Source organism: Passer montanus, unplaced genomic scaffold, assembly GCF_014805655.1.
Source record: "Passer montanus isolate IOZ18808 unplaced genomic scaffold, ASM1480565v1 scaffold29, whole genome shotgun sequence".
NCBI lineage: Eukaryota > Metazoa > Chordata > Aves > Passeriformes > Passeridae > Passer > Passer montanus.
The window spans coordinates 973,188-1,253,123 of NW_024367596.1; the positions used below are offsets into that span (position 1 = coordinate 973,188).

The window sequence follows — 279,936 nt, forward strand, 5'->3', positions numbered from 1 at the left end:
TATATATATATGTGCAAATATATATAAAGGGTGTATGTGTAGATGTGTATTTATAGTTATGTGGAGAGAGGAGTGCATGGCTGAGCTGTGCCCACAGACTTTGAGCAGCAATGATCAGGTCAGTGAGAAATAGGATTAAAAACCAATAAAATAATTGGAAGCTGTGAGGGAATGAGCAGCAGCACTTGACTCCCAGGGGTGTTGTGGGGTGGGTGGGCTGTGTCCAGGAGGAATGCAGAATCCCCACCCCATGGGTCTGGGATTCTGGGATCCCTGCCCTTGGTGCTGCAGCTCTGGGCTTTGCCTTTGAGCCCCGCAAGGGTTCCAGTCAGGATGGGGAAGATTTGAGGATTTGTGCTGCTCTGGGTTTGGTGGGCAGGCTCCAGCTGTGCTTGCACTCAAAAGATGGATAAAAAAAAAAAAAGAAAAAGGGAAAACTAGAAAAGGAATAAAGAAGAAAAAATAGAACACACAGAAAAGAGGTCAGTGCCTGCCCTAGCTGTGCTGTGAGCCTGGGGGCTCGTGGGGCTGGAGATGCAGCTGCACCTTTTCAAACCTGCATCTTTCAGACCTGCAGGTCAGGTTCCCGTGTCTGCCAGCATCTGAAATCCCCATGAGCAGCACTAAATTTTGGGGGCAGCAGTGCATTAGGGGGTCCTGGAGGGGTGGGAGCATGGGCAGTCCTGCCCCAAGGCCTGGCTGGTGCTGGGATGCTCCTCAGGGAAATTGTGCTGTGGGAATGAAAAGCTGAAACGGCCAGGACATCCAGAGTGGAGAAATGGGCCGGGCTGGGAGCACAGGTCACAGCCTGGGGTGTGCTGCCCCAGCCTCCCCTGGCTCTGCCTGCGCCCAGCAGGGCTTTGCCTTCTCTTTTACTTCATTTGGCTGCAAATAACTCAGCAGGAAGGGCAGGGGTTTATTCCTGCTCCTGCCCAGGTCCCAGCGTGGGAGATCTGCCCCTCCTGGAGGAAAGCACACATTTGGGCAGAAGCTGGGGCTTGTCCCCTGCAGCTGCTGCCTTCCCTTGGGGTTGTGCTGTGTCCCTCACGGGCTGCCCTGCATTTTCTAATGATGTTCCTTTCCTTCCAGAAACCTTGGGAAGTCCGGGCTGAGAGTGTCGTGCCTGGGGTTGGGTGAGTACCTCTGGCCCCTGTGCCCAGCCCTCCGGGGAGCTGTAAAGCAGTTTGTGCTGTAAAACCCCGTGGTGTGCCCAGTCCCGGGGAGCTGTAAAACAGTTTGTGCTGCAAAACCCCGTGGTGTGCCCAGTCCCTGGGAGCTGTAAAGCAGTTTGTGCTGTAAAACCCCGTGGTGTGCCCAGTCCCGGGGAGCAGCAGGGGCAGGGAGTGTCCCCAGGAGCGCCAGGGCCAGCTGGGCTGGGGCAGAGCCCCATGCCCCCGGATCCCCATCCCCCGGATCCCCTCCCCTGGGAGCCCTGTTCCCCTGCTCCAGCAGCACACAATTCCATACTCTGCTCTGTCCCCTCTCCGTTTCGTGGGGAAGGGCTCTGCCCCTGCAGAGCTCCTGCTGCTGTCACTCAGAGTGTGTCACTCAGTGCTCTGAAGGGCAGCCCCTGGCGCACGGGTGGTGCTGTGTGCTGGGTGCCAGCCCTGCAGGGAGGACGAGGAGGCTGAGCTGTGCTGGGAGCTGCTCCTGCAGCCCCAGGGATGGAGCTGTGCCCCAGCGCTGCCCCTCCAGCCCGTTCTGCCTCCTGGGGGCACGGTGCTGCCCCAGGGAGGTGCAGAACCACTCAGTTCCTTAAAGAACGCCTGGGAAAGGCAGCAGCCAGCCCAGGCTGACTATGAATTGATAAAATCATGGAGTTCCATGGCACTTTTTGTTTATTGCTATGCAGACAGAGCACGTGGAGGGAAATGAGGTTGAGATCAGCCTGCAGTGTTGGAGTGGTTGCTGGCCCACAGAAAGGGGGTGCAGAGGGGAGGGAGACCCTCCCCTGGAGCCCTGGGGTGCCAGGCTCGGCCTCAGGCTGATCAGTGCTTCAGGTCTGCAGGGTTTAGCACTGCTCCATCACACAACAATAGCAGGGCTTAATCAGTTGACTAATTTAACATTTATCAAGTGACTCAATAGGATTTGCTATAAGCACAACAGTAGCTTAATTATGAATCCAAGCTAATTACGAATCTGAGATGGCAACGTTCATTCTGCACTTACTCAGGGTATTTAAATCAATGGATGTACCCGCAGACCCAAGGAGTCTGCAGCAAGCTTTAGACCTGTGAGATAGTCAGGGAAGCACTGCTGCCTGCAGACTCACACCTGTGGCATGCTTGGCTTTAGTCATCAGGAAATTTCCATCCTGGCTGCACCTTGGGTTGGTAGTTACTGGAATGTTCTTTGAGAAGTCCAGTTATAATAACAATAATATTATTTAACAATTCTATTATTATTATTAGGTCAGGGCAGCCTGGTCTCCTGGGAAGAGTCCCTGCCCAGCAGAGGGGTGGAATGGGATGAGCTTTAGGGTCCTTCCAGCCCAAGCCATTCCATGGTTCTGTGATTATTCTGCTCAGGCTGTTCAGACAGAAAATTAACAGCCTTGGGGCTGTTTGTTGGCAGCCAGGAGCTTGGTAGAGCACAAGCTGTGAGAGCAGAGAGTGCTTGGGGTGAGTTCTGGGGGTCAGCTGCCCGGGTGAGCAGTGCCAGGGTGGGGTGCTGCTGCCTTGGGGCAGGGGAGGAGCTGGGGGGCTCTGCCTGATCTGCCCCCAGCCCTGAGGGATTTGGGGTTAAACTGGAGGGAATTGTGAAAGTCACCCTGTGGCACAGGAGGGAGAAGCAGACCCTGCTCTGCCAAGAGCTGCTCTGGTTAAAATAGCCCAGCCCTGGAAAGGACTCGCCTGGTCTGTGCAGAGCTTTTATTTATCAGTTTTATTGTCAGCCTCACAGCTTCCCCAAGTGCTGCTGGGGTGCTGGGGGAGAAAGCCACGGGAAGGAAGTAGCAGCAGGAAAAGAAAAAGAAAAAACAACAAGCAGTTTTGCAGAGCTTTTCTTTGATTTGAAGAGGAGCTGCAGCAGCATCTAAATATACTGAGCCTTTGTGAGTGCAGCTGTGCAGGGCTGGGGGGGCTGCTGGGCACCTCCTGCTGCTCCAGCACAGCCCTGAGCCCCTGCCCGTGAGCAGGGACAGGGGAGCTGCCAGCCTGGAACCCAGAATAACTCCACATTCCCTGCTCTGGGCAGGTGTTCCTCCTGGGGCACAGCACCTTTTCTGCTGGAGGCTGTTTTGGGTTGGAAGGACCTTAAAGCTCGTCCTGTTCTCTCCTTGACATGGCAGGGACACCTCCCCCTGTCCCAGGTGCTCCTGCCCCAGTGTCCAGCCTGGCCTTGGGCACTGCCAGGGATCCAGGGCACCCTGTGCCAGGGCCTGCCCACCCTCCAGGGAAGGATTCCTCCCCAATATCTGATCTAATCTCCCCTCTTTCAGTTTAAAACCCTCCTCCTTGCCCCACCTGTCCCTCTGCAGATCGCCCAGGTGTCTGCTCCCAGCTCTGCCTTATCTGGCTTTCCTAAATGCTTCTCTCTTGCAGTTCCCCCAAAGATAAATGCGTATCCCTGTGTTCTCTGCAGCATGAAAATCCAATTTAGGGCTCACTGAAGCTTCTGAGGGCTCAGCAGTCTTCCTCAAAAGTCTTGCAAAATCTCAGCAAGGTGGGAGCGTGCTTCATCCTGCAGGATGAGAAGTGGAGGGGAAGGGGAAGTGGGGCAGAATCTGAGGTGGGCAGGCTGGGAGCAGGGACCCTTGAGGGACATCCTGCTCCTCCTGGCTCAGGGGAAGGAGCCCCTCTGCTGGCAGGGCTGTCTGGGAGGGCCCTGAGCCCCTCAGAGCGGGGCTGAGCATCATTCCTGTGGAGCTGGGGCTGCCCAGCCAGGCTGGCAACATCCCCGAGCTGCTCCTGCTCCTGCCTGGGCTGGGCTCTCCCCTCCTGCTTGCACGTTTCCCCCAGGTGAGCCTTCCACTGGGGACCTGCCAGCCTGGCCCTGGGCCGCTGCCAGCCCCTTTCCTTGGTGAAACGTGACTCCAGGCAATGCCAGGTCACGTTTTTCACCTGTGCAGCTCAGGGGGACCCTGCCTTGGGCTCCTGCAGGTTTTGAGACAGCCTTGCCCTCAGGGAAAGGAGCAGGACCAAGCTGCCATCCCAATATCCCCAATCCCACGGGCAGAAGGCCTCAGGTGGCTGCAGAAATGGTGTTTTGTGAGCCCAGAGGGGGCAGGGGCTGCTCTCCCCTGGCCCTGGGGGTGGGCTTTGGCACGGGCACCGTCCCTGGCAGCAGCAGCACGGGCGGGGGCTCAGCCCTCGGCTCCCGCACAGGTGGCACGTGTGCTGGCACGCTGTGACACTGCTCAGGTGGGCTCTGCTTTGGCACCACGCCCTGCTGGGCTGGAGAGGGAGCCAAGGCAGGAATTCCCCTTGGAGGACAGGATATCCACTTGGAAAACCTTTTCAAGGCAGGAGGGAGGAAGGTGATGGGCAAGGGCTGGGGTAGGTGAGAGAGAGACAGGGACTTGGACAGGGGAAAGGAGCAATTTTAAAAAATATATCTCTTTCTCCAGTATATTTTTCTCCCCAAATGAGTGTGTTGGCTGAGGTTGTGAATCATCCTTGGCTGTTGTTTGAAATGCCAAATGCGCCTTGTGCTTTTTTTTGCCTTTTGGAATTTGCAGAGGGAGGGCAGCAGCCTGTGCCACGCTGTGGTGGGGCTGCCTCCCCTGCTCCTCCTCCCAAAGCCGAGCCCTTCCCTTCCCCAGCTCTGGAGCTCACCCTGCCGAGCCCAAACTCACATCCCTGCCTGGTTTTTGTGCTGATTGTGGGGAAAAAGACCCCTGGGACCCCCCAGCCGTGTGCTGTGCTGGTGCTGCTGTGCCCCAGCTGGGCCTGGGGGCACAGGGTGGCACAGGTGGCCTCAGGCAGGGCTGCCCAGTGCAGATATTCCCAATGCACACATTTATTCCTTGCATTTCAGGAGTTTAAGGTGCCTGTTGTTCTGGTTTGGGCTCTCAGGCTGTTCTCCCTGAGCACATTGGCGCTCAGTGGGACGTGCTTTGTGTCAGAAGGTGAATTCTGAGAGGATGTGCACTCTGTGGGGAGGATGAATAATCCTCTTCCTTCTCACCTGTGCACCTGTGTGCTGCTTATGCAAAAGGGAAAAAAAATCGCTTTGAGATAAACAGTCTCAACCCATTTTTTTGGTACAAACACATTTTAATGCATTCCTGTAAAAATAACACCTCTGAAGCTTTAACATGGAAATCAGCCTTCATTTGGTTATTTTTTTTTATCTGCATGAAGAAGCTTAAAGATAAAATGAAAACAGGTTTCAGTTTTATCTTTGTTGTGCAGGACCAGAGCATTTAAACTCCACTAATCCGAGAAAATACCTCTCCTGAGGTCTGGAGCCAGCAAGGTGCAGCAGGGGTACTCCTGTCCCATTATTGTTATCCTCATAGAGCTAAAGAAAATACAAAACCAGCTAGAAAATGTGTGCTCTTTGCTCATTTGTTTAGTTCCCATTTCATCTCTGATCTCTGGCAAACTTGGCTTTTCCAGCTCGGGTTGTTCTGCAGGAAGTCAGGAGTTGCAGTTTGAACTCACACTTTGTGCATCTTTAAATAGCTTTATTTGCACTGAGGGAAACCTGACGTATTAAAAAATTCAGCTTGGCCTTTTTTTGAGGGAAAGAGAGCGAGCTGCAGCTGCCAGAGATGATGGGTGCCTGGTTCTGAGCAGGGCTGATCAAAGCTGCCCCAGCGCCTCACCCCTGCCCGGGGTTCCTGTCCCAGGGACCCCGTCCCTCTTTGAGGGTCTGGCAGCAGCTTTTGCACCTTTCCAAGTGCAGGCAGGCAGGGCAGCTGCAATTTCTGCTCCTTGGCAGCGTCAGGGCTCGGCGCTGGCACTGCAGTGCCTGTCCTGCTCCATCCCTGCTGCACGGGTGGGTGGGCAGTGCCACCCTGCCATGGCAGGGACATCCCCCTGCCCCAGGTGCTGCCAGCCCTGCCCAGCCTGCCCTGGCACACTGGGGAGCTCTCACTGCGTTCTCAGTGAGATTTTCAGCTGGATTTCCAGCTCCAGCTGGGAGCCTGAGCCTGTTGAGGTGAGCACCCCGTGTGTGGAGACACGAGGCTTGACTTCATTTTCAGAAGGTTGATTTATTATCTTATGATATATCTATATTATATTAAAGTACTACATTAAAACTATACTAAAAGAACAGGGAGAAAAGAAGGATTAAACAACAATAGAATAGTATGTATAACAAATCTTGTGACTGTGAGTCCAGTGCAGCTGCACCTGTGATTGGCTCTTAATTAGAAACAGCCACCATGGACCAACCTCAGCTGCACCTGTGGCATCCCACAGCAGCACACAGTTATTGTTTACATTCCTTTCCCGGGGCTCCCGGCTCCTCAGGAGGGAAAATCCTAGCAGAGGAATTTCATAAAATATCGTGGGAACCCCTGAGCCCCTCGTAGTCAGGGCAGGGGGGTCGTGGGAGCCACGTGAGCTCTGCCCCATCCATCCATCCATCCCATCCATCCAAGGAATGGCCGAGTTTGACATCTGGGTTTCCCTGCAGCTCTGCAGGAGTGAGGAGGAGTGTGCCAGGCTCAGGGGGCACCGGGGCAGGCTGGCAGGAGCTCGGGGGGCAGGGGTGGCTGGGCAGGGCTCTGCGTGGCCTGCAGCCTCCCCAGCTCCTGCTGCCTCCCCCTCCTTAGGAGATCTGTGCTCCTAAAATAAAGACATGTATGCAAAACCCAGATACAGAAATCCTGTTCCTGTGGGAATTCCCGGGGTTGGACCAGCTGACCTTTAAAGGTCCCTTCTAACCCAAACTGGTTCGTGATCTGGTTAAATCCACACGCTGCTCCCACCACAGGATTTTTGTTTTTTAAAGCAATGATCACAAAGAGATAATGCCCCAAGTTTTCCTAATAATAGACCAGAGTCAGCAACTGAGCCTAGACTGCAGCAGCTTCAGGACACAGCCTGGAGAAAGCAGTGCCCTTGGGCTGGGCTGGCACTGGACACTGGCTTCATGGAAAAGTTCCCAGGAAAATGTCACTTTGGCTTGGAAATCTTTCCTGTCAGAAGAAATAGTTCTCTTTTTTATGTCTTTTCTTTTTTTTTTTTTTCTAATTTTGACTTTCAGGATGCTAAATGCTGAAGTACAGATTTAAGGAGAGTTTCATTCCCCAAATGATGTGTTGTGGCAGCGTCACGGATTTTTTCCAATTTGTCAAATTGGAGCTTTGGAAAATGATTTCTGATTTGGAAAGAGCTTCAGATTTCAGGGCCTGGCAGTGCCCAGGGCCAGGCTGGACAGGGCTGGCGCAGCCTGGGACAGTGGGAGGTGTCCCTGCCATGGCACTGGATGGGATTTAAGGTCCTTCCAACCCAAACCATCCCATGATTCGAATCCAGCTCTGTGTTTTGGCACCACAGCATCCCCTGGGATCTGCCCTGGACAGCGGCCTGTGCCAGTCCTGCCCTGGGAGCAGGTGCCCTGTCCTGCCTGGCTGCAGGAGCTCTCCTGGGGCTGCACCTCGCCCTGAGCCAGTCACCCCATCTCACACCCATTTAATCCCAGAGGGAGTTCTGGAAAGTCTCATTTTTGATGTCAAACCCTGTTGTAGTAACAGATTATTTTGCTTTTTCCAGGGACCTGGGTCACTTTTGGAGGTCAGATCTCAGATGAGGTGAGTGCCTGGAACAAACCCTGCTCTGGGATATTTTTAAATGAAATTGTGGCTGCTGGAGAGACAGCAGAGAGTCACTCCACAGAGCTCTGCCACAACCCCCTGATGAAGCTGACATTTCCAGAGATGGACTCTCACAAGCCCCATGCACCCCTCAGGGCCATCTCCTGTCCTGTGCTGTCCCCAGCAACGTCCCCTCCTTCCCCTGGGCTCCTGCAGTGGGAACTGGGAGCTGTTTTTGTGTGTGGACACAATGGGCAACAGCCCTAAATACAGGCAGGGCTGGCCTTACAGAGGTGATTCATTTTTGACAGAACAAGCTGAAGCACCTGAAAGTGAGCTGGGGTTTCCTCCGTGCTTCTCCCTGGAGCAGATGGCTCCCGAGGCAGGGAATCAGCCCGGAGCCCTGGGCTGCACTGAGCTCCTCTGCAGCCAGCTGTGCCAGCTGTGAGCGCCAGGGAGAGCAGCTGCCTGCCCCTGGGACGTGGAACACGCCCAGAACAGCTCTGGCATGAGGAAGAGAGCCCTGGAGCCTCAGTTCCTAGGGGTTCTCCTTTAAAGTCACTTATCTGTCGTGGTATTGCTGCTTTTCCCCGTGGATCCCGGGCTTTGTTCCCATGAATTCCCCAGCTTTGGTCCCTCTCATGGCACTGAGGGACGATGACCAGTCAGGTGATGGTCAGTCAAGGCTTGTTTTGATGTCTCTGGTCCTCCTGCTGCCCTTGGTCATCATAATTCCATGGAAAAGCAGGACAAATTCCATGCAAAGCAGGACAAAAGCACAGCCCTGTTTGAATTCCCCAGCTTTGGTCCCTCTCATGGCACTGAGGGACGATGACCAGTCAGGTGATGGTCAGTCAAGGCCTGTTTTGATGTCTCTGGTCCTCCTGCTGCCCTTGCTCACCATAATTCCATGGAAAAGCAGGACAAAAGCACAGCCCTGTCCTTGGGGCTGCCCTCCTTGGGATGCTGAGCCAGAGCTGCCCCTTGGGGTGCAGCAGGAGCCCCAGGGCTCCCCAAAATGCCCTTCAGTGATTTCCCCACGCCAGGGCATGTCAGAGAGCTGCAGGACAGGCTGGCAGGCAGCCAGGGGAACTTTAACCCCCCGTTCTGTGTTAAACCCTGTGGGGCTGCAGAGCCTCTCCTGGAACCCTGTGAAATCCTTGGCTGCCTCCCTGAGGGGAAGCTCCTGGGAGAGGAGATGGGTTCCTGCTGGGGCACTTGGTGTAAATCCGAGTTTTGGTGTCCCTCCCTGCCCGGGTGCCCTGCCGGGGGTGGCAGGGGCTGGCACAGCCCTCGGGGTGTCCCCTGGGCAGGGGCTGGCACAGCCCTCGGGGTGTCCCCTGGGCAGGGGCTGGCACAGCGCTCCCGGCTGCGCGGAAGGCTTGTCCCCTGTGGGATTTTCCCCGCTGGGTGTGTTTGTCACCGGGCTGTCCCCGTGCTCCCCAGGTGGCCGAGCAGCTGATGACCATCGCCTACGAGAGCGGCGTGAACCTGTTCGACACGGCCGAGGTGTACGCGGCCGGCAAGTGAGTGCGGGCAGGCTGTGCCCGGGGATGGGCAGAGACACCTGGGCAGGCTGTGCCCGAGGGGCTGGCAGAGCTGCACCTGCCTTCCCCAGGCTCTCTGCTCCCCCTCTGATGGGCTGGGCTCTGGGCGTGCTTGGAAAGCCTCTTTATCCCGGAGTGGGACAGGAGCACCTTTGTCTTTGGGGCACTCATCAAACAAACCCAAACAATTAACCCAAAGCCTCTTGTACCCTGGAGTGCACCACTGTTGGCACGGGGAGAAAAATGCCCTGAACAGATGGAAAATGGATCTCAGTGGTGGTGGATGGCTGGGGCTGTGACAGCTCCAGGCAGGGATCCTGGGGGAGCCACTCTGGCTGCTCTCCGAGCCACTGTGGGGTGGGGGGACATTGCCTGTGGGGTGGGGGACACCACCCGTGCTGAATGGGACTGGGGTGACTGCCAGGCTCCCAGCTGGGCTGGGACATCGTGTCCTGCTGAGGGACCAGGCACCAGGGCCCCTGGAAGGGGCAGTGGGGGACAGCAGGCTCTGTGCTGGGTGGGTCTGTCCCAGCTGGGGGTCACTGTCACCGGGGGAGGGCAGGGCTGGGTGGGGGCACTGAGCAGCCCCTGCCCCCTGACGCTGCCCTCTTCCTGCACAGGGCCGAGGTGATCCTGGGGAACATCCTGAAGAAGAAGGACTGGAGGTACAGTGTGGCATTTTCCCTGCTTTGGAGAATTTCCCCTGTTGGGTGCTGCTGCCCCAGCACCCGCTGGGTGCCCTGGTCCCACAGGGGCACCACACCTTCCCAGTGCCCGGGGAGGGGGCTCTCCTGGCAATTGGGGTGTGCCCACCCCCTGTGCCCCCCGTCACACCCCTCGGGGCTGTCCATCCCCTGTGCCCCCTGTCACACCCCTCGGGGCTGTGCCCCCCCTGTGCCCCCTGTCACACCCCTCGGGGCTGTGCCCACCCCCTGTGCCCCCCCTGTGCCCCGTGTCACACCCCTCGGGGCTGTCCATCCCCTGTGCCCCCCGTCACACCCCTCGGGGCTGTGCCCACCCCCTGTGCCCCCCGTCACAGCCCTCGGGGCTGTCCATCCCCTCCCGAGTGGGAGGCCGGGTGCTCTTGGCACCCCGTCCCTGCTGGGAACGCTGTGGGTTTGGGATGCAGAGCTGTGACAGCCTGGGAGGAGGTGACACCTCTCTTAAAGGATGCTCATTAGCATATGCTGTGGAGTTTTAAGGGATTTGCATCATCTGCAAAGGCCTCCCTGCAGGTTCTACGGGGGTCCAGCCGGGCTCTCTGCAGAGCCAGCCCGGGGGATTAGGGGGGTGATTGATTACTTGGTGAGAAATACCCCGGGTGATGTGCAGGAAATAAAATGAAGTCCAATAAAAGCTGGGGAAATTGTGTTGCACACGTCTGGTTATGCAGCAAGGCAGCTGGAGCATGATAAATCTTTGATTTAATATCATGTAGAGCTTACAGATTAATTCAGATGTCTCACACTCGAGTTTAATAACTCTGGGAGTGCTGCCTGGCAGTGAGAGGCTCGTCAGGGCAGGGTGGCAGGAGGGAATGGCACTGCAGCCCCTGGAAAAGGGCTGGGAGCTGCTCACTCAGTAATTAAACATGTCCAGGGGTTTGGTCCCCTCACTTGGGTTACCTCTGGTCTCTGTCCCCATGTCCAATCCCAACTTCCCCTGATTCCATTCAATTTGCTCGTGCTCTGGCTATTTATGGGCATATTTTACCAAACACTTGCAGGATATTTCACTTTGCACCTTCTGGGGGGCTGAGGCCCAGCTCCCTGTGCTGCTCACCGCTGCAGAGGGACCATGCCCTGAGCACTGTGGTGCTGTTCCCTGAGGCACCGGGCAGTTCCTGGGGTCTCCTGGCTGCCAAAGTTCCATTTGCAGGGAATTCCCCCAAACCAGCACTGGGTCAGTGTCTCCTCAGCATTTCACAGCTGCTCTTGTCTGTTTGAGCTTTCCCAGCAGGAACCCTGCTCCCAGGTTTTACAAGGTCCTCATGGGCAGCACCTGCTTTGTGACTGTTATTATTGTTAATATTTTAAGAATTAATATAATTTTCTTTTTTTTTTCACAGCTGCTCTTGTCTGTTTGAGCTTTCCCAGCAGGAACCCTGCTCCCAGATTTGCTGATGGGCAACATCTGCTTTGTGACTATTATTGTTATTATTGTTATTATTTTTAAAATTATATTAATTTTCCTGTTCTTTTTGCAGGAGGTCCAGTCTGGTGATAACCACAAAGCTGTACTGGGGTGGCAAGTAAGTGTGACAGTCCCTTGTCCTGTTTGCTGCCCCAGCCCTACAGCCAGGGCAGGTTAATGCTGACATTGCATTTCTGTTAATCTTGCCAAGTGTTTTAAGGACCTGGAGAGGAGAAGGCTCCAGGGAGAGCTCAGAGCCTGGAGGGGCTCCAGGAGAGCTGCAGAGGGACTGGGGACAAGGATGGAGGGACAGGACCCAGGGAATGGCTCCACTGCCAGAGGGCAGGGATGGGTGGGAGATTGGGAATTGGGAATTCCTGCCTGGGCTGGGATTGCCAGAGCAGCTGTGGCTGCCCCTGGATCCCTGGCAGTGCCCAAGGCCAGGCTGGACACTGGGGCTGGAGCACCTGGGGCAGTGGGAGGTGTCCCTGGGACAGTGGCAGGGTCCCTGCCAGGGCAGGGTGGCTCTGGGTGGGATTTAGGGTGCCTCCCAGCCCAGCCAGCGTGTGGTTCTGCAGTTTTGGGGTGTTTAAATGAGAGCAGGGCTCCGTGCCCCCGGCTGTGGGCACCCTCCCAGCCGTGCCTGTTTTTGCCTTGCAGGGCAGAGACGGAGCGAGGCCTGTCCAGGAAGCACATCATCGAAGGTACGGGCTGTGCCAGGGCTGCCCCGGGTGGGCTCTGCCCCGCTGGCTCCCCGGGCTCCCCGGGCCCTGGGGCTGTGTGATCCCGCTGCCCCTGTGCCAGGGCAGCTCCCAAACTCATCCTGAAACGCCCAGAGTGCTCCCACGGATGGCTTTGGCTCCCTCCCTGGAAGCAGCCCTAGCCCTGGGCTGATTTCCTGCCTAGGGTTAGGGTTTGGGTTTTGAAAAGCACAAAGCCCAGGGCTCCAGGCACGCTGCAGCTGCAAAGGGCATCCCAAGGGGAGCACAAAACTGCCACAACATGCCAAGTGTCAGGGAATGGGCTGCGCTGGCAGCCCCTGCCCCTCATTCCTGGGCACTGCTGGGTTTGGGGAGCCCTCTGCACCCCCAGCCCTGCCCCGTGGGGCCAGGGGTGCCTGGGCTGCCTTTGCAGCCGGCAGGGGTGAGGATGAGGATGTGGGCATGGTGTCAGCCTGCAGAAATGGTCTCTGGAGGGCTGCCAGCCCCCGCTGGCACGGCTGAGCCCTGCTCCTGCTGCTGCTCCTGGAGGGCTCAGCTCAGCGGGCTCCATCCCACCCTGGGGTTACAGCCAGCCCCTGCTGCCCTCCCTGCTGCTCTGCCCTGTCCCTGTGGCCGTGCTCCTGCAGGAGAGGGGACAGCAGCAGCTCTGTGCTCTCCTTGTGCCCTGCAAACCCTGGCCCTGTGTGCCTGGGCTGCAGCAGAGCTGCCCTGCAGGGCTCGGCTCACAGCTCAGGGGCAGCAGTGCCAGGAGCAGAACTGTGCCCAGGGTCCAGGACCAGCACTGTCCCCTGTGACCCTGTCCCTGTGAGAGCAGCCAGCCCTGGGCTGGAGCAGGAGCATCTGCAGCTCCTGGGCTGCTCCCTGCAGGATCCTGGGCTGGGGAATGCTGTGCAGGGGCAGTGTGGGCAGTGCCAGCCCCCAGCAGGGCAGTGCCACCTCCCAGCAGGATCCTGGGCTGGGGAATGCTGTGGAGGGGCAGTGCAGGCAGTGCCAGCCCCCAGGACAGACTCCTGCCCAGCTCCTTTGCTGTGTGACCCGTTTGTGCCCCTGTCCCCCCTGGGACGTGCAGAACCCGCAGCTGGGGGCTCAGGGCTGGCATCCTGGGGGCAGCAGCTCCTCCTTTCTGTGCTGCACAGCTGGGAGATGGCAGTGCCCAGCTCGGGTGGATGAGCGGGGGTCAGCAGCCCCTCCCTGGGGTGCAGCTTTGGCTCCTCCATGCTCCCCCTTCCTGCTCCTGGCAGGTTTTATCCAGGATTGCCCTGCAGAGTTTTATCTTGGAGTGTTTGCAGGATCCTGGGACTTTCCCAGTAAGGTAATCTCGGAGAAAGCTTTTCTTGTATTCAACGTTTTGTTGAATTTTCATCTAAATAAGCTTCAGTGAGGCAGTGGCACTGAAAGAGCTCAGATGTGTCACAGGCACTCCAGACCCATCCATTTTCCATTTTTTGTGGAACTACTTTGTGAAATGACAGAAAAGCACTGGGAGGAATTGGAATAATTTCACAGAACACCCAGCAAACGTTAAGGTCAATGAGAGATATTTTATATTTTTGTAGATATATATTTATATATATCTGTGTGCGTGAGAGAGAGAAGAGGATTTTTAACAGTTATTTTCTACAAATCTTCCCAAGAACAAAATGTTTTTATGAATGTTCATGAAGAATGAGTCAAAATAGAGCAGGCTGGAAATGTTTGCTGAATTTTGAGCTGGATGAAATGCCCATCCTCTGCTCGCCCTCTCTCATACACTCATACAGGGATATATAAATATATCTGCAGGGGTTTGGTGCCATCTCCCATCAGATCCTCACAGGAAGGCTCTGGAAACCTGGGCATTTATGGACTGAGCTGCAAAGGGCTTGCTGTGCCAGGCTCCCTGGGCAGCGTGGGTGGGCACAGCCCTCCCTGATGCTTCACCTGTTCCAGTGGCCCCAGTCAGCCCCAGTGCCCCCATCCTGCCCCTGGGGCTGGGGCAGGAAAGGCTCCGTGGCAAAACCCAGATGGAATTCCGTGCAGGCGGGAGCAGGGCACTGAGAGAGTCCCTGGCAGGGACAGCTCTGTGAGCAGGGCTGGTCAGCACAAATCTGAAGCTCTGACCTGCAGCACATTCCTGCGGAAGGAGGGGCTCTCTGCCTGGCCAGGCTGGTGCTTTCCTCTTCAGATGCTGCAGGGACGTGGCACAGCATCATTCATCACCCCTCTCACACCCCAGGTGGTTCTGTGTGTGTGTGTACAACAATACAGGTATTTAAATACAGCAAGCTGTGGTTGGTGCCGTTTGGCCCTGTCCGAGGCTCCCTGTGACCCTGCCTGTGCTTGTCTCTGCTTTGCCATGCCCAGGGCTGAAGGCTTCCCTCCAGAGGCTGCAGCTGGAATATGTGGACGTGGTCTTTGCCAACCGGCCGGACAACAACACCCCCATGGAAGGTTGGTGGGAGCTGCCCTGAAGGGGTTAACCTGCAGGGCCTGCACTGAGTGGGGCAGGAAATGAAAAATGATTTGTGATTAATTGTTCAGGTGGAGCGGTTCAAATGTGAAATACCTCGTTTTGGCAGCCTGCTCCATGGAAGGTGTCCCTGCCCAGGCAGAGGGCTGGAATTAATGTCCTTTAAGGTCCTGTTTAAGGTTTCAGTGTCTTCCCTGCCACGACATGAGTTTGTATGTTTTAGAAGGAAATGGAAGTTTCCTTTCTGTCCCAGAAAGGAGTGGCTTTAATGTTTGGGGCATTTCCTTTTCCCAGTTCCTCCAGATGAAGTGGATTTGTGGCTGGGTTTAAGGCAGGTGCCCATGGCAGATGGCTGTGGTGGATGGTCCATGGCAATCAAACGGAGCTGGAGCTCTGTCAGGAGTGCTGGCACCCATTTCCTTGCTGGATGTGGGGCTGTGCCCCCAGGGTGACCCGTGGGTGCCCCCAGTGCGGGTCAGGGACCAGCCTGGGATTTTAGGAGCTTCCCCAGGAGCTGCTGAGGTCAAGGAAGGCTCTGTGCTGTGACCTCTGTGCTCGGCCTGCTGTCACTGAGCAGCGTGGAGGGGCTCCTGTGCCCAGGGCACAGCTGATCCCACACCCCAGAGCCAGCCTGGCAGCCAGGCACAGCCTGTGGCGCTGCCTGAGGCTCCAGCAGGGTGAAAAAAGGGACATTTCTCTCATGAATGGCATGCTGGAGATACTTCCCATCTTCTTCCTGCCTTTTTTAAGGATCACCTACTAAGGCACTTCCCTCCCAGAGCATCTGCTGGGCCATCTGTCGCTGCTGCTTGCTGAGCACTCCATCCTGCTCAGCACCACACACGCCTCAGCTTCTCCCACAGGGAGCCATGCACTGCCCTGGAGGGCACCTTAAAGCTCATCCCGTTCCCTTCCACTGTCCCAGCTGCTCCAGCCTGGCCTGAGACACTTCCAGGGCTGGGGCACCCCTCCTGGAGGAGGAGAAGGTGACCTTGAAGTGTTCCCTGCTCGTGGGTCAGGCTGGAGCAGCCAGCACGCTGTGAGCAGGGGGCACAACCACACCACAACCTGGAATGTCCTGGTTGTTTTCCCTGCCTGCTGCTCCTGGGGTTGTCCCCTGTCCCCCAGACTCCTCCAGCACCAAGGAGGAGCTTGTGGAGATGGCAGAGCAGATCCCTGTCTCCCCGGGCTCTGCTCCTCCCTGGGGAAGGAGCAGATGAGCATCCTTGGGGATTTCTGTGCTGCCAGCCACTTGGGCCTCAGGGCACCTGGCCAAGCTGCTTAACCTAAACCCCCGAAATGTATTTCGTGTTCTTTAAGGTCTCAGAGCAAATTGAAATAGTTTTCAGCTGTAAAAGCAGTGAATGCTGGAGGCAGGAGCAGCTGGAGATGAGCACCTTGGGCAGCCCGTGGCACGTGGGTCTGGCTGTGCCCCAGAGCCAGGCTGGGGGATGAGGGCTGCCCACCCCCCTGGGGCTGGCTCAGCCCTGTGAAGGGTGTCCTGCCACCCTGTGCCACCCCAGCCCCTCGTCCAGGGACCTTGGGGACGGCTGGTGGCACGGATCTGTCCCCTCCACGATCCCGGTGTGCTCCCTGCCTCCTTCCTTGGCGTGAAATCCCATCCCCCAGCTGGGCAAGCAGCTGCTTTTCCTTCATGCCAAGGGGCTCTCCCAGCAGGGCAGCTGGAGAGGAGGGTCCCTGGGGTGTCCCCAGTGTCACAGAGCCCGGTGCCCACGGCGTGCCCAGCAGCCTGGCACAGCCTGGCACCAGGGAACTTTAACCTACCTCAGAGGTATTATTGTTGTGGTGCCAGGGGCTGTTGTTTGGGATTTGAAGTATTGATTTATATTAAAAAAACCCCAACAACTCCTGTTCTTAAGTGCTGCCATTGGGGCATCCAGCTGGAGGACAGGAGATCCAGCCTGTGCCCTTCCCAAACCCCATCGCTGTCCCCTGGCTCTCTCAGCAAGCAGATATATATGTATATATTCAAACACATTTTCTGAGTTGACTTGGGGTTTTTTTTGAAAGGAGTAGAGGCTGGAGACACGAAAACAACCCCAGGCTGAGATGTGTAAGAGGCGTGTGACGAAATGTTTTCCAAAACTCTGAAATGGTGGCGGAGCAAAAATAGAAAACTAAACCCAGGGAGAAGCTGCTGAGGAGAGAGGGAGGAAGGGAAGGATCATTGGCAGGCTTACACTGATGGTGGTAGGAAATGAAAAACAATTTTTAATTAGATATTCAGATGGAGCAGCTTGAAATTGCTCATTAATTGAATTCTGGATCTCTGGTCAGGTGGAAGGTGTCCCAGCCCACAGCCAGGGCTTGGAAGAGGAAGATCTTTAAGGTCCTTTACAACCCCAGCCAGTGTTTGATTCTATATTTTCCCTTCACTGAAATGAATTGGTATTTTTTCAGGAAGAACTGGAAGTTTCCTTTGCATCCCAGTGCTGGCTTTGAGGCTCTCTGGGGTTTTTATTTCCTTTCCCTCATTCCCTGGGATGAAGTGGATTTGTGTTTGGGTTTGAGGCAGGTCTGTGTGTGGAAGCAGGGTTATAAAGGGAGCCTTCCCCTGGCAGTGCCTGCAGGAGGGCTCTCAGCAGTGCCCAGGCTGGCACTGCTGCCTGCTCTGTGCCAGGCTCCTGCTGTCCCTGCCGTGAGCAGGGCGAGGGTGCACTGCTGTCCGAGGCAGCTGGCATGGACTCGGGGCACCCCACCCCTAATCCAGGGATGTTCTGGGCACTGCAGGCTCCAGGGCAGCCCCTCCAGAGGGGTTGGGGTGGTCAGAGCTGCTGGGGTGGGCGGGCAGTGCCCGCTGACCTCGAGGTGCCACAGGAGCAGTGCCCCAGAACTGTTTTCTTTCACCTCCCACAGTGAGTTTAGCTCATTTCCCCTGTTCTGTGGGCAGTGGTCATGTCCCTGCTGCAGCCCTGTCGCCCCAGAACTGTTTTCTTTCACCTCCCACAGTGAGTTTAGCTCATTTCCTCATTCTGTGGGCAGTGGTCGTGTCCCTGCTGCAGCCCTGTGAGAAACAGGGTTTATTGCCACAGCCAGGGCAGGGCTGTGGCTCGTGGCTGCTCCTGGGGACTGTGACAGGAGCAGTGCCCCAGAACTGTTTTCTTTCACCTCCCACAGTGAGTTTAGCTCATTTCCTCATTCTGTGGGCAGTGGTCGTGTCCCTGCTGCAGCCCTGTGAGAAACAGGGTTTATTGCCACAGCCAGGGCAGGGCTGTGGCTCGTGGCTGCTCCTGGGGACGGTGACTGGATGGGATATTGGGGAGGAATTCTTCCCTGTGAGGATGGGCAGGCCCTGGCACAGGGTGCCCAGAGCAGCTGGGGCTGCCCCTGGATCCCTGGCAGTGCCCAAGGCCAGGCTGGACACTGGGGCTGGAGCACCTGGGGCAGTGGGAGGTGTCCCTGCCATGGCAGGGTGGCACTGGATGAGTTTTAGCATCCCTTCCAACCCAAACCAGTCTGGGATTCCTTTAAATTAAAGTTCATCAGGCATCTTTCACCCCCAGGGAGGTCTGAGGGGTGAAATCCAAGATCCTGTCCAGGTGTGTGTGCCCTTGCTTCCATATCCCAGAGAACAGCAGTGGGGACCGTGGCACTGCTGGGGTGCAGAGGTGGCACCTGAGGGTGCCAGGGCCCTGGTGGAGCAGGGTTCAATCAGCCATCCTTGCAGCTCTGTCCCTGGTACTCCTGGTAAAGAGAGGCAGACCCAGATATGTGCTTTCAGGAAACAAATTTTAAAAAAATAGGTTTATTTTGAAGTTTATTTTTCCGCTGTGCTGCCCTCTTGTGTTCTGTTTTGGGGGAAATGTCCTCCTAAGGCCGTGGCAGGCAAGAGCCAGGTGGGAAAAGCAGTTTTGAACCAGATGCAGGGGCAGTGTCTTGATGTTTGCACTGAAAGTGCTTCTCCAGCCACACCTGGGCAGGAGAGCGCAGCAGGAGCACGTTCAGGACTGTCAGTGTGGGGTGTTTGGAAGTGGGTTTGGTGGAAATGTGGCCTCTGGGCTCTTCTCACACTCCTGCTTTTGCTGTCCTTCAGAAATCGTGCGGGCGATGACGCACGTGATCAACCAGGGCATGGCCATGTACTGGGGCACGTCCCGCTGGAGCGCCATGGAGATCATGGTGAGGAGCTTGGGGGTCATGGTGAGGGCTGTGGGGGTCATGGTGGGGCTGTGGAGATCATGGTGAGGGGCTGTGGGGTCATGGTGGGGCTGTGGAGGTCATGGTGGGGCTGTGGAGATCATGGTGAGGGGCTGTGGGGTCATGGTGGGGCTGTGGAGGTCATGGTGGGGCTGTGGAGATCATGGTGAGGGGCTGTGGGGTCATGGTGGGGCTGTGGAGGTCATGGTGGGGCTGTGGAGATCATGGTGAGGGGCTGTGGGGTCATGGTGGGGCTGTGGAGGTCATGGTGGGGCTGTGGAGATCATGGTGAGGGGCTGTGGGGTCATGGTGAAGAGCTTGGGGGTCATGGTGAGGGCCATGGAGACCATGGTGAGGAGCATGGAGATGATGGTGGGGCCATGGAGGTCGTGGCATGGCAACCCTGGGCACGCTGGGTTCCACTCCATCCAGGCTTTCCACCTCAATTAATTTAACAGCCTGTCCCAGAATGAGCCCAGTGCTAATTAGGAGAAGATGGGCTGATGTGTGGGCAGTTGGCTGGTTTGTTTGGGTTTGTTTCATTTTGGTTTGACTGAAGCCAAGTCCTTCAGTTTGATACCAGCCTGGCCCATGGCATGGGGTGGAATGAGATGGGCTTCAGTGTCCCAGGCAGGCTGTGAGCCCAGGAGATGCCAGCCCTGCAGCAAAGCAGGCTGTGAGCCCAGGAGATGCCAGCCCTGCAGCTTCCTCCTGGTGCCACTTGCCCTTGCCGAGGGACAGTGAGAGTGCCTTGGCATCTCCTGTAGCCTCAGAGAAGGTGGCCTGGCGTGTCCTGCAGGGCATTCCATTTTCTGAGGCGCTTTCCCCCCTGGGCAGGAAGCCTACTCGGTGGCCAGGCAGTTCAACATGATCCCACCCGTGTGTGAGCAGGCCGAGTATCACCTGTTCCAGAGGGAGAAGGTGGAGGTGCAGCTGCCAGAATTGTACCACAAAATCGGTGAGTCTGAGCCTGCTGGGCCGGCTGGCTGGGGCATTCCAGAGAGAAACAGAGGGCAGGATGAGCTGGGGCTCCAGGGGGGACCAGTGACAGAGCCAGGTCTCCATCTAATAGTGACCTGAAAGGAAAACCAGCTTACTGTGCCTCTGATCAAGTATTGCTTAATATTGTGTTAATAACTGAAGTACATTAATGAACATATTAAGTATTAATTGGCTTGGCTGCTCCTTACTCTCTGAGTGAAATAAATCCTTAAGGGCATCAGCAGCACATTCCTGTAAGACCAGCTGAGCGTTGCTGCCAGTGGCAACAGGAACAAGCAGCAATCAGCTTGCTCTTGGTTTAGTTTTTGACTGAAAGCTACATTTTTGCTACAGCTCTGATTTGTCCCACTCCCCTAAAACCCCTTTTTCTGTTCCCTCTGCAGGGGTGGGAGCAATGACGTGGTCTCCCCTGGCCTGTGGGATCATCTCAGGGAAATATGGCAACGGGGTCCCTGAAAGCTCAAGGGCTTCACTCAAGGTATTTCTGGAGCACGTCTGAGTTGTGCTGCTTTTGTGAGGGCAGGAAAACAACAAAGGGGAGAGGGCTCCCTCGTGAGAGGGAGGGCTGTGCTTGGATGGATCAGCTCTGTTTCTCTGGCAACCACGCTCCAAAGAGCAGCAGAATCTGGGTTAGAACCAGCTCGGGCTCCCCACGCAGGGAGCTCAGGGGGCTTGGGGCAGTCTGGGGGTGCTGATGCTGTCCCCACCCTGCACTGAGGGACATCACCCAGGAGGAGGCACGAGCCAGGGGCTCTGTGGGGCTCCAGGCTCCTCAGTGACGTTAACCCTGGAATTTTGAGGTTGGAAAGGACCTCCAAGGTCACGGAGTCCAACCCTGACTCCATGGATGCAGCTGCTGCCACTTGCAGCCCCCTGAACCATGTAGGTCCAACAGACTTGGACATTGTTTCCCTGGGTACCAGCCCGGGCCATGGGGGTGCTCAGCCCCCCAGCATCCCCCCAGTGATCCCAGCATCCCTCCAGACCCACGGGCTGCTGGGGGCTGCCCTCTCTAACAGGTTTTGGCATTCTGGTGTCACCACAACTTGGTTTCTCCACAATTCTCCTGATTTTATTCTTACTGGGGGTTAGGGGGTCCAAAAAGAAAACTGGGGGGATTCCAGATTCTGGAGTGAGAATAAAGGCAGAGAGCTGAGGACAGCAGGAGACATTCTGGCCGTGCCCTAATTGCTTTGGGTAGCCCAGCTTTGTGTTACTCAGCCTCTGCAACGTTCTGGGCTGGACGTGGCTTTTCAAGTGCTGCTATTTATAGGTATTTATAGATTATAATTATAAATCGCCTTAAAGTCCCCACTTTGGCGGCTGACAGCTGACAGCCTGACGTGCTGTGATTGCTCTGCAGTGCTACCAGTGGCTGAAGGAGAAGATCATCAGCGAGGAGGGCAGGAAGCAGCAGGGCAAGCTGAAGGACCTGTCCCCCATCGCCGAGCGCCTCGGCTGCACGCTGCCACAGCTGGCTGTTGGTGGGTGCCTGCACAGGGGTGCCTGGGGAAGGCTGACACCACACTGAAAATGGGCTCTCTTTCCACCATGGTTTGGGCCGGGCCTGCAGCTAGAGATGGGTTTGTTGTTTAAAATGAGTAAAAAATTACTGATGCTGCAGCGGTTTGGGGTAGAAAGGAGCTTAAAGCCCATTTTGTTCCAGCCCCTGCCACAGGCAGGACAGTTTCCACTAGGCCAGGTTGTTCCAAACCTGTCCAGCCTGGCCTGGATCACTCCCAGGGGCAGCCACAGCTGCTCTGGGCAACAATTAATTAAAACTGGAGTGTTTCCAGCAGCAGCACAGGCTGTGACTGACAGGGTCAGAGTGTCCTGGGCATCCCCAGGGGTCCCACCTCCCTGTTCCCCTGGACATCCCTCACCCCATGAAGCCATCACCTTTGGGGTGCTGGGCTGGCAGACAAGAGAATGCTGTTCAAAATGAGTTCTGGAGTTTTTTCCTAATAATTATCTTTATGCTGCTGAGAGCTGAGGCTGAAAAATAGCACATGTCTGTCAGAAAAATGATCCCTGGTTCCACAACCCAGCAGTGAATCCTTGTGATGGGGAAAATCCAAACCCCACAGCCAGGAGAAGTGCTGGGGCAGGGAGCAGGCTCAGGATCCTGGAGGATCTGTGGGGTTTGGTATTTGATCTGTGCATCTTCCCCTGGGTACTGCCAGAGGAGGAAAGTGATACAAATAATGAGATTATTGTCAGGCAGAGACAGAGGCTCTGTCAAACACCAGGGACTGGAGCAAGCCCTGTCAGCCCTTCTGTGCCCCTAACCACGTGCCTTTGTTCCAGCATGGTGCCTGAGGAATGAGGGGGTGAGCTCTGTCCTTCTGGGATCCTCCAACCCCGAGCAGCTGATCGAGAACCTCGGAGCCATCCAGGTGAGTGCAGGGGTGGCACCCCCAGACCGCAGCACCCCCTTCTCTCAGCACAGGGCTAACAGGATTCTGTCTCTCAGCTCCATTCATGCACCCTCATCAGGCCCATCCCTGCTGTCCCCATGGCTTAGCACCTTTTGGGGTCGTTGCAGACATGTCCAGTGACACGAGGGTGGCATCAGCAGCTTTCCTGCACCTGAAAATGCAAGGAGTCCAGGGCATGTTGTGACAGATTCTGTGCTGTCACGTGTCACCTGCACCAACCTTGATTATTCCCTGTTGTTTTTCCCCAGTCAGAGCTTGCTCTGCCTCTGCTGTCCTTGCCACCAGCTCGTGTCCCAGTGCAGCCAAGCAATATTCCACACACAAAGCTGAGAGGCTCTGCTGTGAGTCTCTCACCAAGTAAAGATCCTCCAGTGGTTTTTTCCTTTAAGAGAGAAAGTTATTAGATGAATACTTAATATCTGTCACACAAAAAGCCCAGAGGAAATATACTTTGATAAAATCTAGGTTTCATTTTGGAACTATCTCGATTAAGCATCGCTTTCTTCCACCCCAGGTCCTTCCAAAGATGACATCCCATATTGTAAATGAAATAGATAATATCCTGGGCAACAAGCCCTACAGCAAGAAGGACTACAGATCCTAATGCAATGCATGAATTTCCTGGACTGCATGGTTTAGAAGTGCTCTGTACTCCAGTACAGCCCTGAATTACTCTCATGAGAATCATTCAGCACTTGCTGCTCGGTGTCTACTGTCACTGGATCCTTCGAGATGTGTGCTCTTGCTACTACTCTGCAGTGAATTTAAAAGCACAGTTGATCTCTCTTCTAACCAAGAATAACCTTGTATTTTCTTACCTTCTTGACCGAGTTCATTAATTTTTACTTTACTCTTTGCACCTCATGCTTGTGCTGTGACAAACACTTGTAAAGCAAAAAAAAAAAAAAAAGAAAAAATTTATAACCTTCAGGTACTTGGTAATTAAAGAAGGATGTACAGATCTATTTTTTCAATGAAGAAAAGCCAGATACAACTTCAGGTTTTAATAAAACCATGTTTGGGAAATCTCAACTATAAAGTTTCTTCAGGTTAACAGATGGAAGGATCAAGCTCAGACTTTGCTTTTTTACGCTGAATAGAAGCTCCAGGATTTCTTTGTAGTTGAATGAAGGCTGTAAGATAGAGAACTAGTTAGCAATTAGATAGTTCAGCTCCTAATTTTCCAGCTGTTCCAGCTGTGGAATGCTCCTGGGCAGCACCCTGGAGCAGTGCTAGGAAGCCCAAACACGCATGTCAGGTTACTGAGCACGACAGCTCTGCAAAGTTCTACTTCTCCATAAACCTTAAGCCAAGAAAGCCATGATCAAATATTGGGTTTTGCATCTATAGAAACCTGCCTCTACTTCTGCCTGCTTGTAGACAGAGCTACTGCAAATTTCAATATTCAGGAGCTTTTAAGGATCTAGATACTATAAATATATACAATATATAGCTGCTGAGAACTGCGGGAACAATCAGGTACGTACTCCAAAAGGCTACCCCTGCTTCCACTTGCTTTGGAACCGGGGATCAGTAAATGCACAGACACATTTCAAACAGATTTTGTGAGCATTTACAGGAGATGACAGGAAGAATTTACATCCTAATTTGCCCAGCTCAAGCCCACGTTGTACTTCCCGAGGATTTGCTCTGTCCCATGCTCTGATTTCAGTCTGTATTTCTCCCGTCCCTGCTGGGACACAGCTCTGTACAGTATTTGTAGGACCCTTGTACCCCCCTGCAGCGCTCACCTGGGCCAGGTGAGCAGCTCCCCACACCCGAGTGCTCTCCTCCTGTCTTTGAAGCTGTGGTGTGTGTAAATGACTCCTGCTGTACATGAGAAATGCAGTCTGACTGGAATTCTGCTTGGACACAATAAAAGCATTTTGTGCATCAACCCTGCGAGCTGCAGACCTGTTACTGACTCTGGAGCTGCTCTGGGCCAGCAGGGCTTTCTGCTGGGGATGAGGGGTGCTGTTCCACAGGGAATGTTCCAGCTGTGCCCAGGGAACGTTCCAGCTGTGCCAGGAGGGACAGCAGGGAGCTGGGCTGGCCCCAAGGTGCTGCTGGCAGCCAGTCCCCAAGGAGCACAGCAGTCCCAGGTAAGGTCTGTCCTGGCCTGACGGGGAGGGGACAGGGATGGATGGGATTTTGGGAAGGAATTCCTCCCTGGGAATTCCCCTGCCAGAGATCCTGGCAGGCCCTGGATCTCTGGCAGTGCCCAAGGCCAGGTTGGACACTGGGGTTGGAGCACCTGGGACAGTGGGAGGTGTCCCTGCCATGGCAGGGCTGGCTCTGGGTGGGATTTAAGTTCTTTTCTAAGCCATGTTCTGTGATTTGGCCTGGAATGAGCCCAGTGCAGCTGTCCCCAGCCTCCCCAGGTGACACTGGGCAGTCCCAGCCAGCTGGGGTGGAGCCCACCTTGCCCTGCCCTGGGAACATCCCCAGTGCTGCATTGCCACTGTTAATTTTTACTGAGCTTCAACCATTTCTCAGTTAACAGCTTTATTAATTTAATATAATTATCCTCCCCGTAACAGAATAACTCCTTTTCCTCCCCCTGGAGGTACAATTTAATGTTCTCTCTTCCCCTTCTCATGTACTTGGGAATCCAATAATGTATTAAAACTAGCTCAATCCCCAACTTTAATTGAGGAGATGGCATTTTCCCTTACAGGCTCTGAGGGCAATGTGGGACCAAGCAGCAGCCCTGTTTCAGGTTAAAAAGAAATATAATTTCAGTGTTTTATAATGAATTTTTTATTTACCATTGCAGCTTGTGGTGGGGATTGCAAGGGAAAAACCAAACACCAGCTCAGAAAAAAAAAAAAAAAAGGAAAAAACAAAACCCCCCCCAAAAAAAAAAAAAAAAAAAAAAAAAAAAAAAAAAAAAAACCAAACCTGAAAAAGTGAACAAAAATCCAAATGCCAGCCAAAAAAAACCCCAAACCTTTCTGTGAAGGCTCAAGATTAGGTTTTTTGCAGAACACAACCCACCCCACCCACCCACCTGCTTTTGTTTCAGGCTGTCAGTGCTCAATGTTTCCTCTCCAGGAAAATTCTGACATGCTAAGCTCCAGGCCTCAGCAACTGTCAATACCAAAAAAGACCTAGGAGAAGATGAAAAGCTGGTAATAAAAGACTCAGTGAGCCGACAGTAATGGCAGAAGAAAGTGCTGCTTCCAAGCACTTTGCAGACAGCAGATCTTCTGGGGAATACACCTGCTAAAGCCCTGCCAGGAGAGTGAGTATAACAGTGTCTGTTCAAAGGTTTGGGTTCAGCACAGGGGGCTCTGAGAGCAACAGAGCAAAACCAGCAACATCAAAGTCCTGCTGCTCCCAGAGGAGCCAGCCTGGCTTTGAGCTGGGCTCTCGCTTTTTGGAGAGGGTTGTTAGAAATCTGCTTTATGTGAGCTAAATACTCAGCTAAACCCATCAATTATATCCCTTGTAAGGAGAGAGGCCAAGGAAAGGGAAATTGTCCAAGGCAGGCAGCAGCTTTAGGGAATGTGTCCTTCCAGTGCTGAATAGTCAGGCAGAAGGGATAAAGAAAAATCTATGTATTTGAAGGGAAAACAGTTAATTCAAGAGTATTAAATGACCAAAAGTACTTGAATTTGTCAGAAATAGAGCCATTACTGTCTCCTACTCATCACATTCTCCATTTTCCTCTATTTTCCATTTAATCTTACTGAAGCCAAGATTAGCAGAGTAATTGTTACATTAAATCTGGTTAAAAACTTTCTTCTCTCTTTAGGATGCCAAGTCTGTAGTGGCAGGATCTGTAACTGGAATTCCATTAATATCAGTAGAGTTTGGCATTGAAGTGAACAGCTGCTCCAGTGATAGCCAGAAGAGAAGGCACAGGATTGTCTGATAAATCCATTATTAAAAGCCAGCTAAAGCATTTTTCTTAAGCTGAGCAGGGAGACTGGCAGGGTTTTTTATTTATTTACAACTTTGAAGATTAATGAAAAAAAAAGTGTATTCAAACCACTTCAAAAGTGTTCTCCTAGGATATTTAGGTTTTGTCCTGACTCCACGTTACTCAAAAATGAGGAGTGCTTCTAAGGAATATGTTAGCTTGTAGAAGTCTCCTCTCTTCTGGAAGCAGAAAGAGTTGACAAACCTAGATATGAAAATCCCTGTTTTTTTAAGAAATGAAGAATGAAAATACAAGGAATCAAATGGCAAAAAAATGCTCCTTTTAATTACAACTTTTCAAGTTACAATGATAAATGGATTGTCCCCAGGGTGGAGCTGCAGAAAGATGTGTCTGCTCACAGCTGACACCCCCCACTCCCTCTCCTTGCTAAGTAAAAAAAAACTGAGTAACTCCAATATCAAATACCATGTAAAGATACCAAAAGTAAATACAATTCAACCATTTTGGATTCAAACCCTCCCCGTGTTTTCCTCATGCTAAAAAAACAATATTCCTATTCCACCCTTAGGCATTTTCATGGCAGCTGAAGCCTCTCACAGGAGCTGCTGAGGGTTTTGTGTCTACTTGGATCCTGTGGACAGCAGAGCAATCAGTCCTGAGGAAGCACTGATAGAAAGGATGTAGTTTCTGTAGGGAACAGGTTAAGGAATTGTCAAGATCCCTTTCTGGTAGACAACATTTGGTAGGAGTTTTGTGAAAAGGAAGGAACTGAAATGGTCTTTCTCTGGAGTTTTAAAACTGGAAAACTGCAACCTGAAATACAGCTTCAGAATTAAGGCACCCATAAAGTTCAGCCTGTTCCCTTACACATTTTATAAATACAGACCTTGAATTCACTGCCCTGTTGGCAATCCTTCAGGAACAAAACATTTTACTTGTGAGCTACTGGAGCATCCTGTCAGGGAAGAGCTCCTGGCAACCAACACTGACCCTGTGTTTGCAGGAAACTGAGCTGTGTCCTCACTCCAAAACTGCAATGGAAACGGCAAAGCCAGGAGAATTCCTGTATACTGTCCAAGCAATATCCTTAAAACATCTCATGTTTTAAGAGACTTTAAGTGGGAGATGCTTTTTTTTGGTAAGCTCTTATTTTTGTTTCAACATTCTAAGCTGCTGTACTACAATGAGCTGCACGTATCAGAGGAATGCCCCAGCCCACAGGACAAGCACAGCCCGTGGTGACAGCTAACAGGAGTGGGGCTGTGGGGTTTTAGGGTGCGGATAAAGGATACACAGTGGGGTTGAAGTTCTTCAGCACGAAAAAGGAAGCGATGATAACCAGCACCAGAAAGAGGGTGTTGTTGTAGAAGATGGAGAAAGTTGTTGCTTCATAGTCTGCAACTTCATTTTTCTTCCACAGAATCCTAGGAGCAAGTGGAGATAAAATTTCAAATATATTTAAATCAATGGATATCACAGAACCCTGGAATGGCTTGGGTGGGGAGGGGCCCTAAAGCTCATCCCACTCCACCCCTGCCATGGCAGGGACACCTCCCACTGCCCCAGGCTGCTCCAGCCCTGTCCAGCCTGGCCTTGGGCACTGCCAGGGATCCAGGGAGTATCCTGGACACTCACATGATGGAGCGTGCAGGAGTTTTTCCAGGAGACAGAGAGTTTGTCTCCACAGCTCCCATCCTGCACAGTCCCAGTGGGGATCCCCTCTAACACCGAGTGCATCTGGGACCTCCCTTGACAACTCACCTCAAAAGGGCTTGAAGCTGAACCACCAGCTACCCTGCAGCTGCTGCTTCCCAGAATACAGAAAAACAGTGCCAAGCACAGTGCCTACTGCCCCAGAGCCTCAAAGACATTTAAGGCCCTCCTTCAACAAGGGAGCGAAGGAGGAGGACAGAGAGGTCACCTTTCATCCTTCTCCTTGCGGGACATCTTCCTGTTGTCAGCCTCGGACAGCTTGCGAGTCACCTCCTTGGAAACAGCATCTTCTCTCTTCTGGGCTACTCTGTAAGCACCACCACTCAGGTCACACTTCAGAAATTAAAACACCCACAGCACAGCCCTGGCGTTACAGAAGTTTTATGTACAGTGAAGAATACAACTTAGCCAAGATACTCAATGGTTTTGTCAAGATGAAGAGATAAGAAATAGTAACAGCAATTACTAAAGGTAACATAATTTACATCCAATAAGTAACATAATTTAGAATTTAAACATAATTTGTGGTGCTACCCAAGGAGCATGATGGTGGATTTACTATGTCACCATACTCTTAGCTTGACAAGATTTGAGGGAGCGAAGGAGGAGGACAGAGAGGTCACCTTTCATCCTTCTCCTTGCGGGACATCTTCCTGTTGTCAGCCTCGGACAGCTTGCGAGTCACCTCCTTGGAAACAGCATCTTCTCTCTTCTGGGCTACTCTGTAAGCACCACCACTCATGTCACACTTCAGAAATTAAAACACCCACAGCACAGCCCTGGCGTTACAGAAGTTTTATGTACAGTGAAGAATACAACTTAGCCAAGATACTGAACAGTTTTGTCAAGGTAAAGGGATAAGAAATAATAACAGCAATTACTAAAGTTAATATAATTTACATCCAATAGGTAATATAATTTAAACATAATTTGTGGTAATATCCAGGGAGCATGATGGTGGATTTACTATTTCACCACGCTCTTAGCTGACAAGATTTAACTATAATTACAAGAGAACAACAGAAACCAGTTAGGAGATACTTCTCTGCAAAATATTTTTTTGAGTAACATTTCTTATTTAAAAAAAAACTACAGTAGTAAATGGCAGTTTTGTTAAATTATTAAATGACAAATTCAAAGAGGCACCAAGCTTACTTGTGTTTGAGGACAAACTTGACGTTTTTATATGCAAAAGCCACGAGATAGGTACTGATGAGGGTCATGACACTGTACAGGACTGCAGACTGAACAAGATCCATATGCCATATTCTCCAATAGAGCCCTTAGAAAAAAAGAAAAACGATATTTGAAGCAGTTTCTCTCCAAGAAAAACACCCCATACTAGAGACCCATACAGGATCTGAGCTCTGTAATTCCACGGTGTCTGCCTGAGCAAAGCCAACTGCTCCAAAATCCCTCGGGGCTCTTCCAGCTGCATTAAAATACCCTGGAAGGGGGAAATGAGCTTTGCGCGTGGCTGGAAGGGGCGCTGTGAGAGCAGGGCAGAGCCTGCGGGCAGCGCTGCTGCGGCGACACGTCAGTGCTGCTGCCCTGCCGGCCGGAGCCGGGACCCGACACCCGAACCGGGACCCGACAGGGCCCGGAGCCAGGATGGCACACGGCTCGGAGCCAGGCTCCGATGGGGACCGAAGGCAGGATCCGCCGGGGCTCGGAGCAGCAGCCCCGGGCTCCGCGCGGGCAGCGGGACAGAGCCGGCGGTGGGAGCCCTGTCCCCCTTCCCAACCTCCTGACCCCCTCAGGGGCTGCTCATCTCCCTCTTCCAGGGCATTTTGCTCCCCACAGGGTTGCTGATCTCCCTCTTCCAGGGTATTTTGCTCCCCCCAGGGCTGCTGATCTCCCTCTTCCAGGGTTCTTTTCTCCCCCCAGGCTTGCCGATCCCCCTCTCCCCTCAGAGCCCGCCGCTCCCCTCACGGCTGCCGCCCGCCCCGCCCGCTCACAGATAGGGATGGCGGAGACGATGAAGGCGTTGCCGAAGAAGAGCGCGGAGGACTTGGCCGAGAGGTTGCGGCTGAAGTCCTGCAGCAGCAGATCCTCCTCGGACTGCTGCCGGCCGCCGGGGCCGCCCTTGGGAGCCATGGCGGGACAAGGCAGCGGGACAAGGCAGCGTCAGCGCGGCCGAGCGGCTCCGGGTCAGGCGCCACGGGGCGGGGCGGGCCCGGCGGCCCCGGAGCGGGCCCCGAGCCCGGCCCGATCCCCTCCCTCAGCCCGGCCCGATCCCCTCCCTCAGCCCGATCCCCTCCCTCAGCCCGGCCCGATCCCCTCCCTCAGCCGGCCCCGAGCCCGGCCCGATCCCATTCTGATCTCGGTTCCATCCCGATCCCATCTCTCAGCCCGGCCCCGATCCCAGTTCTGATCCCATCCCCAGCCCGATCCCGTCCCGATGTAGCCCGGCTCCCGCGTGGCTGAGGCAGGTGAGTCCCCGGCGGGCCGGCTCCCTCCGGGCTGTCTCGGCTCCGCTGGAAGCAGTGGAAACGGGCCGTGTTTTCTCTCGTGTTTGCCGCCGCTGTGAGAAATCCCACCCTGCAGCTCCCACAGCAGTGTTCCTGTCCTGTTCCAGGCTTTCAGAGCCATTGCTGCCCTGCCCAGCTCCAGCCCAGCGTGGGGGGCAGTGCAGAGTGCCCTGCTTTTCACTGTGTTTAGCGTTCCTCTGCAGTTTGTGTGACAGATTCCCCACAGAGGTTTTGGGGATGAACATCAGTGTCCAGCATCAGTGGGGAGCACTTGCCAGTGGGGTACAGGCATTGTCCCGATGGCCTGGGCTGGCTGCAGCACTCCTTGTCCCCTGGACTGCCAATTCTCTTCATATCTTTAATGTTTTGGTGTCAACTTCATTTAGCAATGCATGTGTTTCTCTAAAATTTAATTCAAGTCATATCCCCCATTTATTTCCCTCCAGTTACTGGTATTCTCTGCTTCCAAGAAAACACTTCCTGTGCATGCCATGAGGAAATGCTATGTGAAAATGAGATTAAATTTAAGTGAGGTTAAATATGATCAAAATGAATGCGTTACGATAGAGCTTTATACAACACTTGAGTGCAGTAGGACTCTCATAATAAATTCCCAAGACCAAACAGAGCAGATTTTCAGATTCAGCGTGTTGATGCAGTGTGCTAACCCTGATCTGTTGGTGTCATGTTATCTGCAGGCAGCTATGGGAGTCACACCTCTGCTAGCCAGACCTTCCTTCAGGCTTGGAAATCTGTCTCCTGCAGGGATGCCCAGGCTGGGCTTGAGGAGGCAGCAGCCGGTCAGATGAAGCACAGGAGCTCTGCGGAGCAGCAGGAACACCTGTGAGTACCACTGTGTGTGCACAGAGGGCAGTGTGCAGCTCCCCAGCAGCCACAGCAGGCACCCAGCCCTCCCCTCAGCACGGAGTCATGGAATGGCTCGGGCTGGAAGGGGCTGTGGAGCTCAGCTTCCACTACCCCTGCCCAGCCTGGCCTTGGACACTGCCGGGGATGAGCCTCTCCTGAAGGGCTTTCAGCAGTTCCTGGATCCACAGGTGGGAAAGGCAGCTTGCCTCTTAGGTGGCATCCCCAAAAGTGTGCTGAGGATGGTTCTTCAGCAAGACTGGAGATCGGGGTTGGTTTCTTTGTAAAACAGGTTAAACCCACAATGTCCCTGCCCATGGCTGTGGGCTGGAACTGGATGGGCTTTAAGGTCCCTCCCAACCCAAACCACTCTGTGATTCCAGTAGAAAACATCAGTTTTTAATCAATGCTGCCAATCACGTGATTTTTTTTTTATTAAAGAGCATGCTTAGAGTTGTATAAAGTAGTTGGAAACTGTGGGGAAAATTAAGTTTAAGAAGGTTTCAAGATTTAGATTAGTCATTATCTCTGCCCTTGCCCAGATTTCTTCCTTCCTCTCATCTGGGTAAATTTGTTTTGTGTTAAGTTGGGATGCAATTAAGTCTTTTTGTTCTTGGTTTGGCTTACATGGGAAGGATGCTGTCATTTTGGAATGAAGTCTGCCCAGTGACCATCTGTCTCTCCATTAGGATGAAATAGGACATTGATTTAGGCAGTGGAATGATGAAAGACTTTCTTGAAAAAACAAATGAGCACTTTGCTTTTTTAAAGCCCCTGCCACTGGCAAACTGTGGCTCCAGGAAGAACTCTGTGTACAGTGAGAGCTTCATACCCTGAGTGTCACAGATGCTTCCCCAAAAATAAACAGGGCCACCACTTTATTTATATGACCATAAATAAAACAATTCCAGGTTTTCTTTAAGTGCCTAAATTTGTATCTTGGCTACATCCTCATTCAGAAGCTGTTGGAAATGTGAAGCATCAAGGTCAGGGAAGCAATGGCTCCATGACCCAAAAGCAAAAGTTCTCTTGGCAATAGGAAAATGAATGCTGTTGTCTTTGTAAATTAGCAGTTAAGTTTCTTACCAAATTTCTTCTGAAGCACAGCAGCAGTGATAAGTATTCTGAAAATACATGGATTCTCTTCACTGCTCTCACTTTTTCTCCAAATTTATTAGGTGGACTAAGCTGGAAAATTGAAATGAGGGCAGTGACATTTCCTGGCAGGATTTGCTTTGTTTATTTTATTGTTGCCACTTATTTGTGTATAGACTGAAAGCACCTTTGTGTCAGATTACTGCAATTTATGATGCAGGAAGGGATTAATGTGCTGAGTTTGGGATCAGCTGATGGGAATTGTTTAAATACAAAGGAAAACCTCCTTTGGTTGAGCGTGACACTCGTGAGCTGAGCAGCTTCTCCCTGTGTGTGAGAACTGGGTGAGTGAGAGGCTTTCCAGTCCTCCTGTGTGCTGTGCTTTCCCTGAAACATTCTGTGGTGTCTGAGGTTTAAAATTGGAGCCATAATCTGGCTGTGTTATTTTCCAGACAAATCAGTCCCTCCATGTGGTTTAGAATCCCAGAATGATTTGTGTTGGAGGGGACCTTAAAGCTCATCTCATTCCAAGCCCTGCCATGGGCAGGGACACTTTCCCCTGGAATGTAGCCCCCAAAAGAGGTGCCAATCATTCCTAAAAGCTGGGAATTGCTGGATTTCTGTGGCATTTGCTGTCGGTGAAGGCAGCTCAGAGTGTAGCATATGTGACCCATTTTTTGATGTCTTGAAATGGTCTCATCTGCTCCAGTTTCCTTCTTTAGCATTTTTAAGGTTCTTGTGCCTGTGGACCACATGAATGAAATCATGTCTAGGAATAGATTCAGCCTTGCTCAGCATTTATTCTGGGAACAGTTTGGAACTGGCCACTTTTGAAAAGCAGTATCAGAAGCACTGTTTGGAAAATAACCACAGCATAAAGGCAGTCAAGCAGTCATTTCCATGTGGGACAGTGAGCTTGTGTCTCTTGAGCAGCAGCCCCACAGTGGCTCTCCATGGTCCCACTCTGGGCTGTGTGAGGTGAGGTGCCCCACAGTGGCTCTCCATGGTCCCATGATGGGCTGTGTGAGGTGAGGTGCCCACAGTGGCTCTCCATGGTCCCACGATGGGATGTGTGAGGTGAGGTGCCCACAGTGGCTCTCCATGTCCCACCCTGGGCTCTGTGAGGTGAGGTGCAGTGGGATGATCCTGGTGCAGTTCAGCAGGCTGATCCCTGGCAGTGGGAGGGAGCAGGCAGATGGGATTTCTGAGCCAGGATGTGTCATCCTGGCACCCACCCACGGCTGTGCTCCATCCCTCAGCAGTGTGGGATGGAGGGCTCCGGGTGCTGCTGCCACTTCCCACCTGTTTTCTCCAGGCTTCCCCACTCCTGCAGCCTCCAGCGTGGCAAGCACCTGGGCCTGAAGCACAGGAACATTTTGGCCTGTGCTGTGCTGTCAAAAGAGCTGACCATCCCTGTGCTGACTGCTCCTGAAGTGCTAATACCTAAAGTAAGAAGGATGAGCTAAAACTGAAGTGCCACGTGAGGAATGTTTGGCTGAGGGAATAGAAGGGGGTGTTACTGACTGCTTCTTCTCCTGAAACTGTTGGGGATTCATGCATCCACAGAAAATTTGTGTTGTCCAGCTGACCAATCAAGGCCTGGTTAGAAAAAAATTCTACCAAGTTTTTTTTCCTAATTTTAAAAACCTTAGGAAATGGGGAAGACAAAAAGTCATGAACAGAATGAAGAGAGCAAGGCAGTATCCTGTACCCTTCAGGAATGCTGGATCCAGCAACACACAGATGGATGAATAGCAGGGATAAAGCATTTCTAGTGTGCTCCCACACAGAATTCTTGTGGAAAGAAATGTCCAAATCCAGATTCTCATTTGCAGAGCAGAGCATCTCCTACTCACAGCACTTCAGGCTGTTTCCAAGAACAGCTGCTGAGCAGAACAGGCATTTGGCTGTTTCTGCATCATCCTAGGGCTGGTTTTATTTAGGTGTTCTGCAGCCGGGGCCCACCCAGCTGCTCCCTGAGCCTCAGATTTTGGTTCTTCAGTTCCTGCATCTTACAAGAAAAATGTGTTCTTGAATTTAGCTTTGATTTTGTCCATTTGGTCATGTTATTCTCAGTTTAAGGTGTTTACACTCCTGTTGCCCTCCTTGCTGTTTGAGTTGTGCAGAGCCTGGGAGGAATTCAAATTTACAAGGCCTCTTCCTTTTCTCTTGGTTGACCTTTTCCAGGGTTATCTACAGAGATCTTCATTCACACCTTCAACTTCTCCAGGAGCAGCTCTTAGCTGGTTTTCAGATGTAAAACAGGCCAGTGCTGTTACCTTCCAGGCAACCTTTTGTTAATTGGATGGAGTTTTTGGTTGAAGAATGAACTTTATTTGCATGTAGATAGTAAATTACCTGTTAGTAAAACAGAGCTAATTGCTAGTTACATTATTTGAATCTAGATAGTGACCTGTCTGTGTGCCAGGTAGAACTAGCTGGTGATATTAGAAAATATTTTGTTGGCCAACATTGCATTGTAAAGGAACATTCTTATTTTGTTTAGTTTAAAAAGGAGTTGGCCTAAAGGAGAAGGACTAAAACACTGCCATCCACACCTTACTGCTCACGTGGTGGCAGGACCCACCTGGGAAGTGTCCAGAATCATCATTATTCTTAAAAAGGCTCAAAAGTTCCGTGGTGTTTCATGAGTCAGTTTGTTCGTTAAGGATTGGTAAGTGTTACTTTGGCCTTCAATAAATTTCCAGAGTTTACATGGATTTAAGAGACTTCCACGAGAGGGTGCAGCAGTTCAACAAAATCCCATCTAAACCAGACGAGTCTGTCCTCACTGTGGGCATATTTTGACTCATTTAATGTATTAATTTTTGTATTTACACGAACTTCCAGACCGGATGGGTGCTTCAGCAAATCAGTTCAATGTCCCAGTGTCCCTCCAGTCTGGTACCTTTTGGTGTCCAGTGTTACCTGGTCTCAGTCTATCCCTGATTCCCTGCAAATGCTACAGCATGCCTTTTAAAAATAAAGTGTAGGGATTTAAAAAAATATTGTTTTAGTTTGGAAATCATCATTAATTTCCCCCTCAGACTGGTCCAGCTGCAGAAGGAAACTCCATCTAGAAGGCTGAGTTCTGGGGAAACTGCTGACCTGAGTGTGAGTGGTAGAACAGAAAGAGAAAAAAGCTCTGTGCCAAATGATTTCTTGTTCCATGAGGCAGGAGTGACCCAGCCCTGGCGGCATGGTGCTGCTCTGCTGACATCCTGAAAGCACAGAGGTGGCGTCTGCTCATGGCCAAGGGTCAGGGTCCATTCCTCTGCCTGGGGCACTAAAATACCTCTGCTGAAATGATTAACTCCTGACAAATTTGCAGGAAAAGGGCCCACCTTGGAAGCATGTGTTCCCTGTCTAAATTCATCTATCCTAAATCACTTCCTGAGATAAGATTATTTGATAGTGAAATAGAGGTGTGGTGATATTAATGTATAATACATGACTGATAAAGGCTGTTTTCACCAGACTTGATATTCAGTAGGACAAACAATTTGCTGTGCTTTCAAAACCTTTAATTACTAGTACAAGATGTTAAAAGAGGGAGAATTTGAGACCAAAGAAATGACTTTGATTACTGCCAGCTGCAAATGTAAAAGTTGGGTCTGAATTCAAATTGATTAATTGGAACCACTCTAGTTTTGGGCAGTGTAAAAAAGTAAAATATGAGGTTTACTAAAAAATCCCCAACACACAGTGAATATGTAACCAGCAAGAAAATTTTTAAGTCTAGCTCCACCTTCTTCCATTGACCTGCTCTAGATTATCATGTATAAACAGATATGGTCTGGAGATTAATAGAATGAATGAACAGAACGAAATGAATGAATGAATAAAAATTCATTAATAAATTAATTTAGTGAGTAGAGAATTTCATCTTGGCATGTTTATTTAGACTGTGACATTTCTGCCTTCCTTGTCTTGAGGACCGAGCAGAGCAGGTGGAGCCCAGTAGGTGTCAGTCCAGCCAAGGCTTCCTGAGCCCCGCTGTGGATGAACCTCTGCTGCCCTCCTGCCCCTTCCTTCCCATCAGTGGAACCTGGCTGGCCTCATTTCCCGTCACAGAGGCACAGCCAGAGGTTCCCCTGTCCCTCCTGTTAACTTTTAATAAATGTCTGCATCGCTGACCTTTCCTTCCCTGGGCGCTTACCTCCCCTGGCTGGCTGGCGCGGGGCAGAGCTTGGGGTGGTGTTTGCAGGGGATTAGCACTTGCCATCAAGCCTTGGGATGGAAAAGCACGAGTCCAGCCATTGGCAGCTGCCCTGAGGAGAAGAATTTGGGAGCTCCACATGACCTGACCTGGCCCAGAATCTCCCCTGTCCCATGGTGGGAATGAGGTGAGATTTAAGGTCTTTACCACCCAAACCATTCTGTGATCCCTTTGTTAGTTGTCAGCACGGTGCTGTTTGTTGCCTTGTGTGAAACACTGGAAGGGACAATGAACTTTCCTGTGCTGGGATGTGTTCTAGGAAGTGAAGAATGTTCATTGTGCAAGAGTTGAGGTGGAAAAGGAGTTCTGTCATTAGAAAAAAATGTGTTGGAGCCTGAGAGCTTTGTTGTTTTATCACAAACATTTAAGTCAGATGTTTCCCCTCTTTTCATCAGCGAATCCAAGAGTGCATACTGATTATCCTGTATTTGCAAGTCAGAGTTGTAAATTGCTGTATTCAGCTGGGGCCGTTTACCATCTGAAAGAAATAATTAAAGCTTTCTTTCTTTTGCTGAAGATTTAAACATGTATTTAAAGATGAGATCATGCTTTCATGGTGGTCAGAGTTTCTTTCTATATTTGTGTGGAGTGGCCTCAGAAATGGGTGTCCGAGGGTCTGGTGTGCTGTGTTTCCTTTAATTATATATTTGTTTGGGGAAAGATGGTTATTCCAGCCTCTGCCTTTGCCTGGTTCCATCCTCCCAGCCCCAGTGCAGTGGAGCTGTGCCCACCCCAGTGTGCAGATCAGCCATATGTGCCTCTTATTTATAGCTCATGCGTGAAGGGAGCTATTCCAAAGTGGTAATTTCTGTTCTGGTGGTGGCACATAAATACAAGTGTGTGTGAGCAGCTCCTTCTCCCTGAACGAGGATGTGACACATCCCAGTCACCCTGCTTGGGAATGCTCCAGTCCAGACAGACTGGGAGGCTCTGTCTGATGCTTCAGACACTCAAGAGCTCAATTAATTTATAGATGATAATTTGTTTTCAGCTCCTGCAGATACTGATGCCACCTTAACTCAGTCTCTCTTGAGTCATTCTCTCTCCAACTGCACTGGAGAGGGACTATATACAAGGACATGGAGGGACAGGGCAGGGGGGAATGGCTTCAAACTGACAGAGTAGGTTTAGATTGGATAAAATTCTCCCCTCTGAGGGTGGGGAGGCCCTGCACAGAGAAGCTGTGGCTGCCCCATCTCTGGAAGTCCAAGGCCAGGTTGGATGGGGCTTGGAGCAGCCTGGGACAGTGGAAGGTGGGACTGGATGGGCTTTAAGGTCCTTCCCAACCCCAAAAAGTCTGTGATTCTATGGAGCTCCATTTCTGTAATTTGTTGGGAAAATGGCAAATCCTACCTGCGCTATAAATGCAGCTGTGCAATATTTTCCAACTGTGCTGTACAGTTTGTGCCACCTTAACACAAGTTTCCTTCCAGCTGCCTTTGTTTTCTGTATGCGTAATTTCATAAAGTCACTGGGCACAAGGAATGAAAGACTGGCTTTAGAAAGAAAACAAGAACACGAGTTGTGGAAGGTTTGGGATGGAAGGACCTTAAAGCTCGTCTTGGTCCAGCCCCTGCCGTGGGCAGGGACACCTTCCAAAGGTCAGGCTGCTCCAAGCCCCGTCCAACCTTGGACATTTCCAGGGGCGGGAGTCACAGCCTCTCCGGGCAGATGATACAAAAGGTGTTCCATCAACACCAGTGTCCCATTCTGAAGTTACTGCCCCCTTCACAAGTTATCTTATCTGGCTGTTAGTGCTGTAGAAGCATCGGTTGTGGCTGGTGTCCGTGTGAACCGCTGGCCGTGCCCTGCTGGGGTTTCTCCGGAGCAGGCAGTGATTCAGCAGGGAAGCATGCCAGGCCGGCACGGACAGCTGAACCGGCCGTGCTCCCGCACACGTACAGCCAGACGGTGACAGCACGGGCACGGCTGGGACAAAGGGAGGCTAGCTGCTCTTAACCAATCCCACCTATAAAATACTCCTCAACAAACAATAGCTGCCTCCAGCGCGTTATCACAGCCTGCCTTGGGTTCGGAAGGGACCTTAAAGCCAATCTCATTCCACCGCCCTGCCATGGGCAGGGACACCTTCTGCAGACCAGGCTGCTCCCAGCCCCGTCCAGCCTGGCCTTGAGCACTTCCCGGCCTGGCGCAGCCACAGCCTCTCCGGGAAACCTGTTCCGCTCCACGCTCGCTTTTCCGCAGTGTGTCACCGGCAGGAGCAGGGCCCCGATGGGGGCAGCGCCGTGCCAGGGGCTGCGTGTGGGTGCACCGCGTGAGTCAGGGTGACTGTTCCGGGACGGGCTCCCTGTTTGTCTCTTACTCATTAATTAGCGCGGCTGGAGCCGCTCGCACCGAGAGCTCGGCGGCGCGGGGAGGCTCAGGGTGCCGTGCTTGCCTTCCGTGAGGACGGCGTGTTCCTCCGTGCTGCGTGACTGGAGCGCCCGGGCTGACACGGCTCCTTCCCGGCGCGTCCCCGGCTCGCGTGCGAGCCCCGCGCACGCAGCGCCGTGCTCGGGGACATCGCTCCCTCCCTGCCGCCCGAAACGAAACGCTCGGTGCGTGATAAATGAAACGCGAAGGGGCCTCTTGTCCTATCGCTCTCGGGAATGGCCTCGGGCGGCGCTTTCGGTTCTGGCCGCTGACACCGGCGTGGGGCGTGCTGCAGCCCGGCCGGCGCCGCGGGGGGACCGGCCCCGGGCGGAGAGCCGGCCCCGAGGGCGGGGAGCCGGCCCCGAGGGCGGGGAGCCGGCCCTGCCCGCCCCGCCCCGCCCCGGCCGCGCTGCCCTCGCGGCTGCCGCGGCAGCGCTATTTAAACGGGCGGCACGGGCGGCCCGAGGAGCCGGGCCGGGCAGGGCGGTATGTGCGGGTGGACGCGGCGGGGCTGACCCGCTCCGGCCGCGGTCACGGTGTCCCGGCACCGCCCGCCGTGTTCACTGCAGCTTCCCCCCCACCAGAAAAGTGATTTCGCTCTGGAGTTACCGTGGATTTGGGTCGGAAGGCGGGAGCAGCGCCGAGGGAGCCCGCGCCGGTAGGTGCCAGCTGCGCTGGGCTGGCTGCCCGGCAGCCCCGCCGGCCGCAGGTTCCGTGCTGGGCTGCTCGTCCATTGTTCGTGGTTGCAGCGCGTCTCACGCCGGCGGAGCGGCTCTCCTTGCAGCGGAGGCGCGGCTCGCGTGCGATGGGAGCGCCCGGGGAGCGGAGCCCCGGCGGGGAGCGGCGGCTGCGGGAGCATCGCTGCGGGAGCGCTGCCGCCCGCTGCGGCACGGCAGCGCCGGCCGAGCCCCAGCCTCGTCCTTCCTGCCGCTTTATTTTTAGAGCCGCTGGGGGACCCGGCTCTGCTCACTGAGGCACTTCTGTAAAAATAGCAGCCAGACTGAAATGCTGGTGGAGTGAGGAGTATGAATGTTGAAATGGCAGCAAAGGTATGGCTGGAGGAGATCAGAAGTCACTTGCTCAGCACCTTGGCGCTGCGGGGTCCTTGAGCCCTGGCGGATCCTCTCGCTCCTCGCCAGGGCGCTCAGACCTGGGCTGCCACAGCGGGAACGTCTCATTCTCTTCGGAGCCGAGGATTTTTAAACCTTTGGAGTTACCTGAAGTGCCTTTGGTGGTTTGAAGGAATTGCCTGGTGTCTGTGGAAGAATAACAGATACACCGATGACTTTGGGGTTAGCTGCCAAACAGATATACCAGTTGCTTTAACTTTAATCTAAAAATGGGAAAACTGGAGAGGCACAAGTTTTTTTTTTTCTTTTTCCTGGCAATTCTGACGTGCTGTTTCCCAGGGAAATGGAAAAGCCTTATAAATGAATGTTCCAAAATACAGAAGGCTCGATGAGATACTTTCCAGAGCAAATCATCAGTAATAAGAGATTATTGCCAAATTTTCTCTGTTCTTTGGGATTTTGTTTTGAAGTGAGGAGTAACTTTGCTCGGAATGCATTTATCCAGGAAGTAATCCTTAATGTGCTCCACTCTGAGCATTGAGCCTGCCTGTGAGATTGAAGAAGGTTTAATTAAATGTAATCAAATATTACAGGATTCCTGATTAAAAGGCATAGCACTTGCTTTTGGTGACGTGCGAGACACACTGCTTATTTGTGCTTTAAAACAATACAATTCTGCAGCTTGCAATGCCTTTCTCGGTTCCTGAGTAACATCACCCTTCTGCTGGCTTCCCTGCCCGGTGTAATTCCTGGCGCCCGGTGTGTCACCGCGGCTGGCTCGGGGCAGGGACGGGCAGCGGGTTCCTGCGAGCCCGGCACGGTGGCACGGTGGCCCCGCCGCAGGTTTGCCGTGGCTCTCCGCAGCCAGCGGCTCCGCGGGGCTGTGGGAGGTGACACGAGGGAGGACACATGCCAGCGCGATGGGAACGTGTAGGTTTGCTCCTCCGGTAGGAGAGGAAATGGAGCAGGAACGCCTGAAGTGCGGGGGGGGACGTGTCTCATGCTGCTCGGGTCTGTGTGTGAGGGAGGCGCAGGAACGAGCGCTGTCATGTTCTCTTTGTGGGATAGAACGAACCCAAGTGCTCCCGTTTGTTGAACATCCTGACAGGGAGGAGGCGTCGGACCATCCCCCTTTCCTGCCCACCCTCGGGGGACTGCGTGTGCGTGCCGGAGTGTCTCAGAGCCTGCGTGTGCGGGGAGAGGAGCACTGTGGGTTTGGGATTAATTAGCCCGAGTTTAGCTGTTTTCATGCTTTACGTGCCTAAGGGCTACCCGCAGTCACAGCGAGGGGAGGAGTTTGCTCTTGCTGGCTCAAAATCCTCTCCAGGGGTGATCTTGTTCGTGTCAACCATGAGCAATTAGAGAGATTAACTGTCTTGTTTTCCTTTCTGCCCTAGGTTGATTCCTGGGAGGCTCTGGGACGTTTGAAAGTGATTTGGAGGGAGCAAAGTCTGTGTCCGATGGACACCGAGCCGCAGCCGGCGTGCGTGGTGCCCCAGGCTCCCTGCCCAGCCATGAAGTGCTCTCCTTCGGAGGACTTTTCTCCCCAGGTGAGGCTGGCTGAAAAGATCCCCCCGGTGAAGCCTTGCTTCAAGAAGAAGCAGCAAGTGCAGAAGAGACTGGACACACAGACTCTGCGGGCTCTGCGGCCCATCTTCACCAGCCTGCTGGGAGCCGGGGCCTTGGACAGGGTCTTTGTGCCCCGAGGCCAGCGGGGTGGCCACGGTGACTTATGTGAACCTGCTGTGAAAAAGACTCTGGACCTCGGTACCTCTTGCCCCCAGACAGAAAATAATGTGACTGTGCTGATGCCAACAGCTCCAGATGTGCAGGGTCAGCTGGCAGGAGCTCGTCCTTCCCCCGGGCATCCTGAGCAGGATGTGCAGGCAGGAGAGCAAGGTTTCTCCCCAGAAACTCCTGGAACTGCTGCTGATAATGGTAATGAATCATTCCAGGATCATCCTTTGCACCCAAGTGCTGGTGATGGTGCAGCTTGTCCTTTGTTCCCTGACAAGGTTCTGGAAAGCTACACATCTGGCTTACTCCAGGAGAACAGCTGTCCAATGCAATACAACTTGACCCCAAGCAATAAATTCAGTGCTGGGATATTCCAGGATAAAAGTGAAGAAGCTTCCCTTGACCTGGTGTTTGAGCTCTTGAACCAGCTGCAGTATCACACCCACCAGGAGGACGGGATTGAAATCTGTGTGGATTTTCTCCAGGGCACTTGTGTTTATGGCAGTGACTGTCCCAAGCATCACACAGTGTTACCCTATCACTGGCAGGTGAGGAGGACAGCAACCCAGAGGTGGCAAAGTGTGACCAACGATTCCCAGGAGCACCTGGAAAGGCTTTACTGCAACCCTGACAATGACAAGATCAAAGTCAAGTACGGGTAGGTAATTGAATGTACTCCCTTGCTGGGAAGGGTGCAGAAATATACCAGAATGTGCCTTTTTTCCCCTGATACTTGTATCCAAGTGTGTTATAAACTCTGGCATGATGTTTCTTGATTTATATCCAACAAGTTTCACTGGACAAAAAATATTTGTACACTTGTAAACTGTTATTTAGCATCTGGAATGTGTTCTTTGAAGCTGGAGGACTTGGAGTGTGTGAAATAAGAAAACTTCAGCTCAGTAGGAATTCAGAGACTGTTGTGGAATGCTGTGCTTGTTCTTGGCATTCCTAATTAGTCTTTCCTCTGTGTCGGACAAAGTGGCAGCATGAAAGCCCTGGCAGCGCTGGGGACAGGGATGACAGAGCAGTTGCTCTGTGTCTGTGAGCACAGCCTGCATCATTGCACCCCAAAGAGCTGAGCCAGAGGGGAGCTCTGCAGGGCCCTTGGCAAGTGTCATATCCCTGTCAGGAAGTGGGGGTGTTCCAGCTGATTCCCTGTGAGCAGCCTGAGCCACACGCTCAGAAATGCTGATCATCTCCACTATTAAAGCAGTTATTGAAGTTATTGTTTTCTCTGTAGAGCTTGTTTATTGACTCATTTTCTAAAATTAGCCAACAGCTGTTAGGTGGATGTGGTTGTGTGACCTGTGTGGGCTCCTGCACCCCGAGAGCTAAAACTTGTTCAGCTTCTCCCCTGCAGGTTCCAGTGTGAGGAGCAGAGGGGAACAGTGATGTTTGCAGGCTCCAGCTAGTGCAGGGTGCAGACTGCTTTGGTTTTGGATTTTTTTTTTGGAGGAAGTGTGTGGTGCACGTCGTGGCAGGGCAGATAAGAGAGGAGAAATTTGCCAGGCTGGCACAACCCCAGTTCAAAGTGACATTTCTGGAGTGAAAACTTCACACTGCCTTTTCCACCTGAATCCTGAGGGGTTCTGCTCACTGCCTCTTCTTCCTTTCAGTTCCTGAAGAAAGCATATCCCTACTTTCTCAATATTTTATTTTCATTTATTCAGCTGAGATTTCTCATTTGGCACCAGACCAAATCTAGCGCTTGGAGTCAGCGTGAGTCTTTACTTTCACTTAATTTGATGTTGGATTAGACACTGAATTCAACCTTTGTCATAGACTCACACTGGTTTGGGTTGAAGGGATCTTAAATCCCACCCAGTGCCACCCCTGCCATGGCAGGGACACCTCCCACTGTCCCAGGCTGCTCCAGCCCCAATATCCAACCTGACCTGGGACACTGCCAGGGATCCAGGGGCAGCCACAGGGCCTTTTTCATGATGGCAGTATCAAAAATATGGATGTCCCAGAGTGAAAATGAAGTAGGATATGTAGTAGGGAACAACTACATTTTACAGAACTGTCCTGAAGAAACATACCAGTCTTTAATGAAAATTTAAGAATCTTCTAAGTGCATAGCAGATACACTTTGCTGTATTTTACCACAGAGGAACTTCTATTTCCCAAGTGTTACAAATGATTTCTGAAAACAAAACAGCACAGCCAGAGACAAGCCCATTAGATGATTTAACTTTGAATTCTGTGTAAATGAGCAAATGGTTTTCTTTTGGAAGTTGTGTCACCGAATCCATCAGTGCACATGAGCAGTGTCCTAAAGGATGGACTTGGGGATGATGAATGGGAAAGGACACGGTGCTTGCTCATGGCTTGCTCACCCCGGGCTGGGAAGCTGCTGTGCAGTGACACCTCCCTTGCCCTGGGTGTGCAGGTCCCAGCCTGCTGGGGCTGGTGGCACATGGGTCTCTGCCTGTCTGATCCAGCTGGGGACAGGGTGGCAGGTGTGTGCCAGGGACAGGACGTTCCTGAGTGTGAGGGCAGGGACAGGAGCGGCGTGGGCTGGGCACAGCCGGGTGGGACACTGCCCTCGGAGCCTGGGGATGCAGCCCTGGCCTTGCTGGGCTGGGGGTCCTGCCAAACTGCAGATTTACACTGCAGGTTGGGGAGAAATTCCTCCCTGGAGGGTGGGCAGGCCCTGGCACAGGGTGCCCTGGATCCCTGGCAGTGCCCAAGGCCAGGCCGGACACTGGGGCTGGAGCACCTGGGGCAGGGGGAGGTGTCCCTGCCAGGGCAGGGCTGGAATCAGCTGATCTTTGAGATCCCTTCCAACCTTGGAAGAGCTTCACGGCTGGATATGTGTCAGTGAGACCTTTGGAGTGAAGCTCCATTTAAGACCAGAGCTTCTGATTTCAAGCTTTGAGTCTGATCCTCCTTGGAACTTTGACTTGCCAAGCTTTTAAGCCAGGTTTTGAGGTGGGAGGTCAACGTTTCAGTGTGCATCATCACCAGCTGCTTCTTAGGCAACATCGCCTTGTGAGGAGAGCCTGCCAAGGTGTGGGGAGCCCCAGCTCCCTGGTGGCAGTGTCCCTGTGCTGTGTCCCCTGGCAGTGGGAGCCAGGAGCCGTGACCGCCAGCGCCGCGTCCCATGGTTACAGCATTATTTGTTAAAGCCATTAATCTGCCGTGGTCAGACGAGCTTTGCAGGCCTGTCTGCTCCCTGGCAGCCCGAGGAAACGCCTGCTCAGCACTCTGCCTGGCCGGCCAGGCTGCTGTTTGTCCTGCTCTGTGTCCCCCACGCTCTGGGGGTGTGGTGAGCGGGATTGGAATGATCCTGGCACCGCCGCCGCTGCCCCCAGGGAGCTGGGCCCTTCCAGAAAGTGTTGGCCATCGGCTCAATTAGGGAATCAGCTCTAAATTAGGGTGTTCTTCAAAGAGCTATTTATATAAACCTTCCTTCCTCTTAATTATTGGGATGAGTAATGATGGAGATAAGTTATTGAGATGAGTAATGTAAAATACACATTAAGTTGTTGCCTCTCACCTAAGGGAATGTGATCTCAGAGGAGTGGTAAACCTTGTTTAGTTACTTTGTAATGCAACTCCTTCAGCTGCTTCTTGCAGTTTGGCCTCAAACTAGAATCATAAATTACTAATGTGGGTTTTTTTGTATTCTTGAGTCTGCCAAGTATGTAGAGCCACATACCAAGCTATCTAAACAAATGGGGGAACATCAACTTAAACAGGTTAAAGTACTTAGAAGCACTCGGTTTTCCTCATAGATAGATTTCCCCTTTCCTCGAGAAGTTCCAGCTTTCAGCAAAGAGAGAGCAGTGCCAAGTGCTGCTTTCCAGCAGGAGATGCCCACGTTGGGATATTTTAAGATGCTCTTTGCTAAGGGGAAATACTTGGCTGAGCAGCTGAGCAGGTTTCCCCACACACACACCTGTCCTATCATGCACACATTGCTTTTCAAAACAAGCAGCAGCAGTAGAGATTACAGGAGGATTTGTTTAAAGCAACTCTGCAGTTCCTGACCCGACAGTTCCCTGCTTTGGCTGGAAATTCCACTCTTCCTCTTGGCAAAAGGGCTCCCAACTCGCCTGACACAGCAGCTTCTTGCTGTTGCTGTGATTTCTTTCCTTTTTCTTTCTTTTTCCCCGTAATTTCTGTGATTTCATGGAATGGCTCCTTGTAGCTAGGAGAGAGGAATGGGACGGCTGCAGTGAGGGAAGGGCAGGTGGCTCTGCAGTGGGACGTGTCCTGCTGGGAGCTGTTCTCCCTGTGCTGGCCCTTGGGTGAAGTCAGTAAATGACAGGACAAGGACAATGAGGAAACTCAGGCTGTCCTGGGAAGGTTCAGCTCAGATATCAGCAGCAATTTCTCCATGGAAGGAAAGGGTGGTCAGGCACAGGAAGGGTCTGTCCAGGGAGGTTTGAGTGCCCATCCCTGGAGGTGTCCAAGGAATTCCTGGACGTGGCACTCAGAGCTCTGGGCTGGGCTGGACTCAGTGTTCTTGGAGGGCTTTTCCAACCTCAGCCATTCCGTGACTCCAAATACAGAGTGTTCCACTGGAGTTATCAGGGGCATGTCAAGGGACTGGGAAGGAGAGGCATGGACACAACAAAATGTACAGGAAACTGGTTTTCCTTCATTCCTCTGTGTGTGGGATGGCTGCTTCTCTGGTGCTGACAGAATGTGCCTGACGTGTTAAAATCATACAGAGCACAGTGGAGGCATTTCAGGATGGAATCATGGAATCACTGAGTGCTTTGGCTTGGAAAAGACCTTAAAGCCCTGGCAGGGACACCTCCCACTGTCCCAGGCTGCTCCAAGCCCCATGCAGCCTGGCCTGGGACACTTCCAGGGGTGGGGCAGAGCCACAGCCCCTTGGAGTTCTGCAGATCTCTGGCCCATCAAACAGTTAAATTTCAGAAGTTTTCTGTGTGATCCACACAGGCCACAGTGTGTGAGATAAGGCATGTGTTAGTGATAACAGGGAGATGGGAAACCAGCTGAGAGTCCCTCTGCCTGAGTTTGGGGGAGGTTCTTGGCTGTACCCTCTGAGTGGCTGGGAGCTGCTTTTCATTCCTTTCCAGCAGGAATGCAAGGCAGAGCCTCGGATGAAGCTCCTGTGAAGTGATTTTGGAAGTGTTTGCCTTGTGCTGTGTGGTTCCTTTTTGCTGCACTGTGCAGCACCATTTCCATATGAAATGGAACTAATTGGCTCCTAGCTGTACAAAGGCAGGGAGGCCCTGAGCCGGCAATCACTGCCATCCCTGCTCTTGTTTCCTGTCAATAAACAGATTGCACTTTGGGGAACAGCTGTCACCTGGCTGCAGGCTGGGGTCAGGCTGCTCCTCTGACACTGAGCAGGGCTGGCTCTCAGGAGCTGCTCCCAGGCAGGGCAGCAGCACGGGCTGTGACAGGACTGCCCTGCCAGGACCCAGGGGACACAGAGGGCTGTGACAGGACAGCCTGCCAGGACCCAGGGGACACAGAGGCTGTGGCAGTGCTTTGCTCAGCAGGAGCAGTGATCAGGAGGTTCCTGCTGGGTGCTCAGAGCTGTTGAAATCAGGAGGGATGAGTAATAATCGGGAATCTGATTCCTGTAGTCACGTGTACACAGGAGTGGTTTCTTTGGGGATGTTGGTTTTGGAAGGTGTGATGGGGAACATTCATTTTTAGGAAAAGTCTGGAATGACAGGACAAGGGGAATGAATTTCCACTGCCAGAAGGCAGAGATAGGTGGGGCCTTGGAAAGGAATTCCTCCCTGGAGGGTGGGCAGGCCCTGGCACAGGTGCCCAGAGCAGCCGGGGCTGCCCCTGGATCCCTGGCAGTGCCCAAGGCCAGGCTGGAGCAGCCTGGGACAGTGGGAGGTGTCCCAGGGGTGGCACTGGGTGAGCCTTAGGGTCCCTGCCTGTACCAGCTCTGCAGCCACTCAGAGCTGGGCTTGTGCTCCTCTAAAACATAAACAGTTTAGGTTGGAAAGGACCCTTAAAGGTCATCGAGCCCCACCCCTCCAGGAGCATCTTTCACCGATTTACCAATGAAACAAACAACCCAAGCCCTCCCAGGCACATCCACATCTCAGAGCCCCTGGAGCCCAGCAGGCACAGGGACACTGTTTGTGCTGCCCTGCAAACACCAGCTGCAGCTGGGGCTGGAGCTGGGAGAGAGAGTGCCTGTGCACTCCTTGGGAGAGGGGGATGTGCTCAACATCCTCATTGCTGTGCGGTTTGAGAACTTACCCGTGCCTACCCCAGGCCCCCTGGCCAGGCCCTCGTGTTCAGGAGTGGCCAGGAGTGGGTTCTTGGGAAGAACAAACAGCTTCTGGAATGGTCCCTTCTCCTCCAGCAGCCCTGCCTCGAGGACTTCCTGACCCAGAGCTGGGGGGCTACTTTTATAGTTGTTATTATTATTGTTTTTATTTTCCCTGCCAGGCATTCATCTAAGCTGTACATGTACACACACACATCTACATATATGGGCCAGTGTGTCAGCAGTTGTTCCAGGTTTACAAGCTGGCCCCCTGGCTGTGAAAATTCCAGAAGATTGCTTTTGCAAGCACCCCAGTCACCAGTTGTAAAGGCAGGGGAAAACAGTCTTTCCAGCTTTTAAAAAAGAATCACAGGAAAAGCAGCAAAGTCCCTGGTTTTGGGTTCTTTTGTCCCCTGAGGACGGAGCCTTTAAGCTGGGAGGGAAATGTGTCTGCAGCATCTTTCCCCAGTGTGAGGTGTCACCTCCCACGTGGCCCACGGTCACCACAGAGAGCAGCATGACTTGGTGGGAGGGCAGACGCAGTCACATCTGAAACTCACGTGCTGCCCTGGCACTGGTGCCCCTCTCGGGTTTGAACTGAGGAGGCCCTGATAAGATCAGGCTCAGATGGGTTGTTTGTGCTCTTGCCCTGCTGCAGAGGTTCCTGTGTGCCTGGCAGCCCAGCCCTGGCTCCTGCTCTGTTGGGAAGAGCTGCTGCTGAGCATCCCCTGGGAGTGCTCCTGGCCTTTCCTCCTGCCCTGCCTTTCCATGGCAGCACGTTTGGCTCTGCTGCCTGAGCTCTGCTGTTGCTGTTTCAGTACCTGTGCTTCCACGTTACACTCCTGGTTGGGTGCCCAGCCCTGGCACAGGCTGCCTGCTGGAGTCCCCATCCCTGGAGGGGTTTAACAGCCCTGGGCATGTGGCACTTGGGGACGTGGGCCAGGGGTGGCCTTGGCAGTGCTGGGGACGGTTGGGCTTGATGGTCTGCGGGAGCTTTTCCAATTGAACCAAATCTGTGATTTCTCTGATCTTTTGAAGCCAATACCCTTTAAGTGATGTTTGGTTTCATGCGGGAGTTCAAACACTCAGCCCCCCACCCAAAGCTGGGCTGATCTGTGGGAGAGCCCTTCCCCTGCAGCTTGCACCAAGAGCACAAACGAGATAAGATCTGCTGTCCTGGTGTCACCAGCAAGTGTCAGTGCCTGCCTTGCCTCTGCAGTGGCTGAGCTCAGCGTGGCTCCCCAGCCCTGAGTACAAAACCTTCTCGTGCTCTTGGGCTCTTTGAAGCCCCTGAGGGCCGGGGGCCGCCAGGCTGCTGCAGGGAGGAACTGGTTGAGTCAGAGAGAGCAGATCAGCAGTTTCAGCAGGCAGGGAGCTGGGCTGTGGCCGTGCTGTGTCTCACAGCTGTTCTGCTGGAGCAGCTCTCGTTTCCTGCTGGCCCTGCTGCGAGCAGCAGTTCTGTTTTTCTGAACCTGTTTGCGGTAACTCGGAGAGGAGCTCAAACCACACGTGGTTTCAGAGCACTGACAGACTGATTTCTCTACTCATCTCCTTGGACGTGATCGTGGCCGTGACGTCTAGAGAGTGTTTGTCCTGCTGAAGGGAAAGAGCTCGGGGATTCACTGACTGGGCTGGAGCTCTGCAGAAGGATGGAAGGAAGAGCCTAAAGATCCTTGTTTTGGCTGCACCAATCTGAAAAAATCTGTCAGTGTTAAAACTTGCCAGGCAAGGAACCTGCTCAGTCCTGCAAGCGTCCTGCCAAGTTGACACCTTCTGTTATTTCTTACATTTAGGGAACAGAGAAAATGAAACTTATTAGTGCGGTCACATTCTGCTGTTGAGAGCTCGTGGAGTTTTATTTTGAATTGTGCTGTTCTACAGCACCAAATTTGGGTTGTGTGCCCTGTTCTTGTGAGAGTTCAACGTGCTCGCTCTCTCTGTGCAAACAGTTCCACTGAACTGCTTTATTTTTATAAATAGAGACCTTTATTTGGTGAGTTGGTGAGGAGAAATTCTTGAGAAATCTGTTCTCACCTCTCGAGTCTCTGTGGGACCTTTAACAAGGGCACTTAGTGCCAGGACAAGGAGAATGGCTTTAAACTGCCTGGAAGCTGGGCTGGATGGGATATTGGGCAGGAATTGTTCCAGGGTGGACAGGCCCTGGTACAGGATACCCAGAGCAGCTGTGGCTGCCCCTGGATCCCTGGCAGTGCCCAAGGCCAGGCTGGAGCAGCCTGGGACAGTGGGAGGTGTCCCAGGGGTGGCACTGGGTGGGATTTAGGCTCTCCCAGCCCAAACCATTCCAGGATTCTACACCTCAGGGTTTGAGGTGTTGTCCCCTTGTGCTGAAAACCATGTGTTTAATGGCATACAGAAGGTGAACTCCCAGCCCAAACCATTCCAGGATTCTACACCTCAGACAGCTGCTGGGTTTGAGGTGTTGTCCCCCTGTGCTGGAAACCGTGTGTTTAATGGCATACAAAAGGTGAGAATTGTCTGTTTCTCCCATTTTCCCCAGGGGCCAGGAGTGCTGGGTGGATCTGAACCTCATGAAATTTCATGAAAGCGCAGAGTTCGACCAAATGCGGCGCCTGTCCACAGCCTCGTGCCCCAGCTCCAGCTCCAACTGCTACACGGTGTGGAAGTACTTCTGCAGGGACCACTTTGGCTGGAGAGAGTACTCCGAGGTATGGCCCCTTCCAGTCCTGCTGCTGGGCCCCAGCCCCAGCTCTCCATGCAGCACACCCTGCATACATCCGTGTTCAGCCTGGTTCCCCTGCAGACACTCAGGGAGGGGATTTGGGGCTCCTCTGAGGAGGAGGAGAGTCACTGTTGAACTGAGGAAGCAGTGAAGGGACAGCTCTGCTGGCCTGGGTTGTGATTCTGTCATGCTGTGACTAGAATTACCCTGAAAGCATCAGAGACATGAGGGCTGGCCAGACTGTCCCTCTGGGGAGCAAACCAGCTTGTGGCAGTACCAAGGAAGCCCTTCTGGAGCCTGATTTGGTTTTATGACAGCGGGACAGCTTCTGCAGCCTTCAGAACAGCAGCTCCATTTACCTTGGCAGTTTTTAATTGATTTCCCTGTCCCAGAGCTCTGCTGAGGCAGGACATGCACTGCCTGAGCTGTGGGGTGCAGCCCTTGGGCTGATGTTTGGAGTGAAACCTCATCAGTGCTGGCAGTCCCAGAAATAATCCCTGAGTGTAAGAGCTGCAGAGAGTTGGGCACAGCTCTCAAATACCACAAATAACACACTCAGGGTGTTGGAGCTGCGAGGAGAACTGGATTTGTGCAGTGTAGAACAGGAATATGAATTTTGCAGCATGTGGTTTCTCATGTGTGCATTTCCCTTCCCTGTTTTTGCCCTGTTTCTCCCCTGTTTTTCCCCCTTTTTCCCCCCCACTATTTTCTCCCCCATTTTCCCCTGTTTTTTCCTTGGTGAGGCTGATCGAGGAGGCGAGCTGCCGCGGGCTGCGCGAGGTGCGCTTCATCACCTGGCACAACCAGTACATCCTCAACATCAAGGATGGCTTCCAGCAGAACTCCTGCTTCCGCAGGGAGATCAAGAGGAGGCCCCTGCTGCGCTCCTGCCTGCTGCTCATGCCCTTCCTGCAGTAGGTATCCCCAAAACCGAGCCATTCCCAGTGCCCTTCCTGCAGCAGGTATCCCCAAAACTGGGACATTCCCAGTGCTCTCCACGTGGGGCTGGATGGGGGAGTTGTGTTCCTGGGCTGTGACAGGGAGCAGGCACTGTTGGGTGGGAAATGGGAATGAGAACCCAAAATCTGGGTCATGCTGGCAGCTCCTGCCGCTTTCCAAAGGAACATTTATCTGAGGAGCTCCTTGTTTAAATTTGTGATGTACCTTGTGGATGCTGGAACATCCTGTCCATTTTCCAGCACCCTGGGCTGTGGGAGGTGTCCCTGCCACGGCAGGGGATGGCTCTGGATGGGCTTGGAGGTCCTGGCAGCCCAAACCCTCCCGTGCTGGTTCAGTGGGAGCACTGGGTGTGCTCAGAGCCCTCACCCCTCTGGGGTTTGGTCACAGCCTCAGCACACGTGGGCTGGGAGGTGTTTTTAGATAGGGTTTTACAGGAAGGAAACCCCAGCTTATCAGAGAGAAAGTGCAGGGTGCCAGTAAAACACCAGCAGTGGACTTGTTGGTTAGAGCAGTCCTGGTTCTCAAGAGGAAAACCAAATTAAAAACAAATGCCTACTTTGGTATTTGATTGCTATTTTATTAGCAATTTGTAGAACAAATTTCTGGGTTTCTGCTCAGCTGTTAATAACCAGTGAGGAGATCTTGGAGTTGAGTCAAATCCATGCAAATGAAGGGAATCCTGGCCTTGGCCTCCAGCAGGAGGGAACAGCCAGAGAACACTCAGAGAGCGTTTCTGCCCTGAAAAGTGGGAGGGCTGTCACAGCTTTCCATGTGTTGATTTAAAAATAGATCTTTTTCCACTAAATTTCCCCTCCCAACACTTTTCCTTGGGTTTGATTTGGTTTCTGGCCATCTGTGGGCTTTGGAGAGCAGCTCCACCCTGGGCCTGGCAGCAGCCAGTGCCTCTCTCCTGCTGCCTGCCCCAGGGCACTGAAGGGCTGGCAGCTTTTCCCAGAGAAATACTTTGGGAAAATCCTCCTTGGTGGACTTTGGAGCTCGCCCCACGAGTTCCTGCAGCTGCAGGAGCTGTGCCAGGGCCCTGCAGGTGCCATGGTCCCAATGTTCCCCTCAGCACAAGAGGGAGAATCCAGGCAGTGAGGATTCACTCAGCTGAGTAAGGGCTGCTCACTCAGGTGGGATCAGGGAACATAAACCACCACGGCCACTTCTCTCAGTTCAGCAGCTTCCAGAGTGTGAGGGTTCCACAGAGCTGCTGTGGGTAGGAGCAGGGTCCTGCTGGGCTCCTTTCCTGGGTTTTCCAAGGTTTTTTTCCTGGCATCCATGGGGCTTCTTGGCCACAGCTCCCTCCCTCAGCCCTGCCTGTTCTCCAGGCAGCATTCCCAGAGGAGGGGCAGGAAAATAACCAGCTGCAAATGCAAATCCACCTCTGGCTGTGTAAATGGCAGTAAGAATCTTCCTGTTCGGGAGGGGGCCTTAAATCCCGTCCAGTGCCACCCCCTGCCACAGGCAGACACTTCCACCATCCCAGGGTGCTCCAAGCCCTGCCCACTGTGGCCTTGGACACTCCCATGGTTACCAGAGGCTTTTCAGCCCCGCTGGGGATGAACTGGGGTGACTGGAGGCTGCTGAGGGTGTCTGAGCACAGCCTTTGTCCTCCCCAGGACCCTGGGTGGCAGCTCTGCTGTGCCCTCGCCGTGCCCCGACCCTGCCGCCGCACACGACCTGTCCCCAGCTGCTGTCACCTCTCCCAGCTTCTACCCCGAGACCTGGATTGGAATGGATCCAGCTCAGGACTTCATCCAAGTGCCTGTTCTGAAGGAAGACAAAAGCTATAGAACCATTTACAACCTGTTCCACAAGACTGTGCCAGAGACCAAATACAAGATCTTGAAAATCCTGCGAGTGCAGAACCAGTTCCTTTGGGAGAAGTATAAAAGGTAAGAGAATTGCAGATCTTTAATAACGGATACTCCTAGAGGAGGAATTTTCTGTGAGAGATTTGGTGGACAGAAATCTCTGGAGAGATTTCTGGAGAGGAGATTTGTATCTCCTCTCACAGCTGAGCTCCTCCAGAGGGTGATACCGATGAAAACACGGCCGACCCGCAGCGAACGCTCACCCTCACTCCCATTCTGTGTTCCAGGAAAAAGGAGTACATGTCCAAGAAGATGTCCGGGCTGGACAGGATCATGAACGAGCGGCACCTGTTCCACGGCACGTCGCAGGACGTGGTGGACGGCATCTGCAAGCACAACTTCGACCCGCGCGTCTGCGGCAAGCACGCCACCATGTTCGGCCAGGGCAGCTACTTCGCCAGGAAGGCCAGCTACTCCCACAACTTCTCCAAGCGCTCCCCCAAGGGCGTGCACTTCATGTTCCTGGCCAAGGTGCTCACGGGCAGGTACACGGTGGGCAACCACACCATGAGGAGGCCGCCGCCCGTGGAGCCCGGCAGCATCACCAGCGACCTCTACGACTCCTGCGTGGACAATTACTTCGAGCCCCAGATCTTCGTCATCTTCAACGACGACCAGAGCTACCCCTACTTCATCATCCAGTACGAGGAGGTCAGCAGCACGGTCTCCATCTGACAGCCTGTGCTGCTCCCTGCCGCAAACTCGGCTGGCAGCAGTTGGTGTGGGGGAGGTGAAATCTGGACTCTTCCTGACTGCTGGAATGACTTGGAAGGAAGGTCACTGAGGTGACCAACTGTGCACTTGCTGGTTGATTTCCTATGTGGAAACTGTACATATTTTTCCATTGTTTATAGTTGAAAATCTGTGCCTTTTGTTATAAAACACTGTTTATTTATGTTAGTAAATATTCATGTTTCAGAACGTGTCTGTGGGTGTCATTTCAGTGGCTTCTGTGCCTGTCACGCCCTGATCTCTTAACATTTCAGCATGTCCATTTCTAGGGACTCAGAACCACATTTCATCCCAAGGATATTAAATAAGACATTCCCCCGTCCACTATTTCTTATGATCATATTTCATAGAGATTGAGGGAGAGATACAAAACTACCCCCTGCTCATACTTTGCATTATAGAACAGGACAATACAAACAGATCATTTTCTAAAATCAAGTAAAATCAGGAAGAGATTAGCATGGTCTGTGGGGAGGGTTTAAAACCTGGGATGGCTGTCCAGCAGGAGCAGGGACACACAGTCTGTCCCTTGTTGGTGTCCCTGCCTGTGCAGGGGGTGGTGCAGGATGGGCTCTCCCCTCCCAAACCACTCTGACTGTAATTTTCACCTCCAGGCCTGTGGTTTGGATGTAGCTGAGGTGCCCTGTCCTCACTGGGACCTTTTCCAGGAATTGTGTCCCTCTGAAGGCTCCTGCAGCAGCACTGGTGTGGCTGGGAGCCCTCGCTGCCCTCCAGGGAGCTCCTGTGGGGCTCAGGCTCTGTGTGCTGGGGCTGCCCCCAAACTCAGCTGTGCCTTGTCACAACCTGCTCCAGTCAGCTTCCTGGGGCCTCAGGGAAACCTATTTTGCCAGGGAATTCTCCTGCCAGCACCCCAGTGCACCCCAGTGCTGGTTCCTCTCTGGATCTCCTGCTAGTCTGGGATCAGCTGCAGGTGAGCAGAAGGGGAGGCACCAGCAGCTGCCTCCAGTGCCCCCAGTCTGGGAGAGCTCCCACGGGAGGTGGAGACACCGGCACGGCAGGGTGGGAGCTCCCAGCCTGGAGCTGCTCCTGCCCACGGCTCCCATCCCTCGGCATGGCTGCAGAAAGGTACCGGGGCTGGGGAGGGCTGGGCTCCCTCAGGACGGCTGAAGTCACCACAGGGCTGGAGGTGTCCCAGCTGTGGCACTGCGGGGGCTGCACCGGGGCCGTGGTGGCTCCAGAATGGAGATTTTGGGTTGATTTCAGAGCCAAAGCCTGGGAATGAGGGCTGCTGTTCCTGTGGGGCTGTGTTGAGTCGTTCCTCGCCCGAGGTTTCTGCCCAGGCTGGGCCTGGCATGAGCAGGATGGGAGTGGGAGCTGGGACAGCTGCTCCCCCGAGTGGGGACCGTCCCCTGCCACCTCCACAGGCAGGAAACCAGCTTTTCCCTGGATGTTGTAATGGGGTTTTGCTGTTCTGGGTCCTCCTGCAGCCCGGGCCTGGGGACACTCCCTGGGAGGGGTCTGCCCCGGCCTTCCCTCCCCTCCCACCTTCCCTGGGGCTGCGCGGTGAGGGAGGCGCCGCTGACACTGCGCTGAAAATATTTATGGTGTTTCCTTGCCAACGTGCTGAGTGGCTGAGCCACCCTGCAGGGCTGAGCCCCGCCTCGGTGACACGGCCCGGTGTCCCCTGCTGGGCCACCTGAGCTGGCCCCGGGGGTCCCGGCTGGTCCCGGGGCTGGGCACGGCCCCCGTGTCACTGTCCCGTGTCACTGTCCCGTGTCACTGTCCCGTGTCACTGTCCCGTGTCACTGCCCCCGCAGTGCCCGGCCAGCTGAGCATTGGTGGCCCCATTGTCCATGGGGGATTTGTGGGATGGCTGCCCGGGCCCGCCCGGCCCTGCCCGTGCCTCCTGGCCTGCTTTGGGCTGCCGCCTGGCCCAGGATGGCCCGGGTGACAAAGGAGGGTTCGCGATAAGGATCGCGCTGTGTCACTGCCGGGGTGGCACACCTTAGGGCAGAGCCGGGCTGGGAAAAGCCCATCGGGGACCTGGTGGCCTTGAGAGGGTGGCACCAGTGGTGGCCTGGCCAAGAGGGACCGGCTGGGCTGGCCGGGCCACGAGTGGTGCTTCTGTTCCTGTGGGAGCTGGGGTGTGGGGTACCCCAGGAACCCGGGGGGGTCTGGGGGTACCCCAGGAGCCTGGGGTCTGGGGGTGCCCCAGGAGGCTCTGGGGTGTGGGGTACCCCAGGAGCCCGGGGGCTGAGGGGTCTGGGGGTACCCCAGGAGCCTGGGGTCTGGGGGTGCCCCAGGAGGCTCTGGGGTGTGGGGTACCCCAGGAGCCGGGGGGGGTTGAGGGGTCTGGGGGTCCCCTGGGGGGCTCTGGGGTGTGGGGGGTACCCCAGGCACTCGGGGGGCTGTGGGGTGTGGGGATACGCCAGGCACTCGGGGCAGGAGCCTGGGGTCTGGGGGTGCCCCAGGAGGCTCTGGGGTGTGGGGATACCCCAGGCACTTGGGGGGCTGTGGGGTCTGGGGGTACCCCAGGCACTCGGGTGGCTCCGGTGGCAGTTTGGGGACCCTGTGCTTGGGGACTGCCCGGCCAGGGCAGCTCGGCAGGCAGCAGTGACGTGGGTGACAATGAAGGGTGAGGTCACCCCTGCCGCGGTCACCGCCGTGCCTGGGATTTGTCAGGAAACAGCCTGTTCTGGACAGCGGGATAAAGGTGCCCCAGAGGCCGGGAGGAAGGAACAGCCTGAGCAGGAGCTGATTTGGGAGCTGGCAGAAGGGCAGGAGCTGTTCCTGGAGCAGGCTCCGAAGTGCCAGCACCCGAAGGTGCTGCGAACAGCCAGCCTGTCCCCTTCCAGCGGGCACAAACGCTGCTCCCGAGGCAGCCACCCTGGCCAGGGCTCCCACAGGGACCCGGCTGTGCTCTGCCCTGCCTGGGGTTTGTTCTGGTCATTCTGGGGCTGCCCAGCTGCGGGATTTCATCAGGGAATGACCCTGGAGTGGGAAATGGTGCTGTCCCCTCCTTCCAGGCGCTGAGCTCTGCGGGGCTCTGTGGGGAAGTGGCTCCAGGGAAGGTGCAGGCAGAGGGGCTGGTGGTGGGAAGGCTCCCGGGGAGGTGTCCTGTGAGTGGGAAGGAGCCTTGGGAGGTGTCTAAAGCAATGTCCTGCTCAGAGCAGGGTCAGCTCTGAGGTCACACCATGTGCCCATTGAGCCTGCCCTGGGAACTGCAGGGCTGGACCTGCCCAGCTCCTGCACAACCTCCCAGCACAGCAACGTCCCTGTGGGGGTAAAACCCTTAAAATGCAGGGCTGTGGTAGCCCGGGATGACACACCCCAGCTCCTGGGCTGCAGCTGGGTGTGTGACCTCCAGGCTTGGGGCAGGGGCTGTGGAGAGGGGCTGGAGATGGGTGGGATCATAAATGGATGCAGTGAGAAGTTCCCTGGGAGCAGGATGCCAGGGCTGGGTGGCTCTCCCAGGACTTCCATCGGATTTCTGTGGCTCTCCTGTAGCTCACCGGAGTTTTGCCTGGAAAAAAATCCCTTTGCTTTCAGCTCTGCTGGGAGAAGCAGAGCGAGACGAGGCTGTGGTGTCCATGCAGGGTGGGCACAGCCTGGCCCTGGGTTTCCTTCTGCTGCAGGGGAATTTGGTCCCTCAGGAGGGGCTGAGTCATGGGTGGCACAGAGCACAACGCACCAGAGCCTCGTGATCCCAGCACCAACCCCCTGCCCAGCCTTATTTGTAGTTTTTAATGTGGAAATCTGAGGTTCTGACACAGCAGTGAGAACTGGGGGATGGACAGAGGGAGCATCTCTGGCTGCCCCTGAGGTTCCTCTGTCCCCACCGTGTCATCCCCATCCAACCATCGCAGCACATCCTCTGCGTTAATATTTATTTTTCTCTTATGGCTACAAAGTCTGTTTTTATGAGAATAATTTCCCACAGATCCAACAACAAATGTCAGGTTGACCTAAGGGTTGTTGTTGCCTCAATTTTCTTCGGGCTCCCTCTTGTCCAACCAGCCGGGTACAAGTTGTCTCATGCGTAATTAGCCCGTGATAAATCATCTCCTGCCTTCTCCCCGTGCACGAGGAGCACATTCCCATGTGCTGATCCACGCTGGGTTTGTTTGTGTGTGCACTGCCTGTACCTCTGCAGCTCAGCAGGGCCAGCCTCGCCCAGCTCTGCGCAGCTGCACGGGGCAGGAGCCGCTCCACAGCCACGGGCTGCAGCTGCTGGGGATGGGCCTGGCAGGACACGGCCTCGGCCTGCTGCAGGTCATCCAGAGGGGCTGCGGCTGCCCCTGCATCCCTGGCAGGGTCCAGGGCCAGGCTGGATGGGGCTAGGAGCAGCCTGGCACAGTGGAAGGTGTCCCCAGTGGCAGGGGGACATGGGATGGGTTTAAGGTCCCTCCCAACCCAAACCATTCTGTGGTTCTGTGACCCGTGGTGTCCATGGAGAAGGTGGATCTGCTCCCAGCTCCTGGCCCAGCCTGGAGCCTGAGCCTCTCTCTAGTGCATCCCCAGTGATGGGGCAGTTCCTGGCTCAGCTCTCCAGCAGAGCAGGCTGCCCCAAGGCCAGTCCAGCCTGTCCTGCTGCCCCCAGGCCGGGTGTTCACTGAGAGCCATCCCAAACCCCCTCAGCTGGGTCACAGGAAGGGCAGGGCAGGGAAGTGCTGCAGTAAATACCACCATGGAGTCAAATTGCTGTTTGTTTCCCATGAGCTCGGTGTTTGCACAGTCAGACCAAAGGGCTCTGCCTTTCACTCGGATGCAGCACGAGGCCAGGGCACCAAGTGATGCCTCCTTCAGATAATCTCAGCTGGGATCTGCTGAGCTCAGAAGTCTCCTGCTGACAGAGATGTTCCAGGTGCTTTCTGTCTCATTCCTGCCCACTTTCCAGAGCATTAGGCATGGGAAGCACATTTCAGAGCTGTCTGATAAAACCACACAAGTGTTTATAGTGCCCACATTTGTACACGTTCTGGAGGCCATTGTAGTGCACAAAGAGCAATAATTATTGCAGGCAGCAAAGCAGGGAAAGGAGCAATATTGGTTTGCATTCAGGGCACCCCGAGTGTCCTGGCTGGAGCTGCTGTGGGGCTGCAGGGCTCAGGCCAGAGGAGGCCACGGAGATGCTCTGGGGGCTGGAGCCAGGCTGGCAGAGCTGGGAATGTTCACCTGGAGAGGAGAAGGCTCCAGGAGAGCTCATTGTGACCTTCCAGGGCCTGAAGGGGCTCCAGGAGAGCTGCAGAGGGACTGGGGACAAGGATGGAGGGACAGGAGCCAGGGAATGGCTCCACTGCCAGAGGGCAGGGATGGGTGGGAGATTGGGAACTGGGAATTCCTGGCTGGGCTGGGATTGCCAGAGCAGCTGTGGCTGAGTCGGTGTCCTGCCAGGCTGGTGACGAGCTGTGGGACGTGGCAGTGGTGGCTGTCCCTGCCCGGGCTGTCCCTGAGAGGGTGAGATGTCTCTTCTGGGCAGGCTGGGGAACGAGGAACCAGCAGCAGCAGCTTTAGCTGGGAACAGAGGCACCAAAATGCCCCGAGTGCTCCTGTTTGCAGCACTAAACACCCCGCTCCTGCCTGGAGCATCCACCATCCCTGGAAGGGGTCGAGATGTGGCCCTTGGAGATGTGGTTTATGGGAATGGGGGTACTCGGTCGAAGGTCGGACTTGGCAGCTTCTCCAAGCCTGCCTTGGGAGTGCAACGTGAGCATCAGCTGCTCCTGTGAGCTCTGTGCTCCCGCGTCGGTGTTGCAAACATCTGGCAGCCCGTTGTTTGTTTGTTTTTCCACCTCACACACATTTTCGTCATTTCTGCCGGGGGTGCTCCGGGGAGGCTGCAGGAAGCCAGTCTAGCCAGGGCAAATCTGGGCTTGCTTTGGGAGGGAAGTCGGGAAGAATGAATATTTGCCCTGTGGCATCAATTTCCTGCCTAGCATTCTCCAAAAGGCAGCTGGAGAGGGCCCAGGAGCACAGATGTGTGTGTTGTGTGTGTCTGGCACCCTCCTAGCAGGGCTGGGAAGGAGCCTTCGCCCTTCCCTCCCCTTACCAGAGCCCTCCAGAATTCCCAGAGTCAGCACTTTGCTGGGGAGCTCCTCTCCTCGGGAAACACCAGTGCATTATTCAGTTTAATGGCCCACGTGGGAAGATGCAGCTGCTGCCTGGGGACACGGAGTGATGCAAGGGATGGGGAGAGAGAGATCGGGCCACAGCCAGTGATCCCTGAGCCCCCTGGGCTGGGCAGGCACCTCCACACTGCCTGAGCCTTAACTGACAGGGAATTTTAATCATCTCCTCCAGGAGGCTGAGGAGTAGTGCCGCGTCCACTGCTGGCATCCCGTGGGATGGGAGGGCACAGCAATTCTGCTGGCTGCTGTGCAGTTGCAATAATAACAAAAACCCCCACCCTAAACCTGATTTATTTTAAATGTGCCTTGTCTATGACTGAAATTTTGTTGTGGGCTTCATGTAAAAGGCTTTTGATGCCTCAGGTTTGGGGTGTGTCAGGTTTTGCTTGATCACAGAACATCCTGAGCTGGGAGGGACTCACAGGGATCATCGGGTCCAACTCCTGTCCCTGCACAGGACACTCCCAACATCCCAACATATTCCATCTGATCACAGCCTATGATTCCCACAAGGACAAACGAGCTAACAAAAGCTGCCTTCGTGTGGCCCCAAACGAAACCTCTCATGTGCATTTTCACCTTCCTTCTCATGAAATTTATTTGAGAAGCCTTTCTTTGTCACTTCACAGCCTGCTGGCGGTTGTTGGTTGGGTTATGGAAATGTTTTATTTGAATAGTTATGGGAAGGAGTTTCAGCTGTTCTCCCCTGCCCTGAGCAGGGACCCCTTCCCCAGACCAGGTTTTTCAGAATTTAAACCTTACTTACTAATCAAATACATGCTGAAATTCAAGTGCTCCCCTGATACCGTTGTGGGTTTGGATTTTATTCTTCTTTTCCTATTAAGTCATGTGCTGTGACAGCATAAATAATGTGACTGAGTGTCTTTGGCAGTCTGGTCATCTGCAGTGTGTCTCGAGGCTTTTGAGGGGGGTAAAGCCAGAAGAGCTGTAGCTGTTGGGCTGAGCGAGGCTGAGGAAAGGGGATCATCACCTGGCTGCACAAATAAGTTGATTTTTTTCCATCTTCCAGGGTCTGTTTTCCTTTTGCTGTCTCTTGTAAGGCCAATTAACATTAATGGGAGTTGTGGAAACAGGCCCTTACAGGAGGACCTCGTTAGCTCTTTCTTCCTGTGGTTTTCATGCTGAGTTGCTAAGTTTTATGGATTAGCAAGAATGCTAAAAAATATGGCAGAGCAATGCTGGCTATTGCCATACTGAAGTGCTTACTGAGTGAATTTAACGAGTCAGGTTTGGGAATGGATTGGCAGGTCCATAAGTAACCAGACCTCTGGAAAATCCATACCAAGGCAACCTGATCAGCCAGCTGTACAAATATCCCGCTGACCTCTTCCTCTCGGACAGCCTAATTCCTGAGAAACTCTGTTTCCAGGGGAAAACCATGAGAAATTCCCACAAACTTTGCCTTCCCAACCTGCCAGAGAGGCGTTTGGGAGGGAGGAAGGCCCGGGGGATCTCCTTGGCTCAGCAGTGCTGCGAGGATTGCTGATTTCCTGGGATAACTGCGAGTCCCAGCCGTCCTGCATCCAACTGGGCTGGGATTTTTGTGGGTGTTGTGTATTTAATTCAGCTGTGAGAAACCTACAGCCCCTGACATCACTTCCCTGGCCGGGGGATGTTTGATTTTTCCCACGTTATGGTGGGATAATGAGATGTGTTTTCCTGTGTGGTCTCCCAGGGGGCCCTCAGGCAGGAAAGATTCTTCCCTGTTTCTTCTTCTTCCCGTGAGTTTGAGGGAATGCAACAGCACGAGGGACATGGGTTGTATCAGAATGTGAATTTGCAGGTCAAAGAGCGAAACAGCTGAATTTCAAGTCTATCCATGTGGATTAATTATCAGGATCATGGGATAAATGAACATGGTTGAGCAGGAATGACAGAACACGGAGGTTGGGAAACGCCCTCCTTTTTAGAGAGGCAAGTTTTGGAAATATTAAATAAATGTAGAATTTAAACAGAGAAATGTCCCTGTGCAGTAGCTATTTTGATACTGCCAGCTCACCTTCCAAGCCCTGTTGTTTTGAAATGAGCTCTCGGGGTTGAATTTAACATCCTTGCTTTAAAAAAAACCAAGCACACAAAAGGACAAGGTTTCCTTTTTCGTTTTTACTGCTGTTTCCAGTCCAGCTCTGGAATGCTATTTTTAGAACCCTGTGTTTTAATGCTGTGGCATGAACTGCTGGGATTTCCCCTGACTGATATAAAAGAGAGGATCTGCACTTTGGTATTAGCAGTCAGCCAGGAAATCCGTGCCTGGTGCCAGAAATGGGCCTTCCTTCATAAATCTGTATTTATTTTCATTTCCTTGAGCAGCGGTGACGTGCCAGATCAGCTGTGCTGGTGTCCTGACACATTCTGGAGTGCCATGGAGCAGGGGAGGCTGGGAGGCAGAGACAGGATTTGCCTCTGATTCACTGGGGACAGGCACAGCTGGGAAGTGCTGGCTTCCAGGGAATCAGGGATGGGGCTGTGTTCTGACCCCCATAAAGAACTGGCAAAAGGGACTGCACTTCACAGGGAGCCTCACACCTTTGCAAACATAAGTGATCAGTCCTGTCTGATTGCCCTTACCACCTTGACAGAATTATCTGTTATTGATCACAGATTTATTACAAAGCAGGGAAGCTGTGATCAAGTGGGCTGAAATCAATGGAACAATCCCTGGAAGTGTCTGAGGCCAGGCTGGATGGGGCTGGGAGCACCCTGGGATAGAGGAAGGTGTCCCTGCCCACTGCAGGCTGGAATGACATGAACTTTAACTGTCTCAACCCAAACCATTCCATGATTCTGTAATCCAGACATCTGGATGCTCTTTCAGCTTGGCCTCTCTTCCAGTGTAAAATGAGGATTATTCTGCCAGTTGATCACTTCACCATCCCTGGAGGTGTCCAAGGGAGGCCTGGCATGGCACTCAGTGCTCTGGGCTGGGGACAAGATGGGGATTGCTCACAGATTTGGTCTTGGAGGGCTTTTCCAGCCTCAGTGATTCTGTGATTCAATCCACCTTCTGTGCAGTCTGTGAAGGAAAAAGGCTCCATATAAATAACCTATAATTATGTTTCTTTTTGGATCCAAGTTAATTCCCAAAACTCCTGTGTCCTGTTGCTGCTCTGGCTGGTCCCTTCCCCTCCACTGGGAAGGCTTTACAAGGTAAGGGTTGCGTGAAGCACTTTCTAAAGTTCTATTTTTGAGAGTTCTGAAAGGTGACACCTGTGTGGAAGTCATTGCCATCCTTAAAATAACCGGGGTGGCAGCTCCAGGCACTGTGACATTGGTGGTGAGCAGGGACACACATGGCACGGGGGGAGTGGGACTGGCTCTTATCAGGGTTTTAGAGCACCAGGTACCGTGGAGCTTAATCCTGACAAGGCCTCAAGGTGTGACAGCTCGATAAATATTGAATGTGCCCTTAATCTCGGGGCGGGGAGTGCTGTACCCCCAGCAGGAAGTGCTGATCCTCCCTTTGTGAGTGCAAGATACTACAGCGAGTATCTCCCACCCTATCGGCCCAGATATGGCAAGTGTACTCAGAGGGATATTGTGCAAAGAGCAAACAGCAGCAGGGAGAGCTTTTGTTCCGCAGGCACCGAGCCCGGGTCAGCGGGTGACACATTGCAGAGCTCCCCAAACTGCAGGCTTGGAGTCAGATCTGACTTGATCTGGAAAGGGAGGTTCCCTCCCCAGAAAGGGGGGCTTGGTCTGGTGCCATCCCACAGAAGAATGGGGAGAAGGGAGAGTGCAGGGACAGTGGGACATGTTGTGAGCTGATCCCAGTGCTGGGCACCCCAAATCCTGCGGGAGGACCTGGCTCTCACAGCTGGCAGAACAACCCCCAGCCCTTCCTCTCGGCCCTGGAAGAAAGGCCAGCAGGTGAAGGTCAGAGAGCTTAGTGTGTGTAACTGGGATCTGCAGGGAAGACAGCCAGGGCTCGTGAGTGAGGCTGCAGTGTGGGCTGCCAGGTTGGCTGTGTGGCTCCCGTGGCACAGCCGTGACTGATGCCCTGTGACAGCCCGTGCTGCTCTGCTGGTGCAGCTGGGGACTCTGTCACTTCTCACCACCACCACACGACAGCAAAACTCTCTGGGAATGAAATTTTCTGCCGTGAAATGGGGGCTCACGAAAGCACTCACTGCAACCGCTGGGAATGAATTCACTTTTATTTTATCACAGTGCCATGAGAAAACGGTGAACTCTGTAGTGCACTGTCCCTGTGTGATGTGACACGGGTGGGGGTCCTGAGTGGCACCTCTGGCTTTAAGCTGCTGCACTTTGGGATGGACCCACAGAGTGTGGCAGCAGCCTGAGCCCCTGCAGGAGCCCCAGGTCCAGCCTGAGCTCCCAGCAAGGCTTGGTCTTGCACACAGCAATGAGATCCCAGAATCCCTGAGGCTGGAAAAGCCCTCCCACATCACTGAGCCCAGGCTGTGCCTGATGCCCACCTTGTCCCCAGCCCAGAGCACTGAGTGCCACGTGCAGGCCTTCCTGGGACACCTCCAGGGATGGGCACTCCAAACCTCCCTGGGCAGCCCCTGCCAAAGTTTAACCCCTTCCATGGAGAAATTCTTCCTGATTCCACCCTGAGCCTGCCCTGGCCCAGCCTGAGGCTGTTCTCTCTGCTCCTGTCCCTGTTCCCTGGAGCAGAGCCCGCCTCCCTGGCTGTCCCCTCCTGTCAGGAGCTGTGCAGAGCCACAAGGGCCCCCCTGATCTCCCTTTTCTCCAGGTTGAGCCCCTTCCCAGCTCCCTGAGCCCCCTCACAGGACAGGCTGGATGCAGGTCGTTGCTGCCATTCCCTGGGGAGCAATTCCCTGTGACACATCTGGGCCACCTTTGGTGTGCCCTCCCTCGTGCCCTGGCGGCTGCAGGCTGGGCTGCATCTCCTCCCAGCCCTCCTGCACCGCAGCATCCTGTGCCAGGGCCAGTTCTGTGCCAGCTGGGGACCTCTTCAGAAACCCTCTGGCAATGTGTTGTCACCACGGCGTGTCACCACGGCTTCCAAATGGTGGCTGCAGGCCACCAGAGATGGGGACAAAGCTGCTGGTGCCATGTTGTGTAAACAGGAAGAAAATCTGCCTGTTCCCTCGGTGACTCCATGGTGACCAGGAAACACTGGCCCATTTCACAAGGCTCCCCTGCCTCTCAAGGGTCACACACATGGTTTGCTTTCCCCAGAGCCACGGACACCTCTCTGTGTGCCTCTGACAACAGAGTCACAGCTGCTTGGGCTGGAGAGGACCTTAAAGCTCAGGGACCCCTGGCAGGGAGTCCCCATGCTTGATCCCACAGCCCTGGGCCTTCTGCTGGCAGCTGTGCCAAGTTCTTCAATAGCTTTTCTCTGGGATAAATCACAAAAAACATTCTAAAGATTTTAAAGCAATTTAATCTAAAATCTCCTTTCTTAAACCATTTAGGACACTTTGAAATAGCAAACAGCTTGTGGAAACCATCACGTGCTGACAGATTCACAGGAATGGGCGCAAAGTTTGTGATGCTGAGCAGTGCTAGAGGAGCCCCAGCACGGTGAGGTGGTGGCTGCTACAGCTCCTGCACCTCCCGGGCTCCACAAGCTGCCAGCTCAGCTGGCATTGGGCCATGGGTCACCTCAGGTGGCCACGGGTCACCGCAGGTGGCCTGAGGACACGATGGCCGAGCTCCTGGTCAGGGCAGCACAGAGGGCCATCCTCTGGCCACCACCTCCCCCAGTCTCTACCTTTAGAGAGCAGAAATAACCACTTTTGCACTTCAGTAAACATTATCTCTGTTTGGATGTCAGCTGCAGGCTTGCCCTTGCTCCTTTTGAAGTCAGCGGGTTTGACAGATGAGGAAACGGGTTCTAAAGCAAGGCAAGAAAAATCTTATCCCACCTTATTTCATCCCAGTTCTGCACATATAAGGGTAGGGCTGCTTTTTAACGAGTCTGTTGTAGCAACAGCCTGCAACCAACACACACGTGCTGTTATCTCTTCGTGGGAGATAAATTTACATTGTCAGGCCATGCCATGGAAATGCAACATTTGCATTTTCCTGTCAGGATGTGCCAGGACGCTGCAGGGCAATCCCAAAGCAGGAGCTGGGCACTAAGGTGAGGCAGGAGCAGCCTGACCTCCTGCCAGGCACTGCACGCTGCTGTTTAAAAGGGTTTCAGAGGGCATGCAGAGGAGCCCAAGCAAAGCTCCAGAAATGTCACCAGTAAATATCATAACACGGCTCGGGGCTTGCAAAGACTCTCCTCACTAGTCCTTACTTGTATGGGTATTCCCAAGACCCAGGCACTGTTTTTGCATGCTGGATCTCAGAATGATGCACGCACACTCATCTGGCCCCCTGGATTCGAGTGAGCCCCACCATCCTCCTGGGGATGCTCCATCCTCTAAACATCCCGGCTTCCTTCATTTGTGTTTTCCCTCTATCTTTTCCTGTTTTACAGTGACTCCACAGTTCCTTCATCGCTGCCTGGTGTTTCTTCCAGTAGCTCACCAAGGCTGTAACATCTGTGTTGTTTCATCCATCCTCGTCCCCTTCCAGTGGGGAAGGCTTTGTGTGCAGTTTCTGTTTTGGCAGGATTTTCAGGTTTGCTTTTTTTTTTTTTTAAGGCAGCAGTAGAAATGTTTTGCTCCCTCCAGCTCCTGTGTTTAAATTAGGAAAGAGCAGATCGCTGGTGGCTGGGGGAACAGGGAAGATTGATGAGGTTTCTGCGATCCCATGGGAGTTCCCTGGCAGGCTCCTGGGAAAGTGCTGAGCCCTGCATGATGAACCTCACCCTCATGGTAACAGCTCTGTTTTGCCTGAGGAGCCGTCAGGAGTGCCACCATCGTTGTCAGCCAGGAGCATTAGGAGATCTTATAGATATGCCCTTGAATGCCTTAAAAATAGAGAACAAAGCCTCCCACCCCTCTGCACCATCTCCCAGGGGCTGGGCTATTGCTTGGACCTTTTGACGGGAGAAGAGGAAACGGCCTCAGGCTGTGCCAGAGGAGGTTCAGGTTAGACATCAGGAGGAATTTCTTCATGGAAAGGGTTTTTCAGCACTCCAAGGGGCTGCCCAGGGAGGTGTCCAAGGGATGACTGGATGTGGCACTCAGGGCTCCGGGCTGGTGACAGTGTGGTATTTGCTCAGTCAAAGGGTGGATTCCATGACCCTGGAGATCTTTCCCAGCTCTCACCATTCTTTGATTCCCTCCCCAGATCGCATCCTGCTGACTGGTCTGTGCCCTCTGCCCCTCCGTGCCTGTTCCTGACTGCCAGAGCTGCCTCTGTGCTCTGCATTCCCTCCTCACTCCAGCCCTGTATCCCTGACGCTTTTCCTGGCACCCTTCCCAGCTCCTCTCGCTGCCAAGTCAGACTCAGTACAAGCGTCTTGTATTCCCTTTCAAATCCTTTCCTATCGTGGCAAATAAACCCACTGTCCTCCACACACACACTCCTGATATTATCCTTGACAGCTCTTCACTTCTGGCACTCAGCTGCTGCTTAATCATACGGTTTCTTTCTCTGAGTCACCTCATGTGCTCTTGCAGCCAAGAGCTTGACTCTGATTTGGCAATGTCACGGCAGCAGCACATCCCTCGGGATCCCTTTGCTGCCCCGCATGTCCCGCTGCCACCAGCATGCTCCTCTGTGCTCTGCCCTGGGCCACATCCGTGCCTCTGGAGAGTGGGACCATTTCCTCTCCTCTGCCCTCCCACACACACCACTGTGCCTGATTTTATCATTTCCCTGCAGTTTCTGCTCTTCGCACAGAGTGACCTGCCTGACCTTGACTCCCAGGTAGCCCGAGCGCTCAGATCCCTTCTCCAAACATCCTCCCACTGAGGCCCCTCTGCCCCCACGCTCTCGTCCCTGTGACATTTGCAAAGAGGGGGCAAACGGAGCAAACCAAACAAACCCAGCAAATACCACTGCAAAAGGGGAACCAATGCACTGTGCAGGGAGCAGCGGGAATAACCTCGCCGCCTTCCGAGCCCTGTCCTTCCCCTGACCCCTCCTGCCGCACGTCTGCTCCGTGCTGCGGGCCCGGCACGGGACCCCGCTCCTCCCCAAACCCCCTGTGTACCTACGGAGCGATAACCGAGCTCTGCTCCTCCCTAGGAAAACAACCGGAGCTTCCCAGAGGAGCTGTTTGCAGACAAAACCGCTTCCCCGCACTGCTCCTTGTACCCAGCAAATGTAAGGGCAGCCTAAAGCCAGAGGGCTGGCATATAAAAGTTGGATTTCTCATTGTCCAGAGAACGCTGCAGGTGTGCACGCACCTATTCACCCTCCCAGCCCCTCGGCCGGTCCCGCTTTGTGCGAAGAGGGTGTTGGTGTTTATTGCCTTTTTTCCCAGCTGCACACTGGCACGGACTTTGCTCCTCTGGGCTGGGATTTCTAAGCAGCGGGAGGCTTTCCACGTGTGTTTGAGAAGGTACAAAGCCTGCCGGAAAACAATGGAAATAGCTGCCTTATGACTGCTGCGTGTCACGCACTCGGTTCTTGCCCGCCCGTTTGTCCTTGGAGCTGCTCGCGCCGCCTGGAACCCGATCCCGAGCGGTGCCGGGCGCCGGGGCTGGCACGAACACCGGCACCGTGCCACGGCCTGGCCGAGGCCTCGGGCAGGGCTGACGGACCCCCTGAGCCCCCCGAGCCCCCGCGGATGCGAGGAGCGGGCGGTGGGTTCCTGAGGAGCGGGGCTTTGTGGGGGCTTCCTGCTGGGAGGAAACAGCTGCCTCAGAGCCGAGTGCTTCTCCCGTGCTCTGCTTCCCACAGGGCCCTGGCCTGGAGCATCCCGGCTGGCTCAGCGTGGCTCTGCTGCTTCTCCACACCTCCAGGACTGGATCTCACCTGATCCCCGCGACCTTCCCAAAGGACAGGCTCCCTCTGTGCAAGCTTCCCTCAGACTCCAAGGACAGGATCTCCTTTATTTCCCCTACGACAGCCTCCCCTCAGCTCCCCAGCGCTGGATCTCATCCACAAGCTCCCCTTTGTCCAGCCTCAGCTCCCCAAGCATAGGGGAGCCTCCATTTCCCTCAGGACTGCCTCCATCTCCCCCAGGACTGGATCCCCTCACCTGCTCCTCCAGGACAGGCTCCCCTCAGGCCTGCCAATAACTGGATGCCCTCAGAACCGTCTGGAACAAGCCCCCCTCATCCTCCCCGGCACAGGCTCCCCTCAGTCCCCCCAAACACGGGATCCCCAAGACTGGATCCCTTCATCTCCCTCTGGCCAAGCCCCCTCCTCAGCGGGCACAGCCGGGGGCGGCCGGGATGCAGCAGCCTCCGCTCCCCCGTCCCTGCCTGCCTGCCTGCCTGCCTGCTGCGTGCTGCAGCCCGCCTTCCCCCGGCGCTGCCGCGCTCCCCCCGCTCGCCGCCCGCGGTGATCCGCGCTGAGCTCACGGCCGCGCCTCACGACACCCCGGCTCGGCACGTCAGCCCCGCCATCGCGTGAGAGCCGCCGCCGCCGCCGCCCCCCCGCCCGCCGCCATCACGCACGGCGGGAACAGCTGCCGGCACGGCGCGGCCAGACCCGCGCCCAGACCCCGCTCCCAGCCAAGGCGGGCTCTCGCCAGCTCCTATTAATGCAGATCTTAATTAATGACCCCCGCGGGGGGCGAGCCGCCCTTCACACGCAACACGCGCTCCCCCCCGCTCGCCCGCGCCTGGCGTGGAAGCACGAAGAGGTTAAAACGGAGGCGGGGGCGTGAGGCGGCTGCCAAGGCGGGATTAGCGCGGCTCGGAGCTCGGCACGCAACGGGGACGGGGCACGGCGGCCACACGCGAGGGACCCGCGGTGACACGCGTGGCACCGCCGGGCAAAGCCGGGGGACACGGAGAGCACCGGGCGCCCGAACGGGCTCACCGTACCCTCCCGGCTTTGCATCCCTCTGTTGAGACACCTCTTACCCATTTTTCCTTTTTTTCCCTTCCTTACTGATGCAATTTTCCTTTTTTCCCCAATAAAGCTTTTGTTTCTGTCCCCTAAAATTCACTGCTTTCTTCAATCCAACCCCCCTTTTCTCCCGTCTCCCAACCCAACCTTACTGATGCTTCACCTCAGAGATGGGTCGCGCATAAATTAAAGGTCATCTCGGGTTTTTTCTTTTTTTTTTTTTTTTTTTTTGCCATGGCCTGTCCCCAGTTTTGCGTGTGTGTCCCTAAATTATGGTTTTGGGGGCGTATTGTTTTATATAAGGCTGTAGGGAATGTTTTGGGGATGTAGGAACTGCTCTGGCGATGTAGGAATTCCTTTGGGCAGATGGTGCCTGCTGTGTGATAAATCCAAGTCCCAACAGGGACTGGGTTTTGGAGGAAACAGGATCCCATCGGCGCTGGAAAGAAGGGCAGAAAGTGGAATTAATCCCGCTGAAACTGCCGAATCTCGCTGCCAATCCTTGCCTGATTTATTTATTTTCGTGACTGTGTGTGCGCTCCAGTGGGTCTCACCGGGAGCTGGCGGCTCCCGGTTCATCCCGAGGTTGAGCTCGTGCCTCGGGTGTGACACGCAGATGACCCGGCTGGCACGGCCGGATTTGGGGTGGCGGGGACAAACTGGGGGTGTCAGGGGTGGCTTTGGGGCACCAGAGCTGAATTGGGGCTGGCGGGGGTGTCAGACACAGGTTTGAGGTGTCAGGAGGGGCTTTGGGGTGTCACGGTTAAATTCAGGCTGTCAGAGCTGGCTGGGGGGGCAGAGGTGGGTTTGGGGTGTCAGTATAGAATTTGGGGAATCAGGGACGGGCTTGGGATGTCAGGGCCAAATTCGGGACATTGGGGCTGGCTTTGCGAGTGCAGGGCTAAATTTGGGGTGACAGGGCTGAATCTGTCATGTTTTGGCTTTGGGGTGTCAGGCTTTGACTTCAGGGTATTGGGGGGCTTCGGGGTGGCAGGTCCGAATTTGGGGCGCCAAGTTTTGTCTTTTTTGTGTCAAAATCGAATTCAGGATTTTGGGGCCGGCTTCGGCGTGGCGAGGCGGAATTTGGGGTGTCAAGGTTTGGCTCAGGGGTGCCAAGGCCCAACTTGGGGTGTCGGGGGGGCCGGCTTGGGGGTGTCAGGGGCGGCTCTGGGGAGCCATGTTTGGCACGTCAGGGCTGGCTTTGGGGCGTCGGGGGGGTTTTGGGGTGCACTAAACCCCGATGTGCGGCCAGCCCGGGCCGCGCTCCCCTCAGCGCCGGTGACGCGCACGCGCCGTTGCCGCGGTTACGGCGGACGCCGCGGCCACAAAATGGCGGCGGCCGGCGCGCCCCCCCCGCCCCTCACGGGTCCCCCGTGCCGGGACCCCGGCGGGCCCTGAGCCCCGAGCCCCCGGAGCCCCGAGCCCCCGGAGCCCCGAGCCCCCGCCGCTCCCGGAGCCCCCGCCCAGCCTGCGGGAGGCCATGGAGCGGCGCGGCCCCGTCCACGCGCTGCCCGAGGAGATCCGCAAGGTACGAGCTGTGGAAACGCCAAGCCCCAACACTCGGAGCTCCTGCGGCGGCTCAGGGATGGTGCACGGGCCTGTGAGCACCGGTGCACTGTCTGTACATTTTGGCCCTGGGTTAGGCTGGGTGTTGGGTTTCCTCACTCTTTGTGCGGTGTAATTACAGTAATTCTATAGGAACCCTGCAGAGGAGCACCTGAGTCTCTGCTGGGATTGTCACTGCAGGTGAGTTTTGGAGAGCACCTCGCCCTGTGCTGGGGCTGTCACTGCAGGTGACTCCTGGAGAACACATCACTTTGTGCCAGGTTTATCACTGCAGGTGAGTCCTGGAGAACACCTGAGTCTGTTTTGGGGCTGTCACTGCAGGTGAGTTTTGGAGAACACATCACCCTGTGCCAGGTTTATCACTGCAGGTGAGTCCTGGAGAACACATCACTTTGTGCCAGGTTTATCACTGCAGGTGAGTCCTGGAGAACACCTCGCCCTGTGCCAGGGCTGTCACTGCAGGTGAGTCTCAGATTTCCCCTTTCTGGCGTGTTTTGCTGCCGGCCCTCAGCGCCGGTGACGCGCACGCGCCGTTGCCGCGGTTACGGCGGACGCCGCGGCCACAAAATGGCGGCGGCCGGCGCGCCCCCCCCGCCCCTCACGGGTCCCCCGTGCCGGGACCCCGGCGGGCCCTGAGCCCCGAGCCCCCGGAGCCCCGTTTTGCTGCCGGGAGTTTGGGAGGAGTGCAGAGCATGACATGTTCCAGAGGAGCATCAACACACACCACGGGGACGGAACATTCCCCTTCCTCTGCCCTGGTGTCTTTGTGTGTTCTTTTGTTTGCCAGACGGATGATTGCCGGTGTAACAGCGCTGCTGTTTATGTGGCTCCTTTTAGGAGGAGGCTGCACTCAAGTGGAACACGAGTCACTTTTTGTAACACTATCAGCTTTTCACTCTGGCAGTACAACACCCAGCTGTCCTCATTCCTCGGTCTGCAGCTCGTAATTGACAAATCATTTAAAAGCTCTGTGTACTCAGCCTGGAGACTGGAGAAGTTCTCCCTGGCTTAGTCCAGGAAACTGTTCGAACAATTTCTGAGACAATTTCTGAGAAATCAGGAATGGGCAACATAGACAAAGAAAGGGAAAAGGAATACTTAGCCTTAAAAAAAAAGAAGGGAAGCAGCTGTGGAGCACCTTCAGAATCGTGAGCAGCTGTTTTGGTAGCAGGAGGGATCCCACTAAGTTTGTTTATTTAGCAGTTAGGTTTTTTAGCCCCAACGGGGTACACTGGTGAGCAAAAATCAGTGTAAGCCTCTCAGAGAAACAGTTGTACCAAACTGTTGAACGAGGGAATCCTCCTGGAGCTGGTTACTGCTTAATAGTTCCTTTAATGACTTAAAGCTGCAGTTTGGTGGCACTTGAGCCTGTTTTATGTTGGGATCAGTTGCTGAGCCAGTTCCTGCTCCATGTGCTAGGCATATGCTGGCACAGGGAGGGAGCAGGGGCCGGGGCAGGCACAGAAACGCAGTGACATGGATTCTGTCAGCAGCAGTGTCACTGGCTGCTGGTTGCTATTGAGCCAGCATCTTGGATTACAATGAGGAATACGCTGGTGCCAGTCGGGAAGGGGTGTGAGCACTCTGGGAACAGCATTAAACTCCGTATTCTTAGGAAAAATAAGGCATTTACAATTAATCCAATGCATCAACACAAAATCCATAATAACCTCCCTGTCAGACTTTACAGTCTGAGGGCTGTAATCAGGTCATAAGCAGAATAATATGAACAAAGGGATGTTACACAGAAAGACTCTGTTAACGTATTGATAGTTTGAATGTCTCAATAATTGTAATAGGAATTGCATGTGAAACTTGGGTCTTTGTTGTCCCTCTGTCCAGGGCTGCTGAGGTTTCAGTTTTGAGCTGCAGGTTTTAAAAATAGTGACGTGACTGATGGGACTGTAGAAAAGAGCAAAAATAGTAAAGAGCTTAAAAATCTTCTAAGAAAGGATAATAGAGCTGGGTTTGCTCATTCTGGAAAACACCTGAGGGCACAGTAACTGCTCACAGGAGGTGGTGGTTCATTTCCAGGTGCAAATGAGTCTTTTCATCTCATTTCTGGGTGTGCTTTCATTGACTGCTCTGAAACTCTGGAGCAGTTCTCCCAGGCTATTGTGGAATTCTCCCAGTGAGATTGTCACTTCAACTTGTCCCTCGAAGTAGAGGGTGGGCAGGCAATCTCTGGAGATGCCACCAGTGCTGGCTACACCTTTAACAAAAAATCTGGTGCAGAGGATGCAGGATTTCCAGATATGGACAGACTTCTGCTGCTGTCCCATCGTCCTCGTGCCACGTGTGAGCTCCAAGGCAGCGACAGCCCGGGATTTGGGATGAGAAAGTGCTGGGCTTTTACACATCCTGTGCTGTTGCTCATCTCCTCCTCAGCTGGCTCGTGTTGTAGCTGCAGCATCCTTACAAGGCACTACAAGTCATTCTCACCATTTCCTGCCCTGGTATCTCCCGTCCCTTCTGCACACATGTCCTCATTCCCCTCCCGTCCTCTGCTGCCCAGATTTTACAGCCTCTCCCCTGGAATCTCCCTGTCAGCCGGGCGTGTGCCAGCTGTGCGCGCTGTGCCAGGGGGAGCACGTGCTCCCAGGATGGGTGTGCAGGGCAGGGCAGCACGTGTGCCTGCAGGAGCTGCCGGGCACCGAGTGCTGCCCAGAGAGAGGGCTGCTCCCTGGCCAGGCGCTGGGCTGGGGTGGATGGACGGATGATGGACGGATGATGGATGGATGGAGGGATGGATGGATGATGGATGAGGGATGGATGATGGATGGATGGAGGATGGATGGATGGAGGATGGATGGAGGATGGATGGATGAGGGAGGGATGAGGGAGGGAGGGATGGATGATGGATGATAGATGGATGGATGAGGGATGGATGGAGGATGGTTGGACGGACGGATGACGGACGGACGGATGGATGACGGATGGATGATGGATGGATGGATGGATGCTGGAGGTTGGGTTGTGGCACTCACACTGGATCCAGGAGCTGCCTCACAGGGCAGGCTGCAATGAGAGCTCTCGTTTTCCTCTCCTCGGAGCTGCACAAGCTGCTTGTCAAGGTTTTATTTTAAAGGAAGTTTTAGTCTAGAGGGAAGGAGATTTCTCAGCATTTTGTTAAGGGAATGATAGATGTGAAGGGACCTTGGTTCTTCATGTTCTGATCTCTTTTGCCTCGAGAATTGTGTAAAAACTTTTACGTGTCCCTGCTTTCTTCTCTCTCTCATTTCTTCTTCTGCTTTCACACTCCTTTCACAACATTGCATTTCACATTCATTACAAGGTGGGTGCTAATTAAAAGAACCAAAATCAACAGGTGAATAAAGCATCTACATATCCATTCTTAAAGTTTATAGTATTCTTTTGTATTTATAGTTGCATATTTTTGGGAAGTAATTGTTAGTAAAGATGGAAATCAGTGGTTTTAATGCCTACTTTTAATGTATTTACATAGCGTTTCTGCAAGCAAACTCAGCCTGAGAGGTGTCACAGAGCCCAGCAGGGTACAGAAGGGAGTTAGTGTTTCCTTGACTCCAGTGTCATGGATGTGTATTTTGGGGGACTTCTGGTTTTGTTGCTTGGTTAATGTTTTGTTTTGGTTTAATTTTTCCTCAAGGCTTTTATATTTCACCTTGGTAGTTGTTTGTTGCCAGCGATGAATCATTTTTTGTGCCTTTGGACTTTAGTTAAAGTTCTGTGGGAGTGGAGGGAAAGAAGAAGGGAAAATGCAGCTTTGCACTGAGGATCTCCCTGAAACAGGAAACAGAACAGCAACAGAATGACCCAAGTCCTCAAAGCAGCAACACATTTATATTTAATTTCATATTTTATTTGGGAAAAAAAGATAAAAGCTTTGTTACCATGAATCATAAAATGAATAGGGCCAAGATACCCTTGGAGACTGAGAGTTGTCTCAGCCCCGGAGCTGAGGAGCTCAGGCCAGCAGGAAGTCTGAGGCTGTTCCCCTTGGGGACAGAACGTCCTGTGGTGTCCCCAGAGTGTTGGGTACACCACAGGCAGCAAACGTGTGCTATAGACTGGGCACAGCATGGGCTCTGCATGAGCACATCAGGCAGCTTTCCCCTCTCCCGCCCTCTGTGAACCCAGCATTGGGGTTTTCTTGTGAAAGCTTCTGGAACACAGAGTTCCAGCTGTGGCTGGGAGCCCACGGCCTGTCCCGTCCACCAGGACAGCACAGCTCTGTGCTTGGGACGTGCTGCATGGCACCAGCAGGGATGTAAAAGCAGATAAATTCCCAATTAGTGCCCTCCAGATCAGCGTGGTGGAGTGGCAGAGCCCTTCTCAGCATCCTGCTGGCCCCACATTCTGGATTCTCCTGGAGGTGATGTCTCCCCGCTGCTCCAGTGCCCACTGGGGTTCTCAGCACTCAGCTGTGGGATTTGTGATGTTTGTGGTGCCAGGGTGCCAGGCTCCTGCTGTGGGAGTGTTCTGAGTGCTGGGGAGTGCTCTGGAAATGGGAGAAAGGGTTTGGGTTGGAAGGGACCTTCAGGTGCCACGGGCAGGGACACCTCCACTGTCCCAGGTGGCTCCAAGCCCCAGCGCCCAGCCTGGCCTGGACACTGCCAGGGGTTGTGTCCCAGCGGTTCAGTCTCTCCCCTAAGGGACACTCACACCCTCTCCAGGCAGTATAGCCAAGCTTTTCTCATCACACCAGGGCTGTGTTTTCTATATCCAAGGTTTTCTCACAAAACCAGGGCAGTGTTCACTGCAGCCAAGGTTTTCCAGCCTTTCTGCAGCCAGTGTCCAAGCGTGCTGCTGGAACTGGAGGGACTGGAATCTCCTCACCTCCCACTCTGCGGGGTTGCAGCCAGGAGGGGCACCCTGACAATCACACCTAGGGATGCAGAGGTTGCTCAGCCTTAACAATGGGCTAAGTCATCCTTTGTCTGCTGTGTTTGGTCACCAGAGGCTTGGTGGCAGCCCTGGGGCTCAGTTCTCGGCTGGAACATGCCCTGACACATCCCAAGGAGAAGCTCAGAAGGGCTGCTGCCCTGTGCTGGTGTTTGCAGGCTCTGGGAGTGTGACAATGTTGGGATTCATCATTCTGCTGTCTCCGGGCTGCGGTGGCTTCAGTACCTGAGCTCCTGCTGCTGTTCCCTGTCCTGACACAGGGATTTTCCCAGGGCACGTCTGGAATGAAGCAACTTTCTGGTTTTATCCCAGCCTGTTTCTCCACTGTTCGTGTGCTCAAAGCAAGCACAGGGATTTTTATTTTGCAACTGTGATTTTATGGGCAGGGAGCAAATAATGATGTGAGCACTGTGGCTCAGCAGTACCATCTGTGTTGCTTTGGGGTAGATGCTGATTGAAAACTTGGCTCACAATACACTTTGTTTCTTTTAAAAGAAGTGAAATTTCTACTGGGACCTTTTAAAAACCTTTCTTTGACCAAAGCAAATATAAATTTCAATCTGGTGCCTCCTCATTTTGCATATGCATCGAAAGACTTCCTTTTCTTCCTCAAAAATCAATGGTGTAGTTTGAGTCATCATTTCTTTTTGTGCAATAGGGATTGACTGGTGTGTCAGAAGAGGGACAGACAGGATGAGAGACATGAAAATAATGTGGGAGAGGAGTGAAACAAAAAAGAAAGTAAAATTGGGTAATAAGGTAGAATAAATCAACATGCAGAAATAATTTAAGACCACCCAGCTGCAGCATAAGGATTATTTATTTTTTCTTGACTTTTATGTTTTCAGCTACAAGTTTAATTTGGACAGAGTTTTTTGGTTTTGACCAGTCCTTGCTGAAGCAATCTGAGTCCTGACAGATCCACCAAGAGAGCAAGAGCTGTGGACCAAGGAGCACAGGGTGTTGTGAGGAATTTCTCCATGGAAAGGGCTGGCCCAGCTGCCCGGGACAGTGGTGGGGTCCCCATCCCTGCAGGGGTTTATCAGCACCTGGGGCTGTGGGTGCTGTGTGGCACTCCATGGTCTCGGAGGGCTTTTCCAACCTGAGCAGTTTCAGGGTTCTGTGATGAGTGCTGTAATATCAAAGCCTGGCCAAATGAGAGAGGAGCTCGCTCTCCTAAACAGGAATCCAGCTCTCCATCGTGGGATGTTTGTGGGTGGAATGTGAAATTCCAGAGGAGAGGGGTGGTGGTGCACGAGCTGACACACCCTGGAGTTATTTGGTCAAGTTCAAGTGGTACAAATTCCTGTCTCATCGTTCAAAAGGCTAAAAATGGTCCAGACCACCAATTTATTTCCTTTTTTTTTTTCCCCTTACAGCTTATGCTCTACAGATGAAACTGAGTCAGACAGATGTAATTTGAGTGATTATCCCTCTTGGCTCAGTCCTCCCCTTGCCTTGGTAGCTAAAGAAATCTTTGTAACCAGGGGATAGATAATATTTCCTTCCAAAACCAACTGCAGAGTGGAAACTGTTCCCCCAGATGTTTTACAGCATCTGTGCATCACAGCTGCAGCTCAAAGTCTTATGGATAAATATCTTCTGAGATCAAGCACTTTGTCCTCAGCAAAACTGCTTTTTTTTAATTCCTAATTGATTTTTTCTGTTCACTGCTTGTCCTCAGTGCTTACTCAGGACACGCAAGTCCCCTTTCTACTCAGAGCTCTGATAGTTTCCTTTTCTATTCCTTCCAAACTGTTTTTCCCCTGGTTTTTTTCCTGCTTTGAAGCTAAGATGACAACGGTGTTTTTATCAAATGGAAACAGTGAAATATGGAATCTGAAACCATGAACTTGTATTTAGTACACATCCTTAGTGGTTACTCAGCAATCTTTTCTGTTCCAGAAAAGGTAATTTGTAAGCATGAGAACTGATGACAGTTTGTTTCCTACAGTTTTTGTTTAAAGGTTGGTCAACTTTGGTGACTAAGAGACAAGGTCTAGTGGAGCTTTTCTCCTGGAAAGACCATGTATTTATAAGGATACCAGAGGGCAGGGATAGATGGGATATGGGAATTCCTGGGTGAGATGGGATTTGGGAAGGAATTGTTCCCTGGCACAGGGTGCCCAGAGCAGCTGTGGCTGCCCCTGGATCCCTGGCAGTGCCCAAGGCCAGGCTGGACACTGGGAATTGTCCAGCCTGGGACAGTGGGAGGTGTCCCTGCCATGGTAGGGGTGGCACTCGATGGGCTTTGAGGTCCCTCTTAACCCAAAGCCTTCTGTGATTCCGTGAGAGAGGAACCTTGGATTTAGGATGGGAAATCAGGTCAGTGCCTTCCTTGCTCTGTTCACTTTTATCTGGGTGCTGTTAATTTTCCAGGTACCCTGGGCAGATGTGCTGGGTTTGAACTAACTGTGGCTGGCATCACTCAACATGTGCCAAATCCATTCCTGGTGTCAGGGGCCTGTTCCATGTATTAAGGTGGATATTTGGAAGCTGTTCAATCTGTACACTTATTGCAGTGCTTGCAGGGTAATTATTAATGTGCAGAGCAAGGTCCTGATTTACACAGCCTTTCCTATTCTGTGATTTTTTGACTCTGTAGCAAATACTGTAAAAATCCAACCTGATCAGCAATCCCCCCAGATTTTCATTTCACCTGAGGAATGGATGGGAAGGAGAGCACTTCCAGCTGAGCCCAGACAGGGAGTATTTGTTGTTCTATGACTTCATTTATTTTGACATTCAGTAACAAAACTGAAAACGAAGACGTTTCGGTACTTGCACAAGCCCTTTTCAGTTCAGACCCCTGGTGACTGTATCTTGTTTTTGATGGGAGAAGCAGTGAAAGTTCTCAGCTGTCTGTGTGAGCTGTGCTGCACAGAGCAGCGTGTGCTCCCTGTGATAAACCCCCTCCTGTGCTCCCTGCACAGCTCGTTTTGTCCTTCTCCAGTGCACTCATTCCAGTGCTTTGGAACTTCGGGGTACTTATCCTGAAGAACAGTTTCAGGTTTCCAAGCACAGACTGCAGCTGCCAGGAAAAATAAACTTGCATTTTCGGCTCCTCCAGAGCAGCTGTAACCAGGGGGTTTAAACTGGAGCAGCATTAAGAAATGGGGAAATAAAGCTTGTCCAGGGCCCCCTGAAACACTGTTTATATCAGGCTATATTTAAACTCCTAAAGGTTGCTGTATGAGTCTTTAATTTATAATTTTTGAAAGCTCTTTTCTTTCCTCTCAGTAGGGTTTCTTTCTGTTTATCCCAATGTCTCAAAACATCATTTTTTTTCTTCTTCTGTAAAACAAAGTTTCTTAATTGGACTTAAACTATTCAAACAGGTGCTTGCATGTTCCCTGCTTCAAGGTTAATAACCAGCTCAGTTGGAAAAGTCTGTTTCCCAATTTAATAAATGGCCTTTCCATTGGATGGGTGTTATATGCTGTGTTTTGTAATCAGTCCTGAGTCCTTCATTCCTGGCAAAGGGGATTCAGATTCCACAGCACCCCAGTGCCAGGGACACCTCAGCATCACTCATGAGTTATTTTTGTGAAGATGGTGGATTAGCTCACTTCCCTCATCTTGCCTCCTTCACTTGGATATGAGATGTCGGAAACCCAGAGAAATAACATTTCTCTGGTAATCCCAGATTCATTAATGACATAGCTTCATAAAACACAGCATTTCATTTTCCATTAATACCTCCAACCCAACTCAGAAGTACTTCAGCATTTCAGTGGGAGTTCCCACATATCAAATTGATGTATCTTGGGAAGTTGCCAGGAAGGGAAAGTGCTGCTCTAGCTGGGTTCATTTTGCTAACGAGGATTTTTGTCTTTATTTGTTAAAGCAATAACATAATCTGATTTTAAATGTTCCAGAGCAGCAAATGGTTTAAATTGTTTGGATTTGTTATTATTTCTTAGTGTGACTGAGGGGTTTTTTTGGCTGAACCTGTTTCCCTGAGGCACTCTGAAGCATTTTGTCTCTTTGCAGATGCCCCGGGACCAGACAGTGTGCAAATACTGCGGAGTCAGCTACCTGACACTCCACGAGTTCAAGGTGATGGAGGACAAAGTGAAAGCAATGGAGAAGGAGATAAAGGTTTATAAGGGAAGCCTAGAACGGGAGCAGAGGCTTCAGGCAGAATTGCAGGCTCTTCACCACGACCTCGAGCGCTGCCGGGCTGAGAGCGAATCCAAAACAGAAAGGTCAGAGCACATCATCTCCTCTGGGACCCTCTCCTGTGTGTGGCAGGGAACTTCAGCCCAAAGCAGCTTAAAATACAAATAACATTTGTATTTCTTTTCTCAGATGCCCCACATACTCTGTAGTAGTTGATTTAAATCATCTTTCCTGGTGTCCTGTGGAAGCAAGTTCAGAATTCCTGAGCAGTTTAGGAGCAGTCACTGTGTGGAAGGTGAAGGAAAGGCCAGAAGGCACTCAGAGGGATTTCCCTTCTTGTATCTCATCTTATCATCTTGTAATAAATCTCTAATATTCCCAATGAAATTCCACAGGACTGGGAGTGCCACATTCTCACAGTAAAGAGTTCCCTGTGTCCATCCCTGGCAATCCCAGGATTCCCTCCCTGCAGGGCTGGTACAGAATCCTAAAGCAGTGAGGAACACTTTGGGAACTGCCAGGGGCATTTTGCTTGGCAAACAGGAGGTTTCAAAGCCTTAGATATGGGAAGGCCTCAGTTAAAGGGGGAGTTTTGTACCATATAGATCTCAGAGCCATGTTTGGATTTTCAGAGCACAATTAGGACCTTCAAGTGTATTCTTTAGCTCATACTCACAGTATGAGCTGTATCCTTTGTCATGCACATATTTTGGAATCTATTGCTATATTCCATTAATTGATTACACTAGGACTATAAATAATTGATGTTTATAGACAGTTAGTAAAAGATACTTTATAAAAATGCAGTTTGCTCGAGTTTGCTGCTGATGGATTGAGGCTACCAGAAACTCCTGGGTAATTTTTGGCTCATCTGACTCAGACAGAAGTTTTTTGTAAGGATGAGGTTCTAATTCTAATTATCAGCTCAGTTTGGTTTTTGGGATCCCCAGGAAGGGTGTTCCTTGTGTGACTGACTCATACCAAGGGATGTGGAGCTGAAGGTGCTCTTGAAATGCTGAAATGCTTTGGAAACCTGCTTTTTTGGGAGAATCACTCAAATACTGTTAAAAATTAACTTAATTATGGATTTAATTCAGCTTTTGCTTGCTAATATTACTAATAAAAGATTAATTTTAGAGCACAAGTTCCCACAAAAGTGAACAAAATGCATTTATCTTGTAAGTTACTCATAATGTTTCTTGCAATATCTTTTTAATTTAAATTACCCCTCCTTCCTGATATTTAATATTTTCTGTGGTTTAATATCTGTTTTTAAAGCTTGTTTGCTCCTTGTCCCTTTAACAACCCTGGGTGGCAGCCCTGGTGGCAGTCTGTGAGCAAATGCACTGACAGCACATTCTTCTCGTTGGGGATCATTTGCCAGAGCTAAACTTTAAATTTTCATCGAGCTGACTTTCTGTAGTAAAGCTGGAACAGTTAATAAAATTTTTATCTCTGCACTTTTCCCCCCTAAGGCTCCACTTGATTTAAAAGCTGCTGAAATCAAGTGGGATACTTGCAGTAGGTTTCCATTCCAGCCATAAATCAACCATTGTGCCTCGTTAAGAAACTTGGCTGAATGTTCCTTATCTTCTGCTGGCTGTCCTGGGCCCCTCTGACTGCCTTGTGCTGTGGTATAAACTATCCAACATCCTGGGTCTGGCCAGGCTGACAAGGCACTGCTCCCAGAAGCCAAACATGCCTCTTTCTTACTTTTATCTCTGCTAGACCCAGGGATTGAATCTCTTATCACCCGCAGACTGTTTCAGGTTTCTGTTCCCTCTGGGTTCAGGTATTCCTGTTGGTTCCTGTGGTTAACCTTGAAAGCCACCTGGGAGTTTGCCTGTCCCTGGTCACCTTTCCTTTGGGATCCTGGCAGGAGAAGGGGAACAAACTGCACTGATCCACTCAGCTTCAACCTTATTCTGTGTTAAAATCACTTCAGTCTTGATCATTAATTGAATTATTATTGATTTAATTAGCAGAATTAATCCACATCCAGTGGGAAATGTAAAATAGATGTAAATGCTGAAGGTGTCCTCAAGTGCCACATCCACACGTGTCGCGAACGCTTCCAGGGCTGGTGACTTCACCACTTTCTGAACTGAAAATGAGCAGCTCCCGGCTGTGAAATGAAAGTGAGCAGCTCCTGGCTCTGGGCAGCTCCCAAAGTTCCATGGCAGTGAAAACGCTGGGGTGGAGCTGTTTGTGGCCAGATGTGCCAGGCTCTGCGTGCCTGCTGTGTCCTGGCAGTGCCAGCGCTGCTCCACGCACCGTCCCAGTGCAGGGATGACTCCTGTAAATCCCTGGAGCAGGGTGGCTGCTCCTCACTCTGGGGGCCAGCGAGGCTGTTTGCAGCCCCTGCTGGGTCTCCTCCTGCTGTTCTGCCCCTGGCAGCTCGGGGTGAGCACGGCCTGACCCGCTGCCTCTGCCAGGGCTCCTCCTGTGCTCCCCAGGAGCACCAGGGGATGGATGCCAGCCTGGGCAGGGAGTGCTCTGTGGCACAGGGTGAGATCAGCCTGTTCCTTCTCAAATGCCAGCTTTTAACATGCCCTGGACTCTCCCTTGGTGCTAAAAACCCAGAATAACGTGTTTATTTTGCTTTCTTCTAATGGTAGCAGCCGAGTGCAACTGTCTTGTCTTTTCCACGGGTTCTTTAGTGAGTGACTGAGCAGGACATGGAAACATCCCTTTAATGTCAGCTCTGGAATGGAAAGAGGAAGAAAATGTGGCTCTTCTTATTTACCAGTTTCTTTTTAATCCAAAAGAACTTCAAATACTCCCCATTCTAGAACTAGAATGGAAAATGAGCATCTGGCTCTCCCCGGCTCCCAGAGTTTGGGTTTGTTACTGGTCAGTGACAAATCACTGATTTTTTCCTCAGCTGCAAACGTAGATTTGAATTCCTGGAGCTGTTTAGGGGATGGACTTTTTTTTTTTTTTCTTGTGAATGACAACAACTCTGCTCCCAACCACAATCCAACAGATTTTCTCTCTCCTCCTGCTCTCCACCTCCTGGAAATTTGCAGGTAGCAATGGGTAAAATTTCCTAGAAAAGTAATGCCAGGAATATCTTCAAAAATTTTTTTTTGTTTTGCTTTGTGCTTTTTGAGTTGTTTTTTTTTTTTTTTGTTCCAGGGTTCACAATTGAGCCTCAAGTACTTGCTTTTTAACCCCCAGATGTTCAGATTTATCAGAGCTCTGCAGATCCATGTTTCTTAACCAGGACTAATGTTTTTTTAAATGTCCATTTTGGTGCTGATCTGTGTGATAACAGTAACTAATGCACTGTCATAGTTTGGTTTAATTTTGATATATTTTCAGCATAAATCATTCTCATTCTCTCCTGCTGTTTAAAATTGAAGCCAAGGCTGATGTAGTGCTTCTGCCAGCCTTTGGTTTTGTAAAATTCTTGTCTATTCAAACATTACTTATTTACTTGTGGCAATGAGTCACCAGGAGACAAATAGATCATTTTCTCTGTGTGAGCAGTAGGTGTTGAAAGCTTAAACAGGGGCTGGTTTTTAACAGTTGCTTGTCACTGGAGTGGTATTTTTGGGGCTGGGAGGCTGCTTTAGGATGGTTATCTCCAGAAAACAGCTGGGGCTGATGTGCTGCGTGGGATTGTTCCTCACATGTACCACAGGAAGGGAACTGGATTCAGCTCTTTTATCCCTGTGCAGTTCCATTCATTTCCTGACAATTATGGGAGCAAGTGCTGAATTGTTGAAAGAGCAATGTTTAAACGGTGTTTATTTACACTGGGGTAGCTGTGCCTGAAAAACAAACTGGTGCTGTAGAGAAAAGTTCCCAAGGTAAATGCTAGAGGAGAAGAACACCTTGGGGGATGGTTCTGGAGGGGTTTGCTGTGCCTGAGGCCAGCACAGAGCTGGCTCCTGCCCTGGAAAAAGAAAAAGCTGGAACCAAAGTTGGAGGTTGATTATTGGTGCAAACAATTCTGATTATTTTATTTACATCTGTAGGATAAAAACCCTGACAGTGGAACTTAAAACCAAGCAGGAGGAGATGAAAACTGTGAAAGCTGATTTGCAGTTTTTCCAGGAGGAGAAGGAAGCTGCCTACAAGCAGTCACAGGTGCTCAGGTGAGAACCCAAAAAGGAATGCTGATGTTGGAAATGCTGTATTTCTTGCATATGTTTATAAAGGCTCACCATAAACCTGGGCATACAGTAATTTAAACATGATTACTCTGATTTCTCAATTAAAAATGGCTGTACAGTTTCCTGCACTGGATTTTGAAATGATGAAACAAACCCAGTTTTCTTCATTTATGTATAAAAGCTCTAAACATTTAGATGGGGAAACTTATTATACATGATACATTCAACACACAGCACACTTCATACACTGAATTATTGTAACCCAGTGCAGTATAAATTACCAGATATTGGGAACGTAGTTGTCAGGCTTAGTCTAATTCCCAAGTTTTATTTATAGAATAATTTATAAATATACATCTGGTACATTTTTTTCTTGCAGAACTACCTTGGAACACCATTGCTCCACCCTGAACAAGGCTGTCTCACTGTTCCCTTTCATTAGGAGTGAACTAGACAGTATTAAAGAGGTCATCTCCACCAACATGGAGAGCTTTGCTGCCATGAAGGAAGAAATTTTTCGGCAAATAAAAGCCATGAGCAAAGAAGCTCTGACAGGTAAAGCATCCTGCAAGCATTCTGGGCAAGAGAAAAAAGGATCCTCCAGGGTGCTGCTGCATCCTTGTGGGAGCTGCTGGGGTGTCCTGCAGTGCTGCCCCCCAAACTGGACAGGGCAAGAGAAGTAAAGGAGGAAAATGATGGAGGTGGTGGATACAGTCCTGCTGTTAATTGTCCATCTTAAGTGGGGTAAAATTCAAAGAATTGGTCTCATTTTGAGCGCAGGGCCAGCAGGGACTTCTGGAGCAAACTCACACCCAAGAGCAGCAGCTCTCCCTGCTCCCATTCCGGTGAGAAGAAGCTCTGCCAGCTGCAGCCCTCCTTATCTGAGGGTCCCTGGGCCTGCAAGGGGCACGGAGCAGCCCCTGGGCTGGCCAGAATTCCCTTGGTCCCAGGCTGCTTCCTGCTCCCACAGGGGCCAGGGGGCTGGGAGCAGGGACAGGCTTGTTCAGGAGGGGCTGTGCCCAGCCTCAGGCTGAGCCCTGGATGCCATTTGTCACTGAAAACTGTGTGCAGTGGTGCAGTTACACACTGCAACAGCCAGAGCTCCCCAGCGGGCCCCGTGCCCAATTCACAGCTTTAAAGGCCTTCAGAAACAATATTCTGACATATTCCTGTCCTAGCAGTTTTTCAGTGTGGATGAGCTGCTGATTGACTGAGCCACAAAATCACAGAATCTCCCGAGTTGGGGAGGATCCACAAGGATCAAAGCCAGCTCCTGGCCATGCACAGGACAACCCAAAGATCCCACTGTAGCCCAGATTAACCTCTGGGGTCAGTTTGGTCAGGGCTTTGAGGGCAGGATGAGAATGTGCATCTCCACCTCCCCCTGTGAGCTGCAGAGCAGATCCACAGCTTTGATGTTCTCATTCATGATTAACATAAAAACAGCAACAGTCTACATGGATTTGTTTTGCCTCCTCAGAAATACCCAAACTGAACCAAAGATTGGCAAAATCCCAGCGGGAGAACGAGTGTCTGCAGGAGAAGGTCAAACACCTCACTGAGGTGGCTGACACGGTTGAGCTGAAAACTCAGCAGCTCCAAACTTCCCTTCAGCAGGGGAGCGAGCTCCAGAGCCGGTGCCGTGAGCTGCAGAAGGAAACTCTGGGTAAGAGAAGCTTTTATCCTTTCTGGCAAAAATCCTGGGGGAAAAAGAAATGTTTTTAAAAGCACAAGATTGTGGTTGTTACTGTGAAAAGACTCAACAGGCCTGAACAAAAGGTGGGTGTCTGCAGTCAGAAGGAGGGAATGTCATTCCGAGGAGTCTGGAACCCTGGTAGGAGCATCAGACTTGCTGGGAGGACAAGTGGAGAAAAGAGGAAAATCATGAAGGTGGTGGAGTACAATCCTGTTGTTAATTGTCCAGCTTAAGTAGAACATCAGGCTCTGAGGGTAAAATTCAAAGAATTTGTCTCATTTTGAGTGCAGGACCAGGGGAGAAAAGAGGAAAATCATGAAGGTGGTGGAGTACAATCCTGTTGTTAATTGTCCAGCTCTGAGGGTAAAATTCAAAGAATTGGTCTCATTTTGAGTGCAGGACCAGCAAGGATTTCTGGCTCTCAGAGCAGTTCTGAAAAGCAGGACAGACCAGCCAGGCCCTTTTCTCTGAGCCATTAAAGAGCAGACTCTAATGATCTGCCCTTGATTGTGTCTCAGGAAGCAGAGAATGCTCTTGGAAAGGGTGAGAGCAGTGACAGCACTTGAAATGACACCCTGGGAGCTGTGTGCACACAAAAACTCAGTGCAAAAGGATTATTTATGTGGGTATCCCTTGGGTCTCTGTTCTCTTGCATTCACAGCTCTGGCTCAGAGGTGTTTTAGGACCTTGGGAGCACCTGTGAGGTCGTGCTGTTCCAGGCAGGGTTTGGAGTCCCCAGGCTGGCACAGCAGTCCCCAGCTGCCTGTGCTCAGCGTGGGACACACTGACAGCAGGAGGTGACAGTGCTGGTCACTTCAGTGCTCCTTCAGCTCCTGTGGAAGCAGCAGGGGTGAGATCCCATCCCTGAGTCACCAGCCCTGGCGCTGAGCATGGGCATGGCACTCATTACTACATTGTAACAACAGAATAATATCTTATATGTTAATATTCAATTGGTTTGTCTTTATAGCAATACTGCTGAAAAGCTCCAGCAAAGACACCTTCTGTCTTTGTAGAAATTATAAGGAGCAGTGGACATAAAACCTCATCAGGAGATCTCTCACACTCTGAAATACGTGGGTTAGCATCATGACACCAAGCACCTGCATTGCTGTATTTATGTGATGGGAGAACTGCCCTTGGCTGAGGCCCCTTTCCCCTCTGCTTACTGCAGAGTTCAGGGTTTGTTCATGAGCATGGCAAACAAACACTTCCATTGCTTTGCCCCCCTTAACTCCATGCAGAACTGCCTTGTTCTTATCTTAAAATTTTGAGAGGTTTTGGCAGTCTCTATTTTATTTTTAAAAGTTGTTCATTGTGTTCTGTATCTTTGGAGGGCCTGCATGGCTTCTTGGATCTTCTGAAAACCTGAGTTTGCTTCCCTAAATTGGCATGTTGCATCAGCCCATCACAATTAATTATCACAGAATCCTGGAGGGGTTTGGGTTGGGAGGGACCTTAAAGCTCATCCCATTCCACCCCCTGCCAGGGACAGGGACACCTTCCACTGTCCCACACTGAAAATTTGCAGTGAAATATAAAACAACTGAGATTTTATGGAGAAAACGTAGCTAAAACCACAGCTAATTCCATATATGGAATTAATACAGAATATTAGGACCCTGAAAAATCTTAATGATGAGTAAAAATGCCATCTAAGCTGGCTGATGTTTTATGTGAGGCATTTTAAAATTGATTAATAAAATGTAGCAGTCACTTGCTAATAAATGAGTTATTAAGAAGCAGTAAAACGTTTGATGTGGGTATCCAGAAGGAGGTTTCAAGGCAGGAAAGCTGCTGGCTCAGGCATTTGGATTCCACCCTTCCTGAATGGATCAGTGAAACACAAATCCAGGAGGATTTCAAGGGGTCTGGCTCTAGGGAGTCAGGGTAATAAACCCAGTTAATGCACTGCTGATAAAAATGGTTCTCTTTGAAATACCAAACAGGGGTTTCTCATGAAACAATCATTAAATATGAAATGAGTTTGCCATTGTATTAAAAATAAATGAGTGGGAACAAACATCTTACTGGAAATCAGTTCCAGGGAGTGGATTTGTCCTGTCCAAAGTGGGGTGTGGAAATCAGCCACACCCTGAGTGTCCATGCTTTGGAGGGAGCTTGGGGTTTTGCCTTATTTTGCTTTTTTCCCTCCCACAAGCTACTCCAAAGTCCCTCTTTGAAATAATTTGGCACTCCAGAAATAATAAAAACTACCAGGATTTGTGATCTGTGTGTTTTTAAAGGATTTTCCTTTCTGCAACCAATATTTTGAGGATTCTTCTGCTGCATGTTCCTCACTGAATTGTGAGGTCATGATTATTTCACATCACAGCAGGCATTTGCAAGAGCAGGGAGCAAGCAGTTGTTTCTGCTGATGGTTTTTGCTCTCATGCTTGTGGAGGCTTTCTGGAGATCCCCTTTGCAGGGGATTTGTGGGATCAGATGGATTGCTGCCTTCAAGGCACTTTTCAGCCTCACAGAGCATCACCCAGTTAAGGGAGGTGACAGGTCTTGACAAATGCTCAGCACAGGGTAAGGTCTGCTGGGTAATTGTTTAATCAATCAGCTTCCCCAAATCCAAAATCAATAATGTGATAATGTGTCTGTGTTCTTAGTGCTGCCAGCAGCAGGGCTGCAGTAGCACGGGCTCCTAAAAGATTTCTGCTTTCATTTTATTACCAGCTAGATCCTTCACTTAATCACAAATTAAAAATTAATTTTTCCTCCCCAAAGTCCTTGTGGTTTTGCTCTAGCTCGTGACAGCTCTGGCCTTGCTCTGGATGGGTTGAAATTGCTGCTGATGCTCCCAAAATCCGAATTTTTGGTCTTTGGCTGCTCCTGCTCCATAGGCTACTTCAGCTCCCAATCCAAACCTGGTGGTCTGCTGCATGATGAGCCTGATGAGAGGTGGTGGAAAACTGCAGGCAGCTGGGGAGGGGAGTGCTAGCCCTGCTCGTGGAAAGGAGAGGGAATGTCAGCCCTGCTCTTGGAAAAGAGGGAATGTTAGCCCTGCTCGTGGAAAGGAGAGGGAATGTTAGCCCTGCTCGTGGAAAAGAGGGAATGTTAGCCCTGCTCATGGAAAGGAGGGAGTGTTAGCCCTGCTCATGGAAAAGAGGGAATGTTAGCCCTGCTCTTGGAAAAGAGGGAATGTTAGCCCTGCTCGTGGAAAAGAGGGAATGTTAGCCCTGCTCATGGAAAAGAGGGAATGTTAGCCCTGCTCATGGAAAGGAGGGAGTGTTAGCCCTGCTCATGGAAAAGAGGGAATGTTAGCCCTGCTCTTGGAAAAGAGGGAATGTTAGCCCTGCTCGTGGAAAAGAGGGAATGTTAGCCCTGCTCATGGAAAGGAGAGGGAATGCTAGCACTGCTCATGGAAAAGAGGGAATGTTAGCCCTGCTCATGGAAAGGAGAGGGAATGTTAGCCCTGCTCATGGAAAGGAGAGGGAATGCTAGCACTGCTCTCGGAAAAGAGGGAATGTTAGCCCTGCTCATGGAAAGGAGAGGGAATGCTAGCACTGCTCTCGGAAAAGAGGTGTTTTCATCTCCTGGAGTGTCTTTAATGGCACTTTAAAAACCACTTTGAGGAGCTTTGCAAATGCAGAGGGGGAATAGTTGCCTGCAGCTGTAGGCAGGCTGCAGTTCAGCCAGCTACAAGTGCTGTTGAAATGTATTTTTTGATGAATTCCAGCCGCGGTGGGAAGGCTGGGGAGGCTGAGAGCCAGGGAATACAGGGCTGCTGTTGGAGCAGAGGGTGAGAGGCAATGGCTCATTAGAGCTTTCAGCAGCCTGAGTGCCAGAGGAGGCCCAGGAATCCATGGCACCCACTCCCAGCTCCCTGCCAGGGGCTGGGACCAGGCTGCGGTGGGGTGTCACTGAGAGAAGGGCCACACTTGGCTTCTCGAGGAAAAGCAGGAACCCAGGGTCTCCTCTGGAGCCAGGCTGGGAGAGGAGCAGCTCCAGGAGAGCTCAGAGCCCTGGCAGGGCCTGGAGGGGCTCCAGGAGAGCTGCAGAGGGACTGGGGACAAGGATGGAGGGACAGGACCCAGGGAATGGCTCCACTGCCAGAGGGCAGGGATGGATGGGATCTTGGGAACTGGGAATTCCTGCCTGGGCTGGGATTGCCAGAGCAGCTGGGGCTGCCCCTGGATCCCTGGCAGTGCCCAAGGCCAGGCTGGACACTGGGGCTGGAGCACCTGGGACAGTGGGAGCTGTCCCTGGGACAGTGGGAGGTGTCCCTGCCAGGGCAGGGGTGGGATTTAATGTCCCTTCCAAACCAAACCCTAATTCTGTATTAAAGGATGTGTCTTTGTTGTATTTTGTTTTGTCTGCTTGGCCTAAACATCGAGGGTAACAAATTATCCCCAAGGAAAATTAAGGTCAGAATCTCCATCTTTTTCCTGTTTAGTTTTTCCAGTATTTCAAACCAGTGTTAATGTGTAGGAGAAGCAGGTCTGTAGGAATTGTGACACATCCCCATTAGCTTGGCTTCAAGCAGGCAGGAATACAGGCAGAAAATTCAGGCTTTAGACCCAGGCCTTGGTGCTGGAGTGTGAACTCAGGCCATGGATGAGCAAAGCCAGCCCTTCTGAGGGCAGGAGTGCCTGTTCTGTGTCACTGGGGGCGTGGGAGGGGAGCAGGCTTTGCCAAAATAACATTTTTTCCCTATTTAAGGATTTTTAAGGTCTTGGAGATTGCCGTGTTTGCATGGTTGCAGTTGTTGGTTTATTCTGTTGAGGCTGCCCTTGATTTGTGCCACTCAAAACCATTTAGAATCTGGTTCCTTTTTCCCTGCTGGTTTTATGAAGGTGGAAGAAGGAAGCAGGGGGCCATGGAGCCCAGTCTGGCAGTGGTCAGCAACACGTGCTGGGGGAGATAAACCTCAGCCACTCCTCTCCTGGCACATGCTCCCAGTCCCTGGCAGCACTGGGTGCTTTGGACACCTCCTGATGGCACTGGTGAGGTCTCCAGAAAGGATCTCAGTCTGGAGTCCATCCCTGGGCTCCTTCCAGACTTTTGTGAGTCACAAATTAAAAGAAGGACTTTGTTGTGTAGACAAAAAAAAATTATCTTAGAGAACACAGTACATGAGCTATTATAAATGCAAAGAATTAGCTCTGTTCTGTGCAGGGCCTTGGGGTGTTACTTCACTTCTTTGGTCTCCTTAGAAACACGTGGTGAGGCAATGTTTTCCTGCTCTGACACTGTAATTTTTCATGCATGTATTTCATATTTCTCCCAGATTGTCTGCTATGCTCTTTAAATAAATGTACCGGGAACTATCTGTGCTAAGTGTACGTCTGACTTTGCCTGGAATTAGTGTTCTGAGAAAAATTCAATATTTTTGCCCCCTTTGGCACTGCTGATTGGCCAAATTCAGGGCCCATGCAAGGGGTAGTTATCAAGTAAGTTTTAAATAATTGCTACAACTTCCTATTTCCCAGGATCCACGAGAACCCCAGCAGGAGGGGCTGGGTTGCAGTGTGCCTTGCCCAGGGCTCTGTGTGCTCTCTGTTCCAGTTCCTGGAGCATCCCCAGCTCTGAGCTCCCAGTGCTGGTCCCTGACTGAGAGGGGACCCCGAGTGGAGGGGAGGGAAGGTGGAGGATCCCAGCCCTGCTGGGGATGGCACATGGCTTTGAGCCCCAGGCTGTGCTGCTCCTTCCCTGGAGGTGTCCCAGGCCAGGCTGGAGCACCTGGGGCAGGGGGAGGTGTCCCTGCCATGGCAGGGGTGGCACTGGGTGGCATTTAAGGTCCTACCCAAACCATTCTGGGATTCCATGAGCTATTTGAGAACCTTATGAACCTCCCCATGAAGTCTTAACTGCAGGGAAATAATCTTTTTTGTGCACATATATGAAACATTGAGCTTTCATTCAGATTACCCCCAAATTGTTGGCAATTATACTGGATTGGATTTTGTAGGTTTTGCAGGAAAAGCAGAAAATTACACAGCTCTTCCACGTGTGCCTCTGATCCAGCCTCACTGGGAATCTGGTAGGAATTAGCTGTGGAGCTGATGGCTTCCAGAGTGGCTGCTTACCCAATGTGCTGCTTATTATTTTTATTTTTGACTGAAAACTTCACCAGTTGTTGCTGTTTCCAGGCAGGAGCTGGGGCACCGTGCCCTTGGATGCAAACTGGGTGGTTAAATTCCTGAAAGCCAGCTGTGGGCAGGCTCTGCTGGGTGCTGTGCACACGCCAGGGGCTGCAGTGATGCAATTTGCCCGGGGAAGAGGAAACAGTCCCCAGTTTGTTGTGTTTCTGTTTCTGCGGCTCGTCAGGTCCTCGCTGGGCTGTGCCCCCCAGTCCCTGTGCTTGTCACCTCACAGGAGGTTACTGGAAGGTTTGTGACGGTGGTGAGAGCCATTCTGAGTCACGAAAATAAGTAAAATTCAACAGAAATGAAACTGAGGTGGGCTGGGCCTGCTGGGTCTTTGAGATGAGGCGGTTCCTGAGCACTGAGCCCAGTATCAGTATTACAGAGTGTGGGCTCTTTGCACGTTTTGCAATAGGCTTTATTTCCATTACCAGAGAATGTTTTTACATAAGGGTTTGAGTGCATTTTCCTCTGTTCAGCAGGTTTGCAGTTTCCTTTGTGTTGCCATTCTCCTGACTGGTGGCCTCATTTTTACCATGCTTTTCATTGCCATCTGCCTCCATGGGCGGGGACTTGCTGCTCACCAGCTCCCATTGACTTCGGTGGGAATTCTCTCTAGAGAAGACTTGCAGAAACTATTTGTGTAATTAAATCCATCTATTCCCTCATGAAAAACTCCTGTCCATGCTCAGTGAGCATGAAAACTTCTGAGAACAAATGGAGTGAAAGAGGAAACAGCTTTGAGAGAGACCACCCAAAGTACAGAGCCAAACCAAGCATCATCCCTCTCCTTTTCCTTTATTCCAGAACTTGTGTCCACACTCCCACACTGAGGGAGAATTAAAAAAGACCACAGTTATTAATTATTGGCAGACATCTTTTAAAATAACAATTTTAAAAAGTTTAGAAAGAACTGTTTGGGAAACGCCTCCACAGCAGCCTGTGAGGATGGGCATGATTTTCCCAAGGGTTCAATCAAATCCAAGAAATTTTATTTTTCTCTTCAAAAAGCTCTTTATAAATGCTGATAGTTTGGGAATGGGTCTGGCTCGTCCTGTGTGCTTTACCCTGTATAATTCTCTCCCTGGTTATTTTTGTTGTAGTCTTATGAACTATTTTCCTTTTTCCTTTACTGAAAAAGAGGAGAATCTTCCACTTGTAGGATTTATCACGACAAGGTGTGGCTGGCAGGAAATCCCACACTGGGATCATCCATCATCATTGCTGGAAATGACTGACAGAGACACGTGGGAAAAGTTACAGAAATTCAGGGAATTGGGGTGAAATGATAAATTTAAGAACAGGAATGGCAGATTTGGCTTCTGGGAAGATGCATCAGGGAGCTTTGAAGGACTGTCATGGGAGCTGTTCCCTTCAGAGACGAGGTCACCTCACTTTGTTTGCTGTTGCTTTCTGAGGAATAATCTTGTTTTTTCTTTCACTTCCAGATCTGTTGCAATGATTTGTCACTGGATTTTTTTCCATGTAGTTTGTTGTGCTGTCCTTTTGGTAGAAACTTTGATTCCAAATCATTCTTAGGCTTTCTGGAGAGGCAGCTCTTGTTCATGAGGATATTTAGAGGTGCCCAAGTTGCTGTGGCTGCCCCATCCCTGAGGTGTTCCAGGATGGGGCTTGGAGCAGCCTGGGACAGTGGAGGGGAGCTGGGGCTGGATGAGCTTTGAGGTCCCTCCCAGCCCAAGGCATTCCATGGTTCTGTGATATGTTCCTGGAGATGAGAATCTGATGGAGCCATGTGCTGCTGCTGCAGTTTCAAGGGCTTCTCATCTGCCAGTTATGGCTGTTCTTAGGATTTGAAAGCATAGAAAAGGGGGATATTAAGGCACACAAAACCAAATGAGATAATTTAACTAAAAAACCAGGGATTGTACTGGGGAAAAGGCAGTGGCTGATTGGAGCTGAGGTGGTGTGTTCTGAAGGATAACATGTAGAGGATAAGGCAAGTACAGCATTTAATTACTGCCAGGGTTTCAGATGAAGTGAATTCCAGGTGAGTTTTGGGGCCACCTTCCTGCATCTGTGTGCTCTCTGTACAACAATCGGATTTAAAGCAAACAATCTGATTTCATGTTTCTGTGTAGTTGAATGTGGTGTTTTCTGGTGGGGTAAAAAGCCCCAAACACACAAACAAACCCCAGCTTTTTGCTGTAAAGTCACTCTGCTCACGTGCACTGCTCTGCCTGAGGTGGGAGCGAGGAGCTGCAGCTCCCACCTGGAAACAAACCACTGAAGTGGATTGATTTAACATTGACAGAGACACAACCTCGTGTTTTTGCTTTCAGATTTAACAAATCAGGTGGAGACAGCTGGCCTGCAGCTGCAGAAGGTGACAGCAGAGATGGACCACTACAAGAAGCTGCTGCTGTAAGATTCCCACTCCTTGATTGCTTCCCGCTGCACATAAAACACATAACTTTTTTTTTTCCAGCCAGTGCTGCTTGTCACAGTGCTCTGAGAAGGTTTTGACCAACAGAGGAACTATTTTATCTCCATATGATTATTTCTGAGCACCTGCCTGAGGCAGCCTGGCTGTGGGAGCAGGGCTTCCTTCCTCCAGCAGGGATTGCTGGAGCTGCAGAGCAGGGCCAAGGAGCTGATGCAGTGCCTCACCTAACACACGGGTGCAGGAGGCATTTTGGGAATCCCACCTAGCTTCAGGACTAAAAATGTGCATATATACACATTTTCTGTAGGAAGGAAGGAATGTATAGTGATAGAGCACTGCCAGAGGGCAGGGTTGGTGGGATGTTGGGAATTAGCAGTTGTTCCCTGGGAGGGTGGGCAGGCCTGGCACAGGTTTTCCAGGGAATTTGGAATCCTGGCAGTGCCCAAGGCCAGGCTGGATGGGGCTTGGAGCACCTGGTCTCTTGAAAGGGTGGGGGGAGCAGGATGGGCTTTGGGGCCCCTTCCAACCCAAACCACTGCAGGATTTTCTCCCATTTCCAGAACACTCCCACAGCAGGAGCCTGGCACCCCAACACCACAAAACATCACAAATCCCACAGCTGAGTGCTGAGAACGCCAGTGGGCACTGGAGCAGCTGGGGACACCACCTCCAGGAGAATCCAGGGGATCCAGGAGGCAGAGGATGCTGAGAGGCACCAGTGGTGCTCGTGAGGCTCAGGAGCTGGCAGTGCCAGGCTCTGCCACCAGCAGCTCCCTGTCCCTGGCGAGCTGAGCAGAGGGACTGTGCTCCTCTGCTCTGCACCTCCTGCTTTCAGTTCCTTCACCCAGGGGGTCTGACCATGGCCCAGCTGCAAATATTTGGGGTGCTTAGCAACAGAGTACTTGATGATAATGTAAGGACTGAGTGGGAAACAAAGATGTCATGAACACAGTTAAATAAACACTGGGGGCTTTCCAAGTGTAAATGAACATTTCAGTAATATGGGCACAGTTTAATAAAACAACATATTCTATATCTGTTTAAATGTAAATATGAACCTTAACCATGGTTATTAATTGGTGCAATGGTGACATCATGACATGAAACCTGCAAAGTTTCCAGCTCTTTTACCTACAAAATTGGGATTTGTTCCATTTTATTCATTTATCACTCAAAACTGTCATCAGTGTTGCAAGATCTCACTTCTTGTTTGCAACACTTGTGATCCAGGGCAGGCTGAGATGGCACTGGAAGTGTAACTTCCAATTATCAACAATCATTGCTGGAGCTGACAGAACTTTCTGTTCATGGCCTTTTACCTGATATGGAAAATGCAAGGAGGAAAATACACCCAGAAGTGATATCCAGGAGTAAAGGCTCATTTCTTTGGATAATAACCTTTTTTACCTTTTTTTTTAGGGTGAAGTCAACAGAACTTGATGTCTGTCAAAATGAACTGAAAAAGATCAAATATGAGAATGGAATTGCTGAGTCCAGGTAAATGCTGAAATGATATTTCACATTTTTGAGCAATGACAGCAAACATTTTATTATTTTAATGCAGATTTTATGCAATACATTAAAAATTTTCTGTCAAGTCAGTAGATTTAACTTCATAAAAAACACATGGGATTTTGACCAATATTTTATTTTGCAGGCATTATTATTTTTGTCTATAAGTAAGAACATAGTAACTACAATGCTGCTATTTCTTTATTTCATCTGTAGACTTACAAAAGAGCTGAAGGAAAAGGAGGAATCCCTTCTCGTTTGCCAGCAAGTCTGCAAACATTTACAGGAGGAGGTGGCTGAGAAAGAAAGGAGAGAAGAAGATCTGAAGAGAAGAACTGGGAGATCAGAGAGTGAGCTGGAAACCCTCAAAGCTCTGCTGAGCCAAACAGAGCAGGAGGTGCTGATGCTGAAACAGGAGAGGTAAAGGGAGCTGAGCTGGTGCTCCTGGAAAGTCTGAGATTTTGGGGGCCATTGGATTGGGCTTTTAAATTATAATGGGATAAACAAAACTTGGATGAAGAGAAGAGAAGGAAAAGTACTATTAAAAATAGGAGTAGAGAAGTTTGCTTGGAGTGCAGAGCTTCATCTGGAGTTTGATCTGAGCCCCAAAGCCCCATTTCTGCAGCTGCTCAGCTGCTCTTTGTGCCCAAGGTGCAGGGAATATCCAAACCCTGAAATGCAGAGCAGTTGGTGCCTCCTGGCACTCCTGAATCCTGAAATCAAGCATGTGGATGTCAGGAGTAAAACTGGAGATGGAGATTCTACAGCAGGTAATTAAAAAAATACAGATTCAGGTTGGGGAGTCCAAAGCAAGGCACTCAAGCTCAATCCCATTCCAGGGAAAACAGCCCTCAGAAGCCCAGTGCTTTATTTTGCACATCTCAAAAGCAGTCCCAGGGACCGTGGCAGCTTTGTTCACAGCTGAGACCCTTCAGAGCCAGCCTGGACTGGTGGGAAGCTGCTCCCACACCTCCCCAAGCACCAGATCCTGTCCAGAACCCTGGCTGAGGGAATACCAAGGAATTTTTGAGGTGGACAAGTTGTTAACAACATCAGTGACAGGAATTTAACCTCTCCAGGAGCCTTGCCCTACAAGCCCCCCATAAGAAACAGAAAGCACTCAGTGGTTTTCGTTCCAAACCCATTACAATTTTTTTATTAATGATCCTAATATTCCAAGTTCATGAAATACAAGTTATGGGTGGAATATTTTAAGTTTCTCTGTGTTCTTTGAAATTTGTCTTGAAAATATCAAAGAAATATTAAAAAGCCATTTGAAGTGGAGGATCAAGCACCAACTTTTCTTTAAAACATGAAATTCAGGAGGCAAGTGAGGGTGTGGTGGAGATTCCAAGTGGGGATTCCTGGGCCAAGGACAGCAGGACTTCATTGCAAGGCCAGGGGATTCCAGCAGTGTGGGCAGAGTACATGTAATTTCCATTTACGTGGAATTTGTGTTTTTAGGGAGCTGCTCAAGAGCAGGACGGAGCAGCTGCAGGAGACGCTGAGGCAGAAGGTGCAGAGTGAGGACTCCTGGAGGGACAAGGTGACCCTGGGGGCTCTGCTTGGGGGGCTCAGTACCACACAGGGCACAGGAAAGCAGGGAATGATCCTCAGTGCCACGGGTGGTGGAGTCCTGGCATCATACACAGCCTGGTTTGGAAGCGACTCAGCCAAAAATTCTGCCAGGAACACACAGATCTTGTTTGCCTTTGGCCTCTGGGCCTGCTGGGGCCCCAAAGCCCTGGACTCGCAGGAAGGGTTTGTGTGGGGAGCCTCCTGTTTCCAAAAGCACATTTCACGTTGGCTGAAGTTCATGGAATCCCAGGATCCCAGCCTGGTTTGGGTTGGAGGGACCTCAAAGCCCCTCCAGTGTCACCCCTGCCATGGCAGGGACCCCTCCCATGTCCCAGGGGCTCCAAACCCTGCCCAGCCCAGCCTGGGCACTGCCAGGGATCCAGGGCAGCCACAGCTTGTCCATGATATCCTTTGTCCAAAGGATAGCCTCATAATATCCTCCTGCCTCTTCCAGTGGGATTTGGGAAGCTGCTTCCCATGAACAACCATGTCAACCTTGTTTTCATCTGCAGCTTTTTCCAGGAGCACCAAAAAACCCTGAACTGAATAAGAAATAAAAATATATTCATCTATTAAAAACAATAATAAATAAAATATATTTATGTATTAAAAAGAATTAAAAAACATTAAAAATAATAAGAAATTAAAATAAGTGTATACAGCAGTGAAGGAAAATTTAAAAGCAGAGTTGAACAATAATTGTAACTTGTCTGATTTAAGCCTCACATAATTGGTGACTGCAATTACTGTATTTTTTGTTTCAGTGTCTGAAAGCTTTATTTAGCCCCAGGAAGACTTGGGGACTGGTAGCAATTAGGATCAGTTACATTTCTTTGGAAACCCCTTCACTTCCCTGTCACAGGATATCATTTGGGAAGGGGATCAGGCTGGCTCCATAATCAGAGTGTTTTCGACCTGACATGAGAACAAAATAAAGATTGGTGGGAGGGAGAGGGAGCAATTTCAGCTTTGGTGTCACAGCCATTAAAATGCAGCCACAGCAAGGCCCCAAAACTTGGCTCAGCAGCCAAAAAATCAGCAAAGTGACAAAGTGACAACATTGCCTTTGGTTTGTGCACTGCAGAGCACCAGAGGGCCAAGTTTTCTGTTTAAAATACGTTTAAACCTGAAATTGTTTTGGTGGAACAAAAAAAAGTCCCTTTCAGGAAGTAACTTAAGAAATAACTCCATTGGACACACGGTATTTATGGAATGCCAGGGTTACTGAGGTTGGCAAAGTCCCCCAAGGGCACCAGGCCCCATCTCTGAGTGCCCAAATGCCCCCAGAGCCCCAGTGCCACTCCTGTCACTGCCTGGGCACCTCCAGGGGTGCTCCTGCCCCTCCCTGAGCCTCCCTTGCCTCGGAGAAATCCCTCCTGAAAAGATGGGGGCACACTTTTTACAGTATTAATTAATGAGGGGTGTGTAATTGGCTATAAGTCAGTTAGTGCCCAGTGTGCTCCACATCAGCCTCCACTTTATTTCCTGTTCTGGATCTCAGCTTCATTCATTTCAAATATTAAATGGGAAATGTTTCCTATGAATGGGCTCAGGTTTTTATATTGCCTTTAATTGTTCAGTGTGTGGAGTCAAGGAGCCTCCAGCCAGTGATCAGGATCTGTAATAACAGACAGAGTTAATAAATCTGGGGATTTAGTTCAGAATCCCAACTCCCATCTAAGAACATAAAAATATTAATATTGATATGAATATCAGTAATAAATACATCGTTATATCCAATAGAATTATAATACAAACAGAATTAAAACTATATTATATTTTATACATATTAATATTATACTATTATAGAATAATTATTTTACATAATAAACATTAATTATCATATTTATTATTACTAGTCTTAATATTATATACTAATTACTATTAGTTATATAATGATTATATTAGTACTAATTAATATAGTGTTATAATAATGTAATTATTGAATATATATGCATATAATATAATTATGCATGTAAAATAATTATAATAGAGTTATAGTTTAAAATAACTATTATTAGTATTGTTATTATTGTTGTTATTATTATTATTAGAGTCTACTTGGAGCAATTTTTAAGCTATAACTTAGTGGGGGATTTGCACCTCTTCCACACCCAGAATTGGGTGTATTTTGCTTAAAAAAATAATGAAAATATTTCCAGTTTCTCTTTGTCCCCTAAAGACATTGGGGAGATTTATTATACTTCTCCTCATAATAATGTGTGGAATTAGATAATTGTAATTAAGCTCATTGTGGGCTTTTGTGCTTTTAATCATGGAAATAATGAGGTTTGTGTTGTGCATTTAATGTGCCTGTTGTGCTCCCAGCCTGCTGCAATTAAATCCATCAGAATCAGCTGCACAAAGGAGCAGGAGCAGCCTGGGTTAGGAAAAGTGTTCTCCCAAATGCAGCCTTCAGGGTTGAATCCAGAGTCCAGAACTTTCTGTTGGGGAAATATGGCTGAATTTATAATGGGAATTATTGGAGATGCCGTAAGCACTGGGGAATTTCACCCAATATTCCAACTGGAGAAGGGTCTGGGATGAGCTCCTTGTGACCTGCCAGGGCCTGCAGGGCTCCAGGAGAGCTGGGGACAAGGATGGAGGGACAGGACCCAGGGAATGGCTCCACTGCCAGAGGGCAGGGATGGGTGGGAGATTGGGAATTGGGAATTCCTGCCTGGGCTGGGATTGCCAGAGCAGCTGGGGCTGCCCCTGGATCCCTGGCAGTGCCCAAGGCCAGGCTGGACACTGGGGCTGGAGCACCTGGGACAGGGGGAGGTGTCCCTGCCAGGGCAGGGGTGGCACTGGGTGGGATTTGAGGTCCATGCCATGCCATGCCATGCCATGCCATGCCATGCCATCCCATCCCCGTGTGACAATGCCACTGACCCCTCTTGTCCCCCAGCTGGAGATGGACCTGGCCAAAGGGGAGGCTCGGCACAAAGAAGCAATTCTGAAAGTCAGGGAAGAGGCCAGAGTGGAGCTGGAGCTGGAGAGACAAAAGCAGCAGGAGCTGATCACAAAGTACCAGAGGGAACACGAGGAGCTCCAGCAGAAGGTGTGCAATGCTCCAGAGAAAACTTGTGGCAGAAGATCACAGAAAACTGTAAAAAATGGGAATGTGAAGGAATAAAAGCTTCTCTGTGTGTCATCCTCTCTCTGGATGATACAGTACTTTTTCACACTCTTAATATATTTAATTTTTTTTAATGGAACAAGCTGAAAATAACTATTCCAGTTCAAGTTAATTGGTGTGGAAGTTCTTTCTCATCTCGTATTTTCACCACCAAAACTCCATCTATGTCCCCAGAGTTGCTAATTATATTTAATCTGACATCATCACTTTTTAAAAGCTTGGGGCTGTTTCAGGCTATGATGAGGTGCCACAATCCCACCCACGTTTTTCCCCTTCCCAAGGGAGCCCAGCAGCTCCAGGGCCAGTAAAACCTGCTGGGCTGGACTGGTGCTGGCACCACACGGGGTTGGGAGCTCCAGATCCCCCTCCAGTTTTATGTAAAAATTGAGAAATTGTGCCTGTAACCTGAGTTTCCAAAAGGTTTGATACAATTCCTGAGAAAATCTGAGAGATCTGGAAAAATGAAAGGAATGTGATGAGGTTTTATTATTATTTAAAATCTGGGACACTGTGATTTAGAGCTGAAAATAATTTTGGCTTTGTTCACTTGGCAAATATTTAACCATGGTTTTTAAACCCTGAGGAAACACCGACTTGCAATAAATTTAACTTGAAGTTAAATTTTCCCTTTTTTTACCTCAATGTCTCTATTTGATCTTGAACACACTAATTAATCTCTGTGTTCTCAGTGAGTGGTGATTAATTTACAGCTCTCTGGTGTCCTCTCAGGGAATTATGTAAATTCAGGGCTTTTTTTCTCTCTGAGGACCTGCAAGTTTGAATTTGTTGGTTTTTTCCTCAAGTCTCCATTTGTCTGCTATTAATTCTCCATATTTAGAGGTACTGAGTGGAGATTAATTCCTGTCTGATCTCGCCCAGATCCCAGGTTTAATATCCAGTGCCACCAAGAGCTTGAGGATGGAGATGGAAATTCTGGAGAAGAAGCTCCAAGATGCCCAAATGAAAGTGGCAGAGAAGGATGGAGACAAGGAGAAAGAAATCCAGAGCCTTAAAAGGCTCATCAGTGAGCTTGAGTTCCAGCTGACCATGGAAAAGAGCAACAATGAATCATTCCTGGATAAACTGAGGAAAGAAATTAAGCACAAGTCAGATGAACTGGAAAAATTAACCCAGGAGAAGACACAGCTGATTCACAGCTTGAGTCAAGTTCAAGAGGAGGTAGGAACAGGACCCAGGAAATGCCTGGTTATTTTTACTTGGAGACATGTGATTTCTAAAATCATTCAAAGGTCTGTGGCCAGAAAATCCATTGAAACGCAAAGATTTCTCAAACAAATCCATCATCATTTCCTAAATACAGTATATCACAAAAGATGTGAAGTTTTAATTCAGCAAATGCTTAAATTAGTGCTTCATAGAAAAATATATTGTTAAAAATTATTTTTCAGATCCTGCAAGACATTTCTTAGTCTGTAGCCTCATGTCCCACTGCCCAAACATGAGTAAACAATGAAGAATTCCCAGTTTTTAGAGTAGAAGACACGGATATTTCTCATTCCTTGAACTGGTGCCCCAGCTCCCACCAGTGCAGCCACGTTCCCTAACTCAGGAATGCATAAAAATGAATTAAATGCAAAGAGAAATTCAACGGATGGATATTCTGACCACAAACATTTGCTGAATGCTTGGAATATAATGGGAAGGGAGGAGAGAGCTGCTCCATGGGAAACGTGGAGTCAGGGACTGCAGATAAGATTAGGCTGGAATGTCCAAAGCAATTCAGTGGCAGGAAAAAGAATTGGTCAACAGCAAAAATGAAACTCTTCCAAGGGAATTGGTGCTGGGGTTGGTACTGATTTATTCCTTGGAAAGGCTGGGAAAGGTGTGAGTGGAATTCCAGTGAGGCTGTGCCTGATCTGTGCCCAAGGATGGGGACATGGGATAGAGGGGCCTTGGCAGTGCTGGGACAGCAGGGGGGCGGCATGGCCTTCCCATGAGTGATTCCGTGACTCCATGTGTCCATTCCTGGTTTGATACCCAGTTTCACTCCTGGTTCCACACCTGATTCCATTCCTGGTTCCAGTTCCACACCTGGTTTCATTCCAAGTCCACACATGGTCCTGATCTGTGCCCAAGGATGGGGACGTGGGATAGAGGGGCCTTGGCAGTGCTGGGACAGCAGGGGGGCGGCATGGCCTTCCCATGAGTGATTCCGTGACTCCATGTGTCCATTCCTGGTTCCATGCCTGGTTCCACTCCTGGTTTGACACCTGGCTCCATTCCTGGTTCCACACCTGATTCCATTCCTAGTTCCATACCTGGTTCCACACCTGGTTTCATTCCTGGTTCCACACCTGGCTCCATTCCTGGTTTCATTCCTAGTTCTACGCGTGGTTCCATACCTGGTTCCATGCTTGTCCTGGTTCCACACCTGGTTTCATTCCTGGCTCCATATGTGGTTTCATACCTGGTTTCATACCTGGTTCCATTCCTGGTTCCATGCCTGGTTCCATTCCTGGTTTGACACCTGGCTCCATTCCTGGTTCCACACCTGGTTTCATTCCTGGTTCCACACCTGGCTCCATTCCTGATTCCATTCCTAGTTCCATGCATGGTTCCATACCTGGTTCCATGCCTGGCTCCATAGCTCCATGCAGGCTGTGCTCTCCCACTGCAGAGGGTTCCATGGAAACGCAGCATTAACCCCTTGGTGTCACTGCACCTCTGTCCATTACTGCCTTCCCTTCCCAAGAGCAGCATTCCCAGTTCTCCCAGCGGGCAGCAGAGCAGGAACTCCTTCTGAGCACTCCCCTGGGATGTCCCGCTGGCTCCCCAGGGAACAGCAGAGCAGTGCAGGGCGGGTTTCCCACCCCAGGAGTGCCCAGGTGTGATGGCTGGGGCATTCCCGGTGTTCCTGTGCAGAATTCCCTGCTGCAGGGGCAGTGCCGTGCAGGGCGGGTTTCCCACCCCAGGAGTGCCCAGGTGTGATGGCTGGGGCATTCCCGGTGTCTCTCGTTGCAGAATTCCCTGCTGCAGGGTCCCTGTCCCAGGGGTGCCCAGGTGTGATGGCTGGCACATTCCCGATGTCCCTCCTTGCAGAATTCCCTGCTGCAGGGGGCAGTGCCCGGGAGTGTCCAGGTGTGATGGCTGGCGCATTCCCGGCGTCTCTCGTTGCAGAATTCCCTGCTGCAGGACACGGTGCGCCGGGAGTGCGAGGAGCGCTTCGAGCTGACGGCGGCGCTGGGCCGGGCCCGGGAGCAGGTGCTGGAGCTGCGGAGGCTCAGCGGGACCCTGCCCGCCTCGCCGCGCTCGCTGCCCGCCGGGGAGCTGCGCCTCTCCGGGGCCCTGGGCACGGCCAGGGCTGCCCGCGCCCCCGGCTCGGGCCGGCACGGCGGCAGCGCCGGAGCCCTGGAGGCTCCCAAGGGAAGGGCGGCCCCGCCGAGCGAGCCCCGCGGCCGCGGCCCCGCCGGGGTGAGGCACCGGCCGAGCCAGCTCTGACGGCTCCGCCCGGGAAAGCACCCAGCCTCCAAAGGGGCACCTCCCGAACGCATCCATTCCTACAATTTGAAATCCAGATAAATGGTTTTGTTTGTTTTTGATGTAATATCTTTTATCTGTCCAATAATTTATTCATGGTGTAATTAAATGCTGGGCACATTTCAAGATGGGAAAAGTGAAAAGAGTCTCTCCAAGAGGAGCACAAAGAGCAGCACATCTTCAATGAGTGGGATTGAAATCAGAAAACGCCTGGATCCCAGAAGGTTTGGGTTGGAAGGGACATTAAAGTTCATCCCATTCCAACACCCTGGCCCTGGGCAGGGAATAATGGCCCAGCATCACAGGATCCAGGATGGATGGGGCCTGGAGCAGCCTGGGACAGGAACTGGATGAGCTTTGAGGTCCCTTCCAACCCAAATCAGTCTGATTGCATGATTCCATCATCTCAAACCTGGGCTCTTACCCCCTGTTTGTGTCCTGGAGCAGCAGCTGCAGAGGAGGAGTGTGGCCAGGGAGGAGCAGCACGTGAAATAACGGGAGCAGGAACGGGATCATGGCTCGGGCACGAGGGAGCGGCCAGGTCCTGGAGGCAAACCAAGTCCAGAACAAATATTTCCCTTCTCCCCCTCCCTCCCAGAACCCGGAGCTCCTGCTGCTAAGCAATAAACAAAATATGGAAATGTCAGGGACCCTTTTTAACTGGCTTTGAAAACAATTTAATGAATCTCACCGTGTCAAGGAAAGTTTACCAAGTGTTTTCCGTGGTGGGATGACAGGCAGAGCACAAAGCGCCACAGAGGATGTGGACACCTCATTACAGCCCTGAAATTTTAGGAAATCAAACTTCCTGCAGGAAGTTCTTGTAGGAGGGGTGTCAGGGACCTTGCACTCCAGGACTCGTGGCACGAGGCAAAGCCAAGCAAAGCTCCAGGAACGAACCTGTCCCTGTGGATCCTGCCCTGCTGGCCGTGGGCAGCATTCCAGCCCTTCCCTTGGAGAAAACATCCCATGGCACGGGGCTGTCCTGTCCTTCCCTGCTGGAAAGGCCTCAGCTTGCCCCTGGGTGGTGCCTGCTCTGGAGGGAGCTCCTGCAGCCCTGAACCTTTCCAGACAGGATCAGTGCCCTGTGCCAGGCAGGGAAATGGGGCTCGGTGGGCTGGGGCTGATGCTCTGTGTGAGCCCAGACACATCCCTGGTGTGGCCAGAGCTCCTGGCTGACCCTGCCAGCAGGGTGGGCAGGGGGGATCCATCCCTGCTCCCAGGGGACAAAGGGACAGCACAAGAGGAGCCCTGGAAGCTCTCAGTGCCTCAGTGTGGCTCATCCTTTTCCCACCTGAAGTTGCCCAAAATGCAATGTTCTCCACAGATATGATGGAGAGTCCAGCCCCTGTCTGGTCCTGCTGCTCCTTCAGCAGAAATTGGGATCAGCACGGGCCATGCACAGCTTGCCATGGATATCACTTCATTCCCACTGGGATATCACAAACCAAAGCTGGGATGATCACTAGACCTTGTTCTGAGGTGTGTGTAGGATCTGGGATCCCGACTGTGCCTTGCAGATGGAGTTTTTCTACAAAAGAAGAAATTGGACTGCAGGAAAAAGCATCTTAGTTCCTAAGCATTGTTAAAAGTGCATGGAAATAGAAACCGATGCCACAGATCATTAAAATGTATTAATCAGAATAAAAGCATGACTGTCTTTCTTTGTACTGTGCATTTTCAATACCAAAATAAGAGTAGGATAATGAAACTGGGGAAAGTTCCCTTTGCAGACAACCCCCCACAGCTGCATTTTTAGTTATTTAAAACACGCCCTTATTTCCATCATGAAAATTCCATGTTGGGTTTTGTCCTTGGTGGTTACAGGTGGTTGAGAGTGCCCTGCTGAAGGAAGAACAAACCCCAAACAGCTGTGATGGTGTGAAACACTGACCCAGGGGTTTCATCCTCACAGCACACACACAATTCATTGGGGTGGGATGATAAAAAGGGCACTGCCTGAGATTAATGTGGGGGGATTTTCACACCAGGAATGTCTGGAGCATCTGGCCTGCCCTGGGAGCTGCTCCCAGGTCGTGGCCAGCTCCCATGGATTGTTCTCCCTCCAGGCTCGGGACCAGCCGTGCCCAGAGCGATCCCACCCTGCTCCTCCTGGGCTGGGGACAGGGCTCGGTGCCAGGGCAGGGGCACAGGTGCCACCAGACCTCTCAGGGGCATGGAGACCCTTCCACTGAGGGGGCTGGCCCAGGGTGTCCCTGAGGCCACATTTCCTCTGCTCCCTGCAGTGGGATGTGGCTGAGACCAGCAGGGCTCAGGCACTGGTGCCAGGCACGGAATGAACACAGGGTGGGAAACGTCAGGGAAAGGGGGAATAACCCAGGGGGTCCAGATGGGAGGGAAGAGCTGACATCTGGAAAGGAAAATCTCAGTGTGAGGGAGAGGAAAATGCCCTCCCCTGGAGCTGTGCAGCAGAGAGGATCTCTGCAGTGCTGGAGCCCCTGTGCTTGAGTCATTCCAAGTGGGTGGGAAATATCCATGGAAAATGTCCTGGCAGGAGCAGCCCTGTGCTGCAGGAGCAGCTGAACCCAGTGCCCCAAAGGGGATTTTCCATCTCCTGATTTATGGGATGTGGAAAGTGGTTTGGTTTGGCCTGGCACCACTCCAGGGGGCAATGCCCAGCTGGCAGTAGCTGCTTGGAGCTCCGGGGAAAGAGTCCTGGAAGAAATCTGGTGGGCACAGAGGAAAGGAGCCTGGAGAGCCACGGAATGCAGCAGGTTCTTCTGTCCCTTCCAGATGTCCTTCACCATCACCATCACCATCATCACAGACTGCATTGAGTTGGAAGGACCTTAAAGCCCATCCAGTGCCACCCCTGCCATGGCAGGGACACCTCCCACTGTCCCAGGCTGCTCCAAGCTCATCCAGCCTGGCCTTGGGCACTGCCAGGGATCCAGGGGCAGCCACAGCTGCTCTGGGCACCCTGTGCCAGGGCCTGCCCACTCTCCCAGGGAAAAATTCCTAATTTCCAATCTCCCATCCATCCCTGCCCTCTGGCAGCGGGAGCCATTCCCTGTCCTGTCCCTCCAGCCATCCATCCCTGCCCTCTGGCAGTGGGAGCCATCCCCCTTGTCCTGTCCCTCCAGCTCCTGTAACACAGGCACTGCCCTCTCCTGACATCCCTTTCCCCAGTCCAGGGCAGCTGAGCAGCGTCTCACTGGCAGCAGAAATTTGGGATGTAGCATCCCCCCAGATCCCCCAGGCTGGATGTCAGGAGTTCCCTCTGCTCCGCCCCACGGCCGGTGCTGGGGACGGGCACTGGGAATTCGGGAATCGTGTCTGTCAGGACGAGAAGCTCCTCAGGAGCCCGAGGCTGGCCCCTCTCACTGAACATTTCCATGAATCATCGGCTTTTATGGAAATCCGCTCCAGCATCCTCTCCCCAGCTGTTTCCTGTGCACTGTGCTGGCTGCAGGGCTTGTTTGAACTTTCCGGGACTGAGCGGTCATTTGAATCACCACGAAGTTCTGAACAAAGAACCACGTGTGCCTCTGGGGAATAGCACCCAAAAAGGGATCCCGGGAGCAGCTGGGAGGGCAGGGCAGGGCCAGGCTCCGGGGCTGTGACCGAGCAGCAGCACGGCCCCACGCCTGCCAGCCCCAGCCTGTTTGTCTGGGCTGGGGGGTTTCTGCAGGTTCCTTCTGAAAATAACCCCTGCACCTCCTTGGAAGGTGATGGAAGCAGTAGCTGGGGCTGGACGAGGCACAAATTCACCTGCTCAAGCTAGACACAGGGAGATCTTGGATTGCTGCTCTCTGGGTGAAAGGCTGGTTCTGGAGACCAGGATTTTCTGTGGATTTTCTGGATTTTTCAGTATTTTCTGTATTCATAGAAATCCACAGAAATCCTTTCCTCTGGCTGGGTCTGGGTAAGGATTTTCCAAACCTGAAGATCCATCTGACGGGGAAACAGTCCCCTATCCACAGTACTCCCATCAGGAGAGGATCTGTGTGTGCCTGACTCTGGAGCAACAGAGACCTGGGGGAGCCACGGATGGGCAGGAGGGCTCTGCAACCAGGGCTCAGATCCCCTCCCCTGGATCTGTGGGACATCCCCTCCCCTGGATCACAGCACAACTCAGGCTTCAGATCACCAGCATTTAATCCAAAGCCAGTGCCTGAAATAAGAGGAGAGCAAAACACCTTTAGCAGGCTCCTGGCACAGAGCAGGATGTGTGCAGGAGATGCACAGACCCCAGAAGGCAAAAGTCTCCTCTTAGCCTGACCCAGGGAAAATTATTCTGGGACCTTAAATGTCATGATCACCACAACCCTGAGAGCAGGAGCACGACACACAGTGCCCAGGGTGTCCACAGAGCTGGGGCTGTCCCTGGATCCCTGGCAATGCCCAAGCTGGGCTGGACAGGCCTGGGAGCACCTGGGACAGTGGGAGGTGTCCCTGCCGTGGCAGGGTGGGGCTGGATGAGCCAGTCTCACCTGGGGTTAAAGGTGGCTGAGGACACGTCGCCGCTGGCTCTGCAGAGGGCAGGGGAAGGGTGGCCCTGCTGCCTTTGTGTCCCCAGCTCTGGCATCCCCGTGTCGGCTTCGCTGTTGCCGGGGAAGCCGCGAGGAGCCCTGGAACAACAAGCAGCCCCGGGGCCATCCCGTCCATTCCTGTCGGCAGCCAGAGCTCCCTGATGGGAGCCAGATGTCAGAGATAACATCTCCGCTGGTTCTTGCGGTTTCCTCGACGGCAAAGCACTACCGTGCTCTCACCCTGCCTGGCCGCGGCGTTCTGAGCATCCTGGTGGAGAAACACACGGAATTCGGGAGGGTGGTGTGGGGCTGGGCTGGCCCAGGCTCCCAGCCTGCCGGGAGGTGCTGAGGGGGAGGAAGGAGGGTGCTCCGTGCCCCCGGAGGAGGTGTTTGATTCCCTTGGAAGGGACAGGTGACAGCTCCAGCCTCTCCCCTGCACTCTGTCCCGTCTCAGTCGCTGTCACCCCGCGGTGTCCTCAGGCCAGCTGTCTCCTCAGCATGGAGGGCAAACTTTGAACCATCTCCACCTGGCAGAAAGATGCTGGAAATATTTCCTTTTTTAGAGGTATTGAGGCATAGAAAAGCCTTCAGGCTTTGAACAAAACCTCAGCTTCTCACCCTTTAAACAGGTATTGAGGCATAGAAAAACCTTCAGGCTTTGAATAAAACCTCAGCTTCTCACCCTCTAAATCACTTTAAAATGGGGCCTCAGGCATTTGAGTCTCAGCTCCCGATTGCTCCATACAAACCTGGGCTCCCAAGTCACACGGAATTTTGGGAAGCCGCAGCAATCCCCGAGCAGGGGTAATGAAATCTGTGAGGGCCTTTCAGGACAGTCACTTGGTTTAAGGTCATTTTGCTGTGGATTTCCCCCCTCGGCTCCTGAGCACAGCCCTGGGCCTGCCGGGCCTCAGAGGATCACCCTGGCCTGGAACATTCCAGGGATGGGGAATGTCCTGCCACAGCTCCTCTGGGACACCTGGAGGAGCCGGGGCCACGGTGAGGGACCCCCTTCCCTCCCCTCTGGGTCACTCAGGGCTGTCCCGGAGCTGTCCCCGTCCCTGCTCGCTCCGGGGAATCTCCCACCGCTGGTGGCCAGCGGAGACTTTGATCCATCCCCGGCTCCCAGCAGCTGGAATGGGGCTGTCCAGCCCCGGGGGCAGGGCAGGACATTTGTCCCCTGCTCACCTCGGTGTGTGCAGCCCCGGCAGAGCCGGAGCCTCGCTGGGCTCGGCAACACTTCCACCTACAGAGGGATCCCAGAACGGCAGCCGGGAGTGGGGGAACACCGGGAATGAGGGGAGACACTGGGAGTGAGGGGGGACACCAGGAGTGAGGGGAGATCCTGGGAGTGAGGGGAGATCCCTGAGGGAGGCACAGCATCCCAGGAATGAGGGGGAACCCCAGGAGTGATGGGGGATCCTAGGACTGAGGGGGGATCCCTGGGAGTGAGGGAGGCACCGCATCCCAGGAGTGAGGGGGGAACACCAGGAATGAAGGGGAACTGAACCCCAGGAATGAGTGGGACATGGAATCCATGGGAATGGGAGGGGGCATGGAACCCCTGGAAAGGATGAGGGCACAGAACCCCTGAGAATGAGGGGATTGGGGAGCTGGAATGTCTCTGCACGACCCCTTTGTTCTCCCCAGCAAACCCATCCAGAAGGATTCTAAATCCTGGGACAAAAATGGTCACTTTTGCCAAGTTTTTTTCCCTCCACTGGAATAGAAAGACTTTTTCTTCAGGCCAGCTTTACAAATTTTTTAAACTGTTTTTCTTGTAATTGCCCTGCTGGGCTGTGGCCAGGCAGGAGGAGGGGATGGTAAGATGTTTCTTTTGCAGGAGTGCTTTTTCCAAACAGGGATGTGATTGTCAGCCTGGCCAGGAGGGTTTGCTTCCCACCCCAAGGAGCCTGGAAGCAGCAAGGATCATGGACAGGTGAGGCACAGACTCGGCCTGATGTGAAATCCTAGATTTTATGAGTATTTCTTGGCAGGAGCAGCAACCAGGGAAAGATTTCCTGGATAAGGGGCCCTTACCACCTCACCTGCTGCCACTCACCTGTGGGTTTGGGGGTGACTGAAGCCTTGACAGGGACCTGTTGGGCAAATTTCCATCAAAAATATTCTCATTGTTCATTTTTCCTCTTCCCAAACCATCCAGAGCTCCTGGTCCACGCTCATCCTTCCAGTATCTGTAACAAACCTGAAAGTGAAGGACAGGCAGAATGGTTTGTATGAAATGCCTTGAAATCTTTGCACCTTTTTGTTGAAAATTAGTAAAAAGAAATTTAACAAAATCCTTTTTTCAGAGAAAAAGCAACTCTGAGGGTGAGACCCACCCAGGCAAATCCCTGTGCCCAAGGAGAACCAGCTGGGATATTTCCCTGTCCCTGTGGGTCTCAGATGTTCAGAGCCCAGTGCAGCTCCTGATTTCCAGCAGCGTGGCAGAGGCTGCCATCACCCAGGGCAGGAATCCTCCAGGATTTCCCAGGAAAACTGTCTCAGCTACCGAGATATGAGCAGAATGCAGCCCCAGGGGACTCCTGGAGGTCAGCACAGGTGCTTGAAGTCGAATGATTCATTTCTCTGACTCAGCTCCATGAAAACTTCAAAGTTCAGGGATACTTCCAAGTCTTAGGAGGGACAGGAGCTGTGGTGCAGGGACAGTTCAGCTGCTGTGCCCTGCAGCTCCTCCTGCCAATCCTGCAGGGAATTCAGGGGCATTCAGGGGCCCCTCAGGACTATCAGCTGCCCCTGTGCCCCCGCTGAAGGCACAGAGCCCAGGGCCAGGCTGTGCCTCTCACCTGGGATCTGCTGCTGCCCGTCCCAGAGCTGGCACGGCCTGCTGGGTCCCTGCCTGGCTGGGAGCAGCTCTCCCCCTGAAGAACAAACACAGCACTGCTGGCTGCGGGGAGCAGGAGCTGTCCTGCTGTCCCACAGCTCAGCTCTGAGGCACACGGGGTGGGCAGTGCTCACACAAACCAGCGGAGCCCTCCATGGGTCACTCCAACACAAACCCAAGGCAGCAGAGGGGCTGCTCCTCAAACCCAGGGCTTCTCTCTGCTCTGGACTAGAGGGGGGAAAAAGCTCCTTCAATTTCCATAGCAACAACCACATTTTCCTGAACACGACACACACAAACACAGTTGTTAGACTGAAAAACAGTGGTAACCAGGAAACAGAGAAAGACATTTTATCTTTTCCTCCCCGAAAGTACTCACTCACTTTCCACCTTTCCAGAGCAGCTGCAGAGGGGGCCCAGCAGGACAGGGCAGGGAGGTACCAACCACGGAGCTCCTGCTCAGGTGTCCTCTCCCTTCTGGGGGCTGTGGAACATGTGCCCAGCAGATCCTGGCACTGCCCCTGGGCTCTGCAGGGGAACACTGCAGCCTCAGCCACAGCCAGAAGCAGCTCCAGGGATGGCCCAGCAGCTCCTGCTGACAGGGGACAACAGCAGCCCAGCCCGGCCTCACCCCACTGAACTTCAGACAAGTCCATGACCATTTATCCCAGCCACACCCCCAGGAGGACACAAACATCCAAAGCTCTCCCAGTTTTCCCCTCCCAACAGTGGCACACCCACACCCCCGAGTCCCACTCAGGCACAGGGGTCAAAGCCATGGTGTGCAAGAAAACCAAGTTTAGTTTGGCATCCAACAGGCAGTAAAAAAAAAAAAAAGCTTTATATTTTATTTTTTGTAAAAATCTTTGAACACATGCAGACTAAAACCAGTGTAAGAAAGTCTCCACCATGTTTAAACAAATAACTATACTTAAATATAAGCGTCTGCAATTGACTGGTATAAAAATAATGTACGTTTTGCTTTTTTACAGAAATCCTTTCTCCAGTTCTCAGCTCAATAAACAATACACAACTCTAATACATACAATGAACCTGATCGTTTACCACCTCTGGGATACTGCTAAGGTATTATGTGCAAAAGTTGGTAACAGTTTCTTTCCCACAAGAAAAAAATTCTTCTACACCTTTTAGGAAACCAGATGGGGTTGAAGCTGCTGCAGCCCTGGTGGTGCCCTGCAGTCTGTGGGCTTGGTGCCGGCTTGAGCTCAGCCCCGCAGTCCGTGGGCTCAGCGGCGGTGCTGGAGCTGGCCCAGCCCTGCAGGCTGTGGGCTCGATGCCGGTGCTGGCCCAGCTCTGCAGTCCCAGGGCTCAGGGGCAGTGCTGGAGCTGGCCCAGCCCCGCAGGCTGTGGGCTCGGTGCTGGCCCAGCCGCTGGCCCAGCCCCGCAGTCCCGGGGCTCGGTGCTGGCCCAGCCCCGCAGGCTGTGGGCTCGGTGTCTGTACCAGAGCTGGCCCAGCCCCGCAGTCCCGGGGCTCGGTGCCGGTCCCGGAGCTGGCCCAGCCGTGCAGTGCCGCGCTCAGCGGCGGTGCCGGCCGTGGCCCGAGCGGCCGCTGCCGTGGTGCTTGCCGCCCTTGTGGGAGCGCTCGAAGGAGCGCGAGCGCTCGCGCCGCTCCCGGTGGTGGCCGCGCTCGTGCCGGTGCTTCTTGGCCGCCTCCGAGTGCTCCCGGGACTTGCTCTGCGAGCGGGAGCGCGACTTTTTCCGCTTGTGGCCGTGCCTGCTGCTGCCCTTGAGCTCCTCGCGGCCGTGCTTGGCCTTGGCGTGCGGCGAGCCGTGGTTGTGGTGCCGCCGGGGGCTCCCGCTGTGGCTGCGCGAGCGGCTGCGCGAGCGCGAGCTGTACGTGCCCGACAGGCTCCGCCGGTTGTTGTAGCTGCAGAGAGGCAACAGTTACAGTGTGTCCCCACACCCGGAAAAGCAAACAGACATCAGCGCTTACAGCTCCCAAGGTACTGCAGGAAATCGGGCTTTGTCCCTCAGGGGTAAGTGAGGGAAGACAGGGAATGTATCGGAACCTGCCCCATGGAAGGCCGGGGTCAGTGATGTGGGATTAAAGGTCCTTCCAACCCCAACCATTCTTGTAAGTCTTTTAGTTGAGCTCATTTGAAAATAAACAGCTCAAACTAAAACCAGAATGCAGCATCTTTTGTCTAAATTGGGTGTTGCCTTTTTCCTTCAGTGACTTCACTGAGATCCAAAGCTGGCAGCCTCCAACTTAGATGTGAGCCTGAAGATTCTTAGGAAACCCCCATCTAAAGGCAGCAGCTCTCTCTGCATCCCTCTCCTCCTTTACCAAGAGAGGGGTAGAGCCCTGAAGAGCCAGGCACTGCACCACGGAGCACTGGCACAAGGAGGCTGCACACCTGGGGCACTTCTATTCCCTTCCAAGGGCACTGTGGGATCCTTGTGAAGACTAGCACCAGCCCAGCACAGACACCCCAGGTACAATGGAGTCAGGACAGGCTAATTTTCCAGCCTGAACTCTCAACCCCCAGCACTGAGAGCCTGAAGTGAAGCCAACCTCCCCCTCCCTTCTGCTGGCTGGCCCCTGCAGGCAGCAGCCCCCGAGCAGCCCAGCCCAGCCCAGCCCCACTCACTGCCTGCGGGGGCTGTGGGAGCGCGAGCGCGACTTTGTCCGGGAGCGGGAGCGGCTGGCGCTGCGGCTGCTGCGGCTCCTCTTGCTCTCCTTCCTCAGCCTGCAGGGCACAAACCAAACTGCTCAGCACTGACAGCACAGGGGCTCAGGAGGAGCTCCCTGCACTGCAGCTCCAAGTGCTTCTCTCAGCAGGAGAGTTTTACCTACCCGTTGTAAGGGCTCTTGGAGGTTTGCTGCCTCTCTTCTGGCTCTTTTTTAACGGTTTTGGTATTCACAGATACTGGAGATTTCTCCTCAGCTTTTACTTCTCTTGGGGAAGCTAAGAATGAAATTTCAATTCAGAATTAGTTCTTTATTCATCCTTTGTCATAAACACACCGTACATTGCTCAGGCACCTTCACCAGGATTTGCACTAAGTGTAGATACAAACTCTACATCTATTATTGCATTCCATCTCTCCACTTATATTCACTCCTGGAATGGGATATTTGTGGGGAAACACTGCCCATGCAGGAGGAACAGCACTGGCACCTTCAGAGCACACAGCCCACCTGGGCCAAAAGGTACAAAACAGAAGCTGCCCTTGTGCCCCACAATACAGAACCTCGGCATTGATTTCCAATGCTATAGGAAGGACTAAGGCTGACCAGCAAATCTACATTTCATCTTTACAATAATGGCACAAATATAAATGACTAGTAACTAAAATTATCCATTTAATACGTCAGTCAGTCTCTGCAGACAGTTGGCACAGTCCAGAGATGGATTCACCTTTCATGGAAGGACTGTTAAGCCCACCAGAGCTCCTGCTTTCAAACTCTTCCAACCTCAGCTCCCTCCTTGCAGAAAACACTTCCCTTGTTCAGTCAGAAATTCACACTGCCCAGCCCAAAGACCTCTGAAAACAGGACTCTTCAGGAGAAACCATGAGAGCTCAGACAGACTAGCCAGCTCAGAATACATGTTCCATTTAATTCCCTCTGATGCCAAGGCAGTGCTGGGCCTCTCTGTCCTCCATTTCCTGCCCACCAGCTGTCTGCCCTCACTGCACTGAACAGCTGCCAAGCACATTAAAAACCAGCAGGGGAAGGAATTTTCACAGATACCTGCTGCAAAAGGGGCCATGAAGGCTATTGCAGCACCCCCAAATGAAATCCAAGAGGCCTCTCTTCACATCACAGAACACACAGTAACTCCTGCTTCATTATTCTCTTAAGGGTGCATACTATTGATGTATCACTCTTATCTAGGGAAATGTGGAATAAAGCATCTCTTTCTAATCCGGTTTCAAGATCCATGTTAAGGGTGCATACTATTGATGTATCACTCTTATCTAGGGAAATGTGGAATAAAGCACCTCTTTCTAATTCGATTTCAAGATCCATGTGGAAAAAAAAAAAACAAAAAAACCCCAACAAAACCCTAAAAAAGGATTTCAAGATCCATGTGGAAAAAAAAAAAACAACAAAAAAACCCAACAAAACCCTAAAAAAATTTTTCTGTTCAGAAAACTGACTTACATGGTTTGGATGCAGGAGAAAAGCCGCCCAGTGTTGAGAGTGCTGGAGTTCCATCTGGATTTAAACCTTTTGCTTTCAGCTTTGCCTCCTGTAGTGCCATCTTCCTCTTTTCTACTTCTTTATCCAGAAATTCATAATTGGGCTGTGGAGGTAACAACCAGGTAAGAAGCTGAACTAATGTAATTCATACTTCATCTCATTTCTCAAAAATACTGAGTTTGCTTTTAATGATCTGTCCAGTAATGTAACTTCCAGAATTTGTTCTCACCTTACTGGAGCCTTTCTCATTAGCACATCTGTATTAGGCATTCCCAAACTTTTCTGGACAACCATAACTCAGCTCAAGCTGCACTGAGCATCAAGCAGCAAACACCAACATGTCAAACTCACCTTCTTTCTGGTATAAAGCTTCAGAGTTGTTAAGCAGATCTCCTGAATCTCCTCTTCTGTGGTGCCAAAGAGCAGGAACCAGTGGGGACGGGTAGGCAGCGGGATCTGAAAATCAAACAAGGAGAAGCTTAATGGAGATTTCAGGTCAGTTTTTGTTGAAATATGTCCATGAATTTCCTTGAAGCCAGAGCAGCAGCAGTGGCAGGCAGAGCTCAGTGCAGGCAGGGCTCACCTGCAGGGCTCTAGCAGCGAGGTAAATGCACGCACACGCGATGGTCTCCGGCTGGAAGCGAACAAACACGTTCGTCCGGAGGCTGTCATTCATGTAATTCCTGAAAAAACAAAGCAGCACCAGTTGGAACTCCAGTTTGCTTCTCTTTCAGAGGATAACAATACTGGAGACTCAATTGACTTTATTATTTTTTCTGTTGTTACATTGAACATGACTCCTTCAGGTTGTGCTGGATGTTTACATGTGTCGCCGTGACAGTCTGCAGCACTGCCACTGTTTTAAACCCCAAGGCACTAATGTGCAGCAGTAAATCCAAGCAGTGTGGAATGGCCACTTCCTAGTTGAAGTTACCCTGGGAAGTGTCCACTGAGTTACAATTTAACAAGTACTTTGCATCTGTCCAGCTGATTGTGTTAAACACCAATGGGGTATTTAAAGACCAATGTAGAACTCAAGAGCCATCAGCAGAGCAAGGTGCATTTTCAACCTACCATTATCCAGAGGCTACGTGCAACCTGCAGAGTTCATAAAACTCTGAGTGCATTTGAATTTTGTGTGCTCTGAGCCACTTTAACTTCATCCAGGGAGATGCACCCCATTTGCTCTCTGAGTATTGGAAAAAATGTGTGAGTTGGAAGTGGACCCAACCTCCTGAGCTGCTGCTGTTGCACAGGGCTGGCACTGCCAGTAACACCCGCCCAGAGATGGGGTGAGCAGCAGAGCTCCACGGATTTCTCAATTCCCAGCATGGGAGAGAGAACAGCAGTCAGTCAGCGAGGACTCTACACCCCCATGCCCAGCTGGCTGCTAAGTGAACATGCTGCATGCACTGTCACCCTCTGCTTAACTCAAGTTTAAATGTTAAATCAACTAAAGAAAGGCTGGCAGAATCGTCCCCCACGTGTCCTTTAACATACAGCAGGTAGGCAACAAAGACATTGAGAAACAGTTACTTCTAGAACCAAATATACAAATCCTGGCGCCAGGACAGAACTAGGAGGTGCTGCCCGATGGCTTTGGGTGACGGCAGTGAACTCGCTGAGGCTTGCACTGGCTTGGCTGGAGAGAAGGGCAGCCAAAGCAGCCATCCCCAGGTCATGGGCTGAGGTGCAGAGGGCAGAGCTCTATGACTTACCAGCAGGGACTACCCTTCAATCAAAGAGTAGAAAAAAGAACAAAGTTAAATTGAGTTCTCCATCGCTATGCTGGAATCAAGCCATGAAAATAGTAAGCAGAAACAAGCACCACAAGATTGTCCAAATGTGTTTGGGTGGTGACTTACATCTCATTGCTTTGCATAGGGATCAGCAGGCTTGTTATTTCTGCTACTATTTTCCTGGCTAGGAAAAGAATGGAAAATAGCAACTTACCAGGCTGTCTGTACCAGGGTTTGATTACGTTCACATTCTAGGACTTGTAAATACATAACAATGATCTGAGGAATAAGGAAAGGGGGGAAGAAAAAAAAAACCACTCAGTTTCAACACATAAAGCAGGAGTAAGGAAGTACATATATACATACGTAAAAATGAAATCAAACAGTATGCCCAAACAATGGGGGCTCCTTCTCTCCCCAAGCACACACCCTAAGCTCTCATGTCAGCCCATCACGTTCAGACAATTCTTTATTTCACCACTTTTCTGCTATTTTCAAACCAGCCACCTTTACCCTGTCTCAGGCAAGTGACTTTTTTCACAGTCAATATGGCTGTTTGCCCAAGTACTCTGGCAAAAGCTTTAATAACTATAGGAGAATAAAGAGAAGAATTCAGGTCATTCTGACACCTGTGTTTCTTGTTCCACAGCTCCCAGTGATGCCACCAAGGTAGAGTAAGAATTAAAATCACATTATTATTGAGAACTCACCTTATGAGGATGCTTGACATGAACACAAAATCCCAACTCCTTCAGTACCCTCCTTTCTGCTTTGATTACTTGATTTTTGGTGTTTATGTAGTTCTGATCAAGTATCAGGGGGCTTGGAGTCCTATAGTTTGCAAGAAATAAAATCAAAACTGTTTTGCATATCCAAAAATAACGGCAACTCTGTTTTCCCTTCCAACCAACTAATGGCAACAGAAACCGGTTTTCAACTCCTGCAAGCAAGTTTAAGCATTAATCTTGTGCTGTCCAAGTTTAGATAAACTAGTTTAGTTGCTGCTTTTGGCTAGCTACAGATTAGATGGCTGAGATAAAAAAAATAACCTTCTGCTCCTGTGTGTGCAAACTGCACTGCTCCAGCTGCTGGAAGGAGCTGGCTTGATGGGGGCACTCCCAAGAGCATTTCCTCTCCGTGGCAGAGGTGGCAGAAGAGGGAGTCCTTTGCCAGGCAGGACTTCAAAGCAGAGGTAAGCCAGACCGGGGCTCTCACTGGCATTAAAGTGAGTAGCCTGTGCTCTAGAACTGCAGTTTCCTACGCACTGAAGAGCAGCTGACTGACCCTTCAGAGAAGCCAGCCCTGCCCTGTGATGTGTGTGTGAAAAGCTGAGTGAAGCACAGAATTAACCTGGGACACAGGCACAGATCTGCCTGGGACTCGGGGCCTGCTCCCCTCTCCAGGGGTACCAGGGATGATCCTGCTGCTGTCTGCACTTGCAGAGCAACAGCTCACTTCAGAGAGAGATGTCAAACTCCAGCACTGTCAATCCTAACTCGTCACAAGTCCAACCCCTGAACTGTCCAGAGCATGTTTAATCACAAAAACCTTCTGTACACTCGATGCACAAGTGTCACACTCCATTGCATATTTGCTTTGTCCATGCTTAGACTTGACCTTTCAACATTCCACATGGGATATTTTAATCCACTTCCTGCTGAAGACAGACCAGCTTTTTCCCTGTAATATGCCTCACACATTCCATGTGCTTTCCAAAGCAGAATAATGTTTTTTGCAGCTCATTACGCTCTAATAAACCACAGTCTGTGTACAGCATAAAGCCCAAGCACTGGTGACAAATTTATTTTACATTACCTTCAAAAGAAAAAAAAAGTAATGCAAAGCGGATTCAAAATACAGCTTTTGTTGTATCAGACAAAATATTTCACTGCCAACTTGCAAACTCCATGAGTGGATCTCACTTCTCTTCCCTGATAGGTCACAGAACAGAAAAAAATACTCAAAACTCCAAGGTTTCCACCCCAGGAAGAAAGGGTCAATTTAATGACAAGGCTGGAATAATCCAGTTTATGCCATGACCTCTGCAGTCACTGGACAGGCACCGATGGCCATGGGCAAAGGACACCACAACCTTCTCTAAGGGGAGCATCTTGTTGTACCACCATGCACCTGAAGCATGAGCTGTCCCTGCTCTTCCCAAGGGGCTGAGATGCAGCTGCCAGCTCTGGAATGAACAACTGCAGCTTCCTGGCGCCAGGCTGGACCTGCAATTCAAGTACTGTCTCATTATTTAAAATGCCAGGTTTTCCGCGGTCCAGCAGAGTAACTTCTCTAGTTAAGTGTTACTCTCACTCATCAGGGCAAGTTTACAAAGTTTTTCATTTCAGCTCCTCTAAATAACCCCCAAATTGGGAGATTTTTTTTGTTGTTATTTATGGTTGGCTGTTTTTCTTTTCTCCCCATAAATTAACTGAAAAGCTTTTTAAGCTCTTTCAAGCTCTTCAGTGAGGAGCTGATTTTGTCCCATACTTCAGCACTACAGAGACAGGCTGAACAGTGCTCTGGAGTGGGACAGCGGAACAACCAAGCTGAGCTCTTCCCATCAGTGAAGCTGATTCACTTCCAACTCATTCCCATCCCTTTTACTGGTGTTGATAACCCTTCCTTCAGTACTGCTCTCCACAATTTCATCTCCAGACCACTGGCACTAACAGGATCTGCAGAGCAGCACCCAGAGGAGCTCAGGTGTCCAGGCTGTTTGTCAGCAGAAAGCCTCACCACAGGTGGGAGATCTCGGCTTACACACTTAGCACAGCCATGACTTCCAGTCTATTAACACAACCTGCAGTGGGACTGCTCAGGTCCATCCACCAGCCCACCTTCCCCATGTCCCTGCATTCCCGGAGAGCCCTGGCAGGGAGTTAAGGTGGCTCCAAGTGCAGCAGGACAGACGGGAGCCTTTCCTGTATTTTAAGTTTTCACTGTCCTTGCACAGGGCTATGGGATCAGCACCAACAGCTCACACTTGCCACGTTCCACAGCACAGGGACAGGAAACCCAAGCTGCCAAGTGTGCTTTGCTTTACTCTGCTGTCCTACTCCTTTGGTCACGAGTCCCACAGCCCTAAAGAAGCTGTGAAAACTATCAGTTTATCCAGACAGGGCTTCCAGACAAATACAGCCTTTTATCCACTCATGGAAAAGAAAAATCTGCAGGGGACTTAAGTGTTTTACTGCACCTGATTACTGGCACAGGTCAGTTCTCCACTGCACTGATTCACCCATTTAATACTTTTGCCATAAACTCTGCATTGTTGTAAACAATTATTTACAAGTTAGAAACTTCAGAAATTCCCCTTTGAGAAACTTCTTTGTTTTCTAATACGAAAAAAGAGGAACTTTGCCAGTGCATTTGCTGCACTTAATTCTCAGTCCAACAATTATCCTAGGACCAAGTAACAAAGCAGAGAAATAGAATTTATAAGCTTATATATTAAATATAAGCTTAAAACCCTGTATAGCCAAGGAGTGTTACAAGTTCCCACTTGGAATCTGTTCCTACAGACCAGCACTAGAGCTCCAGGCAAGACTTCATCTTTAAGAACAGAGCATACAATGGTCCCTCTGGGAAGTCAACCCAACACTTCAGATGCAAAACTTGATTGGGATTTAGATTGTGTAACAACCCAGAAGATTAACACACACTGTAATGTGTTTGTAACAATAAATAAATCACAAATACCTTTTTTAAAAATCACTGACAAATGAGACCTAAGTTCTCCACACAGCTGCAGTGTCATGTGGTGCAATATTAAACTCTGATGTCTTTGGCATGACTAACACTCAGAGGAACAGTGCCCTGCGTGGAGTTTGTTCCTAATGAGCAAAGCACTTGTGACAAGTACAGCAGGGCACCAGCACCTCATTTCAGAGCAGAGATCTGTTATGCTGGTCAGTTCTCTGTTTGTCAGGATGACAACCACAAGCAGCACAGGTTTGCAGGCAGTCTGAAGGCACTAAGGACGTGTGTCATTAACGCAGCCCGCTGCAGGGCCCCTGAGTGAGGAACAGCTGACTGAGCACCTCAAAGCACCATGTGAGATTACAGCACCACACGAGTCACATTTCCAGTCTCAGGACCTTCTGCAGCTTTCAGGCACAGTTAAAAGAAATAAAATCAACTTCAAACTACATTCTACAAGTTAAACAACAGTTGCACTTTGCTCAGAACAGAGGTTTTGGCACACAGTTATTTAAAAAGCAGTTTTTCCATAGTACGAGCTTTTCTCCATGCACACAAACATTTTTACATGCAGTTCTACATCACAAATGCTCGTCAAAGATCCCAAAGAAAATATGCTTGTCCAAAACACTTATTTAGCTTTTTCTTACTTCTCAGCATTAGAAATACCACCTCGGTTGACTACATGTCTCATAAAAAGAAAATTCCAATGCAATTCCCAGTTCTGCAAACAGGTACATAAAAGGGACTGCTTACATCATAATTGATAAAAATGTACAAATTCAAGACTTCTGTATCTTTGTTTTACTGTGAATTCAAGCTGCAATTATACAGAGCCAGAAAGTGGAACTAAGAACCCAAAACTGGTTAAGAAAGAAAGCAAAGCCTACCCAAACTACCCCATATTCGTGTGCAGGTTAAGAGCTTCAGTTAACAGAAATGCTAGACTAAAAAAGAAAGTACAGCAGCCTGTTTCAGTTCTGGGTTGTGTGTGAGAGACTAACTACAGCCTAAGTGTTAGCTTCAGTAAAAAAACAAAAAAAAAAAGGTCAAGCTAGTATTCTAAAAACCTGGACAGCAAAGAAAAAAGCTTATAACAAGATACAGGAGTTCTTCCAAATGGTTCACCAGCGGCCAACCTGTTAGTCCCCCGATTCCAGTGACCTATGCTCAGAGCACTGGCTTCTCCTTGGGGATTTTCGATACTTCACTCACTGTTGCCATGACGACAGCTTCATCTTTATGTACCACTCCACATCACCCAGGCTTTGGTAAATGTAGCTGGTCGCTGTATAGTCGGTTGCAAGGGAAAAAAGAGTTGAAGTTAATAACGTGTACAGGTGATGGAACTGTCAGCTTGTAAAAAGTACAGAAAAACGTTTACATCCTGCTTGCTAAAAAAAAAACGGGGAGGGGGTTGTGCAAGTCTGAATGTCAGACTGCAGCATTTTTAAGGTTAATTTCATGCAGATTCACTCAGAATCGCAGAGCAACAATACCCATTTCTCCCGAAAATAATGGGTAGCAGTGCACGATTTCTCTGGACATGATGCACTTTAGGCACCACGTAACATGCACAAGTTGGGATTTGGAACAGGCTAGCTGGAAAGATTTAAATTCACAGGTTAAGTTCAGTTTCTCTGATCCTTCACACAGCACAAAGAGACAACTAATTTATATTCTCGTTGCAAAGAAAAGCAAGGCATATGATTAATTAACCTTCACTGCCTGGAAGGAGGCCAGAACTTTACTAATCGCTGAGCCTGCTCCAGTAATTCCAACAACCAGACTCCCTTAATAACTGTGGAAGACAATCCCTGAATTCACACCTGGCATAACTTCACACAGCTCTCAGGCCATAGGGGCAAACAGCTTTAAAGGCCAGACAGAACAAAGCTAAACTCCAAAGCGTAACACCAACTCTTCCTTCTTGGATCTGGAGCTAACTAGGACAACACCATCAGGAGGCAGTAAAAGTCAAAGCTCTGCTTCAACAGAAGCATAACCAGGATAAAGACACCAACAAACAGCTGGCTTCCCTAAGGGATTTCTACTCCCTTTCTCAGAAAAGCTTGCATAACAGGAGTTTAAATTCCTGCTGTCACCTGGTGACACAGAGCAGGGAAACGAAGTGTGAATTTAACACTGCAGCTGAAAGCAAAATCCTTTTGTAACTACAGAGCACCTGAAACTTTAAGCAATCAGGCACCAGAAGCAAAGCTGAAGTCTCCAATCCCAGACTGTGACACTGCTGCCCCACGGAATTAAGGAGATTTTGTGTTTAACAGCAACCTAGAGAACTCTTTCCCTTCAACCACACCTTCCTCCTTTCAAGGCATCGGTTATTTGCTTTACACACAAAAAACGCTGCTCTACACACAAAGAGCAGCATTAGAACTCAGAACTGGGACAGCTCCACCCCACCTGCCCACGGCCAGGTGAGCCCCACGCTCCACCTGCACAAGCACACCAGAACAAAGCCACTTCCTGCACCTAAAAACGCCTTCAGCCTCCCAGACTCAACTACACACTCCTCACCCCTACAGCTGCAAACACTGCAGGCCAACCCAGGCCCTGTCTCACAAACTTTCCAAAACGGCTTTTTCTAGAAGGCAACACTGTCAACACTAAAAGTTCAGCTTCTTCTTAACGCCACAACCACACTTGGACAGCCACAGATTAACGAGAAAAAAAACCAGCAGGACTGCTAGGTATGGTTAAAAAACTGGAGAATACACAGCAACTCGCTAACTGGCTACACACACGTAAGACTATCTTACAGTAACTACGAAACGCCAAAAACTCAACAAACAGACCTGAAACCACAACCATGGTCCTAAAACTAGAACCAATACTTGCCAATCGTAACTCGTAGCTAAATCAACAACGACAAACGGGGTCTACCAAGTGAACAAAAGCAGAAGCAGCCGAGATTGCACTGTACTGCCTACACAGCAGCCAACGGGCACTCCCTTCTCAATTTTAGGTCGTTGAACTTAGCCTGGAAAATACTGTGAATTGAGAACTGCAGCGTACATTAGTGGTAACAGGTGCTCATGCTCATAACGAAGCTGATCTTACCTTTTTGCTCTTAACTGCCGCAAGTGATGGAACACGTTGATCACGTCCCTTATCCGACGAGGTGCCTCTTCGATTTTGGACGCGAGATTGATGCAGGCCATAGCAACAATCTGAAAAGAAGCCCCGTTTCCGTTAAGCAAACAATTCCCAGCCCAGATAAAAGCGAGAATTACGTAACTACGGAGCAAATCCGCCAGGCTCGAAGCGAGCGGCCTGCGTGGCGCGTGGCCGCCCCGGCCGCCCTCTCCCGGTGCCCCCGGGCCGCGCTCACCTCGAAGCTGTGCTTGACGAAGGACTTGGAGTAGAAGAACCGATGGAACAGCACCTGCCCCGTCGCCATGGCCACCTGTGAGGGCAGAGCAGGAGGAGGGAGAAGGAGCCGCGTCAGTGCCCTGGCCCAGCCGCCGCCATTTTGTGCGAGGCGCCGCCGCCCCCCCGCGCCGCCTCACGCCCTTCCCGCCGCCACAATGGCGGCGCCCGCCCCTCCCTTCCCTTCCCTCCCTGCCTGCCCCCCTGGAAGCCCCGGCAAGGGCTCACCTGCGGCAGCCGCAGCAGGATGCCGGCCGCCTGGATGAGCTCGCAGCCCAGGATGCGCAGGTCGGTCTCGCACTGCAGGTCCAGCCCGTCCTGCATGGAGGGGGTGGGCGAGAGCCGCTCCTCGGGGATCAGCGAGTGGTCGATGGTCAGAGACACCTCGGAGTAGAGCCGGTCGCCGATGAGGATGCCCGGAGCGGCGGGAGGAGGCGGGCAGCGGCCGCGCGCCGACTGCGCGGCCCCGCGCGTGACGCACGGCACAGCGCCGCGCGCGCGCGGGGGGCGGCGGGAAAAAAGAGTCCGCGGGACACGCCCCGGGACCGGGACCGGGAATGGGAACAAGAACGGGAATAAACCAGCGCGGAATAACGCAGGGAGCGGGAATGGGGCTGGATAACCACAGAATCACCGCAGGAGCTGCGCCTGGAAAGGATCTGCCAGAGTCAGTCCAGTCCAACCCCTGCCCCGGGCGGAAACGTGGTGCAGAACGTTTTATGTCTATAAAAGTATAAAAATAGCACATAGGAGGTTAACCACGGCTCAGGACCTGGATCCAGGCCCTGCCTTGTAGGTTTTGGCGCTCGGAATATGTCACGTAGGGGAAAAGATCCGTAAAATTGAATAAAAATAAGGCGGTGATGGGTGAGTGTTGGCAAAAGGTGGGCTGCGCCTTTCCCGACTGGAAACGTCCGGCAGAAAGTCACCTCCAATTTAATTTATTAAGGAAAAACAAAATAAAAAACAAAAGTGAACCAACTCCAGCAGTTTTAGCAGTTGTAGGTAATAAATTAACGACAAACGAGGAAACATTCCCACACGGCACGACGCGCGGAAGAGCACAGCGGCCGCGCACACCGCTGTCCCGGGACGCCGCGCTCCCGGAGGCCGCCGTGGCGGAGCCGGCAGTGTCTCGTCGCCCCGGGCAGTGTCTCGGTGCCCCAGCAGGGCCCGCATGTCGCGACATTCCCGCCGCTGTCGCGACCAGGCGGGCCGAGCCCACAGGCCCAGCCCCGAAACGCGCGTCACTCCCGGGAACCGCCGCACCGCCGCCGCGCGCCGCGGATCCCTCCGCCGCCGAAACCGCGCGCGCGCGCCAACCGGGAAAGCCCGCCCCCCCGCGGCGGGGGCCGCGGCCGCTGATTGGCTCGCTGGGTTTGAGTGGCAGCGGCGCCTGAGGGGCCGCGCCCGCCATGTTGTGTGGGGGTCAGGCGGCGGCCCCGCCTTGCCCGCGTCCGCCGGGGTCCCTCGGGACGGTCACAGAATCGCAGAGCTTGGAAAAGTCCTCCCACATCGAGTCCGCGCTGTGACGGATCCTCACGCTGTGCCCAGCCCAGAGCACTGAGTGCCACGTGCAGCCCTTCCTGGGACACCTCCAGGGATGGGCACGCCAAACCTCCCTGGGCAGCCCCTGCCAGTTTAACCCTTTCCATGGAGAAATTCTTCCTGATGCGCACCCTGAGCCTGCCCTGGCTCTGCCTGAGGCTGTTCCCTCATCCGTGGGAGCAGAGCCCGACCCCCCGGCTGTCCCCTCCTGTCAGGAGCTGTGCAGAGCCACAAGGGCCCCCTGAGCCTCCTCTGCTCCAGGCTGAGCCCCTTCCCAGCTCCCTCAGCCTCTCCCGGGGCTCCATTCCCTTCCCAGCTCCCTCAGCCTCTCCTGGGGCTCCATTCCCTTCCCGGCTCCCTCAGCCTCTGCTGGGCTCCATTCCCTTCCCGGCTCCCTCAGCCTCTCCTCGGCTCCATTCCCTTCCCAGCTCCCTCAGCTTCTCCCGGGGCTCCATTCCCTTCCCGGCTCCCTCAGCCTCTCCTGGGGCTCCATTCTCTCCCAGCTCCCTCAGCCTCTCCTGGGCTCCATTCCCTCCCCAGCTCCCTCAGCCTCTCCCGGGGCTCCATTCCCTCCCCAGCTCCCTCAGCCTCTCCCGGGCTCCATTCCCTTCCCAGCTCCCCCAGGATCCCCAGGATCAGCCGTGAGGAGGAGGCCGACGTGCTCGTGGTCTGCTCATCCTCCTCACAGGGTGTGGAGCAGCGCCTTGTTTTGCGTCAGTTACAGTCATTAATAAACCTCCCCACTTTTGCAAACACGTATTTTAGAAAGGTCTCTGCAGTACGTTTGGTTTTCACTCTTCTTTTCCTGTTATATTTTGGGGCTTCAGAGTCTGTAACTATCACCAAAATAGCGGGTTTTTAACGGAAATAAAGCATTTAATTGTGAGCTGTTTTATGTGCAGGTTCATGACTCAGCAGGGATCCTGGCTGTTTGGAAAGGACATTATTTATTATTTGCTTATTTGGAATAGTTCACCCTATTTTCCTGGCCCTTTGACAACCTCCCCTCCTATAACCATGTGCTGTACAATTCCTGAGATTTTAAAAACAATTTTACACGGAATAAAAAAATCTCACCACCCACCTGGAACAGACTTTGGAGCTGTGATAACAGAGCCAAAAAAAGTCCTAACCCAAATGCTGGTGCTCTACACCTCTGCAATGGCAAAAGCAATTTACAGCCACGGAATGCACTGGAGGTAAAAGGAATAGCAATAAAAGGAGAGCTGGAAAAGCTGACTGTGACCCTCGGCCTAGCCTGCAGTGAAATGCGGGGCTGGGTGGTGTTTGCAGGAGGCAAACAGCACTTTCCATTTCCCTGCCAGGTACCACCGTGTGCCAGAGGGGCTGGAAAGGAGCACAAACGACTCATGGAAGCAGCAGGTGTCAGCGCAGTGGAATTTGCCCTTTTTTTTTTTTTTTCCATGCACACACCCATCATTTATTGCTTTTAACGCACTCCAGTTTTCCAGGTTACCCTTTGATATTTCAAAAAGCTGGAGAGATTTGTACTTGCTCTCCTTACGCAGCTCAACCCGTTTTTAACCAATCCTTGATGTTTTTACGTGAGTGTTTTTGAGCTCGATAAGGACGAGCAGTGCCTTGTCCCCTCTGTTGCCAGGACACTGCTGGAAAATAGCATCAATCAATAATTGCTGCTTGAGTCATGATGAGACATTAACGAGCCTGCTTCTCCTGGAGCCTTTGGCCTGGAGCTCTGCAGGCCGTGCAAGCTCCTCTTCAAACCAGCCGTACACAAATGTAAACTGATTTTGTCTTTCCAGGTGTCTGATTGCAGTGAGAGATACCAAAGCTGAGCGGCAAAAAAAGGGAAAAAAGGAAACACCTCATGAAAAGCAAGTTTTGAATATCCCAAACTCTCTCCTCTGGTGGGCAGTGTCTTAATCCCCTCAGGATTTACACACTTGGCAGCAAATGTTTCCCAGAACAAAATACAAAACGTTTCTTAGAAAATTACTACAAATTACAGTGCGCAATTACCTTAACAGAGAAGAAAGGATTATTTTGGGAAAATAAGAATCTGTGGTGACAGAAAAATCTGATTTCCTTAAGAATGATGGGTGTAAGAAAGCAACGTCACAGGAGTACAGGCAGCAAAATATTTTGACATGAGCTGATACCTAAAAGTTTCTGCTGTCATATCAAATAGACGAGACTAAGATAATACAACTTAGATCAACTTATTGATCAATTTATTCATTAAATTCTAAAATCTCCAAAGTAACACATCAGTTGAAAGGTGTTAGTTTCTTTCTTTTTTTTTTTCTATCAAGCATTTAGGAGATTGACTTTAATTCTTCATGCTAAATGTGATAAATTAACTGAGAATCTGGAATTCCCTTCCACCTCAGTCATAAAAATCTGCATTATCAGCTGGAACAGGACTTCTGATGGCAAGCACAGCCCCCGCGTGTGTCAAGTACTGGGTTTGCATTGATAGAAAAGTTTGGTGCCAAAAAAAACTTGGCAATGGGAGTTATTCCAGCTGGATAAACAGTGTTTTGCACTGCCAAATTATAACTTGAAGAGAAATTCGTTAGATACCTTTATGAAAGATTTATAGAGACTCCAATTCCGGGCTCTGAATTAGCAGCTCAGAGGAGCAAGGAGGATTATTTGAAATCGTTCCCAGAGGGTGAGTTCTTTAAGCTCTTACTCACAGGTTTTGAAAGAGAAAAGAGGAACTGAGCAGTGGAGTCACACCCTGCAGTTTGCCCCGTGAATAACCGGGTGTGAAAGCAGGGCAGTCGGGATAGCTTGGCTGTGAATGCTTCTCTCTTTCAGCTCAACCGAGCCTTCACCTTCCACTCCCCCAGTCCCTCCCTGCCTTGGTTTCAGCGGAATTCCTCTCACTCATTTCTCATTTACTGCAGTGGAGGCGCAGCTGGCGACTGGCTTAAGGTATCGAGAAACGATTTAAACATTGTTCACGTATGAAAGCAGGTTTGTTTCAATTATTCTGTCATCTAGAACGTAAAATTCACTGTAGAACTGGAAAATTTCTGCGCTAAAAACCTCATACTCAAGGCACGACATTTGTTGCCTTTTGATTTCCCAGGAAATCTGCATTTTTGTGAGTGTTATACAGATTTTTTCAGAAGATTTAGGGCCTAAATGAATCCTGTTTCTCTCAGTTCATGAGTTTATGGACTCGAGGCTTCAGGTTTCCCATCACAACACACACAAATTGCTTCAACTTCCACCAAAGGTATTGGGAAAACAAGGAAGGAATACTCACCGTGTATTAGAATTAGTTTTTCCTACAGACTGATGTTCACCAGCTCACCTGTCTGCAACAGTAGTATTAATAGAAACAAATATACAAATATAGCATTTACTAACTGAGTATCAGGCTTGAAATCACTGAAGTTCAAACCTATTTTCCAGCACATTTAGACACACTGGTATTCCAGCGCTTTTCCGCACGTGGAATTTGATTTATTGGATCTTATCAAGGCCCACTGGGGCGTAGATCAGCAGCAATACCGACCTTTAAGGTGGATCCTTGGGCTTCTCTCTCTGCAGAGGCTGGGTGCGAGCAGCCTTAGCCCTTCCACAGGGTGTGTCCGTGCACAGGATGGCTGTGAGCAGCTGGAATTCCGTGAGAGCAGCTGGAATTCTGTGAGGGCAGCTGGAATTCCGTGTGGGCAGCGCCGGGGCGTGGGAGGACAGCGTTGCACTGCAGTGGTAATTGCCCCACAGTGTGACAGCCATGTGGTGACATCCCTGCTGCCTCGTGGCTGCCAGGGCAGGTGGTTTCTGCCGTGCCCCAGGTTTGACTCAGCGCCGCTGCTGACACCCGAAACCGTGAAGGTGTGACAGGAACAAACAGGCTGCTTCATGTCCCCGGTGGCACGGCCGGTCCTGGGCGGGTGACAAACCCTTCTGGCCACCTTTGGGAACGGGGAGAAACGCACAGCCAGCCTGGGTGACATCCCCTAGTGCGTCACCTGAGATCCCATCTGCCCCAGTGGAATGCTGGGGTTCCCAGCTGGGGTAGGAAAACTGGGAAAACAGCAGCTGGGAGAGATGATGGTGGGGATGGCCCAGGCTCCCAAACCCGCTGTGCTTCAGCGAGGGGCTCTTGCACACCACATCCTCCTGAAGGGGAAAGGCCTGAGCAGGGAACGTGCCTGGTTTGCCCTTGGGTGCCATCCCCTCCCGTGTCCTTGTGTGCAGGTGTGGGTGTCCCAGGTCTGTCCCCACGGAGCAGGTGAGCAGGGAACGTGCCTGGTTTGCCCTTGGGTGCCATCCCCTCCCGTGTCCGTGGGTGTCCCCACGGAGCAGGCCAGGGTGCTCAGCTGGAGCAGGTCACGGCAGAGCCACTGGCACACAGGGGACACAGGAGAACAGGCTGTATCCTGCAGGCTCACGTCAGGGACAGATATAGCTCCGGCTCTGCCAGGAGCACATTTGTCACTCTGACGAGACCCCTGAACTATTTTTAGAGCTTTCCTCATGAGTCTGCAGCTTTGTAGGACAGAAAAAGAAAGATGAGGCTGGCTTGGCTGGCCGGGCTTACCCAGCTCTTGAGGGGCAGGAGCTGAGGAGTGTGTGCCAGCAGGGACAAGGCACCTCCAGGAGCTGAGGAACATGGACATGGATGAGGCACCTCCCGGAGCTGAGGAACACGTGGATGAACCACCTCCCGGAGCTGAGGAACATGGACAAACCACCTGCAGGAGCTGAGGAACACGTGGACATGGACAAGGCACCTGCAGGAGCTGAGGAACACATGGACATGGATGAGCCACCTCCTGGAGCTGAGGAACACGTGGATGAACCACCTCCTGGAGCTGAGGAACATGGACAAGGCACCTGCAGGAGCTGAGGAACACATGGACATGGATGAGCCACCTCCCGGAGCTGAGGAACATGGACAAACCATCTCCAGGAGCTGAGGAATGCGTGGACATGGACAAGGCACCTGCAGGAGCTGAGGAACACATGGACATGGACAAGGCACCAAGTGCAGTGTCTGGTTCTGTCGTGACTGTGGCACTCAGCCTGCACAGCCCAGCATCACCTGTGCTCACCTGGGCCAGCAGGCTGAGCCCAGGTGAGCATTCCCAAGCTAAATCTGTTTAAGATGGAATAGCTTTCCCTAGGAATAGCCTTGTTGCTCAGGCTCAGGGCATGACTGTGGCACTCAGCCTGCACAGCCCAGCATCACCTGTGCTCACCTGGGCCAGCAGGCTGAGCCCAGGTGAGCATTCCCGAGCTAAATCTGTTTAAGGTGGAAGAGCTTTCCCCAGGAATAACCTCGCTGCTCAGGGCGTTGGGAGCCTTGGGGTGTTTCCTGCCCACCCAGACTGTGTTAGCAACGCTGGCACGGCCCAGAGGGACACCCCAGTGCCAGAGGGGGACACATCCCAGTGCCAGAGGGACGCACCCCAGTGCCAGAGGGACGCCCCAGTGCCCTTGCTGTGGGGCAGGAGCGCAGGTGCCTGTCCCGGGCAGGCTGCTGGCACAGCCTGGCTGTGAGCCCCGGAGGCCCCGTGTGAGCACACCCAGCCACATCCTGCTGCTAGGGCAGAGCTGTCACCAAACCCTCTGATGGGACCGTGGGGAAGGAAGCGCGCAGCAGCCCGCGGTGCCGGCAGGTGCTTCCCCCGCGCAGACACGGCGCTGCAGAGAGCTTCACCTCAAGGAAATACCGAGCGAACCTGTCACCGCTTTACCATCTGCACATTTGCATTTCCCGGCCCTGATCGGCGCGGCTGAGGGTGAGGCGAGGTCAGCAGGGCAGCGCCGTGCTCGGCCAGGGGAGCCAGGAGGGCTCCTGGGGGTTCAGATCTGCTCTGCAAGGGCTCCCACACCCTCTCCTGCTGGGGTTTTGTGGCCACATCTCACTGCTCTGCTCGTGAGGGAGAGCTCCTTTTGTGCATGAATGAAAAAAAGCTGCTTTAATATTAAACAAGCGGTTACTTCTGTCATCCAAGTGTTAAAATACCAGTTGGCAAAGCAAGGAGGGCACAGAGCAGAGCGGGGATAGAGATGTGCCAGATGTCAGCTGGCCCCTTCTGCCCCCGCAGGAGTGAATTCCTGTCATGGTCTGTGAGCCCTTCAAGCGTTTCTTCATGGCTTTGCAAGTTTGTTCTGCTTTTAAAGCATTTTCAAGTGTCTCCTTCACTTCAAGAGGTCTTTTATGCTATTTTTTTCCTCCTCAGAGAATGATTCACAGCAGAAAGATCAGGGCCATCAGGTCCTTGCCTCTTCATCTGCTGCTCTGACTTGACTTCTGCAGTTTCTGCGTGACCTCTGAGTCAGTGGCTGCAATAAAACATGAAATGCTGTCCTTGGGGGAGCAGGGCGGCGCAGAGAAGCAGCACAGCCTCGCTGAGGTGTGCACTGCACTGACACGGGTGAGCTCGGGAGGGCGTGGGGAAGGAATTCCCCCTGGCAGGGCCTGGCACAGGGTGCCCAGAGGAGCCGTGCCTTCCTCTGGAGCACCCTGGCACACTGCAGGTGTCCCTTTAAAGGCCCTTCCAAGCCAAACCCTTCCGTGGAAAAGCTCATATTGTACCTCAACTTCCAAGGATGTGAAACAGCCTTTAATTTTATATCTTTGTACTATTTTTTTTGACAGACTTCGCTGTAGTGGAGGGTTAACTAAAAGCCAAAACAGAATTCCATTAAGGATTTGCCGGTGGTGAATTTCACTGGCTTTGTTTAGCTCATATTGTACCTCAACTTCCAAGGATGTGAAACAGCCTTTAATTTTATATCTTTGTACTATTTTTTTGACAGACTTCGCTGTAGTGGAGGGTTAACTAAAAGCCAAAATAGAATTCCATTAAGGATTTGCCGGTTTGAGTAAGACGGCAGTCAGTATTCGTGGGCTTTCTCAAGGGGTTGTTTGCCATCTAGTGGGTTGTTGGGATTTTGCAGAAAAGCCTCAGGATGGTTATTTTTGTGTCACCCCCTCCGTCACGGGATGGGCAAAAGGAACACGAACAGCAAGAGCCTCCCCAGGAAAGGGAGGGAAAAATCAAAGTGAAACTACACGGGCAAGATTTTCCTTGCTGATGTAACAACAGCAATATTGAACACACCCAGATATTGCCAGCTGACAGCTCACGAGCCATTTGTAAACAGAATAAATTGGTTATTCGAAGTAATTAGTGATTAGTGTCATCAATAAGAGAAAATTGGCATTTCAGCACACAGAAGGTGTGCATTGCCAAGGTGTACTGGTGTGTAAATTTAGTCTGGGGTATCCATAGCTTAGAATATTTTCAGTTCCTGTTAGTTAAGGGAATTGCATGAAGGAATAAAATTAATTTTTTAAAATCATGTTAATAAATAATTTATGAGGATTGGGAAGACATTTTGTTTAAGGAGTGACAGAAATAGGGATTTCTGCCTTTATGAGCAAAATTGTCCCACAGTGTACAGTATCATAAATTAGAGTAAGGCTTGTCATTAATATAAATCTCCTTTTAGTCAACGTTATTGAGTAGTTCTGACACTCATTTTTGGAACAGATTAGAGTCTGAACTAGGGGATTCTTAAAGATGCTTTAGGCCTTCTCTAGTTTCTGAAAAGACTCACAATATAATTTTCTAGGATTTCCCTAAATTATTAAAAACATGGGGTTTGGCAAGTGTATGTAATAAAAAATGCTCAGCAATCTCTGTAAAGCCTTGTCCAAAATTCAGGTGAAAGAAATCCTGTATTAATAAATTACTGAGGAGTTTCTCGTGCAGGGCCCTGCACCCAGCAGGAGGCAGCACTTTACTGCAAAACAACCCAAAACTTCAAAACTTCTGTGTGTGACCTCAGCTAAAACTCAATTTTGAGGTGAATTAAACTGGAAAAAAGCATAATAACAGCCGCGGTCTGGTGCCTGTGTGCAGCAGCTTTGACAGAGGCTGTGCAGAGTCGGGAGTGGCTCCTGCACTTCTGGTCCTCCCCAGGCAGGGAAGGGAGGCCAGGGGGCTCAGCCCCTCCAGGGGGAGGGTGGAAGCTCAGGGCTCTTTTAGAAGGGAAATTCCACATTTCTCCTGCACTAGCTGCAAATAGGACTGTGCTAATACAGGGTGATGTCGGGTTCAAAATGTGTCAATTCTGATTTTGTGGCCCTTTTGTGCCTGCAGGTATGGCCAGGAGGGCTGGAAGAAAGGCTTCTGACCCTGTGGCGCAGCAGAACAAGACTTGTGGTGATTCTGCCCTCAAACCGTGCCAGAAACCTGATCTGGTGCCACAGAGGAACCCAGAAAGGATCAGCAAAATTCAGTTGTTCCCTTAAAGCCCATTTGCATAACTCTTTATCAAGAGAAAAGTCACAATTTACCATAATCACAATTTTTACTGCGCTGGAACTGAATAGAAAAGCTGGATGGCTCAGCCAGCTGAAAACGGAGCAGTTCTGGCTCTCCTGTGCTCACACCAAAATAACCAATTTGGGATTTCAGATGGGTGGATTTCACAGGCTGGGCTCCCCCAGTTATTGATTGCCCATCCCCTCTGTGTCTGGAGCAGAGCAAGGCTGTCCCCAAAGCTCTTGGCTCCTTTGGGTAACACCAAGCCCAGGTGCTGGACACTCACCTGCTTCCCCTGCAGGGAGGTGGGACCAGCTGGGACCTCCTGAACCCCAAACACGTGGATATGAGCAGACATCCTGCTCCTGGAACTCTTCTCAAGGAGTCCAAGACCACGCAGGCCACACCATGGCTTTCTCCAGGTCACCACCCAGCTGCCAGCACATCCAGGAGCTTCAGGGGTCAGAGACAAGCATGTTGTTCTTCTAGGTGGACATTTCCTGCTCCCTGTGGAACCAAAAATCTCCCCACCCAGCAGTCCTGAGCCTCAGTGTCCTCCTTCCATCAGCAAATGCTGCTCATCCTCTCCATGCCCACGTTATTTATCCCTCTGCCACCTGCACGTTACTGCCCAAACGCCTGCAGCTGGACCTCTGTCAGCATGGGAGCCAGGCACTCTCCTCTGTGCCCACCTCTCCAGGAGCTCAGAGAACCTCGTGTGCTCCGTGATTAATGGGGATGTTCCAGACAGCTCTGGCAAAGTCCAGCTGAGCACTCTGCAGGGCTGTTTTTCCCAAGCCAAGTTCTGGGATGCAGCGATGGCTGAGGGAGTGAGAGCTGTGTAACCTCACACATCAGCCCAAATAGAGGAAAGATGTCTCCATCAGGCCTGTCAGGGTTCAGGCTGCCCAAACAATCTGTGAGTGTTTAACAAGCTGCTGAAAACCACTGGTGGACAAAAGGCATTTCTGGCATTTTTGGATTTCGTGTCAAGCTGAGTTCTCTACCCCAAAATGTAATGATCAAAACAAGATGCCCCTCCCTGGACTTCTGCAGTGACCAGGCCCGGTGGGCACTGTGGCTGCAAAACAACATCAGCAACAGCCCAAAGGTGTTAGTGGACACGTGCTTCCATGATTTCCCTGGTGCTGGCATTGTCCTGCTCCCTGCTGGCTGGGACACAGAGGCACTTCATGGAACCAGCAGCTGTCCCTGGAAGTGTCCCAGACCAGGCTGGTCGAGCTTGGAGCACCCTGGGACAGTGCAAGCTGGGGACCAGGTGGTGTTTAAGGTCCCCTCCAAGCTGAACCATTCTGGGATTCTGTGACTCTCTGAGCTGAGGCACAGTCATGGACAGCTGGAAAAACAGACTCTGCTGCTGCCTAAACACCACCTGCACCGGAGCAAAGGATCCTCACACTCGTGTCCTTCAAAGCAAGAACAACACCCTGGTCACGAATGTTTTCCCTGGGGCTGGAGGCCCCGCAGCTCAGCCAGCCTGGGCTCTCTGGTCCCTGCTCTGCCCTGGACACGTGGCTGCTGTTTCCCCCAAGGAAAGCTGCTTCCAGCACAGGCAGCCCCGGAGCCTTTGCCGGGAGCGCTGTGGTGACGCAAAGTTATCCTTTACAAGCTCCCTACAAACAAAACCCTCTCACACACACATCTTTTCCACGAAGAGCTGCCAGTGAAAACTGGGGGATTTTGCTCCTAACCCCGAGGCATTGGCGTTGCTTCTGTCATCCTGGATTCTCAGTGACCTTTACCCACGCTCTGGGTGGTGGAACCACATCCAAGGCAGTGGCTGAGCAGTGCCCGGGGGTGGCCACGGAGCCCAAGGAGCCACCTGCTGTGGCACTGCCAGCAGAGGCATGGCCTGCCTGGGAAGGACCCCTCCGACCCAGCGACCCCATGCATCCCCTCCAGGACACACGGCCACCAAGGTCCACCCTGATTTTCCTGCTCAGGAGGAGCCGGAAGGGAAGGGCAGGGGCAGAGATCAGGAGGCAAATCTTGGCTCTCAAACAATAGCTATTGTGTAAATGTATTTTTACTTCTGTCCTAAAAAAAACCCCAAGTGATTTCGGTGTGTCCTGAAAATTGCAGTTACTTAAATGCCAGGATTTTTGTGGAATCATAAAAGGGTTTGGGTTGGAAGGGACCCAAAGACCATCTTGTTCCACAGGCAGGGCCATCTTTCTCTATGCCAGGTTTGTGCAAGCGCCACTGAACACTTCCAGGGCTGGGGAGTCGATATCCAGAGAAGATGGACACAACATTTATATTACAGTGTCCACATCTGTAGAAGCAAATAAACCTAAATCTTTTGATGTCCTGAAGCAGTGTGAGAGCTGTTAGGGCTGCCTGGGGAGTCTCCTGGAGGGGCTGGGACTGGGATCACTGGGGTGGGACAGAGACCCTGGGCTGGGCACTGGGGTCCCAGGTGGGGCCAGCCAGGGACATGCATGTCCTGGCAAAACCAACCCCAGCACAAACTGTTTTGAGAGTTCCAGGTCATTTCAGTGAAGCAGTCAAATGAATCAAGTCTGATTTTGTGTCTTTCTTTGCCTAATTAGACAATGGGGAGATTTATGGAATAATTGAGCCAACTCAATGTAGCTGTAATTTGACATCTAATTAATCAACGTCCTGCTCCTTCACAGGTGCAATATAAACCCCTCCTAACTGCTGCAGGCATGTCTCTATTGTTTCTCTGGAAAAAATCCCCAGTCCACCCCCATTTCTTGTTTGCTCCTGCCACTGGAGCACAGAAGCTGCAGGAATTGTGTCGCTGCCCCCAAACAGCAGAAGTGACCTTGCTGGGTGGTTCCATCCCCCAGGTCCCTCGGGATGGCCTCGGTGCAGGCTGCTGGAGGCACAGCTGCCTCCTGATGCTGCTAAAAGTTTGGGAAGCAGCTCTTCTCACCAAAACGCTGCTGGTGCCAAGCGGGGAGGTCTGTCAGTGGGGAGGGAGGGGTTGTGTTCCTGCAGCTGGCCGAGCCTGGGGAGTGCAGGAAGCTGCAAAGGTACCACCAGGACACGCAGTGATCCAAGGAAAACCCTGGCCCTATTAGAGTTAATAGGAGTTTTGCATTTGACCTCAGCAAGGTCAAGGATTTTACCCAAGGAGTATTAGTCATCAGCATCGGGATGAATTAGAGGACTTGTCAACAAGAAGCAGGCAAGGTTAGTCCCATGGGTGGCTGAGCTCGGAATTGGAACGGCTGGAAAAATAATGTCCAGCTTATTCCATTTATCCCCGTGCTGCCTGCGTGCAACACCTCAGCATTCCCTGCCTGCTCTGTTCCAGCCCATCAGACACGCTGGGGAACGCTTTGTTTGGGATGGAGCGGGGAATGTGGGGTAAAATTTCCTTGGGAAGCTTCCCGGAGCTGGGCTCAGCTCTCCCAAAGCAGCCCTGGGCAGGCAGGGAGCCTATGGCTCCCATTTCCAGGAAATCCCATCCAGCCTGAGTCCCCCTGGCAGCAGGGTCCAGCCCAGCAGATCCCTGGGACTGTGTGGATTGCAGAGCTGGAAGGCAGCGCTGCTCCCGCCCTGCCAGGGGACAGCTGCTCAGCTGCTCCCCTGCTCCGTGCCCCTGCACCAGGGGAGGTGACAAAGCCCGAGGTGTGGGCCAGCCCTTCCCTGCCAGAGCCCTGGGATCGTTCCCAGCTGAGCCCAGTTTTGGGTGCTCCTGAGGCCACGCTCTCACCCAGACTCGGATCCCTGAAGGATGCACGGGATGGGGCACAGGAGGCACGGGGACATCAGCTCCTCAGGAAAACACGGATTATTGTCCTTGCAGAAACCTGCTCGTGGGAGTGGGAGCCAATATTTGGCAGGATTTGTTTCCTAGAGAAGCAGTGCTGATCTGTGAAACTTGGAGGGTTTGGAAATTGCTCACATTCAGGAATGAGCAGGGCCAGATTTTGGGTTGGTTTAGGTTGAATCCTAAAGCTGGGTCTGTGCCCCCAGTGTGTGGAAGGGACTGGGAGTGCTGGTTTGCACTGGGAGCTCTCTTCCATGGCAGACTCCTGGAGCTGGGGGCTCTGAGGGGGTTGTTTGCATCCAGCCCTTTTTCCAGGATGTGCCCAAGGACCCTCAATGAGCTCTCAGTGCTGTCATTGCCAAGGACCAGGATGGTTCCTGCAAGGATGAGCAAAACAACAGAGAAAATACTGCACAATCAGAGCTACCAACGAGTTCCTGGTGGATATTTAAATCCAAAATGGTTTGGATACTTACATCTAAAGTGGTTCAGATATTTAAATCCAAATGTTGTGGATACTTAAATCTAAAGTGGTTTGGATATTTAAATGCAACATGTTTTGAATATTCAAATCCAAACTGTTCCGATACATGTTCTTTGAAAAAGAACCAACAAAAGCTATTTATACATTTGCTTGAGATGTTCCCTGCTCTCATTCTACACTGCATTGATGATCTCTGTGTTTCTCCTTTTAGGAGGGTGACTGGAAGAAGCTGCCAGCTGAATTTCTGTTTTATTTTCCTCCAAGTTTTAATTGAAGTCAGGAGAAGTGTGGCTGGGCTCCCTGTTTTAGGGAGCTGTTTCCTGGCATGGCAGCTGGGGTGCCTCTGGCTGCAGAGCAGAGCATTCCACATTGCTCCATCAGCCTGGGGTTGAAGGGAGGGCTGTGAGTGCCTGCTGACAAGCCTGGGGACAGCAGGGACACAGCTGTGCTGGTGCCACACACGAGGTGCAGCACGCTGGTGACACCGTGACATCAGTGACATCGTTCAGAGGTGGCAGGCTGAGGCTTGGCTCCGAGGGTAGGAAACCCAGAATATTTGGGGTGTAAAAGCTGCTTTTGATGGCCAACTCCCCGTTATCAGTGAACTCAGGGTGAATTGCAGGATGTGATTCTGGAACTCAAGGCAATTAATTCCAAGATCTCACTATGAATTGACTTCATTCCCCACAGACTCAGTGGTTTGTCCTGAGGGCAAGGTGAGGATTTGTTGGTTCAGGTATATCTCCAATATCTCCTTTCCTCATCTTCCAGATCTCCTGTGGAAATCTCCCATCGTGTGTCCATCCTCACCCTTGCCCTGCTGCTCTTCCCTATCTTCTGTGACTGAATTTGGCTTTAACAAGGTTCTTGTGATCACTTTGCCACATTCCACGACCTGACACCCATGTTTTAGTTGATACAAGGATTTTCAGGAATCTGAACATTTCACGTCTTTCCCAAGAGCTTTGGGAAGTCTGGAGCCAGTTTTGAGTATTTTTGGTGTTACTCCCCACCCTGCACTCCCTGTGCTGAGCCCACCTGTGGCCTCACCATCTTCCTGCAAGTCCCCTGGAGCACCACTGTCCCCTGGGGCCACCGTAATGGGAAGTGATTCAAAGTTATGGGGAAAGAAGGCAAGCAGGGGAACGCAGAGAGGCCCAGGAGTGCAGGCAGCCCAAGAGGAGAAAGCAAACAAGAGAAAGCAAACAGCCTTCTCAGTTCAGCCTGATTTCCCTTTCCCTGGCTGTGGCAGTTCCTTGCTCCAAGGCCCAGGGTTTCTCCCCAGAGGTTTGAGGGTGTTTGGGTGGATCAGGCTGAGAACCTCTCTGTGCAGCTGCCAGTCCTGTGAGGCCCAGGCAGCAGAGCTCAGGCAGAAATTGCTGCCTGGGCCTCACAGAAATTCATTTGGGTAAATGCTGCCAGGAGTTAATTTTTCCTCATCTAATTTGGGTAAATGCTGCCAGAAATTAATTTTCCCTCATTCTAATTTGGGTAAGTGCTCATTCCCAAGCACTGGCATCTCACCTGTTAGGATAACAAAGAGCAGAGCTCTGGCAGCCAGGGAGACAAACCCGGGAACACTCAGTGCTTGTGAGGGACCAGGCTCCAAGGACAAACATTTGCATTTCGTGGGACAACATTCCCAGCTTTGAGCCAGAAACCTGTGCAGCAGCCACAGCAAGGGAGCAGGAACCAAACCACCCTGGCAGATCCCTCAGGTCCCACTCCCTCCACTCCCTTTCCAGCCTCAGGCCATCCTCCTCCTCCTCACACTCTGCACAGCCAGACTGGGCAAGGCCAGCAACATCCCTGCTCCAGCCCTGCATCCACTGAGTGGAAGGTGCAGGAAAAAGCAGTTTTTGCTTCATTTTTCCACATTTCTGGCAACATTTTTTTGCAAAAGATATATTTTGCTAGGTCGGAAAATTTCAAGTTTTATTTCTACTCAGCCTTGAATGATCTCTGGGCTCATTTCTTCACTTGCAGATTTCTCATTCTTCCCCCCCTCCCCTTTTGCTTTTAGGCTACAGCACTTCCTCCACTTTGGAATAATTTGAAAGTAACAAAGAAAATCAAACAAACTGGGAATTTTCCAGATTTGCAGAAATTTTGAAAAGTTACAGAATGGAGAAGAGAATTAGGGGAAAAAAAAGGGAAAGTTTAAAAATTACATTCAATTATAAAGCAGAGCAAAAGCAGGAAAAAGGGAAAATCAAACCAGTTAAATATTTAAAATTATCCTCCAGCCATACAAAATCTTTCAAATTTCCCAATTTAAACCTGAAAGCAGCAGCAGGACACATACAAACAACAAAAGGATAAAGTCCACCAGGATTAAATAAGGCAAATTAACTTTGCACACCGAGCTGATTGAGGAAAGCAGCAAGTCCTCACTGCTGGCATTCTCTTGGCAGTGTCACAACCTGAGGCTGGGTGTCTCACCCCATTCCCTGGCTGCAGAAGCCCTGGATTCCCCATGGAGGCTGGCAGCTGCTCCGGGGGCAGTGTCCCCATGGAGGCGGGTGTCCCTCAGGCGCGGTGGCTGTGCAGGCAGCTCTCCCTGCCGCTGTGCCCACAGCTGGGGGTGGCCTGGTGGCCTGGTGGCCTGGTGGCCGTCCCGCGGGCGTTGGTGGCCTACAGGTAGGTGGTGGCCTCGCGGCTGTGGCGCTGGCGGGCCTGGGCCACGGCCACGTTGAGGCACTGCAGCCACTGCTCGGCGTTCTTCTCGTCCTTGGCCTTGAGCACGTAGCTCCTGCTGTCCGTGAAGATCTCGAAGGCCCGCGGCAGGCTCCGGTCCCGCCGCTTCTTGGGCAGCGCCTTGACGCTCTGCACCTTGCTCAGCTCGATGGGGCACTCGTCGGGGTCGTCCTTCTGCACACAGGGGACAGGCAGGGTCACCCGCCCAGGAACGCGGCCTCACAAACCGCCCTGGCTCCTGGCCAGCCTGGACAGGGCTGCGACACTGGGACGTGTCCCTGCCGTGGCACTGGGGGAGCTCTGAGGTCCCTTCCAGCCCAAACCACCCTGGGATTCTGTGAACTCCTCCTTCTTTGTGGAGATGTTCCCAGGTGTCACCAGCTGCTGCTGCCACATCCTGTGGCTGCCCTGTCCCTGGAAGTGTCCAAGGGGCTTGGAGCAGCCAGGGATAGTGGAAGGTGTCCCTGCCCTGGCAGGGGGATAGAATGAGATGGTCTTTATGTCCCCTGAAAACTGGGGACCCAGCAGTGACAGCTCCTGGGCAGCACTCTGGCTGCCCTTGCTGTCTCCTGCCATGCACTTTGTGAGGGGGAAAACCACCACAGGCAAAGCTGAGGGGTGACAGCCCCTGAGAAAACCAGAACAGGCAAAGTTGAGGGATGAAAGCCTCTGGGAACACCACCATGGGCAAAGCTGAGGGGTGAAAGCCTCTGGGAAGAGCAGAACAGGTAAAGCTGAGGGGTGACAGCCCCTGGGAAGAGCAGAACAGGCAAAGCTGAGGGATGAAAGCCTCTGGGAAAAGCAGAACAGGCAAAGCTGAGGGATGAAAGCCTCTGGGAAAAGCAGAACAGGCAAAGCTGAGGGGTGACAGCCTCTGTGAAGAGCGGAACAAATAAAGCTGAGGGATGAAAGCCTCTGGGAAGAGCAGAACAGGTAAAGCTGAGGGGTGCCAGCCCCTGGGAACAGCAGCACGGGCGAAGTTGAGGGGTGCCAGCCCCTGGGAACACCACCACGGGCGAAGCTGAGGGGTGCCAGCCCCTGGGAACAGCAGCACGGGCAGGTCTGAGGGCTGCAGCCCCGGGAGCAGGGCAGGGAGGGCTCAGGGCTGCTCTGGACTCACGGATTTGCCCTTGCGGAACAGCAGCTGGTTGCCAGCCAGGGTGAAGTAGCGCGTTTTCCACCTCTTGATGAACTTCCAGCGCACCTGCTTCTCCTTCAGCCTGCCCTCCATCAGGGGCTGCCCGTCCTGGTTGATGCCTGGGGAGGGGAGCACACGGCCAGGGTTGGTCCTGCCCTCCCTGTTCCCCAGCCACAGGCTCTGCCGTGCTGCAGGAAGGTTGTTCTGCCTTCCTCATTCTCCCAGCCTCCAGCATTCAGCTCTCACTCCAACAGACAGCTCAGCCATGTCCTGCTGGAGAGGCCAGACAGATGGAGCTGACAGCTCACACCCCTCTTCCATCTCTGCTATTCCCTCAGCCATCCCAAACTTCTCCCCACCACTGCACCTCCCAGCCCTGCAGTACCCATTTCTGGCCTTGGGCACTGCCAGGGATCCAGGGGCAGCCACAGCTGCTCTGGGCACCCTGTGCCAGGGCCTCCCACCATCCCAGGAGGAATTCCTTCCCAGGACCCCACCTAACCCTGCTCTCTGGCAGTTTAAAGCCCTGATATCTCCTGGGGTCCCTTTTTCCTTTCTCTTCTATCTTTCCATCGACGGCTGGGACACAAAGGACCAGCTAGAGCAGAGGGCAGTGCAGGCACAGGCAGTGTGAGCAGGGATGTTTTTGGATGGGGTGTTTGCCTTGGAGCCCATCCCAGCATCTGTCAGAGGGGCAGTGATCCCTGGCTGGCTGCTCTCCCAGCCCCCCTGTCCCTCCAGCACTGCTTTTCCTTGAAAGCCTTCACTGCCATCGGCAGCTCCCGAGCCCAGGGCTGCCCAAGTGCCACCCAAGGGAGTGCCAAAGGCTTTATGGCCTCCTGGGCACCCAGCGCCTGTCTGCAAGAGGGCAAACCAAGGCCAAGACAAGGCATCAGCTGTAGATAAAGGATGTGTCCTTCCCCCAGCGCTGTTTTCCTTGGCAGCGAGGCTGCCGGGGGTGCGGCGTGGACTCGTGCAATTTCCTCAGGAAAGACCATAAATATTTCTGTCTCTGCAGGCAGGGAGCGCTTGGAAGGAGATGGATGAATGAAAAGGGGGTTGGCAGAGCCTCAGTGCCGGGGGGAACTGCAGCTGTGACTGCCAGGGCAGGAGCAGGCCGTGCTCTGCTCCACGCAGCCCCTTCAGCCCTGATTCCACAGCTCTTCTGGATATTTTTGTGCCAGCACCAAACACAGCACCCAGCCTGGCGTGGGACAGAGTAAAGCACAGGGTTGCTTTTTCCCTGTATAAATACTGTCACTGCAAAAGGGGATACATTTCCCAGGAGGCTGGTTTGGGCTGCACCCTCTCCCCACAGGCTCTTTAGTGGGACAGAACCACGCTTTAGTGTCCCCTGTACTAAAAACTTTGTAATTTTGTTAAATATTGTTCCTTGCCTGGCTCCTGGTTCCACAGGAACGTCTTCAATCCCATTCCAGAGCCGTAGGAATACGTTTCAACCAAACTAAGAGGGGTAAAGCACAAAAGGCTCAGGGACCAGATGGTACCGAGATAGTTTGTGGTCAGGAGCACAACATGAGAAGGGAAGTGAATGTGCAATTTTGGCCTAAAGTGAATTTTAATGGCCAAAATCTTTCAAACCCAGGATCTGCTAAGAAATGTTGTAAGGAGCCAGTGGCTTTAGGCAGTGCTACCAGAGGATTTCTCCTGCGTATCCACAAAGGAGCCCGGGGGAGTTCTGGTGGCAGCTTCCAAAGTGGCCGTAATGAATCCGATGCCAGCGTGTCTGAGGGGCTGATTAGGAGAGAGATTCAAGCAAGATAAGAATAAAGCTCTTTTCCAATGTTTTTCTAAGTCCTTCTGCTTATTTTCCTTGCGGTTGACTTCACAGAATCCCAGAATAGCTCATCTGGAGTAGAGCTCGAGGGGTCTCTCCTCCAGCTCCCAGCAAGGTCACCCACGGGGTCAGACTGGGCTGCTCATGGATTTATCCACGTGGGACTTGAAAAATCTCCACAACATCTCTGGGCAAGCTGTGCCAGTGCTGATATCCTCACGGTGGGAAAGCTTTCACTCACAGGGAACAATTCCTGTCCAATATCCCCTCTAAATCTCTCCCCTTTCAGTTTGAAAAGGTCATGAAATATCCAAAGGTCTTGAAACACCTATTTTTTCTTAAATCATCTTAATATAGACACACTGACTCCAGTTTAACCCTAAGTAGTTCCTGTTGATGCGTCTGTTGGAATTTTCTACTTTCCATCTTGCTTTCTTTGCAGAACTACAACACATCCAGCTCTAAGTAGTTTGGGTACTGAATAAAAAGTTAAAAACCCTCCAAACTCTTCCAAGATGAACTTGAGACAGATAAAACCCAAAGCTTTAAATCTTGAATTTGATGAAACATAAAATCCTCCACAAGAATTCGTGAATGATCTCAGTGATAATAAACCCCTATGAACTTGAAAGAATGGAATGTGTGGCAGATAAATGCAATTAACCTCGGGGAATATGGATTCGCTCTCTTCCATTAATCACCACACTGGGTTTTGCTGAAAACCTGGAAGGAACACATCACTGGATGCCACTTTTTATGATTTTCCAGTGAGGATTAGAGCTGGGCTCCTTCATTTCTCTGGATAGCTGGCACTGCAGGAGGGGCATAAATGAATTCCCAAGTGAAGGTGGTGTTGGCTTTCCCAGGGAGCTGCAGTTTTCCAGAGGCATTCCCAAACACCCTCAGTTTTTCCCCAATCCCAAATCCTTGCCCATGGCTCCTCTGCAGCCCCCAGGGATCCCTGCCTGTCTTTGTGAGCTTCCAGAGGGGGGAAGGAGCTGGAATTCCCTCAATTCCCTCGTGGGCTCTCCGGTGGTTTTGTGGAATGTTTTGTGCAAGAGCTGGTGGAGCCGAGCTCCCAGTCCAGGGGGTTGTGCTGGAATGAGGCTCCCAGCAGGCAGCTTGTCCCAACAGGAGCAATCCTGGCGCTTTCCAGCACTCCAGGTGCCTGCTGCCTGTGCTGGAATGGAGCACAGGACACTGTGAGCTGCTGTTCCTCCCCTGAGCCAGGGCAGAGCAGCAGGGTTGTGGGAATGCTGCTCCTCAGGGGCAGGAAAAGCCAGTCCAGGGTGAGTGAACAGCACTTCTGGACAAGTGTGGTTGTACAAGATGTGCTTTGGCACCACAAGAATGCACGAGAAGGAGTCAAACTTTCTCCAGTTGTCACTGGAGCCACTGTGTGACTTTGCTTCAGCTTAACTGGTTCTTTCCACTCAGGATCAGCTTCCAGCCCCAAAATCCCTCCCAGCTACGGCCAAACAGGAATCACAAAAACATGGAATGGCAAACTTTCTCCAGTTGTCACTGGAGCCACTGTGTGACTTTGCTTCAGTTCTTTCCAGTCAGGATCAGCTTCCAGTCCCAAAATCCCTCCCAGCTACGGCCAAAAAGGAATCACAGAAACATGGAATGCTTTGGGCTGAAAAGGATCTTAAAAATCATCTCACCCCAGCCATGCCATGGCAGGGACACCTCCCACTGCCCCAGGTGCTCCAGCCCCAGTGTCCAGCCTGGCCTTGGGCACTGCCAGGGATCCAGGGCAGCCACAGCTGCTCTGGCAATCCCATCCCAAGGCAAGGCCAGGGCTTTAAGGCAGTGTTTGCCCAAGTCTGGAGGATAAATGGCATCTTGCACCACGGCATCCAAAAAATGCAACAAAACCCCACATGAAGCAAACCCAGCAGACAATAATAGAAAACAATTTTGCCTCTGAATTCCTTCTTCAACAGGAATTTGGTTGCTAAACAGAATTGCTGAGAGGAAGAAGTTGCTTTCTTGTCTCTCAACAAGTATTTCAGATTTCAAAGAGTCTTTCACCCTGGAATGAAAATAAAAGATATTTCACAGCCTTTAAATTCCTTACCAATTCAAGGAGACCTCCAAATCCTCCCTTGTGCCAGACCCTACAAACCCAGAGACCCTGCAGGGTTCTCCCACTCTGCCACGAGCCTTCCCAGCTGCCACAGCTCTGCAGCACCAATACAAAGGTGGAGTTGTCACTCCCTGCAAATTTTTATTCCACTGAGTTCCCTCTTCCACGCCACCTTCCTCAGCTTTCACATGACCCATTCAGGGAATTTATTTTCTTGGTTTTCTAAAGGCCTTTGGAGCTCAGAAGCAAATCATGATACTCACAATGAGCCTTTCTTACAAAAATTCTTTTAAAGTGAGACAAGGAGAGCAACTGCTGATGCACAGGACAGATACAGCCAGGAGAGCAGGAGTGAGGCAAGGCTGGACTGCTTAAATGTCTTTGGGAATTCAACCAAAGTTGCTTCATTAAGCTTTGACATTTTAAGCAAGAGTCTCATAGCTCAACATCCCTGACGTGATGGGGAAGGAGCTCTGTGGAAATGAAGATTTCACTGAGAGTAGGGTTTCTGTCCTGGTCCTGGAGTCCCAGGGGAAGGAGAAGATGCTCAGACAGCCATGGAATGAGCAGGGGCAGCGCAGCCTGCAGCAGCAGCTGGCCACTCCTGCAAGACTTCCTAAATTCGGGGTTGATGCAGGCTGAAGAGACAATAACTGTTAGAATAAATCTCTGAAACAGCCAATTATTCAAACACTTGGCCAGAACAGTCCAAATTCTTGGCCAGGACTGGTCAGACTTTTATGGAGTGGCAGAAAGCATCCGAGAACAAGACATTCCTCTGCCTGTCAGGGCACTGATCTGGCACTGCTGGCTGCTAGAGAGCTTCAAGAGCAGGGCTTATACCTGGGAAAAAGGCTGGGTTTCCCCATTTCCCACTCACCCTCTTTTCCAACACAGCTGAAGTATTTTGCCTTTAGAAGACTTGATCACCATGTCCCTAAGGGGGTGTGCACTGTGGAGTAAATTGTACTAAAGCAAATCATTCTGAGAGTGAAGGAAGCAGGAACCAGGTGTTGTTTCTGTGCCAGCGTGCCCTGACTTGTGGCACCTGGGTGGGCTCCAGAGGAGCTGGGATGTGTCCAGGAGGTGCCATCCTGTATCTGGACACTGGAGGGTGGGTGCAGAGCCCTCCCACTCCCCAGGGCTCAGTGATGGTGCAGATCTGGGGTTGTGTCCCTCTAAGCACACACCTTGGTCCTGATTCCCTCACCAAAGATGAGTTTAATGGAGAATTCCAACTAAAATAGCCACTGGAAAGTTTGGTTTCCCCTTTTCCCACCATGGCCAGACACCCAGCACGAGCAGTGAGCTTCACTGCAGGCACTGCAGCCCCCAGGGACAGGGCAGGACCCCTCTGTACCTGTTGCCTTCTCGGGGTTGTTGCACATGAAGCACTGCCAGGCTCCTGCCTCCTCGCTGTAGCCAAACAAATCAAAGAACCTCACTTCCTCCAGGTGCATCTGAACGTTCTCCAGCTCCTGGGAGGGAAGGAGACAAACCAAACTCATGAGGTGAAGAAGCACCGGAACCCCAAATCCAGAGGGACACAGGGGGTCCTTCCCATGGCTGCTGCAGAGGGACAGGGGCCAGGGCACTGAGCTGGGCACTGAGCTGGGCAGGACTGGCACTGAGCTGGGCACTGGGCTGGGCAGGACAGGTCTCTCCACCAGCACGAGCAGCTGATCCATGAATTATGGATTTGGGACAGTCTGGGATTTGTTTTTCCTCTTCCATGCCCCTGTCAGCAGCCTGCCCAGCACTTTTCCCAACAGCTGAACCACCTTGGAACATGAGAGTGATGAGGACATGCTGAGGGAGCTGGGAAGGGGCTCAGCCTGCAGAAAAGGGGGTTCAAGGAGGACCTTGTGGCTCTGCACAGCTCCTGACAAGAGGGGACAGCCAGAGGGGGTCAGGCTCTTCTTCCAAGTAATAAATGACAGCACAAGGGGAAATGGCTCCCAGTGGAGGCTCAGATTGGATATTGGGAAAATTTCTTCATGGAAAGGCCTGCCCAGGGCAGTGGTGGAGTCACAGGAGGGGTTTAAAGCTGTGTGGACCTGGGGACATGGCCCATGCATGATCCACCCTGCATTCCAGCCCACTTGAAATAACCTGCAAGGAGCCACTTATTTCAGGAGGGAAAAATCTCTCCTCTCACTGGAGAGGAGAGATTTATCTCATCCCCTTGCTCCATCACCTGAAAGCTCAGAGAGCCCCTTGTGCCAACATGGCACAAGGAAGGAGAGGGGAGAACAGAGCGCCCCAAAACTGTTAATTCTGCTCCTAAAAGCTGAGTAACAAAGGGATCCCCGAGGGCATCACCTGGGGCCAGCACAGCAGTCACCCCCTCAGGGCTGCCATGGGGCAGGTGGCACAGGAGAGCTCAGCCAGCTGCCCTGGGCTGGGCACACACAGGGCTTTGATAAGGAGCTCTGGAGAGCCCAGGCAACCTGGGAGCATCCACATCTGGAAGTGCTTTGCTCCTGGCACATCTGGAGGCGTGCTGAATGAATAAATGAATGTTTTCTGTGGCACGGAGAGGCTGCCCAGTGGAACACGGCGAGCTCTGTGTGAGCCAGGCCCTGGCTGCAGCTCCAGGGATCACCACAGCTGAAGGCATTTCTCAGAATTCAGTCTGGAGTGAAGCACTGATGTCATACATCACTCTCCAGGTTTGAAAAATGCTTTAGAATCCATACTAGAAAAAAATGTATCACCTTCCACTGTCCCAGGCTGCTCCAAGCCCTGCCCAGCCTGGCCTTGGGCACTGCCAGGGATCCAGGGACAGCCACAGCTGCTCTGGGCACCCTGTGCCAGGGCCTGCCCACCCTGCCAGCCAGGAATTCCTTCCCAATATCCAATCCTCCCCTGAACAAGCATTTCAGACTCTACCAGAACACAATGCATAAACTTAGTCTCAAATATAGCAGACACATTGCGGGCACAGGTGGTTGGTTATTGGGTTAAAAGTAGAAATAATTGAGGTGTCATTTCTTAATTGGACAGTTTATCCTTCAAAAGCCTTGGAGAGAGAGAGACAGCTTCAGTTTCAGTTTGTTGGAGTGAAGTGCTGTAGAGCTCAGGGTTTGTGAGACTGTGCCATGGATAAGAACTGATAAACATCTGAGTCCCAACAAGAAATATCTCACACATTTAATCCCAACCCTGGCAAAAAAGAAACCAAGACCCCAGCCCGAGATACTGCCATGGAGTGAGGAAAGCTCCCAGGCAGGCTGGACTCCTGCACCTGAGTAGTGCCAGGGCTGCAGCCCTGCAGATCCCCTGGACTCCTGCACCTGAGCAGTGCCAGGGCTGCAGCCCTGCAGATGCCCTGGACTCCTGCACCTGAGCAGTGCCAGGGCTGCAGCCCTGCAGACCCCCTGAGCTGGGGCTGGTCCCACACCCAGCTCTGCCCTGAGCTCTGTGCTCCCCCAAACCCTTCTCTCTGCACCAGCTCTGCCTTTGGGTGACTGGAGCTTGCCAGGGGCTCAAGTTAAGCCTGTGCTAAGCAGCAAAGCTGCTCTAAAGCCTCTGGATGAGCCAGGCCTGGACTCAACAGCAGCTCAAGTCCTTAGCACAGCTCCTCTGGGTGTGAGGAAAACTGGCCCCAAAGCTGCTCTCAGATGTGGGGGTCCCCACTCCTCTGAGCCCCAGCAAGCGTCCCCACTTCTTCACCACATTGTGCTGGGAGTTCAGAAGGTGCTCCTAACAAAACTCTGGTTTTAAATCAGCCATAACCTTGGTAATTTAATCATGTTCCACCAGACATCTTCGTGCCCACAATATTCTGAGACAGAGTGTTGTAAAATCATGTTTGACAACTCATTTCATCCAACTGAGCTGGATGGAGATGCCCAGGAATAAATAGATATTTGTTTTCCAATCCTACAGTGGCCTTTTCCAAGCAGCTGATTAATGGCTTGGAAAGAGCATTCACTGAAATCCTGGAGGCAGAAAAGAGCTTTGGGCTGCAATCCCTTCAGCTCACGGGGGTAACTAATGGCACATGTGCAGACAAATAACTCCACAAATCCAGGGCTGTGTTCAGCTGGGTGAACTTCCAAGGGCTGCAGCTGAGCTGAGCCTAGAGCTGCAGCCTGAGCAGGAACAAACCCACGTGCAGCATCCCTGCTCTTCGTGCCATGGGCCAGCTCAGTGGAGGGGTGCAGAACCAGCCTGGCACCCTTCAGAGCACAGCACAGAACACCCTGAACAGAGCAAAGGTTCCCAAGTGCAGGCCAAGTCCTCCTGCTCTTTTAATCAGTGAGGAGAGTAACCCCTTACCTTCTGGTGGGGGAAGGTGCACTGGATCATGGCAGTCTCAAAGCTGTGCGTGCCCTTGAGCTGAGTCTTCTCCCACAGGGCCTTCAGGACTTGCACAGAGCTGCTTTGTAGGGACAAAGGTTCTGCCAACAGGCTCTGCAGAAGACGTTGGGAATGATTTCAGGTGTTTTTTCACTCAGCTGTTACCAAAAAGCATCTTGTGCTCCCAGTGGGACAGCCAGGAGAACAGCCAGGGGTGAGCCAGCTCTGCCCAGGGAGTTCTGATGGATCAGTGGGCTCACAACATCAAACATCTCATTTCCTCTGGGCTTCTGAAGGTTATTGTACATCTCTGAGGTCTGAGGATTCCCCTTCAAGGGCCACTACACGACCTGGTTCTGTATTGAAATGTGAATTTGTCACCACACAGAGACCTGGGGGAGCTGCACCCCCTGGGAAAACCCGGCATTGCCAGGCAGAGGGAGGAGGTGCCCCACACCCTGCAGGGCTGTGTGAGCTCGTTTGGAGCCCTGCAGCTCTCAGTCCCTGAGCAGCAGAGCAGGGCTTGTGAGTGCCCTGGGCAGAGGGCAGATGAAGCTCAGCAGGGAGAACGCACAGGACACTCCCAGCACGGAGTGCAGGAGCTTTCAGCTCCTGAACAGGACAGGATGCCACCCTGCTGGGCGGGTGCTGTCCCCTCCAGAGCTCCCTGAGCCAAAGGACAGTGAGGCTCCAAGCTGCCAGCACCGTGGGTGACCCTGGCATTCCAACAGCCCGAGCTCTTTGTGGCACCCCTGCTCACACAGCAGGGGCACAGCAGCACTGTGGCTGAGAACATTTGTGCCTCTCTCTCCTCCATCTCCTCCTTGATCTTTTAATTAAAGAATGCATTCACACACCAGAGCCAAGATAAGAGTGCACAACAAACCTGAATTTCCATACAGCAAATATTTGATTTCACAATATGGGCAATGTCCTTCAAATGTGGGATTCCTGGATGGACTTTAGGCTGGATGGACTTTCTGTCTCCTCTGTCTGAGCAAAGCCATCCAGCCTAATCCTGCTGTCCTGCACTAATAATTTCCCAATTTCTATCCAAGAGTTTGGAAACACAGTAGAACTCTCCATTATTATTTTTTAAATGAACTGACCAATGTTCTTGAAAAGTATTTATTTCTAGGAAAACACACAGGGCAGAGCAATTCAGGCTGTTCCATCCACAGCATCCCTCACTGTGTGAATTTTGGACAAATCCTGGCTGTTCCCAAGGCTGCCTTAGGGTGGGATGAACTGCAGTGAAAGGCTCTGTGTGTGTTAAGAAACTGAACATTGTATTTCAGCTCAAACCCCACCTGTTGCATCTTGAAGTGTGAATGTTGACTTCTCTCTTAGTTTCACACTATTTGAAACCTGCTAGGAAATTCCACACATGTGCAAGTACTGGGCTGTTCTTGGAAACAATATTAAATACAAGAAAATCATTTGAAGGGTGGTAGAACAGCACTGGGCTGATTTACAAATTCTGCTCAGTCCAAACCTCTGCAGTAAAACCCCAGTGGGTCCTGCCCCTCCAACCTCCTGCTGCAGCCTTGGGGTTGGTGCTGCTCCCCTAAAATCCACTGCCAACTCCTGGCTGCTTCCTAGGCACCTGCAAGTTTTGCCTGAATAAGAACAATATGCTTTGGTCCCACTTTTTTATCCCCAGACTTTGTAAACTCCCCAGCCAGTTTGAATTTGGGGTCTTTAACAGAAACATAAAAACTTAAAAAGCACAAAACAACTTCAGCCCAGTGGAACGAGTTCCTGAGGGACCACCAGGGTCACAAATGGCTGAGAGCTAGAGGTGCATTTAATGAGTTAACCGTGAAACATTCTTGTGCAAGTGGCCCAGGAGAGCCCAGAGGGCCCTGGCTGGTGTGGCCCTCACCTGCTGGAACAGGAACATGATGTGGATCCAGAGGGGAGGCTGCTGGCTCACCAGGGTGAAGCTGGACTTGCTGTACAGGCAGTAGTGGCCCTTCAGGGGACAGCTGAAGAACAGCTTTGCCACACAGCTTTGGACAGTATCTGCAAAGGCAAACATGGGGTGTAAAAATCAGCTACAGAGCAGAGAGGAAACTCAGTGCCCGTGCTGGGGTGCCAGAGCCACGTGGGAAAACATTCCCCTCAGGATTTGGGGCACTCCTGCAGCCAGCAGGGCACTGATGGGTCTGCACCCTTAGAAAAGAGAGAAATTCAGTGTTCAGTGCTTCACATCTCACCCAGTAACCCTTTACTGCCAAATGCAGGAGGGGCAGCCCAGCCCAGCCAGGCTGTTCAGTCCTTGTGCTTTCTGATGTGTTTGGGATGTCAAACCAGCAGGCCCATCCAAACTGCGTGTCCCTTGTCCTATTTAAAATGTTTGTTGGAAACCCCTGCCCTAGCAGGCCCAGCCAGGTGGGGCTGACTCTTTTGGATCCCTGTGGAGGTGATGGTTGGAACTGGAAATGGAGCCCTTGAGATGCACAGTTCTGCTTTTGCAAAATGCTAGAGATCATGGAATGGCTTGGGTTGGAAAGACCTTAAATCCCACCCAGTGGCACCCCTGCCCTGGCAGGGACACCTCCCACTGTCCCAGGTGCTCCAGCCCCAGTGTCCAGCCTGGCCTTGGGCACTGCCAGGGATCCAGGGGCAGCCACAGCTGCTCTGGCAATCCCAGCCCAGGCAGGAATTCCCAATTCCCAATCTCCCATCCATCCCTGCCCTCTGTCCATGTGAAGCCATTTCCTCAGCAAACCCAAACAGCTTTTTCAGAGGATGATAAAATGGTTTCCCCTTGCCAGCTTCTGGAGGTTTGCTCCCAGCCTCACAGCCACCTGGCCTCTCTGCAGCATTTCTGGCAGGATCCAACATCCCACTTTTAGATTTTCTGCATTTTCAGTGACAATCTGTGACACTAGCACTTTGTTCTAGCAAGGCATCCTTTTGTGCCTCTGGTAAACTCATTCCTCACATGTCACACCTTCACACAAAATACTGAATTTATTACATTTCCGTCCTATGCATTCACATCTTGATGAGATGGAAAGTGTCAAACCAAGCATTTCAAGCCTGCCTGTTGTGGACACACAGGCTGCCTCTGCTCTCAGCCTCTCCTTGTCAGGAGATCCAGAAACCTTCTCTGCTTACTCACGTTTTCTCCAAAGTCACAAGTCATTTTTCCAGTTAGGAGATTTTCTTTGAGCCTTTTCTTCCTTCCCCCTTCTCCCCTGGTGACTCACCAGGACAGCAAGAGACTGAGTCACATCCCTGCATGGCTGGCCCATGAGCAACACACCCCACAGGGAAAAACGGGGCATGAATCCACTTCTCTTGGATTGTGGCATAAAATGCACACACTTGGATTACTGGCTATGGGGAAAACTTGAGTTTCACTACCCACACCTGCCAGCTCTCACCCAAACCTGCCAGCGCTCGTGTTCACTGTAACACAGGAGTTTGGGAAGCCAGAGGGGTTAATTAGAGGCATCCTGGATCCTGGGGCACATGAAAGCACACAGTGACATTTCCAAGGAGGCTGCTGACAGATGCTCCTCCAAACTGCAGACCCCTCACAGATGCTAAAATAACCTTCACTCATGCACTCAAGCAGAAATCAGGCTTGGCCTGGGGCCATGTGTGTGAAAAGTTGATGTTTCAAGATGGGAAATGACTCTTAGCTAAAAATGACCCCAAAGCATGGCGAAGAGGAGCGGGCAGCTTGTCCTTCCTCTTCCCTGAACACAGCCATGACTCTCCTGGTTACAAACACATGGACTGGCAAAAAACCTGGCAGCAGCAGGGGCAGGGCCCCTGGGGAGAAAAGGCTCCCAGGTGGGATCTGTTTGGTGGGCTGGGAAGGACATTCCCGGATGCTGCAGGTAAAAAATGGCAAAGGATCTATGGAGAAAGTGCTTAGCAAGGCTTTGTGGTGGCACTGAGGAGCACACGGGGGCTGAGGACACGTGCCAAAATCAACGGCAGCTCCAGAGCGGGGCCCTGGCTGGCTGAGCACGACGTTCCTGGAAAACTGCAGCACTCATTTGTCACTAGCACTGCAGAAAGCTCCTTCCAGCCATCTCCCAGGCTCTGGAAGGAGCTGAGCAGCTCCTCAGGGCTGCTCTGCTCTGTTTGATGTGCTGGGTTTGGCACTGCTGAGCAGCAGCCCACGTTTGCTACGTGCAGCTTTCAGCAGCTCCTGATGAACCAGCAGGATCCACCTCTGACAGGGAATATCAGTTATTCCAATTCAGGGAATATCAGTTATTCCAGTTCAGCAGAACCATGGAGTCATGGAGTGCCTTGGGTTGGAAGAGACTTTAAATATCATCTCATTTCAGCCATGCCGTGGGCAGGGACACCTTCTATTGTCCCAGGTGCTCCAAGCCCTGTCCAGCCTGGCCTTGGGCACTGCCAGGGATCCAGGGGCAGCCCCAGCTGCTCTGGGAATTGCATCCCAGCCCCTCCCAGCCGGGAATTCCTTCCCAATATCCCATCCACCCCTGCCCTCTGGCAGTTTAACACCAGTTTCTCCTATCCTTTCATTACCTGCCAGGTTCTCCTCCTTCCTCAGCCTTGGCAGGAGAGTCCAAGTACCACAAGAAAAGGATTTTGAAACACGAGAACATGTGAAGAGCATCACAAGACACAAACCCACCCACAGAGTCACCAAATGCCCAGCAGGCTGATCAAGACCCCAAGGAAACGTTCCTGAGCCAAGGAACATTTCTCAGCCCAGCTCTTGGCGTGTCTCTGCCTTCCAGCCAGGGAATAAGCAACAACTCCTTTCTCCTACAGGAAACAAGGGGATATATGTTGCAATTTTAAAGTTCACAACTGAGTGGTTGTGCCTGGGGAAAAGGAACAAAATATAACAGAAGAATGTCAGCAGAGCTGTTAATTGTTACCTATTCCAGCGTCACATGCTGGGCTGAACCAGGAGGGTACAGAGTCACTGGCTCTGGGAACAATTAATGTGTTATTTGATTTACATTGCTGATCCTTTACTATTAAATGAAATCTGTTAATAGGAGTAAAAGTATGCTCATAAATTTCCTGAATAGAATCAAACCCATGCATAAACATGGAACCAATAAGAGATGGATGCAACTTCTTAAATTTTGGGTTTAAGCTTTTTCAGCTTCCTCAGTTTCCTTTGCCTGACCTCTTCAGTTTGGGTTACAAAAAGTATGCAAACAATAAATACATTTATAGGAGGAGAGGGCAATTTTTAAAGCAAGCAGCTTCAAGAAATGCTGCTTTATATTGTTCTTAACACCACTAACTTTGTGTGCAGGGCACAACTCAGTCCAAGGTGTGAGTTACACCAACACCAGCAGAGAAGGCAGGGCTGTAATGGGGGTGGACACCATCAATGGGGCACTCAGCACAGACTCCACATCCAGGGGGCAAATCCAGGAGCTCAGAAGCCATAAAATCATCCCAGAATCACAGATGGGGTTGGAAGGGCCTGAAAGCTCTTGTTCTACTCCCCTTCCTTCCCCTAGACCAAGAGGTTGCTCCAAGTAAGTCCTCTGGTTGATGCCACCACCCACAGGAGTGTCCCAGTGCCAGGTGAAGCCCACCTGGAGAGCAGCCTGCTCCCAGGGCAGCTGTGAGGCCCCAGGATGTGCCACACGTGTGTGAGGGCAGCCAGGGGACAGCTGGGCACATTCCCAACACTGCCTGTGGCACTGGGAATTTCTCCTTGATCTGACAACGTGGATCACCAGGAGCACGACGGCCATCCTGAGCGATGGCACTGGCATCCTGAGCGGTGGCACTGCCATTCCCAGCAGTGACACTGCCCTCCTGAGTGCTGGCACTGCCATCCCCAGCGGTGACACTGCCATCCTGAGTGCTGGCATTGCCATCCCCAGCAGTGGCACTGCCATCCCCAGCAGTGGCACTGCCATCCTGAACACTGACACTGCCACCCCCAGCAGTGGCACTGCCATGGCCCTGCCTCCCTGACCCCTGGGGTGTCTGCAATGCCAGCCCTGGTGTCTGCAATGCCAGCTCATGCTTGCTGCTCCCTGGGCACACTCTCCCGAGCCTGCCCAGCTCTGTGATCCCCTGCAGGACCCGAGGCCCATCTGTTCCCAATCAGGGGCTGGGTGATGGAATGCTGGAATCCATCAGGCCGGAGCAGGGGTGAGCCCTGCAGGGGAGCAATGAGCTTTTCCATCCACGCCGTCATCTGGTCCCCATTACCCCTCAGAACCACATAAAACATAATAACAACCACACTGGGGGCCAGCACGCTGCAACCTGCTCCCCCTGCCGCCTCCTCCTCTGCCAGGAGTCCCAGGGAACGCTCCCTGCATGGATTTCCTCCTGCATGGCACCAGCAGCCAGCAGGGACTGCTGGAAAATGGTTCCAATGTTTTTTCCTTGGGTGTTGCTGGACTGGCCTCAGTGAGCGAGGGGGAAATGATTCCATGGTGTCCCAGCCTCTGTCCTCTCAAAATGAGGCTGGAGATGGCAAATCCTCCAGCATCCTTGACTCACAGATATCATCAGACACTTTCCTTCCAGCAGCTCACTCCACATTCAAAGCTCTGGGCATGAACAGCAGCTTTTTTACCCAAATTACCTAAAAATCGAGCAGAAGCAGAGCAGAGCACAAGGGCCTGTCCTTGTTATAAGCAAATCCAGCAGCTCCTGTCAGGGAATGGCTGCACCCAGCCCCTCCCAAGGGCAGGATACACAGGGCCATGCTCTGAGGCACCGTCCTGGCAGCGCGGGGAAACGAGGAGAGCAGGTCAGAAATCCTGATCAGAAATCACCACCAGAGAATACAGCATCCCCACCCATCCCCAAAAAATATGGGCTGAGGAAAATGCTGCTGAACTCCGTGAAAAATGAAGAGCCTAACAAATATGGTGCCTTGCTGTTTTTCTCTTCTTTCAAGGAAAAGATCCCCAGGATTACGAGGCTTTAAGTGATGAACATGACATTAAAAAATGCCTCAAATTGCATCAGGTATGTCAGAGATGTGGGTCAGGGCACAAGGCTTCAAGCCAAGCAGGAACTGAACCAATAAATTCATTTTTGTGGGTTTGGGTTCCTTCTTTCTACCCCAGCTCAAATCCCCTCTCTGACTGCAGTGGTATTCCAAAAAAATTCCCTTATGCACGTGAGTCTGGTGTTGCAGCTTGTCTGCTCTGTGAAACACCCCCAGCTCAGCCCTTTCCTTTAGGATAAAACCTTCTGGCCAACAGCCCAGTGCTAGCACTGCTCCTGCTGTAGGATCATCACCCAATTCACGGCTCTCCCCTGCCCAAGGCACAGCCAGCCAAAAACAGTCAATATTAAACAACAGGGCTGACATGGCAATTTTTCAAGGTCTGTATGAGGCATCTTCAAACTGTCACAGACAGTTCATGGATCCACCCTGACACTTCTTAACCTGCAGCCCTTCCCAGCTGTAAAACCTGACACTCCAGTTAATATTGCATCCATTTGGACACGGGATATAAATTGAATGGGCTTAGAAGTCAACAAGGAGCCTGCAAATCACACCCTGAAAAGCAAAAATACTCCGTGAGGGGTAAGAACTACACAGCAAACATCTGACTCGAGAGCAAAAAAGCCAATTTGCAAATCACAGACAATTTAGCAGAGCAGAGGTGCCTATTTTGTGTGTTTTAAACCTGCCTCTGACAACTTCATGGCGTGTTCTCCAGCACCTGGATCGGGGCAGACACTCAGTTAATCCTCCCAGTCACTGGTGATATTGCAAATCCCTTTTCCAGGCTGCAGAGGCCATTTATCTCAACACGGAGCTCTCTGATTTTTCTCACACTCCTGCAGCCACTCTCATCCTTTATCCTCCAAACTGAGGCATTAATTAATGCAGGCAGTCCCAGAAGGGTTTGGGTTGGAAGGGACTTAGAGCCCCTCCAGCTCCTGGCCAGGGACACCTTCCCCTGTGTCATTAGTGCCCAGATCTGAGGGTCCTGCAGGAAAACTGGGATATTCCCAAGGTCCTGTCCTCAGCAGCACACCCCCTTCTGGAGGAGCCCCCAGGCTGGGGTTAAGAATGAGGAATTCCCCCCAGTCCCAGACAGGCTGCCCCAGGTCAGACACCCCAGCAGCAGAAATGCCAGCTGGGGTGGAACTCTGGTCAAGAGAGCAGAACTTGGCCCATCACCCCTTGGAAATTCTTCTAAATTCTTCTTTATTAACACCCTGCTGACCCCCCAGAGCTGCCACTTGAAATGCCAGGAAAGGCCTGAGCAGGGAAAGGAAAGCCTGGGAAATGTGCACTCTTGCAACACGTTTTGCCATTATTTCCTTCAAATACTCTGTGTCATGAGGGGCTGCTCTGGGGTTCTTATCTTTTCATACCTTCCATGTCTTACACATTAAATTTCCAGTCCAGACTCCCACACAGCCAACATAAAATCAGCTCACTATATTTATTAATGTTTTCTAATCTTGTTTTTTTCTGCTAAACACGCTGGTGAAATGTAAAACACGCCTTTGAGTGGGCCCTGTTAGAGTTTGGGGATCTCTGAAGTGCAATAACTGCAGGGTTTTGGAGAGCTTTATGCAATATCTGGAATATTAACAGAGCTGTCCCCTGTGGAATGAGCAGGGCTGCATTTCTTCAACAGATTCAGAACGAGTCCCATAAATCTCTGCTCTGCACATGTGTCCCTGCTCAAGGAATTTCCCCAGGAATGCTAGTTGAGGATTTTCAGGAAATTACAATAGTTTGAGTGAATTTAGAAATAGTCACATGCCTAGGATGTATCATAAGAGGTATTGCAGAAAGGAAACTGAGCAATACATTAAAAAATATTCAATATATGGGATTTCATTAATGTGGGGTCAGAGCACTCAGCACTTCAAAAACCACGTTGTTCACTCTCATGTTTTCACTGAATTTTGTGCAACACAAGTTTTATCCTTAATTCTACCAAATAACTATTTCAACTACTAAACATGGAATTTAAGGTATCTAGGAAATTCTTCAGAAGCATAAGCTTATAAAATATATAGAGAGAAAGAATTATATCCCTTTTATGAGTGGAAACTGCTTTTCCACTTCTTGACCACTGAGAAAGGAAAGAAATAAATCTTTTATCAACTTCAGTTGATGCTTGTTGGAGCTGAAGTGATGCTATATTAGAAGGTGATGTTTGAAGTGACTGGAAATTTAATTTATTAAATTAAATTAAATTGATTGAGGCAGCTGCTCTTTGGGATCAACCTGGCACATGCAAGGGTTGGGCTGTGAACAGCTCCTGGCCACCAGTGAGGAGTTGGATGCACCCAAATTCACCTCAAAGGGAATAAAGCAGGACCAACCCAACCCAACACAGCCCAACCCAAAGCAATTACTTCAAAGAGAGAGGAGCAGATCACAGCCCCACCAGGGATGAAAGCAGCAAACATTAAAGCACCCCAGGGACTGGTGAGATGGGATCCAACCCAAGCCAGCCCATGGGGGTCTCACCCTGCTGTGCCCCAGGGAGTTTTGTGGTTGGAATGTGCTGCCCTGAGGGTCCTGACCTTTGTTGTCCCAGTCCAGCTGATTTAATAACTTGGCAGTGAGGAAGGAGCCCCAGACCTGCCCCGAGCCAGCCCAGCAGGAGCCCCATGGACCAGCACGGGGCCCATGGCACGTGGAATCTCCAGCACACATCCATCCCTGATGTCCCAGGAGCTCCACAGCTCCAGCCTGGAGCTGGGAATGTCCCTTCCTGCCCTGCCTTGTGCCCAGAGGCTCTGCCACCCTCAGGGTTCACTCCCCATGACATGCAGAAGGAAATGTTCACCTGAGCCTTCGTGGGAGTCTGGGAGAGGCATGGGATGGGATGTGTCCCTGAAGGAAAGGAATCCTGGGAGGTTTCCAAAGATTCCCTTTGGGAAATGTTGTTTCCTACAGCTGATGCTCCTCCCTGCCTGTGCTGGGGGTCTGTGCTCCCCTTTGGGCCCTGAGGGGGGTCTGGGTGGGTGTAGAAGTCCTTGGGAGGCTCATCCCTTACCTTCAATCACACACTGCTCAGGGATGGGAATCCTCCTCCCCATCTCCATCACGTATTCCTTGACTTTGCCCAGGTTCTCCTTCAGGTGCAGGTACAGCTTGTCCTGGTGTTCCACAGGGCCCGTGGCTGCCTCTGCCCTTCCCTCCACGGCCGTCTCCAGGGTCGCCTCTGGCAGACTGGCTGCCTGGGGAGCATCAGCACTCTGCTGTGAAACCAGGCAGGTCCCCAGGAGCCCTGCTTCGGGCTGCACCCCAAAAGGCACCTGCTGGTGCTCCTGGCTGAGGCAGAGCTCGGAGAAGGAGATGCCAGCAGGGATGTCCCCGCTGTCCTCGTCCGGGCCTCCCTCCGAGCTCAGCCCCTTCACCCGGAGCACGTGCAGGGCCAGGCTCTTGGACCTGCAGGGAGGAAAGGAAAAGGGTTTGGAACAGAGCAGGGCACAAAAATCCCCCTAAACATGCCCTGTGCAGCTCCCTCAGAGAGCCCAGTGCGGGGCTCACCGAGCCAGGGACAAGAACCTTCTGGGAAATCTGCATTTCCACAGCCAGGCTCAAGCCTTGGCTTTAATAAGCAAATGAAATAGAACAATATCCAAATGATATTCACACATCCCCACATCTGCCAGGGGGGGTGAGCCAGCCCCTCTGCAAGGATCCCAGAGCCCCAGGGGTGGTGTGGCTGCTGCACCAGCCCCACCATAAAAATGGCAACCAGCAATTTCACTGAACAGGACCCTGCCTCCAGCTCCTCCTTATCCCTGCTGGGGATGGAGGGGAGCAAAGAGGGCAGAAGGGGCTGGAAGGGCAAATCCTGGAGCTGGAAGGGCACAGCTCTGTGTGGAGCTGTGGGGCAGGGACAGCCTGAGGAGCCTGTGGGTCACGCTGTTTTCACTGATAAATATTGTTAATGATAATACCCCAGAAAAGCTCTCAGGACCTTCCCATCTGCGATATCTCAATGCAGTTTTGGTTTTTTTCCTGCCCTTTTTGCTTCTTTAGGGCACAGAAAAGATTAAATGGGTTCCCAGAGCAGCTGGGGCTGCCCCTGGATCCCTGGCAGTGCCCAAGGCCAGGTTGGACACTGGAGCTTGGAGCACCTGGGACAGTGGCAGGTGTCCCTGCCATGGTGGCACTGGATGGGTTTTGAGGTCACTTCCAACCCAAACCATTCTGGGGTTCTGGGATTTAGAAAGATTTCATCCAGCCCTTAAGTTCATGGATGCAAAAATGGGTTAAATTTAGGTTTATGCTGCCTGTGGGTATTCCATGAGCAGATCAAACCCATCATGTTTGGATAAAGTTTTATGACAAAAGTGATCTCCCTGAACCCCTCACACATTTTCCAGAGCCATACCTGTTAAACCTCATATCCTTCCTTTCTTCTTTCGAAACCTGGCCCAGGCTGTATCTCCTGACTGAGCCGGGGGTGCTGTTGTCCACATTTATTTTCTCTTCAAAAGCCTGGATTTTAACTTGCAGCTTTTCATCTTCTTCACTGCCATTCACGACAGATTTTAAATCATCCAGTGGTGCAGGACATTCTGCCTCAGGGTCCTGTTCCATCCTGAGGAAGCAGAAAGCAGAGGTTTAACTCTGGCACACTCTGTTCATTGTGCTGATGCTGTGTTTGTGCCTGGGACTTGTGGTTTGGATCTGCTAAAGTAATTATGTTTAAACAGAGATTCCCTGAGGTTATTTTCAGGAACATCTTCTACATCAACATCTTTGATGGATCAGAAGTATTGAACATCTCTGACAATCCTGGATGGAAACTGCCAAGCACCAGAAAATCACAACTCTGTCCCTGATAGTCAAAAGTTTTTCATCTGAACTCAAACCATTCTCTCAAAATTGCTAAACACTGACTTATTGCATTATTTTAACAAGGCAAAAGTCAAGCTATTTGCAGACTTTATAGAAATCTGTGGTTTTAAAGATTTGACCAAAGTACATGCAGTTCTTACTGAATTACTGCCCTCTGAGAAAGAAAAATATCTTTTAAAACTTAGAAAAAGTTATAAGCAATGTGACTCCAGCCCAGCAAAGAGAAAATGAAGAGTTAAAATGAACTTGTAGGACTGCAGGGCAAGTAGTTCTGTTTTGGATTTTTTATGTTTGTCTTAAAATCACAGAACCAGAGAACCAGGGAATGGTTTGGGTTGGAAGGGACCTTAAAGCCCATCCAGTGCCACCCCTGCCATGGCAGGGACACCTCCCACTGTCCCATGGTTCTCCAAGCCTCATCCAGCCTGGCCTTGGGCACTGCCAGGGATCCAGGGGCAGCCACAATAGGGAACATTTTAATGCAAAAATTCAAAGGTAACTTTCCAATAAATTGAAGGGAAGCTGTTGATCTTACAGGACAAAAAGAAATCTGCTGGGAAAGACACTGTTGGTAAAAACATGCTGGGTTCCCTCAAACAGCTTTGAAAATGGCTTTTTCTGGGTTCCTTCATTGCTCAGAGCCTGCACAGAGACTCAGCTCCTCTGAATATTTGGCCATTTGCTGGTAATCTGAATTCTGAGTATCCTTACTCAAGTATCAAGTATCCTATGCAAGAGCATCACTGCTCCTTCCCCTCTCCCTGTCCTGCTGGGATGGTGTGCACGTTCCCATCTCACTCCTGCAAGCAGGGAGGAACTGGCACCAAAAATCATGGAGCAGTACAAAGCAAACAGGAATCTCTTGGAGAATCAAGGGGGATTGGACAGTATTTACTTTTTAAACTCCACCCACAGCTCTAAAACAAGATTGTTATGCTTCTGACGATTTCTTTGTTTGATTTTCTTTTTTCCCCCCTGATGAACAAACATCTGAATAGTTAAATCTGTAAAACATGGATCTGTAAAACCACAAATGAGGGGTTTAACACAGCCCTTCCAAAGCAGCAGAGTCTCACAAGTCACACTCGCAGCGGGGGAGCCCATTAAAAACTCCCCAAACTGCAAATTACCAATTGTAAAAAGCCAGGTTTTTAAAAAACAACCAGAAATGTGGCATCACAAAATGCACTTTTTCACTTGTTTTGATAAAGGCAGCTCAGGATATTTCTCAGGGGAGCTGGCAAGTTTTGTCTTGCTTTGTTTTTAATTCAAGCAAGATCTCATAATATATTAACACTGAGGAGCACTTGAAAAATATTCTTCTGTAATAAAGACCCTTGATGTGACCTTTCCTAACAAATCTTTCTGGGGATGTAGGACAAGATTTAATTTATTGGAAAGCAGTCTCTCCACCACAGCTCCCAACACTGCTCCCATTGTGGGAGGTGAGCTCTAAGGAGAACTCCTGTTCCCTGTGTAAATATGGGCAAAGCCTGGGGGCACAGAGAGGGGATTGATGGACTGATGGGCCTAGGGAGTGACAGACCCCAACCAGGGAGCCTTGGTGATGTTTGGGATTAAAAATGGTGTTTCAAACAGCGCCTCTTTGTCCAGCCTTCTCCTGCTGAGCTCCCGTGGCTTTGTGAAGGGAACTCAAGGAAGTACTTCTGCTAAAGAACCACAGAATTATTATGGCTGGAAAAGAACCATGGATGAGCTCTACTTTCTGTATGTAGAGCAGAAAGAAGTCACTCCTAGGTGTGGAGGGTGGGCTCCTCAAGCCACCATCCCATTTTTGCCCCTGCTGGTGCCAGGATTCCAAGTGGGAAGCAGAGGGTCACCGAGTGCCCAGGAGCTCTCCTGTGCACCAGCCCTGTGCCCACATCAGTTCCTTGGGAAGCCAAAAGCACAAACCCCCAAAAGCCTCAGTGAGGGCTCCATCCCAGCCCATGGGACCCCTGGCAGCCCTTCCTGCTGGGCTCCCCTTCCAGCTCTCTCAGACCAGCCATTGTCTGCAGTCTTGGCAAGAGGCACTGCTGAGGCTGCTGAGCAGGATCAGCTTACACCAAAGCTGTTAGCAGGAGGAGGAGGAGGGTGCACGAGCTCATGGGGAAACCATCATGCCAAAAACAGTGCCAGGCTGCTGATGGCTTCATGCTTTAAATCCTCTGGGCAAATGCACCTCAATGCCCAGGTGATGCATTAGCACAGAGGGCATTCCTCCAGAGCAGCAGCACCATCACCACACCAGCAGTGGGGAGCTCACGGTGGGGAAAAGAGCATCCCAAATGGAGATTTATGAAATAGACCTGGGGTTGTGGCCAGGGCTTCACCTCTGTGCTCATGAAGGCTACAAGGATGGGTGAGGTGGTTTGTTAGGGGAGAGAAAATCACCTCCTCAAATAGGATGGACAAGAAAGTTTGAAGGAGGCAAGTTGTGGAGGAAAGATCATGGAACTGTCAGCAGAATCCCAGACTGGCTTGGGTTGGAGGGACCTTAAAGATAATCCCATTCCATCTCCTTTCACTGGGACGTTTTCACTGTCCCAGGCTGCTCCAAGCCCTGTCCAGCCTGGCCTTGGGCACTGCCAGGGATCCAGGGGCAGCCCCAGCTGCTCTGGGCACCTGTGCCAGGGCCTGCCCACCCTATGAGTGAAGAACTTCCTCGTATTTAACCTAAATCTCTCCTATCCCAGTGCCAAACAATTCCAAGCAGCCACAGCAGGGGGAGGAGCAGCCCTGGTGCAGCCCCTTAAGCTCAGTTCTTACACAGAACCAGGACTTTGAAGCTTTCTTCCCCTTTAATTGACTGCACTGCCCCTCTAGGTTGGATAAGTCCATTAAAACCCTGCATATGTTCTTTAAAAGCCCCTCTGGGACTGCATAACTTGGAATTTTGGGACAGTGAGGAGCAGCAGGGCATGACCTGGTTTTGATTATGCTCCCCAGTCTCTGCATGTAAAATTCCCTGTGCCAAACAACGCCAGGCCAGCCATGGCTCTGAAGAAATCAGCTTCTCCTTATATAAACACAGGAGTTTTGGAAGGAATTGTTATAATCCAGCCCCACAGTTTAAAATCCTGCTTTCCCTTCACAGCACAAACACTCTGGATTGCTGCTCTTCAGCTCAGCGACTGCAGCAGCTCCAGAGCTGGGAGGGCACTTCCACCTTCACATCTGGACTGGTCCCACTTCCCAAGCACGAGTCAAAACCAGCTCTGCTTACATCAGCAGAGTTCTCATTCAGCCTTGTCTGATTTAGCTGATACTCTGCTTGATACAGGCCTGAAATGTAAAACCAAATAGCTAAAAACTGTGAAAAAACAGCATTTTGCTGTGATCTCTCACAGCCATGTTGAGATAATGAGGGCACAGAGGGTTGGGGGAGGGAATGAAATTTAAAACAAATAAAAAAATAAATAAAATCAAGGAGCAGAGAGAGAAAATCATCTGTAACCACATTCACATGGACAATAAAGCTTCTACTCTTCAGCGAGTCCTTAACAGAGAGAATTTTAGCTAGAAACAGCCAGATTTTGATGAAAACCTTGTTTTTAACTGGGTTTTCTTAACAGTTCTAGAGATAAATGTTAAGCCCAGAATATAATAAGGAACAGGAATATCACAGTATTTTAACAAACAAAGTAATTTTTCAACCATAAATGGAGGGACCACAATGGGTTGGGAATGCTGAGGGCTGCTTTCTGCTGAGGTTCTGCCACCAGGTCAGGCTTGGACATTTCTCACAGCCCTGTAGTCAGACGAGGGGCTCTATCTGGATTCCTCTCCTTTCTCATTTTTACCTCTCTCCAGGACACCAATTATTTGTTTCTCCGCTGAGCTCAATGTTTTGGCTCCACTGCTCCAGTCTGGCTCCAGGGCTGGCCTTCACTGTCAGGAGTTTTCTGACACCTGTGTTCCATTTTTCCAAAGAATCACTGCTCCTGTGTTCCCCCCTGACCTACTGCAGGATACACAACTCGAATTCTAAGTCTCTCACTAATTAGAAGTGACTGCCACCCTGTATTTAAATAACATTCCCATCCTCACTGTGACAAACCCCACAACATTTCAACCTTAGGATGCACAGTCAGAAGCAGCTGAGACAGCAGAACATCTCGCTGTGGATGCTTCAGAAATTCTTTTCAGACTTTTGTTTGGGCAAATCTTCATCAGGGAGCTACGCCAGCCATTGTTCTCATCACCCTCAGTGGGCATTTTCTAGAATAAACTCACTGATAATTGTGAGGCCTGACTTTACTGATTTATTTTTAACCAAGGCTTTTTTGGCTTGCTTAAATCTACTTATCTGGGGCATGACTTTCTTCATGGCAATGGGAGTATATTTAATGGGAATTTTGGTGACTCACAGTGATGCCTAAAGAGGCTACCTAGAACAGAGGCTAGACAGAGTTAAAGGAATAAAGCAGGGATTTATTAAAAGGCCTTCAAAGGAACTTGGGCAGCACAAGAGTCTGGCCGTGGTTCTGCCCAGGATGCACCCAGCATGGACTCCAAGTCAGGAGTTTTCACCCCTTTATAAGTTTTGGTCCCTTTCCATATTGGGGTTAATTCTCCAATCCCAGCCCCAGGTTCTGCAGTCCCACCCGCCCAGGTTGCTCTCCTCCATCCCCTGCTGTTTGCACTTTGGGACTGAAGCTGCAGTGGTGTCCTTAGTTCTGGGGCTGGAAAAGGATTGTTCTGTGTGCCTGAGCTGCAGAGCTAACACTTGGTATGGAGTTCAGAGTCACACACTCAGGCAGCACAGAATCTGGAAGCCATGAAAGCCAGCACTGAGGGCACGAGCAGGGCTGTGCCAGAGCAGCAGTACCTGGCGGGCGCCGCGCCGTCGGTGCCGAGCTGCCGCGCCAGCAGCTTGGCAATGGCAGAGAAGCTGTTGCTCATGCGATAAATGTCCCTGCTCTGGGCGCCCAGGATGCTCGAGAAGGTGTCCGTGAGGCTCTTGATCTCCAGCAGCAGGAGGTGGTGAAAGGAGTGCTCCATGTTGGCCAGCTGGTTCACCAGATACAGCAGGGAGGTTCTGGCTCGCTCCTGGGCAGCGTGGGGAGATAAGAACAGGGCTGAACACAGGATTTCATTGTTTGCTGCTGTCAGGGGCTTTGTGTGCTGGGACTGAGTCACCGTCCCTGGGGAAGAGTGGCTGCCCCACCATGACACAAGCAGCTGCCTCAAACACAGTTTATTTGTGGTTTCACTGAAGTGACTTTTGTTCCTCTTGGTGTTACCTAACCCAGCCTAACTCAGGACATCTTGTCTCCTCCTCAGACCTAGAGCCAGATCCCTGAAGGCTCTTTAAGGGCCCTACATCCTTCTGGGTTGGTAGATCAGCCTGGCTCAGTGATCAGGGCCCCAGCAGCACCAAGCTCCCCTTTCACCTCTGATGAGTCTGGCCCAGTTACTCCATAAAACCAGAGAATGGTTTGGAAGGGACCTTAGAGACCACCCAGTCCCACCCCTGCCATGGGCAGGGACACCTTCCACAGGTTGCTCCAAGCCCCACCAACACCTTCAGGAATGGGGAACATCCAGCCAGGATCTGAGCATCTCCAGTTTAGGGCTCCTCTGTTAGAGTTCTCCTAATTAGACTGGGTTCCACAGTCCTAAAAGCACCCACGTGGGAAAAGCAGTGGAAAAACCAGCAATTAACTCAGGAACTCCCCTCGGATCCTTCACTGGGGAATCCTTTTACTCAGGGAAGCCCACTTGGTCCTCAGCAGACTGATGGAGAAACTGGGAGATGTTTGGATTTCAGCCTGTGCTGAAGCACAAACAAAGGCAGAAAACAAACAGCTTTCTTCTTCCAAGGGCCAGCAGGGAGCTCATGTGCCACGCACGTGCTCGGGGCTCTGCAGGGTCCCAGCCCCACTTCCTCCTCTCTTCTGGGACCTCGTAACCAGAGAGCAAAATCTGCTGAAAGGTTGATTCCAGACCCAGCTGGGCTATAAAAATACCCGGGAGACTTTGGCAGGACGTGGCCCTGCATCATGGGTGAGACTTTTTTGGAAGAGCGAACCAACGTAATTCAAGGAAAAGCAGCTCTGCTGCGTCGTGCATGACAGGGATAAATGGGAAGAGTGGATCAGACAAATTGCACCCCTTCAGCCATATGGGGGAAGGCTCCAGCTACACCCTGGGCTGGGCTGATGTGACCAAGGTTTTTCCTCAATGGCTTGAACGAGGTTGACTTTTTGGTGCACAGTTACTCATTTATTTGAAAGCCGATCCTTCCTCCAAGAGATAAACAGAGGCTCAATTAACATTTAAAACACATTTTTGTTTTCTAAACAAACTGTGCAGCAGACTAAATGGAGGAGCAGTTTTGACCATTTTCCTGTCACTTTGATCCAGCTGGAGAGTCTCCAGCCATGCTGAAATGCTGCTACTCGCCTGGAGTGAGGTAAAAGAACAATAAACTCGCCTGAGTAATATAATATGTAACTGTTATACAAAACAAAATTACAGCAAAATAGCTCAACATGAAAGCAGCCCTTATCCCTGCCACAGTTCTTATCCAAAATGTTTCACAAACCCTATTTGGATGCACATAACCCCTTGTTATTTCAGTAATGCCTGTTTGATGTATTCATGTATTTTCTCGTAAGCAGCCCTTGCATTTTATGGCATTACATCTGCCAGAAGGTGAAGAGCTAAAGCACAAACAATGAGGTGTGTGGCAAACTGTGCTTTTTTCTTAAAAACAGGTTCAGGAGACTACAAAAAGATCACAAGGCTTTCAGAAATAACTCCAACTCCCAGGTGGTTCAAAACAGGGGAAAAAAATAAAGTGTCCGACTGCCCTGAGCCCCAAGATGGTTTTTCATTTGCACAAGTTTATGGTTAAGGGACAAGTTCTGGCTTCAGCTTGCCCCCCGAGAGTGTTGCTGACACCAGCAGAAGTGGTGTGTGCAAACAAGGGGCAACCTTTCAGTTCCAGAGCTCTCCTCTCTCCCAGGGTCCCTGGAAGCACAAGAGGGTTTTTCTAGGAGCCAGCAAGGATTTGCTGCTCAGATGCACAGTCTCGACCATCGAGGGCCAAGCCTCAATCCTTGCCACCTCTTTTCCCCAGGCAAGCCTTCCAGTGAAATAAAACATCAACAAATAAAGCTCCAGCACTGCCATTGATGTCTCCTTGCCCGCTTGTTTTGCTTGGCAGGGCAGGGGGTGCCAATTCCTGTCTGGGAAGTGACAGAATATCCACAGCACGGCTCGTGTCAGGACAGGGGAGAGGGGGACAAGGGATGAGGGAGGGTTTGGGAAGGCCCTGGCACAGGGGCTGGGAGATGAGACCATCAGAGCACACATGGGTTGGTGGTTGGGCTCGATGGTCCTGGAGGTCTTTTCCAGCCTGGCAGATTCTGTGATTCCATGAGCTCACCTCTGCTCAGCAATCAGCCATGGAGGCATTTCCTTCCCCTCTTAGGTGAGGTGATTCTTTTTGTAAGACCAGCTTAGACAGGGTTTGGAGCAACCTGGGGTGATGGAAGTGTCCCTGCCCATGGCAGGGGAACGGGATAAGCATCAAGATCCCTTCCAACCCAAACCACTCTGTCATTCCAAGATATCCCACAATTCAGAATTATTCACACTTCCTAACCTTTTAGAGTGCAAAACAAGAGAAGAGCTGTTGCTCTTCTGGTGGAACATTCACCTCTGCCACCCTCTGGGTGTTGTCTCTATCCCTGTTTTTGAGTCTGGAGCACAGGGTCCTGGATGTCAGTGACAAACACAGCAAACAAATGACAAATGTGTCCTCCCCACAGGCTGGGATGCTGCTGAGTCAGCAGCTTCCCAAAAAATCAGACTCATGGCAAGGGACATGGTGAGAGCTTTCTCAACATTTACTCCAGGGAGACTGGACATCAGCTGCTCAATGCAGGCTGTGTGTGCTCCACTCAGTAGACCAGTGCAGCCACATAAACCAACAGGTTAAAAATGCGAGGGGAAAATATTCTTTGAATCATGTCTTTGTAAACTTTACTCTAGTGTGTCATTTCCAGCACTACATGGAATCCAACAGGGCCAGTTGGTTCCTCGCTTATTCTTGGTTTGGTATAAAACAATCACAGCAACAAAAGGCAAAATAAATAAATTCAGCCCCTTTGAAGTAGCAGAACTCAGCGGAAATGGAGCCTCAGAGACACCCAGATGGGGAGAGCTGGTTCAATACCCCAAAACACAGAATCCAAATGAAATCCTTCACTTCTGAACCCAGCTGGGCTCAGCTGAGGATTGGCTGGTTAGCAACCATAAACTTTCTAGAAAATGCTGACACTCAAATAGTAAACACAGAATTAAATGTGGTCACCTACAGATCTTATAAAAGTAAAACTTGCTGGGGGATGGAAGTAAACAAGGAGAGAACAAAAAACTTCATTTGGCTCCCAGGCCTCTATGGGATTTTGGCTCCTCTTTCCACACAACAGAAATAAGATTTATGAAGCCAAACCAAATCTGGTTTTGATTCTTCTGAGATAAATTTAATTTTACATGAATATAAAGCTCCAGATCAGTAGAAACAGTGAGGATGGTGTCTTCCTGTGCTGCTCAGACACACAAGGCCCAGCCAATACACACCCAAATTAATTGCCAAAGGGGGAAGGACTGGAGTAAGATCATCTTTAAGGTCCCTCCCAACCAAACCATTCCATGGCAGGGCAGTCAGGTTACTAGGTAAGAAATACGTGGACACTTTATACAAGAATAAAAGCAACCCCAACCCCACACCCAAGCAAGTCCTCTTGTTTCCCACCTTACCTCATCAAGATGTCCAACAGCTCCGAAGATCTTTGCTGTCTGCCCAATCAAACTGGGAAAACTCTCTCCAATTTCCCTCAGTGTGGGAAGGAACGGGGCCAAGGCTGCAGGTTCGTAGCTGGATATTTCCAGAAGGATGTTTAGAATCACCTCGCTGTGGTTGGGGTCCCTCAGGTGTCCAAATAAAAATGGCAAACACTCTCTCAGCACCTGTTAAAAAAATCAGAAACAAATTGGATCGCTGTTTTGAATTGTGAACACATATAACCAGAGGAGATACAACCACCAGAGTGATAAAAATAAGCCACCAGACTCTGAGTTAATAGAAGTTTTCCACCCTTGGTGACCTTTGCGTAGAGCTATCACCGAGGTCAATCCAAGTTCAACTGAACATATGGAGTAAGGGTAAGCTCTGCTTTAAAATATGGCAGTTATGCATAAATAAGTAAGGAAATGCCCAATTAAAAAAATACCAAAACTCACCTTTACTAAATATTTTCCCTGCTCCAGGCCAGTCTATATTTTATTGATTAAAACAACATAAGACTCAGCCTTCCCCAATAATACAGTAAATTAAAGTACTTGTAGAAATTTTTGGGTTCCACCAGAAACTAAACGTGACAAGGTCAGGAGCAGGAATAGAGGAAAAAATGGGGGGCAAGACCCTCACTGCATAATAAATGTGCTGTAGGTAAGTTGTCATTTCTTGTAACAACACAATTTTCGGGAGACTGAGGGTGTAGTCCTCTGAGCCATCTGCCAAACAGGATGCAGTTGTGTACTGAGGGATTAATTCAGGGTACACAGGCACACTAATGCACCTTGGATTCAGGGAAACTGCTGCAGCTGTAGAAAAGACATGCAGACACAGACACGAGTATAAAACAACCCCTTCTTCTGTTCTTATTTTGGGGGGGATTATCAGTTCTCATTAGTTTCTAAATAATTTTAATTGTCCTTGACGTGGATTTTAAAACAGTTCATGTACACTGACAGAAACACAGCAAAGGGAATTCACATTCAGCTGACAGAGGAAGAGCCAAAACCATTGGAGACAAACGGTTTGACCCAGACCTTTTGGTCTAGCAGAGTCTTTGCTATGTTCTTATTATGACTAGGTGGAGAACTCAGGATGGAATTAGAGAATTGACAGGGAATCAGCACAGCAAGGCGCTGCCCTGCGTGGTGCAATTCCTCCCTCACCAAGCCTGTGAGACACAAACCCCCCAAAAGGAGGGGCAGGGAGATGCTTTACCCCCAGTTCTCTCTTCCTGGCCACGGTGTGCAGGAGCCTGAGGAGGTGGAGCTGCTCGGGGGGGTCCAGCTGGGCCATGGGTGCCACCAGCTCCCGCAGGCGGGCGTGGATGGGCCGCGGCTGCTTCTCGTAGAGCGCGGGCAGCACCCGCAGCAGCATGGAGTTCCCTGGGGACACAGCAGGGACAGCGAATGAGGCTGAAGCATGTGGCTGGGCTGTGGATTCCACTGCCATCTGTCAGAGCTGGGGCAGGTATCTGCTGTTCATCGGGCTGGGTTCTTTCTCTCTCCCACAGCCAATCCTCCCTCCAGATCTTCTCCGTTAAAGGCTGAGCCCCCATGGGATGGGGCTGTGCCACCACACTGTGCCATAGTCTGACTGTGGTTGTTTTCTTTTTTGTACTTTTGTATTTTTAATTTCCCTAATAAAGAACTGTTGTTCCTATTCCCATAGATTTACCTCAGAGCCCCTTAATTTCAAAATGATAATAATTTGGAGGGAGGGAGTTTACATTTTCCATGTCACAGCAGGCTCCTGCCTTCCTTAGCAGACACCTGCCTTTTCAAACCCAGACAGACAGGCAGGGACCAGCTGTCAGTCAGTGCCCAGCACTGGGCAGAGCCCCACAGCACCAGCACACTCTGGAGAGAGCAGGTCAACAATCACAGAATTATTTGGGTTGGGGAGGTGTTAAAGCTCATCTCCTTCCACCCCTCCCCTGGGCACCTTCCACCAGGCCGCTCCAACCTGGCCTGGAAGGATCATCAGCACAAAACCAGGGAAGCATAAAACTGTAGAAAATTATATATTGGGCCAAGAAACCAAATAAATTATCAAAATAGAGCAAATCATTGCAGGCATAACAACACTATGTAAAAAAAACCCCCACTAATTCCTATTAATTATAATTTTATTTCTGAATGTCATAGAATGCTGCTTAATGAGCTTTCAGTTTTGGATGATGTTCTGTTGAGTCCTGGGCCAAACTAAGTGTGATTTCCATTAACAAAGAAACAAGAGAAGAAAAAAGGAGAGAAATGACAAAGAAACAACAAAACCAACAAAAGACAAAAACTGCAATTCTCCTTTGCTGAGATTCAAATTTTCAAATTAAATAAACATCATATGGAAGAAATAGTTGGTGAACAGAGAGCTAAACATGCATTTGAACAGAAATAGTTAAGGATGCCATTTCCAGGAATAGAAAAGAGCCAGAGAGAGCCAACTGCAGACAGACAGAGATATGCTAAACCCTCTCTCACACATTTTCTTAAGATGTCTGTGCATAATTCAATTTGAAGCCCAGGCTCATACCAAAATGTATAACTTCACATCGCAGTACATGCCTGCCTCAATGGATTTAAGTTTCACTTGAGCAACATATGGAAAACATCTGCCTATTGCAACCTAGTATGGCTCCTTTTTGTAAACCCTTGGAAGTCCTCACGGCCTCTTTGGATTTGGTTTCCAAGAGGAATCAGCTCTCTGGCCTGCTGCTTTTCCTCCCATTTTCATCTGAGCTGGATAACTTTGGAAGATAAGCAGATCTCTTCATGGATGGTAGGAAAAGGATATTTGGGTTCAGACTGGAGCACGTGGGGCTCTTGCCAGATACAGAAAATGCACCCCAGGCCACGGCTGGGTCTCACAACCTCCCCCTGAGCCAAAAAGCGAGCACATAACTCAGAGCAGGTTCAGACAGCTCTGAGCCCAACAGCTTGTAATGATCCCTGAGGGTCCTTATCCTTCACAGGAGTGGCTCTCCACTCCAGCCAGCCACACTTCTGCACCTTGTCCTGCTTGAAGAATCCCTGGCTGCTTCCTAGAGGCAGCTCCGAGCCCCCCATGCAGCCCCAGCAGTGCCAAAGGCCAGGCCAGACCCCACTCCCACCCCATGGACATGGCAAATTCATCTTGTCCTGTTCTACACAGTCACAAGGGCCAGGGGCAAAGGAAAGATTTGCTGATGAATCACCCTGAAAAGATGAACAAACTGCTCCACTCTGGCCATTTTCTAACCACATTCCCTGGGCTCTTCCCAATGGAAGATGGTTCTCAGTGGATCTGGATAAAAATGTCACCACTAATATTCCATGGGATTTATGCCAAGCACTAATTCCCCCAGAGGGAGAAGCTGGAGATTGGGAAAGGTTCTTCCCCAGAGGGTGCTGGGCACTGCCCAGGCTCTCCAGGGAACAGGCACAGCCCCAAAGCTGCCAGGAGAGTTTGGACAGTGCTCCCAGGGTGGGATTGTTGGGGAATCTGGGCCAGGGGTTGGACTGGAGGACCCTTGTGGGTCCTTCCCAACCCAGGATGAGGATGGATTCACTGGAACTTTCCTAGACTCATGTCACAGTTTGAAATGGAAACGTTTTGTACTGAATACACCAAAAATTTTTTCCTCTCTGGATGACGTCGTGCTTCCAGCACTAAAGTCCTTTCTTTGCACTTGCTCTTGCTTAGTTTGCACTTGGAGTTTTCTGCCCATGTGAAACAGAGCCCTTAAACTCCAGTCAAATTTCAACAATGATTGCAAAAGATGAAATTCCCGTATTCCTGGACAGGCAAATTTCCTCCCAGCTATAGACGTGCAAGGGGAAGGAATCCAAGAGGCAGTAACAAAAATAACAGCTTTAAGCAAGGAAAGACACCAACCTGAGCCATACTATTGCCTAAGCTGGGATGTCAGGGCTAGGAAGGGATCTGGAAGGGAAGACTGATTATTTAGTCTGGCAAAGGAGCATTTGGAGTGTGGGGTGTATCAGAGGAGTGATGCAATCACAGATGATGGACTGCAGCCACCAAACTGCTCTAACAAAAAATACTTTGTGCTAGCGCAGCTTTGGGCAGCTTCCTGCAGCAAACACTGCTGGGCTGATATTCCCTAACCAAGATAAATGGAAAGCAAAGGCAATCAGAGCAATCCCCTCCCTCTGCAGCGAGATTGAAGTGACCTCACTGACATGGAATTGCTTTTAAGTGAAGAACCTGTGTGCACACGTGTAAATAATCCCAGATATCCCAGTTTGGGTCTGTTCTTCAGAGACCTCAAGAAAGGTCAGCAGGCACAACCCAGTTGGCCATTTTCTGGTCTTTTCATGTTTGAGGTAGCACAGGATACTCAGAGCTGTTTGTTTGTCACATCTTTGTGGGCTCTGAGGGGATTTATGCACACCCAGCCCCCTAATTTCCAAAGCTCAGACAGCCAGAGGCAATATCGGGAATTCTGAATAATTCACTTGTTCCCATTCTTGCTACATCTGCCTCAATCTAAACTAAGAGCCTGAAAATGTTTGTTGTGTGAGAATGGAAAAAAACATCCCACTCAATTCCCTAAATGCCTTCCTTCCCTCTTCCTTCCCTGCCACCCTGACCCCCCAATACTTTCCAGATTAGATTTCCTCACCCTTCCCAAGCAGACCACACGCTGGGAATGACACAACTGCAGCACACAGTGTCCTACAGCTGGGGACACTCCAGGGCTGCACAGGAGGCAGGGAGGGACCCCGGGGCGTGGTGGGGGGGTGCCAGCCCTGCAGCCACTCCTGGAAAAGGCTGCCCGAGCTCCAGCTCTGCCCATCCCAGCAGCACAGAGAGCTCGGGAGGAACGAGTGTCCCATGGGCAGTTGGATTTTCACTCCAAAGGGAGCTTCCAAAGACGAAGCTCAAGCACCAGGACTAATTTTTCCCCCAGGATGACTCAGGTTTGGCACATACCTACTGGAAAGTCATGGAATCATTTAGGTTGGAAAGGACCTCCAGAATCAGTCCAACCTGTGCACCATCCTCACCTTGTCCCCACCACCCTCCCAGGGAGGAATTCCTCCCAGGTAGTGCAGGTTTGTATAAGCAAAACCAGAGACACAAATGGAAAGAGAACATAGATTCCAAGTCAGATGTAATTACAGGAGGGGATTTTTGCTATTCTCTGGATATTTCATAGCCAATACACAATTTGTATGAGATCACCCCTAATCTCACCTAAGCAAAGCATCTCTGACATGATTAATGGCCTGTTGAACCAATAAGATTACAGAATTTAAACCTGATTAATACCAATAAGACTTAGACTAAATTAATGTTTCATCCAAAAGCACCTTGTTTTGCATTTTCAAAGGTAACAGACACAACTCTGATTGTGCAGCTGCAGATTTACAGTTCCCAAAACAGGATACAGCACTAACAGATTACCCACGGAGTAATGGTGGTGTAAGTGCTAATTAGGGCTGGAAAAGCAGGACCCTAAGAAGCTGTTAGAACTCCTTAAGAGCTCTCCTTTATTGCTTAAACCAATAAACTGTTGGCATATAATAGAATTTATTATACAGCAGCGCCTAACCCTCCAAAAAAGCTCTATTTAGCTAAACCAGACACGTGTATCCAAACCAACTCCAGGTATGTTTATTTTTCTACCAATCCCCTCCCGAGCCCTGGCACACACCACAAACTGAACTTGCAGGGAACACTTTCTTTTCCACAAACGACACAAAACAACCCAGCCCAGCCCGAGCGCTCCCACCCAGCCCCGTCCCAATCCGCCCCGGGGCGAGCACAGCTCTCCCCTTGGCCACTCAGAGCATCGCCCAGGCAAACCTGGAGGGCTGGGACTGAGCAAGCTGCCCGCCCCCTTCCCTTCCCTTCCTCGCCTGCCGGCCAAAAGGCAGAGCCGGGAGCGCTGCGCTCACAGGGCAGCAGCTCATTCATTCGGGCTCGGCGCTCGCAGCGCTCAGCGCGGCTCCGCTGCGGCCCCGCAGCTCCCTCCGCACAGCCCCGGCTCTGCTGCGGCCCCGCAGCTTCTCACAGCCCCGCACAGCCCCGGCTCTGCTGCAGCCTCCCGCAGCTCCTCACCGCCCAAGGACCGTCAGGAAGCAGCCCGCAGAATGCTGCCCCGAGAGCTCCTCTCCCTGCTCACGCTGCTGCTCTGTGTTTTCAGGGCTTCTGGCTCTGTGGTGGATGAAGACGATGACTACGAGCTCATGTACGTGAACCTGGATAATGAAATCGAGGGTCCAGCCCCTGCGACTGAGGAAGGTGAGTAAACTTAAACTGAATTTAAGTGCAGAACTGCCTTTGGTGCTGCCTAGGTCTTGTAGGAGTTATTACTGCAAACATAATTTACTTTTCCCAGAGGGAGAAGCTCTTGCTCATAGCAGTGGATTGTTATGGGCAGTAATAGTAAAGCCCTTGGATGGGGTGCCTTGGACTGTGCTCTAGGCTCTTGATTTCTCAGTTTTCCTGCAAAAGGCTGCTGCTGTCCCAGGGGTTTAGGATCTCTGATCACACCCCTGCACGGTTCTGTCCTGATGCAGAGGGAAAGGCACTGGCCCCAGCACGGCAGGGGGTTGGAACCAGATTGTCTGTAAGGTCCCTTCCAGCCCAAGCCAGTCTGAGCCCACGATTCTGTGGCAGTCCAGAGGACACGAGCCTTGCACAGAGCCAGGTTTTACCAAACACTGCCGTGTAAAACTCGGTACAAAGGAACAGCAACATCTGTACCTTCCCTTCCAGCTGCTTCGTGCGACTGCCAGCGGGAGCACAGCAAGTGGGACAAGCTGTTCATCATGCTGGAGAACTCGCAGATGAAGGAGAACATGATGCTGCAGGCTCTGGATGAGCTCCCCAGGCTGGAGCTGCAGACCCTGAAGGCAGAGCTGAGCCAGCTGGCCACCACCCTGGCGGGCACCTTCGCCACTGTCACCTCCCACGTGGTGTCCCAGGTGGAGCAGGAGCTGGCGAGGAGCAGAGACCAGGCTGAGGAGGCCAGGAGGCTGCAGGACTCGGAGCAAGGGAAGGTTCTGGAGCACATCCTGCAGCTGAGCCACAACGTGTCGCTGAGGCTGGGCTGGCTGGAGAGCGCCTGGCGCCGCAGGGCCGAGCAGCAGGCGCAGGAAACAGCTCTGCAGCAGCACAAACTGGATGCCAGCACAGGGGACAGCCTCATCCTGAGCTCAGTGTGGAAGGAGCTGCAGCAGACCCGGGCTGAGCTGAGGGCGTCACAGCAATGGGCAGCTCAGCACCTGCTGCCAGCAGGTAAGGCCAGCCTGAGAGCTCCAAACTAACACAAAGCCCCTCCTGGGCACCTCCTTCTGCAACGGCTCCAAAGCAGCCCCAGGAGCAGCAGGGCAGCTTTGAACAGGCTGTGTGTGAAGGGGGGAACCCCAGAACTGGTGCAAAAAGAGGCACTGAGCTTTTCAAACATGGGATCAAAGATAGGTTTCATCACAGTCCTTGTGCAGGGCAGCGCCAGCCAGGATCCCACCTCCTTCAGGCTCTCCCAGATCAAAGCCATTGTCAGAGAGCAGTACATGTATTTTAGACATCCAGATTATGTTCTCTCACCTTTTTCCTTCCTAGCTGGTGACTCCTGTGAGTTTGCAGCAGTCACAGAGCTCTTCTGTTCTCCTGCATGTTCCCACTCCTTCCTCTTCCTCCATGAACATCTCCTCACCAGCTCCAGTGTCCAAAGCTGGACATGGTGCTGCCAGCCAGCCAAGCACACTTCCAGGGCAGGGAGGGCACATTCCCTGCATGCCAGTGGGAATATTCTGCTCTGAATATTCCCACTGGCACAGAGAAATCAGTGACCCGTGCTGCTGTTGTTTGGGGGATTTTTCCTTTTCCAAAGCACTGGCACTGGTCAGTGGGGTGGCTGTAGAAAGGTGGGCTCCCGCCTCAAATCCCAACCCAGCTTTTCTGTGCAGGGCAAGGGGACGCCTAAAAAAGCAGCAGCAGCTTGGGTGTGGCAGAGCAGCCCCTCATTTGTGTCAATGTGGGTGCAGAATCACCATGTGCAAGATAACCTGCACTGAAATCACCCTGCCCACCAGCGAGCTTCACTGGCAGCCTTCTAACTGTGGGTTAATGGCTCTGTTTTCTACAAATATAAGTTACTGTCACCTAAACTCCCCCAAAATCCACCCCCGCAGGGTGGGTGTGTAGGAAGGAGGGGGTGCAGCATCTCCAGAGAGAGCTCTCACCCCAGGGAGCGGAGAGGAGCAGTAATTGCTACAGCAAAGGCCACAAAAAGCCACAACATTGTTCACATCAAAGCCTTTACAGCCTAACCTGAGCCCATCCCTTCACACAGGGCAGACTCGGCTTCAGAAGTAAATTGTTTTCATTGCTTTATCACACCACCTCAGAAATCTTTGTGCTTTGGGAGGAGGTCTTTGAGCATATTCCTCTTTTCCCCAAACACAAACTTTGCAAAGAGCACGATCTCATTCCTTATCTCCCTGTACCCCAGCCAGCCTCAGCAGCTGCTCTGCCCTAGGTGAGAGCAACAAACTTGATCTGCAGTGAGGATCATCAGTGGAAATTCATTTTATTTCCACTGGTTCCCACATGATTTTACATAAAACAACCATACATGTAAATTTAAAGGCTACATTTTAAGTACTTCCAGAGTATCTCCCTGGATTTTTTTTCCAAGGGAATTTTTAGCAACTGACTTTAATTTCTCACATCTTGACTTACTGCCAGCCATACTCTGGAGGGATTTTCTAATCACACTTTTTTGTTCTTCACTGAGGCTGGTTTTAATTTTGTTTAGGTTTTGATAATAGAGCTTGAAAGCTTGCTAATTAAAAGCTTTTTCACAATAGTGCTCCTAAGTAGCATTTTAAGGAGAATCCCCAGCAGTTGCTTACTGACCCTGCCCCTCCTCAAAAGCGTCAATGGGAGATGTAAAATCTGTTCAAAGCTGGAGGGAAGCAGCCCATGAAATACCACAGCAGCTCAGTCCTGGAGGGCACAAAGAGTCCTTCATTCCCTGGAGCAGAAATTTCCACACACGTTTTAGACATTTCGGATCCTCCAGCTTCTTTAAACAGGAAGTGAAGCAGCTTAATTGGAGAAGGGGCTGCTTGTTCCCTCCTGTCACCTTGGATATTAACTTAGGTGCAACCAGGGAACAGCACAGAAACCACCAGAAATGTCTTGGCTTTACTGATCTCCAGTTGCTTTCCCAAGTTGCATAAATTTCTCTTAGTGGTTTTAACTAATGTAATTTCTATTATCAACGCTTGGATTAATTGGACATGAGAGAAGAGCTGGTTAAAAGGTATCACTTGTCACATCATTTCCCCTGTTTAACCAGTGTGCATGAAAGCTCCTGACCAAAAAATCCCAAAGGCAGGGCCAGGAAAGGGAGTAATGGAAATTAAGGAAGCAACCTATCTCAGCACGTTCCTGCCAACATTTTCTGCTTCTCAGCAGCTCCTGATGCCCATTATCCATGGCACAGCCTCCCAGCAGTTCCCTTCTCCAGGCACAGCCTCCCCCCTCTCCTGGGAATGCCAAACCTGCTCTTTGAGGGGATCTCAGACCCCTTCCCTCTGCAGAATGTTGGTATTTTCCCTACTCCACACTTAGAACAGAGGATAGAACATCGCTTCAGTGGCGCCAAGGGAGGGTTGCTCAATTACCTGGCAGAATTACCCAATTCCAGGGGCTGACAGAGTCCCTCTCCCAGGAGGTGGTGCTCCATTCAGAGCAAGAAGCCCAGTTTCCCAAAGGAAGCAGCAAGGCAGACAGGCTGCATTAACCCTTTGGATGTCCCAGGAGTGTACAGTGCCCCCTGTGCAGGCAGGGAAGAGCCAAGAGATTCCTGCAGCCAGATTATCCCTTGCCATAGTGTCCAGCAATTCCCACACTGAAAAGAGCTCTGACAGCTCCTTCCAATCATCCTGGGGTGGGTTCCTGCATGCCACTGGATGAGCTGAGCTCTCAGCTCCCTTTGGGAAGCCGCGAAGTGAGCACTGGATCAGGCACTGGGACAGGTTGCTGGGGGAGTGATGGAGCCCCCATCCCTGGGAGAGCTCAGAAATGGGTGGATGTGGCACCTGGTTGAGTGGTGAACACAGTGGTGCTTGGCTGGCAGTTCACAGAAACATGGAATGATGTGGGATGAAGAGATTTTTAAAGATCATCTTGTTGCAATCCCAGCTGCCATGGGCAGGGACACCTTTCCCTGTCCCAGGCTGCTCCAAGCCTCAGTGTCCAGCCTGGCCTTGGACACTGCCAGGGATGGGGCAGCCACAACTGGGTGATCACAGAGGCAATTCCAACCTTAATGATGCCATGTAGTGTCAAAGGTCCCAGCTGTGCACATACAAATAAACCAGTTCTTATTTACCTGACAATCTTCTAAACCTTTCCAGGCTGTGAAACCGCAATTCTGTTCCCCATGCGCTCGAGGAAGATCTTTGGGAGCGTCCACCCAACCTCTGGAATGACCCTGAGCTCCTTCACTGCCTGCATCTGGCTCAAGGTGACCGAGGCCTTGGACAAAACCATCGTGTTCTCCTACGGAACCAAGTTCAACCCCTATGAAATCCAGCTGTACCTGAGCCGGGCCGCGGCCGTGCTCGCCGTGGGCGGCACCCAGCACAAGCTGGCTGCCACAAATGTGGTTGTTCCTGGCAAGTGGCTCCACCTGTGCGGCTCCTGGAGCTCAGAGAATGGATCTGCATCCCTGTGGGCACAGGGGGAGCTGGCAGCCAGCGCCTGGGACGTGGCTGGGGCTCACACCATCCCCGACGGGGGCATCCTGCAGCTGGGCCAGGAGAAGAACGGCTGCTGTGTGGGAGGGGGGTTTGATGAAGCTCTGGCCTTCTCGGGGAAGCTGACTGGCTTTAACCTGTGGGACCGAGTGCTCAGCCCCGCCGAGGTGACAGCTCAGAGCACGGGGGACACCTGTGGCACCCGGGGCAACGTGGTGGGCTGGGGGGTCACCGAGGTGCTGCCCTACGGAGGGGCCCAGTACGTGTCCTAAAGCTGGGGGCTGCACAGGAATGGATTGCACAGAGCTGAACAGCAACATTGAAACAGCCAGAGCTGCAGGAGCCCCTGCCTCTGGAATTCCCAAGGAACATCAGCCCTGCAAAGTGACAGAAAGAGGCACTGTGGAGATGGGAGTGATCTCTGCCTGCTGTCCTGGAGAAACCCTGAAAACAGCCACACACCAAAGCATGGCATTGGGAAAGCTGTTCCTGGGTCAGGCAGCTCCGTCTCTCCAGTGCAGGGTTCTCTGATGTATAAAATGAGGGTCACCGTGGACATTCAGGAGCCAAATGGAGCTCCCAACATCCCTGCTGAGGAAAATCTGACCTGGCTCTGAAAACAGAGCAGCTGTGGCTGCCCCTGGATCCCTGGCAGTGCCCAAGGCCAGGCTGGACACTGGGGCTTGGAGCGCCTGGGACAGTGGAAAGTGTTCCCGCTGGATGAGCTTTAAGGTCCATTCCAACCCAAACCATTCCAGACTCCCTCCAATCCTTGGGTTCTATAGTGTTAATGTGAATTTTACAGAGGAATCAAATCAAGAAGTGTGTTGTCTATTAATCGTTGTTAGTAATGTGTAGACTCTAAGAAAGTTAGTTCCTTGTTTAAAGCATTATTTGTGCCACAGATTGATATAAAAATAATATTCCCCATCATAATCTGATATGACATTGGGAGGAAATGCAGCTGTATTATATTGTACATTGACTTTGTGATAATTTTATTGAAATTATTTTTGTAAAGTTGTTTTGTAAATAAAGATACTTTACTAGACTAAAACTCTCTACTCTTCTCATAAACCAAAAGTCTGAACCAAGTCCCATGTGGGGCTTTTTCGACATTTTGAACCATGCAGTTTTAGCTGCTGATAGAGAAAACACCAATAGCAACATCTCACAGGAGCAGGGACCCCATGCACAATCCTGGCCCTCTGGGGCCAGGTTTTAAGGTACACTTGGACTTGTTTGCTGTCCTCAGGGGGTTTGTACAAGATACAGTTGCTGCTCACTGCCAGTGATTCTCTTCTCTCTTGCACAAACTTATCCCAAATCCCCTAAAAGCCTAGGGCTGGATACAGAGCACAGCAGCAGCTGCAGAGAGCCAAGGAACTGCTGATTTTCGTGTAGAAAACAGAGCACAAGCAGCGAATGATGAATACCCTACTCACTGTGTATGTAACCATTTACAACAAGAACCATTACTTGCTACCTGTTGAAGCCTCTGAAGAAGTTATCATGAGGAATGTCTTACTCAAACAATTCCTATTTCCCCTGGAAGCAGCCCATCCTTCTTCTCTATCCCCATGTCTCTCTCATTCTCTACAGATGTCCTAAGAACAGACTTTGACAAATTTCTTGACATGCTGCTGCTACACTTCCTCCTGACCATGACAGATCCTTGCTGCCTGGATACAAAAGTAGTAAAAAAAGGTAAATTCCACTTTCCTGTGCCATTCAAGAGGGTTGTACTTCATACCTAAAGTTATACGAACTGCTCCAAAATTTTGGCAGCACTGCTTATTTAAGGGAAAAGAATTGCTCTGATTGCTGGGATTTCTCCTGTTACCCTGCAATAAAAATGTATCTACGTTATAAATGCTTGGCAATAAACTTGACAAAAATCCCTCACTAAGTAATATCTGCAAATAACCTTAGCTAGAGAACAATGAAACATTACCTCTGTTCATCTCTGGCAGCCAAAACCCAGATCTTCAGAGTTACAGAAACACTCAGGGTCCCACCATTGTGCAAGGGCAAAACCACTCTCAAATCGTCCCTCTGTTCAGTACCCTCCATTAAGTGAAAACAAATGTCCCTGAAATGCAGCAGGAAAAGGAAAATCCTCAAAAAGATCTCCTGAAATCCTTCCTGGCTGCTCCTCTTACTGCAGCTCATACCTGAAATGCTTTGTCTTGGAGGGGTCCCTCTCCTGTCTCAGCTCAGGTTTGGCAGAGGACCAGAGGCTAAGCCAGGCCTTCCATCCTCACTGACTCAGCTGGAAAACTTCCCTTTTCCAGAGTGCTCTGCTCTTCCTTCATCACCCCCAGCACCAGCAGAGCTCTCCCACAGCCCATCACCACAGCCCACCTCCTCCAGCACACTTCTCTCCTTCCTTCCTCACTCAACTACGCTTTCCTGTGTCAGCAGTTTGGAGGAAATAGCATTTTGGGGAATTGGGCTCCAGTTACGAAAAAGCCTCTGCAATCCTGCACTGCCAACACAGAGGAGCGAGGCTGAGGCACAGCCCAGCACCACAGGATGCCTGAGCTGCCCTGGAAGGGGGAGCAGCCATGGGACTCTCGGATTACAGGGCAGAGCTGCTGCTGTCCCTCGTGAATAAATGGGAATAAATCCGTGTGACCCCAGTGCTGACGGACGGTGTCAGCACACAGTTCAGAGCCCACGCTCACTGGGCCAGAGCAGTCAAACCCTTCCTAAAGGGCTCTTTTTTAGCTAACGAGATAAGAACCTGCTTGTGCAGCCAAAGAGTTGCCCCAAGTAATGAAAAACTCCAGTTCCTCTCCAGCATTTGCAGGCAAGGGGCCAAAGTTTGCTCAGCCTGGTGCCACGAGGCTGAGCCCCGTCTGTGCAGCCCCACAACACGGCTTTGTCTCCAAAAACTGCCTTGGAAATCCATCCTCAGCAGCTTCGCCTCCTGCTCCCTTCAGCAAACACTCTCAGGGCAGCTCTCAGCTCCAGCCTGCTGCAAACCCAGCCTCAAACACCAATTATGTACAGTGTAATTAAGTCACTACGCAAAACAAATCATTTTGCCTGTTCTGAGCGGCCCCTTCCAGGCTGGAATTCCCAAACCTGATATCCACAGCAACATCTGCTGGTGGAAGAATATAAATACAACTCAGCCGTGCTGAAACCTTCCGTTGTGGCTGTGCATCACTTTTCCCAAAACCATGAATGCACTCACTATTTCTTTCTGTTACTACCTAACATTTACAAGAGGCAACACAACATTAGCACATTAGTAAGTCTTAAAAGAATAAATTTATAAATTAATTTATATATTAATAAATACAGGATGCACATGTTTATTTTGAGAGCTTAACACCTTCATAACAATGTTATTTTAATAATTAGTTATTGCTACTTACTGCTATTACCTCTTCTCAAAGGAGAACACTGATTTTACCACTGCAGTAGCACTTTGTTGCAACAAACACTGCGAACTTTATTACTCCAATTCAATTGGAGTTCTTTTTACAGAGGAATGAATATTTTTGGCTTTTTAAACCACAAAAAAATAAAATGTAAAGAGATTAGCAACATTGTTCTATATAAAGCTAATAACGTAGGCAAAATGAAAGAACCACTACAAAGCTTTTATATCTTCCATCTGACTATCCCACCACAGAATGGGATTAATTTCATCCCCATTTCTCTTTTGGAGCCTTGCCAGTGACACTGAGAGGAAGGATAAGAGCTCCATGGCTGGTGCCTCATATCAGGGCTGATAATTTGGAGTCCATTAGCAGGGAATATTAACGAGTACAGATGTATTTCCTGCCCTGTGGGTCAGCCAATCCATACCAAAACCTCCAGAGCTGCAGTAAATTCACATATTCCTTGAGAAAGTCTGCTGTTCGAGTGTGATTAATACATTTGATCACATTTATAGATATTTCCATAGGTCTGCTTTATGCAGCTCATATGATTTGTTCAATGGTTGAATTGATCCTGGAGTCTTTCCCACCCCTAATGATTGATTGATTCTATAAGATCATGGTTGTGTACGTGGCTAGCACAGCCTGATCTGGTCACACACCTGGATTCAACCCCAGCTCTGGGCTGGGCCTACCTTGCAGGACACTCCTGACGATGGTTTCTGTGTGCTCAGCCAGCAGCTCAGCCTTGGCAATGGCAGCCAAGGACAGGTAGCTGGACATGTTCCTGCACAGCTCCTTGTTGCCCCTCTGCAGGAATTTCACTGCCACTGGCACAGCCAAGGCCATCACTGGAGGCCGGTTGTAATTCTGCAAAAACAGGGGAAAAAAAAAAAGATTTATATAAAAGCCTTGTGCTGGGCAGAGTAGGGAAACCAAAGTCAAAGCACCAAGGGGAAAAGAGAAAAAAACTTGTCAAGGAAGGTCATGTTTTGGTACCACCACTGAAGGCAGGAGTCAAAGAAAGAGCAAATACAGACATTTAAAACTACTGCAGCAGGAAATGTTAAGAATAGTCCCATTTTTGTCTCCTGCTAGAGGAAGCAGTGGGGCATGAACAAAATATGTGATGCATAAATAAATCAATATAAATAAAATACAGAAGATAGGAAATGCACTAGTTACATGCTACCATTTCTTATGAGAGATTTTGTGTTTGGGGCTCCCTGGGAAGACAGAGGCTGTATCCAACATCCCAAAGCACAGGAAACAGCTTGGAGCAGCCACTCCCTGGAACTGCACTGGACACTTGCTCAGTCTAATAGCTGTAGTATTGATCATTAATTATTCTGTAATCATTAAGATTTCATATTTTTATTTAAACTCACAGAACCCCAGCATGGTTTGGGTTGGAAAGGTATTAAAGCTCACCCAGTTCCAGCCCTGCCCTGGCAGGGACACCTCCCACTGCCCCAGGTGCTCCAGCCCCAGTGTCCAGCCTGGCCTTGAGCACTGCCAGGGATCCAGGGGCAGCCCCAGCTGCTCTGGGCACCTCCAGCCAATTCCTCTGAGCACTGAGATCCTTCAGGAATACAAACTCCTCTTCCTAAAATGGCTCCAAGCTTCTGAAGTGTCAGGGTCCCTGAGTGTACACTGGGGCTTGGAACAAGGTCAGGAAAGGTTTTCTGCTATTACTTATACAGGAAATTGTGTGTACAAAGCACACACATCCATTGCCTGCTGAATTCCCACAGCAGCAGGACACATTTGTGTGCCACTGAGCACCCACATTCCCCCTGGAGCCTCCTTAACCAGTGCTGTGCTCGCCTCTCCACTCAGATCTTTGAAACTGGAGCACATCCCTGTTTCTGAAAATAATCCTGCAGTGTGATTATGTCTAATTAGCAGCCAAAATCCCAGGCAAACCTGGAACCCAGATGTTTGAGACAGCAACAGAGCAGTGCAAAGGAAGGCAGAGCAGACTTTCTAGACTTTCATTCTGGAGCAGCTCTGAATAGAATAAATTTAGACTGAGAAACCCCAAATCTGTAATTCCACAGAGTTTGAGCAGCTCTGAGGATTCCCCCTTGGAGCAGAGACATGCCAAGCAGTGGCCACTCCCTTCCAGAGCCCCTGAAGAAGAAGGGGCTGCAGCCACCCCTTGGTGTCAAGACAGATCATTCTGGCAGCTGCCATATGACCAAAAGCTGCATCTTTAATGAGAAAAGCCCTCCAAGTAAATGAAGCTTTCTGCAGCAGCATGTTTAAATCAACATAATGCCTTGTTATGTTTGGCTGAGACACCACGGAGCAGGAGCCAAATGCTGCTCCAAGTTATTGCTCTGCTACTCCACACAAAGAATGGGAAGATAAGGCTTGGCTCTCTGACTAGGATTTAAAAGATCTAAGAAAATTCTAAAGAACAATTCTTTTTTTCCCCCACCCCTTACAATAAAGATAAAATCCTTAGTTAAGAAAAGGTTTGAATTCAGAGGGAAGGAGAAAGGTTTCATTTGTTCCATGATAAACATCAGGGCAGGAAGGCACACTCAGAAGATGTGGAGGTGACAATGAAGAGCAGATTTCAATAAACTGATACAGTGATGTTTGCAAACCTTGGGGACCTCCCTGCTGCTGATATCAACAGAGACCTGCCTGAGATCCAGCCCAGCTGGCAGATATTCATTATTGTTCCAACTGTCCCCCACATCTGCTGGAAATCTCAGTTTATACCTCTTTGTTTTAATGCAAAGGAACTTGCCAATAAAAGCTCTGTTTTAGGGAGCAGCAAATGTACTTTTATAACTCAGCTGTGGCTGCCCTATCCCTGGCAGTGCCCAAGGCCAGGCTGGGCAGGGCTTGGAGCACCTGGGACAGGGAAAAGTGTCCCTGCCATGGCAGGGGTGGCACTGGATGGGCTTTGAGGTCCTTCCATCCCAAACCATTCCGTGATTCTATGAGTTATCTCAATGATCTCAGGAGAGGAGGAATCAGAACGGTGCAATTCCCCCAGCTCTGAGTTTTAAACATAAACCACTCACAAGCACCCAAAAAGAGAGTTCCCAAAGCATTTTAAAAACAAAAACAACGGGCAATGAGGACACTGCTGCTCTCAGCCCAGCTCTACCTGCAGGATACAGCTCATGATGTCAGAGGCGATTTTGGCATGCGGGGCATCCTCGTCCTTGCCAGAGGGGGTCAGGTTGTGCTCCAGACAGGACTCCCAGAGGGCCACCAGGGCCCTGCCGTGCCTCTCGATGGAGGCAGTCTCCCTGATGGCCGTGGTGATGCGCGTGATGCAGATCTCCACCACGGCCTGGTCGTTGTCGTTGGTCTGGTAGTCCTGGGGCAAGCAAAGCACACCTGAACTGAACTGCTCTGCCAGCACCCCACCCCATTACGTTTTTGTAGCATTCCAGTGTCCTTTTTTCCATGTTCACCTTTACAACAAATGTTCAGCATGATAAAACTCTGGAATTTGTTATCCCACAGGCCTTAATTCTCATTACTGGGAAGGTATGGACCCCTGTAATTTCATATAATCTTTATTATGCTTTAAATAACTATTTAATAAAAATTATTATAAAGATGAAATATCTTGGAAGCTGGTGGGAACTGGATTTTGCCAGCAGATTTAAAATTTTTAAAAAATATAAATATTTATATAAATATATATCAAAAGATAAATATATAATATAAAATTTATAAATATATATACACATATAAATAAATATATAATATAAATAAAATATACTTATTTTAAAATTTATAAATATATTTAAAATATTTGCTCTTCAAGTCTCATCAGAAATTTAAAATGTTTATATACTCCCCTCCCCTCATTAACACAATATAATCTCATTTAAAATTTTATTAAGGACAACGTTTCACTCACTGCAGCTGAACTAATAATCCTGATCTGTTCAAGAGCTTCAGAGAGGCTTCCCTCGATCTCAGCATCCTCCAGGGAGAAGAGATCCCCTGCCCGGGACAGGTCCTTCTGTGCCAAAACCAGCCCGAAGAGGTGATGCATGGCCCTGCTGTGCCGCCCTCTGCAGGCACCATGGGCACTCAGCTGGGCACAACACGGGAACAGGCCCGGCCAGGAGCAATCAGCTTCATATGAAGGAGAAATCTGGGCTGTATTTCAAGGCTTCCTTGGCCCCAGTCTTAAAGAAAAGAAAACAAAAAATTAGCAAATGCATTGATGGACATATTCCAGTTTAGCAGAGATTTTTAAATGTGTGTGAAAGTGTCACACAGAACCCCTGAGCCAGGGACATCCTCAAGCACATTCATGAACTGTGTGTATTTTTACTGTCAAACACTAAGTAGCTTAAAATTAGATTTAAAAATACCTCATAAGAGAACCCAAGGTTTTTTCATTTCCATGCATGTTTCCTGAGCAGGCTGGTCCCTGAACCAGTGCTGAAGGTTCCAAACCCCTTTCCCTGGTCAGGAGCAGAGCTCCAGGAGGAGGAGGGTGAAGCCTCTTCCTTTGTTTCCTGGGTTGTTGTGTCTTGACTCAGAAAAACATTACTAGCAAGATTGAGAAGATAGCGAGCTTTGTTTAGAACAAACTGTCACTTTTGTTGCCAAAATGATCCCTAGGGTCTTTTAAACTCCTGTAAAACAAAGCCTTGGCTGAGATGAAACTCTGCTCTTCTCCTTGGCTGAGGAATGGAGCAGAGGCTGAGCCAGGCTCACACTTCGGGAAGTGTCCTGTATTTGAGTCCCAAAACTCTGCTTAGGTCCCACATGGATTCACTCTGGGTGTCAGTTCCTCTGGAGTTCTCTCCGGAGTTGACAAAGCCACAAGACACATCACTTATAATTATTATTTGAGATATGGACTACCCAATCTCTATTTTACTCTCTTTTTCAGGGAAAAAGAGAGCAAAATATACTAATAGGATCAAAGAACATTAATGAGCTGGGAGGGACCTTAAAGCCCATCCAGCCCCCCTGCCATGGGCAGGGCCACCTCCCACTAGCCCAGGTTGCCCGAGTCCTTACCCAGCCTGGCTTTGAACACTGCCAGGGCTGGGGCATCCACAGAAGGGACAAAACCAAGGCAAAACCCTGAGAACGTTCTGGAAGCAGCTCCCTGCACCAGTCTCTATTTTAATAGGCAGCACACTGCACTTGCTAATGCCACAAGGCAGGGCTGTTTTCATTTCCCCAGCTCTACCAATGCCATCACACAGCACTCCCAAGCCCATCGAGCAGAAGCAGAAAGGAGCTGAGACTGCAAATCCCGAGGCACAAATCACCCACCCGAACCACAGGGAGGGTGGCAGGGCAGGTACTCTCACCTGCTCACACTCAGCCATTCCCAAGTCCAAAAATAAAAGTTTAGAAAGCCCCAGAGAGATATTTTTTTTTACCTGTTTGGGAACCTCCCAGGCCATCCTCAGGGATGGGGACAGGTGCTATGGGGGCAAAGCCTCCTCAGGGATGGGGACAGGAGCTCTGGGGACACAGCCTCCTCAGGGACGGGGACAGGAGCTCTGGGGACACAGGCTGTCCCTCTGCTCCTGTCCCCCCGGGCAGGGGCAGCAGGCAGCCGGGGAGGCTGGCAGGCAGGCAGGCATCCCGGAGCTGTGAATCGCGGTGCCACGGGGAAGGCATGCCAGGAATGCAGACTAAAGCAGCCTAAAAGTTACCCAGGGCTCCGTCAGGTGACCGAGGAACCCAAATGCAGCGAGGCCTTATCTCTGAATGAGCTGCTCTGTTTCCAGGGCAAAATACAAAGCCTGCTCCACTCGAGGGCAGTTGTTTTTAATAGAGGAAACAGAACTCTCTGTGTTAGTGGAAAGCTATCCTTCCCTGGGAAGGAGGGGAGCAGCCCTGAGTAAGCTCACACTGTTGTCTTTCTTTCAAACAACTGAACAGCCTTGCTGGAGAGGAGATTTCCTGGCCAAAGGAATAAATGCTGTTGTTTTGCAGCCTTTACACGAGCACAAAAGAGGGTCTGAGGTTTGCTTTGGCTTTTAACATGAGCCTCAGGAGTAGCACAACAAAATGTGCCCACATAATGCAGAAAAGTGCTCCAGGAAGGAAGGTCTGTTGAGCCCTCCCTTGGATCAGCTGCTCTGAAACACAGCAGCCCTTTCTGCAGGAGCTGGGCTTCATCCTCCTCCTGGGTCCCTTCCAGCTCAGGATATTCCCTGATCCTTGGGAATATCATTGGCCTTTTGCAAATGATCCTCCCCTGGGTGTGCTCCCGCACAGCAGCTTCTCAGAGAGGTCCTGAGCTCTACCCAAACACAGAATTTTATGTGAGTTTTATAGACAACACTCAGGATAATGCAGGAAAACATTTCTTTATTGTGAGCTCTTGGAAATGGAATTATAGCAAATCCTCTTAATGCTTACATTGTGTAACAGTGCTGGAAATACTTTCCTTCCATCAGCATTAAAGAGAATTGCTCCTTAAGCATTTCCTTGCTCACTACAAGATTTGCTATTAATAGGCAGCTGGCACTAAGCAAGAGGGAAAACAAATCATGTGTCTTATAAAATGTCATTTTTAAATTTTCTTTTTTTAAAGGGTCAAGCTGGGCAACGAAATTGCTGCAGGGTGTAGCTCCTGAGGTGTCTCATCCCCTTGAATCTTCATCAGAGATGGAGACCTAGATTTGCTATTAATAGGCAGCTGGCACTAAGCAAGAGGGAAAACAAATCATGTGTCTTATAAAATGTCATTTTTAAATTTTCTTTTTTTAAAGGGTCAAGCTGGGCAATGAAATTGCTCCTGAGGTGTCTCATCACCTTGAATCTTCATCAGAGATGGAGACCACACCACCCATCAGAGTTTTCCACCAGCTGTATTTGTGTCCCACACACCGAGGGAATGGACAAGGCAAAGGGTTTGGCCAAAGTTTGTCCATCCTGCCTGGGTCCCCCTGGCACTGCAGAGGGGACTCACAGCAGGAATTCACACCTTTCCAAGGCCAAAACATGGGGAACAAAGCAGGAATGCCAGCACTGGGAACAAACTTCAACTCATCATTATGCAGGGAAAAACCCTCAGCTTATAACACAAACCACTTGCACTGGTTCTGGTGCAGTCCCACATTAATTCCAAGGTTTGATCTGATTTTCAACACCCCCCTTCCCGTTTCATGCCAAGCTGAAAGAGCCACCCTTTCCCTGGGACCTTGAAGCTGCTCCCCTCCAAGGTGAGTCTCTCCACTTGCTGCAGGCACAGCATTCTTACCAAAGCTCCTTATCAGAAGCAATCAGAATAAAAGCCAGCCTGACAGGTTTCAGAGCTTGAAGCTACTGAATTGGTCTGTTTGCAAAATAATTCCCCCAATAATAGAAGATTAACAATAAAAATCCCATGTAAAAGGGCAGTTGGACCTACAGGCATCCAAAAGCCATTTGAACTTGAGCTGAAAGGCTGAGCCTTACAGTTTATCAGGAGCTCAGCTTCTGCAGAATGACATTAGAAGGACAAGAAAAAAATATAATCTTTTAAACTAAAGAGGGAGAAGATAATTTTTTGAATACTTATAGTGAAGGAAATTCTACAAGACAATTTCCTTAACATCCAAAATACATCAAATATAAATCCAGCTGCTTGATTTTGGGGTGTTATCCCACTGAAAACAGAACCACAACCTTCAAACAATTGCACAATGACATTTTTAATCTAGTTCTGTGCTACACAACATCCATCAGGAAAGCTTTCATTCTGTTTAAGGAATTTTAGAGAACTCAGGCCACTGGAGCTCATCTTAAATGAACCTTCACAGGATTTTCTGGTTTCTCCCTTGCTGGAGCTGCAATGAGGACAGGGATGCTCCCATTTCCAATTGCTTATTCCCCACAGAAGGGCTGAGCCACCACAGGTGCCAAAGCTCTTTGCTAAACACAAGGCCATGCTCATTTTCTGAAATCTTCAAAAATCTAAAAGGTATGGAATGAGCATCCACTTCAAAAATGTAACTTACAGTGTCTAGTAAATTCCACAGGAGAGGAAAGTGATCTGGGAATTCCCTTGACCTGGAGAGACTTGTGTTAGAGAACTGGGAGCTGTTTTATCCTGGGCACAACACAGCCCAGAGCTCTGAGTAGCCTTAAAAAGGAAACAAAAACTCTTTCCTTACCTCGAAGCCATGTTGCCATGCTTAACTCATGGATTACACAGAGTGGATGAAAGGCACTGGAGGAAAACAGAAGGAAAATGGCATTAGTGACTCTGCCTTTCCAGAATGGAAACTCCCCCCAGGACTGCTCCAGGAATGATTGGTTTGCACCAACAGGGTTTGACCCTCGGGACCGGGGCCTTAAAGGCCAGGGGAGCAGCTCTGCTGAGCCCTGGGCTGGTTATTCACATGAGTGACAGAGCAGGTTTGCATTTCCATGCTCTGGGGATAAATGTTTGTAACAACTGCATATTTACTTGTCATTTCCTTTTCCATGAATGGCAGGAAGATTAGAATATCCTCAAAGAAAGATTTGAATTTCAGGTAGAATTCCCTTCTGTTGAAATTCTTCTTCCCCAATTTACAATAAAAAAAAATTGGTGGAATTTCTGTCTCAAAGAGTTACAGAAGTTTGTAATATTGCCAAGACTGCTGGATACTTCCTTCCTCCCTGCACCAACCCAGGGGGAAAAAAAAGCCTGGATACATTTCCCAAGAACATCCACATATACAATTCATGGACAGAATATTACCAGATATTTCAGAGAACCTTTCCCCTCTGTTTTGCACTAATCAAAATTTATTTTATTTTTATGCTTGGAAAGCATTTACTCTCTAAAACAGGGCATTCTTTCAAAACTTGGAAATAAATTTCTAACATTTTTCAGTGAAAGAAAAGGATTAAAGATTATATTGAGAGAGCATCATTTTCACACAGGGTGAATAGTCTACAGCAGTTCCCATGGGATCAGCTGCATATATTTAAAATCTTCCCACAAGACAACCATTGTTTCCTATGAGCCTCTCTCTTTTCTGTCAGGACAGGTTTCCACACTTCACATCCCTTAAAATTCCATGGATGCTGAGCTGGACCAGACGATGAAATGATAAATTATGAAGTCAATTAATTAATTTTAACCCCCAGAATTAATTTTAGGGGTTAAAACTGGTATTTACTGATGGAACACCTCACAGCAGTGCTGAGAGCTGGCTTGCTGTCAGCATCCAGCTTTTGGACACAAGGAACCTGTGTCCCTGTGGAGGCCACTGAGGACAATCAGCAATTACAGAGCCTGGTAAGAGATCTCTCCTACCACAATTCTGGGCTGGGCCACCACCACAGCCTGAAGGCAGCTCAGGGTCCTTCCAGATGTGGGAGTATTCTCCCCTGTGATGAACTGGTTTAATCAGCAGGTTTGTGGGTCACAATCTGCCCAAAGTGAACCAGATCTCAGCGAGCTCCGAGGCAATTTTGGCTGCACAACCCATGCAGGAGCCACTGCTGCAGAATGTAGGAATGTACTCAGGAACTTGGCAACTTCTACTGCTGCAAACAGACAACTTGATCAATTTTTCATATACATAAATTACTTGATAATCTGGCTGCTGTCAAGACAGTTTTCTCCGATTTTCAATCTATAAGAAATCCTATTTGGCTGCTGGTTCAGCACACATTGATGCTTTATATAACACTTCATTAGACGTCGCATTTTTAACAGCAGTAAGGCAGATTTGTAAGAATTCCATGTTTAAATGTTTCCATGATATTAAAATATTAGACTAAACTAAACAACACAGTGCTAAAATGGAATAAACTGCTTCATAACAAACACCAATTCCATCACTGTCACAATGATGCCATCAAAAGCTGCTCATTTTCAAGGCTGCTTAACGAGCTTTTAGATCTGTGACTTATTTTTAAGACTGCAGTGATCTTACAGAAAAAGAATTTGGTTTAAAATTTTACAAAGGGAATAATGTGCATTTCTGTCTAAAGGGAATGAAGGAGGAAATGGGGCAGAGCATGAGAGACAGCAGGGTCAGAATGCAGGGACCCTGTCATGAAAAATGCCACTCTGGCAGGGAAAATTGGACTAGAGCAGTAAATAAATGCAAAAATCACTGAACCTCAAAGTCTCCTGAAGCAGCAGTCACTAGACAAGCACTGAATGTCCTGAAGTTCCTCCCAGGTACCTGGCAGTCCACCCCAGTGTCTCTCCAGCTGGTGATTTAATAGGACCAGCAGCTCCTCAGCGTGCCAGGGTTCCCCCAAAGCAAGGATTTAATTCTGGAGCTCAGGGACAAAGTGCCCCCGAGCATGGTGAGGGGAAGGAGACAGCCCCAGGAGGATCCAGGGGTGCTGCAGGTGCATTCCCACACACAAACACTCCTTCTTCCTTCCCTGGCACCCCCAGCCAACTCCCAGCACCCCTCACAGGCATCACTGTAACACATTTCTACACCCCACAGCCACAGCTCCTGCAGTCAGAGAAACCCCGGCACAGCCACGCTGCTAACGACCACATCCCCTCCAAACTCCCTCCATTATTTAACACTCAGCCCTGCTCCCCAACTCCCCTCCTCGCAGTAATTTATTCATTATTCTAGCTGTTACACAAACACATATTTAAGTTATTCATACCTCTCAGAAGCGAGACCTCAGAAAAACATGAATAATTGATGGCAAATTGGCGCTCTGTGGAGAAATTGGGATGGGCTCCATCCCAGCTGCCAGTGCCCCTTCCATCCCCCTGGCTCTGGTATGTGAGCGAGGCTGCTGGCGGGTGCTCAGCCCTGTCAAGCCGACCGTACAGTCTATTCAGTTACCCTGGAGTTGTCATGTGGAATCAAGCAAACAAATATCTTCTCTCCCTCTGCCCCAACCCCGGTGCTGGAAAACACATCAGGAATAATTCCTCACCCAGCTTAACTTGGGCAGCAGATCGAGTGAAAGTGCTCCCAGCTCGATATGGAATTTGAATTAGTTAAAAGGATTTATCAACAGCCAGTGGTTACATTCAGTTAATTAATAACCTGCTTAAGAGTAACAAGGAAATTGCAGAAGTTAATATTACTTATGGGGCCTCTTCTGAAAGGCTGGAGCCTCTCAGTGCCTCTGGAGGAGCTTTAGCCCAAAGAGAAGCCAGGGGAGGGCAGGACACTGAGGAAATGCACCTTTCAGCTGACACTTGTGGCATCTCACAGCTCCTGAACCTCAGCCAGCCCTTCCAGAGGGACCCGCCCAGGTGGGACCTGTGCCCAGGACCTACCTGAGCACCTCAGAGCTTGGCAGCTGTAACAGAAATGATCTCCAAAGCATTCCAGAGGCGTTCTGCACACACTTGATCCTTCCCCACCAAGAATGTCCATACTTTCCCCCTTAACTTCCCTCTGACAAATGAATCCCAGATTCTTACCAAGTCAAGCTTAACTAAAGCTGACCCTAGGGATCTGAGCCTGGCTGTGTCCTCCTCTCCTGGGAGAGCACAGCAGCAAAGCCCCACTGGGAGTGTCCTAGCAAGGACATTTTTCTAATAACAGCCAAAGAAATATCAAAGGAACCAACTGGGAACAGCCAAGTGTAAGGTCAAGCACCCTTGGGCAGCTGCTGGGAGAAAGGAAAGCCTGTTTGCCCAAAGATAATGAGGGGAAACATTTGTACAACTCTTGTTAGGGCTTCTGTATTACTGAAGGAGTTCATAAATTATAGGTTTTTAAAAAAATCTGCTCCCTAGAATACACATTCAGTCACACAGGTCCTCAATTTTGATGGCAATTCCTCCTAATGGCTTTTTTGCTCCTGCTCATTGCACCACAGCCTGGGCAATCAAATACAAAATTAATGGGGGGTGAACACATTCCTTTAACGATGTTAAAGTTACTGTTGCTGTTGTTCTTTAAGGGAAATCCAATTGTGTGTTTCCTACATCTTCCTTTTAGCTCAGGAACAACAGGAACACAGCTTCTCTCCCACTTCCACGAGACTGTATAAAAGCTCGTAAGATGATGGCAGGACAGAAATAGTCTCACTCTGAAATTCATTTTCTAAACAAGAGATTTTAATGCAACAAATTTCACAGGGCAGGGTGGTCTGACTAGGAGAGCACAGGCAGGGGGTTGGATTTTATTTCTGCATCTGATAACAACTTTATTCCTTGTACAGCAGGAATTCAGAGCTTCCTTTGCTCACCATGAACCTAACTTTGACTTCTATTAGCAGCCAAAATCACCCAGAGATTGTGAATTCCCCATGCCTGGAAGTGCTCAAGGCCAGGCTGGACTGGGCTGGGAGCAACCTGAGATAGTGGAAGGTGCTCATGGCAGGGGGTGGGAAAAAATGAGCTTTAAAGTCTTTGCTCTAATAATAAGGCAAACCAAGATATTGTGGCAATAAAGCAAAAAGGTTCACATAGATCTTTCACCAGCTGACAGAAGAGAATTTACTTTATGAAAATAGGTTTTTCCCCATCCAGGAAAAAAAGAAATTGGTTTTAATTTTTATTACAACAGCTACAATGAATGACGCCCTTTTTCAGCAAAGCCCTGGAAATATTTATTTTGTTAGACTTTTAAAAACAAACATCTTGTTAGGGAAGAGACAGGCTATTGTTCTCCCTCTGACTAATTGGGGAAAAGCAACAGAATATTCCGTATTCATTACATTTCAATTACATTTCACCAAAATGACTCATGTTATCTTCCACCCAGACAAAGTGTTTTAATTTTAATAACGACAATGCCGACAGCTACAATAGTGTTCTTGCAGAACTTTGCTTGTAAATAATTAACAATTGTTGTATAATGACAGAGGGGGGGTTGATAGCTCTATTAATTTCACAGTCAGGCTGGAGTCTCTTTAATTTTGGGTATTCATAAGAATCCACTCCCCTCCCTGCATAACAGGCTAATGGCAAAATCAGGTTTATGTCCCTGCAGCCCGTCCCAATGCCAAAATCCTGTTGTATGCCAGGAATCAGCCAGGGAAAACCAAGGAGAATGGTGCAGGACTCACAGATCACACCTCCAGAGGGTTTCAGTTTGGCTAATAATTGTCTGGGTTTGAGGCTGAAATCTGGAATGGGACAAATAAGGAGTTTCAAATACGTCTCTGTGCTGGGGTAGCCTCAGCAGGGGACAGATCACCACTTATAAATGGCCTTGAAATATGTGCACTCCATGCAGGACACCCATGAGTGTTTCCCTAATCCACTCATATTCCTAAAATCAGGCAACATTCCCCTGATTCTGGTGGAATCAGCCAGGACACAAATAAATGCCTTGAGGACCACGTAAAGGTTCCCCTTATTGCCATACCAAGTCTTGCTTCTTCTCCAGTTACCGTGTACCAGCCACAGTCACAGCCCCTGCTGAAATTAAAAGAGGTTTTCCCTGAATAAAACTCGGGGATTATGACCCAGGTCTTGGAGGAGCCAAACCCTGCCGAGCCCGGGCATTGCTGTTTGGGTTTGCAGGTGGGTATTGCCTGGTGCCATGCTCAGAGCTCATTAACAGCTGCCCTGCTCCGAAGGCTCATTTGCATCACAAACCCAACATCTGCTGCGCCACCGTGGTGATAAAGTTTATCACAAATAGGGAAACTTTGCATACTCTTCTTTTTATAGCCACTGCTGGTTCGGAGAGGTCTCCAAAATATTCACAAGCAACAGAAAAAAGTCACCTCAGCCTCCCTTTGGACAAACTCAAACACACCCAGCCTTGTTTTCACATCCCCACACACATTCGCATTTCACATCTCAGGTAACATTTTCATTAACCACCTGCATCATTTCCCCACTGAACGCATATTTTATTACTTCAGACATCTCCTTCCACTGGCTTGGCTTTCCACAGACAGGGCTTCCTTAATTGAGCTGCATAGTTTATGAGCTGTGCTAATTGAGCTGCATAGCTCCGCTGCTGCCGGGGTTTCAGAGCCTGAACCCGACCCACCATCGAGCGCTGGGTCGGTGCCCCTGGAGCTGCAGCTCTGCGCCTTAAGGAGCCCTTCACAGCCCCGCACTCCCACCATTCCTGGAGGCTTTTCCCACTTCGCCGTGCCCGAAGGGCTCAAAAGCTGCATTCCGCTCGCACAAGTGTTTTTAAGGAGAGCCAGGACAAACGAAGGAAGCTGCTGCTGACAGCCCAAGGAACGAACCCCCTGTCCCTGAGAGCAGCAGGGAGGAAAACTCACCCAGGAGAGCAAAAGCGGCTACCCCACACAGGAAAAAACCCGCCCGACTCCAGGGAGCGCTCCAAGCACGCTGCCAGGTCCTGGGTAGGAGCCAGGAGCCTTTAAAGGGTCCTGGAAGCAGGAAGGAGGAGCGCTATTGATAGGTAACCGTGAGGAGCTGGCGGTCCCAGCTGCCCGAGTTAAGAGCTCAGCACTCAGGGCAGAGACACCGCGTCTGGAGCCAGGGCTGGTTCCGCACAGCATCCAGCTGTTTCTCACCCTAATTAAGTCTATAGGCTAACAGGGATTATTAATATTAATCACCCGGCCTCTGAAGCTGCTAATGAAACCAGCTAATCCATAGCAGTGCAAACGAACACGGGGATTTGTGCTGAGTTACACGGGAGAGAAGCACTACCTGCTCTATAAAGTGCTCACACCTTGCTTGAGCACAGTTCTCCAAACCCTAAAACATCTGCTGAATAAGCTTTCCACCATTAACGCTGCACCTCAGAGGAGCACAGGGCTTTGGAAGGGGAACACGCTTCCAGCAGCACCTCATCTCACAGCGGCAGCAGAGCTAAGCACAGCAGTCACTTGGGAACGGAAGGAAACCAGGCAAAACAGAACAGAGGCAGCACCTTACTAGAATTAATTCATACCAGCACTGATGTGGAAGCGGCTTGGCAGGCAAAGCTTTGTTTGCTGGATTTGTAGAACTCTTTGTGTAAATAAACATGAAACTGCAGAATGTAGGATTGGAAAATCCTCGAGCTTACCAAACCTGTTGAGGCAGGAGCTGTCAGGTCTAGGCTCACCTGATGTTTGCCCTGACGTTGCTTCCCTAAGCAAAGCTTTTCAGCACTCCACAATTAGGAAATTACTCATTAGCCAGAGACTTTTCCCTACTCCATTAGGAACAGACGACACCAGGTCACTGGTTTGTTCTGATGTCTGGATTAATGATTCTTTGCTCTCTCAAATGTCTCTTTTTGGAGGAAACATCTCTTTATTTTCATCTCTTTCTCACTCTTCTCATGTTGTCCTGCCCCGTTCCTGAGCAATCCTCACTAAGTTTCATTTCCTCAGTTTCTCTGTGTTTTGGGGATTTTGTTAGTTTGGGTTTGTTTATGGGGTGGTTGTTTTGGGGTTTTTTGTGAGGTATCCCTGTTTCTGTTTTTCTTCCAACATCCTCCCTAACCTGAGAAGCTCCTGCTCCAGAAACCAACTCCCTGAATTTTCAACACATTTTGCAGAGAAACCATTTTCCTCTCATAACTTCAAAATTTAAACCAATAGATCCTGCGAAATAAAACAAGATCTGATCCTTTGTGTCCAAAATGTGGTTCCTGGCTTTTCCCCAGCAGGTCTGAATTTATCAAATCGTGAGGTGTACACATTGCATTAAAACCAAGTAATAGAAAATTCAGTGTTCACCTTTCAAGTCCAACTCTGTAGGAAACCAATTCAATTTTGCTGTCAATTACGTTAGGGAGAAATAGGAGAAAATAGAAAAAAAAATCAGATTAATGCATTCTGAGATAAATGGTATTTCAGATAAGTTTAATCTTACTTTTGAGAGGTGCAAACTCATCACGTGCATCTACATTGAGGAGCCTGGGAGGCACAACACCAAAATTGTTTCACCCTCATTCAACTGAATTAGGGTTTCCTTTTTTCCCTCAGCAGGACTCTCAGGACAGGATGAGGATTTCAGCTGGGGCCTGAAATTCCATATCCACTTTAACTGACTTTAACCATGAAGGCAATTTTCTCCTAATCAGAAGTGAGATTGGCCCTCTGGTCTCCCTTGTCAGGCTGTAAATAGATGCTCCCCTCTCTCCTCGGGAGGACAAGGATTAGAGGAAGGCAACACGGAAAAGAGAGTGAAACCCACAGGAGTTGGGGTGGAGACCATGAACTTCAGAGATGTTTTTAGGAGGTTGCAGATCTCAGCTCAGCAGGTTCTTCAGCTTAACTTTAACCACCTGAGTAAGAGTCTCATCTTTGTGATTATTCAGTGTCCCATGATTAGAGTGGGGTTGGGACTGGAAGGTTCCTCCAGTGACCACCAAGCCCAGCCCCAGCAGGGTGGTCAGGGCCACCTCTGGCTGGATTTTGAACCATTTCCATGGTTCTCCCCTGGATTCAGAGCATCCCTGTCCTTCTCGTACTGAGGAGCTTGTTTTTAGAAGTGAAGTGCATTTATCACCTCTCATCCACAGAAAAAAACCCTTCCTGAATGTCTTCACATCCTTAACATTATTTCACCTGTTAAATGATAAAATCTACTTTGATTTGTTCTCTAACAGTGCCTTCACCCACCCTATATTTTGCTCCCAGGAGGGGTTAATGTCACACATATATACACACAAAGGATTTTTATATTTGAATAGCAAGGCAACAAAGAAATTCACTTAATGACAAGTTCTTGGACTGATGCATTATTCATTTTCTTATGTGACAGCAGAACAAAACTGTAGCCATAAATATATAATGTTACACACCACTTTTAATGTCGTTTACATTTATGGAGTAATTGGCTGTCTTCCACATTATCCTCTCTTTAGTCACTTCTTTTTTAAGGGAGTGTCATGAAATGTAACTCGTGGCATCAAAGATGTGTTTATTCAGGAACAGGGACAGCAACAGGCCTGAATAAACCCAGGAATCTCAATCTCTGTTTCTGAAAACTTTTTTTAGTCTCTGGAAGGATTTTAGAGTTATCTTTATACCACTTTTCCACATACAAATTGCTTTTTTGCTCCTTTTTTCCTATGATTAACATGAATTTTTAAAAATTCAGGAACAAAAGAAGACAAGGTGAGAAAGAGGACCTGTGACAAGGCTACAGCAGAGATCCAAAGGAAGCAGGGGTGGATTCAGGCCAGCTGGACAACGTGCTTGCATGAGGGGTCAGTCCATCCAGGAGCTCCCCTCCTACAACCACAGAATCCTGGAGTGCCTGGGATGGAGGGGACACCTTCCACTCCAGCCTGGTCTTCCCCACAAAACAAAACCTATTCCTTGCACAAGCCTGCCACCAGAACTGTTACAAAGCCTCCTGCTTTTGCCCATCCCCAACAGACGAGTGTCATGGACATATCAGGGAATTTCACCGTGCCAGACAAATGCAGCTCAAGTGCCAAAACCAGCACTGAATCATTGCCTGAGCAGCAATTAAACTAGAACAATGCAGATACCCAGAGCCTGCCTTTAATCATTCCCCCAGCCCCGTGTTAATTAGCTAGGCTGCAGCAACCACTGACATGATGAGCCTGTATGAGAATAAAAAGTAAAACAGTATTAAAAATTCAGTAAATTATACAACACTCTTCCCTATCAAAATATTCTAAAATATTCATGTTTGGCTTTCCGGGACCTAAAGGGGGCTTGCAAAGAGGCTGGAGGAGAACTTTTCACAAAGCTCTGGAGAAATAGGACAAGGGGGAAGAGCCTTGGGCAAGAGAACATGGTTAAATGGAATACTCTGGAAAATCCTTCCCTGGCACAAGTGCCCAGAGCAGCTGTGGCTGCCCCTGCATCCCTGGAAATGTCCAAGGCCAGGCTGGACAGGGCTTGGATCCACCTGGGATAGTGGAAGGTGTCCCTGCCATGGCAGGGGGCGGAATGGGATGGGATTTAACATCCTGCCAACCCAAGCCATTCCATGTTTCTAAAGGGACAAAGATCGCTACAAAGATCCTAGGATTGTTAATTAGAATTCTTTGTACCGTGGTCTTTGTTGATCAGATTAACCGTGTTTAAGGCAGCAGGCGGGTGCTGGCGCCGCACCGGGAAGGTCTCATGATGCTGTTGAGGTCAGGCGGTGATCCCGCCCCTCTGCCCAGCCCTGGAGGGCACATCTGGACCAGGGGAGCAGATCACCCTCTGTGTGCCCTTCCAGCCGTGCCCAGGGATTCAGGGATTCAGGGATTAAATCCCGCCTCGCGGGGTGCCCGGGCCGCAGGGCCAGCGCCGCCCGGCTCCGGCGGGCCCGGCCCTCAGGGAGCTGCGGCCGCCTGCCGCCAGCAGGGGGCGCCCCGCGCCCGCGCTCTGAGGCGATGGCGGCGGCGGGCAGGGCAGGGGCGGCCGCTGTGGGGACGGTGCTGCCCCGGCCATCCCGGCCATCCCGGCCATCCCCGCCATCCCGGCTATCCCGCTTTCCCCGTGCTCCCCTTCTCTCTCCCCGCCCCCAGGGTCTCCTTCGAGGCGAGCCCGCCGCATGCCGGAGCGGCAGCCGCAGCCCTGCAGACCCGTGCCGGCCCCGCTCGGGTTCGTGTCTCCCGCTGCTCGGGAGCGGTCCCGGCTCCGTTCCCGGTTTTATTCCCGTGTCCTGCCGCTCCCATTCCGGGACCCGCTCCCTTCTCCGCAGGGAAAAGGGGAACGGCAGCCCCGGGAGCCCCGTTCCCGCAGGATGCGGCTCCCCGGGATGGGATGCCGGGCTGTCCAGAAAGGCGCTTCCTTCTGTTCAGTTCTTTGGTTTATTATTGTTCATAAAGCCATAAAAGCCTAGATCACAGCATCAAAGAAGCCGGAGTGGTTTGGGTTGGAAGGAATGGTAAAGCTCATCCCGTTCCAGCCCTGCCATGGGGCAGGGACACCTTCCCCTATCCCAGGTTAAGAAAAACGGAGATTGTTCTCTGGGAGCTGGCCTTGGTTTCCAGGTGAAATCTGGCCAAGCAGAATTCACAACCAGGAGTGCCTAAAATGCTTTCAGAGAACAGTTTTGGCCGAAATCCAGGGACCAGGTTAATACTAGGGCATGCTTGTAAGAAGCCCTGGTTACTCCATAGCCGAGCTCCACCTTTTCCTTCCCCAGCAGGAATTAAATGATGAGCACTGTAAAACTGAACCCCTTCTGGGGCTTGAGCTGTTCTTAACTGCAGTTTAAAGACCTTTGGCACAGGAGCCAAACACACATCTGACATCCTCATACATCACTTGCAGTCCTGGGTATTTGACATCCAGAGCGCAGGGATGTTCACAGCAGCTGGAAAGGCAGAGGAGCTGTGCCAAATCTCCCAAATTCCAGGGAAAACCTGCATTTCCTTGTCTGCACTGGGAGGCTGTTCCTAAGCATGTAGATTGCACTTCTAAACCATTGTCTATTTCTATTTACTCACTCCAGAGTAAGATATGACAATGAAAAAAAGTGTCCAAGCGAGAGGCTCAGGTTACTCATTCCTTATTCCTAAATACCTTGGACCACAACAGTGTTGTTTGTAGCTGAGCAAGCACTAAACCTTTGCAGAAGGGGATGGTGCCAAGGGTCCAGGTCACACCTTCTCTGGAACTTCTCCATATGGAAGCCACCAGTAACTGAGCAGCAATCTCCGACAGAATATGGGGTTACAGGCAAAGAATTGTTATAGGAACAGAAACCATTTTTAATATAATTTTATAATTTGGAGGTTGGAACCGGATGATCTTTGAGATCCCTTCCAACACAAACCATTCTATGCTTTTCTCATCACTGACAACTGCAATACTACAGCAAGCAAAGAAATGTTCTGGCAGTCTCCCTATCCTCCTTTCATGTGGAATTCCTGGGTTTGCTCTTCCTGGGACGGGACATTTTGCCAGGGATTTAAGAAAAGTAGCAATTTTTGTAATAGTAAAATTATAGTCTCAGGGAGTGGCAACACAAATATTCTGCTGCATAAATATTGAATAATAACAACCCAAAAATCAAATTTAAATACCATGTCTTGTTTTAGTGAGTCTGCTCAGCTGCACAGTGCCAGAATGGGATAAAAAGTACTTGAAACACTACTTGCAACATTTTTTTAAATTTTAAAAGTTATTTTCAAAGATGGCTACAAAGTCTAGTAACTTCCCCAATATAAGCAGAATAAACTGAATATACCCTCCAGGCTCAGGTGATTTCTCAGTGTATAAATGTATTTTTATTGTTTAATTGGTTTAGGTCCAATGATGACAGTTCTCTGGAGAGGCAGCCAACTCCTGCAGGAAACTTGTTCCACCATTTAAAGCCACAAAAATATGAAGTCTCATGGAAAGAAAAAGGAGTTTCTGGTTGATGAGCAAAGTGAGTCCTAATTTTACAGAGAATTATGCTCTGTGAAAACAAATTTTGAAGCTTTTTCAAGATTGGAATAGTTTGGTGCATAACAGTGGCATCATTTAGGGAGTTTTGGGAGCAGGATCACCCTGCAATTACCTTCTGCAAGTTTTTTATGCTTCCCATGTTTCCCGTGGAGTGTTAAATAACACAAACTCTTTGACACTGTGTTGAGTCACTGATTAGGCTGGATGCCTTTTAGTGACTTTAAAGCTCACCTGGAATCTGAGTCATAACACGCTTCTTGTTCATAGCATTATCTCCAAATTAATTGCATGGAACCAACAGATAGATAAATATTTTATATAAATATATTTTTAAAGAGTAGCATGTTCAGAATCTGGGTAAGTACCTCTAAGGAAAGTATTGTGACTTTATTAGCATCACATTGAACATGAAAAATCAGAGTTCTGGTCTTAGATTCCAATAAATCCCCTGGTTTAGCTTATCCTGTGGCAGATTTCTGGCCCCTCATTGTCACAGACCACCTCACCCACCACGAGCTCGCACTAAAATGCCGCAGTGATAAATCTGGGGTGTTACAACTGGATCCACAAAGTATTTCTCTTTCTCGGAAGTCCAGCTTGTCAGTGATGAGCGAAGAGGAGCGAGCATTGTGTGGGTGATGCCTGGTTCGCAGGGGCTGCGTTCATGCCCTGGGATCTGGCGGCTTCCTGCGGGAGGCTGGGGCTGCTGCAGCCCCTGGATGTGCAGGGCTTTGCACAGAGCACGTTCAGCATCCCTAACCGGATTTGGGGATTTGCACGGGCTGCGAATGGAGGCAGAAATCCAGGAGGGATGGCTCCTCAGCTGCTCTCAGCAGCTCCCCAGCGGAGAGCAGGAGATTGTGCAGGATCGGAGCGCCCTGGGTTTGGCACCTCCTGCAAGAATGTGCCAGGGATGTGTGGGAGGGCTGGAGCAGGGCTCACTGCCATTGTCTGCTCGCTGCTGCTGCACTCCCCTAAGCTGAAAGTCTTAAGCAGTTCTCAGATTCAAACATGAGTAATCTTGCCTGAAGCCTTTTGCAAAAGCTGCCTTTTTCTTTTTCTCTCTTTTTTTTTTTAAATTTTATCTTGGATACGTTCCTCTATCTGCATAATACAGATAGAATAATATGCCAGAGAAGCATGTTGTTCATGTTTGCAAAAATATTTGGTGGTTGACAAATGAGTTTGATGTACTGTGCTGTTGTACTGACTTGACACTAATCTCTGCCACTTAGAGCAAATGAGAATAAATCACCTCTCCTCTCTTATCTTCTCCACCCCGAGTTGTGTGTGCACTTGCAGCTCAAGCTGGCTCAAGGTTTATTTAAATCCATGCTTTCCCAGCAATCCTGTCCTGCCAATTCAGTTTGGGTTGGGAAAAGGTCAGGAGCAGCCCTGGAGCTGGCACTTGCACAGTGCTGAATCACTTGGTCACTGCATTCAGGTTTCAGACATGCAGGTAGGACATGACAAAGGAAAAGGGGAAATTATCTCAGCAGCTGAAAATGCCTGGAAAAAACTGGGGTTGACTCCAAAGTCTGTTCCCATAATGGGGATCTAATTTACTGGCCTGGCAAAAGGGCTTGGAGATCAAGTGAAATAAAACCACGCTTGCTCAGCTGTTGAGCTGCAGAAATGTGAGCTGAAATATTAATTGGAGAGGGGCTTTACATTAAAGCTGTCATGTTTGTGAGCACGGAATTCAGCGAGGTACGTCCAGTGGGCTCAGGTTTGGGATTGCTCCCTAGTCCTCACTGTCAATCTGAATCACAGCTCTCCAGTTCAGGGGCTTTAGTGGAGTTGTGAGCTCCCTGTTCATTCTGAGCCCTTCTGTGTTTAACACAGGGTTCTTTTATTTCTGTCATCTATAAACCAAGCCATAATTGCCCAAATATTTACACTGATGTTTATTTCTGGCAGTGATTTGGTGTTTGTCATGCACATTAGGATTATGAAGCAACATTTCTGTGCAGCTGAGAGGTATTTCAAATTACTTGCCTACTGAACAAGCAAATGTTTCATTTCCTTCAGATTGTCACTGCTGCTTTTGATGAGAACAAGGACCTAATTATGATTTCACAATTTGTGTACTGTAAGCTTAAGAATCAGAAGGTGACAAAAGGTAAGTTTTTACAACAATAAAATGTTCTCCCTGATGTAGCACAGCCTTGACTGAGTGATTTTCCTACAGCATCTAAATACATTTTATTTCAGAGGGATCCAAAAATAGAGTGTACAAATTCTGGACTTCTGAGACCTGTTGCCTCCAGCTTTCCCTTGCTTCTCATTTCTGACCCACACACATCTGTGAATATTTTCCATGGAGTATTTTCAGTTGATATAAAAAATGCAATAGATTTTTGGAATCTGGTTCCATATTTAACTGATTCCATGGTTTTTGTGGAAATGTGTGGGAGTTGAAACCAAGCCTCATTTCTTTGTGGGGTTCAGTTGGTTTCCTCCCCGTTGATTGAATGTGGGCTTTATTTGCTTATAGCATAAAATATGTTGACATCTTCATGTGTTCTGTTTCAATATATGCATTAAAAAAACATATTCCAGGGAATGAAATTACTGGAGTTGTGCTTGAGCAAATCCTGGTGGTGGCTGGAATGTTCAGCCTGCCCAAGGACTACTGTTTTGTCTGAAATGGAAGACAGCTCTCTTCATTTTGTATCAAATCAAAACCATTAACTCATCAATTTAAAAAAAAATAGGAAAGAAAATCCATGGTGCAGCAGAGGTAACAAAAAGCTGAAGTAAACCAGATGCCTCCCCACAAACTAAATGGGGGTAAAGCAAATTCAATATGGAACTGATAATAAACCTGGAGATAGGGCAGTGCTGAGGGATTTCCTTCCTGCTGCCTCCTCTGGACACAAACCCAGGCTTTGGAGCATGGAACGGCCACTGCCTGGTCCAAAAGGACACAATCATCAATATCTTAGTGAGATTTGACTAATTCACATTCCAAATATCACTGCTTTTGCAGTTTTTTATCAAGATGTGCGCCAAGAAAGTTACATTCTGTTCTATTTATCAGTTTTGTTCATTAGTTGTGATTTAATCATAAATTAGATATCATACATAATCATAATAAAAGGGAGAAGGTGAGAATGAACATTTCCTGTCAGGGGCAATGCCCACCGAGGAGTTGCCCAGCAGTTCCTCCACTGCCACCCTCAGCACTACAACAGTGAGCAGGGCTGGGCACAGAGCCCAGAAAAAAGGGGTGGAACTTCCACTGCTGCCAAGAAAAAGAGACATGAAATTCTACCTTTACATTTGCATATTTGTACTGCAAACAGAAAGTGACCTCAAATCAACAGCAGATGTTATTTTTCAGCTAATTTGTTTGTGTGTCATTCCAGGCAGTCCCAGCCTGAGGAATTTGGGCACAGCCTGGATTGTGGGGTGTGGAGCTCTGAGTGGCACTGCCCTCTGTCAGCTGCTCCTCAGGAACCAGCAGCACAGGCCAGCAATCCCAAGGAATAATGTCAATTCTTACCTGTTTCCATTAAAAAAGAAAAAAAAAATCCCACCCAGAAGTGTCTGGAAAAGTTTGTGTACTTTAAAAAAAACTGGAGGATTTTTTAACAAGGATTTAGTAATCATGTATGTGGATGTTTTTCCCACCCCTCCCAAAATAAAAAAGTTATAAAATTGCTTCTTTTAGCAGCTTCCCAGGCTTGTTGTGTCCTTTGGGCCCTGAGGATGTGCTGCTCTGAACTAACAGAACATAAATGTTGTGTCTCTGCCTGTGGGAAATGCTGTAAACATCCACGTGGAGACCACAAAAAAATCAATAAAAGTGGAAAATCACCATTGTACCTGCTGCTGTCAGTGCAGCAGGAAAGTTCACAGCCCATTCCAGCAGTTTGATGGCCCTCCTGCTAATGCCAGGGAAATAATTGTAATCCAGCAGCACAGCCCAGCAGGGAGGCAGCTTATTTTCAAAACACAGCCACAGTGAGAAAACCAGCAACTCTTAAACTGTGAAAAATGAGTAGTTTGCTTTCTCCAGACAGGATTTTTTTTTTCATGGCTCAAGCTACAGTTTTTAGTTTTGATTTGAGTTATTGTGCCCTGGCTTTTTTAGCAGGAGGACTGGATTGATGTCGGTGTCATATCCCAAAGCCTGGCAGCAGTTTTGATCTGCACTGGTGTGAGATGAAGATTAAACCCTTCCTAGCCCTCTCTGGTCATCTGAAGAGCAGCCCTGCCCTGTCTGAAAGGAGTTCTGTCCACAAACTCAGCCGTGGACTCTCAATTTCATCCTCTGAAATGCCTCCGAGCATTCTTGCCAAAATCCATGTACTTTTCTTGTCCAGAGCGCCCCTGACCTGATTGAAATGCCAGGCTTCATTTGTGGCTGTGTGTCCTGTGTTTTCCTGGGCAGCAGATTCCCTCAGCTCTGTAAAAACGTGAGTGGCTTTTTGGCAATTGTTAATTTGATTTTCTGTTCCTTCCAGTGTTGGGCTCTCCCTCACACCGAGCCCTCCTCAATTCAAACCCCCACTCTGCTTTTGTCACTGAAAAAAAGGGGATTTTTTTTCCCCCATTCAGAGAAGGATGATGAGAATTTTAGGAAAACACTGGTCTTTGATTGCTGGAAAAAGACTGATTGGCAGGGGAAGAATTTACAGCTGGATTTATCAGCAGAAATCTGCTTTCTACGATTGCTGTCATGAGCAAGTGGCATCCCCCCTTTTCTTTCTCCAAACTATTCCACCCTGGGAATAAAAGTTACAATTAGATGTAAATTAGTTTTAAATCTTAATCCCTTTTTGCCAAGGTGCCATTACCTTTCACCACAGCCTCTTCACTATCAGTATATTAAAAAACCCCAACAAGCACATCAAAAGACCAGAAGATTTTACTTACTCAGGATGGGCCCTGAAATTCCAGTGCCATTCCCAAGCCCCAGCTTGTGGGCTGGGTAAAACCTTCTGCACCATGGAACACAATCCCCCACTGAGCTGGGGACACTGAACTGTGGGTCCTGGCCTGTTCTGAAACAAATTCTGCTGTTCTCTGTTATGGGACAGTGCATTCTGTGAGCAGACTGTGGGATTCAGGGGGTCATTCCATGAACCACGTCCTGACTTTCTCCTGCTCCAGCCCCCAGCTGCAAATATAAACCAGGCAGTATTTACTTACCCAAAAACCCCCAGAACTTGATTTTGACGACTCTCTCAGTACATTCTGTACAGATTTGCAGATGCTTTTTCTATGTAGACTCTGAAAATCAACTTTTTATTGCCCCCAAAGGTCCCCCGCTCCATTCCCTGCCCGGGACTGCAGTGCCAGCCTGCACATGACATCAATTCCTGGGCTCTGCCTTGATTGGGGTCTGAATCCAATCTTGTTAATAGTCCTCCAGTTCAAATTGTATTGGAAACAGATGCTTCCAAATCAGGTTGAGGAGCTTACAGGAATCTGGTCAAGTATAAAGTGTTGGTTGGGAATGGATGAAGTATTTGCAATCAAGAGAAAACAAAAGCAGACCTCCTGCTTGGAGAGCCCTGAAGGTAAGGGAGGCACTGCTTTTAGAAAGAGCTTCACTGCTGCCTCTTGCCAAGCAAGAAGATAAAAATCTGACAAATTTATCCATCACTTCAGTCCAGAAACCAAAGGATGGGCTCACCTGGGTCTTGGAAAACAGAAATTAACCCCAAAAGTCCTAATTTCTAAGAGGGAGGCGTTTCATCATTGGTATTTGTGTAACAGTCTGTTTTGAGGAGAAGTTGCCTAATTCTGGTTGACTTTATTCCTGATTGTGTCCAGAGTTTCATTAGGTGGAAAATAAACCCTCATTTCTCAAGGTCCAAGGCAGGATTAAGAGTTCACTCACTCTGTGTCTGCTGCACTATTCCCGTGCTTCCATCTGACACGGACTAATCCTGGAAACAAATGGGCTCCTGCTCAGGCTGGAGCAGCAGCTCCAGGGCAGGATTCCCCCAGAGCCCCTTCAGCCTGGCTTAGAGGAGAGCAACACCCTCACCCAAAGCTGTGCTGCCTGCAGTTAAAGGGTTTGGCTGCACAAACAGCCAGTTATTCCCATAATTAATGGGAGTGTCCAGCACTGTACAGCACGAGCTGCCCTCCTGTTCACTTTGAGAGGAGTTCCATCACTGCACATTTCAATTATAAATTGGACAGAATTTCCTTTTCCAGTCAATGTTTCCTTTCACTTTACAGGAGATGGTTGGGATTCCTCGAGGTATTCTGGAGCTTGTCAGAGATGCTAAATCCAGGTTTGGATTTTACTAGAGCTTTATGTTCTGTGCATGACTAATGTATAGAGGGCTGCAGTCCTACTTGTTTGAAAATTCTAAATCAGTCCAGCCCTTGGTCTTGGAGTAGCACCATCCTGAAGTTTCTAAGAGCCTGAATCTAGTGCAAGGTTTTCTGGAAAACTTCATCCTTTCCTTCTATTTCCTCCCATGTCCTTCCTCCCCTGCTCCCTCCAAACCCAAACAACTCTGCTTTGTGTTTAGTTCAGAAAAAAACCCTTCACTGAGATTTTTTCCTTATTTTTTAGCTTTGACATTATCCTATTGTCTGGGAATTGTGTCCAGCTCTTCCACATGTTTTCCTTTTCATTAAACATGGCCAGGCTGTGACTGGATAGCCAGAGTTTATTCAGCAAGAGCCAAGGTGCTGTACACAGACTTCTCCTGCACCTTTGGAATCCTTTCTAACCCTCCACAAAACATCAGGCTCTGCAATTTAATTACTGGGCTAAAAATAGAAGCCTGGCCTGACGATTGAGCCAGGGGAGTTTCCCAGCCAGACACTGAACTTCTCTGCACTCCTGTAAATGCTTGGGGTTGCCTCCAGTTTTTAAACTCAGTTTTTAAATTCATCTCAGATTTTTAAATTGCTAGTACATTGTTTAATTTCATGGAACAAATTTCCTGCAGTAGCTCAGTGGCTGTTGGAAAGTTGACCCTGAAACTCACTTTGGGTGTCTCCTCCACCCTGGGCTCTCTCTTGAGGTCTGAAAGTTCCTGGATTCAGTACTTTGGCAGTTTAGCTTTTTTAAAATTATTATTATTCTTTTTAAAAGAAGCAGCTGATATATTTGCTGCAAAAACATTCTGGAAATACTCTTTGATAAGCTGCACATAATGAGTGTTTATCATTTATTCACCTGCAGAGCTCTGGGGCTGTTGCCAACGTGGTGGCTCAGGGTGCTGCAGCCCAGGGGCTTGGGCATGGCTTTTCCAGCCTTAAAAACTCCAAGGTTCTGTCATTCTGTGATCCATGGTGGGACTCCATCAGATTCTCCCAGTTCCCAGGGAAGCCTCTGTTAGAAGCCAAAGTGGTTTGTACCAAAGTGAGAACTCAAGTATAAAACTCCTCAATTATCCAGCAAAACTTCAGGAAAATTGTGATTATTTTGTGTTTCAGGGCTGCCTGTGCTCCAAGCCAATGATTTTCCTGCAGAGCTGACACCACCAGCAGAAAGGACAAGGACACATTTGTTAATTCCTTTTACAGAGCAGTGTTCCAATGGCCTGCTTTACAATGGGGATAAATAATTATGTCTAATTGCACAGCTCGTGCTGAAAACAGCTCTAAATGTTGAGTCATTTGTTGTCTGAGTGTCAGTGCCTGGAAATTTGGCTGCCTGGAAGTTTTGCAGGGGATGTGAATTGTGTTTTGTGACCAGGCCCTGCTGAGCTATCCCTAAGAAGACTTTTAAAATAATTTTTAATAACTTTTTCTCCTTACCAGCCTCTCCTCTCCTTTTAGACATTTGTGGGCTGATCCAGAAGCTCCTTTGATTTCAGATACTTAAAGGGACACAATATAAATTTTGGTTTTAAATAATAAAAACTACTAAAAATAAATGTTTTTAAATGATAAACAAAGTGATTCAATGAATTGCATTTAAATTCCTGCCAAAAGCACCCCCTGGAAATGAAATGTTTTCCCTGTGTTTTTGAGGCTCCACCTTGGAGAACTCCATTACTTTATTAGTTTCAGTCTGTATTTCCCTGATTTCTGGAGTGAGTAGAGGGAATTAAAAATTAACCTTTTCAGTCCATAAATTAAAATGCAATTTGTTGCCCTCCCAGATTTGTCTGCTGTACACATGAGATTAGCAATCTCCTGCCTGGCTGTGATTGAAACCATGACTTGTTCCTTCTTAATGCCCTTAGAATTTGTTCTTCCATAATTTCTTCAAAGATTATTTCTCCTTTTATTGCTGCTCTGTGTAATCCTGTTTTGGGATGTCTTTTTATCCCCGTTTCATACTGCTGGTTAGAACAGCCAAATGTGGGGTGTATAAAGTTGCTGTGATTTAATTTGAGGCTTTTGACTGAAAATAATTTGAATTTTTGCATGTGAAGCAGTGGTAGTTATTTACTGATAGGTCATATATAAGTAATTACTGGTATGGGTTAAATCAAGGCTTCAGTTTAAGAAAACTATTTCTATGCTCAAACATTCCAGGTTAAAGGCAGATCCTGATCACCTCTTCCTTAATCCCGGGAAAACACAGCATGGATCTCCCATCCCAGCTACTTTATTGGAGAGCAAAGTACTTTAAATCTTCTTGATTTATTTTACTAATTCTTCCCCAGTGCTGCTTGTAATCCGAGATTAACGGCATTGTTTGCTAATTTCATTGTTTTAACTATCATGGAAATCTCATTAACTAAAGGAAACATCTAAAATGTCTGCAGGCCTTTATTTTTAAACAAATTAATCCCATTTTAAACAAATTCACCCCACCACAGTTCTCTGTTGTTGTCAGCAATCTCCTCCAAGGCTGGAGTTACTCCTGGTTGTTACATCCCAGCTTTGATGCCTTGTTCAATAAGAACACTGAGTCTAAAATAAGAAAACTCTGCTTTATTTGCACTTCTGCCTTTCTCCTGGCATGTGAGCTTTTCCCAAGTCCATCCTGGTGTTCCCCCTCCCCAAACTCGTGTTCCTGGGAAGGGGAGTTGGTTCAGCACGAGTGTGCAGCTGCAGCTGGTCACTCCAGCCTCCCATTCCCTTTGTCCCCTACCAAGGAGCTCTTCAGAATCCTCTGCAAGCAACAAAAGCTGCTCCCACAGTTTTTGGGGTACAACCCCTGTGTTCCCAAAGCCACTGGTGGACACCATTCCCTGTCCCCTACCAAGGAGCTCTTCAGAATCCTCTGCAACAAAAGCTGCTCCCACAATTTTTGGGGTACAACCCTTGTATTCCCAAAGCCACTGGTGGACATGGCCCTGCTCCCTGCAGGGGCTGGGCAGTCAGGAGCACCGTGATCCTTGGGCTCAGGGAGCCTTGGGACAGCATCCCTGGATGTCCCAGCTGGAGCAGCCCAGTTCCCTGCTCCGTGCTGGGATGTGCTGGGATTGCTGGTGAACAGCCCAGTTCCCTGCTCTGAACTGGGATTGCCGCTGGGCTGTGTCCCCTGCCCTGGGAGGTGACAGGGATGCACGCAGGCATTCCCTGGCAGCACAGCCTGGCTCCAAAGGCTCTAGACCCGTCCCCTGGAAGCTGCTCCAGCTTTTCCAAACCCCAGGCCCGGAATTTCCCGGCCCTCCTGCCGGCTAAGGAGCCCCATGGCAGCGGGGAGTTAAATCCAGCCCCTGCTGGGGGGTGTTGAGGGAATCTTAACGGCACGAGGGAGGATTCATGAATATTAACAGCTTCCAGTGCCTCGGTGTCCATCGTGTGGCTGCTTGTGAGAGGCTGCTGGAAATATATGGGACGGAGACAGGGCATTGATTCATTCCAGGATGAGGGGGGTCGCCCTAATGTGCTCCAAACAGCTTTTAAATAATGACTGCGGAGGAATTAAGACCAGTTTAATCCGACTAAATAATACTCCTAATGATAAACCATTAAAATCAAGTTGACTTTTAGATTCTAGCAATTGTATCAGACAAGGTGATTACACTCACCATCAGTATTGATAATCATTAAAATAGATTAAACCATGGACTGGGAAATGAGAGATGCTGGGTGACTCTGGCAGAAACGCTGCTTTGACTTTCCAGCAGGGCCCCTGCTGCTCCCTGGAACTTCTGCTGCTCCCTGGGGATTCAGGGACCAGGCACTGTTCTCCACGAGCCTCAGAATGAGCAACCCTTGAAACAGCACATTTTATCTCAAAATGTCTTGGGAGGGTGGCTGCAGACAACGGGAAGGGAAAGGATTGTGTGGTCTTGCCTCGGTCCACCCGCTCTGCCTGGAGCCCAACCCTTGTTCTGCTGGAGGACATTTTCCAGGGTGGGAACATCCAGAGGAAATGATCCTCACTGGGAACTGAGCTTTGATTCCTTCAGCAGCAGCCTGAGGTTTCTCCTCTTAAAGGAAGTTCTTGTAGATGTGGCCCAAAGTGACTCTGAGGAAGGTGAGCGTTCAGAGCTGCCGAGCAGAGCCTCAGCTCTGAGCTGCACGTGGCTGGACACCAGCTGGCCCTAAAGCCACCAGCCCACGGGCCAGAACCAGGTGGCCTTTGAGGTCCCTCCCAGGCCAAGCCATTCTGTGATCCTGTGGCAATGGGAAGGACCAGAAGCAGCCAAGGCAGGCGGGAGAGAGAGGAGGAACCACCTCGTCAGAGCTGCTCTTTTCTTGCCACAGGCAGCACCTCTGCCCCGTGGATTGGCCAGAATCCCAGAGCTTGATGATAAAAATCCCCCCACACGAAGAGAGAGGGTGTTCTGTGAGTGGACAGCGCAGAAGAGCTCTGGGGCAAGCTGGAGAAGGAATTTCTCAGTGTTCCAAAAGGCTCCTTGGCAATGGAGCCTCCCCCTGCAGTGCTCCCTGCGAGCCACCTCATCCCTCTGAGGGCTCTAACTGAGCCTGGCGTGTTTGGGGTGATCCAGGGCAGCGTGGCTGCTGCTCTGCTCTGGGAATATTGATATGGAGCACTCACTTGTCTGTGCCTTCAATTGCAAAGGGCTTTTTAAAATTGATTACTGGTCTGGCTCAAGCTATTGGATGACCCTGTAAATACAGAGCGAGGATGGGCGTTTTATGATGTCTGACTTCCCTACAATATTTTTTTATTAAGTAAACGGTAATGGAAATATTGGGTTTTCATTCCTTGCTTGCTCCTTTTCCAACAATTGCCAGTAAATCAAAGTTGCAAAGAGCTGCTCCGTGCTGGCAGAGCTGACAGAGCCTGGTGGGCACTCATTTTGGAGATGATATCCCCTTATTTCTAGGCACTCAGCAGACTTCAGCGCTGATGTATTGACACTCCCAGCTTTCAGGTCAAGGAAATAGTGCAGGAAAGCATTTCCAGCAGAGAAATGCCCATATTTTAAAGTAAGGACTGCCGGTGGTAGCGACGCCAATTTGCTGAGGTACAAAAATGCCACGCTTAGAAAGCAAGGAAGTATTTCTTCCCTTCTTCTTCCAAATCATGTCTGGGTGTGTCCATATCCATCAGGCACTTTGGACAGCACAGAAACCCCTGTGAGCCCCTGGCCACGGGGTCAGGCTTGGGCCATCTCTCCCATCACACATCTCTCACCCACAGCCAGGCACCTGGGGCGCCTCGCCACCCTCCCAGGAAGGATTTCCCCCTCACATCTGATCCAAATCCCCTTTCTTTCAAGTGATTTTTTTATAACCCAAGAGCAGCCGGCCCAGCTCAGCCTGGTTTCTTTAGGATGGGTGATTCCAGCTGGGATTCCCTGGGATACTGGGAGCCCCAGGATGCTGGGACCGGCCAGGACATCACCACTGCTCTGCCAGGGGAGCTGTGAGCCCACATCCCTTATCCCATCCCACATCCCGCATCCCATCCCACATCCCTCATCACATCCTGCATCCCATCCCGCATCCCTGATCCCATCCTGCATCCCATCCCGCATCCCTCATCCCATCCCGCGTCCCTCATCCCGCATCCCATGGCTGCCGGAGCCGCTCCCAGCAGATGGAGCAGTTGCTGTTCCAGCGCTGCCGAGCCGTGAATCCCAAACTCTGCGGAGCTGCGGCCCCAGCACGGACGCGCTGATCCTGCGGCTGCTCCCGGGTGTGGATCTGCCGCGGAGCTCCCGAACCACGAGAACCAAACCCCAGCCCTCCTTTGCTTCGCTGGTTTTAGCAGCCTTTCCTTCCCGAGCACATTCCAGCTCTGCCCGTGTTTTTTCCGGCTGTGCCCGGTTTTAGCTGGGCCGCTGCTGTTTCAGCAAACTCTTTTCACCGGTTTGGCCAAAAGGACAAACAGGTGATCAGAGATCAGACAACACACAACAGTGAAACGTGCTGCAGGTGTGGCCTGGGGGTGTCTCTCGCGGGGACAGCAGAGGATGCCCACAGAGCCACCCCCTCCCTTGGCACAGCTCTGGGGCTGGGGCTGCACCTTGTGGCTCTGCACAACTCAGGGACAGGAGGAGAGGGAACGGCCTCAGGCTGGGCCAGGGGAGGGGAGGGTTGGAGATTGGGAGAATTTCTTCTCAGAAAGGGCTGTCCAGCCTGGCACAGCTGCCCAGGGAGGGATTTATCAGCCCCGTGGATGTGGCACTTGGGGACATGGCCAGTGTGGCCTTGGCAGTGCTGGGGGAATGGTTGGACTCCATGACCACAGAGGGCTGTTCCAAACTGAGCAATTCTCTGAGTCTGTTTTAAAAAGAAATTGTTCCTAAGCCATCCTGCCCTGGCTGCACACTGCCCTGGAGGGTGCTGTTAAACCCTGTGTGTCCGTACTTCTGTGATAACCACGAGAGGTAAAACTTGGGATTCTTCCATCTGCTCTGCTGGAGGTGAACCTCGGGCTCCAGGTGCCCCCAGAATTTGGAAGGCTCAGCCAGAACTCCAGATGTTGCAGTCTGGAGCTGGCTCTGAGTGGTGAAACACCAAGGTGGGATTTATTATTGCATCATTCGTCTGCACATCGAAAATAAGATTGAGTTACATAATCGCATCTCATTTGTTATTTATTGCTTTCTCTCCCTGCACAGATGTGGATGTTTCTCCCTCTCTCCTGGTGGATAATCCCTGTGGTTTTCCTGCTGGGCTGTGGGATAGGTGGGGAGCCAGGGGCTGGAGGGACAGGGTGGGTTGAAGTTTTTCCAAAGAAAACCAACATCTTTTGCCTGTTAATGCCTACAAAACTGCAGGAACGTCTGCAAACAGTGAGTTCAGGGGACATGGAGGTGAAATGCTCGAATGTTAAGCTGATACTGCTACAAAAAATGCCCCAAAAAATGTTTGGTGACACCAAACCCCACTACTGCTTGTGCAGGTAACTCTCCCGTGCCTGCCTGCTGCCTTTTCCAGGCAGGGCAGGCAGAGTCACCCCCAGCTCCTGCTGTGCTGCCTGGGCACGACAATCCTGATCCAGGTGCTGCCAAAGTGCAATCCTTGCTGCTCAGTGCAACAAAAACTTGCAGCAGGAGCTTTCCCTGCTGCCCTCCCTGCCCAGCAGCCTTCCAGAGCTCAAGGAGTGTTTGGACAACACTCTCAGGGCATGGTGGGGGTTTGGGAGTGTCTTGTGCAGGGCCAGGAGTTGGACTGGATGATCCCTGTGGGTCTCTCCCAGCTCAGGATGTTCTGTGATTCTGGGACTCTTCTGTCCCACAGAGCATCCCACAGTGAGCTGAGCCCATCCACACCCCGGGTAAAATCCACATCCTGCTGAGAGAAAGTGAGATTTAGGACTTAGAAACAGTGTGAGGTGAAAGGGCTTGGAAGGGGCTCTGCATTGCACCAAAATCTACAGGTGGCTGTGGGTGCCAACCCTGCTGCTCACACAGAGCACTCGGAATAGATTCTGCTCTCTAACCCAGATGGATCAGCCCTTGGAGCACGTCCTTCCTCCCAGTCTCCCCCATGCCCACACGTATCAGTTCCATCTCCCAAACCACAACAGACAAATGATTTGAGTTGTGTTTGGATCCCCACAGCAAATTTAACACGACCCCGGCGGTGCCGGCACTGCAAGAACTCGCCCCAAGCACAAAGCTGGAGACAGGTTTGATTTTAAACCTCTTTATCCAATATTCCAGCTCCTACTTAAAAGCAGGTGTGTGGTGGGCACGTAATAAATGTTGATCTTCTCGCTCCAACTCTCTGCTAATGTGATTTTTGGTGCTGCATCATGTAGAAAATATGAATTCTTGTTTTCTTATGTAAAAGTGCTGTCACAAACCCCAGCAAGTTTTCAGAGTGATGAGACCCTTAAAAAGGGGAGATTTTTGTTGTGCTGTAGTTACTGATGTCTTCTGCAAAGGAGATCCTTAGGACACAGGAGCAGCTCTGGCTGCCAGTGCTGGGAATCCCTTGGACCCTCATGGAACGCAGGGATAGCAATGGAAACCCTTCCCAGCTTCTTGGCAGGGTCTGTCTTGCCTTACTGTGTATTTCTCTCAGGTTTTTCCCTTGGGACCAGCCTGTGTGCCCTCCCTGCCTGTGTCCCTCACTGCTGTCACACAGAAAGACTTTTCCTGCCAGCCCAATGCCGCTTGTCTGAACCCACTGCTGTCCCTGAGGTGACCTGGTGGCAGCAAGGGGCACGGGGACAGTCTCCTCTCCATGCAGAACTTCCCCCAGCAATGCTGTCCTGGCCCTGGCTGCTGCACAGCACGAGGGTTTCTCGCTGTCTGTCCCAAAGGTGAAGTTGGTGAATGTTTGATCATTCCTCTGCAGCCCAAATTAATTAAACGACACCGGATCTGTTGTGTGGAATAAATGGGAATCATTTTACTTGGTGGAGTGATTACAATGTGTGCTCTTCCTGAGCAAATATGGGAAAGCGGGGTCCTTTGCTGGGTGGGGAGGGTGCTCCCCTGCTTTTCCATACATCCCCGAGCCAAGAGGGAATGTGGAGTAATGCAGGGTGACTGAATACCCAACATGACAGATGGATAATCCACACCCGTGTAAAACGTTGTAAGCACCAGCTGCACGTGACCAGCCTTCATCCAAAACATGTGTGGATCTCCAGCATTCCCTGCACAGCACTCCTTGTACAGCATTCCCTGCACAGCACTCCTGGTACAGCATTCCCTGCACAGCACTCCTGGTACAGCATTCCCTGCACAGCACTCCTGGTACAGCATTCCCTGCACAGCACTCCTGGTACAGCATTCCCTGCACAGCACTCCTGGTACAGCATTCCCTGCACAGCACTCCTGGTACAGCATTCCCTGCACAGCCCTCCTTGTACAGCATTCCCTGCGCTGCATTCCCTGCACTGCATTCCCTGCACAGCACTCCTGGTACTGCATTCCCTGCACAGCATTCCCTGCACAGCATTCCCTGTGCTGCATTCCCTGTGTTGCATTCCCTGCACAGCATTCCCTGTACAGCATTCCCTGCACTGCATTCCCTGTACAGCATTCCCTGCACTGCATTCCCTCACAGCATTCCCTGCGCTGCATTCCCTGTGTTGCATTCCCTGCACTGCATTCCCTGTGTTGCATTCCCTGCACTGCATTCCTGCACAGCATTCCCTGCGCTGCATTCCCTCACAGCATTCCCTGCGCTGCATTCCCTGTGTTGCATTCCCTGCACTGCATTCCCACCTGTCTCATTCCGACCCCTTGCCAGGGGCAGGGACAGCCCCCAGACCTCCAAGTGTTCCAGGAGAAATGACATTACTGACAGCCCGCTCAGGAGCAGTGCAAGCATGCATTTCCTGAAAATTCCGTGTTTTTAACTGAACACGGGGATGTGGAGCCACCAGCCGGAGAACAATGGCGGCAGAGCTGTCAGAACCGAGCTTTGTCTTCAGAACCATCATTAAATCATCAGATGTTGCTGAGAGAGGAGCACCAGCCCAAATTCCTTTAAAATCCTTTCAGATAATAAGGCCACAGTCAACAGTACCCGTGGAAGAGGAGGGAAATTGGAAATTCCTTTGGAAAAGATCCAGCTCCTCTCAGAATTCTCCTCCAGGATGTTTGGAGCACTGGGGAGTAGCTCCAGGAGTGTGGGGGAGGCTGTGCCCAGGAGCCCAGACCGGTGCAGAATGGAAGGAAAAGCTCTTCAATCCTCTAGAAAGCAACCAAAAAAAAGAAAATTTGGGTGTTTAATACATTAAATTTCCAGTTTCTAGGAGAGTGCTTGCTTCTCTCCATGCTCGTGGTGCTCCCTCAGTCCTCACATCTCCAGGAGTTTGGGGTCCCTGGATTCTGTTTAGGGTAAAGGGAGCAATGCATTTTTGAAGAGGAGATTTTTGGATTAATATATTGATAATTTCGGGGTTTGCAAAATTTCTCAGCTCCTGATCCCTCCCACTGCTGGTATTTGCTTTCCAGAAGAGAAAATGGGGTTTGCATTTCCCAGCCATGCCAAACTTGGGCTCCTGATGCTCGACTCAGATCCTGTCCCAGCCGAGCTCTCAGGGCTGCCTGGAGGAAAACGGGAATCTGAAGGAAGTGTGGGAAACGGGAATCAAACAGAGTACAAAGAGCCCAATTTTGGGGAGGGATGAGGAGTACTCCTGCACACAATCCCCCCCTCCTGTGCTGCCTGTGTTCAGATTCTTGTTTTGACTCATTCTGCAGCTCCAGCTGTGGCAGCAGCTTCTAAGAGAGCGGCTCAAATACAAATCTGATGTTCAAGTGGAGGAATCAACAGAATTATTCAAGTGGTGCAGAAACAGCCTCAGAAAAGAGAGTGTGCAGCATCTCAGCTATTAATGTATTATTCCCCAACAGCATTCCTCGCTCATGGAAAGAGCAGAAAGGCCTGATTTGGAATGCTCCAGTTTATATAAGAATATTAAATAAGCCAAAGCTTTTCCAAATAATAGTTTTATTAGGCCCTGCTGGGATCACTCAGGGATCCAATCCTGCTCCGTGCAGCACCCAGGGCACCTCTGCCCACAGCTCCCAGGGTGACATCACACCTGGAAGGGTAACTCGGTGCTTCATTTGCATAAGAAGTTCATTAACAAGTAATTAAATGGCAGGAGGGAGGGCCCCACACCCCTGAGCTGTCTAGATGGGCAGGGTTTGGTGGAGGAGCCACGGAGCTTCTCTGGTACCCCTGACCCTGTTTGGTGATTTTGTAAAACCATCTCTGGGTGCAGCAGAACCAGGGTTTGTGGTTCTTATCAGTGCTGCAATCAGGGCCTGGGTTTGGACAGCACAGACCCGGGGGGGCAGGAGGGGAGCTCCAGGTGTGGCCTGGGGATGATTCCTGTTCTGGTGTGGTTCCAAACACCCAGAGGTAAATCCGCAGGAGTCTGATTTCTGTTCTGGTGTAATTCCAGAGGTAAATCCCCAGGAGTTTGATTCCTGTCCTGGTGTGACTCCACACACCCAGAGGTAAATCCCCAGGAGTCTGATTTCTGTTCTGGTGTAATTCCAGAGGTAAATCCTCAGGAGTCTGATTCCTGTCCTGATGTGATTCCACACACCCAGAGGTAAATCCCCAGGAGTCTGATTCCTGTTCTGGTGTGACTCCACACACCCAGAGGTGAATCCCCAGGAGTGTGCTATCTGTGTGGGGCACACAGCTTTACTGGAGAGAGCCTTTCCACCCAAGCTGGCTGCAGGGACACAAATCCATCCCTGACCCAGCTGGAGAAGGGCAGTGGCAGCACCCCGAGTGCCACCCCCCCGTGCTGGAGCAGCATTCCCACTCCCCGGAGCAGAGCCCACCGGGGCTGCCCCGGCGCTCCCGGGCCCTGCCCAGGGGCAGCTGGAGCTGGGCACGGCTCTGTTGGCACCGCCGCTGGGCCAGCTCACCTTGCACCCTTCTGGCTGCACTCCCGGCGTGGTTCCCTTGCCCTGGGGGCTGCCACGTCCCCGTGTCCCCTGGCTGGTGTCACACCCGGCCCTCAGCTCCGGGGCTGCCTCTGGAGCTGCTCCTTGGAGCTACTCAGTATTCAGTGGCACCACTTGCCTAATGCACACGGATTTAATTCATTTCTGATTGATCCCATAATTACAAAATTTGTTTAAAGCTGTTATATTATCTCCTTATTTGACACAATATGGCACAATTTTGTTATAGTATTGAAAACCAAATAAGACAACTGCAGCTGGTAGCATTTCAAAGAGCCATTCCCTTTAAGATGAAATCAATCCTGTTTCAAGTTTATTCCCTTGCTTTAGGATCGAGGCTCTAGGGGTGTTATTTTGCTGAAAAATGTCTTTTTGATTTTTCAGAAATTCTTTAGATTAATATGCAGCTGTCATTGCAAGGCAAATCCAGCCCGGCTTTCATGTGCTCCTCTCTCCCCGGGCTGTGGCGAGTGCCCGGCCCTGCCGGGAGCCACCGCGGCGCTGGTGACAGCCGGGACAGGGCCACCCGGGCACGGCCACCGGGCACGGCCACCGGGCACGGCCCGGCCCCGCCGCTGCCCGGCCCGCACCCACCGCTCCTGCCAGACCGCGTTAAAGCACAGCGAGTTCGGGTCCTTTGTGCGGCCCCCGGGGTGTCCTTTGAAAAGTTGTTTAACTTGCAGATCATGTCGGCAAAACTTTCCAAGGGGTTGCTTTGGAGTAAATAGACGCTGACGGCCCTGAGTGAAGTTTAAATATTTATATCGACATTTGACTTATTCTTTCAGCAGCATCGATCACAGAAGCACGGAAGGGTTTGGGTTGGGAGGGACATTAAAGCTCATCCAATGTCCCATTTTGGGGGCTCTGGGGGTGCTGGGGTCTGGAGAGTTCTGAGGGATCTGGGAATGCTGAGGGTTCTGGGAATGCTGAGGGTTTGGGGGGATCTGGGGGTTTTGGGGGCTCTGGGGTTGCTGAGTTTGCTGGGGGATCTGGGGGTTTTGGGGGTTCTAGGGGATCTGGGGGTTTTGCGGGATCCGGGGGTTTTGGGGGCTCCGGGGTGCATCACCTCGGGCTGCACCGCGCCCCCAGCCCTGCCAGCCTGGTCCCTGCCGTCACCCTCAGCCGCTGTCCCCTCCCGGTGTCCCAGCCGGGGGTCCCGGGGGCTCTCAGGGCCGGGTCTGACCCGGGCCGGGGCTGAGCCCGGCCAGGACCCTCCCGAGCCCGGGGCCGCCCCGGCCGCTGCTCCCGCCAGCAGGATGCAAATGAACGGCTCGGGAGCGTGTTGGATAAATACAGTGTTTGTTCTGCCTAATGGATTGCAGCAAGATATGGTAAATATTAACTCCCAGGTGGGGCAAATGCATTATTCATCAGCAGGCTCGCTCCGCCGGCTCCTGATGAACGCGTGGCAGCCCTGGCTGCGGCAGAGTTAATTCTGCTCCCAGGAGCGGGGCTGGGGCTGGGGTTTGTGCTGGGAGCAGCCGATAACCCAGGGCTCACCCAGCAGCGAGGGCTTTGCTGCAGAGCTGGGGGACCCAGCCCGCACAGCTGACCCCAGCTGACCCCAGGGGTTTCATTCGATCCCTCCCCAAATCCCTCCAGAGGAGTTAGGAGTGACTCTGACTCCTCAGGGAGGTGAGTGGTTGAGCTGGGGCCAGCTCTGACACCATTTCTGGCCGAGAAGATGGGGTTCAGTCATTAATTATCCCTCTCCCCTGTGTCCACACACTCCTCTCTGGGTCAGCCAGCACATCCCTGTGCAAACCTCACGGCACCCAAAATACTCCCTGCTGCTCCACCCATCTCCCAAACCCCGGGTTTTGGTAGGTGTGTGCTGAGGAAAGGGTTAAGAGCTGAAACCGTCCTGCATCGATCCTTGGCCATGTCATTTAACCCAATTAATTCCAGCGCAGTAAATAGGATTTAAATTTCTGCTGAAGTGATTTGTTAAGTCGGGAGATAAATACAGGCCCTCACCTCCTTCCCGTTAATTAGATGTCAATTCATAAACGCAGGAATTTGATGCCACGGCGAAAATTGCCCCCAGAAGTGATTAGAGCCTCTCTTACACTGGTGGAGGAAATCTGTTTTTACAGACTATTGGCCCTTCCACTTTTTCCTGGGCATAAATTAACCCCTGCAGACACCTTGGTGGCCCTGGTGACAGCGCTGGGTGACACTGTCACCCTCTGGAGCTGCTCCCTCGCCCTGCAGTTGGATTTAAGCCCAAGCCTAAGAAGTCAAGGCTGGTGCACTGACTTAGCAGTGCCCAGTTTTAATCCGTGTTTGAAGCTGCCTTTGCCTGGTGTGGTGACAGCCCCACCAAAAGCCATCTCCCGAAATGAAAGCAGTGACATTCAGCGGTGCGATTCCAGACCTGGCTAAGTCAGATGTTAAACACCTTAGGGGTATAATCTCCTTTTAATGTGAGCACAACTCCCATTAACATTAATAGGGGGTTGTGTGGCGGCTTCAAAAGGAGAATATGCACCTAAAAGTGCAAATTAGCACTTACAAACTCTATTGATAAATTATTAAAGCGGATCATTAAAGCATGGCCACGCCTCCAGATCATTAGAGCAAGTCCAAAACAGCACGGGGGCATGCGCAGTGCTCCCTCATTAAAACACCTCCTAAAATGCCATTTAGGCCCCAAAATGAAGCCAGAGTAAATATTGGTTCATCAGCGCTGCTTCGTGCAGAATTTGGAGCTTTAAGAGCTTGAACTTCTCTTCTTTAAATGCAAATGAGCAGCAGGCAATGCTTTAATGCAGGTGCCCGCTCAGGAATCAGTGTTTAGAAGGTAAATTAAAGCCCAAATTAAAGCCAGGCTGTCACCAGAGCTCTTTGTTGTTGTTTTCGTGGTGACAGAGCTGCACCCCGTCCCCAGGAGGGCTCAGGCCCCAATTCCAGATCTGCCACAGCTCATTTTCCTCCTGTCCTGGTGCGTGGGGGCCGTGGGTGACACCGGAGGCTTTGAGGGACACTGGAATCCTCCTTGCTTGCCCTTCCTGGCTTTCTTCGTCCCCAGGTCACAGCGCCCAGGCTCCAGGCTCATCCCCATCCTGGGCTTGTGCAGGGGCTGCATTTTATTTATTTATTTAGTTTAGTTTATTCCTCCCTGGGGCTGTTTATTCCTGCCCGGGGTGGCCCGGAGCAGAGCCCTCCAAGCTGGGTATTTATGGGAATGCAATCACCCCAAAATCCCCGAGAGGGGTTCAGCAGGACGTGCTCACCCTGTGGGGTGTTCACCCAACCTGTGATGGTTTTTAGTGCACTAAAGTGGTATTTCCTCAACCGCAGTATTCAGGTTGCCATGGTTTATGGCATCCCAGTGACCAGCACTCCTAATTTATGGGGTATTGCCTTCACCTTTCCAGGGATATTTTTTAATTTGAAAAAAAAAAAGGGTTATAGTGTTATAACCACTATCCTAAACACAAATCCCAAACTCCAAACCCATTCCCAGAGCCATTAACCAAATTATTTTTGAAAATAAGGTTATTTATATCAATGTAGCAGCAAAAAGGAGTAGAAGTCAAGAAAGCAGCCCCTCAGTGATGGTCCTGACTTTGGGATGATGCCAGTTCTTTCTGCTATTGAGAGTTTTGCAACAGGTGAATGAAGATTTTAAAAAAATTATTTATTTATTTATATAAATAAATAAATAATGTTTCTGGAGATAAATAAAGACACAAATTCAGGTGGGGAGGTTAGAACAAGGACGAAGGCTTGGTGCGCCATCAGCCAGAGCTGGATGCTGGCTTAGGCGCTGCTGTATTTCCCAGGAAAATTGAAAATGTGCATTTTGGGCTCGGGTTTTAGCAGGTTCAGCGCTGAGCTGGAGGCTCCGGGAGCAGCATCTGCCCAGGCACGTCTCCAACAGCCCCCGGTGTCACCAGAGCCACCAGTGCCCCCAGCAACACCCCCCGAGGAGCCCAGCCAGGCTCAGCCCCATTAAACGAGTTTTAATTATTCCACACATTACCCTGAAAACACTCGTTCCTTTTTAAAAATAATTCTCCCCAGAAAACACGTTTTATCTCTCTAATAAGAAACCATTAATTAGGAGATGTTGACCCGACGAGCTGTGATAGTTTGGTGGCTGATGAACACTGCCTTTAATCAGACCTTTTACAAGCTGGTGGATGTTAACTTGTGGTTGTTAATTATTCACACCTTCAAGTATTCCGATGGTCGGAATATTTCATGAATGCCCTTCTTTTTATTTAACAGCGACGATGGATTTTATGAGCCAGGAATTGCACTTATTAATTTACAGTCGTTTTGCACTTCCATGCCAGTCGTTTGGCATTAACTCTCTATTTAAAAATAATAAATGACCCCTGACTCTCTATTGTCTGTCCTAATTAGCATATTGTCTTTTAAAGAGGAAAGCGTGTTTTCTCTTCATTAACAGCAATATTACCTCGGCAGACAATCAGCAGGTCCGTGATCTAGAAGCTGCCGTGGACGCCAAATTACCTCCTCTACCAGGACAAAATCAATTAACACCACTAGGGATGTCATTATTGTCACATTATGTCACCGGATATACTCCAGGGTAAATAAATGATTTGTGGAATTTTTAATGCGGCTGGTGGCACCGGGGGCTGCGGGCGCTGCCCTTCCCCGGGGCCGGAGCGGGACAATCCCGGGGGAAAGGGCACCTGGCTGGGGGACCCCACATCCCCCCGGTCACAGCGCCCAGCTGCAGCCCGCAGAGAGCTGGCAGAGGGCTCAGCGGGGCAGAGAGCACCTTACAAACAATTTTATGGCCAGGCCTGCCCGCTCGCCGCTCCGACACACGGAGCCGCCGCTCCTCGGCGGAGCGTCCGCAGCGCCCCGAGGTGCCGGCCCCAAAAGCGTCCCCAAGTTGTGCGTCTGCCCTGCGTCGGGGGGTGTTTAATTAAGTCTGCTCTGTCTGACACGATCTGATGTCATTGTACAAGGAGATGTTCTTTGTTAGCAGCGCGCTTAGTTTCGGGCTCCTCTGTGTATTTGAAACCATGGTAACAGAAGAGTAAGCTAAAGCCAGTGAGATAATGAGATATTCTCATTGTAATTGTGTTTCACGAGGGCACACGCTCCCATGGGTGGGATCCGACTGTCTTACAACTGCGAACAGAATTTCAGGGACAGGAATAAATGAGCGCGGCGGCGTTTGCCGCAGCAGCCGTGTACACACACTCCCGACGCGGCGCTGCCGCTGTCCCGGCGCCTGCCCGCGCCTCCTGCGCGGCGAAAAACGCTGCCAAACGGGGAGCGCTGCGCTGAAACCCCTCAGAACTTCAAGGAAGTTCAGGTTTGAAAGGCGCTAACGAGCTGCGAGGTGCTGCTTTGCATGATAATCGCGGCGGGCGCTGGAGAGGAGGCGATGGAGGCAGGGGAAGGGGACCGGGCTGGAGCTGCCGCGGCCCCGGGCTGGTGGGGAGATGATGGAAAATCCCACGTGGAACGCAGCCCGAGTGCCCGTGGGGCTCGTCCTCCTGCTCCCCTGGAAGTGAAATCCAAAAGTTCAGCCGTGATTGAAATGATAAAACTTTCTAGAGGCGTTGATGAAGGGAGGAGTTTGTGCTCTCCCATTGTAAAGGGAGAGACACTCAAAGCGAGGGGTTGGCTTTGGAGAGGCCTGGGTGAGGTTTTCATTCTGCTCCCAGACGGGGACAGGGGGCCACACCGTGGGCAGCACTTCGCACACGAGATGGACTCCGAGCACCACCAAAACAAACTAGGAAATGTGATTTGGCCAGTGGAAACAGGATCAGATCTGCTTCATGCCCTAATTGTCTTCATCCTATAATTGTCTTCATCCTGTGTAATTCCCAGCAAATGTACAATCATTGCTCTTTTCCTCAGAACATCTCAGTGCAGGCAGGGCCTTTTCGGGTGGTGAGTGTGAGCCCAGGGAATATGGGATGGTCTCCTGAGAAAAGTCACAAAATGTCTGGGAAAATCCCTTTTTCCTGGAGCAGGAATGGCGAGGGGTCCCCGGGAGCAGAGCCCGGAGCTGCTCCTCCACCCGGGCAGGCTCTGGCAGGGAAGCAGCCACAACATGCTCCACATTGTAGGCAGGGATGATTTTTATTAATGTAATTATTACTGTTGCTCAAAGAGTGCACTTCTGATGTGGGGACAGCTGACAAGATAAATTATATCTGTTGTCAGCTGCATAGAGAGACCTTTGGGAGATTTTAATTAGGAGCAGGCTCCCCCCAGCCCATTGTGCATCTTCCCCAGAGCGGGGCTGGAGCTACACAGCCATCCAGCCTCCTGAACCATCCAACCTCCTTCTCAACCATCAACCTCCTTCCCAGCCATCTGAGATCCTCCCCAACCATCCAGCCTCCTTCTGAACCATCCAACCTCCTTCCCAGCCATCCAACCTCCTTCCCAGACTTCTGAGATCCTCCCCAACCATCCAGCCTCCTTCTGAACCATCCAATCTCCTCCCCAACCATCCAATCTCCTCCCCAGCCATCCAACCTCCTTCCCAGCCTTCTGAGATCCTCCCCAATCATCCAACCTCCTTCCCAACCATCCCGCCTCCTTCCCACACCACAGAGATTTGGGGTTTGCCTCACACACCCCAAAAATTAGTGCCTGTATTTATTTGGTGTAAAACAGGACCAAGAAGTGCCATATTTTACATGGGCACCACTCCTGGGGGCATTTCCCATTAAAGCTGCCAGCAAATCACCACCACAAGGGAGATAATCAGATGTAAAAATCCCCTTTAAATGGCTGACTACCTCTGAGCTTCTCCCTGGCACGGAGTCCAAAGGAAAGGTTTGTTTAGACTCTTAAGGGAAGGTTATTTTCAGTGCTGCAGTGCCTGGGCACACTCTGGCCAGAGCCCGGGGACCCGTGTGGGATGAATGGTGCTCCAGCTGCAAAGGTGATGCAGAGGGATCCTCCAGGACCTGGGTGTGGGGTGGACTGGTCAGTCCCACCCTCTGAGCTGTCCACACCCATCACCCCCACAGGGTCCAAGGCCTCCCACGTGGACAGATGCACCAGGAAGGAAGAATATTTCAGAAATTGTTCCAAAAGAGTCTGCCCAGATCCTAATGCAGCCTCATCTTCTCCTCACGGACGTGCCCATGCACAGAACAAGTTGCCAAGAGCCTTCTCCCAGAATTTACCACAGAAGAGCTGTCTGACAGCCTTGTACAGGAAATCAGAGCTGTGTCGTGGCTTTTTGAAATTTCAGCAATACACACAAATCAAGTGCATTTATTAAATCAATGTATAATAATTTTTACAAGGAAGTGTAATATAAAAAAAAAAAGACATAAAAGATTTCTAAAGTAATGCTACACATCTCTTTTGGACAAATGTTATTTCAGGGATTTATGATAATTCCTTTTCTGAAAGAAAAACGAGGCTAATTGAAACAAACTTTGTAGTTTCTATTAATGCCATGGAATACAGTATGTGCTGCCAGTTACAAAGTGACATTGAAAGCTGATGCTGTTCTCAACAACACCATGATTTCTCAGTTTTATGTACTTTTTAATTTCCTCTGTGGAAAATCTGTTCTTCATAAAAGGGCTGCTGAAGAAAATGTGGAAAAAGTTGATTCATTCCATATTTACATTCTTGCAAGTACCTGGAAATGAACCAATTACCAACGGGAGCCAAAAGAGAAGTTAGGAAAGTAATTTAGAAAACTCATCTTCTGACAGGCTCTGCCTCAGAAGTGCCTGGGAAAGTCCTGCTCTGATTGCAGACCCCTTCCAGCCCAGCAGGACTGGGATCCTTGGCCCTGGTCCTTGTCCCACTCTGAGCTCCAGACCTTCTGGAGCTGGGGGACAGCTCTGGAAAGGGGCCTGGACTCCTGTCCCAAATTTGAACTCACTCTTGGGCTGGGACCCCAACACGATCTCAAACCAAAACATGAACATGAACTCAAAACCATGGCCAAACCCAAACCCAAACCCAAACCAAACCAAACCTGAACCTAAATGCAACCCAACCCTGATGTGAACCCAACCAAAACCCAAATCCCAACCCAAAACCAAGCCTGCACAAAACCCAAAGCTGAGCCCAACCAAAACACAAACCTGAGCCCAAATAAATCCCACCCCCAAACCTGAATCTGAGCCCAACCCAAACTAAAACCCAGCCCTAAGCCAACCTCCAGCTAAACCCAAACCAAAAATAATCAAACTCCTCCACAAACCCAAACTCCATACCAAACTTGAACTTTAACCCAACCCAAATCTAGTCTCAAACCCCAACAGCCCCTCAGCCCAGCACATGAGGGCAGGGCTGCTGTGGCTGCTTTTCCTATTAAACCCTCAGAACCTTTCCTCATTAAATAAAAAAAATAAAAAAATTAAAATTAAAATTTAAAAAAGAAAAAAAAAACACACCAAAATTCCTAAAAAGATTAAGAAGAAGGGGGGTTACTTGTACTTTTGCCAGTCCCACCCTGAAACCACCGTGAGAGCAGAGCTGCCTCACCCAACCCCAGACGTGGCTGCTGCCAGCCCCACCTGAGCCATTCCCCCCTTCTCCCCTCAGAGTTTCAGTGGATGTGCCCTGCTAAAGAAGCCCCCAGCTCAGGAGGGGCTCTTTGGAGCTCCTGTGCTCCCTGTTGGTGACTCAGCCGTGCAGGAGCTGAGTTTTTCCCTAGGCCTGGCTTTAATAAAGCCTTGCTGCCCCGAGGTGCTGCTTGGGGCTCGCGTGGCTTTCAGCGGCGCTAGGCCCGGACACGGCTTTATTAAATTCTGCCAGAGGAAGAAAAGGAGAAAGCTGAGTTTCCTGCACTAATATGATTTTTTATTCTCTTTTTTTATCCCAGCCAGCCTGGTGGCTTTCACAGTCGTGTTGTGAGCTCATTTCCAGCAGGGGTTTGATGGCTGCCGGGAAAAGCCAGGCCTGCGGCCCCTGGCCCCGGAGAAAGGGAGAAGCCTTGTCCCACCTCCCCAGACTGGAACACAACCTCCCTGAGGGTGGACAGAATGAGGTGGAGCGTTTTGCCTCTCTGAGGTTTTCACACCCCATCCCTGTAAGCCCTGTTTGGGTTTATTTCAGCAAGGAAATAAACTCGGGATCAGGGATCTGCCCCAGCACCCAGCAGCCCCGCTCTGCTTCCCTGCTGCAGGTGCAAAGAGGATGGGGAGAAACTTCCCACATTCAGGAGAGCTGGCAAAGAAAATGTTTGTTTTTTTGAAGAGGGAGAGAAAACCATTCCCCAGTCCTGCCCTGGCCACGGAGCCAGCATCCAAGGGGGATTGTCTGAGCCCATGCTCCTGGCTCATGGCTGTGCAAACCCTGGGTCAGAGCCCCCTGAGGTGCTGCTGAGCCTGAGGATCCCAAAATTCTCATGGAAAGGCAGCACTGGGCAGGTGGGATTGACCCATTGATCCCAATCCCCGCAGCCACGCCACAGCTGCTGCACAATAAACACGGCTCGGAGCAGATATACCAGCATTGATCTGATACTAATAGTCCTTTGCACTTCCACAGGGCTTTTAGGGGGTCTCCAGGGTTTCTAGGATTGTTCTTCATATCCAGAGCCCTGAAACAGCAGCTGGCTTTGGTGATCCCCTTGGATCTCTGGGAGCATCGGAGCCATCAGACTTTTATAGGAGCAAAAATTAAAATTGTTTGATATGCAACAGGTTTCTCAGGCTCCCTGCCCCAAATCCTGTTTGTAAAGCCAGCCTTTTGTCTTCCTCCCAGCAAGCAGTGAGTGGGGAAGTTGGTTTGTGGCCTCCAAATTAAATTAGGATTGATTTTATTTTGAGTTTTTTCCTACAGACAGACTGAAGAAATATCTCCAGTTAAAATTACTTTAAGTCCATTTTAAAGTATGCACTTTCATACTGAATTTAGCACACAGGCTGTTAGTCTTGTTATTTTAAATTAAGTAGAAAATCAATTGGAAAAAGTAATTTCCATGCACAGCTGCAGGAAACTCTGGGGGCACTAACATCTGCTGCAATGGGGCATCTGAACATCTTAAATATTAGAGGGTAAATGAACCACTGAATGTGGACACTTTAAACTCAGCTGAAATACACCACCATGGCATTAATTAACTGCATCTGTATGGATGTGTCAGTGTTAGGTTAACTGTTGGACTTGATAGTCTTAAAGGCCTTTCCCAATATTAATGATCCTGTGATTTTATATTTTATATTTTATATAGCATATATATAATTTTGTTCATCTTTTTCCTCTCCTCCTTCTCCTTCTCCTTCTCCTTCTCCTTCTCCTTCTCCTTCTCCTTCTCCTTCTCCTTAATATGATTATTTTTAATTTCTAGCCTTCCTCCTTCCCATCTCCTCCTGCCATTTCCATCCCCCAGATCCTGAGCACAGAACATTTCTGTGCCTCTTTAGAGCTGTTTCTGAATGGTCTTTTCCGAGTTTCCAGGGGACAGAGCCCAGGTAATTAATGGGCTAATGGGGCCCTTTGCTGTTAGGACTGGCAGAAGACATGCTGTAATATCTTTGCAAAATTTAATGAAAGGAGAAAAACAAATTCTTAACTGAGCAAGGGGAGTCAGATGTGCAGTTTCTCCAACAGGAATGCTTGTTTTCCCCTTGGGTTCTCCATCCCAAGAAGGGTGCAGGTTGTACATGGGATTTACGTGCTGGCTTTTGTTTCGGTGTTGATTTATTTATGCTGAGGCTATGAACTGAGTGACTGCAAAGTGCCTGCTGAATGCCATTCGGATAAATCACTGCTGGTATATTGTATTCCTTGCTGGACCGGTGTTGCACACACTGATATAAAAAAAATGGACGGGAAATCAATGTGGCTCAGTGTAAAATATCTTGACTATAAAGATTTTTCAGATCTATCAAACATACAGTGTGTTTGCTGTGTCTGGAGGCCGTTCCCTTGACATGAGCATTGTACTAATTGTCCGAGTATTTGATTTAATTTGCCGTGGGAACCAGGAAGGAGCACACCGTTCCTACTTCAGGGATTTCACTGTGAGTTCGGGGCAGGAAAATGCTCTGTACATAGGCAGCCATGGGACAGAATCCCTTCCATGAATTTGAGCCCGATCCAAAGCCCCCAAGGCTGTTTTCCCTTCCTTCCCTCACGCTCCCTGGTGTGGGGATGCTGCAGGACTTCTTCACACCGCAGAAACCAGAACAGCACAAACTCTGTCCGTAGACACCCCACAGATTTGTTATTGAGTTAGGGATGTCCTTCAGCCTGGAAAGCTTTGTTTCCTGCTGGGATTGCACAGCCAGCGGGGTCCCCTGAGCTCAAGGTGCCTCCTCCTCCTCCACCACAACACCTCTTGAAGAGGATTCTGAGCTGAGCAGGGCTTGCCACATGAACGGTTTCACAGCGATGGAGAGCAGCGCTGGATGGGATATTGGGAGGGAATTCCTCCCTGGGAAGACCTGGCAGAGCTGTGCTGCCCTGGATCCCTGGCAGTGCCCCAGGCCAGGCTGGACACTGGGGCTTGGAGCACCTGGGACAGTGGGAGGTGTCCCTGCCACGGCAGGGGTGGCACTGGGTGGGATTTAGGGTCTCCCACCCAACTCTGGGCTCAGGGATGCCCTCAGTGAGGCTCGGGGTGCATCGGGGGGTGCCCGTGTGTGCAGACACCGCAGCGGCTTTCAGGGAGCCGTGAGGGGGGTGAGGTGCTGCTGTCCCTGCTCATCCCCGCTCATCCCTGCTCATCCCCGCTCCAGGGAAGCTCCGCATCCCGGCACCGCGTGTCCCGCCTCACCGCGGCACCGCCGCCTCGTTAATTCGGGGTTAATTGGAGCTCCCCCTCGGAGCGGCACCTCTCCTGTTTGGAGAGAAACGAGCAGAACAACTCCGGCATTTCAAACATCACTCAGGCCCCGCCGCTCTAATCGCTGCCCGCCCAACCTGCCTTCGGTCACTAATGCGCTCAAGCACCGCTAATGACACCGGGGGATGACAAGATAAGGACGGGCTGCGGGTGAATGGCTGCACAAAGGCAGGAGTAATTAGAGCCTCACGTGGGCCCAGACGCCGAATTCCGTGTACAGCTGCACCCCCCCAGATAACCCCGTGTGCTGGGAGCTGGGCTGGGCCAGCCCTGGAACCCAGCTGACACTGGCTGCCATGAACATGAACCAATTTGCAGCGAAGAACCAGCCTCCATTTCCCCCCATTAATTAGACAAATTAATTAAAGCGCTCTTTGGAATCTATTCCCCATTCAAGACGAGGATGCTGCAGAGATTTTGTTAAATGGTTCAGAGAAGGCTTATTAATCCTGAAATGAATTCTATCAAGCCCTGTAAAGCACCAACTTCAAGTGCATTTGTGGAGAAGAAAGCTTTGCAAATCAGATAGCAAAGCTACAAAAGTGCTGGGTATTATCCTAATCTGGGGAGAGTTTAATTTGACACTCTTATGTCAAGATATTAGAAGAGAATGAGCAAATGGCCTGATAAATATGTACTTAAAGAATGACAATCCTCATAATCAGTTAATTTCTATTTATCTTGTGATACCCTTTTCCGCAGAAACTTGTATTAGAAAATAAATAAGATTACAGGGTAATTCTGAGAGCTGTAAGAACATGAAACACTTAAAGGCAGAAGTTGTGTTTTATTGTGCAGCACTTCCACAGTGATTCCATGCACTCCCAGTGTGGGATTGTCTCCTGCAGGACTGGTACCACCAAACCCCCACCGTGGGCATCTCCCTGCAGCCCAGGGACACGGAGCAGCCAGGAGCAGCCAGGGAGAGGCATCAGAGCTTGGAGAACTTCTTGTGCCAGAGCTTGGTGATTTCTTCTGCAAACCACATTGCACTGAGGAGCAGAGCCTGTCTGAGGGAAGGCTTGGTTTGGGGGTCTGTTCTGCTCGGGCAGTGCCTGGGAGGTTTTGAACTCAAAATTCCTCATCAGAGAGGCCAAAGAACAGCCTTAAAGGCTGCAGGATATGACCCAGGCCTGAAACAATAGCCAGCCCAGAAGAAACGAGTTTATTATCTGCTCTAAAGGGATTTTATTGACTTGCTGAAAAAAAGAGTCATATTTAATATTGAAGTATAACTTTTAAAAACAGAGATGCTGACTCTATAAAAATGTGCTCTGGAGCTGAGACCTTGACTCCAAAGCGTAATCCAGAGTTTTTTTATAGCTGTGCTATAAATCATCAAAATTAAATGTTTGCATTAGCAGCAGTGGGAGAAGCCTATGCAGAGTGTGGGGATGTGTCACCCAGCACAAAGCTCAGCTGAACTGCACACCCTGGGGTGGTTCTGACAGGGGAGGGCTGGGGCTGGGGTTTGCCTCTGTTTCTGCTGGGTTTTGTTGTTCCCCTGTGGGGTTTTTCCCAGTGGGGAAGGCAAGGTGTCAGGAAGGTCACAGTTCCCTGAGGAGGAACTGGGGCAGGGTGCTATGGGGGTGAGCTGGGAGAGCAGGAGCAGGATGGGGAGAGGCTGCCCAGGACAGTGAGGGTGAAAAAATGAGGGGTTTTCCCCCATTCACATGGAGGGCACCAGGCTGGCACCACCAGCCCTGGGCTCGGCCTTGCCGGGCCCATAATCATCACAGGAATGTCATCTTTATGCAGGAACTGTCCAGATCCCCTGGCCAGGCCGGCCCAAGGGGGGTTGCAGCCCTGGCCTGGCTGGAGGAGGGTTTTCAGTGCTGTCCTGCACATGAACCCCTTCCCTGCACCGCTGCAAACGCTCTGCAGTCCGGCCAGCCAACCTGTTAACATCCTCTCCTTCACACTCCCGCAACGAGCCAGCTGCTCTGCTAGGAAAATACAGCTGGAGAGGTTTATAAATAGTAAATTAAGGCTTGCTCCAGCCACTCCAGCTGGGCAATGTTAGAGGAGTGAGCAATTCATCAGCGGGGTGTCATCCCCCCTTGATGTGCTGCCCACCAGCCCCGCGCCGGCGCGAGCCGGGGACTCCTCGCCTCGCTTGGCTCAGCTCCCAACCTCGTGTTTGATCCTTCTCTCAGAATTAATTTTGCCAGTGTAACCTAACCAGCTGGGGAGGTGTCGGTGACAGGTCGCTCACAGAGGCTCAAGGACGTGGCTCCCAGGGAGGGACGGGTGCTGCAGGGCCCAGGAGCCCCCACTCTGCCCCGCTTCTCCTTGGCCACTGAGGGGACGTTTCAGGGCCAGTCCTGAACAAGCTCCATCTCTGCTGGGCAGGAGGGGCTGGAGAGATGAGCCCGGACATCTGACACATCCTCCTGCTGCGACTTTGCTTCAGGGAGAGGGGAGAGAGGGCTCGGTCCCTCCATCTGTTGTATGCATCAGCCGAGGGTCTCCTGGGTGTGTATCCATATCAAAACTCAATTAGAAAATGAGCCCTGCAAGTGAAGGACTATTGTGTTCCAAGTATTTTTATAATTAAATCTGAGAAGGTGGGATAGGCTCTTTATGAAGGGCCTTCACAGAAATTTGCTAGAGGAAGGGGGTAGGAGAGTTTATTTTATGTGTGGTTATATCATTTTCAGTGCACAATGGGGAGAAATCTCTCTGAGGGGTCAGGATCCCAAATGCACATCATCATCATCATGATCATCATGATCATCATCACAACCACCATCACCCTGTACTGCTGCCAGTTAATTGTTTAATACCCCCCCGTCACTGAGCAGAGGTTTCATCCCAGGAGCTGGAGGGGTGAATAGCAACCTGCACCTCCATCCCATGGAGCAGCCTCCAGTGGAATTGCTCAGAATCACTAAATCCCAGAATGGCTGGAGTAGGAAAGGATCTTAAATCCCCTCCAGTGCCACCCCTGCCATGGGCAGGGACACCTCCCACTGTCCCAGGCTGCTCCAAGCCCTGTCCAGCCTGGCCTTGGGCACTGCCAGGGATCCAGGGGCAGCCACAGCTGCTCTGGGCACCTGTGCCAGGGCCTGCCCACCCTCCCAGGAAGGGATTTCTCCCTAACATCTAATCCAAACCTCTCTTCCTTTATTTTAAGGCCATTCCCCCTTATTTTGTCACTATCTGCCTGTGTAAAAAGTTGCTTCTCTTCTTTTTTATAAGCCCCCTTCAAGTGCTGGAAACTGTAGGGCTTCGGCTTTGTGCTGCTGCTCTTGAAGTCCTGCACTCAGAAGAAAAGTTATTCCCTTTCTACATCCCTGCCTGAATTATTTCCCACTTGCAGAGCTGCTACCTACAGGATATAATCATGAGCACAGTAAATCATTGTGCCATGTCAAGCTGCAAGTGGTTTTGGAGTTAGATCTGGAGTTCAAATCTGCGTCTGACTGTGTATTTTATCTCAAATGTACTTTTTAATTTGTCCTTCTGAAATTCTTCTAAATTTAGGGGGTATCCAGCAAGAAGAGGAAAAGTTTTTCTAAGTAACTGTGGTTATTTTACTGCCAAAGTCTCTGCAAGAAATCTCAGCCCAGTGCTGGAGTTAGGGCTGTGTTCAGGACTGGGCGTCCCTTTCCTGCACCCCAGACTCTGCTCTGCTCTGCCCACAGAAACACCCAGAGCGTGCACACAGATTTTTCAGCCACAAATTGCATTTCTGTTCTTTGCACAGATCTATTTAATCCCCATCATGATTCTAATAATTTTTATCTGTCCATTTTTTATTCTGTTAAAAAGCCAGTACGACGGCTCCCGTTAATCACCCAAAGGAGTGGGAGTTTTAATATTCTTCCTAGCAGGTGAATATTGGATGTGCAGATGTCACCTGCTTTGGTGGCTCTGTGATGGGGACATTGTGACAGCACAGGGCAGCGCTGAGGGGACGGGAGGGACAAACTCCTCAGTGCTGTCCTTGAGCTCCCCTTGCTGAGGGGTGGCAGGCGGGGGATGAGGAGGACTTGGCCAGCAACAGAAGAATTCAGGGCCCAAAATGAGACGTCTTGGCGTTTTCTGGGCTGGCTCCCTGGAGCCTGGCTTGGAGGCTGGGCTGGCTGAGCCATTATCCCCTGCCAGGGCTGCCGAGGCGAGGGCTCCGCGCCGCAGCGTCGCTGCAGTCACACTCGTGCCTCAGAGTCTGCATTGTCTCCAGAAAATAATCCCCACTCCATAATTCCCCGTAATTCTGCACATGAGGGTCTTCCCTGCCCAGCCAGGGGATGGGAAGGCAGCAGAAGCTCTTCCACGGTCGGTGACCCCAAAGTGCATCGTGCCAGGCATGGAGCACAGCTCTGCCGGCACCAAACCCCGCTGGCACCCACGGGCCATGGAGACCACAGGTCATCACAGCTGAATCAGCACACTAAAAAATAACATCCTGGCAGAAGGGACTGCCTGCAAAGCACAAAGGCCAGAAAGAACAATTGTATTAAACTGCATTCATGAATTCATAATAAAGTTCAATTTGCCACCATTTATCATGTGACTTAAAATTAAATTGAGTTTTTAGTGCAAAAGAAAAGGGTTTTGTGCTTTTTTTGAAAATAATACAAAATCTTTCATGCCGTTCACAAATCATTTGTATTAGCACCAGTGTATACAGATTAATTTATTTATTTTCATTAATTCTTCACTGCTTCCCATTGTTCCATTATCCTCAGGGACAATCCATATTCTTTCATGTATTTTTAAGAGCTAAAGAGTCACACAGACAAATAACAGACTAAAAAGGCACAGTGGCTTTAGTTGTCTCTTTGGTTTGGAGTGCTGGAAGGAGTTAAAAGCCATGAGCTGGAAGAGGCCATTGTGGTGGTGGCATTGACCATGGCATTGGTGTTGGCATCGGTATTGATTTGGCATTGATGTTGGTGTTGTGCTGGCTTTGGTTTTGGTGTTGATTTTGGCATTTGTGTTGATTCTGTCTTTTTGGTGTTGATTATGGCTTTTTGGTGTTGATGTTGGCATTGACATCGCCATTGGTGTTGATGTTGGCATTGATGTTGGGGGTGGCACATGAGGACAGGACCCAGGAAACAGGGAGGCACCAAAACAGAGACTCTATCCCATGAGAGCTGGCCTGTCGGAGGGAGCCTGGCAGCAAACCCTCGTCCCCATCAACGCCCACATGGAAATCATGGAAATTCAAGTGCCGGAGCCACAGCTGCCTTTGGGCACCGCACAAAGATGTGCAGGTCTGCAGCAGGAGCTGCTCACAGGAAGCCATCACCCCGTGCAGGATAAAGAGCAAATCCAGCCCAGTGTCCCCCGGTCGCCCCTGCCGAGCCGCTCCTTATCAGCGCCGTTTGTGCGCCCGCCGAAAATAATCATCTGTGAATGGAGCCCTAATTACATTAGAGCTAATCCATTTTCCTCTCTGAAGCTGGTAGTCAACAGTTTATTCTCTCACTTCCGAGATGAAACCGAATGTCAATTTTGGAGATAACATTGACGTGAACTTATGTATCAGGCAAGTAGACAAATACCATTATAATCATTTATAATCCTTTAAAGCTGTGACTGAGAAGTGGCATTTGGACTGGATTTAAACTTGGCGTTGTCCGTGCGGAAGATTAACCGCTCCATAAGACTTTGATTTCAGAATATTGCCCATTAGAGAGTTTTGACATAGGAAATTGAAGTATTATATATAGTTTTAACGTGGTTAACAGAGTCTGACACAAACAATAACATTCCAACTTCAGTTAATTCTTTCGCATCCCATTTTCCCCAGCAGGGAAAACTCCGCTGTCATCCAAAAGCACCCCAGCAGGACTTTGAAGATTATTCCTGCTGGATGGGAATTACACATCCCCAGCTCATTCCTGCTGTTGCCGATCACTATCGATGCTCTCCAGGAGCTGCTCTGCATCAGCCAGCTCTGTTTGTGCAACAAGGCCCAGCCTCTGGGGCCAACACCACCCACAAAATCATAAAATCATGGAACTGTATAGGTTGGAAAAATCTAAGACCGAGTTCAACAATTCCCCCAGCGCTGCCAAGGCCACCACTAACCCATGTCCCCAGGTGCCACATCCAGGGCTGTTAAATCCCTCCAGGGATGGGGACTCCACCACTGCCCTGGGCAGCTGTGCCAGGCTGGACAATCCTTTCCTTGGAAATTTTCCCTGGATGGAGCAAAGGAATGGCCAGGGTGCTGCAGTGTTTGGAGTTCATCCTTCCAAAATGCTCTCAGAGGCTGATGGCAGAAGTCAGTGCTGACTGCTGACAAAGGAATGGATTTTATCCAGTGCCACTGGATTTTCTTGGTGACTTTGGCACTAAAACTAGAAGTTCCAGACATTGCCCATGCAGAGATAAAGATCCAAACCCCAGCAGGGGATGGTGCTGTGGTCCTTGCTGGATGCTCCCAGCCCTGCAGCTGCTCCAGGGGAAATGAGCACCAGGATCTCACTTGGAGCTTCCAGGAGGAAATTAGTGATTAGTGTTTAACACTTTTTATTGCCACGTGTTCCTCAAAATCGCAAGCAGCTTAGGAGGGATAGAAGGGAAATTTCAATGGTGGTGCCTGCTGGATGAGGAGAAGGCAACAAGGGAGAGGTGGAAATGCTCAGTTGCTCTGGTTTAGATGTTCTCCAGGCACAGGGGTGTGCCAGGCTGCTGTGGGCTCCTGGTGTGGGCTGGGCCCTCTCCAACCTTTGAAAAGCTTGAGGTGCTTTCCATGCGCCATTCGTGGTTTCCAGGATTGTGCCCCGATTTGAGGCCTCTCCTTTTACCACAGGAGGGATGTGAGTGACTGTGAGCAGGTCCCGGGGGAGCAGGAGTGCCCAGCCATGACTGGACAGGGATGTTTGGGGCTCTGGAGGAGGAGAATGGGGAAGGAGCCACGTAGGGCTGCCCCCACGTTCCCCCCTGGGTCCCCAGCCTGGAGAACTGGGTGTCTGTTGGAGGCACATTCCAGCCCATGCAAACAGCTTGCTGTCATCTGGCTTCAATCTGGGGATAAATGGGCTCCAGAAGTTTTGGAATATTTGTATAAGACCACAACGCTTCTTATCAAAACATTTCCCATTATTATTTTCCAGTCTTCCCTCCATCCCCAGCTACCTCCTCCTTCCCGTCGGTGCCCAGCCATGCCCCAGCCATTAGCAGTGCTATCATTTTTTCTCTCCATATGGGAAGCAGAGGAGAGCTTTCCTCTAAAGAGGGCAGCCCAAATCCTCCTGGGGCTCCCAACCCATCCTCCATCTGCGGTCACACAAGTGTTTCCTCCCGGGCATTATCCCTGGAAATGAAAGAATGTGAACACGCCAGGCTCATTTGTTTTGTGTGTTTAATTTCGGCGTAGGTTTGTGTAAGTACTTATCGTCTTCTCCTCGGGAGATAATCCAAGACAAATGTGCAGGCGAGAGGCAGCTTTAACAAATGGGGCTGCCTCCCGAAAACTCCGTGGAATAAATCGGGATGGGAGAGCAGCGCCGGAGCCTGCAGAAGGGATGCTCCCAGGAAGCACAGAAAGTTATGAACACAGCTCAAACCAGCACGGCCCCATCATCAATACTCATAGAGCCCAGACCAAGTATTTCATAGTGGAGCTGCTCATAAATCAGAGGGAGAAGAAGGGGGAAAGGGAAGAGGTGGGGAGAAAGGGGAAGATAGAAAGGAAGGAATAGCTGGGGGACGAGGGGATGACGAGGGGGGACTCGGCTCCTTCAGGGTAACATCTGCTCACTCTGAAGTGGAACCACCTGTTAGTTTATTAAACTGTGCAATTAATTTATGTGGAAGGCAGGGAAGGCTATATCTCATCAAAACCTTCCCTTTTAGCCTCTTCCTCCAGAAGTGAGCGGGATAGAACTGCATGGCACCATCGCTTGCACAGGGAATGATGGAGCGTCCCCAGTATGTCCCCCCACAGAGCCCATCATGGCTGGGAGCCAACAGAATCCCTCAGGTTGGAAAACCTCTTCAAGATTGAGTCCAACTCTTCCCCCAGCAGTGCCAGGACTACTAACCCATGTTCCCAAGTGCCACATCCACAGGGCTGTTAATCCAGGGATGGGGATTCCATCACTGCCCTGTTCCAGGCTTTGACAACCCTCCCCACGAAGAAATCTTCCCTAACATCCAACCTAAACCTCCCTAGTGCATCTTGAGGTTGTTTCTGTCCTGTCACTTGTTCCCTCAGAGAAGAGCCCAGTCCCCTCAGATGGAGGTAGAGGATCACAGAGCATCTCTACAAGGAGCCTCATCATCCTGAGCAGGCAAACAGGGGCTGCAAACCACTGCTCACACACATCCCAAAGGTTTGGCTCCAAAATCCTGCAGTGGCAGGGGAGAGCATTGTGCAGGAGAGGTTTTGCACCAGCTTCTTGCAGCCCCGCTCTCCAGCACTTATCCCCGTCAAAACCCTTAAATCTTTCATTATCGAAAAAAAAAAAAAAAAGAAAAAAAAAAGAAAAAAAACCCAAAGATTTTCAATAATTTATTTCAGGCATCTATTTTGGAAGGCGTCCGAGTGGCTCCTTCCTGCAAGTCCCCACCAGAGGAGGGCTCGGAGCCCCCGGGGGTCCTGGGCCTTCCGAGCCCGCAGGATCGGGCTCCAATTAAGTGCAATGCTCTCCAGATTTGGTTCCCATTATTGTCTTCCTTTGGCATGACCGACCAGAGCACTCGAATTGGAAAGGTCCCAGAATCTTCAGTCTCCTAAAATATTTTCAATAACGTTGAGAGCAATTTTCCTTAGAGCATGTAAGGATTTCAGTGGAGGAGCCAACTTTCCCAGAGGAATGATCCAATTATGAGCACTGGATGCTCTTGTCAATCTCTCCCTCAGGGACGTGGAAAATCAAAATTATGATTTATTTTTTTGAATGTGACAGTGAGCGTAAAGGCAGAAATCTAAACCATGCCCTTATCTCCCCATGCACCCCCAGCTCCCTCTCTGATAAAGTCAGCTAAAAATACCCACTCGTTTCAGGCAGAACCTCCTGAAGTTCTGCTCTAATGACAGCACAGGCAGGGCCCAGCCCTGGGAGCAGCTGAATGATGACTTTTTAATGGTGACCTTTGCATGTAAAAATTGAGTCAAAATTACTCTGCTTCTTGCTAATGCAATGAGGGAAATGTGGTTTGAACCCCGTGGTTTGTGCTTGGTGACAAAGGGGGGGAGAGGCACCAGCAGGCCCCCAAAAGCTAAAAATAGCTCCCACGGGGAGGGGGCAGGGGAGGAGGGGGGTGAGGGAGGAATTGGCTGTGCCTTTGCTCAGAATGCTGCAGGAGATGTCCCCAGGATGCTGATCATGGGCTGTGCCAGCTGGGATCCCCATGGGCACCATAGGCTGTGCCAGCTGGGATGGGATCCCAAAGGGCACCATGGGCTGTGCCAGCTGGGATGGGACCCAGCTGAGCACCACGGGCCATTCTAACAGGGACAGGACCCCCACGGGCTCCCTTGCACCCCACCACCCTGCAGCCCCCCTTCCTCCCGGCCCCCCCTGTGCCCCCGGGGTGGGTGCAGCCGTGTCGGGGTGCAGGGTGGGTGCAGGGGTGCTGCTGTGCCGTGAGCCGGGGCATTGTGCCGGGAAGGAGCTGCCTTTGTCTGGCGGGCAGCAGGGGGCCTTTGTCCCCACGGGCCTCCCGCTCCCGGGGCTGGAACACCAAGATCAAGGCCTGGGCAGTGGGATGTGCAGCCACCCGCTCCCCCTTAGAAGTTGTTGTTGCCATGGGGTCTATTGTTGGCAGCTTTCCCCCGGTGCTTTACATCCTGCACCTTGCTTTTCACAGGGTGAACAATAATGCAAACTCGTTTTGCTCCTGGAGTTGCCTTTTCAGAGTTTCCCCCCCTTTTGCAACCTATAATGAGTGATAACTCTAAAGAACAGCACAATTCCTCAAGAGGCTCACCCCCCAGCTCTCACCGTGCTGCTTGCTGGGTTATTCTGCCCGAGAAGCCCAGGGAAATCTGCATATTTGGGGATGTATTAATTGCCCAAGGTGGCATCTCTAACTCTGCAAAGGTTGTCTCTGGCTAATGGAGCTGTCAGGGCAGGCTCCACGCCCATGCCGCCCTGCCGTGGGCGCTGGCCCGTGGCCAGCACAGCTCCTGCTGTTCCCAGCCCCAGTCTCCAATCCCAGCAGCACAGGAGCAGGATCCAGCCTTGGCTGGCTGCTCCCATCGTCACCACAACAGCTCCATCCTCCAGCACTTCTGGGTCGCCTCAGCAAAAAAGAAAAAACCAGCTGGAAATCAAAACTGTTTGGTCTTCTGCTGTTCCCAGCCCCAGTCTCCAATCCCAGCAGCACAGGAGCAGGATCCAGCCTTGGCTGGCTGCTCCCATCGTCACCACAACAGCTCCATCCTCCAGCACTTCTGGATCACCTCAAAAACAAAACCAAAAAAACAGCTGGAAATCAAAACTGTTTGGTCTCATCTATTAATCCTTGAGGTTGAACCTGCAGCAGAAGGAAGCAGAGCTTTGATCCTTTCAGGGTGTGACCTCAGGCCCCTGCAGATTCTCTGAGTGCTCCTGCAGGGCTCTGGGGAAGACACATGGAATGAATTTGATATTGTGCCAGGGACAGGAGCAGGATCCCTTGCGTGGGTGCCGGAGGGCAGAGGATGGGCAGGTCCCTGCACCAACACACCACTCATGGTCCATGGTCAGGCTCCCGTCCCCATTCCAGCAGTGGGGAAGCATCCCGAGGAGCTGGTCCTGCTCCTCAGGAAGCTCCCCCTGGCCATGCTCAACCCCATGCTCCCATCCTCGGGAGTCTGGCTTTCCTGAAACCCATTGTAAGGGATGAATAACCCACGTTCAGAGCAGCTTTCCATGATGGGAGGGGATCTTGCCTGCTGATACAGACTGGGCTCCCTCAGCTCAAACCCAAGTTGTAAATTTCCTTAAATGGAAATTGATATTCGTGTTTAAATAAATTATTTTATTGGTTTAAGAATTCCTAATGACGAGGAGCAGGAGGGCTGCTGGAGCGCGTGCCAGATCGTCTGCTTTCCTAATGACAAATGTTTGAATTAAAATAATTCTAATTAAATGGATGTCAAAAAAATGTTTCAGTTCGAAACACACTTCACAACCTCACATCACATCCTATCAGGCAGCGGAGCACATGACAAAACACAAAGCAAACTGAGACCTTCAGGCAGACATTCCTCAAAGAGCAGGGTAATTCCCAGCTGGCTGTGTGGTGCAGAGGGGTGGCGGGGCCAGGAGTCACCTGCACCAAACCAAAATCACTTTTGGGGCTTTAACTGCTCTGACATCATGAGACTTTGTAGGGCTTCAGCTCTCCTGGAGAGCTGAGTGGGGATCTTCACTCTCACCCAGCACACACGGAGCCAGAGACAAGGTTTGCTCTCCTCCTACCCAGGGTGGTTTTAAGGGCTGGATTTGGATGATTTCTCCTTTGGCCTGGGATCACAGAATCATCAAATGGGTTGTGTTGGGAGGGACCTTAAAGCCCATCTTATTCCACCCCGCTGTGGGCAGGGACACCTCCCACCACCCCAGGGTGACCCAAGCCCTGTCCAGCCTGGCCTTGGACACCTCCAGGGCTGGGGCAGCCACAGCTTTTTGGGGCTATGGGTGCCCAGTGATGCAGGACAAACACGGGAGCAAACTGCAGCCAGGTGCTCAGAGTGCTCAGGAATGCTGCGGGAGGGAAGGGGGGAGTGAGGGACATCGGCAGGGACAGCTCTGAGCCCCCCTCTCTGAGCCCAGAGTGATGTAACAGGACCTGAGGCCATTCATCATTTTCTCCATCTGACCCTTTTAATTTCCCATCCCAGGAGTATTTCCAAGGGATCCCCAGCCCCTGAGGGCTGCAGGTGAACCTGGCAGGATCCCATGAGATCCCCCATCCTCTCTCCACATCCCACACAAGGCAGGGCTGCTCTGCCGGCAGGGCCAAACGCTGTAATTGGATCTTAATTACACAACTCTGCCAGAGGTTATTTTTATTTCTTTGTTTGTTAATACAATTATTTAGCTGCCCTATTTTAGCCTTGACCTTGCAGGAAGAGGGTATTTTCCAGTCAGCATAATGCTTTATCTTTGAAAGCTCCAATCAATAAGGATAATTAATGATGCCTGCTGCAATGATAGCCTCAGCAATCATTATCCCACATTAATCCCTGCAGTCAGCCTGGGGTCAAGGCCATCTAAATCATTCACCTGGGGGTGGAGAAATTCAAATAATTTCCCCATTTAAATCCAAGCAAACAAATCCCACTGTATTTTTCCGAGCTGTTTGGAAGAGGCTGAAGCCTGTTGCAGCCGTGGATCTGCAGGAGCTGGGGATCCTCCCTGCAGGAATCCAGGTCCCCTGGTGGGGATGGCAGTGGGGACATGCCCCAGAGAGACATGCCACACGTGCCACCAGGTTCTCCTCAAACTGGCAGGAGGATTCAATGTGGGGATGGTCCCACTGCCCACGCAGCAGACCCCGGTCCCAAAACTGGGATCACCCGGTGTGGTTGTGCTGTGGGAGCAGGAAGGGGGCTGTGCTCCTCTTGCAGGGACAAAATGTCCTGCCACCAACCCCAGGAGGGGGGTTTGTCAGCCTTTAGTGCTGGTTCGTGCTGGAAACCCTTGGGACACTCAAAGAGGGGAAAAGGCATCTCCAGGACATCTCCAAGAGGAGCAGAGGTGTCTCCTCAGGGTACTCCTGTCCCCCAAACTCCACCCCGTGCCTGAGCTCCCAGGACAGCCACCTGCACAACCCCTGTTCACCCAACTGCTGCTGCTGCAGGTGTCCCCAACCCTCCTGCCCACCCCACATCCCCTTCCCAACCAGTATGGAGTGAAGGACTGGCAGCTGGGTATGAGCACAAACTGCAAACCCATTGATCTTTCTTTCTTTCTTCCTTCAGCCTGTCCTTGGCACATTTATAATCTCTTAGGGGCAGGGGTGCATGTGGGGCAGTGTGGAGAGCCCAAGGAAAACCCTTGGCATGTTCCCTCTGGAGTCTCCAGCCACCCTCAAGGCTGGGTCAGCTCCCTGGCTGCTGTGCCCAGCTGTTTTTGACATCCCCTGTCAGAGGGGTGCAGCTTTTTGACATCTCCGTGCTAGCAGTGAAGATATCCCTCCGTCTGCTCCGTGCAAAGATAATTTTTGGGATACAGCCAGCACTGGGGTCGCATCCTGATGCTTCCCAATGTAGTCAGCTGGGAGAATGCTGCATCCCTTTGACCCCAAGGTGAGGAGGAGGACAAGGAGCCCATCCAGCCCCGGGTGCCAGTCCCAGCCAAAATGCCCATCCGGTGCTGCTGGGCGGAAAGAGGCACCAAGGACTTTGTCAGGATATGGAAAAACCCACAAAGCCAAGCTGGTGTTATTATAGAACAGCTGCAGAGCAATGTCCTTGGCCAAACCCCGGCGTTGTTGATAATCAATGCAGTTTTGCTGATCTAAAGCTGCCTCTGGTGGCCCTTGCAGGGCTGGGTTTTACAGCTGGACGTGTGGCCTGCTGCGATGCCCACGGCAGTGTCCACCACAAAGTCCTCCATGATCCCACTGCAATTCCCACTGAACACCCACCACAATTCCCACCATCATGCCCATGCAGTGTCCACTGTGACGTTCACTGTGACGCCCACAGCAATGCCCACACCATGTTCTCCATGATTCCCACCACAATTCCCACCATAATTCCCAGCGGGATGTCCAGCACCCTGCAGGACAGCAGTGGAGCAGATCTCAGGGCTGTCCCCGTGTCCCCCCAGGGTCCAGCCCAGCTCAGGGACACAGGGCCCCCAGGGTGGGTGAAGTTTGAGAGGTGCCAGCGCTGAGTCCCTCCATGGAAACAAAGGGACAGTTTGGATTAGTTCTGATTTATGGCTCTGTTATGACCAAGTTTGTCTTTTCACCAAAGTCCTTCTCCCCCTGCCTGGAATTAATTCTATATTAACAGCAGCATATAATTTATATGTGGACACATCCACATATTCAATAAATTATGGCCTAACTGTATAATTCCACAGCTATAATTAATTACATTAAAGACCTCCATTTTAAGCCCACAATTAGATAACCCTGGGAGACAATCCCGTTAGCATTTTTAATAAATACTTGTGTTTGAAGCTGTTGAACAGAGCACCTGATAACTGATAGAGCAGTGTTAACATCTGTTCCATTATTTCCACAGGACGTTGCTTTAACGTAATGCTCCTCACATAAAATATGCATTTGTTCTTGACTGTCAAGTGCCTCTATTATTTTATTAAAAAGTCAAAAAAGAATATAATCAGACTTCATAATTTATGTGTGACATTTTCATTACAGAAAACTTTATGCAAAATTGAATTCTAAAATTTAATTTCCTGTGATGTTTAAATTACTTACTATCTGGCTCCTCTCCAAACATTGTGATCACTCCAGGCCCCATATGAATTCCATTAAGGATATGTTTAGCTGCTGCCAAAACGTATGGGGTATTTTTCTATGTAATTCCAAGAATATGCTCCCTACATTTATTTTGTGCCAGTTTAAATAGTTTCTCTCATGCAGGAAAGAAACACAAGACATTTTAACAGCTGCTATGGCTTTTTTTGTTGTTGTTTCCCTTGGGTTTTGATGCCCATCGTGGTTCTTCAGTCCCCTCAGCCAGAGGAGAATTCCCAGCAGTCTGGGAGGACTGGGTGGAGACCTGAGCTTTGAGGGTGCCCTGCTCACCACATTCTCTGGGAATTAGCACATGCAAATTGGGTGTAATGAGTGTGTGACTGAAGGAATATGGTCGGTGCTGGTTCAGGCCCCAAAGTCTGGGGTTTTTATTGCCCCTGCTCCACATCACCTTCCTGGGATGTCTTCAGTATCCATGTAGGGAAGAGAAAGCAAATCAGGGCCTGGAGAAGGGCAGGAGTTGGGAATTGCGAGGGTCTTGATGGAACCTGAGGGGGTCAGACACAAAATCACAGAATCCCTGAGTCCCTGAATCACAGAATCCCTGAATTACAGGATCACAGAATATCCCAGTCTGGACCCACAAGGGTCAAGTCCACTTCTGGGCCTGGAGCAGTGGGAGGTGTGGGAGACCCCAAGGAGGGACAGGGGAATGCTCCAACCCCACCAGGACCCACAGGACGTGTGGAGTCACCCCCTCCCTGGTCCCATCACCACCAGGGGTGCTCGGGCCACGCATCTCAGCATCTCCCAGCTTCATCCCTCCCCTGGAGCAGTGTCCTGGTTGTGGACAAACATTTGAGGAATAACCAGGTGCCTCTGCCATCCCTGAGCTATCCCAGCTCTTCCTGGCAGCTGTTTCTAAAATCAATCTGCGTTTTGCATGGCCTCATCCACCCGGAGCCAAGGCACTCTCAGCGCTGAGATCAATACATCCTCCGGCCCTGCGCTATCGGATTCGCTCGTTTGCTGAGCAGAACACGCCACTAAAACTCAGCCTGCTTGGGAAATATAGCCTGATCTCATGAATCTTCAGAGAAATACAGGGAAAAGCTGCAGGCGTGTTTTTGGAAACAATTCCAAAATTGTTGTTGCTGTGGAATTGCGATGTTTCGTGTGCTGTGGGTGATGGTGATGTAGGAGTCGCCAAAATGAAGGAGCTCTGCCAGATTCCTGCTTCCCTCCCTGTGCCTGCAACGTGTGAGCAGCAGTCACACCCTGGTGCCTGTGGGAAGAGTGACTGGGAATACAGAGATGCTGGGAAAAGGGGATGCTTGGACAGTGCCATGCCTGTGCTCTTTGCCATCAGCTTTGTGCATCAGGGAGCTGAGCATGGTGGTGAACAATCCAAGTCATCCCAGCATATGCCAGGATGTCCCAGCAGATCCCAGTACATCCCAGTACATCCCAGCATGTGCCCGGATGTCCCAGCAGATCCCAGTACATCCCAGTACATCCCAGCATGTGCCCGGATGTCCCAGCAGATCCCAGTACATCCCAGCTGATCCCAGCACGTGCCAGGATGTCCCAGCAGATCCCAGTACATCCCAGCTGATCCCAGCATGTGCCAGGATGTCCCAGCTGATCCCAGAACATCCCAGCAGCCCCCAGTGTTCCCAGCTCATCCCAGCTCATTGTCTCTTTAGGGACGTTCAGGAAAGGCCTGAGCTCACTGACTCCAAGTCAGACAAGAGGAGATAAAATCCAAAAAACCCTCAGCTGCTTGGATGGAGTGGGGTTTTGCACATGCCAGGGGGTGGAATCCCTTCCCCAGGGACACGGTCCCTGCTCCCTGGCCATGTGCATCCCCCGTGCCAGGGCTCCCTTTGGATCTGATCCCACTGCAGGTGGGGGAGCAGGAGCAGGGCTGATGCTGGGAACAGGGATGGCACTGCTGGGATAGGGTCACTCCCAGCCTTGCCTGGGCACTGGGAGGCCAAACTGGTGAGTGGAGAGCTCCCAGTTGGGAGTTCTGGTAACCGGATCCAGCCGGGCCAGCTGCGAGCCCAGAACTAATAAAGGATGCAGCCGGGCTGATGCCGAAGGAAGGCTGGGCAGGAATAGGATGACAGAGCAATATCGCAGGAGGTAGGATCCTGCTGAGTCTGGAAGCGCCTGATTTATTTATATTCAGCTAAACTGAAATATTCAGAAGGAGAAATCTTCAAGCCGGACCCTTTCGCTGCCTCCTTTCAGAAGAGAGGGATGCGTGTGTGGGGTTTGCCAGGGAATGATGCTCACCCTGTGCCTCTTCCAGTGCCCAGCTCCCATTAATTCAGGCAGCACAACTCCAATATGAATTTCTTCTCTGATGCCTTGTGGTTCACAGATTGGGTGATGACAAAACGAGGTAATTTATTACCAGTATATTAATTTATTTATTATCGAACACTTGATTAACCTGTACACTTTGCTGGCTGCTCATCTTTAGGGGGTTGCAGTAAACGTATTCATTTATTCCTGGGTGTGAGCTGGTACCTTCATAATTCACCTGTTCATTTTGTACCCCTTAAACCCTTTGTTTAGGGGTTAAACACTAATGATGGTGAAGCACATTCTCATTCTGGAGAGCTGCTTCCCTCAAAATCCACTCCTCCATTCCAGGCCCAGCCCTCCTCGTGTGAACAGATCATGATTTATATGGAGTCCAGCATTTGTAGCCCATTCCCAATCCTTAATGAATCAGAACCGTTTAGACAGACTGTAATGGCAAAGTGGGTATAGAGGGTGGTCACCATTCCTGTAGGCTGTTCATAAAACAGAATCACAAAATCTCCTGAACTGGAAGGGACCCCCCAGGATCATCCAGTCCAGCTCTTCCCTGGCCCTGCCCAGACACCCCAAAAATCGCAGCCTGGGCATCCCTGGCAGTGCTGTCCAAAGGCTCCTGGAGCTCTGGCAGCCTTGGGGCCGTGCCCATTCCCTGGGGAGCCTGGGCAGTGCCCAGCACCCTTCCCTGATCTCCAGCCCAACCCTCCCCTGGGTCCTGGCCCTGCCACAGAGAGCAGAGATCGCTGCCTGCTGTTGGCTGACCAGTGCTGTTGGTGGCTGATGGACATTTGACTGCAGTGAGAAGATGTTCCCTTGCAGGTGAAACTTTCCACAGCTCTCAGCTGCCCTCGGCCACCTCAGTGCTGGTGCTGAGGGGAGTTTTGGTGAGGATCTGGTGTTTTGGGGCAGAAAACTTGAGGGAAAAAGGGCATCTCACAGCGCAGGAGGTAAAAATAGTACCGTGGGGAGGGGGGGCTGTAATAAGAAACACGTTGGGCTGGAAATAACTTAATTCTGTCACAAACACCAGCTTAATGTATGCCCTTAAATTTGCAGCCATCTAGGTTTCCCTGCAACATCCGCCCGTATCGGGAGGATCTGCTCCATCCAGACACCGTGGTGCCTCGCGCCCGCGCTCGCAGCAGCTTTTAATGAGCATTTCTCTATTTATCTCATGTCACTGCTTCCCCAGCAGCCCCGTGCCCGGCCTGGCCAGTAAAAGCCATTATCTCTATTATGCTGCCGATAGCCCATCGCCGGGATTGCTGCTCCCTAATTGCTGGAGCACCCTCCTCCTCCTCCTCCTCCTCCTCCCGCTGATAGATTACCCCGGGCTAACGGCCCCGGAGCCCGCTCCCCAGCGCCAGCCGAGCCCCAGCCATTGGGCTGTGCTCTCAGGAATAAATCCTAGGCTATCAATATATAATAGGGCTAAATAATCAACAGCTCGAGACGTGGTCTGCTCCGGGAGGGCTCCGCCGCGCCGGGCAGGTTTATCGGCTATAATTAGCGGCAGGCAGAGCCTGCGCCTGGCCAGGCTGTGCAGGAACGAGCACAGGTTTTATGCACGTCCAAACATGATTTAATCGGCTGCTCTGCCTGTCTCGATAATGCGCGGGGGTGTAAAAAAGTCCAGCTGGCCTGGGAACGTGTGGGAAACATAAATCCTGCGGCGGGCGGCTCTGGAGGGAGCTCTGCCCTCGCCGCTGCAGAGGTGCCTCATTCCTGATAGCGGGGCCGTGGGAGAAAGCCGGGAGAGGATTTGGACGGGGCTTGGAGCGACCCGGACTGTGGAAGGTGGCCCTGCCCATGGCAGGGGTGGGACTGGATGGGCTGTAAGGTCCCTTCCCACGCAAACCACTCAATGACTGTGATTCCGAGATTCTGTGGCTGTGTGCTCAGCCTGGGGGCTTTGTAGGAGGGGCTTTGGATCTCCTTGAGGAGGGGCTGTGCAGCCCGGAGCAGAGGATGCTGCTGGAAAACGTCAAATCCGCTTGGGTAAAGTAGCTGTGCACCAGCCACGGGAGGAGAGGAAGGGAAGGTGCCCCAAAACAAGGCAGTAAAACTATAAAGTTAATGAGGAACCCGTGTCCTTTTTTACAGTATCACCCTTTACAACCCCCTCCCCGGGAGCCAGGCTTTCGGGGGAGCACAGCGAATGCTGTAAAATGGATGTTTAATGTAGCTGGGGGCCAAGAAAAACATTGTATAATTGTAGTAAGCAGCTTGCTAGTAAAGTGATAGCTTTTAAAGGATGAAATACAGCGTGGGTTTGCAGGGCTGCACAGGCTCCAGCCTCAATAACAGTTTCCTCCTTCCACTTACAAACACATCTCTGAGAAGATCTGGGATGAACATCTCTGGCTTTGGAGATCAGCTGCTGGCTAGGTCTGCTTTGGGAATAAATTACCTGGGACTGTTAGTGCTTGCCCCACTCACACCGAATTTGTTTGATTTTCATCCTTTTATGCAAACAGGATCTGTCCCACTGTGCCCCAGCAGGGCACTGGGGCAGGGAGGGATGCTCCCCTGGGATAACCACCCCGGCTGCACCCACACTTCACTTTGGCTCCTGGGGGCTCCATGGGCCCCCAGCACCTCCCAGCCCACCCCAGTCCCACCAAGACCACAGCTCCAGTGCTTCCCAGCCTGCATGATGTGGTGTGGGCTGGCTTTCTGAGGAGAAGGGGCACAGGGACAGGGATTTGGGTTTAGCTGGTTGGTGGATTTAGTCTTCTTTGTCTCCCATCATTCCGGGCCAACGGTTGCTGTTCAGCCCTTGTAAATTCAAATTCAAGGGCACCCGTGGCTTGGCTGTGGTTTCTAACACAGAAATTAATCTGTTGTGTGCAATCTGTGTCCTCAGGAGGTGGGAAGGGGAAGGCACTGCTCAGGACTTGGGGTCTCTGTGGTGCATCTTCCCCCCCCTGCCCCGTTGTCCCTGGTTCCCATCACCACTGAGAGCCAACCTGGGCCATCCCCCAGGGTCTGCAACCTCTGCTGGAAAAGCTGCTCACTTTTCATGCAATATTTCCTGCTCAGAGGTGCTGAGGGTGTCACTGGTAAGCTCAGTGAAGTGAGGGGCTGAGCCTTTCTGGTGGCAATCAGGAGATGGTGCCGCTGCAGGGAACTGTGACCGAAGCACAGTGTGGTGTTACAGTCACAATACTCTCAATTTGGGCAAAAAAGGTGAGATTCAAGTACAAAACACCCTCCTTGACTTCTAATTCTGGGGCCTGTTCAAGCTGAGAATAAACCCACGCACCTCTGCTTTCTGTGTGCGCACATAATGGGAAATTTCATCAGCTGCAATATTCCTGAAGACAGGACTCATGAGATATATCACATGTAAATGGACACATCATCTGAGCAAGGCCCCATTCATCAATAGCACTTGGAAATGCAGTGGAAGATCTGATGGGATTATGTAGATCTCAACTATCCATGGGTGAATGAAATTGGGTAACCTTAGCAACCCCAGGTATGCTTGTGCAGCTATGAATCAAACGTCAGCCCGATGAGCTCTGCGCAAAATAAAGAAATAATTCTTTGAAATATTCATAACGGGCTGCAGAGTATTATTTTATCAGGCTCTGCCTATTATGCATTTTGGAAGCCAGGTTTTAAAAGAACCAACATTAGCATTTACATCCCCCACGCTGGCATAAATGCTTATAAATAAACCCAAGATGAAACACAACCAGCAACTGCAGCAAACCAGGGCTCCTCTTCCTGCTGGTGGAAAGGGCATCTCCCACCAAGCAAATATTCCAGCTGGAGGACCAGCACAGAGGATGGGTTATCCACAAAGGTTTGGAACAGCACCTCCCATGATCAGGTTGGATAAAAACAAAAGTTGTACACTGTCCTTTCACTTGTGTTGAATTCATCAGGCTGCTTTAATGCCAGAAAAAGGAAAAAAAAAGGTGGGAAAAGCTGAAAGTCTCCAAGTCTCCATTAAAAGTTGATTAAGTCAAGAAAATGTATGGTTTGGGGTACTTGCTGTGCTGTTTTGAATATGTATTTTGGATGTCCGAGAGATAGTTTAAATACATGCTGTATCTTCATTTCAAATCCCATAATTACATCTGAATTTGCAGAGAATTCCATATCCCTCTGCTCTTGGCTCATGTTCAGCTCCAGAGAGCATTCAGGCAGGTGCCAGCTTTGGTCTCCTCCACTCTGAAGAACTGAACTTTTCAAAGTTCCCTGATTCTTCCCACATGGGAAGCCATCCTTTATCCCTGGCATTGCTTGGAGACTGTAGTTCTCAGCCTGAAAATTTATGTTTAATTAATTAATGGCCGCTGCAGTGACCTGCAGCAGTTAGGATCACCCACTCCAGAACAAACAACCTCTGAGCAACCTGGTCCAGTGGAAGGTTGGATGATCCTGAAGGTCCCTTCCAACCCAAACTGTCCTGGGATTCCATCACAAGGAAAAGACAGGGCATGGCCAGGGTGCTCAGACACCTCCAGGCTGCCTGCTTCACCTTGGTGCTCCCTGCAGATGTTCTAAGCTTTACCTATGGCAGAATCACAGAATCCTACATTGGGTTGGGTTGGAAGATACCTTAAAAATCAACCAGTTCTAAGCTAATTCCTAAAGTTGGAATGAGGTAGCTGAAGTTTTCCTTACAGCCTGAGCACCAGAAGTTATGTTGATAATTGAGAATCTCACTTTTCCTTCAAAATAATTCCTCATACTTGTGGTCAATGAAAAACCCCAAACATATTTGACTCCTGGGCTCCTGTTCCTTCCTGCTTTCCAGGTCCTGAACACTGGAGAAATCAGATTACATCTCCCCAGTCCTCTCAACACCACGTGCCCTGTGGAGGGCTCTGATTTCAGAGCCGGGAACCACCCATTTATTTATTTTATGGTGCTTTAACCCACCCTCACACTTAACAGGCTGGCAAGCTCTGCGCTCTGTTTCTTTATTTCCCAAACAGCTCTTAAAGAATTAGTGTTTCCATAAATGCTTCTCATTCCCGTTAAACATTTTGGGTGGTGCTGGAGAGCTCAGCAGTGAAATCACCCTGAGAATTGCAGCAGCAGCTCTGGAGCTGCAGCCTTGTTTGTTCCAAATCACCTCCTCCAATGGCTCTCCCCAACGAGCTGGATTAATTGTTCAGGACCTATAGCACATGCTTCAGTGAAAATAAATTACTTTATTTCTATTACACCACCAGTGGCTGTGTAACTTAATTTCATTAGCTCAAACCTGTTGAGAGTGTTCAGATTTCCATGGCAGGACGCACTCGAAATGAAAAGACGCCTTCGATTCCCAATTAACAGAATCGCTCCCTTTCAACTGAAATGAATGTTATTGAAACCAATTAGCATAGACTGGAAAATCTCTCATTAATGAGGGGAGTGTGGGTGAGTAAACAGCAATGAAAAGATGAAATTAGAGAAGAGGCTCTTCTTGTTGGCCTGAATAATTACATGCTTAGTTGCCTAATTGTCTGGTGAAAAGCCTCGCCGTGCTGGTAACAGATTGCCGTGTTCATTAGGCTGCAAAAGGCCACCTGCTGCTGAGGCTCATTTTCCTGCAGTCTATATCCACGTGTTGCTCCCCAGGGACTGCTATTTGGACACAACACTGGCTGTGAAAAGCAAATGAGCTTGCCAATATGCTGCAATATTGTGTCCTTTATGCCAAGATACAGAAGCTTAATATGTCAAATATAATGAATAAAACCAACAGCGATAACGAAGTTTATGAGGAGAGTGACCTTCCAACACGGCCTGGTGCAGGAGGGCAGGGTCTTCCATGCAGATGTTCCTGCCTGGCCTGGACTGCTCCGAATTACGGAGCACAAAAGAGAAATTACAACCGCCACCCCTTAGACAATGGCAGAAGGCAAGCCCACAATGGCAACTGGTAAAATTGGAAACAAATGTGAAATTCCGAGCGCTAAGAAGGGCTCACGAAGCCCGGCATTGTTCCGATTTGCTCCGCTGTGGCAATAAACATCAAAGGCAGGAGGCCTCTTCTCCAGCCCTGCCTCAGATCATTCCGTGTTTTATAATTGCTGGGTTTATGAGGCTTTTAAGCCAGGCTTTATTGCATGGCGCTGTTGGCAGGCAGGAGTCACCCTGGGCACGGAGTCGAGAGGTTCTTGCTCCTCCGTGAGCTCTGGCACATCCTGAGAGTCCAACCTGCCAAGGGTGGGATGGAGGCATGGAGCATGCTGGAGATGGGAGATGCTGCAGGAGTGTCCAGAGAAGGGAATGGAGCTGGGGAAGGGTCTGGAGCTGGGGGGGCTCAGCCTGGAGGAAAGGAGGCTCAGGAGGGACCTTCTGGCTCTGCACAGCTCCCTGACAGGAGGAGGCAGCTGGGTGAGGGTTGGTCTCTTTTCCCAAAGAACAAGTGACAACAGCTTCAAGTTACACTAGAGAAGATTTAGGTTGGATATTGGGAAAATTACTTCATGGAAAAGGTTTTGTCCAGCTGCCCAGAGCAGTGGTGGAATTTCCATCCCTGGGAGGAATCAAAAGCTGTGTGGATGTGGCACTTGGGAACATGGTCATTGGTGGCCTTGGCAGTGCTGGGGAATGGTCAGACTCCCTGATCTTAGAGGGTGTTTTATTAATTAACAACTCCATGATTCCATGATTCTATGTCATGCACCGAGCAGGAGAAATTGCTGGGGTGCAGCAGGTTGGTTCACAGTCACCAGCAAAGAAATCAGGGATGTGTGGATGGGAGTATGGAAATGGGTATTGATGTACACATTGGAGGGTATTATACTACTGCAACTACGACTAATGAACAGCTGAGGTAACTAATACTAATTGCATTGGGAGGGGAGTGGCTGTTCCCTGCTGTCCCCCATGTGGGGACAGGATCTGTGTCCCTGGCAGCATTCCCAGGACCACACTGTGTGAGGAGCAGCCCTGTTGCCACTTCACAGTGCAAAACTTCTTCCTCCTTAAAGTTAAAATACTCCAATGCCAGCAGTTTGAAGTCCTCAGGATGGTGGCACGTTCTGTGATATCACATAGAGGAGCCCCCATTGTCCCCATGTCCCACCTGTGCCTGAGGCTGGATCCACACAGTTGAACACAAAAGGCTCCAGTCACTCCCAGTCATTCCCAGTCACTCCCAGTCAAAGGCTCGGGTGACCATGGTGGAACAAAGCCGCTGCTTTGCCAGGTTTTGGATTGCTTTTTGTGGAGAGGGGAGCATGGAATGAGCTCCCTCATTAATAAGAAGAATGAGAATATTGAGAGATTGAGCAATGTTTTTATCGCTGGAAAGCAAGGCTGATGTGCCTGGCAAGGAGCAGGAACACACCGGTGGCACCGGCGGCGTTCAGGGAGCACTGGGAACGTGGTTCCAGCGGTGCAGCCGCGCACAGGGCACTCCCCAATGGCCACCCCACCAACAGGTCCTTTTTAGGGTTTGCTGCAGCAAACTCTCCCTCCCTGGCCATAATCACGGCCTTTGTTTAACTCCATTAGTTGCAGCACATGGATTTATCCTCAGTTAGCCATCAAGTCTCCGTGGAATGCCTTTGGAACGGCTGCCGGTGTCTCCAGGTGCGGAAGCAGGCCCTGATACCGCAGCAAAGAGGTAGGAAACAAACACGCCATTCCCACCAGGATGTGCTGATTTCTCTGGAAATCCAGAGGATTAATGAGCACAAAAAACACACGAAACACAAAAATCCTGCTTGGAACCAGGCCAGGAATTGCTGTTTGCCTCTGGACAAGCAAAACCTGCTGAGGCCTGCAGGCCCAACTCCCATGAACATGGCGGATGTGCATCTGCTCTCCCTCAGCTGAGGGGGCTGAGCTGTGACCCCAGGCCCAAAGCTTTGAGGCCCTGCCAGGGGTGTCAGAGCAGACAGAGTCCCCTCCCCTCTGGACAGGGAGCCCCTAAAGCCTCCTCCGTCCCACAGCTGGAAGGGGATGGGGTTCAGCAGAGCCAGGAGGCCTCACCCCATCTCCCCTCAGCAGTGACACCACAAAAACCATTTATGGCTGCGCCTGAGGCCGTGTGCCCACCTGAGCCACGGCTCTGTGTCACATCCCAAATCAAAATTACAGTTCCATGTTACTCTGAATGATTTTTACAGCTCTCTCAGGTTTTATTCTGTGAAAAACCCAATGTGATTACATTATTTAGGCCACTTGCCAACTGGTTAAATATAATTGACTAAATTAATTACTAAGATCAGTTTTACAGCAGATTAGGATAATTTATTGGGCAGTTTGTTGTTTTCCTAATAGTCTCACCTGATTGATGGAGAGGCTTGGCTATAAATGATTTTTTATGACCAAGAACAGCAAACACAAACTTAATCAGGTGTTCCACTCTGCATTGGGGAAAGCCTGTGTAACTTGGATAATGTGCAGGTATAATTCTTTGGAATGCCTGTGAAAATTTTGAGTGATTAAAGGGGAAAAAACTGAGAGAGAGGCATTTATGTGAAGCAGCTGCTTTGGGGGGCAGCCCCAGCTCACCTTTGTTGAGCTTTGGGATGAGGGGATGCTGATGAGAGCTCAGCCTCGGGGTTCACTCCACAATCCTTCTGTACTGTCCCTGTGGGGATAAACTGGCACCCTTGGAGACTATCTCTCTAGCCAAAACATTTTTGGGCCAAAAGTTATTATTAGTGACAAATCAACAGCAGAAAATTGAGAAACAAGAACCCAAACTTAATTAAGAAGTTCAAAAAAAGAGCAAAGCCTATCTGGGTGTGCAGCAGCAGGTTCACAGATCCTCTCTCTCAGAAAGGTACCACTTGCAGGGATGTTAATTTGATTGTACCGACTCCTTTTCATGCAAAGAGTGAATTGTTTTCAGACTGCTGATGATTAATGTGGTTATTGATTAGCTGATCAATAAGGCCATGATGTCTAATTATTGATAATCCTTCCCCAAATGAAAGATCGAGTGTAAGGAGTGCTACTTACAGAGCTCAAAATATAAAGTGATTCAGTGTGAAGCCTGGTAATTGAAAGTCAAACTAATTCCATAAATTAAATCACAGCAATCCATAACATTTACCTGACAAATCCTTTGGAAAGCTTTATTTAACTCTCAGTTCTCATTGAGAAAGCTTTTGAGGCTCCCAGGTAAGTGTCTCAAAGTCTGGGTTTGAGGTGCTTTTTATTAATGCAAAAGTTTAATTTAATATAAATGCGTGTAATAATGACACTGGTTTGAAATGTCTGATCTCACAGCTAAAAATGAATATATTTTGCTACAAGGTTTTGCTACAACAATTTATTTTGGAAATTTAAGGATGCTGGTACCAGTCACACCAGTGTATCACCTGTACACCAAATTGTTTTCCAAACTTTTCACCACTTGCAGGAACTGCTCCTGTTTGGGAAAAGGATTTCCCAAAATTCCTGATTTCTGACCCCTCAGCCTAGGCACACATCATGGGATCTCACCCAAATATTTTCTTCTGGAAGTTTAAGTCTGTCCCAAATTTCCAGGGCTGAACTGTACCCTCACAAGCTCGTTCCTCTTGCCCAGGAGAGATGATTTCTGAATGTTTAACTCGTGTTGGAAGAGCTGAATAGATCTCCAGAAATTTTTTCCAGTTTCTAAGTAGCAGGAAGGGATTTAAGTCTGTCCACCTGTATTTTATCCTCCCTTTTTATCACCATTTGTAGGGAGCAGTTCATGACTCCTGCATTGATAACCAGTACAACTGAAAGTGTCCCATCATCGTGGGGAGCCAGCAGTGGGTCCATGGTGGTCTGTGCCATCAGGGCATGGAGGAGGTGATGGAGCAGCCCCAGCCTGGAGCTCTTTTGGCTCTGACCCCGCTCAGGGGGCTCTCCCCTCTCCCCTGACATTGCAGTGCTGGGCAGAGGGGAAAGCTGGCACTTTAAAATATAAAAATCAAGATGCCCTTTTCCCCAGGATGTATTTCTCAGGGCTGTCCTGGGATGGCCAGGCCCTCCAGCCCTGCACATCCAAGTGCTGAACACCTTGGCTGTAAAGACACTGAGAAAAGTACAATAAACCCAGAAGCATCCTCAGCTTTTACCAAGGAATTAGTGAGGATATTCAAAACTCCATCTCCTGAGGCACATCCTTGCTGACACTGGGCAGTGGGGAGGGTGATGGGCACCTGCTGGAAGGCCATGGATGCCCATCTGAGCATGGGAAATGTTTCAAAGTGAGGGATGAGGAATTTGGATGTATTAAAATGCTCTGCCAGGTCTTGGGCTGCATCTCTGTCCAGCCCAGTTATGGGAACTGCAATTGTCCTTTTGCCCTCTCCAATTTTTTTCTCAGAGTGGAAAGGAAGGAAAAGAAGACAAAATAAACAAAACTATCTTTTTTAAAGAAAGGGGTTTCTCTTTTAAAATCTAAGCATTGGAGGAACATTTTGAAAAAGACATTCATTAGGAATTTGTGTTAAATACAATGTAATGGTCCCCAAATGACAGCAGTGATTTGGTTCTAAAAATTGCCCCATATTTAATAACAGCATAAATCACCTGTAAAAGATTCTTCACACCAAGCGAAACTGCTTTACATACATAACCCCCATAATTTGTTTTTATTGAAAAGATTCCGACAGTCGAAGGTTATTTATGTTTTTAATTTGTCTGCACTACTAAATAACTCCCTGCTCAGTGTGCAGCCCTGTGGGAAGCCTTGGATGGGCAGGGCAGGGGGAGGCAGGGCTGGCTGTGGGCTCTGGTTCTCTTTGGGGTGAACACATTGCACAAAACACCTTTTTGTGGTGGGATACCCCAAATTTGTCACAAAGTCTTTGCAGTTCCGCACCAAAGACCCAGTTCCAGCCTGTTCCAAGCTCTTTTACACCCTCGTTAGTCCTGGAGCAAACCAAAATAATTGTGCCTCTGAGAGATAAAATCAAAGTGGGCGCTGTTTAAATATCAGCTGGGAAGTTGTCCTGAAACAGCATTACCTGTCCTTGGGGGGATGAGGGTGAGGGTTGGGCTGGGAGCAGCCCTCCCTGGCAGGTCCCACTGGGCTGGGGACACTTTTACAGCTGGAGCTGGCCCTGGCAGGGCTGCAGAAGGCACCGGAGCCACCTGTGGGGACCTGGGCTGTGCTGGCTCCGGGATGAGCAGGGAGGTGGGAGCCGATGAGCCCTGTGGGGTCTGCACCCCAACCCAGTGTGACTGTGGGATGAGCAGGGAGGTGGGAGCCGATGAGCCCTGTGGGGTCTGCACCCCAACCCAGGTGTGACTCCAGGCTCCCCGGAGGGCAGGGACCGCGGCATGGGACAAGGCTGGGGTTTGGGGTTTCTCCTGCAGAGTACAACCCTTGTGCCGTGAGAAGCCCTCGGCTTGCCCGGGTGGCAGCGCTGTCCCCCCAGCATCAGCAGGGCACGGACACCTCCGTGTCCCGGCCCTGCCCGGTGCCATCAGGGCAGGCGGGCAGCCGGCCCGGCAGTGCCAGCCCTGTCCCGGCGGTGCCAGCCCCGTCCCGGCGGTGCCAGCCCTGTCCCGGCGGTGCCAGCCCCGTCCCGGCGGTGCCAGCCCTGTCCCGGCGGTGTCGCGCTGCCGGCACGCGGCACTGGCAGCTGTGACAGCCTGATTTAATCTGCGGGAGCCTCGCTGCTCCGACCACTGCGCCGAGTCATTAACCTTGACTCGCATAATTGAATTCAAGGTTGATTGCCTGTGACCCTCCTCGGCGAGGTCCTCCAAATGTACATATTCATTATGAGGCGCGGGGCTAAATGGATTGCACAGGGAAAGCTGTAGCAATCAGCCTGCTTGGTATGCGAGGGGCGAGGAGGGCACTAATTGCATGTTAGAGTTGAGGATTAGATTATGAAAAGAGTGAGAAAATGAAGATAGATCCCTGTGACACTGTCAGATTAAGGGCAGCCATGCACAGGAATATGACATTGAAAATTTACAGGGCTGTTAAGGGAAGGGAGATTTGAAAGGGGGTGGTAGGTGTTGTGGTATTTTTTTATTTTTTATTTTTTAAAATTCCCATCTACTTGCTCAGTTAGGAGCCATTTAAAAGTACAAACTGACAAATGCATATTTTGAATCTCACTAAATTAATGCTGGAGTGGTTTTGATGTCTGATGGTGGCTGTAAGGAAGAACATTGCGGACATTTTGCCCCAGAGCACCTACTCGTTGTTCAATACCACCCTGAGCAGCCCGGTGTGGGGAAGGTGCCCCTGCCCATGGCAGGAGTGCCAGGCTGAGCTTTCCAAGCCATTCCATGAGGATTCCATGATTCAAGTTGTCCAGTCAGGGCCACCCCATGACCCACGGGGTGACAGGCTCAGCAGGCTCCGGGAATCCCGCAAAACTCACCTTGGGAAGGGGGAAACGTCTGAGCCCCAAAGCTTTGCCTTGTCCTGATCCCAGAGGGGGCTCCCAGAGGGAATGGGCTGGGGGAAGGTGGCCACCAGCAATCTTTGGGTTCACATCGATGTTGTTGTGATAGCTGGGTAAGGATTTTCCCATGTTTTGCTGCAACTCCAACCAGATGGGATTTTTTTCTTGAATTAAACGAAAGTTAAGTACAAAAACATTTTGCCCACGGGGAATTCAGATTCTCAATGTGCTTTTAATAACTGTTTGTAAAACATTTAGGAAAATCTATGGCAACATGTTGGAGGGGAGGGGGGAAATCAAATTATTCTTGCCTGAGGATGTTATTCTGGTATCTAAACTTTATGAATCATCCTGTGTGGCCCAATTTCTAGGCAGTTACACTGTGGAACAGAATGGAAGTGTCTGAATTTAATCGATGCAAAAATTTTTAATAAAGATGTTAATCACAGCCATTGGCTGAAAATCTGTTAAGGACTTCATACTAATTTAGATGTCCAAACCTCTGCATTCTAATAAAGCTTTAAAAGCCCAGTTCAAATTAATGTTCTTGTTAGAATTGATTGCAATGGGTAGGCCCCAATTTTGGGCCACCTCTCTAAGCCTGCTCTTGTGTTAAAATCAGGCTTAAAATCACAGAATGGTTTGGTTTGGGAAGGACTTAAAGCTCTTTTTATTCCACCCCCCCGTGCCATGAGCAGGGACACCTTCCACTGTCCCAGGTTGCTCCAAGCCCTGTCCAGCCTCGCCTTGAACACTTCAATCTGCCATAAAAATTGTGTTTAATTCCAGCATTTCTGGAGGTGGAAGCTGAACACCAAAATCCCAATCCAAACATTTTGCCACCATCACAGGGGTTGTTGTTAAATAGAGAAATTCAGGTTGCAAATGGGGCATAGCTCATGCAGGTTTTTATCCCAGTCCTACAAAATGAGATTTTGGGGAAGCTTTTCCCCTGCTATTCCCAGTTCTTGTCATTCCAGGTGTCAGGGGAGGCTGTGAGCACCTATTGATGGAAGGTCCAGGCAGAAAGCACCCAAATACCTTCACACAGGTGCAACCTGTACCTTTCCCAGGCAGCAATCTCACCTTTTATGCAAAAACCCCTCTTTTTGCATGAGAAACAAATCCTGGAAAGCTCCAAACAGCGTGCAGAGGTCCTGGGATCTCCCAGCTTCTCCTCATCAAGGAGCAGAGCTCTTCAGCCAGGCTCCAGGTCACTCCCTGCTCAGGGCACCTGTCCCTCGGCCACCTCTCCAGAACAGCACCTCCATTAACTTGATTAAATTCCCAACGCCCAGACCTTGTGGTGGTGTAATAACAACGGGATCGGAGGTGGCAGCACGTCCCCAAAACATCAGCCTTGAGAATTGCTGGGGTTTTGGGGGTTCTGATGTGTTGAGGATATAATTAATGGGATCACTTTGCGCTTTGCATCGCAGAGCTCTGTCCTGAAAGGAGGGCTTCTCACTAAATGATCTGTCAGGACCACTGCTGGGTGGGTATGAGTGGAATTTTTATGTCCCGCTCATTAAATTACCACGGGCTATGACTTTCTAGGCACTGAAAGTCAAGGGAAATCGTTGCTGACTGACAATCCAGGATTGCAGGTTACCAACAGCTGCTGCAAGTTGAATAAGACTGACAAATGACTGCTCCTTGCACAGGCCTGTAATAAAATCACCCTGCGACGTGGGGGTGTCCGTGCAGGAGGGTGGTGGCACCCACAGAAGGAAGAAAGAGTGGTTTATTCACAGGGGGGAAAAGAGGAAGTTTCTGAAGTGTTCAGATTCAGCAGCAGCACATTGCTCTGTGGAGTTACAGGCAGGCAGTGAGACAGCTAAAATCCATTTGTCTCCAAAAATCCCTTTGATTTGTTTCAATTTATGAATGAGCTGCAGAGAGCAAGGCAAGTGCCCAAGGAATGTAAATGAAGTGGCTGTGCCATGCTCTGTGAAAAAGGCCCCCAGACATCTGATGAAGGAAATTTTCTGTGAGGAAAACCCGGTTTGTTGGCATTTTGTGAATCCTAAAAATACCCCAAGACAAATAGTCTAACTCACTACTGCTGAAATTTCATTTACTTACCAACCACACTAATGAGGCACTGCAGAGGGACTTCTAATTAGATCCACTTTATTCCTGTCACTGAAATTAATTTATTTGCTTCAGCTCCTAGAACTAGCTTGATATTATCCTGATTTTGAAGCCGGGCTGTACAAAGCTGGGGCTGGCCCTGGTGTTGACACCCTCCTGGCCCAAGGCTGGCAGTGCAGGCTTGGCTGCTGGGCTGGTCCCAAGCAGAAGCTCTTTCTCAGCAGGTTTGCAGCATCCCGGTGCTGAGCAGAGCCGGGGGAGCTGCAGCCCTGGGCTGGCTGTCCCCAGAGCCCGGGGCAGCGCTCTAAGTAAGCACTAAAGCAGCAAGATTGTGCCACTTGGCGATTTCCTGCCTCATGCATATTCAAAGAGGGAAGAGGCTGCATGCATAATTCATCAGCCATTACAATTGCATTATACTATTTATACTATTACTTCGGGAGCTGTTTAAATTAAGGGTTACAAATGGCTCGTTTGTTTTCCCCTGCTCCGGCAAGAGGGTTCAGCCCCTCCAAGCTGCTGCGAGGGCTCTGGCCAGGGCCGGGGGCACAGAGGGGTCCCCAGCCAGGGCACCCAGGAACTTTGCAAACTTTTGTCCCACTGGCATTTGATTTTTCAGCGAATGGAGCGCCCTGGGTGAAAACCCAGCCCCAGGGTCCAGGAGAAGCTTGGTTGGGACTCTGGAATGCTGAATAAATCACAGCTGTGACAGTGACATGGCTTGAAATCCTCTTCACACCCCAGTAAAACTCAGAGAAACATGGGAAACCCTCAGCTGGTAACTAATTGTCAACTAACTGCTAAACCCCAGGTCTGGCTGCACAGATTATGACTCTTGGTGCCTTTCCAAACATTATTTTATTAATATGAATAATATATTAACTATTGAACAGTCTGGACTGCATCCAAACCACTCTGTTGTAAGTGCTTTGCTAAGACTTACCAAGGATATTTACTTCTCTAAACAACAGGCAACATTTGTATCGGTTTTGGTTTTATTATTGTTTTACTAAATAGTTATGAGAGCACCACGAGGGGGATCTGAAGATTTTTAAAACGATTTGAAAGATAGTCCATAAAGTGCTTTACATCTTGGTGAGTTTAAAAGGTGAATTACTGTTCTTTAATAATTTAAAGAAAACCCTCCAGAATGCATTTTTAAATGTATTTCCAGCTAAACACAGGATCCTGTCCTGGGCTCTCATCACCAGGGGATCACGTCAGGATGAATCACAGCAGTCAGGGCCGTGTAATTGAGAGCAAAGCTGCCAAGGGAAGAGCTGCTCCCCGGGGACACCCAGCAGATACCTCTGTTCATTACCCTGTGCCCAGGTCACAGGCCAGGGACAGATCTGATTTAGATATGACTTAAAATTCAATTCCTCAAAGTTTACTTAAAATTACTGAGTTCTGCAAACGCTTTTCCAGAGGGATGGGGCATTAACCAGGGAGAGGTTCAGATCAGATATTGGGTTGGATACCCTTTGTGGTGGGAGGTCCCAGCTGGAGCTGGGCTCCATGAGCTTTGTGGGTCCCCTCAAACTCAGGTTACTCTGTGATTCTCTGATTCTGTGAATAGGAAGGAATTCCTCTCTGTGAGGGAGGTGAGGGCCTGGCACAGGTGCCCAGAGCAGCTGTGGCTGCCCCTGGATCCCTGGCAGTGCCCGAGGACAGGTTGGAGCAACCTGGGATAGTGGGAGGTGTCCCTGCCTGTGGCAGGGGGTTGGAATGGGATGATTTTGAAGGCCCCTTCCAACCCAAACCATTCTGGGATTAACAGATCCCCCCACACCTTGCAGGACTCAGGGATCACACAGCAACAGGAGAATATTCCATGAAAACCTGGCTGTGACAGGAGGCCCTCTCTGCATCTGCAGGATCAGGAGAGGCCCAGCCCTGCCCACAGCATTTCCCAGCCAACCTTGGCAATGGATTCCAGGAGCCCACAGGGCTGCTCAGACACCCCAGAGCTGTTCCCCACCCCTGGCAGCATCCTCGCCTCCCCCTGCTCCATCCAGGGGATGGCTCCCAGATCACTTTGGGAATGATTCTCACATCACTTTGGGGATGATTCTCACATAACTTTGGGGATGATTCTCACAATACCTCGGGGGTGGCTCCCATATCACTTTGGGAGTGGCTCCCAGATCACTCCCCACCCCGGCAGCATCCTCGCCTCCCCCTGCTCCATCCAGGGGATGGCTCCCAGATCACTTTGGGAATGATTCTCACATCACTTTGGGGATGATTCTCACATCACTTTGGGGATGATTCTCACAATACCTCGGGGGTGGCTCCCATATCACTTTGGGAGTGGCTCCCAGATCACTTTGGGAATGATTCTCACATAACTTTGGGGATGGCTCTCACATCACTATGGGGGTGGCTTCCTCATCACTTTGGGGGTGGCTCCCGTATCAGTTTGGGGCTGGTTCTCACATCTCTTTGGGAGTGGCTCCCACTCCACCTCCCCTTCACAGCTGAAGCAGTTTTGCTGTCCAGCTCACTCCCATTTCACTGCCCACCCCCAGACTGGCTGTGACCCCGGGTGTGCACAGCTCTGAGCACCCTCGGGATGATGCTGGGTGCACACAGCTCTGAGCACCCTCGGGATGATGCTGGGTGTGCACAGCTCTGAGCACCCTCGGGGTGACCCCCCTGTCTCTGCTCCCTGCACCCCCAGCCCGGAGAGTTTAACCCTTGCCATGCTGCGCAGACATAAAAGACACCTCTCAGTTACAAACCCTCAAACTCCCCCAGACTTGCATCAACACGTGCCTAAGTGTATTTTTTGCCCAGCAGACCCTTCAGGAAGGTGCATTTTGCCTTCAGCTCGAGTTTCTGCATTTTCCTGCCTGGCGGGGAGACGCCGTTTCACCTTTCCCACTCGCGGGGGCTGGGCTGGGAGGGGACAGTCCCTCCCCGGCGGGGTTAAGGCAGTGAGCTGCCTGCCCAGCAATGAGGATCCTCTTCCAGACAGCCCATCATCCACTAATGGGACTTAAGACAGTTGCTGCCTCATCGGCAGGAGCGTAATGATCGCTGGGCAGGGAGAGACCCATTATCCATCATCCATCCTTCTCCTCTGGCTGATGATAATGATTTCTTAGTTCAACAGTGGTGCTCTGGGACCTCGGTGCTTTGTGCACGACTGGGGTTTAATATCCTGATCAAGACAAATACAGATCGTGGCCGGGCCATGGGGCCACTGCAGAGGACAAAGCCAAAAGGCTCCCAGGAAAACTCAGAGGATACACAAGAGCCTAAGAAAACCTGAGAAGTGTTTTGTGCAGTGAGGAGGAAGTCACTCCCTTCCCCCCACAGTGCACAACTTTGAGATGAGGATTTGTGTGTAAAGAATCCGACCATCAGGCCAAGAGAAAACCTAAAAGCTCTTGGAAATGTATTTTTACTTCCCATTTCATTCTCTCCAGCTGTAATTCTCCAGCTCAAATCACTCTATGATTACATTGATTGAGTATTGTCATTTCAATAATTACAACTCATGGATTTAAACTGAAAGAGTGTAGATTTGAATTGGATATTGGGAAGGATGTTGGCTGGGAGAGTGGGAAATCCCTGGCACAGGGTGCCCAGAGCAGCTGTGGCTGCCCCTGCATCCCTGGCAGTGCCCAAGGCCAGATTGGACAGGGCTTGGAGCAATCTGGAATAGTGAAAGGTGTCCCTGCACGTGGCAGGGATGGGATGAGATGATTTTTAAGGACCTTTTCCACCCAAACCGCGGGCATTGCACCACGGTGCTGGTGAGCAGTGTCACAGTGATGCTGAGCCACCAGGGTCGTTGTCCCCTGTCCCAGCCCCAGCCCCAGGAGCTGTGCTCAACACTGGCAGGGAGAGGGTGCAGCCATCTCACCACACCCTCCCTGCCACTCTCAGCAACTTCAAGTCCAATAAAGGATGCTCAGAAGAAACACAATAGCGAGAGCGGAGCTGCCGCTGGAAATTAAATCTGAAAGACGAGTATTTATTCTTGTCGGGGCTCCTCGAGGAGCGCGGGCACACCGGCAGCATGTTAAACACTGCTCAGCTTCAGCCAGACAAATGTCCAGGCAGCTCTGCTGCAATATCCATTTGAAAGGAGCTTAGTGCCACGAGCCTTTCATCTCAATATTCCTGAGGCCGGATTTGAAAGTGCTTAAGGTTAAATATTGCTCACTCTTGGAAAGAACAGCTCCATCTGTCTCGTAAAAAAAAAAGCTTTCAGTCTTGGAGGTGCTCAGGGAAACTCACCCATAAGCACGGTCAGGAGAGGTTGCACAGGGAAAAAGACTCCTGTGGGCCCTGTCCCAGGAGTAATTAGCCCCTCAAATTGAGCAAGGATTAATCCAAAAAATCCTTATATACAAAATTCAATCCATATTTTCTGTGAGGTGAGTGAGCACAACCCTGCCTGAGTCAGTGCTGCACAGCTGGATCCTCACATCTGGGCATCCTGAAGAGTGAGGCAAGGAGAAAAGTCCCATGTGGCCCTGAAGGATCCCGGAAAGGCATTCCTGACGTGGTCCCTGGCCTCAGGACAGAGCCTCTGGGTGCTCCTGGCTGACTGGAAGCTGCCACAGCATCTCAGAGGCGCCAAGGGACTCTCAGGCTGCTAAATGCCCAATTCACTTTTGAAAACTGGATTTAAGCAGCTGGTTTTGAACATTTGTGGTAAAAGAGAGACCCGAAATAGCATTGTGTGATTTGGGGTGAAGTGCCCCGAGGCCTGGTGATAATAATTGTAGTGCTCTTTAAAAAGAAAAATGACATTTTTTTCAAGGCGGTGAAAGCGCTGACGACATCCCTGGGGAGCTGGGGAAGCTTTGGAGAGGAGGAATTCTGTCTTTTCAGAGGCTGACAAATGACAGGCTCAGCAGCCTGGAACATGTCTCCTGGAGTCCTGGATCAGACACAGAGTGACGCTGACAGTGCCCTGGGCCCGTGGTGACACCGGCCAGAGGGATCATGAGAACCCTGTCCAGCAGCTGGAAAAGCCATCGGGTTTTCCAGGGGAGTGGTGGGAAGCTCTGCTTTAGGAATCACTCCCCGCTCATCCTCAGGGAAGGAGCTGAGGTGGGTCCTGCTGGCAGGCTGGGAAGTGTGGCTGCTTCTCCTCTCAGGTGGGAATCATCCTGAGGGTGTCCCAAGGACATCAGGGAGCTCTGAAGGGTCGCAGTCCCTGCTGCTGGACAGGTTTGTTGGAATAAAACTGATCCCAAGATTAAGCTACGTTTAAATGGCTCCTCATTCTGTGAAAAACAGTTTATTGTGCACGTTCTCCTTCAGTTTGAAACCTCTTCCCACCACCATCCTCACTCCTGCTGCGTTTCCTCGCTCTGCTCAGCCCTGTAGGGTCCCAACACAACCTGGGGTCTTTGTAACCCCCCCAACTCCAGTTTAATGATTGACTGGGAAGGTGGTGCTGCACTGGTCACTCCACGTTGCCAGGAGAGGCTTCCAAGGAAAACTGACTTTTAATGTATTGATCGCCGCTATTTGATTACACTGGGAAAAAGGTCGGAGAGAAAATGCCAATAACGGTGCAAAACTTGAAAGCAAATTAACGCTTTTCCATCGCCACCCTCCTGCCTCCCACAGAGCAGCAGGAGCAGAGCCTTGCACTGAGGTTCTGTGGTGAGGTCTTCTCCTTCCCACTGCAGCTGAAGCAGGGAGAGATGTGTGGTCTGGTCCTGATTAAATGGCCCCCATCTGTGCCCAAGGGTCACACCACTGAGGTGTGGGTGCTGGGACAGCTCCTCAATCCCATGGGCACAGGAAAAAGGGTGCCAGCAACTCAAAACCCAGACACACCTTCAAAACCTATTTTCAAAATAGGTTTGAAAGAAGAGCTCTGCTATTTTAGGTGACTCAGGAAGAACAGAGAATCACATGAAATCCAGAGGCACCTACACCATCGATGTCCTTTGGCAGAAAGATCATCCTGGACATTGGGATGTTTGTCTGGAGCCACTGCCAACCCACGCTCACCCAAAGGGGCTCTGTGGGGGAAAAACAAACCCAGCCAGGAGGACCAATGAGAGATCTCACAGAAACACACAAAAGGGACCCAATCAATACCAATAAACTCCTTCAGATGGTGATTAATTAATAGCAATTAATTTTGAAAAGAAGAGGATATTGACTTAAATTGACAGAGGGGCTAACCTTTGAGCAATTCAGAGAAAACATCTTTAAAGCACAGTGATTAAGTTGTAGAAAGTAATAAAAGGGCTACACTGCCTCCAGGTCGAGCTGAACCCAGCTTGGGAGTGGTGTCAGGAGAGCTCTAATTAGACATTGCAGCTTGATAAGGTAAATTGATTAGCTTGGCTCTGCCAGGTGGGATTTAAACAGGCATCTCAGTTTGGAACATGTCCTTCATACCAAGAGAGCCAAATTCTGGCAGATCATGAAATAATGCCAAAAGCTTTGCAGGCTGGAGTGCTGCAGCAAGGGAGGCTCCGTGGTGTCCCTGGAATGAGATGGTCCCTTCCAACCCAAACCATTCCATGGGTTTATGATTCCATGACACCTCACCCCTTGAGAGGTCACAGCCATTCCAAAACCTCCTTATCAAGGGAGAACAAATGTCCAAATGTCCCCGTGTCACCCGGGCCCTGCTGCTGGGATAGGGATGGATGCCTCACTGGAAGGAATTCCTGCAGGTTCCTCACTCCTCAGAAGGTTTTGGCAGCCTTTCCTTCTGATCCAGGCACAGGGATTGTGGTCTTTGAGTGAGCGAAGCTCCAGAGTCCAGCCTGGGTTAGGCTGGGGTGAATTAAATGAATTGTGAGCTGGCGTTAGGGACATGAGGCCTAAACTCGGCTCTGACAATTTGCTGATAATTAATGATCAGTAATTGGTTGTTGCCAGGCCGCGTGTGGTGATGGCCAAGTGGGCAAAGCCCGTGGTCACAGCAAACGTGAGTCAGCCTTGGTTTTTGGGCTTCTCGTTTTCCTGGGAATGTGAATTATAGAAGCCCTCCTGGAAAGGAGACAGGGACATCTGGTAGCTCTTTGTGGCGGGAGCAGGAGACACAACAGCTCAGCAGGTCAAAATTGTCTTCTGAAGGCCTTCATTCCTTCTCCCTTTTCTTCCTCGACATCCTGAAGTCCCAACAGATCATTTGAAGAGAGTCCTAACCATAATCAAGCAAAACCAATTTCCCACCCTTCATAAAATGCATCCCCCAGAATGACCCTCCATCACAACAGGATGCTCAGAAATTCCTGAAATCTGCTCCTGCTGGGAGCTCCCCGCAGGCAGGAGAGCCCAGCTGTGGGTTTTCCAAGGAAGAGGCTGTTTCTTTTTAAATAACTTTGCTCTACCTTTATTCTTGAGTGGAACAAGGATCAGGAGCTGAAGGAAATAGTTAATCACAGCCACATTGTCTGGGATGCAGCACGTGGGCTTGGGCATTATCCGATCACTCTGTGGGTTTGGAAAATCGTCTCCTTTCCCAAAAAGTGCCGTTTTTAGCTGGTTTTTACAGGTCTGGTGAGCTCCTTCAGAGCAGGCACGGAGCTGTTTACTAACAATTATTTCCAAACAGATAATTAAAAGCTGATTTCGACAAAACCTTAAAAATAGAGGCATTCTAGAAACCTTCTCAGCTTGTTTTGAAACAGCTCTTTTAAATGTCAGCGGATGAAAACATCACACAGCAACAGGGAGCTGGGCCCTGTTTTGAAAAACAAATAGCAGTGATTGGATTCAGCTGTGCAACAATGGGAATGCTGGAAAAGCCCAGCCAGGGCTTCACCCCCACGGAAGAGCCCCGTCCTTCCCCCAGCTCCGGGGCCACGGGCAGCAGGCAGAGCCCAAGAGGTGCCAGAGCCTCGTGGAGAACCCCTTGTCATCCTTGTTCTGGGCAAAATAAAGCCATTTCTGCTGGCAGAGATTTGGGAAGGATCCCAAGGCGTGCTCGGGTTTCTCCCTCCGAGCTGAGAGGCTGAAGACAGCCCTGTCTGCAACAGCTCGTGGAGCAAATAATTATTGAGGCTGAGGACCTAAAATGACCTTGCAGAAAGAAAAAATTGTTATGGCAAGGGAGAAAAACCCACCCCAAGAGGGTCTATTGTTAATGGCTGGCACCGTTATAAAGTTCACAATTGGTAACTTATTTAAAGATTATTTTTCCCCAGATTTTTTGTGCTTTGTGCAAATCTGACATGAAAGGAATGCCATTCTCTCAGCCCTCTCCCAGCTCTGCTGTTTGCAGCCATGAGCAGCCCCTAAACTTGTATTTCAGCACTAAAGACAATTGCAGAAGCAGATCCAGATTCTGATACGACTTTTTAAAAACAAATAAACATCCCCCAGTGGGATTTGCAGCCCGTGGCTGCAGGGCCACGCTGATGAGTGGGAGCTGGAAAAGCTCATTTCTGGGGCTCACTGAGGCACACAGGGAACCAAACCAGTTCTTGGCTGTTCCAGCAGAGAGACAGAGAGAGAAGAAAACCAAATGCAGGCTCCACAAATGAGATGAGGTTTTTAGATTTCTCTCGATATTATTAATCTACAATGCTGCCTTTTAGCACTGTTGACCAACATTTTAATACAATTTAAGCTGGCGTTGCTCCTGACGGCTGGGGAACCATCAAAAGCTGATTTTGGTGTTGCTTTTTGACACATTAGCGGGTGAGGACAACACTGCATCCCACTGGAGTCAGCCAGGAGGTTTCTTCTTGCTTGTAGGGCTGGAGGAACAAGAGTGAGACCTCAGCCCTGGGGTCCCTGCAGGTCATGATCCAGCAGCAGACCCCCAGTGAGCCACTTCCAATGTGGTGGGGCCTTGAGCCATGAAAAATGAAGAAAGAGAGGGGGAAAAAATAAGCAAATTGAAACAACAGAACATTGGACTGTTCTAAATGTCAGTTTATCTCTGGTTTAAATATCAGTCTAATTCAATTTTAAATGTCAGGGCCTGATTCTCCTCCAGGTCACACAGGACTGGTGTGGGCCCTCCCTCCCTGCTGGGCTGCAGAGCCCAGGGATGGCTCTCCAAGGGCTCAGGGCCTCCCAGAATCACCCAGCAGCAGCCTGGCTCCCCAAAAACTGGGAGGAAAAAGAGATGTGAGGGTCTCTGAGCAGAGTGGAGGATCTCGTGGATGGGACACCCCCTGAAGTTGTGACCACGAAGGACAAAGCTGCTCCTGCCGTGGCCTTCCCGACCACGAGAGCTCTGCTGACTCCCAGGAACCCTCAGGAATACTTTTGATAGAAAGCTGTGGATTTTTTGGTCAAGATTTGCAGCAAAGGGACTTTTACAATAATATTTTACTGGCTGTAGCATGCCTGGTATTACACGGGAAAGAACAAGATAGGAAACACATGTGCAGATATTATTTGCTGCAGAAGTTAAATTCCATCAAAGACCACAGAAATATTTACGTTTCTAGTTTGTAATGAAAAACTGAGTTGTAATTATGGATTTGCAGAGGTGGGAGCACAATATCAGCATGGCATTTATGAAAAAAATATTAATTCCCAATCCTGAAGGCCCCAGTCAGAGTGAATCTCGGAAATACAGGGACACCTCCCTTCATAAAGCTGCTACAGCATGTCCATAATCCCTTTTCTTTTATGATCCAACGCATGCACAGAATTTAATAAAATTGTATTTGCTTTACCAAAGGCACTGAGTGCACACATGTGGCAGGATAAAGAGAGAATGCCTCAGGAAGGGGGAAGACGTTCAGCTCCGTCATGGAGAGGAGTGAGGTGGGAATGTGGCTGCCCAGCGAAGGCTGCAGCGTTGAATCCTTGCACCAGAGGCACCATCCGAGGTCAGGGAGTCTTTGGAGCCCTTGGCAGATGGAATCTTGTCCTGCTGAGGAGCAGGGAAGGGTTTGTCTGGAGGGGACCGAGGTGCATCCAAGGGATGTGTCCCAGCACAGTGACCATGATCCCGCTGTGTCCCCTCCCCGCGGGTGTGCCAGGGGACACTGTGCTGCCAGGCCTCCCAAACACCTCCTAGAGGTCGCCACGTGTGGCTGGTTTGTCCAAATGCACCTCATTTTCAGTTACTGACCAAATGTGATCCCCGTTGGACATCCTGTGGATTCCCTTCACTCAGAACTGGATGTAAGACCAGGAATTCTTCACATTTTGCCTCCAAAAGCTCCAGCAGAGCCAGATGTTGCTTCTGCAAAGGCTTCTCCAAAGCCAGCAAAGCCCAGAGCCCAGGAAGTGGCTGTGGCTGCCAGGCAGGAAGCTCCTGTTTGGTGGGATAACATTCATCCCTCAAACAGGGTTTTGCACACACTTAGGGATGGAGACATTTAGTGCAGGTGCTCTGGTGACCAGGGCAGCTCAGGAGTTCGGCTTCTCCAGCACTTTGGTCCTTTCTCCTGCACTGGGAAGGTGCAAACGCCCTCCTGGGATCACCCAGCTGGGCTTGAGGTGTTCACACACCTCTCCCATTGCCCATTTGGGAAAAATCCTGCTGCCTGGTGTGGGTTTTCCTGGGAGAACCTGGGGGCTGCACCTCCCAGCACTGCTGACCCAGTGGTGATGCCCAAACCCTGTGTTTGACAGCCCAGGCATTGTTAGAAATACTTTCAAAACCGGTTAAAATGAAGAGAGATGATTTTTCAGTGCTCAGTCTGAGACAGCAAAACTAAGAATAACTAAAACAAACTCTACTAATGAGCAAAAAAATCCTTGGCTATGGCTGTGTCCAATGGTGGTGACGACTCTTTATTGATTAGGTTGAACAGGATTGCTCTCTAATTATGTGACCCACTGATGTTCTAAAAATGTTGGCGAAAACTCAGAGTTGGAGCTGGTTATTAAACAAGGTTTTAGCCCTGGGTTTCCCTTTAATCAATCATAACAATGTGGTTGAAAGGATTCATTGAGCACATTTGTTTTTTCCCCCCCTTTTGCCGGGGCTGGGTGGCAGAGGAGCTGGCACAGCCTGCAGACCACCACGGCTGCTCCATGAATTATAAGGAGCTAAATTTCCAACGTTCCAGCCACCTCCCTGAGCGGTGTCACCCTACAGGCGTTAGGGGAGAGCATTTTAATAATGAAAAGCTTAAAAATTATAGATCTGTAAGGGTCGAATAAGCTGTCACACCTTCAATGAAGATAACAGATCTGTACAAGCACCTAAAATATTCCTGCAGACTTTGGAATTTAGGCTTATGGCATAATAGCATTTGCACAATAATTCAATCTAATTGTGTAGGGGAGCTGTAAAACTGCTCCATCTCTGATGCTTTACTGTGCGGGGGGGGGAAAAAAGGATGCCGTTCCACCTTTTTCGCTGACATCTAATGTTTCAGGTTTTTAAAAATATTGTATAAAGACTGAGATTTATTTCCTAAGATGTTTCATTAATGGTTGTGGCAGGCAGCTGGCCTGAGGTTTGACACACAATAAAATCCATGTCAAGAATATTAAAGATAGTGCAAAAGATAACTATGAATTTACATTCAAACAGGCTTTTGACAAAGCCATTGCAACAGGCTCCTAATCAGGTCTTGAGACCCAGCCTGCCCTCTCTTTAAACCCGTGATCTTGAAAAGGAGCTTTAAATTGGAAATTATTACACATTAAAACCTCAACATGGACCAGATCGAAGCGGATCGATATCTTGCCGAGCACAATAAATCAGCTGCTGCTCTGCGGTTACTGTTTGCTGAACATATTTAAATTTTCTTGTAACAAATTAATTCCAACATTTTCTCTTGATTGAATTAGGGCAAGTGTTGGAGCTGTCACAAGTATTTCACTGCTTCAGGGAGACAAATTGCTCGTCTGGACATGGGTAACAAGCCAAAGTGTTGAGTCCCTGATAATCTTTCCACTAATTCTCCATTACAGCAAAATGAAGCCATAAATCACCGTGACAGCTGATCGATGCAAACATTGTTTCCGCCATGATTGCCAGCGCTCCCCGCGGACCCACTGTCCGCTCACAATTCCCGGGAATTACTCCCCGGCCAGGCTCCCCGGCCTCGCTCCGCGGCCGCTCCCGTGCCACAAGTAACCATCTCATTTCGGGGCTCCCAGCCCTCCCCCAGAACTGCAGATATCCCTCGTGGTGCCCGTTTGGGGCAATCCGTTAAAGCTCGGCGCCCTTCCTCCCGCCATCGCTCTTCCGGCCTAAAAAAATGGGATTTTAAACCTCCTGTTGTATAAAATGATTCTGCGGGGTTGTAACAACGTCAGGCTCCAGCCCTGTCGCTTCCCCTTAACTAACTGGTGGCAAGTTGGATGAAATTACTTGACCCTTTATCGAGTTCTGCTAATGCCTTCTAAAAAAGAAATTAAAGCTGCCCGCGGCGCGGCCCCCGGCAGCTCTCCGTGCACATTTAATTCCAGGGAAGATGGATTAAGTAGTTCCCAGGACTAATTCACACCCAGGTGGCTCCGTGGTGCTCCTGGCTCTGGACGAGGAACCCGGGAAGGAACCACAGAGCCTGGAAAATTCTGGGTGGGTTCTCAGCCCCAATCCAGACTGGGAATTCTGCATTGAGATGGGGCTGGAGCGGTGCTCCGAGGGAGGAGGGCTTCGGCACCCAGTGGGGATGTGGCAAGGAGGAAAGATGGGGTGAGGGCTCCTAGGAAAGCCTGAATGCCATGAAGGAGCTGTTTGCGTGGCTGAGATAATGTAATAAAAGGGATGAAAACAATGGAGAAGTGGTTCCAGGAGAGCCTTAGGATTGCTGATGGAATGTTGTCCCCGTGTGTGACTGAGAGCAGCATGGGGACCCCATTCTGGGACAACTCAGTGTGGCTGGACCTCTGACCTGTGACTCTGGATGTCACAGCCCTAAACTGTCCCAGCCACCTCAGCATCCTCAGGAATAATTAGGCCTGGAAAAGCCCTCTCAGACCATCGAGTCCAACCACCCCAGCACTGCCAAGGCCGCCGCTGACCCACGTCCCCAAGTGCCACCTCCCCAGGGCTGGCAAACCTCCAGGGATGGGGCTCCACCACTGCCCTGGCACTGGACAAGCCCTTTGGTGAAGAAACTTCCCAAATATCCAACCTGAAACTCCTCTGGCACAACTTGAGGCCGGTTCCTTTGTCCTGAGCACAGCAAGTGTGTCCCATGTCACTGGGGAGTGCCAGTGGAGAGGGGAAACAACAAATGTGCACAGTGCAAATGCATCCAGCAGACCCCTGCCAGGGAATAACAAGACACTTCCTAACATTAAGGTTTCAGAGCTGGATCATTTTAGACACCAAGGATGCTGTGTTATGAGCCCTGGAACTCCCCTGTCAGGAGCAGAAGAGGCAGCACCTTCCCCTGGCTGGTTATGGATGAGTGAAAACTGGGGAAGCAGCAAGAGGGATCCAAGCTCCGTTTCCTCCCATCAAACACC

The 279,936-nt window shown here is 50.5% G+C and overlaps 7 protein-coding genes and 2 long non-coding RNA genes across 26 annotated transcripts in view; 5 read left to right on the forward strand and 4 right to left on the reverse strand.

The window, feature by feature from the left end:
- KCNAB1 (potassium voltage-gated channel subfamily A member regulatory beta subunit 1) overlaps positions 1-24,060 on the forward strand; it is a 58,275-nt gene extending 34,215 nt beyond the window's left edge. For 4 of the 6 annotated variants that reach the window (XM_039713697.1, XM_039713699.1, XM_039713698.1 and 1 more), the window contains exons 2-14: positions 1,090-1,133; positions 7,674-7,711; positions 9,161-9,240; positions 9,882-9,926; positions 11,468-11,512; positions 12,055-12,098; positions 14,460-14,546; positions 18,620-18,705; positions 19,561-19,681; positions 20,109-20,203; positions 21,089-21,209; positions 22,033-22,121; positions 22,678-24,060. In XM_039713697.1, coding sequence (XP_039569631.1) covers positions 1,090-1,133; positions 7,674-7,711; positions 9,161-9,240; positions 9,882-9,926; positions 11,468-11,512; positions 12,055-12,098; positions 14,460-14,546; positions 18,620-18,705; positions 19,561-19,681; positions 20,109-20,203; positions 21,089-21,209; positions 22,033-22,121; positions 22,678-22,767 — 985 coding nt within the window. In that variant the 3' untranslated portion in view covers positions 22,768-24,060. The remainder of the gene's footprint in view (positions 1-1,089; positions 1,134-7,673; positions 7,712-9,160; positions 9,241-9,881; positions 9,927-11,467; positions 11,513-12,054; positions 12,099-14,459; positions 14,547-18,619; positions 18,706-19,560; positions 19,682-20,108; positions 20,204-21,088; positions 21,210-22,032; positions 22,122-22,677) is intronic. The other 2 variants (XM_039713700.1, XM_039713701.1) reach the window with 1 other exon arrangement.
- A 2,286-nt stretch (positions 24,061-26,346) lies between these two features.
- On the reverse strand, positions 26,347-29,990 carry SSR3 (signal sequence receptor subunit 3). The gene is made up of 5 exons (XM_039713400.1): positions 29,721-29,990; positions 28,918-29,044; positions 28,386-28,484; positions 27,342-27,473; positions 26,347-26,736 (listed from the first exon to the last, which is right to left on the reverse strand). The coding sequence occupies exons 1-5, from the start codon at positions 29,857-29,859 to the stop codon at positions 26,670-26,672; spliced, it is 564 nt and encodes a 187-aa protein (XP_039569334.1). The 5' UTR covers positions 29,860-29,990; the 3' UTR covers positions 26,347-26,669.
- Positions 29,991-30,045: 55 nt separating this feature from the next.
- On the forward strand, positions 30,046-54,273 carry LOC120504186 (TCDD inducible poly(ADP-ribose) polymerase). Of its 5 annotated transcripts, XM_039713397.1 has the most exons (7): positions 30,046-30,194; positions 30,932-31,076; positions 41,252-42,249; positions 50,333-50,501; positions 51,248-51,429; positions 53,098-53,373; positions 53,580-54,273. In XM_039713397.1, the coding sequence occupies exons 3-7, from the start codon at positions 41,315-41,317 to the stop codon at positions 54,025-54,027; spliced, it is 2,010 nt and encodes a 669-aa protein (XP_039569331.1). In that variant the 5' UTR covers positions 30,046-30,194; positions 30,932-31,076; positions 41,252-41,314; the 3' UTR covers positions 54,028-54,273. The 5 variants fall into 5 exon arrangements, with proteins under 5 accessions (XP_039569331.1, XP_039569333.1, XP_039569328.1 ...); XM_039713399.1 differs by lacking the exons at positions 30,046-30,194; positions 30,932-31,076 and adding an exon at positions 38,775-38,969; XM_039713394.1 differs by lacking the exons at positions 30,046-30,194; positions 30,932-31,076 and adding an exon at positions 39,253-39,442.
- Positions 54,274-54,968: 695 nt separating this feature from the next.
- LOC120504369 lies at positions 54,969-66,670 on the forward strand. 2 transcript variants are annotated; one of them, XR_005628005.1, is made up of 3 exons: positions 54,969-55,015; positions 63,268-63,341; positions 66,616-66,670. It is a non-coding gene; the product is annotated as an uncharacterized LOC120504369 (long non-coding RNA). The 2 variants fall into 2 exon arrangements; XR_005628004.1 differs by lacking the exon at positions 66,616-66,670 and adding an exon at positions 65,600-65,729 and having other exon boundaries at positions 54,975-55,015.
- Positions 66,671-71,490: 4,820 nt separating this feature from the next.
- LEKR1 (leucine, glutamate and lysine rich 1) lies at positions 71,491-105,092 on the forward strand. Of its 2 annotated transcripts, XM_039713374.1 has the most exons (13): positions 71,527-71,580; positions 71,751-71,798; positions 80,496-80,710; positions 84,608-84,727; positions 85,125-85,300; positions 86,226-86,411; positions 94,837-94,918; positions 96,360-96,437; positions 96,669-96,872; positions 97,917-97,998; positions 100,939-101,091; positions 102,049-102,348; positions 104,308-105,092. In XM_039713374.1, exons 1-13 carry the CDS (start codon positions 71,533-71,535, stop codon positions 104,626-104,628), a joined length of 2,013 nt encoding a protein of 670 aa, XP_039569308.1. In that variant the 5' UTR covers positions 71,527-71,532; the 3' UTR covers positions 104,629-105,092. The 2 variants fall into 2 exon arrangements, with proteins under 2 accessions (XP_039569307.1, XP_039569308.1); XM_039713373.1 differs by lacking the exon at positions 71,751-71,798 and having other exon boundaries at positions 71,491-71,580.
- Positions 105,093-112,837: 7,745 nt separating this feature from the next.
- Positions 112,838-125,461, reverse strand: CCNL1 (cyclin L1). Of its 2 annotated transcripts, XM_039713377.1 has the most exons (12): positions 125,236-125,461; positions 124,970-125,044; positions 124,699-124,808; positions 118,626-118,746; positions 118,130-118,194; positions 116,760-116,859; positions 116,528-116,632; positions 116,138-116,279; positions 114,824-114,935; positions 114,618-114,716; positions 113,530-113,893; positions 112,838-113,397 (listed from the first exon to the last, which is right to left on the reverse strand). In XM_039713377.1, the coding sequence occupies exons 1-11, from the start codon at positions 125,329-125,331 to the stop codon at positions 113,542-113,544; spliced, it is 1,377 nt and encodes a 458-aa protein (XP_039569311.1). In that variant the 5' UTR covers positions 125,332-125,461; the 3' UTR covers positions 112,838-113,397; positions 113,530-113,541. The 2 variants fall into 2 exon arrangements, with proteins under 2 accessions (XP_039569311.1, XP_039569309.1); XM_039713375.1 differs by lacking the exons at positions 124,970-125,044; positions 125,236-125,461 and adding an exon at positions 122,833-122,905.
- Positions 125,462-127,939: 2,478 nt separating this feature from the next.
- LOC120504262 lies at positions 127,940-130,739 on the reverse strand. The gene is made up of 2 exons (XR_005627980.1): positions 130,067-130,739; positions 127,940-128,368 (listed from the first exon to the last, which is right to left on the reverse strand). It is a non-coding gene; the product is annotated as an uncharacterized LOC120504262 (long non-coding RNA).
- A 2,009-nt stretch (positions 130,740-132,748) lies between these two features.
- Positions 132,749-200,761, reverse strand: VEPH1 (ventricular zone expressed PH domain containing 1). Of its 6 annotated transcripts, none has more exons than XR_005627994.1 (16): positions 196,421-196,688; positions 193,960-194,015; positions 189,738-190,011; positions 188,970-189,185; positions 186,505-186,712; positions 172,945-173,111; positions 171,690-171,899; positions 167,746-167,966; positions 162,445-162,654; positions 161,095-161,489; positions 153,006-153,145; positions 151,100-151,234; positions 148,176-148,293; positions 142,908-143,044; positions 135,127-141,961; positions 132,749-132,849 (listed from the first exon to the last, which is right to left on the reverse strand). XR_005627994.1 is itself a non-coding variant. In XM_039713720.1 (16 exons), the coding sequence occupies exons 4-16, from the start codon at positions 189,873-189,875 to the stop codon at positions 141,725-141,727; spliced, it is 2,532 nt and encodes an 843-aa protein (XP_039569654.1). In that variant the 5' UTR covers positions 189,876-190,011; positions 193,960-194,015; positions 196,421-196,572; positions 196,700-196,737; the 3' UTR covers positions 137,507-141,724. The 6 variants fall into 6 exon arrangements, 5 of the variants coding, with proteins under 5 accessions (XP_039569654.1, XP_039569657.1, XP_039569655.1 ...); XM_039713720.1 differs by lacking the exon at positions 132,749-132,849 and adding an exon at positions 196,700-196,737 and having other exon boundaries at positions 137,507-141,961; positions 196,421-196,572; XM_039713723.1 differs by lacking the exons at positions 132,749-132,849; positions 196,421-196,688 and adding an exon at positions 200,728-200,761 and having other exon boundaries at positions 137,507-141,961.
- On the forward strand, positions 177,674-183,504 carry PTX3 (pentraxin 3). The gene is made up of 3 exons (XM_039713725.1): positions 177,674-177,975; positions 178,453-178,974; positions 182,106-183,504. The coding sequence occupies exons 1-3, from the start codon at positions 177,825-177,827 to the stop codon at positions 182,717-182,719; spliced, it is 1,287 nt and encodes a 428-aa protein (XP_039569659.1). The 5' UTR covers positions 177,674-177,824; the 3' UTR covers positions 182,720-183,504.
- Positions 200,762-279,936: the final 79,175 nt, after the last annotated feature.

What these genes read in the sequence shown, in the direction of transcription:
- PTX3 (XM_039713725.1), top strand. Translation starts at nt 177,825, where the DNA reads ATGCTGCCCCGAGAGCTCCTCTCCCTGCTCACGCTGCTGCTCTGTGTT. An exon ending in AGCCCCTGCGACTGAGGAAG is followed by an intron (nt 177,976 to 178,452) that starts GTGAGTAAACTT and finishes CTTCCCTTCCAG; the next exon opens with CTGCTTCGTGCGACTGCCAG. An exon ending in TCAGCACCTGCTGCCAGCAG is followed by an intron (nt 178,975 to 182,105) that starts GTAAGGCCAGCC and finishes AAACCTTTCCAG; the next exon opens with GCTGTGAAACCGCAATTCTG.
- LOC120504186 (XM_039713393.1), top strand. Translation starts at nt 40,764, where the DNA reads ATGCCAGCGCGATGGGAACGT. An exon ending in AAGATCAAAGTCAAGTACGG is followed by an intron (nt 42,250 to 50,332) that starts GTAGGTAATTGA and finishes CATTTTCCCCAG; the next exon opens with GGGCCAGGAGTGCTGGGTGG. An exon ending in CTTTGGGAGAAGTATAAAAG is followed by an intron (nt 53,374 to 53,579) that starts GTAAGAGAATTG and finishes TCTGTGTTCCAG; the next exon opens with GAAAAAGGAGTACATGTCCA.
- CCNL1 (XM_039713377.1), bottom strand. Translation starts at nt 125,331, where the DNA reads ATGCAGGACGGGCTGGACCTGCAGTGCGAGACCGACCTGCGCATCCTG. An exon ending in TCGTCAAGCACAGCTTCGAG is followed by an intron (nt 124,809 to 124,969) that starts GTGAGCGCGGCC and finishes GCTTCTTTTCAG; the next exon opens with ATTGTTGCTATGGCCTGCAT. An exon ending in ATGTCAAGCATCCTCATAAG is followed by an intron (nt 118,195 to 118,625) that starts GTGAGTTCTCAA and finishes CTTATTCCTCAG; the next exon opens with ATCATTGTTATGTATTTACA.
- LEKR1 (XM_039713374.1), top strand. Translation starts at nt 71,533, where the DNA reads ATGGAGCGGCGCGGCCCCGTCCACGCGCTGCCCGAGGAGATCCGCAAG. An exon ending in GAGCAAAGAAGCTCTGACAG is followed by an intron (nt 85,301 to 86,225) that starts GTAAAGCATCCT and finishes TTGCCTCCTCAG; the next exon opens with AAATACCCAAACTGAACCAA. An exon ending in AATGGAATTGCTGAGTCCAG is followed by an intron (nt 96,438 to 96,668) that starts GTAAATGCTGAA and finishes TTTCATCTGTAG; the next exon opens with ACTTACAAAAGAGCTGAAGG.
- SSR3 (XM_039713400.1), bottom strand. Translation starts at nt 29,859, where the DNA reads ATGGCTCCCAAGGGCGGCCCCGGCGGCCGGCAGCAGTCCGAGGAGGAT. An exon ending in AAGTTTGTCCTCAAACACAA is followed by an intron (nt 28,485 to 28,917) that starts GTAAGCTTGGTG and finishes TGGTGCTTACAG; the next exon opens with AGTAGCCCAGAAGAGAGAAG. An exon ending in AAGAACTTCAACCCCACTGT is followed by an intron (nt 26,737 to 27,341) that starts GTATCCTTTATC and finishes TGTTCCCTACAG; the next exon opens with AAACTACATCCTTTCTATCA.
- VEPH1 (XM_039713723.1), bottom strand. Translation starts at nt 189,875, where the DNA reads ATGCATCACCTCTTCGGGCTGGTTTTGGCACAGAAGGACCTGTCCCGG. An exon ending in TCATGAGCTGTATCCTGCAG is followed by an intron (nt 186,713 to 188,969) that starts GTAGAGCTGGGC and finishes CTGTTTTTGCAG; the next exon opens with AATTACAACCGGCCTCCAGT. An exon ending in AGAGCTGGGGTTGAATCCAG is followed by an intron (nt 173,112 to 186,504) that starts GTGTGTGACCAG and finishes CTGTGTCCCCAG; the next exon opens with GGAACTCCATGCTGCTGCGG.